This window comes from Cryptomeria japonica, chromosome 1 (genome assembly GCF_030272615.1).
Source record: "Cryptomeria japonica chromosome 1, Sugi_1.0, whole genome shotgun sequence".
Lineage (NCBI taxonomy): Eukaryota > Viridiplantae > Streptophyta > Pinopsida > Cupressales > Cupressaceae > Cryptomeria > Cryptomeria japonica.
In genome coordinates, this window is record NC_081405.1 from 365,745,568 (window position 1) to 366,033,925 (window position 288,358).

The following is a 288,358-nucleotide window of genomic DNA, read 5'->3' on the forward strand; positions in this document are numbered from 1 at the left end:
GGTATTTCTATCTGTCGAGTGATCACTACAAATTCTTAATTCAAGGGTTATTCATGATCTTTGTCCTGCTGTCACGCATAGGAATCTGTTGTCTTAAGTTACTTTTCTATTTTGTATTGCTTTTTTAATGGATTAGTGATGATGTAATTTTGATTCTTTTTATTCTTAGTTTCAGGTGTCTTGCATTGAGGTTCCGGCATGTCCTTGATTCTGAGAAGTGGGAACTATGTAGACAATTATAACAGTCAGTCTGACAGTTTTAGTAGGCATTGTTTGAAATATGTATGGTTTGATTTCCTATATAGTCGATGAGATTATTGTTTTAATTCTAAAGATCACAACACTTTTAATGTTCATTGTGGCTTGAATTTGGTAGTTTTTCTGTTACTTTATTCAATTTCATAATACTTAGGTTTCACACAGATGTTCAGATTATTATAGCATGTCTTTTTTATAAACTGAAAAAATCCTTTTCTGCAAAAGGTGTGGAAGAATTTGGAATGCAGCAAATGCTTATCACTGGAAGAATTTTTTATAATTGAGGGCAGTGGCCATAATCCAATAGCAGAAATATTAGTCCGCCAGTGCAGAGAATGAAGCTCCATAACAAAACTAAACATAATGTCATCATCTAAAAAGTCTAAAATATTAATATCAAGCAAAGTTCACAATACCTTGGTTTTTTAAGTGTGCCAAATCAAACCAGCCTAACAAATAACTCTATCCTTGCCTCCCTAGATAAATCACTTTCGTTGGGCTACTTTAAATGTAAGTGTATTGTTATTTAATGAAAAGAATAGTGTAGAATTCAGTCACACATGGATTGTGGCTTCACACCGATGCAGTCAAGGGTAGGGAGCTAAGTGAATAGCGACCTTTTCCTTGCATTTAAAGACTTCACAGCACACTTTTACAAGGTCAAGAAGGGTCTTATAACTTCAAGAACTTAGAACAACTGAGATAGGAGACCTGCTCCCAAGTTCTAAAACCTAGAATGCAATTTGCCTTGACTAGTCACCGAATACGGATTTTTGTAAGATAATTCCACACCCATGTTAAGATTTTCACATTTATATTTACTTTAAATGGTAGGCTTAGAAGTTTGAACACTCTCACAACACATCAATTTACTGACTTGAATAACAATGAACTATTTGTCATTCACTCTCAGAACTTTTTGATTTTGGAGGCAATTCATTTGAAAATCTGTAGGAAAACACTTATTTCATTAGCATAGATAAACAAGATTACAAAAATTATTCATGAGGACATTTGGAAAGCATTTCTTTCTGTGAAACTGATACTCAACAAATTACAACACTGTTTTTATTATCATAGATAAACATGATTACGTAAAGTCTTCATTAAGAAATTTGGAAAGCGTTTCTTCCTGTGAAACTGATACTCCACAAATTATAACCTCTTCTAATGATTCAAAACTGAAAACTGATACAAGGGATCTGTTACTCAACAACAAGACAACATAGGCACTAGTCTATGCATAGTCTTCTATACAAGAGGTTTGCAAACTTGCATATGGAACCTCCAAGTCTCTCATCTCCCTTAAACCTGCATGAAACAATGAAGAAGCTAATTTTACTTCTATACCAAACTCCTTTTATCCATTATTTCAATATGGTGCATAAATGAGAATTCCTAGTTGATGTTTCCAAGAAAGATCAAGAGAGAAAGTAGGAGAGAAACTCTTAATCAATGTGGCACCCAACTTAATGTCAATTGTCTCATGTCCCCTTTACCCATAAGATTCTAGGTTGTTCCTTAAGTCTATTTTCCGATTCCCTTGGGCTTGGGGAAATGAATTAGGGAAATGACTTTGTATATTTAAGTGTGTTAAAGTAATCACTTAACTGTTTTAAAGTGGACGTTAGATTATAGGGCCCTTTTATGTTATGTAATCAAGCTTTATATCCTTAAGTGGAGTTGGACAAAGGATTGTGAGCAAGGTTCTTTTGGAGGGAAAATGAAATGACTTGAAGTTGTCTTTTGGAAGGATAGTGGGCGCTCAAGTGCCATTTAATCTAAGACAAAGATTAAGAGTGCAACTTACTCTGTCAAATAGATTGGAACCTATTCGTCTATTGTTGGAGATTGGAGGATGAAAACCATCAGATATCCATAGCTGGTTAGTGGACGAAAACCCCTAGTCTAGCATCGAGCAATTCCACATAGGAATTGTGTTTTAGCTTCAATGATTTGTTATTTGAGCAGCTCCATATGCGCCTAAGGCTAAGTTGCTGATTAGGTATAGGTGCAGGTACAAGATATGGGTTCGGGTACGACAATTTTTTTTCCCTTGGGTATGGGTGTGGGTACAATTTATGTGTGTGTGTGTGTGCTTGCGTGCATGCTTGTGTGTTTAAACCATAGAAACGAAAATCGCCAGAAATTGCCCAAACTCGGCGAGTCCGAGTCCAAGTCCGAGTCACACCCCACGAGTCCAGCAAACTCGGACTCGGACTCGGTCGAGTCTGGGGTCCAAACTCGCCTGGACTCGGCCAGACACAGACTGGGGTCCAAAATCTTTAAAAATATCTAAATTTCTTGAGTTTTTCACTTTCCTGAGTCCAGCCGAGTCTGAGTTCGAGTCCCGTTTCTTTGGTTCAAACATCAAAATTATAAAATATAACTATAAGAAGAGTGATACTCAATGTAGACACCCAAATCTGTCCACTTAATTAAATGAATACTTAGTATTTATTTGATTATTTAACCATTGTTCAACTATTGATTAAATTAATATTTAGTTAATTCATCTTAACCCTCTTCTCTTATTAATTAAATAAATTATTCAATGTATTTGATTAAATTTACTTAACCAAATTTAGACAATTAATTTAATAAATAAAGCATATTTGTTTAATTAAACCCCCTCTCACATTTAAATAAATCAATGTTTATTTAAAATCCTAAAGCCCATCTCTAACATATAAATAAATAAAAATATTTATTTAACTTCCTAAATCCCTCACTCACTTGCACTTTCTAGAAAATGCAAGTTTCACACTAACCCTTCTCCTAATCATGTCTAAACCCCTATTATTAGCCTAATAACGCTCTAAGTGTTTGCACATTCCTAAACTAAGGGCTTAGTGAATAGTCACTTCTCAAAATATTTAAGGCTCTTACAAAGCATTAAAAGTCTTCTCCCTTCCACAAGCTAACCCACATGGGTCTTTGACCAACCTAACTCACCTTTAACCCTTGCACATTCCCCCACTCCTTGGTTAAAGGCTTATTCCTTAACCCAACCATCCATGGTAACCCTCAAGTCCCCCCAAGCCTTTAAGGCTTTGACCAACCTAACCCACCTTCAACCCTTGCACATTCTCCCATTCCTTGGTTAAAGGCTTATTCCTTAACCATCCATGGTAACCCTCAAGTCCCCTCAAGCCTTAAAGGCTTTGACCAATCTAACCCTTTAACCCTTGCACATTCTTTTACCCCTTGGATAAAAGCTTTATCTATTAACCTAACCACCCATGGTAACCATCATGTCTCGTCAAGCATTTAATGCTTTGTCCATCTCCTCTCAAGCCTTCCTTTGTTGACACCTGTCAACATGTGATTGGCTTGAAGGGGAGCACATGGATTGAGGATCAACACTAACTCAATCAACTCAATCTCAACCCTTCATTTGCCCATTTTCTCTATAAATAAAGCTCATTCCTTCATTGTTGAAGGTGACACACACACACAAGAGTTATCTATACATTTTTACATTGCTTAGAATTGGAATGTTTCTTGTAGGAAGTCCTAGTATTATGTTTTAGCTCTTCCACTAGTTGGAATTGCTATTTAACCTCTAATACTTCATTTGCATCCTCATTCAACACTTCCATTTGACATCCATTTGCGCTAGTGCTCAAGCTGAGGGCATACTTCACATAGCAACAGGATCTTGGAGAGGAGGAGGACAAGGAAGAGCCATGGCATATGGAGCATCATGGGGAAGTATTGTATTCATTTTGTTTATTTCCTAACTAGCTTCTTGTTTACTCATCTTTCTTGATATGTTTTGAAAGGGTTTGAGTTCATTAGGTTTATGTTTTGATATGTTATTTAGATGATCTCATATTAGTTCATTGCATCACTTATAAATCCTTAATTGCCAATAAATAAATTTTTTAAATACCTCATAATATTATATTCATAATTTGCAAAAAATGATAATATTCAAGTCTCCAAATGTCATTACACAATGAAAATTCAAATTACAATCGATATGAAATATCCATATTCATCTTCATTAGAAGCATCAAGGTTATCATTTGGTTCAACTTCATTTGAACCACAATCCATTAGATCGCCACTCCCACTAGCTATGTCTATGTCAAGTGCAAGAGTTGCCTCACCTACAGAGACTTGGGCGAGCTGTGGAATTGTAGCATCTAAATCAGCAACCTTAAAAACTAGCTAGGAGAAAAAATGGTGAGAATGCAAGTTTTGTGTTGAAAAAATGAGGTGAAATGACAAAAAGAAGGAAAGGTAGGGCAAAATTAGGGTTGGGGGGCATTTTTAATTTTTAAATGTTTTTTTTGACTTGTGGGGCCCTTTTTTGGATGCCCATAGTGTTGGAAACGCTTGGGTTCGCCTAGGGTTTGGTTCGAGCGCCAGGTATGAACCTAGGGCCAAGCCAGAACCAAACCCAAACTTGGATCAAACCCAAACACATACCCATACCCAAACTCCCAAATCTGGTAACATAGGCCTAAGGTTTGTAACTATGTTATTGGTTTGGCCCCTTGGACTTGCAAGTTTGGGTTTGATACAAATCCGGATTTGGTTTGGTAGGGGATTCGGCTAGGGTTTATAAATGCTCTATGGGTTCGTTTAGGATGAACACATCTTAAATTTCACCTCCTTCCACTCTTGTTTCAATGAATCTGTTGCTTTTTCTGATTTTTTCTGTTTTTTCTAATTTGACATTTAATTCATCATTCATTCTTGCTGTGTTTAGGCTTATTTGCAGCTAATAGATTGAGATGTCTTCTCATGGAATGTCTTATTTGCAGCTAACCAAAAACATAGGTATCCTCACGAGGGTTGACATCGTTTTATTAAATGCAACGAACAAATGTCTAAACATGCTTCAACCTGTGCCAACATAAGAGCCTTGGATGATGGTATGGTCATCTATCAAACCATAATGGATAGGGGTTTTTTAATTAGTTATTGTAGTTGGAAATGTCTTGGTAGATATGTATGCAAAATGTGAAACCATACACAAGGCATGCAATTTGTTTGACAAAATACCTCAAAAATGTGTGCTGTCATGGAATGCAATGACTCCAGGATATTCATAAAATGGTGTTCTTGATGAAGCTTCAAGAATTTTTAAGAAATGCAGCATATGCAATTGCACTCAAAAAACATGGTTTTTTTCTTTATTAAAATTTTTGAAAATGGCATGCAGCATATTGCTCCCAAACCCCTAGGAAAGGTGTTGCCCTTTAACTGCATTGTGGGCACTGCCCTTGAATACTACCACACTCATTTGATACATTTTGTACTTGCATTTTACATTAAAAATATATTTTTAAAATAAATTCAAGTATATTGTATTTTCTAAGTTCTCAAGTTTGAGACAAGCTTGAGTATGGGAAAGAATATCCATCAAAGCAAAATTGATAGTGGATTTTTGTCAGATATTAGAACTTGCCCTACTAGATATCCATGACAAGTGTGGAAGCATACACAAAGCACGTGAATTGTTTGACAAAAGCCCTCGATAAAGTGTGGTCTCTTGGAATGCCATGCTTGCAAGATATGCACACAAATAATTTGTTGAAAAGGCCTTGGATGTTGATTTTAGGCAATCAGATGTTAATCTAGTTACTTGAATTATAATCAGACTGAGAATAAGCAGAAATAATAATAAAAGCACACAACACAAGACACAAGTACCTTGGGAAAACCTCCCTCTTGGAGGAAAAACCCAGCATCAAAGATTTAGATCAGTTCCTTATTTATAAGCAGATTACATGAATCAGATTACTTATCTGATTGAGTGCCAATCTAGGGCAGACTGAACCTAGAATATGTAGCTGTAGTATGTCTTCAGAGAGAGCAGAATATCGACACCACTTGAAGAGGGAGATCACTGAAGTATAGCGCACCACCTTGCCCAGCAAGTTGTCCAATGGATTCGTTCTCTAAGATGCCAGATTCGCTGACTGTTGTTGCATAAGGCTGATCGCACTTGATAAGGATATAAGTTGTGTAGAATGAATCTTGTTTATATGCAAGATTCATGCTCAAGTTTTCCCAAGTCGGCTGCCAAATTCCCTTTATTTTACATATTTAATTTGCACTTTTGGTGCCCAAATTTGGGGCCTACATAACTTGTAAGTTGAGGCACGTTTCCTTTTAGGGCCCAGCCCTATTAGACATGAACCACACGTTACATTTGGGCCGAGCTCTATTAGATATAAACCACATGTTACATTTGGGCCCAGCCCTATTAGACATAAATTGCTTTAACCTTTATTACAATAAGATAATATTTTAATTGCCACACATCATTAAAGTATGGTCTGAACTAGCTAATCATTTCAACACTCCCTCTTAGCTAGAGAGGATTCTATCAAGTCTCAAAGTGACTACCACCATGGCTACTCCCATGGATGAAACAAATAATATGTTCACCATAGCTACTCCCAGAGGGTGAAAGAACTCATTATGGATTTTCTTCTATGATACGCACCATGCCTACTTGCAGAGGGTGGGACCACCATGCCTACTCGCAGAGGGTGGAATTTCTTCCATGATACCCACCATACCTACTCGCAGAGGGTGGGTCCACCATGCCTACTCGCAGAGGGTGGAACGAGGGCTTTCACCTCAAACTTCTCCTAGAGAAGAATGCATCACCACCATGCCTACTTGTAGAGGGTGGATCCACCATACCTACTCACAGAGGGTGGAACAAAAAACTATTACACAAAAGATGAGGCTTCCTCTGAAGCTGAAAGAAACTGGCTCCCTCTGAGCTTGACAAGCTCCCTTTGAAGCTAATGATGTCAAGCTCCCTCTAACATTTGCTCCTTTTAGAAAAGGAAGTCTTCATTTGACCTTTGCTCCTCCTGAGATGTCCCTATGCCAACTTTTGCAGAGGAAGCAAGAGGAGTGGACCTGAATTTGCAATCTCGAGCAAAATGACCATACTCGTCACACTTAAAGCACTGGATGTGAGATAAGTCCTTCTTCCTTTTCTTAGGGGCAGCATCTGAATCTCTGCCTCTATCCCACTTCCTTGCTTTGCCTTTAACCATATGCGAAGCAAGGACTTGATTGTCTACATCATAATGGTCACGCTCAATTCCTCTTGCTATCAATCGTGACTCTTCTTGTATGCAATCTGCTCTCAAACGATCGAACTTGGGAAGATTTGGTCTTGCAGTAACTCCTTGAATGTAAGACTCCCAAGATGCCGGAAGACCATTGAGTGCAAGCATGGTCAAGTCATTGTCATCAACAACCTTCCCAATGGATGAGAGCTGATCTCTAAATCAGAAATCCTCATGAAGTATGCTATGATGGATTCACCTTTCATCATCTTGATGTGATGAAGCTGCTGCTTCAAAGCTAGGGCACGGCTAGTGTTGTTGATTTCGTACATCTCTTCCAATGTCTTGAACATTTCGCTGGCAGTCTTCAGCTTGGAGATGATAGGTACAATATGATCCTTCACGGAGTCAACCAACATTCTCTGAGCTTGAAAATCTTTCTTCCTCCATGAAGTCTTTTCCTCTTCTACCTCAGGTTCAATGGAAAATCTTTCCACAAAGTCTACAAGATCACTTCCATTTAATGCAAGCATGATTCAGAATCTCCATGACGTGAAGTTGGATGCACCATCCAATCTATCTTCAACCCTGAGACAGTTCAACATTTCGAATGAAGTAATAAGAGCAGAAATGGAAGGAGGAGGAACAACCACAATCGATTTGATTACCCCTAATTCGAACTTGGCTCTGATACCATGTTGATTTTAGGCAATCAGATGTTAATCTAGTTACTTGAATTATAATCAGACTGAGAATAAGCAGAAATAATAATAAAAGCACACAACACAAGACACAAGTACCCTGGGAAAACCTCCCTCTTGGAGGAAAAACCCAGCATCAAAGATTCAGATCAGTTCCTTATTTATAAGCAGATTACATGAATCAGATTACTTATCTGATTGAGTGCCATTCTAGGGCAGACTGAACCTAGAATATGTATCTGTAGTATGTCTTCAGAGAGAGCAGAATATCGACATCACTTGAAGAGGGAGATCACTGAAGTATAGCGCACCACCTTGCCCAACAAGTTGTCCAATGGATTCGCTCTCTAAGATGCCAGATTCGTTGACTGTTTTCTTGCATAAGGCTGATCGCACTTGATAAGGATATAAGTTGTGTAGAATGAATCTTGTTTATATACAAGATTCATGCTCAAGTTTTCCCAAGTCGGCTTTATCCAAATTCCCTATATTTTACATATTTAATTTGCATTTTTGGCGCCCAAATTTGGGGCCTACATAACTTGTAAGTTGAGGCACGTTTCCTTTTAGGGCCCAGCCCTATTAGACATGAACCACACGTTACATTTGGGCCCAGCCCTATTAGATATAAACCACACGTTACATTTGGGCCCAGCCCTATTAGACATAAATTGCTTTAACCTTATTACAATAAGATAATATTTTAAGTGCTCCCCGGCATCATTAAAATATGGTCCGAACTAGCTAATCATTTCAACATTGGAAACATTTAAGCAAATGCAATTGCAGATGTAAAGTCAGACATCTACTTTTGCAAATTTTATTAGTATTTTTTTAGAGCAATTTGGAGGTAAACACTATTGACTGGAACTATGAATTGGTAAGGCCACATACAGGGGACCTCATGTAATGTCCCTTATTAGGACTTAATTTGCCCTAGAGTTCCTAAATGAGGCATGGATTATGTTTGGGAAATGTAAATTGTCAACTTAATATCTTGATTTAGAGCCTGCAACCAAGTTAGTTATCAAAATATGAATAAACATATGATCCAACAATGTTACAAATAGAATTCTAATCATCATTATAACATTCGTAATGTACATGTGGGATTCCCTTAAGGCTTAACCCAATAAATCCTCCACATTATGAAGCACTGTGGGAGATCATACAAGGCGCCTTGAGCCTATCCATCAAGGCTAGGAGCATGGAATGACACTCTGCATTCATTCCTACTTCCTATCAAGTGGAAAACAAGATAATAAATCAGCCAGATCAGAATGGCTATGCATCATACCAATGACTTGAACCATTATAAGTCTGCAGTCAAGTTTATTAATTATGAAACTCAAGATTTCTTCTTGATTGAGTGTCTCATAATTCTGCTTCTTCGATGATGATCACTTCTAATGTCGTTCTCTACATTTTATATCTTTATGTCTCTATGGAGAGTGACAACCTTTGAGAGATGTTGACCCTTAAGAATGGTCACAACCTTTCTTAAGGATGCCTCTGTATAACCAAAACCAATCAATGCCTTCATTAACTTAATGAAGTTGTTGTCTAATCACTATAGGGGTCACTGCTTATTAAGATTAAGATCGCAGCTTTTATAGAGAATGAGATTGCTGCTCAATGAGATACCTTTGCTGCGCTTTAATCATTAACCAGTTAGTTACTTTTTATCTTATATGCAATCACATCCTTCTAGTGTAATAATTCACTGCCTTTATGATCATTGTTTTGCTACTCCTTAACATATATATCATATACTGACACATTGATAAAGTCTCTCCTTAATAAGGATCTTGGACTAAGGTTGTATAGTGATCACAGTGTTAATCATCCTATGCATTGATAGGATTGAGTCAGTCCTGGTCCAAATGGAATCACAGAAAATTGTGAAGTCTTAAATAGGACAATTTTCTGTTCTCATGTGTACCTTATTCACTTAGGAATGGTGTGAATACTGGTGTCCTGGCAGGAGCATGACACCTCATCCCCAACATGAACACTTAACAATAACACCCCAATAGATGTTTGAACCTTGGTGGCAAGAATCACAACACCACAATTTAACCATCATACTATGCCATTACTAGCTTTCCAAACTTTGTTATTAATAATAATAATAATTATTAATATTATAATATTATATATAACTTTATTATACAATATGCCATTACTAGCTTTCCAAATTTTGTTATTATTAATAATAATAATTATTAATATTATAATATTATATATAACTTTATTAATATTGTATAAAGCTTATTATAATTGCTGTACATTAGAAATCATAGATGCCTCTAATATTTTAAATTTGAGGCTAGAAATATATAATATATTTATGACTTCTATGTGTTTTTGTATGGATGAACCTAAAACAAATCCAAGCTCAATAATTTTTGACCAGACATCCAAACTGAAACCCCAAACCCGAATCTAAATTGGTGAGGCCACATGTGGGGGACCTCATCCCCAATATGAACAGTTAGCAATAACACTCCAATAGGTGTTTGAACCTTGGTGGCAATAATTACAACACCATGATTTACCCATCACACTATGCCATTACTAGCTTTACAAATTTTATTGTTATTAATAATTATCAATATTATAATATTATGTAAGAACTTTATTAATATTGTATAAAGCTTATAAATATTCCTATACATTAAAATTTTTAGATGCCTCTAATATTTCTGATTTTAGGCTGCAAATATGTATATATTTATGATTATATGTGTTTTTGTATGGATGAATCCAAAACAAACCCAAGCCCATTTTTTTTGACCGGACATCCAAACCGAACCCCCAAATCCGAATCTGGACTCGAACCAACACTAGGATCAATAACTTAGGTTTGTAATTCTATGGTGGCTCCTTTAGCACCATTTTCTGTTGATATTCTATATTTCTTGATAATAAAAAATGCTACGATTTTTCCTGGAGGTATGGTATAAATTGAATTGATTGTAAGTTGAAATCGCATTGAATAAAGAGGAGTAGTAAGTTATTGTGGCTGCCATGTTAATTATTCACTTTCAAAAGGTGTGTAATCCATTTTTGCATGTTCAATTGAAAAAAATATCTATTGCATTGAATCTGATATGAAGTAAATTTGGATATTTGTGTTGAATGGAATTGAATCAAATAAATAGCATATAAATATTCCTATCAGGGATATTACAAAGGGCTTTTGAAGTGGAACTCCTATAATTGCATGATTGGTGCCATTTTTCATGAGGAATCACATATGAGATGCAAGGTTGAAACAAGACTCCAACAATTTAGCAACTTTGACATGCAAGACTCAAGATGACACACAAGCTTCTCTTTTAGATTCAACTCCTCCATATGGGTGCACCCATAATTGTGTTGATGTTGTAGCTATGGTCGGATCCTTCTATGGCCAACATAGCTTATATAATTGTCTAATTGGTCTGTCTGCCTTCGACAATTATAGGTCCGAGTTATGGACACTAATATTCACTGATGTATTAATTGCATTTGTAATTGTGATTATATCTTATCTGGCCGACCTCATATATGTCTCCCTCATACATATATGAAGTGCAAGTTCATTCCTAAAATAATTCAATCAGCGAATCACTACACACCTTCAGCAGAGCAAATTCATATCCCAGTCAAGCGAACTTCATTCTTCAGCGAATACATTCCTTGGCAGATCAAATACTTCACTTTGGCAGACCGAAGACATATCATCTGCAGATCGCATATCAGATTCGTGAATCTTACAGCAGATCGGATCATTGCAGATTGCACAAGTTGGATGCCCTAGGGTAGTTCGGACTGCAAGCACAGCTGTGTATTGTGAATTGATCTGTTCATTCAGCTTCATGGAGTGAAGCGATCTTGTAAAGACATATATGTTGTCAAATATAATCCGAGATTTGATTGCTGGGTTTTTCATCTTCAAGAGGAAGGTTTTCCCAGGGTATTCTGGTGTTCTCCTTGTTCACTGTGTTAATTTGATTTAATCGCTATAAATCTGATCTAAAAACCAACAAATTGAAAAACTAAGACATGGCAATTACTTGGCTAACCCAAAAAAAATAAAAAATTTGGGGAAAAACGTGGCAATAACTTGCTAAATTTATGAAACATTGAGAGATAAATAAGTTGAAAAAAAATTTCTTAAAAAACACACAATTACTGATTTCTTTCATATATAAATCAAATTTAGAGTTCAATATGCATCATAGACAACTGTTGAATCCAAACTAAAACTAAATGCGGACATAAAAAATGGGAGGTTCTAAAAATAAATGCAAATATAGAATGAGAGATTGCAAAACATAAATTTAATGTAGATACAAAATGCAGAGTCACAGACTTGCGAAAATCCAAACATAGCCCTAAATCATGCCCTAAATTCCAATATTGGTGGTCTCGAATTGGGCTCCAGCCATTCATCAAATAGTTCTTTGACAAAATTTATAGAAAAATTATTTAGTTGTCGCCTTTTTGTCATTTTAACCTGGCCAAATTTTCTACCAACATGAATAATGGCAATTTCTTTGCGATTTCTGCAATCTTTGACAAAAAAACTGCAGCAAGTATTTTGAAAAACTTGGGGCCGAGTTTTCCCATAATTGCTTGTTTAGGGTTTTCACATTGGGGCATCAATTGAGGATTCAAGCATGCAAATAAGGGTGTCATGTGCAATCTGCAACTTTCCCCAAGATCAACTCATGCAAATTTCTCATACCAAGTGCTTGGATTGCAAGTCAAACACTTTATTTGGCAAGTGAAGTCCTTCACATATGTAGGGTGTCACTGTGAGAGAAAAATGGTTCAAATTGATTTCAATTTGAATTTCCAAAGGGTTTAGAGCCAACAAACAAAAAGTGTTTCTGGTTGCTGCTGATTGGCCAATTCCCCAAGATGTGTCTACATTAGAGGCCTGGAGTAAGACAGAATGTGAGATCCCGAGATTTAGGAGGAGGGTCATTTGACATGGGTTGCTTTCCTTGGGCTTGTTTGGGGGACATGGGGAGGAATTGAAGTAGTTGACGTAGGTTGAGTGACCATAGGTGGGATAGGTAGAATAGATGAACGGACAAGAGGAGTTTGACTCGTCTTGTATTTTTGATAAATTTTAAAAAGAAAATCAATGCAAGGTCAAAGGGGGCTGAAAGGGGTAGGCTAGAAATAATCAAACAAGAAGTTGTATCAAATGGCAAGTGGTTGTAACTCACTACGATAAATATTGTGTGCAACACCATTGAAGGGAAACTCTGGACACTTGTGGACGATAGAGATTGCATTGTGGTGACCCATGGATGACCCAATAGGATGCAAAATTTGAGGTAGGGATCTTACTGAAAGGGACATCCAGGGGTTTTAGTTCCACTTGGTCATAAAAGGGCAATGGAATCTATTGTTGGAATTGAAAGGCCATTGTGCATGTGAATAGATATGTCAGAGGGATCATATACATCTTTGTGTAACTGGTAAACATATAAAAACTCTTCTTTGACTACATTCACCATGTTGAATGGGTTGACCAAAGCATCATGAATGGATTTTTGGTTTACTTGAGCATGGATGTATATAGGACCATTGTATACGTCCACAAGCACATGGGTAGTAGAGAACAAGACAATGGGCTCAAGGACAGATTTGCCCCAAGGGATTCGAGCATCCACTATGTCCACCATGAAGGATATGGTGACAAAGAAGGAAGAGATTATATATCCAGCATGGGAGGGGTGGAAATGAGATGGAGGTCTGAATGGTGATGTGGAATAAAATCAATGAAGTTGGAGGAAGTATGTTGTAGGAATGAATTGATGTAGATTTGAAGATTTTGATTTATTTGAATTTTGGGCTATAGATTTATTACCTTTATCTTTAACCCCTGCCACTTGAATAAGGTTAGAGTTGATTAGATCTTGATTAAATGCTTTAGACACATGTATTTTTGTGTATCGTGTCCAAGTAAATGGTGGAATTGGCAGAAGGCTTTTGGGTCATAGTTCTTATGAAGGGTTTCGTCTGTGTCTAAGGGGCAAGTAGCCGGCGGTTGCACCAAATTATTATAATGGAGCTGCTGAAAGATAGAGCATAATGGATCGGAAAGCTGTATAAGCAGCGGTTATTTTGCAACTAAACAGGTAAAGCTATCGTTGATGAAGACAGCGAGGTTTCGCCGACAGTGGATATGACAGCGGTAGTTGTGGTTTTTTCTATTTAAGTAATTATTGTTCTTTTTATCTGCTCTAAATTTCTTTTTGAACACTTTTAGTTAGTGGTTTTATCTCCTCAAGAAAATCTATCAAGTCCCAAGTCTTGCACTGCTGTAATTCTGACATCTCTTTCATGGAATTCTTCCAAGACTTTTTTCTTTGGAAGTGAGAGCTTCTTCCACTTTGTATACTATCATTATAGTAGAGCAAAAACACAATGAAAATCTAGTGGATTAATGTCAGGTGATTTTTGTTGCCTTGCAACCCTTCTCACAGTTACCAGTGAAGATTTTTAAATTGCATCTGCACTCGGTTCTTCTTTAGAGTTTGCATCAAATGTGCTTGCCTAATCGTCATCCAAATTATCATGTCTACTTCGTTGTTTATCTTCAAATGCATTCTGTTGCTCTAACTTTGATTTAAGATGCATCTTCTCGCTCTCTTACTCCTTTGATTGCTCTTCAGTGTTCAAGACTCTAAGTTCTCTGAAATTGACACCATAAAACAAAGAACTCTTAAGTGTTCTTGGATTCCAAAGTTTGTAGCCTTTAACATTTTCACTATATACTCTAAGTTCTCTGAAATTGACACCATAAAACAAAGAATTTTAAGTGTTCTTGGATTCCAAAGTTTGTAGCCTTTAACATTTTCACTATATCAAATGAAAATACACCTTTTTGTGTTGAAATTCAATTTAGATTGCCTTACCTTGAACAAATGCCTTACAGCCAAAAACTTTCAAACGTGTTATAACTGGTTTTCTGCTAGTTCACATTTCATATGGTGTGTTGTTCTCCAGTGCAAAAATAAGAGACACGTTTTTCAAGTAGCATGTGGTACATACTGCATCATCTCAAAATTTTTGTCCTAGACCAACACTTCTTAACATACTTCTAGCTTGATCTAAGAAGGTGCTATTCAAACTTTTAGCCTCTCCAATTTTTTTGTCATTTATAAGGAACTGTCCTTTGTTTCACAATTCTAATGTGTTACTGTTTATAGAATGTCTCAAATTCCTTTGGGTAGACCTCCATCATTATGTATCCTAAGCACTTTGATTTTCTTACTAGTTTGATTCTCAACCAGAGGCTTAAACTCTTTTAACTTGAGAAATACCACAGACTTTCCCTAAGAAAATAAACTTAAAACTCCTAAAATAGTCATTAGTGAAAGATATATTGTCATGCCCCAATTTTGTATTAATAAAACAAAACCATACAGATCCTAAGATGATAATGTATATGCCAACCTGACAACAGTAGTATTTAATATTTGAATTTCTTTTAAATCAACCGTTTGAAAGGTTAATTGGATTAATTGTATCATAAAGTAATAGTAGTGGCAGACCAGATCTGACACATGTCAGATCTGTCTGCCTTTGCAACAATTAATTACTAATACATGTATAAAAGGGGCAAGAAAGGCTGCTTTTAGGATTAGAAGATATAATAACTAAAAAGTAATACTTGGTAGTCTGTCATATCCTCGTATCAGTAATACTCGATTAATAATAATATTTAATGTCTTGATTGATAATAATATTTAATTACTTTGCTCATTGATGATTGTTTATTCATTAAACATTTGGAAAGAATAATACCTGATAGATTATAGCTAACATTAACAAATATTAATAAGTCGTTAATAAAACAGATCTCTGTCATTGAAAAGGTTGACTTATGGGGACCAGCGATTGAAATTGAGCAAGTGATCACAATAAGTAATTAAGGCTCTGATAATTACAGCGATTAATAAACAAATAGTTAACAGAAATAAGAAGACATCAATTAAGTGAATGGGTGCAATTAACAAAGGAGTGTGTCCATTGTTGAAGGGACGTCTTTTGAGGCTGTGACATTATGAAGGGACATGACCTCTCATCCCAATGGGGAGATATTTATACAATAAACTGACCACTCCCAGAAGGCATGGATGGTATTAAGATTGATAATATATGAAATATTAATACTCACCATCGATCAGATGAGAACTGTTATTAAGTTACAGGCAGTAACATCTTTGTTCTTTGTGGTATGCATGGGATGTGCATAATATATGCAGCCTGATAATGTTCTTATGCAGAATTTAATATTTATATTAATATGGACTGCAATATGTATGACAGTCATACTTAATTTCATAATACATGAGAAGTTAGTATACTTATAGTCTAAATCATGCTATTATCAGTATTTAAGAAGATGGGGATGAGATGGGGATGATATGTATCTCAGAACATACAAGACATCTGAGAGTGTTTTCGGTTTTCACTAATCCATCCATGAAGGTTGCCTTTACCTTTTCTTGACCAACTATCTTCAAAAAGCTGTTATCATTGACAAAAACTTGACCTTCATTACATGTACTTTATGTGGACTATGGAGTCATATGATATGCATTTGAGTCAATTAGCCAAGAGTCATCATCAATTACATTAACAGAAATAAAAGCATCACTACTATAGTAATCATAATCTGAGGATCTACCAGAGGAATCATCCTTTTTCTTGGATTTACAATTCTTCTAAATGTGATCTTTCTTGCCACAATATCAGCATTTCACTTTTGATTTACCTAGAGACTTTGAATTGCCCTTTTCTTTGGACTCCTTATCCCCATTCTTTTTCTGACCATCTTTCTCCTTAGACTTGCCTCTAATAACCAGGTCACTAGGAGAAGTTTCATCCATAGACTTCTTTCTAGTCTCATCATTTAACAAAATGCCTATGACATTCTTCAGTTTCAGTGAAACAATATTACTACTGATTAACATTATCAAGTTTTCCCATGAATCAGGAAAAGAACAAATTAATACAATGCATTTATCTTCTTCCATTTTTACTCCTATTGACACAAGTTGACCAGGTATCATATTCAAGTGATTAGTTATCAGGTCTCCTTCATTTTCAGAGAACAGTTAATTTTTCAAGACAAGTTTTTAAACTACTCTATTGGACCTATACAATGTACCTATTTTTTCCACAATGAATAAGTAGTCTGACCTTTAAACACATTCATAAGCATAGAAGCTGAAATATAGACATAATCGATTAGTGCTTCTAGCTTTTTTATCCAATTCTACCTAGACATCAAACATACCGATGCGTATATGGGTTTACTCAAAGAAGATACAACAGCCCATTGATCTCACCCTGTCAGAAGATCTTTATTTTTTTCAACTTACAAAGTTCAAAGTTTTGATTGATAAATTGTTCAATCTCAAACCTTGATGTGCTAGTCATGATCCAATACCATGCTATCTTTTCACAAAATCCTCCAAAGTTTTCCTTTGTGACTAGTTAGACATGAAGTGCAACAAATCAAATGTCTCAAGGTTTACCACTGCACATGTTAGGGTTTGGTTTTCCAACGAAGTGAACACTACCTAGGGAACATGCTATATACTCTGATATCAAATGTTGGGGATTAACTGCTTTGTTGCAAATGATCGGTAAGCTGGGGCAAAGAAGTTTAAGATATGTGGTTATAATTAGTAAACAATATTAACAAAAGTACATGGAACAGTATGCAAAGCAAACACAAGAATACACAAAATAGCAATATTTCATTGGAAAGCCTTAGGGAGAGAACCCATGACCAAAATAGAATCACCATTAGATTATTCAGAATTAAAAAATTCAATATGACATGTCTCTTACATCGTCTCAATCTACTACACTACACATTCCCTTTTTGCAGGAGAGGATACATATAGGGGTCATCATGGAATATCAAACCAACCCGTGGAATACCAAAAATCACAACTATATTCTTACCATACTATAAAGTCAGTATGCCAAAGATATCACTAATTGTGATGTCTCCAGATGGATAGTCACCATGACTATGTAATCACTGCCACACTGAGTTAATAGTTGCTTACTTAACATTATTGGTGTGTACCTGTCTTTGAGTATAGCCACCTGTTGTGATGTTTTCACACATCGCCCCATTGCAAATGGGGACCCTTGCTTTTTTTTGCTTTTTAGGGTTTGTTTTTTGGTCTTTTAGGGTTTTGTTAGTTAGCCTTTGCATTATGAGTGCTGTCGGGGAGATCAATAGGATAGCAGGTCCTGCTGGAGTGAAGTCCTAATCCTGAAATTTGGCTAAGTCTGAAAGTCCTGATCTTGATATTTGGCTAAGTCTGAAAGTCCTGATCCTGAAATTTGGCTAAGTCTGGAATGTCCTGATCCTGAAATTTGACTAAGTCTGGAAACTTAAAAACCTCAAAAAACTAGATTTTGCAATATAACTCCTGGAGGTCTGAAACCACTCTCAAACATCCTGAAAGTATATATGGAATATAACTTAAAGTATAAGACTTATACTTAAATGTTATATTCCATAAAAATTATCCTGATAGAGAGTTCGAAAAGTCAAATTTCGCTCCTGTCCTTCACTGAGGATCCAGAGCGAATTTCACTCCTGTCCCTCTCCAAGGGACCAAGACGAATCGCTCCTGTCCCTCACCAAGGGTCCAGGGCGAAATGGCTTATTTGAGTCATTCCTGACCTTGTTTGGTCAAATTGAAACATCAAAGACACAATGAAGGACGAAATGAGCATGATAGAGCATCAAGACAAGACAATGAAATGATGAAGTTTTTTGCCTAGAAGGTCAAATTCGCTCCTGTCCCTCATTGAAGGACCGAGCGCTTTTCTTTATATGCACAATTTTAGACCTTTTTTGGACATTAACTTTTATTCATAGCATGAAGTAAGGTGAAATCTTCCCTAGCAAAAGAAATTTGAGATGAAAATTGTAGTGATTTGGCCTTGAGGACAAAAATCGCCCCTGTCCCTCACTGAAGGACTGGAGCTTGAATTCCAAATTTGCATTATCCTTGCAAGATTTAAGTGATTTCGCGATTTGAAGAGGTCAAGGGAGGTGTGTTTTATTCGTTGAATATAACTTGAGTGGCCTACAAAGGAGAGAATCAACCCAAGTTGCAATAGGCGCTCCTGTCCCTCTCCAAGGGACCAGAGCGAAGTTATCAAAATTCATTATTTTTTGCCTTATTTTAGCAAATCACACTAGATGCCAAGTTCGCCAAAAAACTTCGAAATATTTTTAAAAATTCTAATTAAATTGGCATTTAATGAAAGGCGCATAACATTTAATAATTAATTTTGGAGCCTTGGAAAATCGTTTTTTTAATTAATTGAGGCATTTCGAAATTAATTATTATTAAATTAAAGTTAAAAGAAGAGCGCTTGAGTTATCCTTTTTATTGCTTAATTAAGTCGGCCTTATTCTTTTATTAATTTTTGTTTATTTTGGCCTATTTTCACCAAGTCGGCCTATGGGAGATGTAGAAGGTGAGCGCTCTATATATTGGAGGTGTTGTTTCACAATTCAAATCATTCAATCATCATTTCAAGTGCGAAATTGGAGAGCAATTTGAGGAGCGAAATCCAGAAGCTAAGGAAGGCGAAATTCATCTTGAAGGCTATTGGAGAGGCGTATTTCTTGCTAGATTGGAGGATAATTTCCAGATTTTTGAAGACATTTGAAGGCGAATTTCCAGATCTTGAAGAGGCTAGTGGAAGATGGAGTTCTTTTCCAAGCTAAAGGGGGCGCATTTTGCTAAAGAGAGCTTTGATCTACACTTTGCCTAGCAAAATTCATCTATTTTTACATCATTTCTTAGAGTTTAAAACTCAAGAGGAGGTATGGCAAAATCATCTTGACACCCTTATTCAAGGTTTGATTTTTTAGACATTTTTTGGAAAAATCTAAGTATTACATGGTTAATTAGGAAATGATAACTCAAGATTTATCATGAAATTTCCTAATTAAAATCTTGAATCTTCCTTTTAAAGTTTAATTTTTAGATTTCAAGATATATTACTAATTTTGAAATGTTGTGTAGGCATCAAATGGAGATCCCGGAGTTGGAAAATCAAGCCAGATCAAGGACGGTCTCCTCCAAGACGATCAAGCAAGGAGAAGGGCGACCTCCGCCAGCCTAACATCGACAAGGACAACCTTCTTCGATCCAGCATTATTAGGATAAGGGCGACCTCTTCCAATCCAACATTCCAAGGCGAGGTACATCAATCATCCTGCAAATCAAGGACAAAAGGAGTTAGAACAAGGGTTCATTGAAGAAGCAGATAATTCCAGATGAGTTAATTAAAGATAGCTTCTCAACAACATCAAATTGAATATCTACCAAGCTACAAGTGTCAGACGAGGTGGCATCCAAGTCATCACTCCTCCAGTCGGATTGGTCCACCTCAACAATGTCCAAATTCAATGTACCTAACTCATAGAAGGTAGCACAAACTTCGATGTACCTACCCCGACTATCCATTGGTGGAATTTTCCAGAGAGGACATGTGTCCAAGCAATACAATTATTTCATTGGTCGAGCATTAAATGTTATGTAATGGTTGTAACAAACCCTAATTAGGGTTTTCATTGTAAAATCTTGGCCATTGATCTCGAATTGATCTCAGCCATCGAATTGTATTGAGGGCACTATATAAGCCCTGGCATTTCATTTTGTAAAGCGAATAGTTAGAATAGAATATAGTTGAAAGCAGTTAGAAGACAGATAGAGAGTAGTTAGAAGGTGATTAGCTAGTTGATAGAATAGCAATTAGAGAGAGTTAGAATAGTTAGTAAGCAGTTGGAAGTATTAGAATAGCAAATAGAGTAGAGTAGAGAGAGGAGGCAAAGATTGTTGCCAAGATGTTGTTGTAAGAGACTTGTAACTTCATTGAAGAAATGGTGAAATTTATGGGTCGATTCGACAATTTGCGTGGTCTTTATACTTCTCATATTTGATTTCGTGTTATTAGATGAATGGAAGAAATGTGCTTGATTGATGGTGGAATTCGTATATCCATACTACTAGCAGTTTGTTGATTGCAGACTTGCCTTGCGTAGTCAACTGGAATCATTCAGCTTAAGCTTAACTTCAATTGTCGCTTCTTCATTGATATGCATCAACCTGATGGTGTCTATGCCTGCAGTGATGATTTGAACATCATAAAGCTTTCCTTCGAAGATCGCACTAACCTTGTGGAGATGGTCCTGGGATGTCAAAACAAGACTTAGTTAGAATTTCATCAAAGATCAATCATTGCTCCTACATTCTTAGTGTTAGGATTAGATCCTTTCCTCGCCCTCATCTTTTTTCTTTTTTTTCAAAGCTAGTAAGAGCCTGTGTTCCAGCAATATTCAAAGCAGATTAGACGTTCAATCATCAAATGTAAGTCCCCTTGTGATTCCAGCAAATCACATCATACCACAAAGAGCTTATCCACGCGTAGAGACCCTACATACAAGAACCTTGAAGTCATCCTGATTGATCCTTTTTCGCGATATCTTCAGCAATCAGAGGCTTTACTCAAGAGAGGATAAGGTACCTTTAGGTATTTTATTCTGTGTTTGATAGTGTACAAAATACACGTCAACACCACCGCAACCAGCTCCAAGCTTGTGGTAACATAGACAAACATTTAACCATTTCTAGTTGCTTGCAGTACCTTGGAATATCTTCTTGAACATTATCATGTCCTTTGATTGCACTGCATGAATTCCAGCTTTGCTGCAAAGCACCTACATTACTATTCATGTTTTTAGTAGCACTAAATCTACTATGCAATTGTGATTTGTCTTCCAAATGACTTGCGGTTGCTAACACAACATCATCACATGTAAACCAATATTCATGTTTTTAGTAGCACTAAATCTAGTATGCAATGGTGATTTGTCTTCCAAATGACTTGCGGTTGCTAACACAACATCATCACATGTAAACCAATATGCATACTCTATTGCAACATCTGAAACTCACCATATCCTATCACATTGCATTTTGTAGCTATTTACCAATCTGTAGATAAACTCCTTTCTTCAGGAACTCTTTGCAGGTGAATAACACATTTAAGTCCCAATAATTGACAAACATTTGAGACAAATTCAAAGAATATCTGAGATGAAATTAGTTGGAATCCTAGTGAGATGAGATCCTGCATAAATGTTACAGGTTCAAGTAGACCATGTCAGGTGGGACTGATACTTTCCTACAGTGAAAGAAAGACAGTCTTTTGATTCCTCAGCACATCCAACTCAGAATGAACATCAAATGGGTACTGATTTGTATTTTTTTAGGGTTTACAACATTCAGTAATCCATCATTTCACAGTGATTACTACAACAACATTTAAAATCTGTGTGCGCACAGTGTAATTTCCCAGAATATGGCGCAACTGTATAACTGATTTGAATGAGCTTCAAAAGTTAAACAATTTACATGGTAATAATAATACCAGTCTGTTTACATTGGCAGCAGTTCACAGGTTCGGCAAGAAGATTGCACCATTATCACCTTGAATGCAGAACACTATCTACTGTTCTCTTTATTAGGTTTACCATTTGTCTGCATGTTAAGATAGTTTCTGTTGTTCTAATATGGGGGTGATATACTAGATTGGATTCTTCATATTAAATATAAGTTGTCTCTGTTCTAAATGTTGCTCTTATTTCCTGTGCTTATAAGTGTCTTTTGTTTTTAAGCTATAAGATATTTTGATCAGATAGGACATATCTTCAGAATTCATGTTTAGCTAGTTCAAATCTCCATGTTGGGCCCAGCCTCTTCTAGTGGTTATGCTCATCTTTATTACAATTTATTTATAAATATATTTCTATTATTCAGAGTTGCCCATCTCAAATGTTGAAGTCAAAGCTGGCAATGACACAAGTCTGGTGCAAAAACTAGACAGCATGCGGTATCTTCCCATCAGATATTTTGTTTGAGCACCAAGGCGACCTGAATCTATCAGGGAGGTGAAGTAATCGACTCAATGAAGGAATGTGCATCGACATTGGCAGGTTCTAAAGGATCAAAAACTTGCATAGAAGACAGCAGCTTTGCATTTGATGAGAATAGTCAGAATTTATTGCTTGTTAGTGGAACCCATGATGGATCAACTTCACCAATGGGAAAGAAAGTTGGTGAATTGAATGAGAGTAGTTATTTGGGGATTAAGCTTGTAACTGGTGTTAAAGGAAATGATTTTATTGACAGTGGTCTTGATAACACTGAGACAAACAGAATGGTGAAGGGTGTCATCCCTGAAAAAAGCGAGTCTTCTGTCAAGAATATAGATGCACGAGTTTATCCAGAGCCTGTAAACTGTGTCTCTCACATGATTTCTGATGAAGAAAAGGAACTTGCCTTTCTGCGCTCTCTTGGGTGGGATGAAAATGCTGAAGAGGACCCTCTGACCGAGGAGGAAATCAATGCTTTCTATCAGCAGGTGAATATCTTTAAAGATATGGCTAATCTGATGTTCTTTCCAAATGTGTCTGTCAACATTGGTATTTAGTACACCAAAACATCTTAATGTGTTTCTTAGGAGTATCTTTCAAATAATCATATTGATAGTCATCTTTTGTCTCTTATTTTGTTTGCAGTATAATGGTTATATCCATGGTAAACGTAGACTATAGTTGTCTGAAGCAAGAACATCACCTGCCATCAGCTTTCTCGTCTCTGAGGAGGATTTTTAGCTATGATATTAACATAATTTCATTCTTTTGTATTTACCACATTAATTTCCTATTGAAAGTGGAAAGCACTTGATTTTTGTTGTAAAAGAGAATTCTAGAACCGGGGATTGACTGGGGACTGGAAAGCAAGTTCCTCAGACTTTAGAGGTTTCCTGAGAATGTAGATACTATCTTCTTTCGTAATAAAGAAGTCCCCATAGTAGTCCAATGTCCTTATCTTGAGAAGGATTGCAGAAAAGTATATTTTTGACATCTATGTTTACTTGACTAACAGAAATTCTTTGTTTTAGACATATTACGCAGATCCATAAATACACTGGGCTGTTGTGAATATCCATTCTTTGTAAAATAACTCTTTCTTGAGGGAATAGCATATAGATAACACTTCTGCTGCTAATGTGCAGTGGATTTGAACTGTTCATTGTTAAAGGAATGCAAATTTAAAAGTTTTGAGTTCTTAGAACAGCTTATGAGTAATAAAAGCAAGGATATTTACACTAATTATTATTCAATGTGATTCCTCATATTTCAATTGCTTTACTCCTTATGTGCTTTGTTATCTTATTTTCAGTTTTGTACCTGCTATTCATGTTCCCTTTTTCAGATACATGCCATCCTTTATATCTATATTTTAATTTATTGCTATTTTCTTCTAGCTTTTATTACATGTAACCGAATATTCAATGATATCCGCTCATGTTATTTTTGTAATACGCCAACTCTTTAGTTATTCATTGGTTTGCGTATTTAAAAATGCTGAGCTCCATTAGCAAAATTGGATACCTTGTGTTTTTTACTTTTTGAAGCAATTCTTGCTGTTAATTTTGGCGTTCAGTATGAAATACTGTTAACTTTCATTTTAGATATGCACATATTTTGAAAAGTCACGTTGTTTCTTTTCAGAAAGTAGTCTTTCAAGAGAGTGTTTTGTTTTTCAACCTCTGACCGGTGCAAATCCCCGTGACAATACAACCATAAACAGACATGGAGGTTGCTAAATTTGTACAGATAACATTGAAGCTGTAGTTTTGACTTTGCTGTAATCTTCCTTTCTTTATTAGAAATAAAACAAGGCCTTTGATAAAGCCTATTAATTTCAGATAAAGGATGAAGCTTTCTCGACCCATATCAGTAAAATTTAAGCCTGAAAAAGAAAATGATGCTCATGCTTTTCAAGATATCCAAGCTATTAAAATTAAATGAAGCGTTTAAATGAATAGATTGTCTAGATTTGAGAGCTGAGATCGTAAATTGAAAATAAATAAGCATACGTTTTGATATAGAAAAGATGGATTAGGGTTATTTACTTTTATGTGCAGTTTAAAAACACAGTATTACAAACTATCGTTCAGTGATTAATGGTGGTGTTTTGATATCAGTTATAACTCTGTGATGTTTAGATATACAAAATTGGACTCTGCTTTAATCTGGTGTAAAATTGTGGCACAAAATTGATCTGGGTTGATTTTTTGATGCAGTATAGAATCATAGATCCATATTCTATGAAATTGATTTGTTAGGTTTTGTGATCAGAAAACTTTTTCCCAGCCTTTTGAATAGTTGAATTTGCAATAAGTAGATTGGCAGTGTTTTACAAACACCTTTGAGGGGTTTGCCAAGTGAGGTTATGTTCTCCTTAGTCAAACCTTTAGGTGGAGTAATTCAACAACTTGAGAACAAAGATCGAAGATAACAAACAACCATACAATATGTCTATTTCTTGTCAAGCACAGAAAAGTTGATGTGGCAATGAATGCTCAGATGTGCTGGATGAATGACTGCAAATAGTTAGAGAGCTCTCGATGTCCAGATGTGAAAAAATGAATTATGGAGTGCCCTCACTCAATACTCTAGAATACAATTTGCAATGTTTCATGCATCAAATTGTCACATAATGGCTAGTTGTTAAGGGACAATTATAGACCAAATTTGAATTTTGAATGGTAGTGGTAGTAAGTTTTGCATTGTCGAATCAAATGAGGGTTGCAAATGAATAATTTATGTATTGAAATCGGTCCTTCAGGATGTGTGGAGGTAGAGTCATGCTAGGTTTAGGGAGAATGACAACTTTAAAGTATAATCCAATCCAAGTGAATCCAAAAATGTGTGGAGGTAGAGTCATGCTAGGTTCAGGGAGAATGACAACTTTAAAGTATAATCCAATCCAAGTGAGTCCAAAACTAATAGGAAAAGTATGGGGCATGCATTTTTAACATCACCTTTTGCTCTCACTTTGAATGCATGTGAACTACTATGAAGATAAAACAAAGTAAATAGTCAACATGAAAGTAGAATATTTCAAACAATCATAAAATGATACTTATAAAGATTTATCTTCTATACATTATACATATAAAGATTTACCTTCTATACATTATCCTTGCAATGACCACTCTGCCTTGAAACTTTGTAAAAATTAAACAAAATTCAATGATTGATATCTAATAAGCATGGAAATATAGGCTGTAATGTAATTGCTTAACAATGCCAACAATCTTGGAGTGTGTGCACAAAGTAAGTGGAAAGGATGACATTAATAAAAAAAGGAGAAAGTGTAAAATTCTTCAACAAATCATTGTTACCATACTACCAATGTAAAAAGATGGTATAAGGCTTACACCAGGGCACTAGAACCAAACAAGCTTTGTTGTATGGGCCAAAGTTTCCATGAATGTGTAGTGTAGAACCTAGAACCTATGGAGAGTCATGTTGTCCTCATTTTTGGATTCTCAAAAATGTGACAACCCTTACAAATTTTTGCCTAAAAAGTGTCATTTTTGTTTCCAAGGCATGTTTTACGAGGTACAAAACTCACATTTGATAGTGTCAAATCATTGGGGGGTGTATTTGCCATCATTGTCCAAGTTTTGGTGAGTTTTGGTCTTCCTTTTCCTAGCTTTTTGTGCAATTTCGGGTTTCATAACAGTCACTGCAGGTTGAAGATTTTACTCTATGACACGCTTATCGAGGCAAAATTTTGCCTAACCCTTGGACTAGCTTAATCCTCAGTCCATCTTCAAGCTACGTTTCGAATTTTGTCGTGTTTCGAGTTCGTTTGTTATGTTTTTGCTTCAATGTAGGGGAATTTTTCGATGATTACCAGTAACTGGTAATTTGTTTTTCAAACCCCCCTTGAAGCTTTTAGGCTTGTAGGGGAATTTTTTTCCAATTGCAAGTTTTTATAAAACTTGTAATGGGGGTTTTAAAACCCCCATTACCAGTAGCTTGACTTTAAGTGTTTAAAAACTTGTAAATGAGATTTTAAAACCCCTTTACATGTCTTTATAACTTAAAGTTATTTTTATAATGTTAAAATAAAACTTGTAAATGGGATTTTAAAACCCCTTTACATGTTTTAAGTAAAATCACTTGTAAAGGGAATTCTATTTTCCTATTACAAGTAATTTCTTTTCTAAAACCTGAAATTTGCCTTAGAGGCAAAAATATGAACATTTTATAAAACTTGTTGTTTTGTTTCCAAAACCCGAAATTCTTCCATGCCATTGCAAGCTGATTTGGGTTCGAATTTATTGGAGGAAATGTAGGGATTCCTTCCAAAGTGTGGATTTGCTGCAACTTTGAAGGATTCAAATCCATTTTCCACGCATTCATTAAACCATTTTTTCGCCATTTTTCTTCTTTAAAGCGTTTTTTCTTAATCATGCATTTATGCGATTTGCCATGGTTTGGGGGTTTCAATCCATCTATTTCTAAGGCGTTTTTAACTCAACTATAAATGCGTTGGATTTTAAGCATTTATCAAACCATTTTATGCGCATTTTTGGTTTCAGATTTGCAAAAAGGCCCTAAAAACTAGTCACATTTTTTGCCAAAAATGCATTCTTCGCCTATAAGGTATGCTTTCAATCCTAAATCGTTTTTGCTTTGTCTTGTATTTAATGATGAATGATATCAGTTTCGAACTACTTCCTTGGCATTTTTACATGTCATTTTTATAGCAAATTGGTTTTGCTTTTGTCACAATGCGTGGCTAAGTTTTTCCCATTGTGTAAATTCTATTTAAAGGGCATCATCTTCCATGTTGGGTTGATTCTCCAAGTTTGGATTTCTTCTCAACTTTGCAAGGTAATTTTTATTTTTGTATTTCATTCTGTAGCGTTGTAAATTGTACGCACTTGTTAGGATGGTACAATTTCACACCTAGTTTAGCACCCGCCTTGGCGCATTTTGCATTTTGCATTGCATTTCTCCTTTAGCACTTAATTAATTAAATTAATTAGGTCTAAGGTCCTATTTCATCATCTTCCACATTATAAAGTTGGGCCCTTTCATTAAAGTGTGCCCCTTTCATTTTATTCTTCCAATACATCATTTAATCAAAAACCCTAATTAGGTCCTATTTTGAACTTGGGGGCTTGATTTCGGGGGTCAAAACATCTCGAAATCAGCTGTAACTTCGGGATTCGCTCTAAAATCATCATATCCGACGGCCCTGAAAATTTGGTGAAAAGTTGTCGGGACCATGGCGCCCGGCGTGCACATGGTCCCGGACATTTTTCCCGAAATTTTAGGAGCGCGATCCAATCATAAAATAAAGCTTAACCCCAAGAAATTGGTGGGAGATTCAATCTCTAAGTCGGCCTAAAGTTGAAATTAAGACCTAGGGTTTCATATATAAGAGCTCTCTTTCTTCATTTGAAAGGATCGGATTTTTGGTTTCAAGGACCTTCTATGCAACGAAAGAGCAGATCTTTGAAGACTTCAACAACATTCAACATCCATCCATCAAACATTCATCAATTTCATTCATCCATTTAGGGCTTTGAAGACATTAAAGAGCAATAGGGGATCACCGACTGAAGATTGGCTTGTACCCCTCCCTTGGGGTTGGGTATGATTTCATGTTGTTTTCATGTCTTTGCATTAGCCTCATTATATCATTTGTATTCATGCTTTAGATCACTTTGCATCTTGATTTGGAGCATTTACATTATCATTTACAAGCAATTAGGGTTTACTTTCTAGGTTGCTCTAGTTTGCTTACTTGCATTTTAGGATCTTGCACACACACAAGGTCTGCACACACACTACTTTTACAATACAACTTGGCTTTTCGTGGAGGTGGAAATCACCAAAGCGGGGGTTTGACTAAGGCAAAACCCTATATAGCCACCTACAACCCTTTTCAGATATAAGTGTAGATTTCCGAATCCGAAGGACGCCGCAAGTTGCAGATTCGACGGAAGCAGACCAAGATAGAACTTCACACCGAATTCCAACCCAGAAAGCTAGGACAGGGGCGTGGGGCACCCTGGTCCTGCCAGGACAGGGGCGCTGGGCGCCCTGGTCCTTCTGTCAGACAACAATTTTCAGCATTTCTGACAGTTTTCCAAGTTGTAAAACAGCAGTTTCAGGAGCAGTTTCAGGGGCAGAATCAGGACAGTGGCACCCGCGCCCCCGTCCCGAACATTTACACTCAGATTTTAACTCTGGGTACGTATCTGCATTCTTGTCTTGTTCTTGTGTTTACAGCTTTTCATCACTTAATCTCAATCTTGCACTCTTGTTACTAGTTCATACTTGCACTCTAGGGCTAGTAGTTGAACTTGCATCATTCTATCTATCATTTGCAACAAAGGAATAGAAATCCTAATAGGTAGCCCGTGGCTCTCTCTTCCACAAAAAGAAGTAGCCAATTGTGTGATACCTCTAGGCTCTTTCGTATTCCACAAATGTGTGTCAAAAGGTGAGATTAGGGCATGTTTGCTTAGTGTCACTTTTTCCCCCACACACATTCTTATTTCTTTCCTTGCATTTTCTTGTTTAGTTTTAGTTTTGTTCATGTTCATAACGGGTTTATGAGAGGAAATTCCCCATTTTACAAACAAAAAAGTAAAGTTGTTCTTCCCCTTTATAATTCTTCTTCTTTACTTGCATTCAGGTTTTAGAAACCTGATTGCAAGTAAGAGGAAAATTTGTGTTCTTCCCCTTTTTGAACAAAGACTTAACCTTCTTTGGTCAAAAAAAAAATCAAGTTTCAAAATAAGAAAGATGTGCTCTTTCCAATTTGCAAACTTCCCAATTTGCAAAGAAATTTGCAAGTGTGAAAAGTTCTACCTCAAGATGTGTTCTTCCCTTTTTGAACAAAGACTTAACCTTCTTTAGTCCAAAAATCAAGCTTCAATGATTAAAAAATCAAGTTCTTCCCAATCTCGGGTTTTGAAATCCAGATTGCAAGTTGAAAGTTCTTCCCATTTTTGCATTGGCAAAGTTCCAAGTGATCTTCTTGAAATTTATTTTTTACCTATCTGCTTCCAATTCCCTCATCTGTACATACCATTTCATCCACTCATTTCACACCTTCATTCATTTTCCCCATTTAAAGTCTACCTGCGGTCAGCCATCCAGAACCCGAAATTGGTCCAAAATGCACTAAAAAAACACTTGTAAATGAGTTTTAAAGGTCCAATTACAAGTGCAAACTTGTAGTTACCCATTACACATATGAAGTTGCATGTTTGTTCTCCACAATTGCAAGTTAATTTAGCTCTTGTTTATCCCACACATGTAATGCAGCTTCCAAAACCCGAAATTCACTTGTGAGCCCATTTTTGCATCAATTTATCCCTTCCCTTGTTAGTCTGGTTCGCACACACAGTCTACCAAATCAATGGATTGAGGCATGAGCCTTATTTTGCAAGAAGATTTCAAGATTGGAGGATGATACAAAGAAGAGGTACAACAACAATTCATGGTTGAGAGCATAGAGGTCCAATTACAAGTGCAAACTTGTAGTTACCCATTACACATATGAAGTTGCATGTTTGTTTTCCACAATTGCAAGTTAATGCTCTTGTTTATCCCACACATGTAATGCAACTTCCAAAACCCGAAATTCACTTGTGAACCCATTTTTGCATCAATTTATCCCTTCCCTTGTCAGTCTGGTTCGCACACACAGTCTACCAAATCAATGGATTAAGGCATGGGCCTTATTTTGCAAGAAGATTTCAAAATTGGAGGATGATACAAAGAAGAGATACAACAACAATTCATGGTTGAGAGCACAAAATGCTTTCAAGACAAATATGGTCATGACATGGAAAGAGGAAGGCAACCCTTTCCCTCTTGAAAAGCTAGTACTACCCCAAGAAAGAAGATAAGGTTGAAGTTCGTTGGACAAGGACACAAAGATCATTAAGGATGCAAATTCTCGTTCCGATTCAAGATGCCTTCATTGATCCAGAATACTTCAAGTTCTAGCATCCTGAAGCGACATGAAGATCATCACAGACAAAGGATGATGCAATTAGAGTTGTGTCTTTAGACACATGGAATAGTTTTAGTTATGCATTTGTAATTTTGTTTTGACAAGTTACATGTAAAAGTATTTTTTGTAAAATGCAAATTACACATTACTTGCATTTTTGTAATTACATGCAAGACAACTACAAGTTGTGTCCAATTAGGATTGTAGTTGGAATAAGTCTTAGTTAATTATTGAAGTCTTAGTTAGTTATTGAATAAGTCTTGGTGGTTGAGAGAATCTCTCAAGTTAGTTAGGACCCTCCCACCTTTTTCTCAAAGCTCCTCTTCTATAAATACTTGAGGGGTCTATTGTAATTTTTTTCTTTTGGAAAGCAAGCAAAAACTCTGCCAAATTTACAGCAAGAAGTCTTTGAGCTTATGTATGTGAATTGAAAGTTTTGAAGAATAATAAAGAAGGATTACTCAAGTTTTGAGTCTTTGAGCTACATGTTTGAGTTTGAATCTTTTTATTTCTTCCATGCAAAGTGTTTCTAAAGGAGCTTAGTCTAATCTGATTTGAAGTCTTTGAGCTGCAAGTAGAGAAGATTAATTAAAATAGGAAAATCTCTAGAAGGAGCAGCAAGTCTTTGAGCTTGCGTCTATTCTTGAGGAAAAATTATTGTTTGATAAGAAATAGGAGCAAGTCTTTGAGCTTGCATTAGTTCTTGTCTTTGTGTTGAAAGAATAGATTATTCCAGTCTTTGAGCTGTTGTCTTTTATTCGTTGTAAAATTTAATATAGCAAAGGGTAGATAGGACTTCCAATAGTCAAGTCTTTGAGCTTGATATTGCTGTCCCGTCCCGAAGGAAGTGGCGGGAGTCTTTGAGCTTGATATTGCTGTCCCGTCCCGAAGGAAGTGACGGGAGTCTTTGAGCTTTCAGGAAACTTCATTTCCTTTCTCTCGTTTTCATTTGAAGTTGTTACCATTATTATACATTTTCTTGCTATCACTTTTCTAAGGAGAGAAAAGGATATAGGCTTCCTTGAAGAAAGAAGGAAGACTGCTGTCCCATCCTGTTTTTATTTTAGTTTTAGATAGATAGGGGGAGCCTTCCCTTAACTAGGAGAGTTTCATACTCACACACTGTGGTTGAAACCACAATTTTGTTTGCTTTCACGAGTGTACAAAATTTTCAACCAACAAGTCAATGTAACCATAATCATGAAATTGGAATGATATGAAGTTATGATAAGCATGAAGCTTGCCATTGTTATCATAAAACATGAAGGAACGTTAATGATACATATCTCCCCTCCAATTGGTTGCATACAAAGGATGCAAGGAATTGGAGGAGAGGAGAAAAGTAAATATATCATAATGTAAAGTGCAATGATCATGTGTAAATGTCTTAGATAACATTATATACAAACATGATAAAATAGCAAGGTGAACATGAAAGAACCTTAAAGATGGTAAAGCATGATGGCCCTATTGAGGGCCATGAGCAAGTAAAAAATACTTAAGAACTATGTAAGCATAAATCAATTGAAGATTGTATCATGAGAAACATAGACAAAACATGTGTGATCATAGTATATAATCATGATGCTAAGCATGCATCATGATCATAAGAGCATAAGATATAAGCATGATACACACATGAACATGTTAGCATCACAAGATAATAACAATTTAAGCATTAAAGGAACATGTAATCATCACAAAATGAAAGCATGAGCATGCAATAATATTAAACACATGGTCATATATAAAACATAAGGATAAGCATGAAAGCACATTAAATAGGAGCTAGTAAACATAATAGGAATGATCCCAAGTGAGGAAATATAATATTACTCCATATGTAAATTATGCTTTTGTTAAGCTCGAATTTTTTTCTTAGGAATCCATCTAGAAGTGCTTAGAGAAGAAGAGACATGTTTTGCCTTATGATTTGCAATATCTTTATTCTTTCCATTTTTCATTAGTACATAAGGATCTCTTGAAGGCTCATATATATCCAATCACTTATGCAAATTAACTCTAGGTTTTGTAAATTGACATTCTTTAGGCCTTTTATTTTTATCAAGTGCTTTGAAATAAGAAGGTTCATAAACAACATTTGATTTAACTATTAAGGATTAGTAGGTCTAATAAATTGCTGATTCTTTTATTCTTTCCTACACCATTGAATTTCTTTGAACCACTTGTACATATCATGTAAATTACCTTAGTTTTATAAGAAACTTCTTGAGGTGTTTTAAGAAAATTAGCCAACATAATATGACTCAATTTTGATAAGAGTGATCCAAGTGCAATTTTGTGCAACCAACACTCTTGTGCATTAGTTTAACACCTTCACAAGATAACACCTACACATCTTATCTTGTGATCATCCCTTGCATTTACACACATGGTACTAAGATACATTATGCATAGATGATTATGGTAGAATGGCTTAGCACACATCCGCTAAAGCATTATTTATTATCAGTTATATGCAACTAATGTAAGATAGGTATGCACACACTCCTTAGTCACGTTGAGCAACTTTATGGCCACATGCCATTTCATGAGTATGCACATTAGCTTCAAAAACACCTCAAACCTTTCAACATTGAGTTGTCTACAACTTGCCCATGGGTGAATATGCATTTGCACCAAAATGATTTGTTTGACTCCACATCTAATAGATGGGTGTGCCCACTCCACATGATCATGCCAACCAACTAGCACATAACATATTTGACATCTAGCACAATCCTAGCCACATGGGAGGCACACCATATGTGCATGACATTTGTTAGCATATTGTGAAAAGCTTAGTTAATAAATAATTGTATAGATACAATTCATTGTGCAATTTGTAAACTAGTCATCCTCTAGTCAACTTAGTCACAATCGCTGGCTAATTATGATTGTATAGGATTTTATGACAAATAAAGGAGATGAATTCCTTTCCTAGTCATGGGAACTTACTTTCTCTACCATATTCTTTGTGATTATGCATTAGGCACCAATAATGAATAATGGACAACGTTCATCACACTTTTGTCATGTCTTTTCTTCACATTGGCTATGGCATTACAAATCACTTTTACATTATAGGCTTTTTGGAAATATATCTATTTTCATTGGTATAACTCCATAACTTTTCCTATATGTGAAGTTTTCATTCAGTTCAAAACTAAAATCAAATCATTGGTATAAGAGCTTTAAGGCTTAATCTCATGAGGCTTGTCCAAAGTTTAACCTAGCTTCAAGACATTTACAATGCTCTTATTTTCTTCATACCATTTCCTAGAAGAATAAAGCGCAAAACAACATAGTTCATAGAGAGATATCATTCTTTAGTAGATTCTTTGGATGAACACAATTCTTCTCAATTGCCTATCTGATCTACCTTTTTCCCCTGATTACCCTATGAATCATGCCAATAAAATGAGTGCTTGAGAAAATTATTAATTTTTTGAAGTTAAACAAATTGCATAAATTAGTTCAATAAGTATTGATTAATGAAAGTTAAACATTAATAATTTGTTATGAAGAAGTGTGTTTTCAAACAAGATGTGGTGGCAAACCATACAAAAAGCTTAGGAGATTGTAAACTCTAGAAAGACAACACCATCCGATTCCCTACTGATTTTGAAACAGGACAATTACTTAGCAATTTCTAGTTATTGTATGGAATCCCAAACTATCAACAAGGATTACAAATTTTTATTCACTTTCCAAACTATTAAATGCACAAATTATTATTTTTGGTGAAGGACTCTTATTAGGAATTGTGACTGATAACATTCAAGAAATAATGTTGTATTTATTTATATAACAAATTCAATTACCTGTACTTAATTTATAGTCGAGTTAAACTCTAATAGTGCATGCATGCCTTAGTGCACCACTACTTTTTAAGGATCTAATAGATAGATAGTAAAAAATAGTTGATATGAAGGTTTCTCAAACTCGTAGACCAAAGCAGTTCAGCTACAAAGAAGATTACCAAAATTACCACTTTCACCATATAAACCTCAGGAACCCAAAAAGATTACCATTCCCAGCTAACACAGATTACATCTCTACTGGAGACGAGGAACCCATAGCCGTAGATCATCCATCCGTCCAAATTAACTCACGACTCCACCCTGCAATGTCTAACTCCACACTGAAAATGCCACCTCTTATGTTCAATACAGAAAACAAAGGTGATACATATAACCATGGAGGCGTCATTAGATAGAAATTTGAGGGCTACCATATGAATTGGCATGTGCAAGATGAGAGTACCTTCACGGACGTTATATGCTTCAATACAAATACTTGTTGCAGATCATGAGAGATTGAACCTCGATTATTTTTAGAACGCAACCTTTACAAGAGCAAACACCTTTTTGACTTCCACCTCAACAAATTCTTTGTACTGCAAATTATGGCCGATAGCCCAGTTGGCTAATGACTCAGCTAATCCATTAGCCTCCCTCTCTTTAGACGATAAGAGATGCCTGGCTCATTGGATTAAAACAGGGAGTCCTGGGTATGCTTGACAATAGGATCTGATTGTTCACAGCCCATGTTTGCCAACCAATCAGCTAGACAATTCCCTTCCATGTAGCAATGAATTTACTCATAATTCTCCAAGGTGTCCATGAGAGACCAGATTTGTTGCAGCACATATCAGATACTCCAATTGTGCAATCTTCTCTTTCTGCATGCATTGATTATGAGCAAAGATTCTCCTTCTATTAAGATGTTTGTGATTTGGAGGGATTTGGTCAACAAGAGCCCTTGAAGTGGAGCATATGCTTCAGCAAGATTATTGGTTCCATCTGGGAATTTTAATGCTATTGCAGCAAGAATTTTTCCTTGATTACACACCCTCCAGCTTTCCCTGATTATTTTTAGTTGTCACATCAAAAGTAAGCTTTAATTTCCCCTTAGGAGGAGGAATCCAATTGATTTTCGATTTGCCAATTTTTCCCTTTAGGAACGATGGAATAAACGCCCCAGCAAAGAAAGTTTGATATGTTCCCAGTTATGGAGGATCTTTGAATCCCAATTTGAGAAGGAAGAGCTGATTGATTTGGACTTGGCTACATATGCATTGACAACTTCAGAGATAAGACACTTCAATTTTGTGTAAGACCTGAGATAACTTTGAAGGCTCCTTCTTAAAGATCCTCTTGTATACCTTTCCCACCATGGACTCCAAATAATCATGGGTGGAATGACTTTCCAAATACAAGCAAAAGGACAACTTGCAAAGACATCCCATATACAAGACAATTTTAGTTTCATTCACATTTTTGGAAATTATAGATGAATAGTGTTGTCTTTTAGTTCTTGAATAGTATTGTTGCATGCAATAATTTGAAGAAGCGTTCCAATCTCCGGAGAACTAGTCAATTGTCCAGAGGGAAAGAACCTATAGGAGTAGAGATAAGTAGTATTTGTTCATTGCATGGTTAGTGTTTCTCATATAACATTGCTGGTACGAATGTTGCATTCGTTATCATTTATTGTGGTATTCCATAGGTAATCTTTGTTAGTTGGCATAAGTGATTTCATTTGGTAGATAATATTTATTGTTATAGATAGTCTTTTATTTATAAGCATTTTTATTTTATAGTTAATTTGTTCAATTTAATATAATAAATTTTATTTATGAACCAATTGTAATTAGATTAGGCAAATTTCATTTTTAAGTAGATTAGAATAAGTGCTAGCCAAGACTCCTAAACTACCCTTTTTCAAATAGTCTTTGAAAATTACTTGTATTTACAAGATAACTATCTATTAAAGTATGAGTTTCAACGACATTCGTCACTAACAACTACCACATACTTTGGAGTCATGAGGTTGGAGCTTTGACATTACCCTAATATGACACACTTTTAGCATGGTGCTCCACCATTGGTTTGTATCTCCTTTCCCTAAGAGGTTTGAGTACCCTTAGGGAAAACACTAATAATGCTTATTTAAAGAATTTTTTACACTATTTGACAACACCTTACACATTTATGAGTTGATGATCATTATTAGAAACCTACAAAAGGACTCTATAGGAGTTCCAAAACTTCTTGATTAGTGACTGTGTACACCACTATCCAAACACATACTTTTCAATTATAGACTAGACAATGCCCATGGAAGTATACTCATTTGGACAATGTGCACCCACCACAAAGATGACCACAATCTAGTTATGAGATTAGCTTTTCAGCTATTAACAAAGCTAAAATTTTGATAGTTGAATAGGCCTCATAACACAAGTAATTATGCAACCTTCAGTTTTACATACTCTATTGTCGATTGCACACCAAATTCCATAAACATCTACGCTATAAACCATGATAGAACATCAATTGAAGGTTCACGCTCACGGGGGCTTCACTAGCTAGGCAATATTAGATCACGTGCATTCATATTGGGGGGTTTAATATCCCAAAAATGAGGGTACAATATATTGCGTGTCGTTGAAAATAGGGGGGTTTTTAATTCGGGCTATGAAAAAATATAATATCTAGTGAAAACAGAGGGGCTTTTAATTCAGGCTGTGTATTGGGAGGGGGTGACAAAAAAGGAGCTTAGGGCAATATTTTTTGAAAATAGGAGGATTCTTTACTATGCCATGAACGCACATGCTATAACCTAGGTTCACTAAGTGAAGCCCCTGTGTTCACGCTATAAACCATGATAGGACATCAACTGAACATTCAATTGCTCAGGAACATTCGATTGCACCTAGGAACCATGATAGAACCAACTTGTGTAGGAACATTCAGTTGTTCCTAGGTGCAATATCCTCCCATTTTAGTAACATGTTGGATACACACGTATAAACATCAACCTCTAACGTTGGAATGAAAAGGCTCATCTTTACAATTTTACAGTTGTAATAGGCAATGTTTGCATCCACATTGGAAGCTTACAACTCTCATCAATACTATAGACGTGCACATAGCCTCTACAAATTCACTTTGATGGTTGAGCTCTTAGTCTTACTACACCAAAATTGCATTGTGCTGGATACCAATACTTTAATACTTTTCAACAACACCCAACAAAAATTGTGCATCACACTTCAACATGTTGTGATTCTTAACCAATTCATAATTGACATCATTCTATGAACCATATGTGCTTTGTTGTTATGTACAACTTTGAATTCCAACTCTTGTATATAGGGACCTAGTTCCCCAAATAAGGTAGCATGAGTTCAACACCACCCTTTCCTTTTAGCACGAGAGTATAGGGTCAAGCTTTCCTTAGTTTTTGCAAGCATGCATATCTAAGATAGAGGTTCAAACAATAATCTTATTGGTATACTCTAGACCTTCAATGGTTAGTGAGTAGAAGTATGATTTCTTTAGATCCTCACTAATTATCAACTATAAGTGAAGGCTCCATTGCACTTCACATCTCCAAGTCATTATCATAAATATTCACCACAAGCCACACATTCCATGCAACCCAAGTTGATGCACCAAAGTTGTTCTCTTTCTATTTCTTATGTTGTCACCCTAAGATATGTTCTAATGCAACAAGGACTTCAAGTTTATAAAGGGTAGATGATTTATATACAACCATCAACTTTAGTTCATCATTAACTTTAGATAGATTTATCCACCATGCATACTAGAACACGATGGTGGCCATTTCTCTATAAGAATAAAAATGATTTAAGCACAACTTTGTACAACCCACACTCTTGCATAGTTGTTCAAAACCTACACATTTTATGCTATGATCTTTCATTATGTGCACACACAAAATTGAGACGAATCTTGAGGAAATGATTATGGTGGAAAGGATTAGTGCACATTTGTACGAGCATCAATTACATTAACTAGATGTGAGATAACTACACTTGAAATCCTTATTCACACCATGCAACTTCATGGCAACATGCCGTTTTAGGAGTATACACAACATATTTTAAAAAATTGGTGTTTTCTCATAACTCTCTGCATTGCATGACTTGCATTTGGGTGTACATGAATTTACACCAATACAATTGATTTGGATCCATATACAACTAATACATGGCCACACTTGCTACACATAACTATGCCAACAATTGGCACCATATGAACCTTACATTTGGCACAACCTTGGCCACATGGAAAGCACACCATACACACATGACACTCGTCAACATATTATAGAAGGCTTAGTTGACAACAAATGATATAAATGAAATTTACTATATATTCTATAAACTAATCATTGTGTTAGTTAGCCTAATTAAAATAGATGACTAAGTATGATTATACTCTAGAGTTTCATGGAAAATGATGTAGTCAAATTCCCCAATTGATCATAATTTTTTTTTTCTTGTACATATTCTCTATAAATATACATCATACATTAGTGATGAATAAAGGACAACATTCATCACACTTTGATTATGTATTTTCTTCACCTTGGTAATGACATTACAAATCACTTCCATATTATAAGCTTACCAATGAATACATATTTATCTCCATTGGCATAGCTCTATAACATCGCCTACATGCAAATTAGTCCCCTAGTTTCAAATTGGAATCCAATCAAAGGGATTATACGGATCTATACCAACTTTAATTACTTTACCACCATGAACATACTTAACATATTTACATAAGCACCACTTTGTGTTGATCTATATATAGTCTACAAAGAAAATTATAAATTCTATCCAAAGGAATAATATGACATAAAATATGTACTCATTTTGAACCAATTTAAAACGTTAAAATGGTTCAACTCATAGTTTCGATCAATACATTTTTTCTCATTGTGCAAAAGATTTTTATTAGATATAATGATTATATTAAAACCTTTAATACATACATTAAATTGACAAATAGGATAATTAATAAATCTCTTGCATGGAGAGCCATTTACATAATAACTAACATACAATGGACCATAATAATTATTGTGTGCAATATCATTATGTGAAAATGTAGTTAATGTTAAAGAAGAAGAGAAAAAGGAACATGTCTATGCTCATTGTTAGCAAGAAAACTAGGGGATTACGCACTGGAGTTTTGTACCCCAAGTATTCATTATATGTTGTATTTATACCCCAAACTTAGTAGTAGAAGAGGGATTAGAAGTTAATGTACAATGTGAAACTAGACAAGTTGGTAGAATAACTCGTAAACAAAATTAAATAACACTCATGATATATCATATAAGCATTGGTCAACTTCCACACACACACAAATATATGTATGTATGTGTGTGTGTGTGTTTATATGTATATGTATATGTATATATATATGTATGTGTAGGTATATACATGTATATTTATATGTATGTGTATGTGTAGACACCTAAATTTGATTAATTTAGTTAATTGAATTTGGCTATCCTAAGTGTGCCTTTAATTAAATAATTACACATTATTTAATTAATTAGTTTTCCCTCCTTCTAGCTAATTAATCTTATTAAATATGCTTTAATTCTCCTTTAATTAATTATTTGACAATCATTAATTATTTAATTAATTAAATTTGACCCTTTTTCTTCTATTAAATAAATCAAATGCATAATTTGATTATTTAATTCACTTTTGTCCTTTCTTCCTAATATTCCCTCATAGAATTAATTAATTAAATTAATTAATTCTATTTCCCCACATGTCTTCTAACTTTAACCCTTATCTAACCCTTCCTCTAGCCTAACCCACCTAATTAACCATGGGTTTAGTCAACCCTATCCCTTATCCCTCACCATATGTGTGCATTTCCAAAATATCCCAATTTCCTAAAATTTGGGAAAATGTCCCAAATATCTTAAACCATGGTAATATCCTCATTTTTGGAGGAACTAATTTCCTAAAATTTGGGAAAATATCCCAAATATCTTAAAGCATAGAAATATCCTCATTTTTAGAGGAACAAATTTTCGAAAATTTGGGAAAATATCCCAAATATCTTAAACCATGGAAATATCCTCATTTTTGGAGGAAATCAATTTCCTAAAATTTGGGTTAATGTCCCAAATACCCTAAGTCATGAAAACATCCTCATTTTGGATGGGAACCAAATTGTCTAAAATTTGGGAAAATATCCCAAATTTCCTAAACCATGAGAATATCTCTATTTTATAATCTCTTTTGGAATAGAACCTTCCAAATTGGGTGGTTCACTCCCAAATGGGCATGTGTCCTCAGGGACACACATCATTTCTTCAAATGACACATGTCCTTCTTAAGGACACATGTCATTTGCTTCCATGCCACATGCCCTTCTCAGGAACACGTGTCTCCCTCTCATCCCTCTCCATTTCTCATTCTAGCCTATTTAAACCCCCCATTTTCCTTCATTTTTCATCCACTTTTTTCATACTCTTATAATGTAGAATTTTTCATCCACTTTCATTTTCATAACCTCATAATGCAAAAATATTTACTCCTCTTTTACTCGTCCACATCCATTTACAATAGCATTTTGCATCACATCTTAGCTTAGTTTCTGCCTTGCTTTCACTATCATGGAGAATAATCGATTATCTATCATTCAACAAGCACACATCAAATCGGGGGACTATCAAATTGAAGGATGATCTAGACTTTGTAGTTTAATTGCTTCTATTTTGTTTATCTGGTTTTCTTCCTTCTTAATGTCCTAATTTTGAATGTGGTTGAAATATGTGTTTGTTAATTGTTTAGTTCATCTATTCAATCTCTCTAGTTTACATTCACAATTTTTTGCATACATTTCCGGCACGCCCAGTGGGACCCACTTCATGGGTCATTTAAATCTTTTGTTGTTGTTTTAGTGATTTTGAATTGTAGGTTTTGGTGCTTGGAGACAAGAAACATTCTGTTTGCAAGATCTAGTATGGCTTTTCACATAAGTGTCTGGGATTTCGCATGTGTGTAATCAGAATTTTGCATCCATCTTAACCACTTTTCACATATGTTCTATTTGTATTTTGTATACATTTTTACAATATTTCACATATGTCTATAAGTGGGTTTTGTTGTTTTTGGGGTCGCCTATCAATTTTCAATACTAATTTGCTTCCAGTTTTGTGATTTTTTTTTCTAAATTAAGTTGGTAGATAAGTTTGCAATGTTCTAACCATATGACTTATCTTGTTAAGATTAAGCATGTAAGATCTCGACAACTAGAAAAACACGGACGACTACAAAAATGACATGTTAGGATCTTACGAGCAGAAGAGTTGATTAACAAACCAGAAGAACAGATCAAGTATTTTCAATACCAACAACAAATCCTAGCTTACATACATAAATACAACAAGCTTATGAGAACACGATTGTACTTTTAATTATAATTTGTGAAAAACCAATCCATCTGTTTACAGGACTTGATTTGCAAGTTTTACATAGAAACTGGTTTTGCATTAGTATATACAATATTTCGCATTAGTATGTGAAATATTTTGTATTAGTATATATATTATTTTGCATTAGTATGTGCAATATTTCACTTTAGTACATGCAATATTTCACATTAGTATGTACATTATTTCACATTAGTATGTGCAAGGTTTCACATTCAACTGGTTATTCTAATGTTGTTTTGTTTTGGATTTATCTCTGTTTTTTTTTTTTTTTTTGTTACTAATAATCTAACTACAACATGTGGCAAAGTGGATTGCAACATGGGTGTTTTGATCATTCAAAGACATAAATAATACTTCAAACTACTAATTACTTGTTTGCAGAGGTAGTTTATGAGAGTGTTTGATTTTTTTAGAGTGTGCTTAAAATTAATTAGTGTCTTTGGTGTTTGGCACACTTGTGCATGTGAGCAAATATACTGTTAACAAACGTTATCCTTTCCCCTGGCTCTCATGGTCCTGGGTGTAAAATAAAAGTGTTAGTGATGCTCAATTTATTTATTTTTACGTAGAAAGGGCTTGCCTCTCAAGTAACCTATAAGGTTGGGTGAGAGGGAATGACCCAAGCGGTACTCTTTCGGTCCGCTATATAAATATTCATGAATTTGGAAAAAGCCATAATAAACTGGTGCCACTATGTTATACCGATGGTTTCCCTTAGTATCTACATACAAATACCTTCGTAGTCTTGACGAAAGTCAAAATCCCCTAGTGCTTGTGTGGTAGATGTGTATGAACCTATGTTCTATAGGCTGGGATATCTCTTAAATGAGTTAGCCACCATATGTATAACCGCCAGATTACCTCGAAAGTTCCTCCACTACGAACTAAATCTGTTTTAGTTGCCAAAAAACCTTTTATTTGTTGGTGCAGGAGGTCGGACCTCTGAAGCCACCCACAATCTTGCAATTCATTATTGAGATATCAAATTATTTGAGATTTTTGGATCTTTGGGAATTTAAAGTCTAGTGTGCTTGAGAAGTGTGTGCCGTGGAGGGGAGCTAGTGTCACCAGACTTTTATGATATCCAATATGAATAAGTGCGGCTACAGATTAATTTTTGAAGTGGGATCCAACAAGTATTGTCCTTTGCTAGCCTAGGAAGTACATGATTGCTAATGCATTTATCATGATTGCATGCTTGTTGTGTTCGTGTCATGCCAAACAATCTTTTGCCAAATTAGTCTAAGTTGTCAAACATCACATTTCACCTGGACTTAGTCATTACTGTCCTCTAGTGGGTTTTCTCCTTATTGTCTCGTTGTGCTGCCAAAATTTTGTCTTCAGCTAGGCCTGTTGTTTCCCAAGATTTGTGTCAGATATTTTTAGCGTCGTTATTATCATCTACAAGAGTCTCGATTTGCATTGTCACTTTTATCACCCCAGTTTCGAGTCATCATCTTGGTCATCATTTTGATTTTGTGTTGTTACCATCATCAGTTTACATCCTTTGTCAGCTTACGTTATCACCATCACATCATTGTCATACTTTGTTCCTAAAGTCAGGAATTGATCTTTCAGTTAAATCAAATCGTTTATTCTAATTATCAAACTTTTCCAAGTTCATCACATCAACTAAAATCAAGAACTGATCCTTTCGTATCCTTTGATCTCACATCCAAAATTGCAAATCTACATCTTATTATTAGCAACTATTATCACTAGCTCTTTTGACTATATTGAGTTTAGAGCTTAGTTTACATCATTGTGGTCTTGTTACTTCGAGCCAGTGGTCTAGTACACAATTCATCTTGTTGCTTGAGTGTATCCTCTTGAGTAGCTTTGAAGTCACGTCATCCAGATTAGATTTATCCATTTACAATTTGAGTAATAAACCATCCTAATCAATCACATTTTCCATCCTTTAATCCAAATATTTGACTTTAGCTTAGTTCATGCCCATCACCACTCGATCTTGGTCTAGACAAGTGATGGGACAACAATCTTCTTAGTTAGGAGTAGGGACATATGATCCACAATTGAATCCTGATTTGGGTATTAACCCCATTGTACCGGAGAGTGTCTCTGTCAGTTTTGATCCACTTAATCCAATTTTCACTAAAGAAACCATGGTTAATCAACCAAATGAGACTGACATTCCACTTAACCCTAGGTCAATCAATTTCTTTCAAACCCAGACAATGCTCAAATCATTGAAAAACACAAACATCTAATCTTTGCTAATATGGTTGCCTAAGGTATGACCATTGCGTCACCTAATACGCCCATAACTGCTAATCCTCAAGGGCCATCTCAATAGCAGGTACCTTCACAATAACCCTCGCTAGTGCCATTTTCAATCCAACCTTCAGTAACACTACCACAACAAAATATCCCATTTGCATCTATAAAAGTACCACCTTTGGACATGGTGGCAAGACATTATCAACCTTTTTATGATGCTTCATTAGGTCTTATGCCATCTCCAGCCTTGAGGGGAGTCATTTACAATGCACCCACTAATGTGCAATCCACACAACTCTCCACTTCAATGCCCATGGTTTCCCAAATGCCCATGACTTCTACCATAGTGCATACAACTTCTTTCATTAGTCCAGTCATGAGACTATTAAACTTATCTTATACACAAACACCAACTTGGACCATAGGATGCCAGGTTATCCTCCACTAGCTAGTATGCAGGGCATGACTGGGATCATGAGTTATATAGCATCAATATCATTTGTATCTCTACTTGTACACTCTATGCCACAAATTGTTAGTACACCTCATCATCAACCTCAAGTGATTGCACCACCTATTGTCTCACAACAACAATTTAGTTACTTGCAAGTTCCATCTTCATATTACATTGTTCCAAATGTGCAACAGTTTCCAGGTGGTATTCATCATAATCCTCCATCATATAGTATGCCACAACATAATGTATCCCATCCAAGCCATGTTGTAGGTAGTTATCCTGCAAGGTAGTGTTCCTCAAATTCAATAACCTCAAAATGTGCAACATCAACGCCAATACATTCCTTCACAATAGAATGTGGCAACTTACTCGCAACCACCTCAAATTCCACAACAATATTCATCTCGATATCAACAACAACAAGCATCTTTTGTTCAACAAAATATTCCTATTTATCAGAATATGCCAGACTACCAATATCCATAGTAAAAACCAAGTTATGTTCATCAATCTCAAATGGCATATCAAACACCGCTTTATCAACTAGCAACACCATCTCCTGAACCGTTCCTAGTTAATGCTGAATGAGAAGAAACAAAGGCAACTCTCAAAACTTTACAAGACAATAATTCCGAGAAGGTTTTCAAATTTGATGAACTTTGTCCATATCCATTTGATAAGTCAATAACATCAATGCCATTCCCCAAACATTTTGAAATGCCGAAATTTGATAAATACAAGGGGAAAGGTGATCTATGCCATCACATCAAGGAATTCTACATGGATTGTCAAGAAGTTTCATATTGTGATAATTATCTTGTATGACTCTTTCCTAAGAGTCTTAGTGGTCCATCTCTAGAATGGTTTTCCAAGTTACCATTTGACGTCATCACTAAATTCGCACTTATCAAAGAGATTTGTGGCCCATTATCATTACAATGTGGAAAATGATATTTCCATGCTTGATCTTTGTCAATCCAAACAAAAAGGAGGTGAGAGTCTTTTGGATTATATTCAAAGATGGAAAGCCCTTGCTAGTTGTCTCACTTGTACAGTACCCAACACTCAATTGGTTCCAATTTTCATCAGTAATTTACACCCAAAACTTGCATATCACATTCCCTTAAACTATGTTGCTACATTCAAGGATATCATGTCCAAGGAACCATCAATAGAATAGGCCTTGATTGATGAAGGAATCATCAAGCTTTACAAAGAGTCTTTTGACAAACCAAGTGGTGATAGACAAAGATATTGGAACAAAAACAAGAATGTTGTAGGAGATGGCGTTACTGATTCTAAGACAGTTCAAATGGTTGTGGCTACCAAACCATTACCTGCACAAACATATTCTTATCAACAATCATATGTCAATCCATCACCAATGATACATGTCAATCTGCCATATCAGGCTTATCATAATCCTGAAATGCCAACAACACATGTGTAAAATAATCATACCAATGCCATCACTTTTCTCAGGCTCCTCTTTGACAAACAAATTATAACAACTCAAGGTGTCAGTTCACACCTATGGGGGAACCCTTGGATGTGATCTTGAAATGTATGGAGCAACATAATATGGTTGTGTATCCACAAACAATACCATTTGATGATTCTAAACCCAAGACTGATTGGTATAAAGAGAATGAGTATTGTGCTTATCATTGTGGCAAGGGTCATGTGACGAATAAATGCATGAAGCTTAAACATCTAGTCCAAGATCTTATTGACCAAGGAAAAATTTATGTTGACCCTACCACAAGAAAGTCACCTAATGCGAACTTAGGTATGTATAAAGGCGATCTTCCTAAACATCAAGGAGATGCTAGTATGTCAAATGCAGGTTAGTCTCGTACAACCAATAACACTAATTATAATAAAATCCTGTTTAACTATGGTGGTATGAAAGGTTGTATTATGGTAGAAGAGCATGTTAATATGGTTCATGTCAAAGGAGCCAATACTCAATGCGACACAACCACTAGAAGAGATTGTATGACAGTTCTTGGAGCTCCACCTCCATCCTACCTCAAGCCTGCATCCAATCCTAATCCACCATCCCACCTCAGTCCTCCATCCAATCCTAATCTTCCATCCTACCTCAAGCGTCCATCCAATCCTAATCCTTCATCCTATCTCAACCCACTATCCAATCTCCATCAAACACCCACTTCATCCTATCTCAACTCATCTTCCACTCCATCGTACTCCAAAAGACCTTCATCGACCCCATCCTACCTTAATACACTATCATCTACTCCATCTTATCTTAATCCAACACCATCCATGCCCTCTTCTATTTCTGCAACCTCCCTTCCACCTCCCATACCTATCATTCCTAGCCCACCTTCTAAAACCATCAAAACCCTCTCATTCATTGATATTATAGAACCACAATCCCCATCTCCTAATCCTATTGTCATTCAAACTCAATCCGACGAGCCTCCCATCCTTACATGGACTCCATCTACCCCAATCGAAGAGCCTCCCATCCTTACATCCACTCCATCTATCCCATTCGAAGAACCTCCCATCCTTACATCCACTCCATCTATCCCAATTGAAGGGCATCCCATCCTTCCATCCACTCCATCTACCCCGGTTGAAAAACCTCCCATCCTTCCATCCATTCTATCTGAAGAGTCTATCCATTTATCTTCCATATCGCCATCTATACCAACCTCATCATGCCAAGATCTTATTCCCGAGCATGTTGACATCTTTATTGATCCAAATCAAGATCCTACCTTTCTGCCTTTTCAATATCAAAAGCCCTTATCATCCCCTCATCCAAGTCAAGAGCCTCCTGTCCTATATACTCCACTTCTTGATCCCTTAATGCCTCCCATCCAAACCATCCCACCACCATCAATCTATCCCCTTGGTTTTCTTACATTCATCCACGATGGTTTACTTGCAACAGAACGCCTCATGTTCACCACCCATTATCCTCCATCTAATAATGGACTCGCATCTTGTTCCCATAATAACAAGTATCTTATTTTAGATAAAATGCTCAAAAAAATGAACTATCAACGTAATGGATTAGGCCTAAATGAGCAAGGCACTTTGGAGCCCATCCATGTCAAAGCACATCCAAGTTCTTGTGATATTGGTTATAAATCCCAAGGCACTTCATCCAAAAATGTTGGTACAACTAATGCAAAATCCAAGTATGTTTCCAAATCTACCATCCCATGTTCCCATTGTTCCTCCAAATCATTTATCACCATCCCCCCTCCTCCATCATATAAATCCAAAACAACCATCCATCTCCCTTCTTCATCCTTTAAATCCTTTTTGGGTCCCTATATCCCAAAGTCCACTATCACATATCCCCACATGCTAAATCCATTTTGGGCCTTTATATCCTAAAACCCCATCCTCCATCTTGCCCTACTCATCTCACATACACAGATACCATATCCCCATCACCCATCATAAACATCCTACTCCCTTAATTCCCAATCAAGATCAACAAAAGCACATATCCCCACATCCCATTTGATATCCTACATCCATCACTCTATCCATATTCCCTTCATCTCCTACACCTTCGCACACTCCTTCCAAGGATACTAGTAGCAGTTTGGATGCTAAATCACAAATGCATAAAGCGAAACATCCACAACAATATAAAGATGACCATATCCACTCAAAAAGACATGCTCCAACAAAGCAAGATCTGATAAAACTATTCAATGAATCCCAAAGGCCACAAAGGTCCACTAAATCAAAAGAAAAAATAATGTGGTTCCCAAAGAAAAAAGAAGCAATGCATCAAAAAGAAAAATCTCCAATGGTATCCAAAGTTGCTAGCCCACATGCTAAACATCCTTTCCCTCCATCTCCTAAATCTATTTTGGGTTCCTATGTCCCTACACAACAATATGATAAGAGTTATTGAAATGATGTTATATGCTCCTATAATGCAAACTTAATGAAATTGAAATTTAAAATGAATGCAAGAAATAATGAATGCAAATATGGTATAAGTCTAATAATGAATGCAAAACATGGTTTTTTTTTGTGTATGCCAAAATACCTCTTTGTTCCATGACCCAATACTTAAAGAAAGAATTGTTAGTAAATTAGTAAAATGATGAGAAATGATTTGAGACGGAATTAGGAGAAATGAAGAGAGAGAATTTTGAAAAGATATACCATAGTGAATTCTTGTGCCTTTTATTTTTAGTGCAACATTATCATCATTGAGCCTTATTATGTTTCAATGGAGCTTTGTACACCAAGATATTAGAAAAAAGGTGTAAATGATATCTCATTGAATAAATAAACACTTTGCAAATAAAGAGTGAACCCTCCATTTTGGGTGTAGCACTAAGGGTTGAGGTATGTGGGATAGTCACAAGCATAACTATCCTTGACTTTCTTTTTTGCACAGGATAGTTGTCGAATGAACATACCAACATAGACACCCAAAGAGGGGAATGTGCTCGTGAACTCTTTTGCTAATATGGGTTTGTTAGGAGAGAAGAATTACCCTCCCTCCTAATGTCCTAGACATTATAAACTTTGATATTCATCATGGCCGATAATTATATGCTATTTTGGAGGGTCATTTTCATTTTTTTATGGTAATTTGAATTGAGGATGGTAATTATGGTGATAAATGGTCATCATGCCACCTCACTCAATGCCAATTAATGATTTCCATATGGATTGTGGGCATTTTCTTGCTTGGTTTTCCTCTTGTTATTCTTGCAAAGTGGTTTTTGGTAAGAAAACAACTGTGAGAGGGTGGGGTAGGAACTTGAATGTTCAATTTTGGCTTTGCTCTACTATGGGGGGTTAAAGGAATAGGCAAGAGCCTATTTCATATGATGATGTCAACCTCAATGCCGAGGTTTGGAGGATTTTAAAGAAGGGCAGGGTAACCACTTACGTCGAGTGTCTCCATGACACAAACCCAAAATCTTCTCAAATGTTTTGCAAGGGTAGGAAGAATTGGACTCTCATTGTGTTTGGTAAAAGCATTGATATTATTGAGGAGCTTGTGGCTAAAATTACTAGTCTTTTGATGGATGGAAAGAAGATTTTTTGGGATAGGAAACCCTCCAAGATTGTGGGGAAGATCTTCCTCAAGGGTAAGGAAGGGAGAAAGATTGTGAAGAAATCAAATGACAACTATCAAGTGAAGCCCATCAAACCCTTATGGGTTGTTTTGGTTAAGGTCTTAATTCAGTTTTTCATACTTGAGGGTAGGTTATATACTATATTTGGTTACCATTTTATTCGAACCACTTTAGACACAAACAAAGAGTCTATTTTCCCCATTACTTGCTGTTATGTCTTGAATTTGGGACTAAGGAGTATGTCCAAGTCTTTGCCATCTTTCTCCAAAGGGAAAAGTAAGGAGTAGGTCCCGTATACTTTAGAATTTTTTGAGGAATTAGATATTGGTTCAGGGGAGGATATGGAGACAGAGTCTGGTGAAGGGGATGATGATTCTAGAGAGGATGATTGGGAGATAGAGGCTTGTGCTTCTTTTGACTAGGTGGATGATTCTAATCCTCCTTAGAATGAGAAGGGAAGATTCACTAAAAGGAAGAGATCAAATTCTATTTCTCCTTGTCCTACGGATTGAGATCTAGAGGCTGAGGAATTAGTAGGGGCGCACAACCTACCAATAACCCTACTGTGGAGAGAAATATCTTAGGATATAGCAATGCCCCTCCTTCCCCCCATATAATGTGTTTGGTAAGGAAGTTTGCCTTCATTTCCTAAAAATTTGCAGAAGGATTCTCTTTTTGAGTGGTGAACATGAGAACCCAAAGGATTTGCTAGGGGTGGCATGTGATGTTGTAGTGGACTAGTTTAGGATGTCTAAGTGGCTCTTCTTTGAAATGAACCAAGTAAACATTAATATTCACTCTCTAAAGAGAAAAGTTGAAGCCTTTCAAAAAGAAGATAGTAATGTAAGGGCGTTGGTCAATGAGAAGAAGATGTTGGCAATATTGGAGAATGTTGTGAGGGATTTTAGTCTTATAAAGGTTAATTATGAAGGCCATATTGGAGTAATTGAAGAAAAAATGAATAGAGTAGATGACAATCTCATCAACCTTGTCAATATGAGCTAAAGGATAATTCACAACAATGCTAAAAGCATCAAGATATTGGTTGATCAGTGGCAAATATATCAAGTTGCTAAGTATTCTAACAAGACTTTCCTTGATTTGGATACTATAGAGAAGGGTTATAAGGTGTTGGACAAGAGGGGTCATGTTGATGTGTATTTTATGCACATGCGAACACATAACAAAATACCAAGGTATCTTATCCTCTCTTGAAAAGAGTCTCTCATATGCTATGCTTCGCGATCAAATGAGACAACTCCAAGGTTACGAAATGTTAGGTCTTGATGTGTGGATAAGTTCAGTGGGTTGATGTGATAATGCTGGAATCACAAGGGGAATTACGTTGTACATGAATACTCAATCTTATCATGGATTAGGATAGGCATGCCAATGACTTAGGATTTAGCAATGAAGTTCTAGATTTAATTCTAACAAGACTTTCTAAAAAAAAGGCAAAACGAATAGGGTTCAGGAAATCTATTCTAAGCCTAGGAATGTTGGAAATGATGAACAAATTTAGTAGAATCAAACTAGGCAGGGTCTCACCATCATGTCGAACAGATCTTGACACGAGCTTAGTGCAATCATCTAAGGTATACTTATAGATTTTCAAATTATCACCATCAAACATTGCTATAGATTTTCAAATTATCACCATCGAACATTGATATATCCCAAGTTATCATCATCTAAGGTATACTTGTTGATGTGTTTTTTATGCACATGCGAACACAGAATAAAATACCAAGGTATCTTATCCTCCCTTGAAGAAAGTCTCTCATATTCTATGCTTCATGATCAAATGAGACAACCTTAAGGTTACGAAATGTCAAGTCTTGACGTGTGGATAAGTTTAGTGGTTTGATGTGATAATGCTGGAATCACAAGGGGACTTACGTTGTACATGAATACTCAATCTTATCATAGATTAGGATGGGTATGCCAATGAATTAGGATTTAGCAATGAAGCTCTAGATTTAATTCTAACAAGACTTTCTAAAAGAAAGGCAAAAGGAATAGGGTTCAGGAAATCTATTCTAAGCCTAGGGATGTAGGAAATGATGAACAAATTTAGTGGAATCAAAGTAGGTAGGGTCTTACCATCAAGTCGAACAAATATTGACATGAGCTTAGTGAAATCATCTAAGGTATACTCATAGATTTTCAAATTATCACCATCGAACATGGACACCATCCAAGTTGATGCATATCAAGGGACGCACAATAATTGAAGTTAAGCTTGCATAAATTTCTAGTTGACCACGCAAGGTGTACTTACCAATGAAAAGGGGCTAGTGGTATGGATTAAGGATTACACACAAATATACTCAATAAATATTCCACTCGATCTAACAAACATAAAAGAAAATTCTAATCTAACTTGGAGGAATTAAGAACCTTGAATGCAAAACAACTCTTGAAAGACAAAATCACCATCAAGTCGAATAATGATTTATATTCTAATAGCTACAACATATACCAACAATTCTACAAAAACTCTCGCTTAGAAATGAGAGTCAATGGGGTTTATATAGAGTCTCAAAAGACATGAATGGCTTAGATTGATTCAAGATCAACAACCAAGATTACAAGACAAAACCCTAATTAGCGTTTGTACAACCACCATTACATTGGACAATAAGAAACAAGGGTAGGTAAGATAAATAATATTTGATGTAGCGCCATGTGTCACCTATTCCCTCCTTGAATGAATGTTGACTTGGTACCCTTTGATTGAATGAATGGTGACTAGGATGCCACCTCATCTTGCCTTATACACTTAATCAATTTGCCTTGTATGTTCCTCTTCTTCATATTGTTTGGAATTCCTTATGATACTTTGCATTCCATCCTTACATTAAGGAATTCCCCATGAACTATTTCCACTTTAATGTTTGGAAAATTTTCCCAATCTTGGAATCCTGAAATATTTCATTCCTTGACGCTCTTTGATGTTGAAATTCCTTGATGTAGTTCTGGATTTCTTGATGTGAAATCCTTTGTGCTCATGTATTGAACTTGCTTTCCTTCATTTGTTCACCATCAAGGTGAAGTCTTCTTCATGATTGATCTAGTCCTCATCTTCACCTTCTGGAATCTCTGTCCGGAAATCCCCATCAAATCTTTGAAGTATTGATGTTCCTTATCCGCATTGCGTGCATCCTCCTTCACCTCAAGCCTTGATCATCATGCTTCCTTTCCTCGTAATAGTCATGCAAAATAAACAAGCATTGAATCAAACACCCATGTGATAAACTTGATTTCAACCTTGGTGGGAAATCCATCCGCATAGGGACGGTTTAGTCCTCAAAACCATCCGCATCATCCTTGTTCATTTCTTCACTTGGTGGAAATTTGATGTCATAGACAACTTCTTTCCTTTGTAATTCCACCCTTCAATGGAAATCCGACCCCCACCTGGACTCATTGTCCTTGAAAATCTTGTGGAGATTTGATCACCATTCGATGTAGTGGACATCCAAACACCATCAGGACTTTGTTCCTAACATTTGTCCCAACATGTGATAGGTAATCTTAGAAAATTCTAACACCAACTCTGGAAAATATGAAGGTCCGGATTGAAATCTGGAAGATTTTACTCAAGAAAAACTGATTTTCAAACTTAGGACAAGTCTGATCATAATTGCTAAGTCTGAAGGCACCCATGTAAACTTAGAAAATGTATGATTTGGTGCCCAAAAATGGATGTCCAGGTCTGAAAATATCACTTGGAGGTCTGAAAACACTAAAAAATTAATTGATTTTGGATATCAAAGTTGTAATAAAAATCTGATTTTTTGAGGACACACTTTGAATACACCCTCCAATGCCTGAAAATACTCAGAAAATGGTGTATTGAAGTCTGATTTTCTGATTCTTACGTCTGAATACACCCTCTAAAAGTCTGAAAATGGCTCCAAATAGTCTGAAGACACACTGAAAATGATGAATATCAATGGCTGGAAGTGGTCACAACCTTGTCACATGCTTGCATTTGAATTATTTTGACCTTCAAAACTCAGAAATGGTCACATCTGGGCACAACTATGTGGCTGGAAATGAAGTTCCAGTATGACGATAACTGGTATACTTAGAAAAATATAAAAAATGGAGTCCGAAAGTATACCCCAATGCTTTGAAAAGGGTGTGGAAAAGTCTGATTTTTAGTTCTTAAAGTCTGAAGACACCCTTACAATGTCCAACAATGGCTGCCCAATGTCTGAAGACAACCTGCAACTTCAATAAATCAGTCATTTAAACTTGTCGTAGTCATAGGAAACACCTGTATTTGATGGATTTCACCTTCCCAAAGTGAAGTTTGTCAAATTCGGGCATGAACAAAAGGCTAGTAAAAAATATCTAAGTCTGAAGACAAATCTGAAAGTGAAGTTTCAGACTTAGATCAGCAATGAAAGCTCCACCAAATGCCAAAAAAACTCAGAAAAAATGACGCCCAAGTAAAATTTTCCAAATGGCGAGATGACTGGAATGAAAACCAGTTTGAAGACAACCTGCAACTATGGAGTTTAAGACTGTAACAACAATGACATACCTTGAAAATGCACTGAAAACTCCTCTAAACAACCCTTAACCAAAATCGCCTTAGTGTGGATGAGATGAACAATGAAGAATAATTCTAAAAATGTGTTCCTAGCCAACAATGGAGTCCAAATCAGTTCTAGCAATGGCGTCAAACTCTGATCTGAATGTAATGGTAGCCTCCTAGCAACAATGGAGCTCAAGAGAATAACAAAAATCATCCAAAATGAAGGGCAATCTGCTCACAAACAAAATTGTAGCCCCTCCAATCATGGCTCCATCTCCCAAAATTGCTATATGTGGCTTAATCAACCATTAAACATGTTGTAGCTCCTCTCCAATGGTGGCGTCCATGTCTGATTGAGCAAACTCTTCCTTCAAATCTGCAACTTCAACTCCAACAATGGTGTCAACTTGACATTTGGGCAAAAATCGCCCAGCTGGGACCTCCAATCTGCCTTCAATCAACCACCTAACTATCACATCAACAACTTATAATGTTATTTTAATGCTGGGCAGGTATACTTAAACACATTTTCACCTTGAAACTTCACCACATAGGCAATGTGAGATAAAACTTTGATACTTATACTTGCCTGGGGAAAATCGATTTGCTTCTAGTTCAGTATCTAATCATTAAATGTTTATTGCAAATCATCTATCAATTGTTTTTTGATTTTTTAAATAATCATTAACACTTCTAAAAACAATTAAATTGGGTCACTTTATTAAAATATTTTAAAATTTAGATCAAAATTGACCCTTGGGGGAAAATCGCCTCATGTTGGGATAAAAATCCTAATGAAAACTTATTAAAAATCATTAAAATGGTCTTTGGGGGAAAATCGACCCCAGTCTGGATAGCAATCTAGACTCAAAAATATTCAATTTGTACTTATCTGCACTAAAATCCACAAAAGTTGTCATGAAAGCTCTGGTGGAAAATCGGTAGTCATCACGAATCTTCACTTAAGTCATCCACAACTTCATCCACACTCCATAGGGGAAATTCGAAGGTAGTTAGGAAAATTCCCAACACTTAGACAAAATTTAATCATCCTGGTGGAAAATCGCCCCTAGTTTGGATTTTGAATGGGGAAAAATAAGGCCTGTTTGGATTCCAAGGGAAATCCATGTCCAGTTTGGATTTTGATTGGGGGAAAATCATGGGTAGTCAGGAATATGAGGGGAAAAGCATCTCTAGTGTGGAATTTTGACCTTTTGACCCTTAGACTATGGATTTTCATCTGGATAATGATGATATTCCACTCAAAATCACTAGGAAACTTCAAAACTCAATAAAACTCATTTAAACTTAGGAAAATTCACCAAAAATTTGAGTGAAACAAAAGGAAACTTATCGAGATAAAGTGCAAAATCAACTTGAATAACTTCCTAGGAGCGAGAAAACAACTCCTAAAGGTCCTAAAACACCTTGGCACTCAAAAATCACCAACGTGGACGTTCAAAAACATGCTAATGCTCAAATGTCAACGCAACACTTAGAAAGAATAAATCAAAACCCTAAGGAAACCCCTAGACTTAGGCAAAACTCAGGATCACTCCAACATTTTGACATTTTAAACACATGATCCTATCCAGAATTCAAAAACCCTCTCATCGGCAAAGGCAAACACTAGGAAATTAGGCAAAACTTCTACTCTAGAAAGCGAAAAGTGGGGGTCCCCATTTGCAATGGGGTGATGTGTGTAGACGTTACAACAGGTCCTTGTGCCTGCCATAGCGAATCTCAAGAAATTCATGGAATAGGAAAAATCGATTTGCGGGATATTTGAAACCTATCTTTGAACTCGAATAAGCTTGAAGTTGAAGTTGTTGAGGCTTTTAAACATCTTGGTTAGAGTTGTACATTTGTTCTTTTTTTCTTGTTGGATTTATTCTAGTTTAGGTCTTCGTTTTGAGTTTTTGCTGACAGTTGGCTTGGTTTATCTTTATGGAAGCATTTTGTATATAGGGTTTTGGCCCACCTTCAAAACCTGATTTTCCCTTAATAAAAAATATATTATAGATTTACATAAGTCTAACCTAGGTTACATTGTGGACCCATAACCCATATGCCTTAGAAGCATTTTTTTACATATTTAACTTTACAAAATATGATGTTATTTGAATGAGTTAAACATTAGTGTCATACATGAGACATGTCAAACCTTACAAGGAAAGATATAACTTATATATATTATTAAGAGCATGTTATAGATAAATTAAAAGTGTTCAAAAAGTATCAATGGTTGATAATAGCTTACTATTGATCTATTATTGTCAAGGTACCAAGAAGGACTATTGTAGGGACATTCATATTATTAAAATAACAAAATACACAAATTACACATAATTAATTATTAATTAATACAACTTGCTCAATATACATTGAATAGATACAAGAAGTTATAATTTGACATGACAATGTTTAAATACATGAGCCAAGAGATTGGCAAAACATAAGGAAATTATTTTAGTTATAAAAGACCATAAGATTGATTACAATGATTATGTAAAACATAATTCTAAGAATCATTTTGACAAGAGATCACAACATCTATCTCCCATGAGCACCACAGGTGAGAACACTATTAGAGAGCTTTACTGCCCAATTGCGAATAACTTATGCTTCCTTAGAGTTCTCCATGACACAAAGAATTGCCAACCCTACCCAAGATTTCCTAGCGACTTGAAATTAGCCCTAGGTGATGGAATCTGGTGCAACATAGTGTATCTACAATCTAAGATGCTATTGTTTTGACACTATGATATGGAAGAGAGTGAAAATATAATGATTCAATTAGCAACAATATACTAAGAGATTAACAAATTGTTTAAGCATAGACTTAAGCTTCTCTCAAAACTCATGCTTCTTCTCTCAAAACTCACCCTTCTCTTTACTCCATATTTGACACCCGTTCGTACTCACAGATAATACATATCGGTAACACAATAATGCACACAAAGATTATAAGACACACATGAGCATAGAAGCATTACAAGAGCAACTAAGTGCATACTCGAGCTTGCACAAGCTTCATGGACGTTCAAGGGCATCCAAAAACACATAAGAACATGTAGAAGCGCATAGAGCTTAAAATGCTTAAAAATATACATATCCACTTGTCTACTCAATAAGATTTTAATAAAACTTCAATCATGTTTGTGCTAAGATATATACTTAAACCAATCAAGAATTTAATAAATGACATATATGGTAACCTCCTCATAATAAATATATCCGAAATCTTAGTTATTAAGATCATCAAAATCTATGATTGATTAATGTCCACATGTCTACAAATGGGGAGATAAGTTAAATAAGATGATCCACACTTGTTGTATAAAATAATATGTGATATTTCAAGTAATATTGATATTTAGGATAAACAATCAAACATGTCAACCTAGCATGGTTTTGTAGAGATCAACATTATGTAGAACCATGATATCTCTACTCTTCTATACTCCATAGTTTATTGTCTAATGACTGTACACCTTAGCCTAGAGATCTCAGGATACACACTAAGGTGATCATTATGGAAATTTCAGTAAATCAAAGTTCAGTAATCAACTATAATAAGTCAAGTTAAACATAACATCAACTCTAAGAAGAACACAAAGATTCTATAGTATTCATACTATAAGCATATTCTCAATATGCGTCCAAGTTTCTATAATCAATATAATGAAATCACATATCTAAGGAGATTACAATATATCATCCAATACCACCTTATACTTTCTAGATGGATCCATTGAGTACTCTCAAGTGAACTCGTAAGAGAGTATTGTGCTATACTATATCATTACCATCACTTATCACAATACAATCAACATATTCATTAGTTAGAATCATAAGAGCTTTGATATTTTTTAAGGTTAAGATAGAAAGAATATTGACAAGGATTTTGTCATGGTGTCTTACCCTTAATTTCAAATCACTCTACGCATATTTCCGCACTAACTGTGTATAATCTAAAATCACAATATCGAAGAGGAGTTATGAAATATGACAATGATTATATGGGTTAAGCAATTTGGCAAGGTCTTAATACAAATATAAGAATTTAATATCTCAAATGTTTAAAAATTTAATCAACACATGTTCAAGTGTAAATATCAATGTAGAGAGAAATTTTTACTTAATAAGATTAAAAAATTATGAGATACAAGAAGATCTAAGGTTGATCTCTGAATCGATAGGAATATTAAACTTAACTCTATGACACAAATTACAAAATGGAACAAGGTAATGTGTGAACAATATACACTGTACATATCTAAGTAGGTCATTCAACTAAGAACTCTCAACTAGGCTATTTGTTGGTCACTATGCAATAATAATAAAAGACGTAAAATACAATCATTCATCATGCCACATAATTCACAAGCCTATAATAAATATATAGATGTGTATAGTATAATAGCTAAAATTAGGTGGCATGTACTCATTCTTGTAGCTTCATGTTTATCCAACCTGTATAGCCTTCATAGAATCATGTTTATCGCTGATATGGGTGCCTGGTGTCTATTCAAGTTTCCAGTAGCTTCAACTCATCTTCTGATTCTAAAATCATCTCCAAGTGAAAGAAATTATTCTCAGAGATGTGAGCCGTTCCATCACTTTTATTTTTATTACACAGAAAATGTTCTCGTGGAGCTTACTGGTGATGCTAAGATCTGCAGATAATTGCTTTGCTGATAAGGCTTTCGCACTTCCAAACAAAAGCAATTGGCAGGTGTAAATCCGAATTCCAGTACCTTTTCCTTTATCGCCTACACCAAAAATGGGTGTGTTGAGTTTCAAAAGATAAGGAGATTGAAGAGAGACAGAGGAATTGGATGGATGGGTGGATGGGCAAACAAATTAATCTAAATTATAATTAAATTATAATGATAATAGTATATATATGTGCATATATGTGTATATATGCATGTACGTGTATTCATACATCGTTATGCACATATAATATGTACACACAATAATCATATATTGTATCTATCATTGACTTGTTATTATTTGAATTGAACTTCATTTTATATGCATTGGTGTCTATTTGTATGAAAATAATATTACATATTCTAAATTGTTCTTTACTATCAATTTGATGACATGGTTTCAAACCACATTAAAACCATATTATCATTTCCAGTGAACTAAAATAAAGTTTGTATGCTTAATTTTAAACCTTCTTAATATTGATTTGTAATTGATGGTAACGTCTATGTTCTAAATAACATTATTATTTGTGTGCTTGCAATAAATGCTCAACTTAAATGCAATACTATTTATTGTTAACAACATTATTCTTACATAACCAATACCTATTATTGGATCATTCTGTAGAACACAAAAGCTATTTGGAAAGGGACAAATTGATAATGTAGTTGCCTCCCAAAATGGGGGCAACTACATTATGAGAGCCTACTGTTCTTCCTGCAAAAACAAAGAGCTTTGACATTCAATTTTTGATATAACAACAAAGGGTTGACTTGTAAAATCAAACCCAGTTTAGAAGCTTTTTACCATTAGTCTTTTCATATTTCTCAAGTAGATTTGATATGTGTTTTGGGCATGAATACAAACAATTATTAGGAGTAACCTTCTAGCATCGAAAGATAGAGAGTTTTGAAGGGTCTTTGGAGGTGGATTTAGAAGGGATCTTCTCTTCTAAAAAACAATAAAGAATTATTGTAGAAGTGAAGAGAGCTTGGATGACAAACATTAGTAACTTGGCCTCATTCGTTATCAAGTAGGTGTGATCCTTGTTATTCTTTTGTTATGTTATTATAAAGTAATGGAATATGGTTTTCGTTATTTCATGGTGCGATTACCTAAGTTAATCATTATCTATATTTTTTGAGCATCATATCAACATACATAAATATGTACATGTATATATTACACATATATATACATGTACATATTTATGCATGTACATATTTATACATGTACATATTTATACATAGGTGAATGTATTGCAAAAACCTTGCTTATAAGTATGTTTGTTGAATCAAAACTTCAAAATCAGAGACTGAGAATATCGAACGATTGATACTTTTCCCTTAATCAATATTGTGAATCTAAAAATGAAATGAAATAATTAAATCAATGCTATAACTAAAACTCTCTTTGTTTCTTCTTTGTAAAATTGAAACTAATTGGATAGGTAAACAACTGTAAAAAATGAAACTTTCTTTTAAAAATTGAAACAAAATGATAAACAGATCAAATGTAAACTAAAGCTCTCTTTTATTTTCTCACTATAAATTTGAAATGTGATTTAAGTTAGTTAGAAAAGTCTTAACATTTCATCTTCATGAAACCTTGAAAATCAACAAAATCTATCATTACTGTTAAAAGAACTGAAAAACATGAAATGTGCATTAGAATAATAGGCAAATTTATACCAAATCCTATGTTTGTAAATGAAAAATCATGAATTCATTATTTGTTTTATCTAATTTTAAGAACACATATATGCATATATTGTATACATTAATTTATATATGTTTATTTAATATGCATACATGTGATATACCTTCTTTTTTTTTAAAGATTTTATATTCTTTAAAAGTGTTGTTATAAAAATTTGCATTCATTCCTTTCATTGAAACTACATTTAGAAAATAACAATATAAGAAATGAGTATCCTCTCCTTTCCAAACAAAGTGGAAGTTGCAACTTATTTTGAGTATGCCTTGCAACTTCAGCTTTGATCAAAATTGAAGTTGCAAGGCATACTCAGTAGCTGCTACATATATTGATCAAAATTGAAGTATGCCTTGCAACTTTAACTTTGTTTGGAAAGGAGAGGATACTCATTTCTTTCTCTTGGAATATTATTCTATTTTTTTTCTTCCTAGATTTCCCATATTAAGATTGAAGGATTGATGATCCAAAGGCACAAAAAGGTGGAAATTTTGTAGAGAGTTGGCTAGGCTTTAACGAGACTCTTGAGATGTAATTTAGAAGGGCACCTACCCAACCTAATTTTTCGCACAACCACTTCCAACATTCTTGTGCAAATTGACATCCTAGTAATAAGTGATCAACATATTCTTCCCAAGCCTTACAAATAGAAAATCTTGAGGAGCCATTGAATCCTATTTTAGTGAATCTCTCAATGGTTGAAATCTTCTTTTGTAGGATTGCCCAAGAAAAATACAAGCCTTTGGTAGGCATGTACCTTATTCCAGCAAACATGTAATATTGGAAATTAGATTTTTTGTTGCCGTATCTCTACTTTTTCCTATCTTATACCAATATCTTGAATTGTAGTATCCATTATTGGCCCCATTCTATTTTAGAGTGTCTTGCCTTGACCTATTTATTATACTTCTTTCCTTCAAAATATTTTGCAAAGATTCAACTTCCCTAGCCAGAATATCTAGTGAGTTCAAGCTTTTCCATTGCCATATGGGGATGCCATCTTTGAGGATTTCTTCCATATAGTCTCTCACATTTGAACCCCAGAGTAATTTAAGGATTCTATTTGCTTGAGCTAAGTCCATCATTTTGTTCGAGCTTATATAGTCTCTTGTAGAGTCTTCCCAAAGCAAGGTTGATCAGTGAGATAGTTTGTGATAATCAACCTACAATTCCTCATGAAATCACATACTTGAGAGCCTTGAGGAATTTTTTTTAATTGTTGGGATTCTAATTAGCTCAAGGTTATCTCAATACTTATTTTACAATTTTTTTGTTCAATTTGATTGTGGCTATTTAAACATTTGCCATACCAATTTTGCACATAAGGGTCTATTTTTAGAGGCTTATCTCTTGAGACCAATATCATCTTCACTTTTGGGTTTGCATACCAAATCCTGAGCTATAAGTGCCATTTTGTCCTTTTCAAAGTGCCATGCCAAAAAAAATCTCATTTTTTGATTTAATTCCAAATTTACTCCAACATGTATAAGCACAACATAAAATGAGACAATACTGAGATAACAACTTTTGACATGACTATTTTGTCTACCCATGACAATCATTTGCCTTAAATTTGTCTCAGATCATATCAAATTTAATTTCTATCTATTACAACTTATATTTAATACTTCCTTTTATTGAAAGTGATTTAATACTTAATTTACTTTAGTTATAACACATCAATCAATTCCAATAATAACATGACATATTGAAATAACTAAGTAATATCATCTCCTCTTCTTATACATACAATTAACTCTTTTTATTAAATACTTAAAAATTTGTTTAATTAATATTAATAATTTATTTAGACACTTGAAATATTAATAGAAAAATATATTTTTATAATTTAATTGTAATAATTGAAAACAATTAAATAATAAATCACTAACATTATTGATAAAAATAATTTTAATAAATAAAAAATATTTCAATTATAAAATAAGTGATAAAAGAATAATACTAATGGATAATTAAGATTTTTGAATAATGTTAAAAAATGTTTCTTAAATTATCTTAAACTAAACTAATGTAACTCTTAAACAAATCAAAATACCATAAAGTAATTTTGAGTAAATAAAATAAAACAACTATTTAGTATATTTTTAAAGTAAATAAAAATAATTTTTCAAATAAAAATAAAAATAATAAAAAATTGATTAAATAAATAGATTTTAATTTACTTGTGTATAAATCATAACACATATATAAAAAATTAAGTTCATAAGGGAAAGGAAAGGAGCTTTTATAGTCTACGATGCCAACCATTTGTGTATGGGTCTATAGATGGGTTAGAGCAGTATGAGACTACCTCGTACTCCTTGTGGGAGGTACCTAATTGCACTACAAACGAGGCATACACACCTTAACCCCTTGTGGGATTTGAACTCGTGACCTTTGTTTTAAGATAATATTTGAAATAAAATAAAATAAAAAAATCTAAGTAAAATAAATTTAATGATAAAATCTTAAAAAAAAAATAAAATGATGTCGTTGATGGTTGAGTGTGATGATTAAATTGTAGCATTGTTGTTGTAGTCATCAAGGTTTAAATCCTTAGTTGAGTGTGATGATTAAATTGTAGCATTGTAGTTGTACTCATCAAGGTTTCAATCTTTACTAGATCATTGTGATTGTCGATATTGCACCCTCGTTGATCTATCATGCTTGTGAGTTTGGACCTTCGTGTTGAAGTTGTTGGTGTTGATGCCAAGGATTTCATGCTCTAAGTTCTCATTGGACTAGTGTGCTTGCAAGCTTTGTGTCCTTCACAAGTCTAGACTATTCGTGTTAATGGAGTGAGCTCGTGTTAAAGATAAGGTCCCCTATTTGTGACCTCATCTAACTCGAATAAGATAAAAATTCTTATGTTATCGATTTAAAAATCATTTAAGATTAATTACATTTTTTCTTTCAATAATCAACCAAATAAGTTTTTTACATAATAATGAAATACATCTTTACCCTCTCTCAACCCGAATAAAAAATAAATAAATTAAATATAAGATATTAGCAACTCAACTTGACAACTTATTTTAAGAGGAGGCTCATACTAGAGATAAGGTCCCCTATTTGTAACCTCATCTAACATGAATCAAGATAAAAATTCTTATACTATGAATTTTAAAGTCAATTAAGATTAGTTATTTTTTTCTTCTATAATCAACAAAATTTCTTTTTTTACAATCTTTCCTCTCTCAACCCAAATAAAAGAAAATTAATTATAAGATATTAGCTCCCTAACTTCACAACCCAAATAAAAAAAATTAAATACAACATATTAGCCACCCAACTTGTCAACTTACGCTTGCACCTCCTAGCGCCCATACTAAAGAGTCCACATCCTTAGCTTTAGGAAGCTTCCTTCATTCCCACTGCGTCCCCTTTTTCACTGGCTACTACTTCATCTACAAGAATGTTAGTTATCAAATACTGTTGATTTCATTTGGTTTATACTAAAATTGAGCGAGTGAACTCTGCAAATTGGGAGGGACGCCAACATGAGTTTCCTCTTTGGGAATAAGAAGACCCCTGCAGGTAATCCCATGGCCTTCCCAAAGATAATTTCCTGGAATTTAAAGAAATTTTGATTGGCACAATAATTTTGTTTAAAATTGGGGTAATTAATTTGTTGGACGAGAATCATGGTGAGCTCATTTTGCAATGCAATATTTAAAGGCGTTAAACCAGTTAATGTAAGATTTCGTTCTGAGCCATGAAGCTATCTGGAGTTTATTTGTAGAAAAATTCAGAACATGATCCATGTTTAACTTCATCCCGAACTAGTCAGAGGAGTAAATAATATGTAAGTTAAAGGGCAGTGGCCTTTTAATGTGGGTTGGATTCTAGCTTCGATGCGTACTGTTGAGAAATCCTGCACAGGGTTTTAGCCAATCCCTGGCAGTTGTGAACATCACCTGATGCAGTGGACCAATTATACTCATGAGAGTTCAGTTGTGTAAGGAATGATTATTCTTTCATGAATTAATGGAAGGAGAGAAAAAGGAAGCTTCTTTTTCTTGTTCACCTGATTATGTTTCGACTGTTGCACTTTCTACATACAGTTAGGAGTTGAATCTAAGACCTTCCATTTGCTGCTGGGTGTTCTTCATGGACCTACCAGCTTTCTTGATGACTGGTCCATCTTTGAATTGGGTATGACTCATATTCAACAGAAACTTCAGGGTATACTTAACTTACTCCATCATGGGTACCAAATGGATAATTGAAGCATTGACTCTAGAAATGTACTGTATCCACTTTCTTGAAAAAAATATCTAGAAACGTTGCATTGTGAAAATTTTCAATTGCTGTAAGCTAGGATGTCTGGTTTGTTGTCCCGGCCCCTGTTCTGGTTCGGTTCGTTTTGGGTTTGGGTCCTGGTTCGATTCGCCTTTGGGTTCGGCCAGGGTTCGTACCCAAGCAAGCTGGTTCGTCCAGGGCGAACCCAGGTCAAACCTAGGGTGAACCTGGACACTTGGGTGCCCAAATTTACATTTTTTTTTAGCAAAATTTTATAAAATTTATAGCAATGAGTTCAGACTTGCAAATTTGTGTGATTGTTTTACAAGTTATCATGCAAGTTTAAGACTTAAAATTATTAAGAACAACAATAGACAATTGATAAATTTATTTAAATTTTTTATGTTTGAAGCAAGATATAACAGAGCAGCAAACAATTGAGTTCTGACCTCTTACTTGTTAACCTTATACAATGTACTAGAGAAATGCTCAATCACAACAGCAAAATACACATGCATTAGTTCATTCTGATTTACAATCCTCGGCTTATGAAAAGCAACAAAAATATTCAGTTTCCTGAGCTCACTTTCTTGACTGTTCATTCTTCTTCTTCTTCATCATCTTCAATGGCATTAGTTGTTTCCGTGAAAGACTTTCGCTGTTACTCTTGACTGCTATTGTATTTATTCTTGACTTGCAATTAGTCTTTCATCTTCTTAGTTCTATTATTGACTGCTATTGCAAGAAGAAGAAGAATCCATTAGATGATTTAAACTAAGTATAAAGTTCCAATTGTTGCAAGTTGAATTTTGCAACAATGATACTTGAACTTGATATTATCATTTTAATATTTTGATGTTGAACTTGAAGTATATGATGCTATGATGGTATGATGGTATGAACTATGATCATTGATGCTATGATTACAAGTTTATGGTGTTTTTGTTGTTTATATGATATCATGTTGCATTCTAATCTTAATACATATATATATATATATATGTTTTTGCACTAACGAACTTAAACCCCATTTCAAAATTTTGCTGTATTGGCGAACCGGTTCTTCGAACCCGAACTTGAACCCGAACCCAAATCCGAACCGGCAACTTAGGCTGTAAGTGTAATGAAATTAAATGTAAAGCTGATGTTTAACTGGTACACACGCTGCCATTTATAAACCCTTATGGTCGCAATTGGTAGAAGCCTCTGACTCTTACTGTGTTTAGTTTAGTTCTCCTTCATGAAGTTGGTATCATGCAATATTTTATTCATGCTATTTGTTGAGAATGTGAAGTCCAACGGTCACATGACAAAAGTCTTCTTCCGTCTCTTCATTTGATAGCTGTATATTTGTATAAATAGATGAGTACAAGCCATGTATCAGATAACGGTTAATACAAGATATTTCCTTGGTTTATGGTGGATGTAGCCTTTAATGGTGGACCAAGTAATTTCTTGTGTTGTGTGCTCTTTTCGATTTGTCTTTCTTAGCTTAGTTGTTGTTTATCAGTTTTATCTACTCTTGATTATTTAACAATTGGTATCAGAGCTTGGTTAGAGCTGAGGAGAGCAGAAATGGAAGATGTTTGGGTGTTGGATCTCGGAGCCGGGTGTTTTTATGTAGTAAAGAGTCATGCTGAAGTGGGAGTTGTTCATCCTACTTCGGATTCGCCTTTGTGTGGAATTTTGGCTACTCGGAAGAGGCTTTTGGATCATTTAGATGATTTTGCTAATTCAATTATTGATGAATTCCTTAGTACGTTGGAATTTGATAGTGACATGGACTAGATGTTAGAAATGAAAGGTGTTGTGGCTGCTAAGGTTGAAGGAGATGCAAACTTGGCAATATATGTTTTTGAAAATGACGGGAAAGATATATGGCGATCCACCTCTATGTGTCATGTACATTGGTGGGATGAAGAAAGTGAAAATACTAGTGTTCGACGAGATCGGTGGAGAGGTGACAAAGAAGCTTCATCGCTGCAAAATGAAGAAAATGTGGACAAGGATGTGATGGATGGCTGGGAAAAAGAGGATGCTAGGTTCGTTTCTTTCTCCACTTTTGATGCAATTGTGGCATGTATAAATAATTGTGGCCGAACATTTGATGGACTTGGTAGTGGTAATAGACAATGTGAGACAAGAAGACTTTAGATTGGTGGAAATGAGTGGGGGTAGGATATTGGAAGAGGTTTCCAAGGAATATTTCTTGGTGCTATTGAGGAAGAACCGATGGCTGAGACCCAAGTTGAATCCATTGTGGATTTTGCCTCTTGAGATGAGGAGGATGCAGTTTAGAGTTAGGTGGCAGGGCACAAAATATTGGTAGCAGTTGAGAGGAGAGGCTTGTTTATCGGCCAAGAAGAGGGTTAGGAAGCCCAAGCTGTTGTAGTATAGGATAATGTGGCCCGACTTGGAGACGAGGAGGCACTTGCTACTAGGGCCGGAGATGATGTTACAGTTGGTAGCGGTGATAATGAGGAAAGTTCTAAAAGTGATCTAGGGATTGCTTTGGAGGAAGAAGGAAGAAATATAGGGTTGGTCTCGTAGGATGAAGGCTTCGGTAATGATGAGGAGCGAACTATATTCTGCAAGCATTCCCTCAAAGGCAATGGCCTTGTCTTTGTTATTGCTCATTATGCATCCTCTTTGTTCAAGGGTCAAGAGCTTGCAGTTGCATTGTGTTGATGTGTATTTTGTACACAACTAAACACAGAATAAAATACCCAAATGGTACCTTATCCTCTCTTGATTAAAGCCTCTGAATGCTGAAGATATCGCGAAAAGGATCAATCAGGGTGACTTCAAGGTTCTTCGTTGTAGGATCTCTACGTGTGGATAAGCACCAGTGGTCGTTGTAAATGCTGTTTCTTCAAGGGGTCTTACGCATTTTCTGAGAAAGCTGGTCTGTGTTACTCTCGTTTGACTGCAGGAACAGGATTTTCCTAATACTAACAGATCTTCAAAAAAAAAAAAATAGCAAAAGATAAGGGTTTCAAGAGATGAATGCTAATCTAATCCTAAGAATGACTCAATGTAAGCTGGACTTGGTAAGATTCTACCAATTTCAGTATTGCCAAGGAATTACAACTCTACTGGAATTGATGCGATCTTCTAAGGTGATTAGTGATTTTCAAATCATCAAGAATATAGATACTATCATAAAGATACATATCAATATTTCAACAATGATTGAATGTTTAAGCAATCTCAATATCTCCAGTTGACCACACAAGGCGTCCTTACAATCAGTAAGAAGCTAGTGGTTTGGAACATGAATCTCACCAAAGATCAAGCACAACACTTAGTCCTTCAAACTTAAACTTAAATACTACTTCAATTGAGAATGATTCAAGAAGATAAACAATCATGAAGATAGCCACAAGTATTGCAATAAAACACCATAACTTCAATATTTTATTGATCTCAAAGCCAAATATACAACAATTGTTCAAAATTCTTTCTTCACTACTCAATCTTGCTACACAATAACTTTCTTCTCTAAGCTCTCTCTCTTCTCTAACTTCTAACTACTATCAAAATGAAAATGAGTGAGGGTATATATAGCATCCTCAAATACAATGAATGGCCTAGATCGAAAGAAGATCAACGGCTAAGATTTTGACACCTAAACGCTAATTAGGGTTTGTTACAAAAAAGGTCCCCATTTAGATAAACATTATTAAATGCATAGCCAATATTTAATTGGCACAAATGTCGAGGAAACATAGACCAATAGGAATTAAGCTGCCGCATCATCCTATAACAACTTTTCATCTAGAACTTTGTTCCCTTTCCTATGTTCTTTCTTAGCATATCCAACGAATCTGGACACAATTCCCTCAATCTCAGCAATGGGAATCTCAGGAAGATTCTTCATTCGCTCTTCCAAGTGAATGACCTGATCAAAAGCAGTGAGAAGAGCTGTCTCCCATCCAGGTTCAAGTTCTTTGATCTTCTCAATCAGGAACATGGTAGTGAACATTAGGTCTCGTTGCTCATCTGTGATGACATTCTCCTTTTTGCAAAAGATGACCTTGACTTTCTCCTCCAACTCTTGGATGTCCACATTTGTCTCAATCTCGATCCGCCTGCCAAGAATGGTACATAACACCTCGAACACCTTGTCTTGAATTGGATGGATGATACCTTCAACTTGATTGCATTTGGTGCTGATGTCTTCAAAAAGGACCTCTTTCATCTGGAGCAGAGCTGACCACTGTAGGAGGTTATGAGTTCCTCCATCCATTATCTTTTCTTGTGCCAGGGTCCGTCTTGGTGTTTGTCTTATTACTTGCAGGACAGGAATGATAACATCTCTAGTGTGAGTGAAAGCGGCTACAATTATCATTAGATTATGGATAATCTCAAGGACCTGGATAGCTCGGTGAATTGTCTTCATCATTCTTGTTGCAAATTCCACGGCTACTGTGTCGGATTTATCAATCCAAGAGCTCATAAGCTGAACCAAGCTTTTGACCCTTTCTGCCTCGCCAACTGATTCAAGAGGAAGTGCTTGTAAAGGAGATACTGCTGGATCCTGACGTCTCAAGGGCTGATTGAGATGACTAAAATAGCCTCTCCAAGTACCGACCTCTCTCTCAAGCTTCCTATTCTTTTCCATTTCTTCCTTAAGTTTGTCTTTAAGTACTTCAAATGAATCGGTTGCCTCTTCCATCGCTTGTTCGGTGGTAAGTGGACCAAGCTCGAATGTCTCTAAGTCATACTCATCTGCAAGAATCTCATCCTCATACTTGTCCACCACTGGTGTAGCAATTTGCAATTTCCTGGATCCCGTTTCATCCCTTATTACCTTGGACACCTTTGTGGCCTTCTTCTTTTCCATTACCTCTTGAGAATTTCCTATGAGGCTTTCTAAATCAATGCATCCTCTTCCTCTTCAACCACAATCACTCTTGTCAGTCTCTCTTTTAACCAATCCGGAATGGCAGATCTTGTCTCTCTTACTTGTATCTCTTTAGGCAGTGGTTCATCTTCTCGGAGAGGAGATGTCGCTTCATCATCATTCTTCTCTTCATGTAGCTCATCAACTTGGGGAGATTGACTTGATGAATGTTGAGGTGTCTGTCCCTTTTCTGGCTTGTCATTTTGTACCATAGATTCCATAGATTCATCAACTTCAGGTACCATCTTCCCTTGACCTTCCCCTTGGATTGCCCTCTTTTCATGTCGAGAAGATGTGCTTGACGGGTGATCAGGATTGGCCTCTTGCTTCCTCTTGGAAGATTCCCTTTTCTCAGGTCTTTCTTTCCTCTTTGCACCTCTAGGATGGGAAGTGTTCTCACTCACGCTTGCTTCTCCTTCTTCTGGTCTTGCCTCCAAAGTAAAAGTCATTGACACATTCTGCTCTCTCAATTTCTGATGCTGTACATCCACCCATCTGCGAGTACATGATAAAATAGGAGCCATCAAAACTCTCAAATCTAAAACCTCAGGCTCATTCCAATCTATCTTTACTGCTTTTTCTTCTTTGTCATAAGACGACTGGAGATGTCTACCATTATCCTGAGCTTGATCAGCTACTCTATAAACTTTGCATTTCCTAATGAGATCTAAGGGTAGCCTGGAATGCATCTTTTTTTTCACCTCTAAATCACTTGGGAGATTCATCCAAAAGTCCTCCACCTGAAGCTCATGTTTGTACTTCTTACCGACTGTCTCCTCCATATAACCGTGAGGATCAAAATTCTCCCGCGAGGCAAAGGATGTGAATGAATATAAGGCTAATTCCTTCTCTGCATCTTCCGAGGCTTGAGTGTTAGGACACACTTCAAGTGAATTCCCTAGTATGATGGGCACGGGAATACCATTTCCATGCTTATGTCTGGATGCCTTTGCATAAGCTGCCAATTGTCTAGTCACCTCAAGTGGTACTATCCTGTCTGTCGGATACCTTGGCAACATGTAGGGAGGTGAAGGACACCTATGAACTCTGATGTATGTAAACTTTTGAAACTGGATGAACCATGCACCATACTTCTTCACAAGTTCTTGTGCATCCGGAGATAGTCGATTATGAATCCCACCTTGCAATATCCTAGTGATGTTCATCGTGAAGGTATCATTGACTAACTTGTAGTCACCTCTAGGCGGATGATGCAAATGAACATAAGAGTCACAAACTCTCACTTCTCCGAGTCCTCTTCCGATCACTCCTCTGTGAGGTAGCCCTGCATACTCGAAACTCCTGATTAAGGCATATATAACATATGAGCTCATGTGGAATGATTTGGTAGGTCTTAGCCTTCTTAACTGCACGTCCAGACTATTGCTAATAATTCTGGCCCAATGAAGCATTCCTTTTCCTTGGACTATCACTTGAATGAAGAAGAACATCCACTTTTCGAAGTAGAAGGCTTGAGGAGGCCCTGTAACTCGATTGAGCAAAGTTATCAAATCTCTGTATTCCTCCTGGAAGTCGATCCTATGCGGTGTATTGGGAATCTTGTTCAGGCGAGGCCGACTTTTGAGCAACCAATTCTTATTGATGAGATTCAGACAAGTATCGGGATCATCTTCATAGATTGACCTGGCTCCTTCTAAGCTTTTGTAAATCATATCTTTATGCTCTAGAAGATGAAGAGCTTCACTTATAGCTTCCTCTGAAAGGTAAGCTAAGGGGTTCCCTTCCTTGGATACGATCGACCTTGATTGTGAGTCATAGTGGCGGGCACACTTGATCATCAGCTCATGACACTTGACTGCTGGAGGGAAACCTGCCACCTTGATGATGCCACTTTCAATTATCTTCTTCGCAACAGGTGATGGCTTGCCAATGTAGGGGACCTCTCGAAACTTCTTCACATTGAAGTTTACCAAGTTGGTGTCTCCGATATTACTCCATTTGGACACGATCCTGGTCTCCAATTCGTCATTCTTTTGATCTTCCTTGATGAGAGCCGGGCGACTAGTAGATGCTCCTGCCTTTGGAGTCGCCATCTTGACACCTACGCAACATTTCAAAATTAGTCTTTGAGCATTAAGGGGTAGAAAATAAGACTCAAAAGGAAGATTTAAGATATTAATTAGGAAACTTCATGATAAATCTAGAGTTATCATTTCCTAATTAATCAATCAACACTTAGGCTTTTCTAAAAAAAGTGCCCAAAAATCAAGTCTTATACAAGGATATTAGGATAATTTCGCCATACCTCCTCTTGAGTACTAAACTTTAAGACCTTTGAAAATGATGCAAGAAAGAATGGACTTTGCTAGGCAAAGTTTAAATCATAGCCCTCTCTTGGATGAATTGTGCCTCCTCTAGCTTCAAAAAGAATAAACTCCACCCTCCTCAGCCTTCAACACTTAGAAGAAATTCGCTCCAAACAAGCTATATTTCGCTCCTCCATTTTGCTCTCCAATTTCGCACTTAGAAGGAATGATGGAATGATTTGAAATGTGAAACAACACTCCTCCACTATATAGAGTGCTCACCCTACTTCCTTCAAGGCCGACTTGGCAAAAAAGGAGTAAAAAATAAATAAAATCTCCAAAAGGGGTGGCCGACTTGCAAAATAAAGGCAAAATAATGCCTTGAGCGCTCAGTAATAAATTTTAATTTAATAAAAATTAATTTTAGATGCCTCCAAAGTAAAATTTCAATTTTTTCAAGGCTTAAAATTAATTTATTAAATGCAAAATGCTTTGAAATTAATGCGAATTTAAATTTAATTTTCCAAATGCCTCAAATTTAGCAATTTTGGCGATTTAGTGCAAATTGGGGAATATCCATGTTTAAACGAGGCCTAATGAAGCTTCATGATGATTTCGCCCTGGACCCTCTTCGAGGGTCAGGAGCGATTTTCCAAATTTAGCCTTGAATATTTCGTATCTTGACTCTAAAATCTCCTGGAGGGTAAATTCATATCCGTTAAGGTCTTGCATTTCAAATTTTGGTATTTTGCATGGGGAATTTAGGTGGAAATATGGATTTCGCCCTGGACCCTCTCCAAGGGTCAGGAGCGATTTTTTCATTTTAGGTTGAAATCCACCCTAGCTTTGATTATTGAACTCTCAACGCCATTTCCAAGATCCATTTCTTTGCGCCACCAAGTTACTTCACCAAAAATCTTGAAGGAAATAATGCTTTTAGAGGAATTTCGCCCTGGACCCTCTCCAAGGGTCAGGAGCGATTTTCCTAACTTGGCATTTTTCAAAGTTCAAAATCTCTTCAAGACATCTCAAATATGTCTTCTCACTGAATTCCAATCTTAGCTCTATCCAACTTAGGAGAAAAAGTGTGTTTTTGGTGTTTTTCGCCCTGGACCCTCTTCAAGGGTCAGGAGCGATTTTTTCAACTTTGACTAAAAATCCTCATTTCCTTATTCAACAACCTTTTCATCAAGCTAGATCATGTTTATGCCTCCAAATTAAGCAAGAAAATCCTCTTTCCAAGTTTTTCGCCCTGGACCCTCAGCAAGGGTCAGGAGCGATTTTTGCAAAATAGGCTCAATCCATCATCATTTTTCGTTGAAACTTTTACTCATCGCTAGGCAACGTCCTTCCTTATCCACTCCATCCAAATTTGTCTTGTTTCTGCAAGGTAAAATGAGAGGTTTTCAAATTTTCGCCTTGGACCCTCTCCAAGGGTCAGGAGCGATTTTTGTTCCCTGGCTTAGAATCATCAATTCTTCGAGGCAAATCATCATTCATCATGCTTTTGAAGGTCTTTTCTACCTTAGCCTAACCTTGCCTTAGCACAATCTTGAAGAAAATATGTTGATTTTATGATTTTCGCCCTAGACCCTCTCCAAGGGTCAGGAGCGACTTTTGAATTTTAAGCATATCCCTTCATTCTTTTGACTTCAAATCACCTCTAAGGCATAACACATCACGTCCTTCTCCTATCCATGCAAGATTTTGTCTTAATTCAACAAAAAAAGAGAGAACCTTGGAAATTCGCTCTGGACCCTCTCCAAGGGTCAGGAGCGATTTTGATAATTGCCTTCAAAATTTCCACTTTCAACAATCCTTCTTCAATCTAAGGCAATTCAAACATCATTGCAAACTCATGCCTAGGCTCAGCTTCGTTCGAACTTGGAGAAAAAGGTCCAGTGTTAGGTTTTTCACCCTGGGCCCTCAGCAAGGGTCAGGAGCGATTTTCTCTATTTAGCCTGATTGCTTCTTCGTTGATCATCCAAATTATCTTCAATGGGTAAATCATGCCTTTTCTCATCCATTCCAACCATAAGAATCATTTTGACTTTGCAATAAAAATGTGCTTTTTAGAATTTCGCCCTGGACCCTCTCCAAGGGTTAGGAGCGAATTTTGCCATCTAGACCAAAATGCTTCACTTTTCATCCTAAAACCTCTTTGCTCAGGAAGATTTCATCTTGTATTGTGCTATGAATAGGTTTTCATGCCCAAGAAAAGTCAAAAAATGTGTTCATAAAGAATTTCGCTCTGGACCCTCAGCAAGGGTCAAGAGCGAAATTACCTTTCTTGGACAAAACTCCTTCATCTCTTCATTTTCAAACAAGTTTGGAGACTTCATCACGCTCATTTCACCATTCATCATACCTTTGATATCTCAATTTGACCAAACAAGGCTAGAAATGACTCTAATAGGAATTTTCGCCCTGGACCCTCTCCAAGGGTCAGGAGAGATTTTGAGGTTTTCAAAAAAAAGTCCTCCATCATTTCAAGTTAAAATTCTTTCAGGCGGGTGGAGGGAGTTGTTCATTTTCCATTCATGATCAAAACTTGGTCTTTTTTCACTGCAAAATGAGGAAAATCAAAATTTCGCCTTGGGCCCTCAACAAGGGTCAGGGGCGAATTTGCCCTTAGTCCCCAAAATTCATCATTTTTCATGTCTTCAAACCTCCAATTGCCTCAAGTGACGTCCAATCCTCCTTCCGGGAGACCCTGCACAAAACAAGTTAGCCAAAGTCAGTGCCAAATAAGCTTAAACAACATTTTCGCCCTGGACCCTCAGCAAGGGTCAGGAGCGAAATCCTCATTTCAGGCTAAACTGTTCAAAATTTAAGTCTCAAACCACTTCACAAGGCAGAGTCAGGTCATTTTCAAGGCTAGGAACTATTTAGCAAATCCATCAAAAAACAAGAAATTGTGTTTAGGATGAAGTTCGCCCTGGACCCTCAGCAAGGGTCAGGAGCGAATTTGGCATTTCAGGCATCATCTTACTTTTTAAAAATTGATCAAAAACTTCTCCCGGCAAGAACACACAATTTCACCCTCAAGCATGTCAATACTTAGTCAAAATTGTGAAGGAAATCGAGTCCACAAGGAACTTCGCCTTGGACCCTCAGCAAGGGTCAGGAGCGACTTTGACATTATCAGGCTCTTGATCTATTTTACCTATTTAACTTAGCCCACTAGACTCCCTTTCTTCACTGACCATGCTTAACTGACTCAGACTTGGAAACCAAACTGGACCTTACCCTAAAAACCCTTCTTTTAATCAAGACCTAACCTGAGACCTATTTGACTCCACTGACCTAACCAATTTGGCTCTCCTGAAAGGTTTACCTCATTCCATCAATCTCAATTCCTCTGGGAGATATCTAACAATTTTCCAAAATTTGACTGGACTTAGCTTGATGATGCCAAAAAAAGAACCCCTAAGGTTTAGCCCTAGCCCACTAGACTCACTCACTCACTCAAAATCCTAAAAGCAGAGAGAAGAACAAGCAGAGAGAAAGGAAGAAAAAAGCAAAAAGAGGGGGTCCCCATTCTAATGGGGCGATGTGTGAAATGGTCACAACACATTGGTTGGTGGGCTTCATGCTTTAGTCATGCTTGCTTGTTCCTGCAAATTTGAGGGTGTCCAAGAGCAGGCTATAGAAAAACTATCTGTCAATGCCGATGTTGCAAAAGCAGTAGCAAACAAAGAAGATTTGATTTTGTGGCTGCCCCTCGTTATTATTAACAATGTATACAATGGAAATAAAAGAGATACCACTAGAAATTGAGAAGAACTTGGGTTTAGGAGTGGAAAGCCAAAGGCATTGTATGGAAAAGATGGCCACTATAGAGGCATCACAGTAGTTTACTTTTAACCGTTTTCTTCTGGGGTGTGAGAGGCAGATTGATTGAATAAATATTTTGAAGAGGCTGCAAGTATTTCAGTTGATAAGGAATTGGATCTTCTTGTTGTTGATGAAAATGGGTATGTCATAGAGATTTTGTTGCGGAATAATGTGGAAAGAAATAGGTGGAATCTTGCATTGGGTAGTCCTTCTGTTGGAGCTGATGGGAAGATACTCATTGGGGCAACAATCAATACTAGAGACTCTCATAGGCTTCATCCATAGTATGTGGTGCAAGCACGTCTATTGCTCCTCCAATATGGTTATTGAGCCCCATAATAAACTTCCTAGCGTGATAGTTCTCATCTTGTTGGAACTGAGGTACATAAGTAATTTGGTAAAATTTTCCCAATATTCGTTGATTGACAACTCTCCTTGCCTCAGGTTCTAAAAATCCATTAATTTTTTTATCATAGAATAGTTTTGGAAGCCATCTTTGTATAAAAATTCTTACAAACTATTCCCAAGTAATTTTAGTTATTTTCAACCCCAACTCAACCTTTTTATTTTTCCACCATGTAGCTGCCTCTCCTGATAGTTAATGAGCTCCCCATGTTGCCTTAGAATTGTCAGAGTAATTTCGGATCTCAAACTACTTTTCCATCTTCATCAACCATGCCTCAGTGGTATCTCCAGATACACCTTCAAATTTAGGTGGTTTAATCTTTTTCATGTCATTGGAAAGTTTGTTTGCTAACTGGTTCTTAACATTTGGGTTTTGGGTATCAAAGTGTTCTTCTTGTTGCTCACTCCACATGGTATGCTCTTGTCTATTGAAGTTTCCCCTAGACCGAGTTTCATGTTCCTCTTCTTTGGTTTCATGTTGACCCTCAACCCTCCTCTCGAAGTTCATAAGTCTGATCTAGGTTTCATTCATCATGTTTAGGATCTGATTCAGTTTAGCTATGGGGTTGTTGGCATCCTGAGATTCCCCACGATCATTTCTGGAGTTGTCCATACTCATATTTTATTCCTTGATGGTATTAAGAGTATCCTTTTAGATTCCAATTTAACAATATTCTTAACAACATAGAAGAAAAGAAAATATACAATTAATTCCATAATTTGCTTACATAACAAAAAATTAGCTTATATTGCTCAAGCCAAAAAGTTTACATTCTCAAATGCTAGTTATACAAAATATGACTCAATCTAAGAGTCACTATCCTCATCGGTGATGGGCTCTTCCTGCCCATTGAAATTAGAAGGAATGAGTCAATATTGCGGAGTGGGAACACAATGGTCTTTTTGACCTTTTGTCTCTGTTCTTTCCTTATTCACATTCTTAGTTGCGGTTTCAAGTCTAGAAGTTGACTCAGTTTTCGAATTTGAAGGGGACCATCTGTGCCTTTATTTTTGAAGTCGTCGGATAGCTTCTGCTAATGTCTCATCATCAAATGTGGGTGAACAATGAGAATAGTCATGTTGGGTCACGGACCCTTTTCTATTTAGTGGCTCAAATCCACATCTTGGAATCATCAAAATGCTTCGTTATAGTCTTCTACCTAAATGATACCATATGTAACATGCTAAATCTTAAAACAATAAAAAACGAAAGCAAATTACTTTCTAGTTTATAGAATTTAAAAAAAGAAAAAAAAAGAAACTAGCTGTTTCAGCTGAAAAACTAGTTAATTAACTAACTAACTATACTTCAGCATAAATTGAAAATAACTAACTTTTATTTGAACAGCAAATGCAAGAAAGTAAATCTTTCATAATTTAAATAAGGATACATATTAATATGAATCATGCATTTATACATAATGAAAGAGGAAGGATCAAAGATTATTGTACAAATATGCTACTCGTTTGGATTTACTCTTACAAGTCTTGGCATTGTTGTGGAGAGGGAGAGCATCATCAAGGGGTTTACTGTTAATCTGAGAGGATCCGGTTAATACCGAGAGGGGGGGTGAATCAGTATTAACAACAATTCATAACTTAAACTTAAATTGATAAAACTTCACCAAATCAATCACAAACCAGTAATAAACTATTTACTAGTATCGGTAATCACTGATATCCAACTGTTAAACTGATTTATCAGAACTTCTCATTAATTGTTCATCAACATGCATAAACTGAAAGTAAATCAAATCAACACATCACAAACATTCACCAGCTGAACACCAAAATTTTCACGTGGAAACCCAAATAGGGAAAAACCATGGTGGGAATTGGTACCCACAAAAATTGTGCACTCTTTCGGAATGCGCCTTGTTAGGAGCTTACAATGATGCCCTGTTAGGAGCAGACCCTGTTAGGAGTCACTTGGTTAAGGGATTGCTATGATGAGCCCTGTTAGGATCTTTGCCCTGTTAGAAGCAACCTTGCAAGAGGATTTAAGAATCAAATGTTGAGCTACTTGGTTAAGGGATTTACAATTTAAGGCCTGTTAGAACCTACCCGTAAAGGGATTTTGTCTGCTGCAACTATTAGGGAACAACAAATGAATGATCTGGAAATAGCACTAACTGCTTGCTTGTTCAGATCCAATTCAGCTCCAATCTGCTACACTCTGGCAGATACACCACACTGGTTCGGCTTCACACTTCTTTTCTCAAATCACCGACACAACAAACATCAACTATATCGACCTAAATAACCTTTACATCTTAGTCGGTTACAAAACCCTAGTTACATCAAAATTCAAATGAATTTACAATACAGATCATCATAACAATTTTCAAGACAATATCAACCGTTGAATGATCACCGCACCTCGATTTGATACACTTTCAAACCCTTAGCTCATTTTGCTAAGCACTTCGCACATTCCCAAGAAATTCGCTCTTTGATCGCGCCAAAACATCATTCAAACACTTCACGGGGTTTCAGCCACGTCATCACCAACTTACAAACATAATGTAATATATTGCCGAACTCAAAATCATTACCGATTATAAGAATTGAATACCGATTCTTAATCCCTTCTTAAACCCTACGGAAAATACAACAAAAATCATAAACATGATTTCCGGTAATCAAAGCATGAGGTGGTTCCGGTCAAAGATACATTACAATGATACAAATACATGTTCCAAACCTCAACATTTGACTCATCACGAATTGCCAGATTCAATCAAAACATTTCCATGTTTATTGGTTAAGATCCTAATTCCCAGTTCACTGTCTTCATTACCGGTAAGGCATTTCCGGTAGACCAAAAAGACTTAGATGACAAAATAAACATGAAAAACATAGTTGCCACATAGTTTGCCATCAATGACAACACAAATAAATGATCAAAGTCATTAAACCAATAATCTCAATCTCTTCATCACTATATCATTACCAACAGTCCTTTACCGTTCATCAACATTCTCCATCAGCATCAGTTATGCCAATCATGCCAACAATCTCCCCCTTTGGCATTGATGGCAACACCAACATATTCAACAACTATGAACTTCTTTGCTACACTTCATCTGCCAGTTGCACTTCTAATTTTTCTCCTCCGGATCATGTTACTTCTCCCTCTTTCTATTACAGTTCTTCTCCCCCTTTCTCTTACAGTTCTTCTCCCCCTTGGAAAACAATGCCAAAGGTGCAAATGCATCTCCGGTCTTCATTCTTGCTGCTACTGTCTCCAACATCTTTGCAAATCTCATCTAAGATGCTCCCCCTGCGGAGTAGCCAACATTTCATCAATCCACATTGAAAATTATTCATTAAGCCCATTGGATTGATGCATCTCCTGCATCTTAGTTGATCTTATGTAGGGGTCTGACCCCTAATTTACCTCTGAGGTACTCAAAGGTTGTCTTCGACAAAGGTTTAGTGAAGATGTCTGCTAAGTGCTCTTTGCTTGTCACATATTCCATTCTGACTTGCTTCTCTTGTACTCTTTCCCTCAGAAAGTGATATTTCATTTCTATATGCTTTGTCCTTGCATGTAACACAGGATTTTTTGAAATATTAATAGCACTAGTATTGTCACAAAATAATCACCGGTTCAGACATATCTTGCTTAAAGCCTTCCAACACGTCTCATCCAGATTGCCTGTGTACAATTCATAGATGCTGCAACATATTTTGCTTCAGCTGTTGACTGTGATACACATGTTTTCTTTTTACTTGTCCAAGCAACCAATCTACCTCCAAGAAGAAAAGCTCCACCGATAGTGCTTTTCCGGTCATCAACATTGCCTGCCCAATCTGCATTAGTAAACACTTTCAAAGAAAAGTCATCTTTATAAGGATACCATAAGCCATAATCCATTGTGCCTTTGAGATATCTGAATATCCTTTTCACTGATACCAAGTGAGTCTCCTTGGGATCTTTCTGAAATCTAGCAACCAATCCAACAACATGTGATAACTCAATGATGAACGGTGAGTACCAAACTGGTATTGAGAGGGGGGGGGGTGAACCAGTACAGGCACAAACAAAAAACTTCTCCTGAACCGGTTTGATTGCAGACTGTAAACTACTGGCAATCTCCAACACCGGTACAAATCAGACTACTACTGGTTAAACACAGTGCAACTGTGAAAGACATGAATCGGTCGATCTTCTTAGCTTTCCACACAACCTACTCCCTCATTTCCACTTTGTCCTTATGCATATACAGATAATCTATCATTAGAAATATAATAACTTGCTAGATCAACATGATTCACCGCTTGACAGAGAACAACAAAGCATCACATGAAAAAGACATCACATATGACACACATATTTTTCACGTGGAAATCCAACTGGGAAAAACCACAGTGGGGATGAATACCCACAAGCTGTTTTTGAACTCTTTAGAAGTCCGCTCTGTTAGGAGCCTAGTCCGGTTAAAGACTGTTACAACAGGTTCTGTTAGGAACCGATCCTGTTAGGGATCACCTGGTTAAGGGATGGCTAGAATACCCAGTTAAGGGTTAAACCTTGTTAGAGGTTACCTTGTCAGAGGATTTTATGAACTCAATGGCTTTGAGTCACCCTGTTAAAGGATTTACAGCAAGTTGGTTAGAGCTACCCGGTTAAGGGATTTTCCAATTGTTGAAGTAGTTAAAGATCAACAAGTATTACAATGATCTGGTAATAGCACTCAAGGCCAATGCAGATCCGCTTTAGTTCCTTCCTTCTGCACACACACTAGGCAGGTATCAATCCTCTTATCTGGTCTGGCAAGAATCACGTATCTCTGCACTTAGATACACACACAGCATTTGCCAACAACTTTAACATGAAACACAACATCGACCTTATAGAACACAGATAGGTTGGCAGCATAAACCCTAATCCCTAAACACTTAGGTTAAGCAATTGATCTGTTCAATGCTGACCATTGAGCACTTTGCATTTGAATACAACGTTCTTGAACAGATCTCAAGACATTCTCCATCGTTCGTTCTTCACTGTTTCATGGAGGCGATAACCCATCACGTGTTCTCCACCATTTGCAAAGACTTCGCACATTCCCGAGGTAGATAGGATCAATCTCCTTTATGCAAGATCCTTCACGTGCACGAGATTGACGTGGCAACACGATCTGATCTCCATTACAATGCTAACTCATCACAAAATGTCATCGGGCTTGGAATACTTCAACCGGAAATCTTGAAGCTAAGACTACCAACCGGTAGTCCTACCACATTCCATGTACCGGTTCTTGTTCCGACATACCGGTTCCGCTTCACAACATCATACTGGTTCACTTGGACAAGCATACCGCTTCATTTATTGCACATATACCGGTTTACACCACCATACCGGTTCTCTTTGCCAGTTACTTAACTTCAATATACCGGTTCACTTCTCAGCATATTGACATCAATGAAAACATACAATATCATCATGTCATCATACTCTTGCATATATGCCAACAATCTCCCCCTTTGGCATTGATGGCAATATACAAAGATATCACTCAGCATCACATCTTCTCCCTATTGCTGTAGATATCTTCCCCGCTTCACATCTTCTCCCCCTTTGACAACAATGCCAAAGTGGAGGCACAAACTTCCCTGTTCCACTATGTTGCTCCCCCTAAGGAGTAGCATCCTTCAACACATCAATCCTAAAAAAGATTGGACACTGCAATACCTGATTGATGTGGAGCACATACTTTTAGTTCACCTCTTGAAGGGGCAGCACCCCTAATTCACCTCTCAAATAGGTAAATGAAGCCTTTGGTAGAGGCTTGGTGAATATGTCTGCTAACTGCTCCTTACTGGAAACATGTTCCAATACAACCTCTTTGTTCTGAACCTTTTCCCTTAAGAAATGATACTTGAGTTCAAAGTGCTTGGTTCTAGCATGTAAAACCGGATTCTTGGAAATGTTAATTGCACTTGTATTGTCACAAAATATACTTACCGGTTCAGATACAGGAACTTTGAAGCCATTCAATACATGCTTCATCCAAATAGTTTGGGTGTAGTTCATAAAAGCTGCAACATACTCCTCTTCTGCTATAGACTGAGAGATACAACTTTGCTTTTTACTCATCCATGAGACCAGTCTACCACCGAGAAAGAATGCACCACCAGTTGTGCTCTTCCGGTCATCTACATTGCCAGCCCAATCAACATCCGTGAACACTTTCAGGTTGAAATTATTATTGTATGGATACCATAACCCATAGTCAATAGTTCCCTTCAGATATCTAAGAATCCGCTTGACTGCTACCAAGTGGGATTCTCTTGGGCTTTGCTGAAACCGAGCGGTAATACCCACTGCATGTGCAATGTCTGGTCTGCTATGCACTACATAATGCAACTTACCAATCATTGATCAGTATTCCTTCTCATTTACCAGTGCTGAGTCATCTTCTTTTGATAGTTTACAACCGGTCACCATTGGTGTACCAACCGGTTTATTGTCTTCCATGCCAAAGGTCTTCAACACCTCTTTGACATACTTGGACCGAGTAATAAAGATTCCATCTTTCATTTGTTGAATCTGTAGTCCAATGAAGAACTTAATCTCCCCTATGAGTGACATCTCAAATTCCTTCTTCATCTCATCGGCAAAATCATGACTCATCTTGTCATCTCCTCCAAAGATGATGTCATCAATAAATACTTCACAGATCAGAATTTGATCTCCTTCTGATTTCAAGTTGATATTGCTATCTTCACTTGTTCTTTCAAATCCAATCTTCACAAGATGGGAGTGCAAGCGTTCATACCAAGCTCTAGGTGCGTGCTTTAGTCCATACAAGGCTTTATGTTAGCCTACACACCATGTCACTGTCTTCTGATAGGGCAAACCCATCTGGTTGCTCTATATACACCTCCTCTTCAAGTATTCCATTTAGGAATGCAGATTTTACATCCATTTGGTATACCTTGAATTCTTTAAAAGCTGCATATGCAAGAAGCATATGAACTCCTTCCAATCTGGCTACTGGAGTAAAGGTTTCTCCATAGTCTTCTCCTTCTTCTTGAGCATACCCCTTACATACCAGTCTGGCTTTGTTTCTTATCACTGTCCCATCTTCATTCAACTTATTTCTGAAAACCCATTTGGTACCAATGACATTTTTATGCTCCGGTTTGGGTACCAAGGACCATGTAACATTCTTTTCTATCTGATCAAGTTCCTCTTCCATTGCCTTGATCCAATCTTCATCTTTATGTGCCTCTTTGAATGATTTAGGCTCAAATTTAGAGATCATACATGAGTTTTCTCTGACCTTTCTTCTTGTAAGGATTCCTGCATCCTTGTCTCCTATGATTTGCTTTGGATCATGATTGAGTTTAACATACCTAGGTATATTCTTAACAACTTCCTCTTGCTTTTCTTCATCATCCTCATCTTCATTAGCATCTACCGGTGTAGGAGCATAGTTGCTGGTACTGGGCAAATTTGCAACTGGTTCCCAGAAGGTTACTACCGGTTCATCTCCTAAATGCTCTTTGCCGGTTTCCTCAGATTTCTCAGAGTTTTCATCAACCCTAACATTGATGCTTTCAACAATTCTCTGAGTCCTATTGACATACCTAGGTATATTCTTAACAACTTCCTCTTGCTTTTCTTCATCATCCTCATCTTCATCAGCATCTACCGGTGTAGGAGCACAGTTGCTGGTACTGGGCAAATTTGCAACTGGTTCCCAGAAGGTTACTACCGGTTCATCTCCTACATGCTCTCTGCCGGTTTCCTCAGATTTCTCAGAGTTTTCATCAACCCCAACATTGATGCTTTCAACAATTCTTTGAGTCCTATTGTTGAAACATTTGAGAGCTTTGCTCTTAGTGGAATACCCTAGGAATATTCCCTCATCACATTTAACATCAAACTTGCTCTGATGTTCACTCCTCTTGATGTAACATTTACTACCAAACACTCTAAAGTAGCTTACCACTGGTGTCTTACCGGTCCAGTACTCATAAGGAGTCTTATCCTTTCCCTTTTTGATGAGTACCTGGTTCATTGTGTAGATTGCAATGCTCACCGCTTCTCTCAAAAAGGTGTGAGCAACTTTTCCTTGGATCAACATAGTTCTAGCCGCTTCAACCACAGTCCGGTTGTTCCTCTCTGCTAAGCCATTCTGCTGTGGAGTCCGGGGGGCAGACAGTTGCCTCTTGATGCCATTCTCTTCACAATATTTGTTGAATTTACCGGAAGTGAATTCCCCTCCTTGATTAGTTCTAAGGCATTTGATTCTTCTACTGCTTTCCTTTTCTACCAGTGCTCTGAAAGCTTTGAACTTTCCAAAAGCTTCAGATTTATCCTTCAAGAATGTGACTGACATCATTCTTGAGCAATCATCTGTTAGAATCATAAAATACTTATCTCCCTACACACTCCTAGTTTTCATAGGACCACACAAATCAGTATGCACAAGATCAAGTAAATTGTCAGCAGTGAAAGATTTACCTTTGAAGGTTGAGGAAGACATTTTCCCCAGTTGACACTCTCTGCACAAAGGATTTTCCGGTTTGCTCAGCACAGGTAATCCTCTAACTGCCTTGGTCTTATTGACCTTCACAATGTTATCAAAGTTTACATGGCAGAGTCTCCTATGCCATATCCAGCGATCATTAAACAGCCATAAGACATGTACTTATATTTGCATTCAGCTGAAATAAGTTACCTTTGGTTTGCATACCGGTGGCCATCAATTCACCATTCTTTCCTTTGATTTTGCACACTCCATTTTTGAATTCCAGAGTGAGTCCACCGTCATTCAGCTAGGCAACACTCAATAGATTGTGTCTGAGACCTTCCACCCAATACACATTGTCAGCACTGCTCTTTCCATTTAGAGAGATGGACCCTCTGCCTTTGACCATACATGGTGCATCATTACCAAAACGAACCACACCACCATCATACTCTTCCAGGGATATAAACTTGCTCCTGTCACCAGTCATATGGTGAGAGCAACCACTGTCAATAATCCACTCATTGGAATTATCAAAGCGGGAGACAAGAGCCTTCTTGTCTGACACATCCTCCTTGACTGCAACAAACACAATATCTTCATTTTCTTCATCTTCTGATTCCTCATCCGTGACACCTTCATCAATTGCTACAAAACAGTTTCTCCGGTTTCCTCCTTTGAATTTTTTGAACCTTTTCGGTTTGTCCTTGATATCACCATTAGGATAGTTTATAGTGATGTGTCCTATCCGGTTACAAGAGAAGCATTTCAAAGGAAGCTTACCTCTGTATTTGCCGATTCCCTTAGGAAGTCTCTTGGCAAGAAGAGCTTCAAATTCCATCAAAATCTCCTCATCATCCATTTCTCTGCTCTGTCTTGGTTCACCGCTGGTGCTTGCTTCTTTTCCTTTTTTGGATGGTGCAGCAGATGCTCTAAAAGCTGATTCAGTCTTCTGAACACTGCCATCAAAACTAGTTAGCTCATAGGCTGTTAATTTTGCAATGATGGAGTCTAGGGATACCTTAGTCTTGTCTATTGATCTCAACTCCTGAATAGCAGCAACCCTTATTGCATAGCCTAGTAATAAGGATCTCAAAACTTTGCTGACAACAGTGGAATCTTCCATTTTACCACCTGCACTTTTGATATCACCAACAACGGTTTTTATTCGTATTCCATATTGTTGAATGGTCTCCCCTTCAACCATCCGCATGTCTTCAAACTTCCCTCTAAGGCTTTCTTCCTTAGCTTGTTTTACATGCTCATCACCGCCATAGATATTTTCAAGAGTATCCCATACTTCTTTGGGATTGTCTTTATCCTGGACATCAATAAACTCAATGTCAGATAAGCTACTGATTAGGGCTTCCATGACTTGCCCATTCTCCTGAATCTCTCTTTTGGTCATCGGTGAGAGCACCGGTAGGGATAACATAAACGTTCTCAACATAGCTCCAATGTTGAGCACCCATGCTTCTGATGTATATCTTCATTCTGTCCTTCCATATTTTAAAGTTATCTCTGTTGAACTTTGGACCTTCCCTCTTCATCATTACAATAGGATCTTTTCCTCAAGCGGTTAAGCTTACAACACAGAGGACTTGGAGGATGCTTTGATACCAATTGATAACTCAATGATGAACGGTGAGTACCAAACCGGTATTGAGAGGGGGGGGGGTGAATCAGTATAGGCACAAACAAAAAACTTCTCTTGAACCGGTTTGATTGTAGACTGTAAACTACTGGCAATCTCCAACACTGGTCCAAACCAGACTACTACTGGTTAGACACAGTGCAACTGTGAAAGACATGAATTGGTCAATCTTCTTAGCTTTCCACACAACCTACTCTCTCATTTCCACTTTGTCCTTATGCATATACAGATAATCTATCATCAGAAATATAATAACTTGCTAGATCAACATGATTCACCGCTTGACAGAGAACAACAAAGCATCACATGAAAAAGACATCACATATGACACACATATTTTTCACGTGGAAACCCAACTAGGAAAAACCACGGTGGAGATGAATACCCACAAGCTGTTTTTGAACTCTTTAGAAGTCCGCTCTGTTAGGAGCCTAGTCCGGTTAAAGACTGTTACAACAGGTTCTGTTAGGAACCAATCCTGTTAGGGATCACCCGGTTAAGGGATGGCTAGAATACCCGGTTAAGGGTTAAACCTTGTTAGAGGTTACCTTGTCAGAGGATTTTATGAACTCAATGGCTTTGAGTCACCTTGTTAAAGGATTTACAACAAGCTGGTTAGAGCTACCCGGTTAAGGGATTTTCTAATTGTTGAAGTAGTTAAAGATCAATAGGTATTACAATGATCTGGTAATAACACTCAATGCCAATGCAGATCCGCTTTAGTTCCTTCCTTTTGCACACACACTAGGCAGGTATCAATCCTCTTATCTGGTCTCGCAAGAATCACGTATCTCTGCACTTAGATACACACACAACATTTGCCAACAACTTTAACATGAAACACAACATCGACCTTATAGAACATAGATAGGTCGGCAGCATAAACCCTAAACCCTAAACACTTAGGTTAAGCAATTGATCGGTTCAATCCTGACCATTGAGCACTTTGCATTTGAATACAACGGTCTTGAACAAATCTCAAGACATTCTTCATCGTTCGTTCTTCACCGTTTCATGGAGGCGATAACCCATCACGTGTTCTCCACCGTTTGCAAAGACTTCGCACATTCTCGAGGTAGATAGGATCAATCTCCTTTATGCAAGATCCTTCACATGCATGAGACTGACGTGGCAACACGATCTGATCTCCATTACAATGCTAACTCATCACACAATGTCATCGGGCTTGGAATACTTCAATCGGAAACCCTGAAGCTAAGACTACCAACCGGTAGTCCTACCACATTCCATGTACCAGTTCTCGTTCCGACATACCGGTTTTGGTTCACAACATCATACCGGTTCACTTGGACAAGCATACCGCTTCCCTTATTGCACATATACCGGTTTACACCACCATATCGGTTCTCTTTGCCAGTTGCTTAACTTCAATATACCGGTTCACTTCTCAGCATATTGACATCAATGATAGCATACAATATCATCATGTCATCATACTCTTGCACATATGCCAACAACATGTGCAATATCCGGTGTACTGTGAACAACATAATGCAACTTACCAATCATAGACCTGCATTCCTTTTCATCTACAAAGGGTGAATCATCCTGTTTAGACAATTTACAACCTGTCACCATCAGAGTACGAACTAGTTTGCAATCTTCCATGCCAAAAGTTTTCAATACTTCTTTTACATATTTAGTCTGACAGATAAATATTCCACCATCCAGTTGCTGGACCTGCAACCCAATAAATATTTTTATCTCACCAATAAGAGATATTTCAAATTCTTTCTTCATTTCCTCAGCAAAAGCCATACATAAATCATCATCACCACCAAAAATTATATCATCGACAAAAACTTCTGCTAGCAACATTCTCTCTCCATCAGTCTTTAAATATATGTTACTGTCCTCACTGGTATGCTGGAATCCTATCTTGATCAGATGTGTATGCAATCTTTCAAACCATGCTCTCGGTGCTTGCTTCAAACCATATAAAGCCTTGTGTAATTTGCAAACCATATTTTCATCTTCACTTAATGCAAATCCATCCGGTTGTTCTATATATACTTCTTCTTCTAGGATACCATTTAGAAAAGCTGGTTTAACGTCCATCTGATATACCTTAAATCCTTTAAAAGCAGCAAAGGCAAGTAACATTCTTACACCTTCCAATCTTGCCACTGGTGCAAAGGTTTCACCATAGTCTTCTCCTTTTTCTTGTGCATAGCCTTTGCAAACAAGTCTTGCTTTATTCCTTACAACCTTGCCATCTTCATTTAACTTGTTTCTAAAAACCCATTTTGTACCTATAACATTCTTGTCTTCCGTCTGGGAACAAGTGTCCAGGTCTTGTTTTTCTCTATCTGATCCAATTCTTCATTCATAGCATTAATCCAGTCATCATCCTTCAATGCTTCTTTTACTGTTTTAGGCTCAATAGTAGAAATCAAACAAGGGTTTTCTCTAATTTTCCTTTTAGTCTGTACACCAACATTCTAATCTCCTATAATTTGGTCTTCTGAATGATTTAATCTAACATACCTTGGTATTACCGGTTCTGGTACTGTGCCTTCTGCTTCATGTTCATCACCTTCTTCATCGCTTTCTTCATTTACCAGTTGAGCACCTATTTCTGCATTGTTCAGTTCATCATTCTTCTGCACTTCCGGTTCTATAAACACAAGGTTTTCTTCATCATTTTCAGGCTCAGATCTGCTGGTCTCATTAGATTTCTCAGAGAATTCATCAACCTTAACATTTACACTTTCAACTATCTTCTTAGTTCTCTTTGTAAATGATATTCAAATTTATGTTCAAGTCTGAAGTTATATATATTATTATTATTCTTTTGCTGATGTTTTTTGTTCCTTCTTATGTCACAGGTTGCTGAAGATAACATTAATTATTTCGATGCATCTACAACACTTCATTGACATATACTTATAGGCCAAGCCCACCGATCAAGGCATGCCTTGACTGGTCATGTCTTTTGACATGCGTGATCAAGACATGTCTTGATCGGTGCATAGGCACCGCTTCACTTAAGATTACCATGTGTTATACCGATAACTATCGGTCACGTCATTTAACATGTTAAACCGATTGCCAACCACGTCAAATAGTATAGTTAACCGATTAACAATCGGGGCACGTCAAGTAATATAAACATTCGATAAGTGATCGGGTTATGTCAAATATAATCATTAGATGGCCGATCGGTATAATATGTGATTAAGATGATAACTATTATAGTTATCATATGATAGCATCAATCGATGCTATCATATGATAGCTATGATAGTTATAAGTCTTGTCTGATCTTATTACAATCACAGCATGAGTAATATGATTATAGTATGATTGATTATGCATATAAGATGATTATAACAAGTTCATTTATTTAATCATGAGGTCTACATTTAGATTGTAGTTATATCGATAAGGTAGATGATTGAATGAGAGATAAATGAAGTCTCTCATTCAATCATTTATCTTACCAAAGCTACTAAGTTTCAACACTCTTGTTATGACATTTGAATGCTTTACTCTTGGTAGAGTATACAAGAAATATCCCTTCATCACACTTAGCATCAAATTTTCCAGTAACATCATCTCTCGTAATAAAACATTTACTCCTAAAGATTTTAAAGTAGCTGACATTAGGAATCTAACCATTCCAAAGTTCATAAGGTGTTTTATCATTACCTTTCTTGACAAGTACCTGATTTAAAGTATAAACAACTGTACTAACTGCTTCCCTCCAAAACATCTTAGGTACTGCACCTTGTATCAACATTGTTCTAGCAGCTTCCACAATTGTCCTGTTCCTTCTCTCAGCAATTCCATTTTGTTGTGGAGTTCTAGGTGCTGACATTTGCCTCTTAATTCCCCGTTTATCACAAAACTTCACAAACTCATTAGAAGTGAACTCACCTCCCCGATCAAATCTCAGACATTGCAAACTCCTCCTGGTTTCCTTTTCAACTAAAGCTTTAAATGCCTTGAATTTACTGAAGGCCTCAAAATTTTCTCTCAGAAAAGTTACCCACATCATCTTTGAAAAATCATCAGTAAAAATCATAAAGTACTTATCACCATAATAGCTTCTAGTCCTCATAGGACCACATAGATCAGTGTGAACTAAATCAAGGATATGCTTCGAAGAAAAAGTTTTACTCTTAAAAGATACATAAGTCATCTTACCCATTTGACAGTCCTTACACAACACATTGTCGGGTTTTACAAGCTAGGGCATACCTCTCACAATACTTGATTTGCTAACTTTTATCAAATTGTCAAAGTTCACATGACAAAACCTCTTGTGCCATAACCAGCTATCTTCAATCTTAGCCACCAAACAACTATTCACATTAGTATTTAGATGAAAAAGATTACCTCTATTCTGCTTTCCAGTAGCAATCAACTCTCCTTTACTTCCAAGGATCCTGCACACTCCACTCTTAAATTCAAGGAGATATCCTTTATCATTTAATTGTCCAACACTCAGTAAGTTATGTTTTAATCCATCTACCCAAATGACATCATCTGCATTACTTTTTCCATTCAATGAAATAGATCCTTTACCTTTAACCATGCAGGGTGAGTTGTTACCAAACCTTACCACATTGCCATCAAATTCTTCAAGAGATATGGATCTATTATCCATTCATCACTGCTATCCATGTGTGATACCAAAGCTTTCTCATCAGTCAAATATTCCTTCACAGCAACAAAGACAATTTCCTCATTGTCCTCTTCCTCAGATTCCTCATCTGTCACACCTTCATCCACTGCAATATGGCAATGTTTCTTTCCTTTTCCTTTAAATTTCCTGAACTTTTCTTTTTTATCACCATTAGGACAATTTGCAGCAATGTGTCCAATATTATTGCAAGAAAAACACTTCTGAGGAAGTTTACCTTTGTACTTACCGGTGCCTCTAGGAAATCTTTTAGTCAAGCCTCAAGTTCCATCAGATGATCTTCATCATCACCATCTCCTCTGCTACCGCCATGACTAGTCCTGTAGTCATGATTATGACAAATATCCTTTTCTTTCTTCACAGATATACTGGTTACAGAAGCTTTAAAAACAGATTCAGATGGCTTAGAAACACTATTATCAAAGCTGTTTAATTCAAATGCAGTCAATTTACGAATAAGGGAATCAACAGTAACTTTATCTTTAGAAACAAATCTCAATTCTTGTATTGCAGATACCCTAATAGCATATTGTGGTAAGAGAGTTCTAAGCATCTTACTAACAACAATACCTTCATCAACTTTACCTCCAACACTCTTAATAGCACCTACAACTTCCTTAATCCTTTGTCCATATTGTGCTATATTCTCACCATCAACCATTTTCATATCATCAAATTTACCTCTAAGACTTTCTTTCTTAGCCCTTTGTACATGTTCATCACCTCCATAAATCAAACCTAACTTCTCATATACTTCAAATGCAGTCTCTAATCCATGAACATCTATATACTCAGAGTTAGACAAAGTACTTACAATTGCTTCAAGTGCCTGGATGTTTTCTTGCTGCTCCTTAAGCTCATTAGGTATCAGGGGACTGGTAGTAGGAGCCACATACTTGTTTGTCATATGATGCCAATACTGAGAACCCATTCCTTTGATATATATCTTCATCCGATCACTCCATATCCGGTAGTTGTCTTTGCTAAACTTGGGACCCTCCTTCTTCATCATCTTTCTCAGGATCTTTTCCTCAAGCTGTTAAGCTTTTGCACACAGAGGACCTAATGCTCTGATGCCAATTGTTAATTTGAGAGGGCCCGGTTAATATTGAGAGGGGGGGTGAATCAGTATTGACAACAATTCATAACTTAAACTTAAACTGATAAAACTTCACCAATTCAATCACAAACCAGTAATAAACTATTTACCGGTATCGGTAATCACTGATATCCAACTGTTAAACTGATTTATCAGAACTTCTCATTAAGTGTTCATCAACATGCATAAATTGAAAGTAAATCAAATCAACACATCACAAACATTCACCACATGAACACCAAAATTTTCACGTGGAAACCCAAATAGGGAAAAACCATGGTGGGAATTGGTACCCACAAAAATTGTGCACTCTTTCGGAATGCGCCCTGTTAGGAGTCTTGCCCGGCTAGGAGCTTACAATGATGCCCTGTTAGGAGTCACCCGGTTAAGGGATTGCTATGATGAGCTCTGTTAGGAGCTTTGCCCTGTTAGAAGCAACCTCTCAAGAGGATTTAAGAATAAAATGTTGAGCTACCTGGTTAAGGGATTTACAATTTAAGGCCTGTTAGAACCTACCCAGTTAAGGGATTTTGTCTGCTGCAACTGTTAGGGAACAACAGATGAATGATCTGGAAATAGCCCTAACTGCTTGCTTGTTCAGATCCAATTCAACTCCAATCTGCTACACTCTGGCAGATACACCACACTGGTTTGACTTCACACTTCTTTTCTCAAATCACCGACACAACAAACATCAACTATACCGATCTAAATAACCTTTACATCTTAGTCGGTAACAAAACCCTAGATACATCAAAATTCAAATGAATTTACAATACAAATCATCATAACAATTTTCAAGACAATATCAGCCGTTGAATGATCACCGCACCTCAATTTGATGCACTTTCAAACCCTTAGCTCATTCCGCTAAGCACTTCGCACATTCCCAAGAAATTCGCTCTTTGATCGTGCCAAAACATCATTCAAACACTTCACGTGGTTTTAGCATGTCATCACCAACTTACAAACTTAATGTAATATATTGCCGAACTCAAAATCATTACCGGTTATAAGAATTGAATACCGGTTCTTAAACCCTTCTTAAACCCTACAAAAAATACAACAGAAATCATAAGCATGATTTCCAATAATCAAAGCATGAGGCGGTTCCGGTCAAAGATACAAATACATTTTCCAAACCTCAACACCTGACTCATCACCAATCGCCAGAACCAATCAAAACATTTCCACGTTTACTGGTTAAGATCCTAATTCCCAGTTCACTGTCTTCATTACCGGTAAGTCATTTCCGGTAGACCAAAAAGACTTAGATGACAAAATAAACATGAAAAACATAGTTGCCACATAGTTTGCCATCAATGACAACACAAATAACTGATCAAAGTCATTAAGCCAATAATCTCAATCTCTTCGTCACTATATCATTACCAACAGTCCTTTACCGGTTCATCAACATTCTCCATCAGCATCAGTTATGCCAATCATGCCAACATTTATCTCCAATCTCAGACCTAGCGGTCCCCCGCACACCTTCCTTCTTGAAGTGGCCCTAACCTTCACAAGGGTGTAGGCCAAGGTCTAGGACTAGTTGGTATGTGAGCTTGTTTTTAGAACCTACACAACTCTAGTCGGTCACACACTATAGGTACCTTTTAACTATCATGACCATTCGACCAAGAAGTGTATCTCATTCATGTGAAACGACGGTCGCATGCAAAGCACTGCACCACCTTGGCCAAGGTTTAAAATTTGCAAGCACGATTAATGTGTTGTTAGTATTCACCGCCCTTACTCAACTTGTACTATACACTTGAGCCCAACTAACTCACTAGTTTACTATCTGACAAGACAAGTCAACTGCTTAATGTTTACTGACAATAATGGTTGTCAAGGACCCTTTTGGAAGATCCCTATCAAATTTGTTAATGGTTATAGGTAACTTTAGACAAGTTTCCCATTCTGCAAAATAGAATCTTTCACTATTACGACATTTTTTGAGTTACACTAACCGATTGAAGATAGTTGATTACAAATTGACAGATCCATTAAATTCTGTTTTTCCTTAATTCATGGTTTAGAGTCTCTTCCTTTAATTGTGAAGTAATGACCGTACTGGTTTGACCCATAGATCATTAATAATGACATGTTTAACTACTATAGATAGAGATTTAATCAACCTTACAAATGACTAGAACAGGGAGGCCTTACACGGCTCAAGAGTGATACATGACATTGCTCAATACATAACTAACCCATATAATATTTAAATCGAGTTTGCAGATTGTGCTGTCTTGGAATGGTACAAAATAACACTGGGTTTTGAGACTATAGCTTGACCCCATTACATGACAGAGATACAGAAACTCTGTTACAGAACACGTTTACACAACAGTAAGATATCAGATCTCTGATAACTCCCATCATTACCTTTTCCATGACATTCTTTACTTCGATCAATGCTAATAAAATGATCTTATTGAAAAAACTGGTAATCTATGCTCTAGTAACATTTCAACATATGAATTATTTTACAGTGCAAAAGCAGAGACTATTCTCTTTTCTTTTATATACACCAAGAAGGATAGATTCAACTACGTTCTTAGACCTTACATGATTATATTTCAGATATGTAACTCAGATTTACGAGCCTATTAAATGGCCACTAATCATGTCAATGATTATTACATTGCGATAATTATTCCTTTCATTCAAATTAATAATGCTAATAGATTCGTATTGAATTTCACAGAGAGATTATGATAACTTAACATGCCTGTAATGGCTTGATAGACAATGAGGAAATGCTGCAGCTTCTGCCGCCTCAGACTTTGCTTTTTCCCCCTTACTCAATTCAAGATTACAATGTGTTTTTTGGTCTGAGAAATCTCGACCCCAATAGAATTAGCAAGCGTTCACAAAAACGATCTGCAAAGGAAAGATTTCCCTCACGATACAAGCCTTAAATGGTCATAGACATTTCCTCCCCATAACATACGTTTCTTGGGAGTTTTACATTGATAAAGGTGAGATGGGCGTTACACCCCACTACCCCAAGTGATTAATATGTAACTCATGAATATTTGGCTATAACAGCCATAGCTTGTTAATTCACAATTCTTGTTCAAAATGATTTTATATATATATATATATATATACATATGAGTTACATACCTCTCATATATATATGCATATGTATATACATATATGTATATATGCATTGATCATTATATGTGTGTGTATGTTACATACCTCTTTTATATATATATATATATATGCATGTATCATAACAATTCACAAATGCATATATATATTATATATGTATGTATGCATATATGTATGTATATATTAAAAGTTGAATTATATAATATCTTGTTTTAGTTCAAATACTATAAGATAAGATTATGGTTCCAATTCTTATAATTTAAATCATTAAAGATGATTGAAGGAATGGACCAAGAACCGACTAACTGACTGACAAGGTCATGACTTAACTACCCTGACATAAGGTAACAACAGACTCTAACCCAAGGCCAACTTATCTTTAAGTTCATCGCTTGATGGCAATTTCGTCCTCTTCCAAGGTCTACATCCCTCTCCTTGATGATGCTCTCCATCTGTTCCGAGGGCGTTAGTTTTCTTGCATCCACTTGGACACGAAAAGGTAGTTAGGCCGAATCTTAGCCTTCCAAGATTCCTTCAATTAAATAAAACATTATTGTCAACATCAATAAATATATATTCATGCCAATAATTTCATCTCTCTAATGTTCATATCAACTGCAGATGTTAGCAATTCATAACTCTAAAACAAAATAAAATCATTCATGTAAAGAGGGATGTAACAGAGGTCAGCAAACATTAAAGATTGTTTGAACTGTGAAATCTGCTTGGTAATGTGAAATCAGTCTTGAGATTGTTGTACACTTCAAATATTATATGATGTTTATTTAGCAAAGGAAATTGCTAGTAATATGTGGCAATTATTAAAACAATTTTTTTGTGGTATTTGTTAATGAAATTATGCTAAGTAATATAAGATGCAAACCATTTAATGAAATGCCTATGTAATTCTATGAACAATGTTTGGGTTTAATGATGGATTCATGATTTTAAATTATAATAGCAGCAACTCTGAGTGTGCACTCATAAATACTCCATAGGTGATTATATGCAGAATACTTGATGAAATGTCTGCAAGTTTAAATCAGAATTATTGGAAACTTGGAACAATGTTTTTTTGGTGGGGTTATTACAGATTTGCACTTTCATGCTCTCAATTTTGTTGGTGGGCAATATTTGTTATGTTTCTTATGGATTTGATTTACTTTTAAAATTCTTGCATTATTTGCTCAATTGTGTCTTTCCAACTCAACATATAATTTTTTTCCATAGTGTCAATTGGAGGCATAAGTTCAACCATCTCTAAGTCCATAGTTACACATCCTTCCAGCTGGTTGCACACACACAATGGGAAATAAACAAGAAGATGTTGCCATTTGCCGATTCTAGCACCTATACAAACCATAGAATGCTAGGATTGAAAAATTGACATTTGTTGGATAGATTAAGAGCAATGTGAAACAATATCCATAGATGAACAATCCTTGATGCTAGTTGCCTTTAAGGCATCACCAATTCAAGAATCCAACCAATTTATCTCCACCTAGCCCCCCCCCCCCAAAAAAAAAAATATTCATATTACAATCATCTATGCCCAATTATTTAATCACATTTTATCCACAAAGATAGCCTAGAGATGTTAAACTTGTGAGGACTATTTACAAGGGGTCTTTCTAGGCTAATCTCTCATATGATGATTCATAGATATCCAACCTCTAGATACTGATTGTTTATTGTTAGGAAATTCTAGCAATATTGATGAACAAATACTTTGCATAACCTTTATGATAGGAACTATGCTAAATAGGCTACCAAATCCATGATAAAAAATAAATAGTAAAGCATTCACAAGATAATACTAGATTTGCCCTAGGAACCTTTCAAAAAAAACCCCAATAATAAAACTGTACACCACTTATTTTAATACCAATAGAACATGGTTACAAGCAATGAAACTCACTTGTGCAAGTTTTCTACAGTAGTAAATAATACGTTGCACTCCTCTGTATGATCAATCCAACAACAAATGGGAAATCATTACAATAGCACCATGTAATTTCTCATCCATTACATGCCTTGTGATATTGTCATATCATGCAACTTGCTCCGTAGAGATGCTCCTCTAACATATCCTTTTAATGCCCATGTGCTTGCTTATATAGACTAAACTTGCACACAACTACCAAGTGGTATTACATAAAACCATGAGCTCACTAAACCATGTGCCTAATGTGTGACCTTTAACATTCCCAAGTGTCAGTCCCACATTCTAAGGCATCTCATGTTGCCATTTTTTTATTATGACTCCCCAATATTAAATGTATTTCTCAATGTGATTCCCACATTAAATACATTTCTAATTTTTTGTACAAAATTACATGTGTCCCTAAGGCTGTCTATCCTAGTGTGGGGTCCACATCATGGGATACCCCACTTATAAATAATAGGAAATCACTTTTATTAATTATGTAAGGCTTACACCACATCTTTCCCAACAATCTTACACTCCTATACATTTGTCATGTCCCCTAATAAGTTTCCCTAATAAGTGATCACGTATGTATAGAATATTAATTATTTTATATTAAGTTCCCATTCACTGATATAAATAATTAATATTTATAAGATATGTATTTTTTTTAGCCGTAATTAGTCTAACTATTACGGAAATTCCTAACTATTACGGGAATTCAACTAATTGTTGTGAATAAAGGATGGGCTCAAGATAGGAGGAAGGGAGTTGTATTGTGAAAATAACCCAGTGAAAGTTGATCCACGAGATATCAACAGAGGAAGATAATTCCTTTCCCTAGCCTTGCTCTGGCCTATTGGAACTGAAGAGTTGAATCACGGAGGTGTATTTCCTATCACACCGTTCGTAAGGGAAGTCGACATTGGAGGTAGATGCAAACAAGCATCACACGCAGAGACTTCCATCGTCATTGAAGAAAAAATCGCAAATTTTGTGCAAACGGTGATTGCCGTGAAAGAAATCAGTGCCTTGTCGGGAACTCTATCTGTGTGTTGCCAAGTATTCAGTCATCCTTGGTAAAAACAAGGGACGTGATTCTGGACATTATCGTGGAATCTCAGACATTCCGCACATTGTCTTGTTTGTCATTGCCATGTATTCAGAGATCTTGCGGGGTGATAAGAATTTCTGTGCATTACCGTGGGGTTTTGGAAACTGAAGGTGAAAGACACATTCAACACGTGAACACCCTTTAACGGAGCCGACGGTAGAAGCTGTGCATCCATTAAACCATAGTGAATGGTAAGACCCGATATCGGGTGCATGATGTTACATGTCCTTGCGTGGTGAGTGGACGCTGGGATGGAAGTGCAACAAACCGAAAACTACATTCGGTAAATGCTTGACACTGAAGCCGCTGATGACATGCATCACAGGGGAGTTCCGAAACTCCTTGAAGACAGCCAACCACAAAAGGGACACTACCAGTTGCGGATAATCTACAGGTGCTCCATTCTGCAATATAAACTCTCTTTAAATGTCTGTACCATACTTGTTATGAAATTGAATAAAATATGAAATGAAGTTTGGGGCTATACGGGTAACATTGCTTAATTAAATTCATGGGCATTTCAACTATCAATAAGTAAAACCGTATCTTTGTACAAACTGCTATTTTGCAAACAGTCCATAGTAGGGAATTTTACAGTGGTATTAGAGCATTAATTCCTGCCAGCCTGTAGGGTATTTTCAGAAAAATTTAATGTACATTTTCAGAAAAATTTAATGCATAGCTGAGTATGCACCAAGGAAATTATAATTTCCGAAGTAATAGGGCCCGTCAAAACAGATTTACAAACTCTCCTTTAGCACAGAGTAGTACGTCTATTCTGTTTGAAATTGAGGATAGCCACACAGAAACTGATGAAGAAATTATCTTTGAAACCAACATGGGAGACCCAGATAACAATAGGGATCTGTTGGCTGCATTAATCAGAAGTCAGCAGGTTATGCAAGATAATGTTAACAGAATGACCAATTTGATGACCCAGTTCATGGCCAATAATATAAATCAGCACCAAAATAATGGAAGGCAGAATAATCAACATCAAAATAATGATGGAAATAATGGGGGTAGAGATGAACAGTCAGTTAATAATCAGCTAGAAAGAACAGGAACAGCTAGACCATTTATGCCCACATTTACGGCTAGAAACCAGCCACCTGAAAATGAACCAACAATAAGAGAAATACAGATAGAAATACATCAGGATTGGTTAGATTTCGGTGAAGAATTCCGATCAACAATGACATTTAGAGAATATTTAGGTGTCAGAATGAAACATAGGCCAAGAGGACAGCGAGGAAATAATAGTGAATTACAAAGAAAAATTGGAAAAATGTCCATTCCTTATTTTGATGGTTCAGGTAAGACAACTGCTCGGTCTTGGGTGCAAAAATTAGATATATACTTCCAATTAAATCCTATGTTGGAAGGAGAGGCAATTAAATATGCTGCGTTACATCTTGACGGTGTAGCACATGAATGGTGGCATCACGGACAAATAACCTTAGGACATAATTTGATAGGCACTTATGTTGAGTTCACTGAGAAACTTATTGATAGGTTTGATTCTAAAGATCCTGAATTACATCTTAAGGATTTGACTCAACTTAAGCAAACCAGAACGGTTGAACAATATATATCTGAATTTGAAAAATTGGCTGTCTTAGTTACTGAAATTTCTGAAAGACACAAGATTGTGATATTTATAGATGGATTGTCTGATTCCCTCAAAGGGTGGGTTAAATCCTTAAACCCCCCTACTTTACAAACAACTGTCAAAAGAGCAAGAGAATTGGAACCATCTTCTAAAGGAATTTTTTTTAACAAAGGACCACCTCCTAAACCGGAAAAAGACAAACAACCTTTCAACAAAGATGATTTCCCTAAAAACAAGCTAGATAAAGTGGAAAGAGAAGAACTCAGAAGGAAAAAACTATGTTTCAGTTGTAGAGAAGCATGGCAGCCTGGACACAGATGTTTAGGGAAAGGGAAATTCATTATATTGAGGTTATGTCTGACAGTGAGGATGACGAGAATGTTGATCCTAACATAGAACGAGCACCACAGAACACTGAATCAGAAACAGGTACCAAACAAAGAGAAGGAGTAATAGCATCCATGACAGGAACCCCACATTATAATATTTTCAGAGTTAGAGGAGTTTTGAATGGATAACGTGTAATTGTTATGCTTGATAGTGGTTCTACACATAATTTTATAGATGCAGCACTTGTGGAAAAACGCGGGTTGCATACTGAAAAACATGAAGGATTTGATGTTAGATTCGCAGGTGGAACTAATTTGTCTAGCACTCATAAAGTTCCTAAATTGAATATTACTCTTGGCAATTACACTGTTACTGATGATTTCTACGTAATTGATTTGGCTGACACTAATGTTGTTTTGGGCATACAGTGGATGGAAACATTAGATGAATATACACAGAGCTTTAAAAGAATGGAATTCTCTTTTAAAATTGATGATAAGAAGGTAGTCCTTCGTGGTATGTCTAACGGTGGGCCCAGGATCATTAGTGCAAAAAGAATGGAAGCTATTTTCAGACATGGAGATGTGGCATGGTCAGCACAATGTTTAGTCTCCAACAAGGTATCAGGTTTCGAATCTAAATCTTATCAAGATGATTTGTTAACAGTTTTAGATTCACATCAATTGGTTTTTAATGATATTCCTCCAGGAGTCCCACCTGATAGAGGTTTTGAACACACTATTGAATTAGAAGAAGGTGCTAAACCAGTGATTACTACTCCTTATAGACATCCTAAAACATTCAAGGATGAAACAGAAAAGGCAATTAAGGAGTTATTGGATATGGGACATATCAGACCTAGTTCAAGTCCTTTTGCTTCATTTGTAGTGTTGGTCAAAAAGAAGGACGGAACCCTTCAAATGTGTATTGATTATAGAGCTCTTAACAAGAAAACAATAAAAAACAGGTATCCAATTCCTCGAATTGATGAATTGTTAGATGAATTGCATGGTGCTAATTATTTTTCTAAAATTGATTTGAGATCAGGTCATCAGATTAAATTAAGAGAACAAGACATTCATAAAACTGCTTTCCGCTGTCATTATGGTCATTATGAATTCTTGGTTATGCCATTTGGTCTAACAAATGCTCCGACAACTTTTCAATCCTGTATGAATTATATTTTTAACAAACAGTTAAAGAAATTTTTGCTCGTATTCTTTGATGATATATTGATTTATAGCAAAACTTGGGAAGAGCATTTGAAACATATTGATATAATCCTTGGTATTATGGAATCACAATCACTGTATGCAAAAGCATTTAAATATGAATTTGGAATGACTGAAATTTTGTATTTAGGGCATATGATCAGTGCAACAGGGGTACAGGTTCATCAAGAAAAGATAAGAGCCATTTTGGATTGGCCACCACCACAGAACCTTACAGAATTAAGGGGATTCTTCGGTTTATGCAGTTATTATAGGAGGTTTGTCAAAGGTTTTTCACAGCTTGGGGCACCCTTGACAGATCTTACCAAAAAGGGGGCATTCAGATGGACTGAGGAAGCTCAACAGGTATTTGAGAAACTTAAAGAGGTAATGAGTTCTTGTCCGGTACTTGCTCTTCTAGATTTTAACCAGCCTTTTGTGTTGGAATGTGACGCTTCTGGTGAAGGAATAGGGGCATTTTTAATGCAAAACAAACATCCTATAGTTTATGAAAGCAGAAAACTTAATAAACTTGAGAAATTATATTCTATTTATGATAAAGAAATGTTGGCAATCATGCATGCATTGACAAAATTTAGACAGTATTTGGTTGGTAGTAGATTTGTGGTGAAAATTGACCATAACAGTCTGACATATTTCTTGGGACAAAAAGATTTAAATGACAGGCAACAAAAGTGGATCAGCAAAATTCAAGCCTATGACTTTGAGATTGAATAAGTAAAAGGTAAAAATAATGTTGTTGCTGATGCTTTATCTAGAAGGCCTGAAATCAATGCGTTATCTGTCGTCACAACTGATTGGAAATCTTTATTGCTGGTCGAGTATTCAAAGGATTCTTTTGCGTGTGATTTGCTAGATGGTAATTTACAGGATGATAAATATAAAGTTGTTAATGATGTTATTTATTACAAGGACAGGATTTATTTAACTCCAGGATCAAAGTTAAAAGAAAAAATTCTCCAATCTATGCATGATATACCTCTAGCAGGGCACCTCGGATACTTCAAAACATATCGTCAGATAAGAGAAAGGTTCACTTGGAAAGGCTTAAAGAACGATGTCCTACGCTATGTCAAGGAATGCACCACCTGCCAGCAGAATAAAGCCGAACAAACACATCCTGCCGGTTTATTACAGCCACTACCTATACCAGAACAGAAATGGGAAAGTATATCCATGGATTTCATTATAGGTTTATCGAAATCCCAAGGTAAAGATTGTATATTTGTTGTGGTTGATAGATTAACTAAATTTGCACACTTCTTTTCTATCACTACAGAATTTACAGCAGTTTAGATTGCAGAATTATTCTTCAGAGAGGTTTTCCGATTACAAGGTTTACCCAAGACTATAATCAGTGATAGAGATAGCAGATTTATGAGTATATTTTGGGGGGAGCTTTTCAGATTGACAGGTACCGAATTGAATCATAGCACCAGTTATCATCCGCAAACCGATGGGCAGACAGAAATAGTGAACAAGTTGATTGAAGGTTATCTTCGTAACTATGTAGCTGGTCATCAAAAAGCTTGGGTTCGTTGGTTATATCTGGGTGAATATTGTTATAATACTACCTTTCACATGTCAATTGGTATGTCTCCTTTCAAAGCATTATATGGCTATGATGTACTTTCTTTTCTTGACCTTGCTTTTGAACAAAGCAATGTACCTAGAAGTCGTGATTGGCTTCAAGAAAGTCAAGATATTCTGTCATCTCTTAAGGAGAATTTGCAATGTGCTCAGAATCAACAAAAAATCTATGCAGATAAAAAGCGAGTTGAACGTCAGTTCGACGTGGGCGATTTGGTGTTTCTCAGGTTGCAATCTTACCGGCAATCTTCTCTCAAACGTAGTGGATCCGAAAAACTAAAGCCTTGGTTTTATGGTCCCTATCAGATAGTACGGAAGCTTGGTGCAGTGGCGTATGAACTTGCTTTACCGTTAGATAGTAAAATACATAATGTATTTCATGTATCTTGTCTCAAGAAAGCTCCGGGCCAGCAGGTGTCAGTATCCGAAGATTTACCTCCCTTGCCTGACGAAGGGAAACTTGAAATGATACCCGAAGTAATTTTGGAAACACGGGACAGGAAACTGCGGAATAGGACTATCAGGGAATATCTTATCAAATGGAAAAATCTGCCTCAGGATGATGCCATTTGGGAAAATGAGAAAGTTTTGGAGTTGCTTGAGGGCAAGCAACACGGGGCGGGGGAGACTGTCATGTCCCCTAATAAGTTTCCCTAATAAGTGATCACGTATGTATAGAATGTTAATTATTTTATATTAAGTTCCCATTCACTGATATAAATAATTAATATTTATAAGATATGTATTTTTGTTAGCCGTAATTAGTCTAACTATTACGGGAATTCTTAACTATTACGGGAATTCAACTAATTGTTGTGAATAAAGGATGGGCTCACGATAGGAGGAAGGGAGTTGAATTGTGAAAATAACCCAGTGAAAGTTGATCCATGGGGTATCAATAGAGGAAGATAATTCCTTTCGCCAGCCTTGCTCTAGCCTATTGGAACTGAAGAGTTGAATCACGAAGGTGTATTTCCTATCACACTGTTCGTAAGGGAAGTCGGCATTGGAGGTAGATGCGAACAAGCATCACATGCAGAGACTTCCATCGTCATTGAAGAAAAAATCTCAAATTTTGTGCAAACGATGATTGCCGTGAAAGAAATCAGTGCCTTCTCGGGAACTCTATCTGTGCGTTGCCAAGTATTCAGTCATCCTTGGTAAAAATAAGGGACGCAATTCTGGACATTATTGTGGAATCTCAGACATTCCGCACATTGTCTTGTTTGTCATTGCCGTGTATTCAGAGATCTTGTGGGGTGATAAGAATTTCTGTGCATTACCATGGGGTTTTGGAAACTAAAGGTGAAAGACACACTCAACACGTGAACACCCTTTAACTGAGCCGACGGTAGAAGCTGTGCATCCATTAAACTATAGTGAATGGAAAGACCCGATATCAGGTGCATGATGTTACATGTCCTTGCGTGGTGAGTGGACGCTGGGATGGAAGTGCAACAAACCGAAAACTACATTCGGTAAATACTTGACACTGAAGCCGCTGACGACATGCATCACAAGGGAGTTCCGAAACTCCTTGAAGACAGCCAACCACAAAAGGGACACTAACAGTTGCGGTTAATCTACAGGTGCTCCATTCTGCAATATAAACTCTCTTTAAATGTCTGTACCATACTTGTTATGAAATTGAATAAAATATGAAATGAAGTTTGGGGCTATACGGGTAACATTGCTTAATTAAATTCATGGGCATTTCAACTATCAATAAGTAAAACCGTATCTTTGTACAAACTGCTATTTTGCAAACAGTCCATAGTAGGGAATTTTACAACATTTCATAAGAGGTCAAAACAAAACAAATAAAAACAACCAAGGAAAATCATGTCCATAACTAAACTCTTCCAAGAAACCTGCTTTAGTGGCTTCTTCATGGAGAGAACAACACCTTTCCATCATTGGGCACATCGATAACAACTTGAAACCAATAGTTCTGTTTGTCTAAATCTATAGATACAAGATTGGCTATCTGATGCCAAAACACTTAACTGCAACATTGCAAGATCCAATAACTCATTATTGCAAAATGATCCACATTCTGAACACCAAAAGACTATCTACTTCATTTGCCTCCAATTGAAAGATTATTAAATGACTATATTGCTAGGTAAAGCTCACTCTTCATGTGATACAAAGCATATTATGACATCATAGTCCATGTCTGCAAAATCTTGAAGACAATCATATAAAATATTTGTTTTCACCCTACAAGTTGTTTTGTAGAAACACCTACAAGATTAGATCATCTCCAAAACCTATTTCCAACTGCACACTATGTATGTCTCAAAAAATATGTAATTTGAGAAAACAATTGTCAAAAAACTCCTCTGTTTGCACAAATTATGTCTCTTGAAAGAATGATCTCCCACTAGGGTTATCAAGCAAGTTTGTAAGCCCTCAAGGGATAATGATGTGACCTCAGGCTCAAAAACCTACTCTATCCCCATATGACCAAAGGCTAAACTCTAGCACTCCTTCACTAACTACATGCACCATGTGACCAAGTGCTAAAGGAAGGGGGGTTCACTTTTTTTAATAAGGAAAGTATTTATTAAGAATCCACATGACAAGACGATCCCGTGGTGTAGACTAGTTGGTCGAGCCGTTGAAAGACACAAACGATCGATGTAGGTTAAAACTTCGTCTGGATGAAAAAGCCGGTCTAACTAGGCACGCTCGGGGTGGGCCCCCCACTGGTTATCATGTGGCCCAGAGGATTAGTCTCGCCTTACCTAGACTGACTCGGTATCAGGGTCGCAGGCCAAGTTGTGGGGACACCTCTGAGATAACAAAAAAAAAAAAGAATCCACATGACAAGACAAAAGATGAATTCATTTTGCAAAGTCTCAAAATTTTAATTCTCAGGTTGTATTAGGTTTGAAAAAAGCTCAATATCTAGTGAGGATATTGTGCCCACAACTTGCAATTTTTTTTATTCTTTGCACTCATGTGGCTTGTAACTTTTCTTTTGCCACCTATTGCTGCTCAAAGTCTTGTGTGCTCTTGAGACAACCTTCACGTTGCTCACGTAATATAGAAAAACATGTCAACCATGCAAAACTTTGTGGTGCATCCATTAGTGATGCCTTGGTGTAGATATGGCATCTTTCATGACCAATATCAAAGACAAAAATTTGAGGTCTAGTTTTCATACTTAATAGTACCTGTTGTTGGTTTCACAATAACCGTGCACTCAAACTCCTCCACACTCATGCATTTCTTCAATGTGCTCACATTGTATTGCTCATGTTGCTCACCCAACACCCCAACATTTACTCAATTATAGATATGCCTGTTCCTTTTCCAATTTTGTCCATACACAAATGTCTTTGACACACACTATGCCAAAAAACAAATCAGCACTTTCTTTATTGATGCCCACATGCATAATAGGTGACATCAAACCCTTGAGCACTTTCACACGTGTTGCTAGAAAGTAGAAACAATGGTAGGCACACAATGCACCAAATAATAAAACTAAATTGACCATTATGAGTCCCCTGGAGATCCAAACCACAAACCTCCAGCAACACAACACAAACTACCACATTAAATATTTGAATATCAACCTACAACAATGGCTGGATATCTTAGATCTGCCACATGAACATGCATATATTAAATCTTCCAGATCTGTAAACATTTCCAAGAGCACTATTGTTTGCTTAAACCATGTAAAGCATGCAAATTTGAATCCATTTGAAAATTGTCATGGCCCCGCCATGAAGAACACTGCTTTTATAGCAGCTTTACTAAGAAATATATGCCTTTTTGTTGAACCAAAAGATATTAGTGAGGGGCCAACTAGGTTAAAAATAAAGAAATTCGAAGCCAGCAAATTCCAGAGGAGGCCGACTAAGATAAATGAAGAAATATTAGGGACAGAAATTACCAAACAATATTTCAAGGCAGTGCTTCGTGAATAGAGGCATCCCTTGCAAAATGAAGAAATATGACTCTCTCCAAAGAGGAAGATATAAAAGGGGCAAGATTCATTTGGGAAGACATCATTCATAAGCAATTAAAAGAATTCAGATCATCAATTGAATAATAAATTCAGATTATAAAAACAAGTATATACAACATAAAATAATTTGTTGGAGCCATTTGAGAATAAACCTGTTAATTTATCAAGAGGTACTTAGTTAGCAATAATCTAGGAAATTCCTTGAGAAATCAGTTTTGAATTTGTGGAAGTGTCTTGCAAATAGGAAGGACGAAATCCCTTCCAAGTTAACAAGAGATGAAAGGACGACCCCCCTTTCATGCTCTTATATAGTTTAACAAGAGTTGGAAGGATGGCCATCCTTCCATGCTCTTGGGCTTGATCAAGGAGGACAGCAAGACGCCAACGTGTACTGAGAGATGGAAGGGCGGCCCACCTTCCATGCTCTCGACAAGTCAAGGACAAATAGCCTTGATAATTGTGCCATCTACAAGCATTTCCAAAGAATTCATGATGTGATTGGCTGCGAGGAATATGCTATGATGTATTGAGCTGAATATTAATGATGCTATGATGTATTGATTTTTATATTTTCATAATTTCTTGATCTTTAATATTTCTAATATTAGTTTTTTTAGTGATTAATATTGTTTCCAGGCATAGAAATCAGGAATATCCCCAATAGGGACATCATAAAAAAAAAAATCTGGAAACCTTGCAAATCTGAAACCACCAAATCTATTGATTGGAACAATGGAATATCATAGATCCACATGTTGTGACGTTTTCACACATCACCCCATTGCAAATGGGGACCCCCTTGTTTTTTCTTTTTAGGGTAGTGTTTTGGCGTCTCAAGGTTTTGTCTCCAGCATAGTTACATGACTCGCAGAGTCTGGTCCAGACTCGCCAAGTCTTGAGGTGGGTCACCTCTGCTGAGGCAAGAGGACCTGGACTTGGAATTGACCAAGTCTGGCCGGGTTTGCACAGACTCACGAGTCTCGAGCCCTGGACTTTGCTGTGCCAGCACATGACAAAAAGCAAAAAAAAAAAAAGTCTTAGTTTTAAGTGCAATAAAAGGTGCATATCTTTTCTCTTTTGCCATAAAAAGTCATTTTTCTTGGATTAGTTGGAGGAGAATGAATAGTTACAAAATATTTGATATTTTCTTTGTAAATTGTAGTGTAAACCCCTAATTTTTTAATTTTTGAAAGATTTTGCCAAATAGAAAGAGTTTTCTTGACAACGCTGATTAAGTTTATTTGTTGACAAGTTTGAATAGTGTTTTCACATTCATTCATAATGCTTTTTTACGTTACTTTTGGAGCATAGTCATTGCTAAACTTGAAGATAACAATATGAAATGACTTAACAACCATCTAATAATTTTAAAGCCACCAAAATATGTCGATTGGGCAGCTAATTTGGAAGTTGCGGACCTGATGCAAACTCATATTTGTGGACAGTCAGTAACAACAACAATGTAGCACCTTTTTGGCATGAAACAACCCCTTCTAAGGCAGCGATAGGACTATAATGCACCTCCAAATGGAAAACAAGCACCATCTAAGTACTTGAAACAGATTTGTAGACTGAGATACCACTAGATTAGCCACTATCAAGGCAAATATGCTATCCTTAGTCACTGTTGTAGCTAGCTGAGTATAGGTAAAGGTTGAGACACAAGTAGAGATCATGGCTGCAGAACGTTCCAGGACCTATCTTAGGCACACACGTAGGATGGTTGCAGGGTCGAGTGATCAATGATATTGGCTCCTCTGAGCCTCGAACATTTGATGATATGGATTTCATATTCCATGAATTTTGTAGACATTTGACTCTATTTGTATTTCTAATGTGTTATTTAGTTTAGCTTATTTCCTTCAGCTCAAGGCTAAAATTTGCGTTTATACTTATGTGATGAATGTAAACTTGTGTATGTGTTCAAAATAGCTTCTATTTGATGAGATTATTGTGTCTTTAAGGTTTTTTTATTAAAGGATGCATGAAACAGGTTTTAAATCCTTAAAAATCTTTGAATTTCGTGGGTTTTTCAATTTGCCGAGTCTTGGCTGAGTCTTTGCCGAGTCTGGGCGCCTAGTCCGAGTCAAAAATCAGCTTGCTAAGTCCGAGTCTTGTAACTATGGTCTCTAGTCTCTCACCTTTGCAAATGAGTCAAGTTTTTCAAAATCTGGAGGAGCCATCAAATCGGTGAGGAGAAGGAATGGTCGAAGGAGTGTTTTGATGCTATGGATGTGCTCAGATAGGTCGAAGGAGTAAAATCACAATTTCTTGAGGTCAATTCTGACAACTTTCTATTTTTAGGAAATTTTGCTTTTTTGCCCGGGAACCTGCTTTTTTTTCTTTCTTTTTCCTATAAATAGAAAGTTGCTTTTTTTTCTGGATATAGAAAGTTTTCTTTAGTTGCTTTTTCGGGATCACAGGTGGTCATCGAGTTAGAAAAGTGTCAAGTCAAGGGAATTCATCTGGAACAAAGCATGTATAAAATAACTTTCGAATCTGGAGGATAATTTCCAAAAATCTAATTGAAGATCACAAGAATTTGACTAAGTTTGGATCTTGGGTTGAGAAATTCCTTGTCCAAATCAGAAAGAGTGCCTATCCATGGAAGAATTTCTTGATTCCATGTGAAGTCCAACCAAGAAAAGCATAAAATTCTTGATCAAGTGCCAGGTTCGTACAAAACATGAAGGAAATTTCCGAGTCACAATGAAGTCCGCCCTTGGGAAACATAGAAAATTTCTTGTCTCAAGCAAATGCCGCCCTCAAGGATAGCACAAACTTCCCTTTCCCATTGTCAAGTTCACCCTAGGAGTGGGTGAGAATTTTTTTTAAGTGTTGGCACTTTGAAAAGGGAAAAGCTAGAATTTTGGCAAGTATAGAGAGATGAGAAAAAATTCTAAAGCCAAGATGAAATTTGCCTAGGGAGATTGGAAGAATTCCTAATTCAAGATGAAGTTTACCCTTGGAAAATGTGAAAGTTCCCTTTCCATGTGCGAAGTCTGCCCTCTAGGCAAGTAAAATTCCTTATCCTACTACCAAGCCCGCCCTATCAAGTGGCATTTTTCCTTATCTTAGTGTGAAGTTCGCCTTGGGACATGGAAAAGTTCCTTGTGCTCATGCAAAGTCTGCCCAAGGTGAGGGAAATGTTCCTCAAATGCAAGCAAAGTCCGTCCCCCTTGGTGTGAAAATTCCCCAAGTCATGAGGAAGTCCGTGGACAGAGGAAAGTTTTGGCAAGGATTAAAGCAAGTAAAGCAAGGACAAAAATTTGCCCAAGTTGAGAAGGAAAATTTGGTTAAGTTGGAGTGGATTAAAGCAAGAAAAACGAAAGTCGAAGGCAAGAACAAAATTTGCCCAAGTGTTGGAGGTAAAAGGATTAAAGCAAAAAAAGATAAAGCACAAGGAAATTCGCATAAGTGAAAGAGAGAAGAGTTTGAAAAAACAATTAAAGCAAGTGTGGAATTAGAGAGAATTCGCCTAAGTATTGATGACAAGGTGAATAAAGCAAAAAGGCTAAGCACAAGAAGAATTTTCCCAAGGTGAAGAAAAGGAGAAAACTTGGCTAAGTATAGATGAATAAAGCAAAGGTAGAAAACAAGAAGAAATCAGCCCAAGTTGAGGAAGAGAAGATTTAGCTAAGTGTTTTGGCAAGTGAAAAATCCTCAACCATGCTGAAGCCCGCCCATGCCTTGGGGCAAAATTTCCAAGGCAACATCAAGTCCTCCCAGGCTAGCTTAAGAAATTTCCTTGTTGCAGCATGAAGTCCGTCCAAGGAGGGGATTAGAAAATTGGTTAAGTGTTGATACCTTGGAGAAAAGTTTGAAAGTTTGGCTAAGTGTCAAGGAAATTCCTCAAGCAAGAAGAAGATTTGTTCAAGAAAAATGAAGGAGAATTCGGCTAAGTGTGGGTGGATTGAAAGAAAAGTTGAAATCAAGTGCCAAGTTTCCCTGAGGATAGTCAAAATTCCTTGTCCAAATGTTAATTCCAGCTTGGGAATAAGAAAATTCTTTGACCCAACATCAAGTCCACTCAAGCATATGGAATGCCTAAGTGTTGTAAAGGTTCAAAACTCTATAAAATTTGGCGCAGTGTTGAAAATGTTCAAAAGTACAAATTTCCAAGTCATCTTCCAAGAGAAATTTCACTTCAGATTTGTCAAGTTTTATTCGAAATCATCTTTCTTTTTTATGCTTTTAGGGGCAAATGTTTCAATTTCCAAAATTTTACTAGGTCTAAGAATTAACCTTTGAAAATTTCTTCAACTTTGCACTCTGGGCTGGAAATTAACATCAAACACCCACGCCTCCCCCCCCTCCCCCCCCTTATTGTTTTTAACTTAGAAATTTTTTCATGATTTTCAGGTGGTAGATGTTAGCTCAAGGAGGGATTTTAGAAAGACTCAAATGAAGTTCAATAACAAAGAACCTAAAGTTGGAGTCCAAGATCGTGATGGAATGGAAGAGGGTTGGGGATACCAACCTTGGCCATGTGGACCTTGAATACTTCAAGAAAAGAAGAAGGAAAAGAAAATTCCTTAATTGATAAATTATTCTTGGAAAAGATGAAGATTCATGATGCCAAAATAGAAGAAACAATCAAAGCAATCCAAGACAAGGTTTTCGTCACAATCTCCGATATGCTTGAGAAGGAAATAGTTTGAGACAAGGACATGAATGTAGAGAACCTGAAGGCCAAAGTTCAAAGCAACTTCTTCACTTCCGCAAATCCAATCTGGAAGCAACATTGAGGAGGGACTTTGAAAACTGATAAGATGGACCTGATGGAATACAAGGTCGACATTATGCCAAGTGTCCCAATAAAAGAGCTGGGCCCCATAGTGATCAACTTCATTGAATTTGCTGCCAAAGGAAAAGGATAAGGGATGTCTGCTTCTAGAAGAAAGTTGGATCTATTAGTTGTTTATTTCTCATTGGTTCATTTTGGATAGCTATGTTAGCTTGCCCTAATTAGGGTTGATGTTTTAATCTTGGCCGTTGATCTTGAATCAATTTGGGCCGTTTTTTGTAATGGAGTGTCTATGTAAACCCTCATCCTCTCATTTGTAAAGGGAGAGATCTTGGAGAAATTGTCGTAGTGATACTTCTTAAGTGCTAAGACATAATTCATTGTTCAATTGTTGGTGAATTTGGTCTACTTTTGCAAGTTAGCTTGGTTTCTTGGCTCTCCTTAGAGTAGGTTTTATTTCCAAGCTATTAGATTGAATGAAGGATTTGATGGAATTGCTCAATGTGGAATGATGTGTTCATACTTTTGATAATTGGATGATTTTCAGTTATTGTGCAAAGTTAGCCTGAACCTGTAAACGAAATCTAACTTCTATTGCTTTATTCATTGTTCAAAATGTTGGTGAAAACGAGTGATATGAAAATCTTTTGAAATCCTTAGAAGATAGCACCATTCTTGTGTAGTTGTTGAATTTGGTGAAGCAAGAATTGGTTTTTGATTCCACTTTTGCAATTTCTGTCTCTTGAGTTCATAGGATTAGCTTAGGGTTAGAATTATCTTCCTAAACCTTTATCTTTTGCCTTTTTTTTCAAAAGTCTAGTAGAAGTAGGACTGAAAAAGAGCTTATTGCAAAATCATTCCAAAAAAGAGAAAGTTACAAGTGTTGGGAATCAATAGAATCCTTTGATTGATTCACTCCTTGAATTATTGTGTAAGTCCCCCTTGAGATTACCAACATATCGCAATGAACCAACTGAGACTATTTGCATGAATCTGGAACCTTGGAGTTGTCTTTGTGATCACACAGTTCGTCTATTTAGCACATAGAATATTTTGATCAAGAGAGAATATGAAATCTTTGGGTATTTTATTCTGAGTTGCGCGTGCATAAAAAACACACCAACACCACAACATTGATATCTCTGAATTAGAAATGCTTGCCACCTCCATCTACAAAACCTTGGGTCCACCTATGTATAGATTCCACTTAAGCAAAAGGTTAGCATGCAAGGAGAGTGTCCCCTCCATAGGGCGAATACTAGGCTTTGATGGCAAATATTAGGAAATTCCAACTATTTTGATGATTAAATATAATTTTTTTTGCATAAAATTATAGGAGAAACTATGCCAAATAGGCTATTGAATCCTCAATACAAGTAAATGGTAAATAATAAGCAAGATAACACCAAATTTATCCTAGAAAATTGTTTTGGGAAAAACCCAACAAGAAAACACTGCATCGTACCCTATATTAGTAATAGAACATAGTTACAATACAATGAGACTTTCATCCGTGCAAGTCTTCTTTAGTAGTAAAAAATAATTGCACTCCTTCATATGAACAATCCAACAACAAATGAGAATGTGTTATAATAGCATTATGCAAACATACATCCCAATCCATGACTTCCTTAGAATACTGGCAGAACATGCAATTTGCTCACTAGAGACACTCCAACATATTCATACAATGCCCATGTGCTTGCTTGTTTACATCAAACTTGCACAAAACTATCAAATGGTATTATATAGAACCATGTGCATCCTAAACCATGTGCCTAATGTGTGACCTCTCACATCCCCAAGACATCCCATGTGGTCCTCCGTGTTCAATTATTACCTCTTAATATTAAATGCATTTAAAAAAAAATAAAAAAATATTAAATGCATTTTTCTAGCGTGACTCCCACATTAAATACATTTGCAATATTCCATACACCATTACAAGTGCGCCCAAGATTGTCTTAGTGTAGCGTCCACATCCTAAGTCCTAAGATGCTGCACATCTTAATATCATAATAACAATATTATAATATTATTACTAATATTATGCAAGGTATATAAGACACCTTTCCTAACAGTTACACTTATCCATGGACTATTTGTAACTGTCAGCCATCTTGAAGATGACCTACAAATGCCCATAGAAAAATCCCAAAATGGTTATGTGGTGGTTTTCTTTGGTTCAACCTATGGGAGACATTTGCAGACTTACCGAAAGATTAACTCATGCCAATGCTCTCATACATTCATTTGTTACAACGGAGATAGAAATCTACATTAGGATTCTATACTGGCAATGTGCAGCAGCATTATGACAATAAAACTCAGCATTTATAGCAGCCAATTATTACTATATAATCGACTTGGGTATCTTGATTAACTTGGCAATCAAGACAGCATTTAATCCTTGGTTAAAGTAAGTACAATGATTAGAGAACATCAATTTCTAGTCATTATAAGTACAAGAGCCAAAGTAACAATCGATACTCAACTTGTCTCTTGCAGACATCTCTTCTGTACCTTACAACAATCAACAAACAACAACAGTCAATTCTGCTCAACAAAAACAATGTAGTCAGTAGTCTAGTCAACCTGTGATCAATTCCTTGATGTGACTGTTACCCATGTTGACATCAGCACTCAGTCAAAGCCCAAATCCCTTTCCTCTTCTCTATGTCTTACAGGAAGCTGGAGATAGAAATCAGTCTTCAGCGTGCTTTAAATAAAGCTATTCATTTGGCATATATATGTAATGAATATTATGTATTAGCACTAACATTAGTCAGGCCAATCAGCTAAACAATTGTGATTAGTGCAGTTGGCATTTGTTGGCAAGGAGGGAGTAAAATTTTATACCTAAAAAACCAGAGCATTTGATTGTAATAATGATGCCATGATGATGTTAGAAATCAGTTATGATGGTGTCATATTCTTATTTGGTCAAATTTGGTTTTTTTGTTGCATTGCTAGTTTAGGCTTTTCTCCAATGGTTTGGCTATGTAGCAGTGCTTCTCTTCGTAGTGAAGGGCTTATTAGGGAGGGTGTCACAAATAGGTCCTATGATTTACAGACCTCCCAATATAAAACAAAAAATGAAATACAATAATTTAAAAGCAGCGCGAGTCATGTTTGAGGCTTTGAGCAAAAACTATGATATATAAATTCTCTCTTGAAAATATATGAAAGCATGTAGAACGAACTTCAATGAATTTTTAATGTTTGGTCAACTAAGGTTAGAGACAGACTGAGTCAATGTGTTCCACTCTCTTAAATTAAAAACAAGGTTTTAATATGTACAGATGAAAAGAACTAGAAATTGTGAATTTTTTTTCTCAATTTAGAGGGTTTATGGTACTATGGGACTTACTATATTTTTTCAGCTTAATTTGTACAATGTGATAAATATTGAAACACATTTAAGAGATCAAACATTACAGAACATGGGCTCTTGCAATTGATTTTCTATGAAAAAACGCCTAGGATGGTCACTATATATTACAAACAAAACTGATAAGATTGTCTTATGGTTTGCTACCGTTAGTTGAGCAGACTAAAAAATTGAATTATTAGAGGCAATTTTTCTTATCATCTATATGGTTTTACTGATATAAGTCACTAGAACCCCTGGGTATATATGCTATCGTTTTTGTATAACAATATGTACCAGGCAATGAGAATAAGAGTACTGCATTGAACTTAATGGTTATTGTTTATAGAACTTCTGCGGGAGAACAAACGGATGCTAGACAAATCTATTCGTGATATAGAACGTGAAAGACAAGGTCTGCAATCTCAGGAGAAAAAGCTTATTGCAGAGATTAAGAGAACAGCAAAGCAAGGACAAATGGTATATTTTTGTAAACTGAAAATGCACATAATTAATCTGACTGGATTAAGAAACCAGCGAAGCAAGGTCTCATTTATGCTTTGTCTTCTTTTATTTTATCCATGATTTTTCCTATGGCTTGAGTTGATTTTACATTTCTGAATATTGTTTCAAAATTTAATGATGCAATGGATGCTAATTAAAAGATATGGTTAACATTAATATTATTAAGTTGTTCTAGCACTACATCATTTTGCTTTTGCCATCTATACTTTGTAGGCTGATTTGATATTGCCCGTCAATGAGACATTGAACTCTCATACCATATGCTAGTGTTGCATCATCATAAACATTGTCAGGAAGTGTTTGCTCACCTAGAAACAACAAAAGGTATTTTCGAGTCTTGATTTAATATTATTTTAATGTGACCTGACACCTTTACGTGGAAGTGTGGATAATTTATGCACTGTCTGAAACATTTAATCTTGGTGTACATACAGATCAACTTGTCAATGCATGAAGCTCAACAACGAAAGATTTATTAAGCATATTGCCTGTGATGATGCTTTTATGCAGCCAATCAACGCTCTACAGCTAATGCATCACATGTTAAAGTATTATCTAAAGCAAAGAAGCAATAGTTGGGAAAAAATCCCGATTATTCCCGATTAATCGGCAATCAAAAGCTGCTCCCGATTAATTCCCCCAAAAAATCGGAAAAAATCGGTGCCGATTTTCAATGATTTTTTCCATTTTAATCGCCAAAAAAAAAAAAACGATTAATCGCACTACGCGAAATCCCGCAAAAAAAATGCCGCGAAAACCCTAAAATGTCCGCAAAATTCAATAAATAGCCGTCTACTTTCAAGCTTACTCACTGAGCTCGTGGCTAAGGGTTAAGAGACGAAGTTGAAGTCGAAGGGAAGCGAATAGAAGTTTGTTTTTGGTCGCGCGACAGAAGGCATTACTGGCGACTTCAATTTTTGAGGTATTTCTATTTACAATTCTTCCTATACTATTTACCACAGTTCTAAAGATTCTAGGGGTTTGGTAACTGTAGTTTATTCAAATGTGGGTAAACTATAGTTCAGTTACCAGTAAACTATGAACTGTATTCGTTCATTGTTTACTGGTAACTGAACTATAGAAAACATAGTTATTTAGAACTGTATGTTACTATAGTAAACTATTTTTGATAAACTATAATACAGGAAGAACTATATAGTAAACACAGTTATTTAGAACTGTATGTTGCTATGTTCAATCAGAAATACAGTTTACTACTAAATGATAGTAAAACTGTATGTTTTAAATGATAGCAGAATACAGTTTAGAACATACATATTTCTAAATACATTTAGAACATACTATTTCTGATTACTACAGTTCGAACTATGATAGATTGTTGTGTTGCTATGTGTATTCTGATTACTGCTATTTCTGATAGCAGAATACAGTTTACTATCATAGTTATTCAAACTGAATGATAGTAAACTGTATTAAGCTTACTATGATTATTCAGGTTACTATATTACTGCTATATACAGTTTACTATAAATGATAGCAGTAATACAGGTTACTATGTTACTATAAATAAGAATAGTTTACTATAGCAGATTATAGAAACCAAAGAACTCGCCACAACCCTTAGCAGGTTAAACTGGTTATGTAGTGATAGTGTCAACGAGGATTATGTGAGCATAGATGATGTTGACACAGACTTTTGGAAGTGTAGTTGAGATAAATTTAATGTTACAGCGTTGGTTAATATTGATGATGCTTGTAGGGAGGTGGAAAAATATAACAAAGATGTGTAACAACAATTGTGTTCGCATTACACATTATAACAAGATGTACAAAATCCTACCATAGGCTAAAGTAATTTTCAGATTTAAAAAAACCAATACAATAACAGTTAATGTAGTGATATTATCAACAAATATTATATGAGCATAGGTGATACTGGCACAGATTTCTGATTAAACATAATTTCTGATTAAAACATCTCACATCTGACATAATGCTGATTAGAACATAGTTTCTGATTTAGAGAACCCAACATGTGAAAAAAACTTAATCTTAATTAGAACATAATTTCTGATTAGAACATTTCACATCTGACATAATGCTGATTAGACAAATTTTTTGATTTAGAGAACCTCACATGTGAAATATAGATTTGGTAGCTTCTTTAGATGGACTAAAGCTTACTATGTTTAGAAAACCTAATCAAATCAATGAATGAGTGAAACATCAAGAGGGCTAGTCCAAATGAATTAGTGAGACACCTCTTCAATTTCCTGGGGCTAGTAAGCTTCAAATATTCCAGCTTTAGTAATGTTGGATTCTGTTAAAAAAGTCCCTGCAAAGGAAATGTTCGAGTACCGTGAGCACCTAAAAAGAGACTGGCAACCTCTTGAAAGTTTTCCACCCTAACAAATGTAGATGCTGCATGACAAATGTAATTGCTGCAGGTTTTTCAAATCGCTGAAATTATTGGGTAGTGATAGATGGTTGTCAATTCAGGTTATTCTTAAAGGTCATTTCATTTAACACATTTTGACACATTTTCACTAGCCCTCTTGATGCTTCACTAATTCATTGATTTAATTAGGTTTTCTAAACATAGTAATCTTTAGTCCATCTAAAGAAGCTACCAAATCTATATTCCTCAAGCTTATCTATTGAAATGGTTAGCATCCCTTATGAACATACAACTGTAACATTTAAATGCTAAAAGACTGAACTAAAATGTTTTTGTAGAACTGATTCTTGATCACAATGCCACGTCAAAAAGACTTTGCGTGGACACATTGCACAATAGTTTCTGGTAGCACGAAGGTCAAGTGCAATTGGTATCTAGAAGAGATCAGTGGTGGAATTTATCGTTTCAAATGACATTTGTCCAAAGAATGAGGAAATAACATTGTGATATGCAAAGCATGCCCTGCAGATGTCTCGTATCAGGCAAAGCAATCTCTTGACGGGATTGCTAAGAGTAAGGCCAAAAAGGCAAGAATTGGGGTTGAACTAGGTTCTAGTTCTGCAGATCCCAGAACGAACCATTTGGGTGAGGAGGATGGCGAAGATGGGAGTTTCAGGGAATGTGGGTCAACACCTAATTCTATAGCACGTGGACCAAACACAGGTGGAGGAAACATTAATACTTTCTTCCAACTTCGTACTACACTAGGATCACAAACCACTTTGGAGAGTACAGGATGGAGGAAAACTGTCACTGAACAAGCAAAGAAGGCAATTGGTAATTTTTGGTAATCCTCTCACACGACATTCCATGCTTCCAGAAATCCATATTGGCAACCCATGGTAGATGCTATTACAGTTGTAGGCCCTGGGTTTCAAGCCCCATCTTATGAGTCATTGAGGGTTGGTATGCTGAAAGATGCAGTAGAGGATGTTCAAGATGTTGTTAAACAACATCGGTTACAATGGGCTAGAATTGGTTTCAGTATCATGTCAAATGGTTGGATTGATAGAAGGAACCAAACTCTCATTAACTTCCTTGTCTCTTGTGAGATTGGCATTGTTTTTTTGAAATCTGTGGATGCATCTAATATGATGAAATCCACAAATGCATTGTTTGAGATGTATGACGTGGTAGTTACGGATGTAGGGCCACAAAATGTGGTTCAATTTATCATAGACAATGCTGCTGCTTGTGTTGCTGCAGGGAGACTCCTAATAGATAAATACCCTTCCATGTTTTTTACACCATGTGCAACACATTGCCTTGCTCTAACCCTAGAGGACATTGGAAAAATTGAATGGGTCAAGGAAGCATTTCAGAAGTCTCACAAGGTTACCAAATTTGCCTATAATCACACGAGGGTTTTGGCTATAATGCGCTCTTTCATAGGAGGCAAGGAGCTAGTTCGACCAGGGGTGATGAGATTTGCAACATATTTCCTTGCATTACAAACATTATGTGAACAAAAAGGTAATTTGAGGCAAATGTTTGTTTCAACTGAGTGGATGGAGTCTGGCTTCACAACTCAAGCAAATGGCAGAGTACATGTATTCTACCACCTTTTGGGAATCGATTGAATAGATTGTAGAATTTTCAAAGCCTTTAGTAAAAGTCTTGAGACTAGTGGATGGGGAAAACCCCCCCAGGGATATGTGTATGAGGCCATGGATAGGGCCAAGGAGGTGATAAGGAGTAAGTTGGAAAATAATAGGGATAGGTATATGCCGTTGTGGGACATAATTGATAGGAGATGGGATGGACAGATGCACACTCTTCTCCATGCTGCGGGATACTTGCTCAATCCTGATACTTGCTCAATCCTTTGTTATTCTATAAGATTGACTTCATGGAAATTGATGTTGAGATCAAACAAGGCTTCTTCAAGTGCATGGAAAAAATGTTTCCTAACTTGGAAAAATTTGATGCGGCTACGATAGAGTTGGAAGTGTACAAGCATGCTAAGGGTTTTCTCTCTTCTAGGGCTGCTATACAAAGCAGAAAGACCATTCAATCAGGTAGACTCTATAAAATTTTGACACTCTTTATTTTGCCAACATTCTCATTAAGCTTGTTAAGATTATAAGATATTCTTAGTCTTACAATATCATCTCCATATAATGTGTTTTTCAGTTGCATGGTGGGCTTCTTTTGGAGACGAAATACCAAATTTAAGGTGGATGGCAGTGCGCATTTTGAGCCAACCATGCAACTCATCAGCTTGTGAGCGTAATTGGAGTGTTTTTGAACACGTAAATTCCAAGAAATGCAACCGCCTATCACAATAACGAATAAATGACTTGGTATTTGTTCATCACAACCTCCGCTTGAAGATAAGGAAAGCTTGAGGTGAGAATATCAATATATAGTTGCAGTTTTTGAAATTGTATTCACTATTCTTTGTGTTTTTCACTTGTAAGGCAAACACTAATTTCTACATGGGCAAAATCAGGAACTATTGAGGAAGGCTTGCCAATTGACCTCGATGAGATATATCCAAAGTGTGAGTTGATTGCTCCTGCTGCTGCTGATGATGATGATGATGTTCATAATGATCGTCCACTTGAGACTGAAGATTTTTGTAATGTGCCTACTAGTTAGAGATCATTGCCCTCCAAAACAGATTGTTAGAATACAACAAATATATATATATATAACTAATCTAATTTGCAATTAAACTTCAATTACTTAATTAACACTAATCTCAATTCTTATTTAATAAGAAGGATACGAGTGCAGTACTGGGAAATGTCCTTAGGCGGTTGTGAAGCTCACCTTCTTGGAACCCATCTTAGTTCCAAGCCATACCAGAAAATCGAAGGTTAATTCGATACCTGTCTTGGATGTAATTTCTTACACCCAAGCCATACCAGGAAATCGAAGGTTAATTCGATTCCTGTCTTGGATGTAATTTCTTACACCCAAGCCATACCAAGGAAGACCATCATATATGATCAATTCTTTGCCTTGGATGATGCATCTCATCATCCAAGTCTACCAGAGAGGACTGGCCAGATCCGTCTTTTCTTGGATGAACTTTGTCAACCAAGCCATAAGATATATGCATATAGATACTCAGTATATACTGCCTACCAGGGATTATCATAACCCCTACATTAGACTAAGATAATTTCTTCCCAATAGCCTCTATCATATAGCCACATCATTCATATTACATTCCACAATTCATTATCATTTTCATTCCATAATCTACATTTACATATTCCTATATTAACATGTATTTAGTAACATATACTCAGAAAATATTCATTAACATGTTCTCAGGAAAATTCATTAACATATATTCATGACTATTCATTAATGTATATTCACAAATATTCATTAACATATATCTAGAACTATTCATTAACATGTATTAAAATATTCATTACTATATATGTGTGTGTGTGCCACACACGTCCACACACATATATATCCTCTGTGAACCACACACATCACTTACCTGTCGTAGTCTGCAGTTTGCTGTTGAAGCTCCTAGACCGTAGTCCGCTTGCTATCCTCCCGTCTCCCTTCCTGTCGTATCACTTGTAATGTCCCCTACTAAGTTTAGGCTTGTTTTAACCATAATTAATCCATCTTGACATACTTTGGCTTAAACTAAATTGATTAGGAGACAGAACTATCTTTAACATGAATCCAATCAGTGATAACAAAGAACATAGGCTTCTTCCTAATATAATCTTAAACATTCTATCTGATTTATATACTAATATTTATTATTAATATATATATATATATATATATATAGCTTTATATATATTTATATACATTATTTATTCTTAGATATTATCATTATATTACTGCAGATGCAGATCTTATAAAACATTATAATAATTATAATTATATTATTATTATTATCTAGGTTTATATTACTATTAAATTCTGCATAGGAATGTTATCGGGCTTCAAATATTAAGCATACATATTAAGCACATCCCTATGCATACCAGCCCAAAACAAATGTCACTGCCTGTAACTCAATAACATTTCTGTTCTAATCTGATCCACACCCCCCCCCCCTCTATGAATGCTGGCAGGACTTACTTATATCTGCGATTCTCCAAGAGGAGTGTCTTGTGATAAAACGTGTCTATTGCCTTTTGGGCTATCGCACCCCTTTCCCATACAATTCTCAATTGCTGTTTATAATAATCAATTTCCTAATTATAATCGCACCCTTTCATAAGTAGTTGTTTATGATTTCTGTGAATAACTGACCGTTAATCTTTTTATCGGTCAAGGTGCATAATTATCCTTATTATTATCATTAATGACAATGTTGATGTTAACCGTATTTACTTCCCCGTTCTGTGAGGACCCTCACTAAATACAAATAATATATTGGTATCTCGATATCCTAATTATCATGGTATTTAGTGGTAGCGCTGCCTTCCCTTACAAGTTATGGTCATGTTGTGACCATTTCACACATCGCCCCATTTAAAATGGGGACCCCCTCTTTTTTTGCTCGTTTTTGCTCGCCTTTCGCTTTGCTTTTTAGGGTTTTGGTAGTTCGTCAGTTGTCTGGATTTAGGGTCAAGCCTTAGGGTTTCCGTTACTGTCTTTTCAGGCCAGAATCCAGTCAGTCTTGAGAGCTTTTAAGCTTCCTTTTGTAGGATGCAATTTTGAATAAAATGAATTCGCCAGAATGGTCTATTTTCAATTGGAATTTTGAGTGCAGAGTCTTAATTTGTCTAAGTGTTGATGATGAAATGTGAATTTTATTCAATTGAGTAATTTTGACCTAAAATTTTGAGTTTTTTGATATTTGATCCTGGGCATGGGGAATGATTTGTTTTTGCCTTGTGAAGTGATTAAACTTGTGAAATCATGATATTTTGGCCTGTAGGAGCAAAATCGCTCCTGTCCCTCAGTGAAGGACCGGAGCTCGTTTTCAAAAATCTTACTATCTCTGCAGGATCAAGATGATTTTTCAAGTGGAGGTGGTAAAGAAAGGCGTGATCTTTCCGTTGAATATAAATTGAAGAATTTCGTGAACACGGAAATGCCTCAGGAGTCAAAATTGCTCCTGTCCCTCAGTGAAGGACCGGAGCTCAAAATCAAATATTGCTTTGTCCTTGCAGGATTTTAACAACTTGACGATTTGAAAAGGTCCAAGGAGATGCATTTTACCAGTTGAATATAATTTGAAGGCACAAACATGAAGAAAAATGGCCAGAATGCCAAAATCGCTCCTGTCCCTCAGTCAGGGACCAGGGCGAAATCCATTGTAGCTCCCGTCCCTCTCCCAGGGACCAGAGCGAAATTCTTCATAAGGCATGTCTTAGGCAAAGATCAAGCAAGTTTTATGTTTGAAGGCAAGAAAGGAGGTGAATTGAACTCGTTGAAGACAAATTGAAGATTACCAAACATCTACAAGGGACCCAAATGCCTAAGTTCGCTCTTGTCCCTCAGTCAGGGACCAGAGCGATTTTTACCTTAGACAAATTTCTTGCCAAGTAAGAGCAAATTCCAAGGCATGGATGAGTGAAACGGAGCACTACAAGACCATTGAAGATAATTTTTGAAGTTAGCAAAGTGAGATGAAGCCTACAAGAGCAAGATCACTCCTGTCCCTCAGTCAGGGACCAGGGCGATATGATGGTTATATTGCCTTTCCTCCAAGTTCAAGACACTCCAAGACGAAGTACAAGGTGGTGAGGACGTTTTAAGGCATCTCAATGAAGAACGAAGTATCCAAAGTCGCCAATGTTGAAGGAATTACACCAAGACACCCAGTTCGCTCCTGTCCCTCAGGCAGGGACCAGAGCGAAATTTTCATAAAGGCCTAGATTTTGAAAGTTTAACAAGTATTAAGCAGCCAAGAAGGACCAAAGGACTTCATTTTACACGATGAAAGCAATAGCAAGTTGATGAAAGCAAGCATGAGCACAAGACATTCAAAATCGCTCCTGTCCCTCAAGCAGGGACCAGAGCGATATTCATCATATTGGCCAAATCTTTCAAAAATCACGTTAAGTCAAGATCATGCGAGGTGGTAAAGGGTCTAAGGCATCTTAAGAAGGTGATATACAAAGGTTTCAAACGTCAAATGACTATCAATTGAGCCAAGGAAGCTATATCGCTCCTGTCCCTCAGTCAGGGACCAGAGCGATTTTCATTAAATCATTCATTTTCCTTCAAAATCAAGACAAGGCAAGGATAGGCAAGATCAAGGACATCATTTAGGAAGCAATGAACGAAGAACAAAGGTTGAAAGATGGCGAGTTTTGACTAGAACATGGAGATCGCTCCTGTTCCTCACCAAGGGACCAGGGCGATAATCCTCCAAACATCTATATGCCTTGTGGAAGTCAAGTGAAACAAGCGTGGAATGGAGAAACTATGTCATTGCTTGCCATATAAAGAGGATTGGTGATTAAAGAAGCGAGATCAAGGAGAGAAACACCAGGATCGCTCCTGTCCCTCACCAAGGGACCAGGGCGATATTTGCTAAAATACTTGTTATCCTTCGAAGATCATGTCAAAGCAAAGTTGCAAAGGGTTTAAAACGTCATTTGGAAGGCGATACAAAAGAAGTGAACGTTAAAAGGTGACAAATTTGAGCTAGGATTCAAAGTTCGCTCCTGTCCCTCACCAAGGGACCAGGGCGAAAAACACTCAAATATCAAATTTGCCTTGTAAAAGACAAGTAAACTATCCGTGGAATGAAAGAATAAAGTTGTTACTTGCCTTGCGATACAAATTGGCAACTTAGAAGGCAAAGACCAAGGAATAAATACAAGTTCGCTCCTGTCCCTCTCCAAGGGACCAGAGCGATATCACCTCAAGAGGCACTCATTTGCAAGGTCAAGTCACCCAAGTTTGAAATTCCTAGCAAAAAATGCCAATTCCAACGCAAGGATGGAGACTTTGAACGTCAAAAGTGCAAGAATCCAGGCTAAATTGAGATTTCGCTCCTGTCCCTCAGTCAGGGACCAGAGCGTGAGGTTTGAATCTTCCCACTTCTTCAAATTTTGGCGCTAACAAGCATTTTTTGAATTTATTTAAATGCTAAATTCGATAAATTTAAAAATTCAATTAAATTAGCATTTAAAATTTGCGCAAGATGTTAATTAATTATTTTTGCCTTGTAAAAAATCAAATTTGTTAAATTAAAAAACAAAGGTATTTATAATTAATTATTAATTATTAATTTAATCAAATGAAGCGCTTGGGTTTATTTTATCAAAGTCGGCCTTTATTATTTATTTAAAAATCGTTTAAATTGCCTTATTTTTACAAGTCGGCCTAGAGGCAATTAAGGAGGTAAGCGCTTATATAAAGGAGGTGAAGATTTTCATTTTCACATTATCATTTTACCATCTTCATTCACATGCGATTTGAGGAAGACAAAGAGGAAGTGCGAATTGTATTCTCCAAGGTGGTGCGAAGTATTATCCAAGGAGGTGCGAACTTGAAGTTTGAATTAAGGCGAACTTGCCAAAGACCACATCAAAGACATCTCCAAGGGTGGGGAAATTGATAAGAAGGACGTTTGTTTGAAGATCACGTTGAAGGCTTCTAACGTTAATTTTGCCTAGGCGAATTCCATTTGTTTTGCATTCTAGAGTTAGCTCTCTAGTGAGGTATGGCGATATGATTTTATTGTTTTAATTTTGAATTGTTGATCGTCATTCCTTCAAGTTTTGAATTTTGAAATTTTGAATTTCAATAGCTTGATCGTTATTTAGGAAATGATAACTCAAAGACTTATCATGAAGTTTCCTAAAATTAATCTAATCTATGTTATGCATTGCAATATCCAGTTACTTATTGTGAAATGTTGTGTAGGTATGGCGACCCCTAAGGCGGGAGCATCCACCAGTCGTCCAGCTCTCATGAAGGAAGATCAAAAGACCGAAGAAGTGGAGACCAAGATCGTGTTGAAGTGGAGCAACATTGGAGATACTAACTTGGGCAACTTCAGCACGAAGAAGTTTCGAGATGTCCCTTACATTGGCAAGCCATCACCTGTCGCCTGGAGGATAATTGAAAGTGGCATCATTAAGGCGGCCGGCTTCCCTCCAGCAGTACAGTGTCATGAGTTGATGATCGAGTGTGCTCGTCATTATGATCCTCAATCCAGAACGATCGTGTCCAAGGAAGGAAACACTTTAGCTTATCTTTCAGAGGAAGCTATAAGTGAGGCTTTCCATCTTCCAGAGCACAGAGATGTGGTCTACAAGAGCATAGAAGGAGCCAGGTCAATGTATGAAGATGATCCAGATGCTTGCCTAAGCATCATTAACAAGAACTGGTTACTCAAGAGTCGTCCTCGCCTGAGTAAGGTACCGAACACACCACACAGGATTGATTTCCAGGAGGAGTACAGAGATTTGATTACAATGCTCAACCGAGTCACAGGAGCCCCTCAAGCTTTTTATTTTGAAAAATGGATGTTCTACTTCATCCAGGTGATAGTTCAGGGTAAAGGAACAATTCATTGGGCTAGAATGATTAGCCATTGCTTGGACGTACAGTTGAGGAGACTCAAAGCTACCAAGTCCTTCCACATGAGTTCATACGTCATCTATGCCTTGATCAGGAGCTTCAAATACGCAGGACTACCTCACAGAGGAGTGATTGGAAGAGGACCCGGCGAGGTCAGAGTTTGTGATTCCTATGTCCACTTGCATCATCCGCTAGGAAGCAACTACAAGTTAGTTAATGATACCTTCACTATGAACATCACAAGGACGTTGCAAGGTGGGATTCACAACAGATTATCTTAGGATGCACAGGAACTATTAAAGAGGTACGGTGCTTGGTTTATCCAATTTCCGAAGTTTACTTATATCAGAGTTCATGGATGTCCTTCACCTCCATACATGTTGCCAAGATATCCGACAGACAGAATTGTGTTACTTGAGGTAACAAGACAGTTGGCAGCTTATGCGAAGGCATTCAGACACAGACATGGAAATGGAGTTCCGGTACCTATCATATTGGGCAATTCAGTTGAGGTATGTCCTAATGCTTTAGCCATGGATGACGCAGAGAAGGAGTTAGCTTTGTATTCTTTTTCATCCTTTGCCTTGAGAGAAAGCTTTGATCCACATGGATATATAGAGGAGACAGTCGGTAGGAAGTTTAAGCATGAGTTTCAGATAGAAGATTTTATGATGAATCTCTTAGACGATCTTGAAGTGAAAAGAAAGATGCATTCTAGATTGCCTTTGGATTTCATCAGGAAATGCAAGATTTACAGAGTGGCCGACCAAGCATAGGACAGTGGCAGACATCTCCAGTCATCTTATGATCGAGAAAGCAAATCAGTAAGGTTAGATTGGAATGAGCCCGAGGTCGTGGATCTAGATGCTTTGATGGCTCCAGTCTTGTCATGTACTCGCAGATGGGTTGATGTGCAGCATCTGAAGTTGAGAGAGCAAGGCATAGCTATGACTTTCACTTTGGAAGAGAAGCCAGCCGAAGGTGGAGCTAGTGTAAGCGAAGGTAATCCTAATCCCAGAAATGCAAATGAGGGCAACCTTCGAAGTGCAAGTGAAGGCGATCTCCATCCAAGAGGCTCGAAGAGGAAAGAGAGACCTGGAAAGAGAGAATCTTCCAAGAAGAAACAAGAGGCCAGCCGAGATCGTTCATCCGGTACATCTTCTCGACAAGAGAAAAGGACACTTGAAGTAGAAGAGTCTATGGAATCGATGGTTCAGAATGATAAAGAAGGACAGGTACCTCAAGGGTCACCAAGTGGATCTCTCCAAGATTATGAGTTACATGAAGCCAAGAACAATGACGAGGCAACATCTCCTCACAGAGAAGAAGAAATATTGCATAAGGAGATTCAGGTCAAAGAGACAAGATCAGCCATCCCAGATTGGTTGAAGGAAAGATTAACGAAGGTGATTGTGATCGAGGACGAAGACAATGTGATTGATTTAGAGAGCCTTGTTGGACATTCCCAGGAAGTGACAGAGAAGAGAAAGGCCACCAAGATGTCTAAGATGATTAGAGATGAGACTGGATCCAAAAAATTACAGATAGCTACACCGGCAGTAGACAAGTATGAAGGTGAGATCCTAGCAGAGGAATATGATATAGAGACATTTGAGCTAGGTCTATCCACAGCTGAGCAGACACTAGATGATGCCACCGATTCCTTTGAGGCATTAAAGGACAAGCTTAGAGAAGAAATGGAGAAGAGTAGAAAGCTCGAGAGAGAGGTCGGTGCATGGAGAACATATTTCAGCCATCTCAATCGGCCTTTAGGACGTCAGGATCCAGCAAGATCACCTATACAGGCACTTCCCCTTCAATCAATTGGTGAGGCAGAGAGATTCAGGAGTATGGTCCAGCGTATGAGTACTTGGATGGATAAATCTCATACAGTTGCCGTAGAATTTGCAACAAGGATGATGGAGACTATTCATAGGGCTATTCAGGTTCTTGAGATCATCCACAATTTGATGATAACGGTAGCCGCTTTTGCTCATACCAAGGATGTTATCATTCCTGTCTTGAAAGTAATTAGACAAACATCGAGGAAGGTCTTAGCGCAGGAAAGGATTATGGATGGAGGACCTCACAGTTTACTTCAGTGGTCAACCTTACTCCAGATGAAGGAAGTTCTCTTCGAGGACATCAGTACCAGGTGCAGTCATGTTGAGGAGGTGATCAACCCGATCCAGGACAGAGTATTTGAGGTACTACGTACCATTCTTGGCAGGAGGATCGAAGTTGAGACAGATGTGGATTTGCAAGAATTGGAAGATAGAATCAAGGTCATCTTTTGCAAGGACGTCAATATCACAGATGAGCAACAGGACCAGATGTTTGCTACCATGCTCCTGATTGAAAAGACTAAGGAACTTGAACTTACATGGGACACAGCTCTTCTAGATGCATTTGATCAGGTCATCCACTTGGAAGAAAGAATGAAGAATCTTCCCGAGATTCCAATTGCTGAGATTGAGGGAATCGTATCAAGATTCATTGCATATGCTAAAAAGGAGCATTGGAAAGGGAATAAGATTCTAGATGAGAGGTTGTTATAGATGACATGGCACCCTAATTGTCATTGGTCTATGTCTCCTAGATTTTCGTGCCAAATTTATAATTGGCTATGCATTTAATGTTGTGCAATAAAAGGGGAATTTTTGTAACAAACCCTAATTAGGGTTTAGGTGTCATGATCTTGACCGTTGATCTGCTTTCAATCTGGACCATTCATTGTAATTGAGGATGCTATTTATACCCTCATTTTCATTTCATTTGTAATAGAGATAGTTAAGAGATTAGAGAGAGAGTTTGATGTATTAGAGAGATTAGAGTTTAGAAGCAATTTATTTTTGTAGCAAGATTGAGTTTGAGGAAAGGAATTCAAGCAATTGTTGTACATGATGACTTTGAAATCAATGAAATATTGAAGTTATGGTGTTTTGTTGCAACTTTCTTGGTTATCTTCATGGTTGTTCAATTCATTTGAATCATGCTCAATCAAAGTAGTGTGTTAATTTGAAGGACATAGTGTGAGACTTGATCTTTGGTAGGATTCGTAATCCAAAGCACTAGCTTCTTGCTGATTGTAGGAACGCCTTGCGTGGTCGACTGGAGATATTTGAATCACTTAACCTTCAATCATTATTGTATCTTGGATATGTACCTTCGTGGTAGTGTCTTTGATCTTTGATGCATTGAAAATCATTTCGTTACCTTAGAAGATCGCACCAATTTCAATTAAGTTGTTATTTTATGGCGAAATTGAAGTTGGTAGAATCTTGCCAAGTCTTGTCCACATGAAGTCATTCTTAGGGTTAGATTAGATTAGACCTCTTGCAGACCCTATCCTTTTGTTATTTTTTCGAAAACCTTCTTTAGTTTAGTAAGACTTTCGGAGTGTAAGGCCCCTTAAGAACACAGCAAATCACATCATACCGCTGGAGCTTATCCACACGTAGAGACCCTACTAACCAGAACATTGGAGTCATCCTAATTGATCCTTCATGCGAATCTTCAGCAGTTAGAGACTTTATTCAAGAGAGGATAAGATGCCTTTAGGTATTTTATTCTGTGTATGATGGTGTACAAAATACACGTCAACAGGTCACTGAGTATATACTTTGATATTAACTTTGTATGTATCTCCAAATTGCCATCTTTTACGACTACTCATTTCATTAATTAATTCTTTAATTTAATCACAATCTCTGGTTTGTATCTCTTTGACCAATCGTTGAATCTTTGTTTATCCCTAGTATATGTTATGGAATCGTTCCCATTTTAGTGCTCCCTATCACTGCCAATAAACACTAAAGCTGATTATCACTGTTTATTGCTGAGGGGACAATCTTGACACCTGCAGTCTACTTTTAATAATTAAATTTATTTATTTATTATTATATTTGTTTCTAATTACATTGTTATTATGATAATGAATGTTTACTTATTAATTTATCATTGATCAATTACAGTTACACATTGTTATTGATCAAACATTTAAATATCACTATTTTATTAATATGTAATATTTATTTATAATATTTTCAAATTATATAATATTAATTTATTTTATTTAAATATTTCAAGAAGAATTAATTTTTATTTAATAAATAAATAAATATTTAATGATTCCAAGTAATCATTTGTTGATAATTATTATATTAATTAATAATAGTTTCTTCATTTAGGTTATATATAATGATCAAGGGGGGGACATGACAGTCCGCCCTTCCCGAAATTGCTTGTCCTCAAGCAATTGACAATTTTTTCGTACTGAGTTACCCCAATAAAACTACAAGGTATATATATATATATATGTGAAGACATGAAGCATACATGAAATGTATACACAATACATGTAAGGTAGTGAGGCATGAAGCTCGAATACACTTAGTACACATGAAGCATGAGCCCTTAAGAGTATGTAAGACATGGATAGCATGAAGTAATACACACAAAGTCATTAAAACACATGCAAGGCTTAAAGTATACACAAAAGTAATACCTACAGCAGTATTCACAAATACACGCAAGATATGAAGCGTACACGTCACATGGAGGTGCAAAGCATGTATATGAAACACACACAATGTAAACACTCTATATACAAACTCAATACATCAAGCATACACATGAAATACATATAGTACATAAGGTATGGAGTATACACTTATATCTGCTTAAGTTAAGTAGCAGGAATTCACTTAAGTCATAGAGCATACAAAGCATGAAAATCACACATGGAAAAATATGTGAATCATCCACAAGAATACACTCAAGGCATGAGTCATTCATAATGCATGTAGACATATAAATGCATGTAAGGCATGGAGTATACATGTCAGGGGTAAAGCAATATGACAGGTACGCAAACATGAGCAGGAAAAAATGAAGCATACACAAAGTATGAAGTACACATGTAAAGCACATAAATACGGGCAAGGTATTAAGCACATTCATAAGCATTCACACCACTAGCCTTTAAAGCAAGAAGCATTTACATAAGTACATAGAACATGAAGCATATTAAACTTGTATGAATATACACATGGCATGAGCTAGGTAAGGAACATATATTAAGAATGAATTTAGTAGTCACAAAAATAGGAAGCATATTAATTAATAACAGTTTCTTCATTTAGGTTATATATAATGATCAAGGAGGGGACATGACAATTTTGATCTCATGACGGAAGCCAACGTGGGTGCTGAATGGGTTTAACGAATTAGGAGAGGCTTTCACCTGGGAGCTTCATCATCACGACCTCCTACCCTCTAGCATGTCATTACCTACATTTGATATTTTGGAATTTTGTACTTAGTTTACAGGTTGACTTTGTTCAAAGTCACAAACTATATTGTAATTGACATTTTGACATCTATCACCATCTAGATATTATTTATGGTGTAGTATATTTAGTGCAACGTAATCAGTGATATGAATATAAAAAATGAAAATCTATTTCCTGCAATTCATGTGTTCAAGTGTCTATTTTATTTGCCTACGATATTTCTATGCTATGGAAATGTCCTAAAATATATAAAAAAAGTAGTTTTTGATTGTTTTTCTGCAATTTTTTACGTTTTTTTGTGAATCCGATTTTTTCCCAATTTTTTGAAAAAATCTTATACTTTTGTTTTTGCCAATTAATTCCCCAAATGATTATTGCTCCCTTGATCTAAAGCATAGCCATTAAGGAAAAGTGTGGTATTTCTGCAATTATTGCTATATACAAGTTTTTTCACTTGAAACCAGGAAACTCTTGGTGACAAAATGAACAGAGGCTTGAAAAAATCAACTTTTGACAAGATCCATGCATTTTTAAACAAACAATGATAGCTGAATGCTCAGATAAATCTTGGAGACATGAGGTTTCGGCTACATAACTGTAATAACCCACCAAAATTTATTCAACAAAAATTGAGTATTCTTATTTTTTGTTTAATGTAATCATTATGTTTTATTCAATTGCACACTCTGGGCATCCATCCATTTAGGATTAGGCATTCATCCATCCGGGATGAGCATCTAACCATACGGGTTAGGCAATTGTCCATACGGGACATAAGATTCCATCTACCCAATACGGGATAGGCATCTACCCATACGGGGTAGGCATCTATCCAAACGGGATAGGCATCTACCCATACGGGGTAGGCATCTATCCAAACGGGATAGGAGATGCTCTGGCCAGAGACTTAGACTCATCGGGACCATTCGGGTCCTGAGCCACTCACTAAGTACTACACTCTTCTAACAAGAGTGCACCGAGGTCGCCGTCCTTGGGAGTAATTAAAATAATACAAGCTTGAATTCCGTCTCGGAATTTGGCTTAAAGCTTCGGGAAGTCAAGCGAATCCATACGGGATCCCTTCCGAGTATGCATTGAATTTCTTTTTCAATTTAATTATCTTATCTTTCAATTAGGATTCTTACTCAACCAAGCCTAGACCCCACCCACGAATGCCCGAGTATGAGGCACAACTCCGTCCCAAGATTGCCTACATACCCGCTTCGGCACGGGATCAAGGCGTAAAGTATGTAGTTCTATTTTCTATTCTATGGTTTGATGTAAACTGATTTTGTGGGTACGCAACCCTTTCTAGGGTTAGTGTCCCAGACAGTTTCTCTGCGGTTGCTACCCATGATGGTAGCGCTTAAGCGAAGGCTCAAGATGGCCTATTGCTTGTGGCCTAAAAATAACTAGATCCTAATTCTTATCATGAGCGTCACCCAATTGCAAATCACCAATATCCCTTCAAGATAAAAAGAAATCAATTTCATGAGAGCATTTAACTTGACCATCCCAAAAAGGGGTTTACTATGGTTTATCTCAACGGATGTGAAAATCATTTAAAAGTTATCTTATTAAATTATCGATCCAAGGGGGATTACCCGCCCCTTGGATTTTAACTTCCAAGTGTCCCTTTTTACTCCCCGACGATTTATAGGGATGATGCCACAGACGTCGTTAATGCAGCTTTATTAGGCGTTAAGTGTAGTAGTTCAACACGACGGCATTACCCGTAAGCGTGACCCAGAGGCACCGTATATACCGAACGCTGCTAGTTTTGGTTTTCCAACTTCCTTTGTTTAGTTTCTAAACTAAGAGCTTATGAACATCATGCTTGAAATATAATTATGAAATGGATGTACATAATTTAAACTTTAAATACTATTTGAAAAGAGAAATATCATTATTCTACAATTAAACGAATTAATACATGTATTGGCATGGTAATGATTATTTGTGAACTTATGAGTAATTGCATGAAGATAAGGAATGCGAAATAATATAAATGCAATGCAAAAGTAACGTCATTTACATACAAAATACATAAATGTTTTCTCTTATCGCGAGACTAATTAATTATAGTGTTACAAATTCCCCATGAGTGATTAGCTTATACTTTTTGAAATTTTGGATCAAATTGAAATAATAAGACTTATTTGTTTTTAAGTAAATCAAAATCATTGATCAAATAAAAATCCAATAATTCCCTAAAGGAATTGAAACAATAATTTGATTTCCATCTTTTGCTAATTTAAAAATAAATAAATTTGACTAACCAATTATATAAAATAAAAAAAAATTAACTTAAATTTAATTTGAAACGATATAAAAAAAGTAACTTAAATTTTTAATTAAAAACGATTTTAAAAATGTCATCGAAATTAATCATTAACAAGTGTATTGTTTAAATGTAGTAATTAGGGGGAGGTGGGGACCTGTTGTGACCATTTCACACATCGCCCCATCGCAAGTGGGGACCCCCTCTTTTTGCTTGTTTTTCGCTTGTTTTCGCTTTCGTTTTTAGGGTTTTGTTAGTCCGTTAGTTGTCTGGATTTAGGGCTAAGCCTTAGGGTTTTAAATCTTGCCTTTTCAAGCCAAAATCCAGTCATTTTTGAGAACTTTTGAGCTTTCTTTTCTAGAATGCAAATTTTGAATGCAATGATTTCGCCAAAATGGTCTAATTTTCAATTGGAATGTTCATACAGAGCTTAAACTTGTTTAAATGATGACCGTCAATGTGAATTTTTGTCTGACTGAATATTTTGACCAAATTTTGACTTTTTTGAAGTTTGATCCTGGGCATTGGAATTGATTTGTTTTTGCCTCGTGAAGTGTTAAAATGTGAAAAATCTTGTTATTTTGGCCTGTAGGAGCAAAATCGCTCCTGTCCCTCAGTGAAGGACGGGAGCTCATTTTCAGATATCTCATCATTCTTGCAGAATCCGGACAAATTTTACGTTTGAAGTGATAAAGAACGACAAGATCTTTCATTTGAATATAAATTGAAGATTTTCATGAGCACAGAAATGCCTCCAGGAGGAAAATCGCTCCTGTCCCTCAGTGAAGGACCGGAGCTACGATTCAAATTTCGCCTTGTCCTTGCAAGATTTTGAAAACTTAATGATTTGAGGACGTCCGAAGGAAGATACTTTGCCAAATGAATATAATTTGAGATGCAAAAAACGAAGGAAAATGACCTATATTGACTAAATCGCTCCTGTCCCTCTCCAAGGGACCAGGGCGAGGTACCTTGTAGCTCTCGTCCCTCTCCCAGGGACCAGAGCGATTTCCTTCATTTTGCAAAATCCAGACAAGGGTCGAGGCAAGTTTACGTTCAAAAACAAAGGAGAACATGAGATGAGCACATTGAATATAATTTGAAGATTTTTTGGACGTCCATACCAGTGCTAAATGCCTAGTTCGCTCCTGTCCCTCTCCCAGGGACCAGAGCGATTTTTGATATAATTGCCTTTGTTGCAAAATTACAAACAATGTCAGGGCATGGGCGGATAGAGTGAAGAAGGACGACTCCGTTGAATATAAACTTGGAACCTGGCAAAGTAAGATGAAGGCCACAAAGGAAGGATCGCTCCTGTCCCTCTCCAAGGGACCAGGGCGATACAATGGTGATGATGCGTCCCTCCAGAGTTCAAGGTCGTCCCTCCAAGGTTCAAGGCCGATCCAAGTTAGGACGAAGGGTGGCGAGAACATTTCAAGGCATTTCCATCAAGCGCAACGTTGCAAAGGTCATCACATGGAAGGATTTGCACTATAAAGACCTAGATCGCTCCTGTCCCTCTCCAAGGGACCAGAGCGATATTTCTATTAAAGCATCGATTTCAAAAGACAAGCAAGTTTCAAGCTACCAAGAGGGTCGAAAGGACATCATTCCACGCAATGAAGATAATTGCAAGTTGGTACAAACAAGAACAAGCATGTTATGATGAACTTCGCTCCTGTCCCTCAGGAAGGGACTAGAGCGATATTGATATATTAGATTAATCCATGCAAAATTTACGTAAGGACAAGACATTGCAATGTTTTGGAGGGTCCATGGTATGGTAAAAAGATGATAAACAAGAGTTTTGAACGTGAAATGATCATCATTTTGAGCATGGAGACTAGATCGCTCCTGTCCCTCTCCAAGGGACCAGAGCGATTTGCTTTGGATTCCTTGTTTTGCTTCAAGACCAAGCTAAGTCAAGACGTCTTAAGATAGCATATGGTCCAAGGCATCGTTTGAAGACAATTTGCAAGAGTTTTAACGTCCAAACATTGCTAATCGAGGTAAAAGTCTCCCATCGCTTCTGTCCTTTGGACAAGGACTAGGGCGATATCATTAAAAACACTCACGTTCCTTCAAAGATCAAGGCGACATGAGGATAGGAAATGCGAAGGACGACATTTGGAGGACATTGCAAAGGAAATCGAAGTGTAAAGTTGCCAAGGTCAAGGAGAAAACATGGATCGCTCTTGTCCCTCTCCAAGGGACAAGGGCGATGGTCCCTTTAAATACGTCCAAACACATAATGAAGCGAATGGGAATGAGCGCAAAGGACACAAGCAATGATTTTTTTTCGAAGGTCAAAGATACAAGAATCATGCCAAAGATGGTAAATCGCTCCTGTCCCTCATCAAGGGACCAGAGCGATGAGGTACGTCCCTCTATTTACATATTTTTTGGCGCTAAATTAAACAATTCAAATTTACTTTAAATGCTAAATCAATTTAAAATTTAAAAAAATCCATTTTTATTGGCATTTAATGTCGCGTTAACATTTATTAATTATTTTTGCCTTATTTAAAAATCGAAATTTGCAATTAAAAAACGCAAGGCATTAGTAATTAATTAATTAATTAATAAAAAAATCGATTTGAGCGCTCATATATGGAGGTCGGCCTTGTTATTTCATTGCAAATCATTTAAAAAATGGTTTTGTTTTTATTAAGTCGGCCTAAGGGGTAAAGGATGCAAGCGCTATATAAGGGGGGTAGAATTATCATTTTCTACATCATTATTTTTACCTTCCTTCATGCGAATTGAGAAGAGGCGAATATAGTGCGAGTTTCATTCATCCAAGGGTGGCGCGCTTAGACATTCCAAAGGTGGTGCGATTTCAAATCAAAGGTGGCGAAGACACTCCAAAGGTGGTGCGAATTGCATTGAAGACCCAAAGGTGGCGCTAATATCATCTTGTGAGGAGTGCGAAGTGTGTTTGAAAGGGTGCGAATTCAATCCAAAGGGTGGCGCTTTATCCAAACCAAAGGTGGTGCGAGCTTGAGGATACACCAAGAGCGAATTTGAAGATCCATCCAAGACCACGCCTAAGGCGAATTTGCTAAGGACTTGGAGATTTGTTAGTGCGAACTTGAAGATCCATTTGAGACCAAGTCCAAGGTGATAATTGAAGATCACATTCTCTCCAGAGGTGGCGAAGTCAAATTTGAGGAGATCATATTGAAGATTATCTTTATACCTCAATTTTGCTTAGGCAAATTTTGTTTTTGCATTCTAGAGTTAGCTCTCTATCGAGGTATGGCGATTTAATTGTTATTGCTTTATTCATTCATCGTCATATTTCAAATTTTGAAATTTTGATTCTTGAATTTCTCTCAGCTCAATCGTTGTATTTTAGGAAATGATAACTCTAGGGACTTATCATGAGGTTTCCTAAAATCTATCTCTCTTATCTACGTTATTTATTGCAAAATCTATTTCTTATAATGAAATGTTGTGTAGGTATGGCGACCCCAAAGGCGGGAGCATCCACCAGTCGCTCGGCTCTCATGAAAGAAGATCAGAAGACTGAAGAGGTGGAGACCAAGATCGTGTCCAAGTGGAGTAACATTGGAGATACAAACTTGGGGAACTTTAGCACGAAGAAGTTCCGAGAGGTCCCTTACATCGGCAAGCCATCACCTGTCGCCCGGAGAATAATAGAGAGTGGCATTATCAAGGCGGCCGGTTTTCCTCCAGCTATTCAGTGCCACGAGTTGATGATCGAGTGTGCCCGTCATTACAATCCACAGTCCAGGACAATTGTGTCCAATGAGGGAAACACTTTGGCGTACCTTTCAGAGGAGGCCATAAGTGAAGCCTTCCATCTTCCAGAGCACAGGGACATGATATACAAGAGCATTGAAGGAGCCAGATCAGTGTACGATGATGATCCAGATGCTTGTCTAAGCATAATCAACAAGAACTGGCTACTCAAGAGTCGTCCCCGTCTGAGCAAAGTACCGAACACACCACACCGGATCGATTTCCAAGAGGAGTACAGAGATTTGATTACCATGCTCAACAGAGTTACAGGAGCACCTCATGCCTTCTATTTTGAGAAATGGATGTTTTATTTCATCCAGGTGATTGTTCAAGGAAAGGGTACAATACATTGGGCTAGGATAATTAGCCATTGCTTAGACGTACAGTTGAGAAGACTCAGGGCTACTAAGTCCTTCCACATGAGTTCATATGTCATCTATGCCTTAATCAGGAGCGTCGAGTACGCAGGACTACCCCACAGAGGAGTGATTGGAAGAGGACCCGGCGAGGTCAGAGTTTGTGAATCCTATACCCACTTGCATCATCCACCAGGGAAGAACTACAAGTTAATCAATGATACTTTCACGATGAACATCACAAGGACGTTGCAAGGAGGGATTCACAATAGATTATCTCAGGATGCCCAGGAGTTAATCAAGAGGTACGGTGCTTGGTTCATTCAGTTTCCCAAGTTCACTTACATTAGAGTGTATGGATGTCCTTTACCTCCATACATGTTGCCGAGGTACCCGACAGATAGAATTGTGTTACTTGAAGTAACAAGGCAGTTGGCAGCATATGTGAAGGCATTCAGACACAGACATCAGAATGGAGTTCAGGTACCTATTATTTTGGGTAATTCAGTTGAGGTATGTCCCAATGTCTCAGCCATGGATGACGCAGAGAGGGAGTTAGCCTTGTATCCTTTTTCATCTTTTGCTTGGAGGAATAGTTTTGATCCACATGGACATTTAGAGGAGACAGTCGGCAGAAGATTTAGACATGAGTACCAAATTGAAGATTTTATGATGAATCTCCTAGATGATCTTGAAGTAAAACGCAAGATACATTCTAGATTGCCTTTGGATTTCATCAGGAAATGTAAGATTTACAGAGTAGCCGACCAAGCTCAGGACAACGGCAGGCACATCCAATCTTCATATGATAAGGAGAGCAAAACAATAAGTTTGAATTGGAATGAGCCCGAAGCCGTGGATTTAGATGATTTGATGGCACCAGTCTTGTCTTGTACTCGCAGATGGGTAGACATTCAACATCAGAAGTTGAGAGAACAAGGCATAGCCATGTCTTTTACTTTGGAAGAAAAGCCAGCCGAAGGTGGAGCCAGTGTTAGTGAAGGCAATCCTAATCCTAGGAATTCAGGTGAAGGTAACCTTCGATGTGCCAGTGAGGGCAATCTCCATCCGAGAGGTTCAAAGAGAAAGGAAAGATCAGAAAAGAAAGAGCCTTCCAAGAAAAAGCAAGGTGCTAACAAAGATCAAACACCAGGTACTTCTTCCAGGCCAGAAGATAGAACAGTTCGAGTAGAAGAATCCATGGAATCGATGGTACAGAATGATAGACAAGAGGAAGAACAGGCACAGCATGTTTCATCCGATGGATCTCTCCAAGACTATGATTTAGATAATGATAATGAAGTAACATCTCCTCCCAGACAAGAAGAAGTAGTACACAAAGAAATTCAAGTTCAAGAGACAAGATCAAATATCCCAGATTGGTTGAAGGAAAGATTGACTAAGGTGATCGTAATTGAGGACGAGGACAGTGCAATCGATCTAGAGAGCCTTGTTGGACGCTCACACATGACAACAGAGAAGAAGAAGGCTACAAAGATGTCCAAGATGATTCGAGATGAGACTGGATCTAGAAAACTGCAGATAGCTACACCGGCAGCAGACAAATATGAGGGTGAGATCCTAGCAGAAGACTATCATATACAGACTATTGAGTTAGGACCATCCACAGCAGAGCAGACTTTAGATGATGCCACCGACACATTTGAGGCACTGAAGGACAAGTTTAGAGAAGAAGTAGAAAAGAATAGAAAGCTTGAGAGAGAGGTCGGTGCATGGAGAACATATTTCAGTCACATCAATGAACCTTTGGGACGTCAGGATCCAGTTAGATCACCATTGCAGGCATTGCCCCTTCAATCAATCAATGAAGCAGAAAGATTCAGGAATATGGTTCAGCGTACATGTAATTGGATGGATAGATCTCACACGGTGGCCATTGAGTTTATTACAAGGATGTCGAAGATCACCCATCAGGCTATCCAAGTTCTTGAGATAATCCACAGATTGATAGCAACAGTAGCTGCATTTGCCCATACCAAGGACGTTGTCATCCCTGTCTTGAAAGTTATAAGACATACATCTAGAAGAATTTTAGCACAAGAGAAGATCTTGGAAGGCGATTCTCACAGTTTGTTTCAGTGGTCAACCTTACTCCATATGAAGAGTGTTCTCTTTGAGGACATCAGTGTTAGACGTGGTCAAGTTGAGGAGGTGATCAATCCGATCCAGGACAGAGTATTTGAGGTACTTCGTACCATTCTTGGCAGAAGGATCGAGGTCGAGACAGATGTGGATTTACAAGAGTTTGAGGATAGAATCACTATCATCTTTCGCAAGGACGCAGATGTTACAGATGAGCAGTATGATCAAATGTATGCCACCATGCTCCTGATTGATAGAACAAAGGAACTTGAACCTACTTGGGACACAGCTCTTCTAGATGCATTTGATCAGGTTATCCACTTGGAAGAGAGTATCAAGAATCTTCCCGAGATTCCAATCACAGAAATCGAAGGAATTGTGACAAAATTCATTGCATATGCTAAAAAGGAAAATTGGAAAGGGAATAAGATTCTAGATGAAAGGTTGTTACAGATGACATGACATCTTATTTCTCATTGGTTGATACCTCCTAGATTTTTGTGCCAAATTTAATATTTGGCTATGTATTTAATATTGTTCAGTAAAAAGGAGGTCATTTGTAACAAACCCTAATTAGGGTTTAGGTGTCATGATCTTGTCCGTTGATTTACTTTCAATCTGGACCTTTCATTGTAATTGGGGATGCTATTTATACCCCCATTTTCATTTCATTTGTAATGGTCAGTTAATAGAGAAGAGAGTTAAGAGTGAAATAGAGAGATTAGAATTGTAAGCAATTTTTATTTTGTAGCAAGATTGAGTCTTGAAGAGAGAAGTTCAAGCAATTGTTGTATATGATGACTTGGAAATCAATAAAATATTGAAGTTATGGTGTTTTGTTGCAAGTTTCTTGAGTTATCTTCATGGTTGTTGGATGTACTTGAATCACGCTCAATCAAAGTAGTTTGTTAATTAGAAAGACTAAGTGTGAGATTTGATATTTGGTAGGATTCGCAATCCAAACCACTAGCTTCTTGCTGATTGTAGGAACGCCTTGTGTGGTCGACTGGAAAACACCTTGAGTCCTTAACCTTCAAGCATTTTCGTATCTAGGATATGTACCTTTGTAGTAGTGTCCTTGGTCTTTGATGCATTGAACATCATTATTACCTTAGAAGATCGCACTAATTTCAGTTGAGTTGTTGTCTTATGGCGAAATTGAAATTGGTTGAGTCTTGCCAAATCTCATCCATGCTAAGTCGTTCATAGGGTTAGGCTAGATTAGACCTCTTAAGCCCTATCTTTTTCCATTTTTTGAAAGTTCTTTTTAGATTAGTGAAATCTTCGAACTATTGAATCCGTAAGAAGCCTTGAAGGAAACAGCAAATCACATCATACCACTAAAAGCTTGTCCACACGTGGAGACCCCACTAAAAGAACCTTGGAGTCCATCTAACTGATCCTTTTTGCAGATCTTCAGCAGTTAGAGACTATTTTCTCAAGAGAGGATAAGATGCCTGTCGGTATTTTATTCTGTGTATGATTGTGTACAAAATACACGTCAACAGGACCACGGGTCCCATCATCCCCTGCGGTCCTGCATGCGCAGGTCCGTAGGGAATGAGGGGGCCGCGTGGTCCCCTCCACTCCCTTGCGGCCACTTACGGTGACTGCAGGGTAGTGGGGGGTACCATTAACCCCGCGGTTTTCAATAAAACTTGCGGCGGTTGTATTAAATACTATGCGTGCATGCCTTCCGCTAGCCGTCTCATGGCAATTTTTGAATGCCGTGCGTTACAATGGTTTAAAGTTTGAAATACATTTTTATGCTTTATATATATATATATATATATATGTGCATTTTTATATGCAAGAGAATTACATTTCCAGATTATTGAAATTCACACAGAGAAGAATAGATAACAGGTATGTAAAAAAAAATATTAATGTTAGAGAGAATACAGATTAAGTTCCCGGAACAACATACAATAGAGAAATAACCAGAGAGGGATTATTTATTCCTTTGTTCTTTACACAGGGAGATTTATTCATAGAGAAGAGAGATAAATTTATTTGTACACACAGAGAAAATTTTTCACAGAGAAGAAATGTTAATTATATTATTACAAAGGATTTAGATAACCAGAAAATGAGAAATCACAGAGAGAATGATCACAGCGAGATCTCTTCAAATATACGTTTCAGATTTTAAATCAATAACCAGAGAAATGATTCTGGAGAAAGGAGATAAAGATTGTTCTGATTTTAGTTCTTCAGCAAGAATCAATCTAAAACTTAATAAGAAATTTTAAACGATTTAATCTAATTCCTATCAAGAATTTGAAATATATGGATCTAACTTCTTAAACAATGGATCTAATACTTATCAAAATTTGAAACTAATGGATCTAATTCTTATCAAGAATCTGAAAATAATGAATCTAATTCTCATCAAAATTTGAAACAAATGATTCTAATTTCTTAAACAATTTAATCTACTTCTTATCAAAAATTTGAAACTAATGGATCTAATTCTTATCAAGAATCTGAAAATAAATGAATCTATTTCTCATGAAAAAACAAACTAAATTTGAAAGAACCTGGGTGCTTGAAAATGGTGTAGAATCCTCTATGGATCTCCCTTGATCCTTCAAACTTGAAGAGAAGTCCTCCAAAGCAAAAATCTTAGCTGAAAAAATGAAAATATGACTACAAGAGAAATTTTTTTGAAGAATTTCTTTTATGGAATTACCAACTCCTCTTTTTGAAAACTTGTACATCTTTTATAAGAAAAAAACTCCAAATTCCACTACCTAATTTTTTAATTAAAAAATAGAGATTCTCTCCCAATTTGGCCTTCATGCAAATTGATTAGACTTAGTGGGAGGAGTTACATGCAAGGTGGTGGAGAAGCCTCTAGAAGCTTCTTATTCTTCCTACAACATGTGCCATAATTTGGGTGAGGAAATTTAAATAAACAATTAAAAAAAAGTATATTTTCTATGTGTGTGTGTGATTTATTATTTTTATTCCTTTATAATATTCATTCAATAGTTTAGCCAAAAGAAATATAATAGAGTTTGTATTTTAATCCAAAGGTGATAAAGGAGGGTTGTGACAATAACAATAAAACAGAAGGAAATTCAACTTAAATCGGATAATATAATGCATTCAAACAATATATGCAGCATGTCATGGGGAAAATTAACACAGAATTCCTAAAAGCATGAAATCATGAGAAATTTATTAATAAACTAATTGAAATATAATAAATATTGTACTGAAAATTCAGATAGTCTGCAAAACTTGGGCACGGTGGCAACAACAATTGGAGACTTCCTGGGGTAATCTCCAGAGTCCTGAGTATTAGATGAACCCAAAATCTCTGGTTATCTCCAAAATCAGAAAGGATATAAACCTGTAAAAACAAATTCCAGTTAAATTCACATAAATAATATTTTATATAAAAACTGATACACTGAGTACTTGAATACACAATGGTGAAGTGTGTGCAATTATGCGAGACTTGATTAACCTACATCTTCAAGGTTTTAGTAAAATCCACAGGGATCATTGAACCTTGGAGCTGAGAAACACTTGCAGGTTCCCAAATAATGTCAGTATGCTTATAATAGATTGGTATAGCTTAGTAGACTTGTATATTTTTTGCTGTAGTTTTGTTCCGTCGCCAGCTAGGAGTCTATAGCCCCAATGGAATCATTTTTGGTATATATCACTGCATTGCAACTGCCACTAGTCACACATAACTTTGGTAGAGATTGCAAGAGTTATTTCATGATGGAAAATTTTCTTTCAATTCATTCATTTAAAAAAAAAATTGATTATCTTTGCTAGGGCGATGAAAGTCTGATAAAGGATTTAGAACCACTTTCAGCAATTAGAGTACTACAAGTTAAATATTTGCTCAAAAGAATAACTATCCTATTTATTTGTTTATCATCCATTGGATGCTTCAAGTGTGCATTTAAATTGAATGATAACCCTTATTTCTTTAAGATTCTTCTAGATCCAATCTTTATAGAAAAACTGTTCATGTAAATTTCGTAGGACTATGATTCTGATTTTTGACAAATTTTTATATTGAAAATATCCAAAGTACACCTTGTTGCATATGATTCCCCTTTCATTTCATTTTATTGTGAACTTTAAGATGATTTTGCACAACATATTTCACACAAGACCAAAATAATACACCAAAAGAAAACCATGACAAGAACACAACAAAAATGAAATAAAAGCAAAAATAGAACCAACATAAAGACAAAATGAACACCTAAACTGTGTTGTTGGTCGGGATCGTGTGGTAACTTGGATATAATAGGTGAGGTGTGGACTTATAGGAAGAGCCAAATTTCTTCTATCCATAGTTTGTAACATAAATTTATTTTTAAGTGAAAATCTCAAAAATCTGATAAGGATTCAACCATAAAGGTCTAACTTCACTACTTGTCCCTTTTCTCCATGTGCTCTGTCCTACATCAGTACCAAGTTTACAATTCTGAAAGCCTTGTGAGTAGCCTTTTTATCAAACTACCTTTTGACTACTTGCTGTTTGCTGAAAATTTTCAAGGATTCTTCCTTCAATTCTTCTATGTGAAGGGAAAAATGAAGGAATATTCCATTTCGTCGTCTGCCATGTAGGATGCTACCTCACCAAGAGGTCCCACAAAGTAAATGACAACTTAGGAAGTTAATAACTTAGGATAAATCAATTATGCAACAATTAATTAAATAACTCAACATGTTAGGACTCTAAGGTTGAGACACCTTAATCCCAACATTTTCCCACTTGTTGAAGACTTGTCAAAAGTCTACGACATGAACTTATTAGGAGCCAAAATGATGAAACCACATCATCACAACCATCCATGAAACCACACAATCTTAAACATGCTTTCGTGCTCCATCAAGACATTAGCAACAACATCCAAGATGTCCACCATCTCAGGCAACAATTGATGTCATCCTCCAACATGCCACCTATGGAAGAAAAGGAACAAGCCAAGGTGAATATGTACCAATCCAAAGAACACAAGCATAAGATCCTAGTGATATCAAAGGCTACAGGATATTACCACCACTTCATTGTGCTCACAAACTATACAAAAGAAAAAAAAAACATCAACTTCAAAGCCCGTAATCGGAACACAACTACAATGTAGTCCTCTAGAAAACAAGATAGAACATTAGCTAGAACATCAACCAAATTGACTGCTCCCATCTAACTCATAAACCCACAGGATTGAAAATAGCACCCATAGCAAGTGCTAATCCATCCAATCACACATACCTCAAAGGTATCCAACATCAGTAAACTCATTCCACCAGTATAACCAATCCATAAATTGCAAGCAAAAGCTCCATGCTCAAATGACTCGATGAAGACCAAACACATCCAAGAACTCCCACTGCATGGGTAATGCCATATTTGAAAAGATCAAAGGCATACTGAGTCTACCAATCACAACACATAGAAAGTGTAACCATGTAGTACCAAGGACCATCCACAAAGGTATGCAAATCTTGCAAACAAACTTGCTGCAAAAAACATCTCTCCCAATAAGTCTCCACAACTCTCCCAAATCCTCCACATCCAACAAAGGAAAGAGATAAAAGAACCTCCATGTCATCACCAAAAAACAATAAATTACAAGTGACAACACATGACCACAAACTTGTGATCACCATGGCTCCACCTAAGATCACAAAAAACAATATTATTTGAAGGCAAACATCTAGGAAGATAACCAAGACCAAAGAGAGAACTTGCAAATCATAAGAATGTAGTATGTCCTTCTACATACACCTCTAAATGCAAAATGTGTCAAGTATGATCTCCTTCGCAACCCCAAGAGAAAACCATAACAACATCCAAATCTGTTCAACTTCAAGAGATCAAACATAACATCTATACCATGTATCCATATGGATGAAAAAACCTCTCAAAGAAGATCAAACTACTCCATTTCCCATTTCAGGAAATCAACCCACTACCATCCCCTATGATCATCATAAAAGAAAACACATAACAAGGAGATAACCATAATGTCCATCTCTCACAATGAATCCTCCAAAACTGTTTGACCGTAGCTCAAGATCCATGAATATGAAAGAAAAACATAAAGCACTTGAGAGAAACAATGGGCAATACCTCTCAAGTGATTAACCACTGAGAAGACCAAAAGTGGGGGAATGAGAATGCTACTCCAAGATATCCGAGTCAACATGACTCATCTAAGAACAATCTCCTCATAGGTCTCTGTTGAACTCACATCCAACCAAGGTGTAGACTCCTTAGGCTTCCAGCTGAAATCTCATAAAGAGTAAGCATCTAAGAACATGTCTCTCATCTCAAGAGAACTACAGCCACACCTGAGTCTCCATGTATCCATGAGTACCAACAAATAATCAATCCATGCTGAACTTTAAAAGCATCTTTGCACTTTCATGAAGCTCTATTGCATATGAACAATGCACACAATACAAAGAGAACTCACTAGACCACTGACAAAGCTCCAACTATAGATTTAGGAACCCAGTATGACATCATGATCTAACCATCCCCTCCGAGGATGTCACATGCTCCAAGTGAACATACCATGGTCTCAAGAGCAACATATCATGCCAAAACTCTAATGCGCAATCAAGAGTATACCTGTAACATGCTAAATCTAAGCAACTGAATAAAACAAATTTACTTAATTAAACTTAAGAAACTAGCTACAACTTTTTTTTACAAAAGGAAAAGAAATCTATCTTTTCTAAGAAAGTAATATCTTCAAACAATCATAAATGGTTTTATAGCTTAAACTGAATAAGAACTAACCTGTTAACAATTACATAATTAATCATCACGAGTAGTTTAGGGTTTATTGATTCTTGAATTCCAATTTGAATTTTTAAGTGTCACTTCTTTATGGAAGAGGGGAAGTATCATCGGGGTGATTTTCTGCCCAACTACAAATTTATCTTTTCCCCATGCCACTTCCAACTGGAATGGCCCGATCCTTTACAAGGTAGAAGTAGATGTTGGATCTAATGCCATTTGAGATTGGTGTTTAACCCTACACAACCCTAGTCAACCACACACCATAGGCAACTCCTAACTAGTACGACCTCTATCTAGGTTGCATATCTGGACCGATTGATCTGATTGATGCATACTCATTGTAGCGTCACCTTGGCCAAAGGTTTTAATAAGTTTGGAACACGTCAATGCGTGTAGTCACTGTTCACCTCCCTACTTGGCTAGATGAAAACAAGTCATAGATTTACTAGCCATCAAGATTTTCTCTTATGCTACTACATACAGACTTAATTTGAGGCTTACTTGGCTCTACAAAAATGTTTCAATTTAAAAGAAAGTAAACATGATATAAATGCACATTGTTATTAATCATTCTCAATGAAACTCTTTCATTCATTTAATTACCTTGTTGATGTTATCTGTTGGTTCCATATTTGTGCTCACGAGCTAGCTAACTTGCTCTCTCCTGTTCACAGGTATGGGAACTCAGCCTAACAACATGCTGTAAATTATCTTTTCAATTTTTTATAGTTCCATAATTCACATTAGGTCTAAAAGTTTGCTAATTTGCAGTAGTCACAAAATTTCTGCGCTTATCCTTTCAAGGAATATCAAAATTCTGATTCCTAACATTTAGTTCAATGTTTGGTTCTACTAACCATCTCAAAATGTTAGATTTGATACTAACCGTGTCTATGCTTTTTAGGTGTAGTTTGTATAGCTACTTTGGCTTGCTATTGAGTCGTGGCTTTTCATTACAAACACTATTGTAGCAATCCGTGTTTCCATCCTTGGGAAAATTCTGAGTTTTTAAATGTATTTAATACCATTATATAGCATCTATAACATTGCTTATGTCATTATTTCCATTTACATTTTTGGTATAACTTATCGAATTACTAGCAAGGTACATTTACCTTTTACTGTTCTATTTAGCCTAATCATATAGGTTCGGGAGCAGATTCGAGGACGCAAACCCGGTTCGTGGGTTCGGGCAAATTTTTTTTTGCCTTTTGGGTTTGTGGGTTGGGTTCGTCCGTACACGTGTATATATATATATATATATATATATATATATACAAAAATTTAAAGAAATATACAAAATTACAAATCTAAATACATTTAATAGTATGCTACTTCATCATTGATCAATGTCAAATGCCAATTCAATTGATAGTTCAGAACTTCAATAATATCATATTATGTCATATGCTCATATGCCATATAATATATATCAATGTATAATAGAATCATATATGTCCAAGTTCACGATTCAAATGAAAATCATTACAATTACAAATTCGACAATAAAAAATAATAATTGTCTTCTATCTTCAATGTTCATCAATCATTTTTTAATGTTTAAAAGTCACTTTGATGTGACTTAACCCAATTGGTTGGCTGGGTTCACCCGAGTTTGCGCCTGGGTTCACCCAAGTTTGTGCCTGGGTTCGATCGGGTTTGGCCAGGGTTCACCCCAAGGGCCCTAGGTTCCTTGTGGGTTTGTGACCAGGAACCCATAGGGAACTCAGGGCCCTTGGGGTGAACCTTGGCCGAACCAAGCACAAACCCAACACGAACTAGGACCCACGTGAACCCAGTTCGTGTTAGGGGCCTCAAACAGGTGAACTCGACAACTTAGCATTAACACCTATAGAAAATAAATGTATTTGCATAGTTACCAGGTTCATGTTTGCAAGTGGGCACACCCAGACCAGGTTCATTCGGGTCCAAGTTCGCGTCTGGGTTCACCCTAGGGGCCTCGAGTTTGCTATGGGTTTGTGGTTCATGGACTCGCAATGAACCCGGGGTCCCTGGGGTGCACCCGAGCACAAACCCAACCCCAAAATCTGCCCAATCACTTAAAAGGTGACAAAAACAATTTAAAAAACACTTTGTTTTTCTCTTTTTGTCTAATTTTTTCAAACCCCCACTTCCAACCCACAGGGAAGTGCACCCCTTCTATCGTTGGTTTTTTCTCACATCTAATACCTTGTGTAGCTTATCATTGCAACCCCTCAAATCCATTAGCATCTCCACTCCCAAACCCCCACTAGTTAGTGGGATCTCTTGTCATATAAGAAATTTGATTACAATGAGGGGGTCTGGGAGTGGAGACTAGAATCAAGAACTTAGACAACTAAAATTATCACTATTAAATGCCAATTGATAAAGATAAATATTAAATATTTAACTATCAATTGGCATTTAATATTTATCTTTATCACTAACATTTTCATTTGAATTGTGAACCTAGACATATATGATACATTGATATATATTAAATGGCATGACATAATATGATAATATTGAAATTTTGAACTATCAATTGGCATTTGGCATTGATCAATGATGAAGTATCATACTATCAAATGTATATAGTTTTATAATTCTGTATATATATATATATATATATATATATATATATACGGACTAACCCAAACCCACAAACCCAAGGGCAAAAAATTTTTTGCCCTTACCCATGAACCGGGTTCTTGTACTCGAACCTGGACACGAACCTGGACCGGTAACTTAGATATTTTGTTTTTCTATGAATTTTTGGAGCCATATACATAACTAGGGTATCTCATAGATTTTGTGCATTCTTTCATCATTGATATCAATACTTTCATGTCTTAAGCTATGAGCTTCATATAATTTTTTCACAAACATCTTTGACAACAATTGTGCAAAAGTTATTGAGTAGGACAAACAGTGCTGGACATGGCGAACATTGCTCTAAAGCGTCAATTTTCTATAGGGTTATATAAGTTAAAAGCTAACATAGACACACTATATAACTTTGAAATAGTTGTTTTTTATTAGATAGTTCCTAACTGGTGCAGGATTGATCTATCCTTGAATATCTACATTATAATTCAGATTTGCAATTTTCTTATGAGCCTCATATGTTTACACTAGTAAGTTTGGAGTTGTTCATGAATTTTCCATTTTGTAATAAATAAACTGAAATGTATTTATTGAGAAATGTTTGTGATGAGATGGTTCCTTATGAATGCATATTTGATTTCTATTGATATCTGTGGTATAATTTTGGTGTGCAAGTTTCATATGAACCTCATATTTAATATTTTCCATTTTTAGGGTGCTGTAAAAGTGATGGCAAAGGATCTCATTCGAACAAGGCATCAAATAACAAAGTTTTATGCACTTAAGTCACAGCTCCAGGGGGTCTCTCTACGTATTCAGGTGTGTTTGTATTTGTGTGATATTTATATGATTTTCTCAATCTTTTCATGATATGCATGGAGATACATAATCTATTGGATTCATTATTTTTTATGCACTATATCTTGTTGGGTGTTGAAATTAGAGTATCAAAGTACCATACAATAATTGATACATAATGCAATTGTGTGATGTATTTGAGGAATTTTGGTTTGTTTGTTTTTAAATTATATATTGTCATTTAATGTAACATCTTTCTTTCATCAAAGCACAGACATCTACGGCTTAGTTCTTATTTAGATCACTTAGTTGGATTTGCATGTTTATTTAGCCTTTGTTACACTTAGTAAATGGATAATTTATTAAAGATCTGATCCTTTCCAAGTTCACATGATAATCAAGAGAGAGCTTCTAGAAAAAATTGTGGGATAATCTTTTTTGATCAACATTTTGAATCAAAGTCCATTATCTTTTTAACTTGATAATGGGTCACAGAGTGTGATGTGAAACATTGCTTCAAAAAGCTTATTACACAGTTTGTTTATTCTAGCAAGGAAATTAGCTTCTAAGATAATTCTAATCATCTTAAGCACTCTCATGTATAGATGCAGATTGATGCAAGAGCATCCTTGGTCAACAGGCAATCCTATATCAGCCAAAAAGAGTGGTTTACTTTTCTTTGTGTTATAGGGTCTTTTTTTTCGCATTTGGAGTTAGAGTCTGCAGTTTTGTCCATATGTTTCAAAAGGCTTCAAGATGCTACGGCAGTAACACAAAAGGATTGTGTTGTGGTATTCTTGTCACACTTATTCATAGGAGGTTCAAATTTCAAGTGATTTCCTAGCCTGTTGAACAATCTGAGGTGCCCAGTAATGACCTGATTGTGTTATCAGCCCAGAACTTGGATGGCACTTTGCCTAACATGGATTTACATGTTTTCTTTTAGATGTCAATTTTGGGAAGGATTTCTCCAGTGTTTCAAGTTTTCATCCAAGGAAGGTGATTCAAGAGTATCCTAGGTGACTCTGCAATCAGCACCAACCAAAAAGATTTACTTTTTATGCATTGTTGTATTTTTGGCTTTTGGTGAATTTTTGGTATTTAATAAGCCAAATATGTTTGTTAAATATTTTGGCAAGAGTTGAAATAGACCTATGGTTATATTTTTCATGTATTTTGGTGGTATTTGAACTGTCAAAAATTCAAAAATTGCCAAAGTGGGCATTGAGTTTTGGTGGAGCCAACATGCACTTCACATGGAACCAAATATGGGAGAAATTCAAATTTTGGAAGTTACCATTATGGGACCACTCATATTTTTCCCTCTTAAATGATATTTATTCAAAATGGATGCCAATAAGGAGTTATTGGATAGTTTCTAATTTGGGGTCTTGTTGAGTGGAGTGGATGGCCTAGCTGACCGATATTATTAGCAGGTTTGGTGGTGGAGTTGAAAATGCTTCCAATTGTCATTTAATGAAATTTCTAAAGGGGAAGAAGCTTCCCTCTTGTTTCCCACAAATTCCTTAGCCTAGGGTTACCAAACCACAGTGGGAGGTGACTCAAGTGAAGTTTTAGCAACTTCAACTTTGACCTTTCCATTCCAGACTTAGAGATTTCTGAATTTTGAAGTTGAAGATTGGAGAACTTGGAAGAATGCCTGGAAAGGCCGTATTGCTGCTGCAAATAAACCATTGTTGCCGGCACAGTCACAAGGTTCGAATTCGAATTCAAATTCGACAGCCATGAAATTCGGATGAAATTCGGCAAGGGAAAAATTTGAAAAAAAATTTGGATAAAATTCGCCTTCTATAATTTTGTTTATTTTTAAATATATGTATACTTGTAATAAATTATCAGAATAGCGACCCTTGTTGGAGAAAATCCAAGGGCGACCCAGGAGTTGCAGACACCCATGACCCAATAGATACAAAGCATATACAAAGAATACTTACGACTAGCTGAGTTGTGTTTAGAGGCAGATAGCAGTGCTTTATAGAGGAAATTCGATTAAATTCAATTTTTTTTATAGAAGTTTGAAATTCGATTAAATTCGAACCTCATCCATGAAAATCGCCGTATCCTGTGACTTAGGTTGCCGGTCTATGATCAGACCCATATCAGATTGGAGAGTGGTATTGTGAACCCAATAGGCTCACCTAGTTGTTTTGTAAAGCTGTTCACAATTTCTGTGACAATTTCTATGAGTTTGCTTGAATAATTTTGGGGTTTGAATCCATCATATTTGCTGTCATAGATCTGTTTTCTTGAGTGTTTGGAGTGTGTTTCAGATGGTTATTGAGAGGGAAAATCAGTTTGGAATGATGTATTAAGATGCCAATAAAGTTGGCTCTTTGTTATGTAAACTTGGTTTGGATTTCAATAACAATTTTCCTTGTTTTTTGCATCAATTTAGGTATTCAATTAACATTGGTTTTCTGATTTCAAATCAGATTTGCATAAGTTTTGAAGTTAGTTTCCGGTGTTCATTGAGGGTTATTGCAGCCCTTTACATCAGAAGGAATACTTGTTCATGCCCAACTTTTGAATTTCAGTTCTTGTTCATTCATTAAGTGGATTCGTGTCATGAACCATGTGTTTAGGTTTCATTGCACTGCTGGATCTTTGCCTTGGTTGCATGTGTTTGGATTTCAGAATGATCACTAGAATAGCTAGATCAATTAGAAGACATAACAAGGTCAATGGAAATAGAAAATTTACTGCTTGTGTATTTATCTGCATTGAATGGACAAGCTAGAATTGTAACAAGGCACCAATTTTGGAAGGTCATTTTTCTTTACGGGGGATTATAACGGGCTCTGTAAGGTCATTTTTCTTTATGGGGAATTGTAGCAAGTTCTGTTGGGAATCTAGATGTGTATAAATACAAGTCCATTTGTATGGTAAAATATCTCGTGATCAATCCAAGTCTGTGTTCGCAAATTGAAAGAGATCTATTTTGTAAATGTTTCATCTGTCCCTGTGTAATGAACTAAATTTTGTAATATTATATTCAATCTTGTGTTCCATTCAGGTCTCTATGTTGTTGTGTTGTTTTGTGTGTATGTAGCTGAGCAGCTTGGTTTGATAGTCCTTAATTGGATTCTTAACCCTGACCTGCATCATGAATGATCTCCATGAAAAACAGATTTGCACCTCCACTTTGAAAGAAAAAAAGGTGCCAACAAGCCCGAAAGTGTTTTGAATCCCCTTTTATATACTTGTAGTTATAGTTATGAATATGCACTTGTTAGACCTTTCCATTGAAAGGATCAAAAAGAAATTCTAAGCTGACTTGAAGGAAAGATGCCTGTGTTTTTGGCAAACATACCTGTCCTCTTAATTTCATTCTCATGTGTTCAGTCCATAGTCCTATTGTGACGTTTTCACACATCGCCCCATTGCAAATGAGGGCCCCCACTTTTTGCTTTCCATCGTAGGTGTTTTAGGTTTAGTTGTCCTAGCTTGGCAGTGCTCATGGTCTTTAACCTTTGTTTATGAGAGGGATGTGTCTTGTCATTGGGGTAGGTCATGGTTTGAGTTTGGAATCCATGGTAGAGTGTTAGGATCGAGTTTGAGGACAAATTGTTGGAGGTTGTAAAAAATTGTCAAATGTAGTCATGTTGCAAAGTTGTCAGGAAAGATGTCAAGGTAAGTGAAACCAAGATTTCCTCCTAGGGGTTTTTTTTCCACCGTTTGTAGGATGGTCAAAATCAAGTGTTGAGTGATAAGGTTTGCTTCAACACAGTGTGAAAAACAAAATTTCCTTGTCGTGATCGATTTTCCACCCTTGAGGAAGGTTTGCAAGTAAAAGTGGAAAGAAAGAGTGGAATTTCCTCGTTGACCATGAATTTCCGCCCTTTGATAAGTTGGAAATCTAAACTTCCTAGTTTCCTTATGGAGGTCAAATTCCCACTCGTGGAGATCAAGTGTTGAATGAAAAATGAAGAAAAGGAAAACTCCTAGTTTCCTCCTAGGGGTCATTTTTCCACCCTTTGAAATCAAGTGAATTATCAAGTGTAATTAATCGAAGGAAAGGAAGTGAAAGTGGAAGCTTCCTCCTATGGGTCAGTTTTCCACTCTAAGTGAAAATGAAGAAAGAGTGGAATTTCCTTGTTGACCACGATATCCCACCTTTTTGGAAAGTTCCTAGTTTCCTCCTAGGGATTGATTTTCCACCCTCTAGGTAAGTTGATGAATAATGCAAGAGAAATCAAATGGGGAAGGATGAAAAACCAGGAACTTCCTAATTTCCTCCTAGGTGTTGGTTTTCCACTCTTGGGAGATGAGTTGAGGTAAGTTAAATAAATGGAAGGTTAATTTCCTCCTACCCTCTCTTGAACAAAATCACCTCAGATGCTAAATATTTGATCAACTAAGATGACTCCAAGGTTTCTATGATCAGTTCTTGACATGTGGGTAACTCAATGGTTTGATTTGAACTGCTGTTTTCACAAAGGGACTTATACAATTGTTCTAAAGATTTCAAACTTATCATGAATGGAATAGGTTTGCCAATGATTTCAAATGACTTAGGATTTTGCAATTTGAGCTCTCAATCTATTTCTAACCAAGATTTTCAAATAAAATGCAAAAGGGGGAAGGGTTTAGAAACTCTATTCTAATCCTATCTTAAACCTAGAATGCAAGAGATAGCGAATGATTCAATGAAATTCAACTAGTCTAGGCTTTGTCATCAAGGAACAACTCAACACAAGCTTAGTGTAGTCATCTAAGGTAATTTTATAGATGTTCAAATTCATACTAAACAACATCAACACCATCAATTGGATGCATATCAATGAGTAAGCACAAATTGAAGTTAAGTTTGATTTTAAATTCCAGTTGACCATACAAGGCAAACTCACAATCAACAAGAAGCTAGTGGTATGGATAAACAAATTTCATTCAAATGCATTCAACAATTTCTTTCATCCAACTAAAATACTTGAAAACAAATTCTAATCTAAATTTTGGAGGTATGAGAACCACGCATTGCTTCAAAATCTCATAAAATCACCAGACTTCAATGATTAAATTCAAACTTGCAGTATATAGGCGACAATTCTCAAAATTTTCTCTCTTACAAATGAGAGGCAAATGGGTTTATATAGAGTCTCCAACTGAAATGAATGGCCGAGATTCATTTAGAATCAAGGGCCGAGATCATGCCAACATTGCCCTAATTAGGGTTTACATCAAAAAGGAATAAAAAAGGAGGTCCAATGGGATGACGCCTAGTCATCAAGTAGGGAATCTTCTAGAAGATTCCAGTCTTCATCCCTCTCTCTAGCTACATACTCCACGAATCTAGCTAAGACTAAGTTGAGTTCATCATAACACTGGGTAGACCCTCCTGCTGCAAATCGATCACATCCAAGGCATCTAAGAAAGCATCGAAAATGCTTTCCCAATTTGGCATAAGCTTTTGCAAGTTGTTGATGTGAATCATGAGAGAAACCAAATCATCTAGCTGATTCTTCCTTATAGATTCCAACTGTTTGAAGTAAATAAATTTCATCTTCTCTTTCAACTCTTCCAAGTTCAAATTGTTGGAGGCGTGGACAACTTGTCCCAATAATTCTTCAATAGATGTAAGGATCTTGGATTGTATCTCTTGGATTGATCCCTCCATCTCCATGCACTCCTGCTTTGCATGATCATACACTGACTTCCTCATGGCCAAAGAACAATACCAACCATGGAAATCATACACATTGCCCTCTTGAACAACTCCCTCTTGGATCAATGTAGATGTTGGAATTCGCTTCAACACCTTGAGGCAAGGAATAGTCTTTTCCTGCACAGTTGGAAATCTTCCCAAACTCCTTCCAAGTATTGTATCCCGAATATGAGCATTGCTTTCTTATCAAATGCTTGGACAAACTGAGCTAGGAAATCATCCGCTTGCCTCGAAACATCCTCTATCCATTTACCAACCTCTTGATATGTCTTCCTCATCGCCTCATGATCAAAATGGGATCCATGAGCAATAGCAATGGGTGAGACAAGGGTAGGATCCTCATGCCTTAGGGAATTCATCCCTTCAATATATTCCTTGAGTCTCCCATTCTCACTCTCAAGCATCTCTTTCTTTTCAATAGTCTTGTCTAACTGTGCCCCAATTGCCTTGACGGTATCATCTAGCTCCTAGAACTCTTGCTTCTTTGTAGTAGATCCAAGGTCAATTGTGGGAACTTGATAATCCATAGGAGTGATTGTTGGTTGAAAATTTTGTACAGTTGGAGAAATATACAAAACTGTGGTTTCAACCACAGCGTGTGAGTAAAACTCTCCTAATTAAGGGAAGGCTCCCCCTATCTAACTACAACTTTGAAAATAAAATAGGATGGGACAACAATCTTTCTTCTTCTTTCAAGAAAGACAATATCCTTTTCTCTTCACAGAAAAGGATAGCGATTTGATATAAACAGCAGTAACCACTTTCAAAATGAAATGAGAGAAAGGAAATGAAGTTTCTAGAAAGCACAAAGACTTCCGTCACTTCCTTCGGGACGAGACAGCAATATCAAGCTCAAAGACTTGATTATGTGAAGTCCTATCTACCCTTTTCTATACTAATGCTATAAAGAACAAATTATAACAGCTCAAAGACTGGAATATCTTATTCTTTTCTACTTAAAACAATGGGAACTAGTATAAGCTCAAAGACTCACAGCTATTTCTCACAAAATTTACTCCTAAATTATCCTAAGAACAAGTGAAAGCACAAAGACTTACAGCTTCTCTCAACAAAATATTTATTTTAATCTATATTAACCTCAACTACTTGTAGCACAAAGACTGCAAATCAGATGTGATTAAGCTCTTTAAGAAACACTTGCAAGAAAGATAATATAGAACACAAACTCAAGTATGTAGCACAAAGACTCAAAGCTTGAGCAATTTCCTTCCATTCCTTTCAATTTTGAATTCACACATGAAAGCTCAAAGATTTCTTTGCTGTAAATTTGGCAGAGTTTTTGCTTGCTTTCCAAAAGATAAAGATTACAATAGACCCCTCAAGTATTTATAGAAGAGGAGTTTTGAGAAAAAGGTTGGAGGATCCTAACAAACTTGAGAGATTCTCTCAACCACCAAGACTTATTCAATAACTAACTAAGACTTCAATAACTAACTAAGATTTATTCCAACTACAGTCCTAATTGAACACAACTTGTAGTTGCTTTACATGTAATTACAAAAGTGCAAGTAATGAGTTAACTTGCATTTTACAAAAAAGCTTTTACATGTAACTTGTCAAAAGAAAAAATACAACTAAAAAATTACAAATCTGGAAAAATACAACTAAGTGTTGAAAAACACTTAAGTTGCAGCACGTGAAGAGATGAATCCTTCAAACTTCTGGATGATCATTTGTAGTTCATCAGGATCCGATTCATGGGTGTTCTTGGCAACAACCATGGTCTTCACAGTGGTATCATGGCATCGGAGGAGCGCAGAGCTGTTTTTCTCCAGGATGGACTGGATTTTATGCAAAAAGATTTGGTGTTTCATCAACATTTGAATTGAAGCGGCCGAGAATTGTTCTCTCCTCCATTCATTATGAATCCTCATCTGTAAATTAGCAAGAACTTCTTCTGGAATTAGCTCTCCATCCTGACTTAATATGTTGCAAGAGGCCTTTTCACAATGAGAGACAATATCTTGAAAAACTTCACCCTGTAATCTCATTGTATCACCAATCTCCTCAATGAGGGATTTAAGAACAAGGGCCTTATTTTCCAGAAGCTCTTCAAATTCCAAGTACATGACCCTGGAAGAGATGATGGCATGTTCCTGTAGAACACTCAACTGTTGTTGAGGCATGGTATGCCAGATTGTCAAACTATCTTCAACACTTTCTAGATTCTTTTTGAAAGTATCGGAAGTCTGATCCAGTTTCTCTTCAACGGTTTCCAACTTAGACATTATCTGAAAAATGTCTTTCATCACTTGTGCACATAGATCATGAAGTTGATCAACCCAGGAATCCAATGCTTGTACCTTCTGAGCAGCCCTTTCCACTCCACGAATTGATTCTTGGGAACCGGAAGAACCTATGGAATTACTCCCTTCAACAACAGGTTTTGTGATTTTATGAACAACTGCCATAAGTTGTCGGTTTTCCTCTTGTAGCTTGTCTTTCTTTGCTAGAAGTTCATTACACCACTGATCCAATGAAGCTATAGAAAACTGAGTATCATGTTTAATCATCTCATGCGTTTGCTTACCCAATTCTATCCTTGTAACTTTGTAATCAGCAACTGAGATTTTTTCAAGTGTCTTATCTGCAATGGGTTCAACAATTTCAGCTACCTTTATCTTGTTGCTGTCAACAATTACTCTGGAGATAGTCTTGGCCTTTTTAGCAAGCTTGGATCTAGATTGTTTTAGTCGCTGATAATCAAAGGCATCAGGTGAGATTTCTTGCTTCTTCCTTTTTGGAGTAAAAGAACTAAGCCATGGAGGTAAAGCCATCAACTCTCCTTCAGTAGCAGTTGTAGGCAAAGGAGAAGCAGTTTTTGTTTGAATAACTGTGGTCATCCTGGGAGGAATATTTGTTTGGATGGTGACCACGGTTTGCTCAGTAACCAATGGGCATGAAGATTGCCTCATGAATTCTTCAAAACCAGAAGTGGAGGTATCAATTTCTGACAGCTGGATACAAGCAGGAGTATCTTTAGGAACTTCCTGCACATTCTCTTGTTGATGATCAAGAGGTGGCTCGTATGGCGAAATAGGAATGGCATTCTGAGGAGATTCATCCACAAGCAAGTCAGGAGGAAAAAGGGGCGTCTCAATGGAAACTGGGGGAATAATCTCATGAGGCAAGTTCGATGCTGGAGACTTGGGAGCATCATCAGATTGCTGCCCTTCTTCTGGATTGTCCAAATCGATCACCTGAACATGAAACCGTGACTTTTCCTTCTCACAAACTGTCGCCTCCTCAGGAGGAAGCACTACTGTCCGACTAACTTGCAATTTGATCCTTGTGTCCGAAGATGATGCACCTTCCTTGTTGTCAACCTGAATCTCAGACTTACGTCCAAGAGGCCCCGTAGAATCATCTTCTTTTCCAATCTTGATTTTTATGAGTCTAACAACATTACTTTTCAGCCAAGTGTTGGTGTTAGCCAAGATAGGCTGAAATCTCTCAAGAATGGATATGCACTCCTTGTGTGACCATTGGATTAAAGGAAGTGGAGTTTCCTCAACCCTTCGTGAAATATAGTCAGGATCAAGTACGTGCCCGTCGTCAATCATCCCTTGTGGAATATCCACCAAGTTCAAATCAACAACTTGCTCAACAGTGAGCCTGCAGTAATCCATCTTCAGAACCTCGACCTCTGTATGGAGATCTACCCAGATATCCTCAATGCGATGCACGTGCACGAAGGATTTTTTGATCTTCTTCTTCATACCCCGGTAATCAAAATCAGCTCTGGACTTAAACCTTTTGAGCTTAATTTCCTACATTTCAGTCTCCATGGACTTGGCTTTAACGGATGTGACAAGAGAATACCGGCCAATTTTAATGGGCTTGTTGTAGTGATCCCCATTCCAACCTTATGTCTGGCAGACTGATGAGTGTGGACAGCCATGATTTGTCTTCCCAACTCCATAAGAATGATCTTATTAGTTGGGTATCTAGGAAGCATGTATGGCTGCCCACTATAGCATCCGATTCTCATATAGGTGAAGGTCGGGAACTGTAGAAACAAGCATCCATACTCACTCACCCTTTCCCATGCCTCATTTGATACCCTTTTGTTCTTCAGAGTTCTATCAAACTGACACATGAAGTAACCGAAGAATGCATCTTGGACTCTTCTAAAATGCAATCTGCTTGGTCTCAAAGGCAATTGATCATAATATTCCCATACCAGTATAAGCGAGCGATCACCCTTCATAGAAAGACCTGAAAAATGTCTAAGCGATGTTGCCAAGTACACCAAATATGAGTTCATGTAGAAAGTCATGGTGGAAGAGACTGTTGAAAGTTATTCACACAAGGCATCGCTGATGACTTCTCCCCATGATATATGATGGGATTGCCTTATGAACATGACGAACTGGTACATCCAGGGCTCAAAAAACATTAGAATGTTCAAGGTCCATTATCCTGCTGAGGAAGGTTACGATGTCTCCTATTTCCCATTTGAAGTCACAGTGGTACAACTTAGCCCACCTTGAGAAGGCGGCTCATGGCTCATGGACCCACTTGTTGATATGTCGTTTACAGTCTTTTTTCCTTTTCACATAATACTCAGCTACACTCTCTTTGGAGATTTCCATGTAAACAGGTGCGGGAGGTATTCTGAAGACTTTCTCAATTGTGTCTGCACCAAGGCGGATTATTGCTTTGCCATCATCATTTTTAATGATTCTTGTCTCCTTGTCAAAGTGATGGGCGCAAGCGAGAACAAATTCTGGTTCTAGGGCAGCCATCGGGAAAGAAGATGCGTGATGGATATGGCTGTCCAACAACCGTTGCATATTGCTCTCTTGTGGATCCTCAACCCTCTTGACAAATTCTGACATGTCCACATGCCCTATCTCTGTATCTCTGATATGATCCAAAGGAGAGGAAACTTGGGAAGGCGCAACTTCGTTTTGGTACTTGTCATATTTGCACTTCATCTTTTTTGGAATTGGTGATGACGGCAAATCTGACATTGATGGACAACTTGGAATACTGTGATGAAGACTTAAAAGTGTTAAGGCAACATCATATTCAGCTGCAACTAACATTTTTCCTTCTTCAAATGGGAAAAACTTTGACTCTTGCACTCCACGATTTTTGTGAGAGAAAGAGGGGAAATAAATGGAAATGGGGGAATCTTGACTTTGACCAATTTCGGATCTTGGGAAAATTTTTGCAAGTATACAAGTTGGAAAGAGCATACATGCAATCGATTTTTTAAAACCCGAATGCAAGTACACTTGTAAATTTGCAAATGGAGAAATGGATGGAAAATGAGAATTAGACTTGCAGAAAATGACGAAAATGGAAAGTACGGATATGGGTGACATGAATGGATAAAAATGGGAAAATCCGGGAATGTCATTTTCATGAAAATGGGAAGAACTTTTCAACATGTAATTCGGTTCTTAAACTTGATTTTGAAAGGAAGGGTATTTCACATCTTTTCAACTTGGAATTTTAACAAAAAATGGTTAAATTCTTTAACCGTAAGGGAAGAACAAAGATTTCCAGCCAGCTTGTAATCGGGATTTAAAATCCTGAATTCAAGTAAAGAGGGAAAATGGGGAAGATCAATGCAATTCAAAAATTGCATATCAAAGGGGAAAATCTCTCTCACAAAACCGATTTTTGGGGCAAGAACAACATATTTACAAATTTACAACTAGAAAGGAAAATAAGAAAACAAGAAAACAAGAAAATGAAACAAGAAAAGAAAAGAAATCATACCTTGTTTCAAACTGAAAATGCCTCTCCAAAAGATGATCAATCTTTGGAAGAAAGAAGAATAGCTTTAAATAAAGAGAATCCGCAATGCCAAACCCTTGCCACGTTTTTTCAAAAACGCTATTTGCATAAAAACGTGGTGTCAAATGCAAGAGAAATGGCCCAAGAAGGGGTCAAATCTCCTTCTAACCTTAACGCCTTACCATACTAAGCAAAAGTGATTTAGGAGATTGCTGATTCGTGGCATCTTGAAGGAGAAAATCGTGGTTTTTACCAAAAATGTGTTTGCTGTTCCAAACCAAGAAACCAGCAATCTTAACCTCCAAATGGCGTGAAAGGTGTCTATAATTGCATGAGAATAGGAAGGAATCCTAAATGCCTTCTACCTCCAAAAATTTCTCAACAAAAATCTGCTTAAAATTATCAAAAAACGTTTTTTCCTTGTTGATCGGGTTTTTTGGAGAGAATGACAAGTTTAAAATAGCATGAATTGGAAAAAATTGGGTTTTTGGGATGCAATAACAAGTTTAAAATTGCACTTTTCCCTCAACAAGGCAAAATCGGGTTTTTAAAATGCAATTACATGTTTAAAATCCTTCAAAAATGCACTTTATAGAGAAAATCGGGTTTTTTTGGGCAAAATAGCAAGTTTTAAATGTCACTTTTCTCATTTCTAGTCAACATCGGGTTTTGGAGAGAAATGTGCAAGTTTAAAATTACTTGTAAAGGGAAAATAAAATCCCTACAACAAATTATAATTCACTTGCACACATGTAATAGGGGTTTAAAATCCCTATTACAAGCAAAAACCATTAAAGTAGGGGTTTTAGAAAAGAATTAAAAGTTTACTTGTAACTTAACCAAAAAATCCCTATTTTAACTGAAAAAGCCAAAAAGCATCAAGGGGGAAATAAAAAGCAAATTACAAGTTTTTATTTTTCAATAAAGTGCACTTGTAACTAGCTAAAAACTTCCCTACAAAGACCAAAACAATGGAAATCATTCAAACTTGCAGTTCAAGGAAAATTCTCCACCTGCAGTCAGGGAGAAAAAACCCTTAATTGAAGGAAAGACATAGCAAACGAATCCAAAATGCGACGAAATTCGAAACGTAGTTCGAGGATGGACTGAGGATTAAGCCAGTCCAAGGATTAGTCGAAACTCTACCTCAGAAAGCGTGCCATAGAGTGAAATTTTCATTTTTTCACAAATAATTTATGTAATGGTCCTTTATTTTTTAAAACAAAAATGAGGACAACAGTGATCACATCTCTAGTCTTATCACTTTTCAGGATAGCCATGAAATATCCCAGACCAATTTTTTTCAATTTTTCAATTACAAAGAGTAATGCAACACACATCCGTTAGGGTTAGCACTTAAACCAAAAGGATGCGGAAAACAACTCTAACCAAGAATGTACACCAGGATCCCGGGTTGGGCAAGGCGTGAGCATATGGTCAGAGGGTCTTAAAGCATTCTGAAAATAACTCTAACCAAGAATGTGCCCAAGATGGACTAACATATGGTCAAAGGATCTTTACAATTACAACTGCTGAAAGGAAAATTCGACACCAAGCATGTGCTTTCAAACCCAGGGTGGGAATGGAGCTACCATATGGCGGAGATGCTAAGAACTTAGAAATGGAATTAAATGTAAATAACAAACGTGAAATGAAAATGAGAAGAAATGCTACCAGTACTACTGTTCAGCTTACAATATGATAGTAAATGCTTGCCAAGATCATAGGATTAAGACTATAGAAGGCTCTCCCGGGCTTAACAAAAATGATAAGTCCAAGAAATTCTACTCAAGGATCAATCTTAATATTCTGATTTATGACAGACCTGCACGTGAAATGCTTAATCAGCAACACATGGAATCACTAAAATGCTCATTACTCTCTCAATACTAGTCCGAATGACCCAAAACCAAAAGCAATGGCTTCCTATGAAGGAGGCGACCCAACCAATACCAAGAAATCAGACATTAACCCAACAGATTATTTATCATGAACCCCAAGGCAATTCCCAGCAGTGACGCCTGGCAAGAATGGTGATTCTTCTCTATAAAATAAAACACTTCATATTAGAATCTGCAAATTTGCACAAAGGAGCGCCCAGCCAAAACAAGAGGAAATATGCAATACCCAGAATGAATATGTTTTTATTTTAAAATATATGAGTGAAACTACAAATCTGCCCTGCTAACCGCGACTCCCGAAAACGAAATGAAATGCAAATAACTGAACTTCAAGCACAACTCAAGCTACAATGCAATCCCCACTACAAACTCTCACAACTACACTAAATCACCACTAGTTGCTATCTTTCAAGCAAGAAGCAATGCCAAGGCTAGGAGGCATTCATTCTTCGAAGCAACCCCAATACCATTTTGGCAGAGTAACATTACAATAGACATAAGATGCCAAATGAAGGGAAGAGGCCTCCATTTATAAGCTTAACAAGGGATCTCTAGAGGCTTCTAGAAAGTGCGCCCTAATTTCACATTTGAATTTTCCTCCAAGACATGGCACCACTTTTAAAAGCTTAATTAACCTTTATTTTAATTCACTTCTCTTCATAAAGTTGGCACCCCTTTTCATAAGCAAGATTTTAGACCTTAGGAAATATTAAATCCCTTCCATGATGCGTCCACCCTTGAAGACCACCTTTTAAAACAACTTGAAGTGATGAAGCTAGGCCAAGGGGTCAACTTTAAAATATAACATTAAAACATAAATTTATTTAAATGAAATGAACTTATCTCTCCAAAAACATCCCAAGGCCAAAAGTGACGAAGCCAATTGAACCAACTGAAGAAGAGAACCAACTGTGTCGAAATAATCAGGACCACTGCCAGAAATAGAATTTACTAAGTAAATTCCAAAAATTGTTCGGAACGCAAAGCCGGACATACCACTGCGAAGCCCTTTGAAAACCCAGAAAGAATCCGCGATCCAAACTCTAATTCACGAGCAACAACAAACTCCAAAATTGGAAACCCTAATTTCACCCATTGAGTAGCCTACGGGTCTCCAAAATAGGCCATCGGTCAACTGAAACATTACGCCTGAGAAGGGGACATTACAGTCCGCCCTCCCCAAGATTGCTTGTCCTCAAGCAATTGCAAGTTTGGATGCTGCAAAATCTCCTCATTCTCCCAAGTTGCGTCCTCCAAGGGCAAATTCTTCCACCTCACCAAGTATTCCTTGATTGTCCTTCTTCTCAAAGAAGGCTCTCTGGAATCAATAATCTCCTCCGGAATCAAAATCAACTGCCCTTCTTCATCCAAAGGTGGTAATTGTGAAGAAGCAATAACATTATGTCGAAGTGCCTTCTTGAGGCGAGACACTTGGAAGACATTGTGCACTTTACTACTCGAAGGTAGCTCCAACTCATAAGCTACTGCTCCAACCTTTCTGATGACTTGGAATGGCCCATAGAAACGAGGCTTGAGCTTCTCAGCTCCACTCTTCTTGAGAGTAGACTGTCTGTATGGCTGTAGTCGAAGATAAACCATATCTCCAACCTCAAAAGAGCGCTCAACGCGTCGTTGATCAGCGTACATCTTCTGCTGATTCTGAGCAATCTGCAAGTTGTTCTTCAAAGATTTCAAGATGTCTTGACTTTGCCGCAACAAATCCTTAGCTTGAGGGGCTTTGCTATCACCAAACACCAAATCAGCAAAGCTAGGAGCCTCATAACCATAGAGAGCCATGAAGGGAGACATCCTTATTGACATGTGAAAGGAAGAATTGTAACAATACTCGCCTATGTGGAGCCATTTCACCCATGCTCTTTGCTGCTCCGAAACATAGTTTCTCAGATAGCCCTCCAACCACTTGTTCACTATCTCTGTTTGTCCATCGGTTTGGGGGTGATAACTAGTGCTTGGAGTAAGCACCGTACCACTCATCCTGAAGACTTCTTGCCAAAAGGTGCTTAGGAACTTGCTGTCTCTATCACTCACAATGTTTTTCGGCAACCCATGCAATCTAAACACCTCATGAAAAAACAAATCTGCAACTTGAGCTGCTGAAAAAGAGCTCGTGATGGCAAAGAAGTGAGCAAACTTTGTCAATCTGTCCACTACAACATAGATACAATCTTTGCCTTGGGCCTTTGGCAACCCAGTGATGAAGTCCATTGATATGCTTTCCCATTTTTGGTTGGGAATGGGAAGAAGTTGCAGTAGACTAGCAGGTAGAGTGTGCTCATTCTTGTTCATCTGACAAGTAGGACATTCCTGGATGTAGTGTTGAACTTCCCCTTTTAGCCCTTTCCAAGCAAATCTTTCCCGAATCTTCCTATATGTCTTGAAGAAACCTTGATGACCAGCAAGTGGAATGTCATGGAATGTCATCAAAATCTTCTTTCTGAGCTTAGAATCAGCCACCACAAAGATTCTACCCTTGTAGTGTATCAGCCCCCGTCAACCACCTTGTACCTTTCATCATGAAAAGTACCTTCAATGATGCTGATTGCCAACTAATTTTTGGCATAATCAGTGAGCAACATGTCCATCCAATCAGCAGTGAGCTCACACAATGAACTCAGATGAGGTCTCCTAGATAGAGCATCACCCACTTTTGTTGTCTCTCGTTCAAATCCTTCTGATGCATGAAGTGCTTGAGACTATTGTGATCAGTCTTGACCACAAGTTTGCTCCCCACCAAATACTGTCTGAACTTAGCTAATGCATGCATGATTGCAAGCATTTCCTTGTCATAGATGGAGTAGGTCCTTTCAACACCTCTTAATTTTCTGCTCTCAAACACAATGGAATGCTTGTCTTGCATCAAAACAGCCCCAACACCTTCTCTAGATGCATCACATTGTAGCTCGAAGGGCTTGGAGAAATCTGGAATTGCCAAAACCGGACAAGAGCTCATGATCTTCTTAAACTTATCAAAAGTAGTTTGAGCCTTTTCTGTCCAACAAAAAGATCCCTTTTTCGTGAGGTCAGTAAGAGGAGCAGCGTTCTGTGAATAGCCCTTCACAAATCTTCTGTAAAAACCACAAAGACCCAAGAACCCTTTCAAATGAGTCAAGTTCTCTGGGGGTGGCCAATCAACTATTGCCTTGATCTTTTCGGGATCAACCTTCACTCCATCAGCACTGATTATGTGACCAAGGTAAAGTAGCTCCTTCATTCCAAATTCACATTTGGATTCTTTGGCAAACAGACTTTCTGATTCAAGGATGCTAAGCACTTCCTCTACGTGCTTGAGGTGTTCTTCCCATGTCCTGCTGTAGATCAGAATGTCATAAAAAAAGATTAACACGAAGTTCCTCAACTGCTTCTGAAAGACTCTGTTCATACAAGACTGGAAGGTAGCAGGAGCATTAGTCAACCCAAATGGCATGACTAAAAACTCGAAGTGACCATAGTGACATCTAAATGCTGTCTTCTCAACATCAGACCCTCTCATCCGAATTTGGTAGTAGCCCGACCTCAGATCAATCTTTGAGAAGAACTGGCTCCATGTAGCTCATCTATGAGCTCATCTATCCTTGGAATGGGGTATCGATTTTTGATGGTGCTTTGATTCAAGCACGATAATCCACACACATGTGAATGGTACCATCCTTCTTCTTCACAAGAACAACTGTTGAAGTGAAAGGACTCTTACTTGGACAAATGAAGCCCATCTCCAAGAGTTCCTTAATGTTTTTCTCAATCTCATCCTTTTGCTTCTTAGGGTACCGATATGGAGTTGTGATAACTGGTTTAGCCCCTTCCTTGAGCTCTATGACATGCTCTGAGCTTCGTTCGGGAGGTGGCCCAAGAGGTAAATCAGCAAACACTTTACTCTTCCTGGTGAGTAAGGACTGGATATCAGGAGGGTAGTCCCTCTTTGTTTCAACCGGACTAGCTGGGAGAATCATACATTCCGCAGCCCACTCAATTTGATCATGCCGAATCAACTTTGCCATTCACTTGAATGACATGATCTGAGGTCCACCATTAGACATTCCTCTTAACACCACCTTCTTCCCATCGGATTGAAACTTGAGCTCCATGGTTTGCAGATTTAGGGAGATCTCTCCAAGTGAACGCAGCCATTGAATGCCTAGGACGACATCCGTATCTCCAATGTTGACTACATAGAAGTCATCCTTGACTTCGTAGTTGCCCAATTGCATAGACATATTTGGGATCTTCTTGGTGCAAGAAATGTGAAACCCATCAGCAACCATAACCTTGAAGCCTTCAAAATCTTCTATTTGCAGCCCTTTCTTTGCCACCACCACTTCATCAATGAAGTTATGCGTTGCTCCAGTATCAATCAAAGCAACTATTCGCTGCCCCTTAATCATCCCTTGAACCTTGAAGGATTCATTCTTTTGAAAGCTCGAAAGTTGAGCCAAGGTACCCCCACTTCCTTTTTCACCTTCAGATTCTTCGGGAACTCTTTCCACTTCGCTGTCATCACAATCTGATTGCTGGTCTGAAGAATCAGAATCGCTTTCTCCAGCTGAATAGTATTCAATTTGATGAATTTTGACTCCCTTTGGGCAAATATGATCTTGGGACCATTTTTCTCTACACTAGAAACATAACCCCTTTCTTCGGAGTTCGTTAAGTGTCTCTGGATCCAGCCTTGTGACATGAGTGTTATGATGTTTGAACTCCTTATGGTGAGGTCCCTTTCCTTTATCCTTTTTGTGAAATAATGGCTTGGATTGAATGCCTTAGGAGCAGCCCACTCCATATTTCTTGCTTTTTTCATTGCCTCTTGTAAGGAGGGTGGATCGAAAGCTTTAATCCAACCCTTGAGTGGTTCCATAAGCCCTTCACTGAATAGGATCACCAACTGCCTCTCGGTGATTCCCGTGACCATTACTAAAAGCCTTTGAAATTCAGCTATGTAAGCATCGACCGTGCCATGTTGTCTAAGTTGTGTCAATTCTCTAAAATGCACTTCTGGATCCTTTTTCTCGAATCTCTCTGTGAGCCTATTGGTGAACTCATCATAGGTAGTGATCGACCGATGCCCCAAGGTGACTAGACCATGGTACCACCATTCGTGTGCTACCCCATCTAAATGAAGTGTAGCAAACTTGATTGCCTCCTCTTCTGTCATGGGTCTAAGAGCTAGATAGTTGTCTAACTTCTGTATCCAAGCTCTAGCTGAACTACTGTCACTCCCGTCAAAATGTGGAAGCATAACCTTGTTGATTGCTTGATGCAAATCCCTCTGTACTGTTGCTTCCCTATGTTCACGATGTCTCCCATGTCCTTTATTCTTTCTTTTATGGTCCACGAAATCATTGTAAGACATGTCTAACTTGATTTCATCAGGAAGAGACTCATACTCAGCACGATCAAGTCTCAACTATTCCACAAATGATGCATTCTCTCCCGGATCGGGTTGAGGGTTTACTGGTGCCAAGAAGGTGGGTTTAAAAGGCCTGGAAGAAATGTTTGTTCTATTTGAGGTATGCGGAGCAGCATGTTCACTATGCTGGTTGGAGCTGCTGTGTTCTCCGGTGTGCCCTTGATTGTTTTGTGAATTAGAACTCTGACCCATTTTCCCCATCATGAGAGATACCATATCCAATAAGGCATCCATCTTCCTCTCGAACCTCCTTCCCGGACTTGGTGTTCTTTCCCTTCCTTTTCCACTTTCATCCCGACTGCTCATAAACCTCTCAGTACCACTCACTGGCCTTTTCACTGTCCCCCATTTCTGTTTCCGGAGAAGACACCCAATGAGCCCTCAAAACCTCTGATGCTGTATGACCTTCAGGAACCTGATACCACTGAAACTTAAACTGACTTGCAGCCTTCTTATCTTCCCTTGCTAAGTATCTTCTTTCTCTGTCACTCATAGAAGGTTTGTTTCACAGGATGGCAGGATGTGAGGCTCTGATACCATTGAAATATCCCAAACCAATTTTTTTCAATTTTTCAATTACAAAGAGTAATGCAACACACATCCGTTAGGGTTAGCACTTAAACCAAAACGATGCGGAAAACAACTCTAACCAAGAATGTACACCAGGATCCCGGGTTGGGCAAGGCGTGAGCATATGGTTAGAGGGTCTTAAAGCATTCTGAAAATAACTCTAACCAAGAATGTGCCCAAGATGGACTAACATATGGTCAGAGGATCTTGGTGCATGCTGAAAGCAACTCTAACCAAGAATGTGCCCAAGATGGACTAACATATGGTCAGAGGATCTTTACAATTACAACTGCTGAAAGGAAAACTCGACACCAAGCATGTGCTTTCAAACCCAGGGTGGGAATGGAGCTACCATATGGCGGAGATGCTAAGAACTTAGAAATGGAATTAAATGTAAATAACAAGCGTGAAATGAAAATGAGAAGAAATGCTGCCAGTACTATTGTCAGCTTACAATATGATAGTAAATGCTTGCTAAGATCATAGGATTAAGACTATAGAAGGCTCTCCCGAGCTTAACAAAAATGATAAGTCCAAGAAATTCTACTCAAGGATCAATCTTAATATTCTGATTTATGACAGACCTTGCACGTGAAATGCTTAATCAGCAACACATGGAATCACTAAAATGCTCATTACTCTCTCAATACTAGTCCGAATGACCCAAAACCAAAAGCAATGGCTTCCTATGAAGGAGGCGACCCAACCAATACCAAGAAATCAGACATTAACCCAACAGATTATTTATCACGAACCCCAAGGCAATTCCCAACAGTGACGCCTGGCAAGAATGGTGATTCTTCTCTATAAAATAAAACACTTCATATTAGAATCTGCAAATTTGCACAAAGGAGCGCCCAGCCAAAACAAGAGGAAATATGCAATACCCAGAATGAATATGTTTTTATTTTAAAATATATGAGTGAAACTACAAATCTGCCCTGCTAACCGCGACTCCCGAAAATGAAATGAAATGCAAATAATTGAACTTCAAACACAACTCAAGCTACAATGCAATCCCCACTACAAACTCTCACAACTACATCACCACTAGTTGCTATCTTTCAAGCAAGAAGCAATGGCAAGGCTAGGAGGCATTCATTCCTCGAAGCAACCCCAATACCATTCCGGCAGAGTAACATTACAATAGCCATAAGATGCCAAATGAAGGGAAGAGGCCTCCATTTATAAGCTTAACAAGGGATCTCTAGAGGCTTCTAGAAAGTGTGCCCTAATTTCACATTTGAATTTTCCTCCAAGAGATGGCGCCACTTTTAAAAGCTTAAATTAACCTTTTTTTAAACTCACTTCTCTTCATAAAGTTGGCACCCTTTTTCATAAGCAAGATTTTAGACCTTAGGAAATATTAAATCCCTTCCATGATGCGTCCACCCTTGAAGACCACCTTTTAAAACAAATTGAAGTGATGAAGCTAGGCCAAGGGGTCAACTTTAAAATATAACATTAAAACATAACATTATTTAAATGAAATGAACTTATCTCTCCAAAAACATCCCAAGGCCAAAAGTGACGAAGCCAATTGAACCAACTGAAGAAGAGAACCAATTGTGTCGAAATAATCAGGACCACTGCCAGAAATAGAATTTACTAAAAATAGTAAATTCCAAAAACTACTCGGAACGCAAAGCCGGACATACCACTGCGAAGTCCTTTGAAAACCCAGAAAGAATCCGCGATCCAAACTCTAATTCACGAGCAACAACAAACTCCAAAATTGGAAACCCTAATTTCACCCATTGAGTAGCCTACGGGTCTCCGAAATAGGCCATCGGTCAACTGAAACATTACGCCTGAGAAGGGGACATTACAAGCCACTTGTGCAATGCGTTCTCCTTTATCATCTCTAGTAATCCTAGAGAACATATTCTCTTTTTCATTGCCACCCCTAGCTAGGAATTCATCAATATCTTCTATGGGCTGCACCTCTATCACTTTCTTCTTTTCCATGCTGCTCAGCAACCAATCAAAAATTGTAGAAAATTCCATCCCATCTTTGAGTTGTAGATCCTAATCTATCCTCTCAAGGCTGAAATCATCCTCTGTTTCTTTCTCCTTGGTTAAATCCACCACGTTATTGCCCAAATTGACCTCAAGCTGAATTGTGGGAGATCCTGGCTGCTCTTCATTGTCTTCATGTGGTGCCGATTGTGCTATAGCATGTAAATCTTGATCATTCTCCGGTAGGATTTCCGTGTCAGAACCCTGTTCAGATTCATTTTCCTTCTTTGCCATATCATTCTCCTTCATAGATGAGGAATTCATGGTAGATTGAGGAGTGTTAGACTTATGTTTCTTGTACCTTGACTCCTGACTAACAATCTCCTTGCCTTTTGTTTGTGATCCTCCAAGCATACCTTTCCTTCTTTTGGGAGCTTGACTCTCCTCATCATTGTGTGTTCTAACATTGCTTATTGTCCTTTCATCATCATTGAGAGAGGACTCCTCATTTCTCATCTTATCATAGATTAGGGTGACCTTTAGTTTGCCCAATTCATTAATATACTTGTCTACCCATTCCTTGGAGTAATCATTTACTTCTCTCATCAAAATATTCAACTCTACCAACTCAGGTTGTGACCAACTAGGCAACGTGATAGGCTTGTCCATCTCCTTTGCATATTGCGGATGGATGTGATCCCCATCATTTTGCACCCGATTTGGAATAGAGAAGAAGTTACACTTCCTCATGAAGTCCACTGACATCCCCGACCACATCTTCCTTCTAATTGCGAACTCATCCATGAGATTGGCCCAATAGTTCTTGATGTCAATCCTATGTATAAACTGCCCTCCCTTAATTGTTACAATTCTTTGAAATGGATCGAATCGATCCCTACATCTATAGATTCCAAGATGAAAGAATTCCAATTTCTCATTAACTATCTCTGTTGCTGCCACGGTGGGGTATACCTCCATCATTTTCCCAAGCTTGATAGGAAAAGTAATCGCTTGCCTGCACTTCACCTTCTGGATGAGATCATACTCTAAGAGCTGCCTCATACTCTAAGAGCTGCCTCACTACCTCAAGCAACACCATTTTATCTGTCGGATACCTAGGAATCTTGTATGGTTCTGACGTGAATCCCTAAATCCTTAAGTATGTGAAGGTAGAAAATTGGATATACCATGATCTGTACTTCTCAATGAGTATCGTTGCCTCTTTAGACAATCGTTTATGTGTTCTGCCTTGCAACAACCTTGTGACGTATATGGTGAAAGCATCGTTCACCCTTCTATAATGCTCAATCTCATGCAAGTGGAGTTGTGGGTAGCACTCATATACTCTGTATTGTCCTAGCTTGTTCCCAACTTCGCCCTTGCATATCAATCCTTTGTATACAATATATCTTGCAAATATGTAGACTAGGTAGGAAGTCATGTAGAATGTCTTTTTTCTTTCCAAACCTCTCAACTGGATGTCTAGGTTGTCACTTGTAATCTTTGCCCAGTTGATAATGACCGTTCCTCCCGCTATCTCTTCAATGAAATAATACACCCATGTATGAAAATGTGCCCCTTGAGGTGCTCCCATGACTCAATCGAGTAGAATTATTAAATCACTGTACTCCTCCTTGAAGTCTAACCATAAGAGTCTCTTGGGTAACCTAGAGTGGTGACGCCTTGTCTCAAGAACCGACTCGTTATTGGTAACTATCAAACATGACTCCAATCTTTCAAATTTATCTTGAGGCTCTTCCTTGGTTCTCTCTTGCATGTCTTGATATCTAGGGATTCCAAATGCCTCCCCAATAGACTCCTCAACTAGGTATGCAAGCCCCAACCCCTTAGGAGATTCGATTGTCCTAGTTTGTGGGTCATAATGCTTCGCACACTCAACCATGAGTTCATTGCATTGAATAGATGATGGAAAACCAGTTGTATGGTAAATTCCACTCTTCATGATATTAGTCACCAAAGATGATGGTAGGTGATTCTTCGTTCCAAACATTCTTCGTCTCATCCTCTTCATATCCAGGTACTCCATGTTGGTATCTCCAATCTTGTTCCATCGGGATGTTATCCGCAACTCCATATAGTAACCTTCTTGGACAGCCTTCAACTGAGTCTTCCTCGCCGATATCCCTGCTTTAGACATGGCACTTGTACGAAGCTGGAAGTCAATATCATGACAAAATAATTCTAATAATTCATTTTCAGAGTTACCCTACGTTCTGATTTTGAAAGATTTTCTATCTTTATGAGCTCGAAAATCAGAAATTAAACAGTAAGTAACGCAAATTCTGAAAATGTGTGAATTTTAATCAAAATGAGGCATATTGCCTCTCATAAACCTGAATCTCAGACTTTATACAAGTTTGATTTGATCACTTAAGTCTGAAAACACTTCACTGTACTCATAGAATAGAGGTATTTGATGTCTAAAGTGTTGTCTTAGTTCTGATTTTCTGAGTAGAGAGGTCTGAAAGCACCTTTGCAACCTCCGTTTCAATGGCTGGGAACCTTCACAAACATGGCACCACCTCCACACATGGGGCAATTTTGCCCAATAAGGTGGAAATTAATATGTTTAGGCACAAACAATGGCTGGAAACAGTCGTTTGGATCAGCAAATGAGAGCTGGGATCAATACAATGCAAAGTAATGGTGCCTGGGAATGTTGTCACAGCTGGGAAAAATGTCCTCAACCAGCAATGGCGCCCTTTCTTAATGCTCACAATATCTCCCAACAATGGCGCCACAAGTGTCTTGAACCAAATTGCACCTTCCTCCAGCTGTAGCGAACTCCCTTTGTCTTCATCCAGCTCTCTAACTGTCAAATCAGTTAAAATATAATATAAGGCATTGGACTGTATGTTTTATTCATGTTTTCACCTTGTAAAGTCACCACACAGCCAATGTGGGATTAAAATTTACTCTTACCAGCACATAGGAAAATCGATATGCATTGGGATTTCAACACTTAGCATCATTTTTACCTTGCTCAATCATTAAATGAACATGGTGGGAAAATTGATGTCAATTGGGACACATTGACCTTAAAAATTTCACTTGAATTCAATCTCCAGCCAGCTGGGGAAAATCAAACCCCATTGGGGCACCTTATTTTCACTTAAATTCATCCCATTTTGCAAATTATAACCTTGAGGGGAAAATCGACCCTCATTTGGACACCAAAATTCCATCACTTATCTCATTTTACCTCACAAATCCACTCCAGGGGAAAATCGATAGCCATTTAGACACACAAATTTGATCATTTTCGTGCAAAATACCCCTCGGTGGAAATTCGCCCTTCATCGGGACTCAGTTTCCCATTAAAAGTTCATCAAATTCCATCATAATGTCCTCCAGGGGAAAATCAAACCTCATCAAGACACATTAACTTAGTCATTTTCCTTCATTTTGTCCCCAGTGGAGAATCGACCTCCATCAGGACTCAAATTCGTCCTTCACTTCATTTCACTCATTTTCCCTCTGGTGGAAAATTGAACCTCATTAGGACACACAAATTTCACTCAAACTTGGTCATTTTACCCCCTAGTGTGGGTCATCGGGACACAAATACTTCATACATTGTAATATCCCAGTTATTTTTTTTTGTTTTTAGGCCAACAATAGTCATCAACAAACAGATAACCCGTTAAGGTTAGAAAGCATAAACTGAAACATGCTGGAAAAGCAACCCTTCCACTTTCTGATCGCCAAGTGCCCAATGTGGGAAGGTGAGAGCATACGGTGTTGAGGGGATCGTTAGCTTCAAATAACTGGAAACAATACAATGCTTGGGCGGCAAGCCAACCCCTTCCACTTATCTAGCGGGAATGCAAGAAACTTGGCGGTGAACCAGCCAAGAGAGACACACAAAGGCACGAATCACTCAACTGCAATATTTCAGCTGGAGGACTGAAATTACAGAACAATCTCAACTCAACCGCTTATGCAGCGGGAGGGCCATTACACTCAGATATCACTCGACCACTTATTGTCAAAACCAGGATGAAGCTAAGCCAGGAAGACCACTGAACTGCTGCAGGATCAGGACCCTGTCCACTGCTAGAAATAGAAATATACCATACTGCCACTTACTAAAAATAGTAAGTCATGAACTACTACTCCAAAAAGCATGATCTTCGCGCCCAGTGACAGAGCATGGAGAGCTCAATAGGACAGTATCACCAAAATGGCCAACCCCTGACATACTAAAAATAGTAAGTTCTCGCCTCATCAATGTTGGACCCTCATTCTTCATTCCACCTAGCCTACGGGTCTCAGGAATAGGCTAATGGATCACTGGAAGGTCATCAACGAGAAGGGGACATTACATACATTTTGCTCTTGTAGGCCTGGTGGAAAAACAACCTCCATCAGGACAAACTTAGTGGAGATTCCTGATGCATCGAGACTTTCCCCAAAAACACTTGCAAATTTAGTCCATGAGGAAAAAACGCACCTCATCGGGACTGAGACTATTTTCATCATTAAAATAACTCTTTTCGCTAGAAAATGGAGTGGAAAATCATGCTCCATTGGGACAAAGTTCATTTTCACCTTTATTGCTTAGTGGAAAAATGCCTCCCATTGGGACTTTTCACTTTTATGCCTTAATTTCATGGGGGAAAAACGTCTTCCTTCAGGACTGTGATGATTTTCACAGTGTAGAAGCCTTGACTTATCAAATTTTATCATTTAGCACAATGGAAATTATATTTTCGTTGGTACTTTTAACATTTTAGCTGGATTTGAGGGGTGGAAAATAGGAGTCCATTGGGACTTTGTGCAATTTGACTTATTCTACCTCTTAGGAGTGGAAAAATTGACTCCTATAGGGACTTTTGACGCTCTAGCACAAAATTCACACCAATTTGCAACACTTAAAACACATTTTATGCTCATATTCTAAGGCAAGTTGCAACTTCAAAACTTAGAAAAACTTAGGGTCACCTTGATATTTTAAAATCTTCTAAACACTTTGATCCTATTAATTTCAAAAACTTAAATTTTAACATTGCTCACACATTAAAGACCTCTGGACATGATCACATCAAAAAAATGAGACTCAGGCATGAAAGCTCAAAATTACCACCTGATTGCCAAAAACCCTAAACTAACAAAAGCAAGAAAGAAGGAAAGAGGGGGTCCCCGTTTGCAATGGGGCGATATGTGAAAAGGTCACAACGGGAGAACAACTCCAGGTTGGGGCCCACTCAGTGGTGTCAATAGGTGACATCAAAGTCGGAGAAAAATGGGGCCAAAATGGGCCTAAGGGGGAATGAAAATAGGACATGGTAAGTCAGGAGCACAAACATGAGGTGTGAATTGTACCAGTTACAATTTACGACACTACATTTAGCCCCCACTTTAATGGGAGTATGAGCCTATACAAATACACGCAGAAAAGTAGAAAGATGAGGAGGAGAGAGAGGAGCAACTAGGAGTGAGATCAAAAGGAGATAAGACATCACTAATTTTGAGGAACCAAGCCCCCGATTTTAGGATCTTAACTCATGCAATCACATGCAAGGACATACAAAACAAGACACAAAAAAAATCAAACAAAGAGAAAACCAAAACAAAAGACACATAACACAACTTGGGTTAGTACTAAAAACAAAAAGCTTCAAGTCAACTAGTTGAAGAGACCTCGATAGTCAAATGTCTCAGCCACTAATATCATTCTCAAAATGCTATTACAAGAACACAAGTGGTCACATGAAAAGAGCAAGAGCATGGATCAAGTGATGAACCATGATTCGAAAAATAGCAAAGCTATGAGCTCATGGGGAGGAGAAAGGAGAGAACATGGACACCATAGGCTAGCAAGTTGCGTTATGCTAGGTGATCCATGAGAAGAAAAGAAAGAGAAGCCGTGGAACCCATAGGCTAACAAGTTGTGTTATGCTAGGTGACCCACGGGAACATGAATACTTACGGGACAAGTTGTGTTATGTTGTGTGATTCATGTAGAGAAGGAGAGTCAGAATAGTCTAGCAAGTTGTGTTATGCTAGTTCCACTCACCAAAAATGCCGCACAAGGAGGGTTGAATGGTCTAGCAAGTTGTGTTATGCTAGTCAACCTACCTTAAAGAGGTTGATAAAGGAAGAGCTTAAAGGTCTAGCAAGATGTGTTATGCTAGTCAACTCACCCTGTTGCATATGTTGTCGTCTGGTTTCAGAAGTTAAACATCTCGTCTAAGACTTTAGGTCTGGTTTTGAGCATGCAACAACCTGTATAAGACATGCAAGTGAAAAAAACAATGTTTGGTTTCGGGAACATCTCCTCTAAGAGTTAGGTTTGGTTTCAAGCATGTATACCCCGCATAAGACATAAAAAAAGGACTGCATCTGGTTTCGAGAATGAAGCATCTCGTCTAAGAGTTAGGTTTGGTTTCCAGCATGCAACAACCCGTATAAGACATGCAAAATAAAAAATATGGCACAAAGAGGGCGTGATGTATGGCCCCCCTTAAGTTGTCAACATGGTAGTATGTCGATGTCTTAAGGAAGCTAAAAACAAGGATACACACCTTCATCACCAAGGAGATATCCTTTAGGCAACAATGTACATAAATCCAAGCCAAAGAGGCATGACTCTTTGTAAGCAAGGAAAAGATAGTTGTAAAAGAGGTATCTTGCAACAAGTGTAGAGGGAATCCATTGGAGAGGAGGAAGAGATCTTTGCTCAAAGACATCTACCTCCAAGAGGAGATTTTGAAACATCATTGACCAAAAGAAAGGAAGGAGAACAAGAATTCATACCTTCCCCCTATTTCTAGGTAAAGGGATTCTTGATGAAGGATAACGCACTTTTGGTCCAAAGTGAGGGGTTCATTTATAAGACATACATCATCAAGTGAAGAAGAGGTTGTACTCAAGGATACATGCCTCTTGCATAAGAGAGAATCCTTGAGCAAACAAAACAACTTCACACGAGGAATAACATCGTATCATAAGCAAACACTACTCACCCTAGGAAAAGTGGATCCTTAGAAAGGATAGGAGATAGAAGATAGAATCAATACCCCCCAAGCATAGGGACAAAGAGAAGGATTGCACTCCTTCTAAAGAGAGATTATACATAAAAGATGTACCAGTTCAAGCATAGAATAGGTCCTAAGCAAGGAACACACATGTACTTGCATCAAGGACAATTCAATGCAAGAAAAGACATCAAGTTATGAAAAATATAACTCAAAAGAGACACAATCTTCAAAAAGGAGAAAGAATTGAATGTATAACCTTTGCCCCCCAAGCTAGGAGACAAGGAAAAATTATGTTGCTATCCAAGTATGATCGGAATTGAAGATGCATCACCACACATAACAAAGAGCCCCCAATAATGTTAAGCTACTAATGTCATAGGGTGAGGAGCAACATAATAAGGTGAATGGAGTGCTAAGGCACTACCTCTTCACCAAGAAAAATTGCAAGATCAGTTGTAAGAGCTATGCGAGCTCAATCATATTGGTCTTGAACAAATTCTTTAAAAGCTTTACAATTTCCAAGAGAATGAGAATAACACTAATGAAAAAGACAATACTCATCACCTTCTTTGTTCTTATTATTATATTTTATGAAAGGAAAAACAACATGCTTATCATACTTCAATCTCCAAAAGATTCTTGTAGCTAATTTTTCTTGATTGTCAATATGGCTAGGTCTTGTCTCTTGAGATGTAGGACAAGGTGTGCTAGTGGAAGGAGAAGGATTGTTTTCTCGAGGCAAAAGAATTGGCAAAGGAGGAGGATTACTTGATGTAGAAGCATTGTTTTGATAGGCAATAGTTCTATGTCTTGCAAAATACTCTTTAAGCATTTGAACTTTACGAGCTTCCTCCATATATGTTTGAGAATTGGGATATCCTAGGCCTTCTTTAGTAAATTATGTGGGAGGGTCTACAGGGATCTTAATTCCGTGTTCATGTTTTCCAAGTCCTTGTCTTCTATAGCTTTGTTTAGAACTCATATCATATCCAACTTCATAAGATGTTCTCAATTGTGAAGGAGAAAGGCTTTCATTATGAATTTCTTCAAAATTTGTAGTGTAAGGACACATACAAGGGTCAAAGGGAGAATTAGATGAAAGAATATCCTTTTTAGGGAAACTCTCCTTTCTATCATCATTATTCATGTCCTCTTCGGTAGGTGGGAAAGAAGGGTCCTTATCATCTAAGGCTTCATCTTTTCTTAATGTTATGTGAGGAGAAATATCATGATTAAAATGTATAACATCATCTTCCTTACAAATATATTGATGATTAAAATAAGCTCTAGGAGAATAAGGAAGATCTAGAGGGATTGATACACTAACATTTTGACCTTGCCCCCCTTGCATTGGAGTATGTGTATGAAAAGAAGATGGTGTCATGTTGCTCTTCAATGCTTGTTATCCATTGGAGAGATCATTGATAGGAGTATTGACTCTTTCTTCATTCTCATGAGATACCCTATGAGAGATACAAGTGTTTTCAATGTCATCTCTAGGATTATCATTGTCTACAAAATCTTTTATGTGATCTACATATGCAATACATTTTGTTAAGAATATCATCATAAGGCAACATACAACATGGATAAATCTTTGAGAGATGATTTGCAAGTAGGAAATATTTTTGAAATTCTTGTGATGTCATATGCAATAGTATGGATGAAAAGAAGTAATGTAAAGTGAAAGAAACCATTATCCAACATATGATTTTGATAAAAATTAACTAACAAACAATGTAATCACATGTGAAATAGAAAACCAATCAGATTTAGTAAATTCCATTATGAAAACCCCTAAATGATATTGGAAGACAATTGAAAAATTATGCAACCCACAAGTCAATTTTAGAAGAATAAATTAAGGTTTTTATGAATTTAACCTTTAAATTTATGTAATTCAATTGCATATATGAGTGCAAAATTTAATGTTGAAGTGCATACCAATCGAATATGAGACAATGAATAAAAAATAAGCATGAAAAAAGTTGGGTTCACCAAAATGTATTGGTTGGTAAAATTAGGGTTTCACCAATTAAGATAACAAAATTATTAATTTTACCTAAGAGACCATTACATTAAAAAGGGGGGTGAATCCAATTGAATGTAGATTTTGAAGTTAGGGTAAAACAATGGACAATTGAAGTGAAATAATAGTAACAAACTACTACAGATATTAGACAAAGCCACAAACAAGGATATGAGTGGAAGAATAAGATCAAAACTTGTTCCTAAAAGTTCAGGCAGAATTGTCGGGACCAGGATGGTAGGTCACCTTGGTCTTTTAACTCTGAGACAGGCAAGTGAGACCTTTTCAGGATCAGGGAGACTCACTAGATCCATTGTTGGAAGCTCAGACAAAATTCTCAGGACCTGGATGGTAGGTCGCTCTAGTCCAATGCTTTTCTCTTCGTCGAAATCTGAACCTATTCGTCGTCGTCAACTATGTCGAAATCCTTTACGACAGCTCCTAAACCAACTCCTTGCACACAAAAAGAAAGGAAAAGGGTTGTGGATAAGGGTTTGCCTTAGGTCAAACCCTAGTTTAGGAACTAACCTTGAATGGAATAATGTAAATACTGAAGTAAATGCTAGGAGATATACATCAGATTTACAATGGTTGATAAGAAGATTGATGATGCAATGCTCTTTAGATATGATCACAAATGTTGGATGTAATAACATGACAAAACACATGAACATGAATGACCGAATCAAACACACATGCTTGCTTGAAGATTGATATGTCTTTGCTCCATGATGTGTGAAGGATGAAATGCTGCCCTGAATACTTGAGAATGCTTGATGACGAATGCACGAATGATGGGTTATGTGTGTTATGTTCAAATGAATTGATAGGATGCCCTTATATAGGCTTCCCTAGGTAAATTACCAATTAGGCCAACCTCTAACAATCACATTGAGCTATGGAGACCAAAACCCATCGAGGAGGGAGAAAGCCTGCCCAAATTTGAATTGGGTCATGTTTAACCACCAACATGCCCTGGTCCTCCAAAAATAGGACCAGCAAATCAGCAAATGGGGGAGGGCAACTCCAAGATGGGGCCCACTTAGTGGTGTCAACAAGTGACATCAAAGTTGGAGCAAAATGGGGCCAAAATGGGCCTAGGGGGAATGAAAATAGGACACTCTAAGGTAGGAGCACAAACATGAGGTGTGAATTGTACCGGTTACAATTTACAACGCTACAGCTATTGTCTACGAAAACAGATGTAATGAAAACATGGCATTGAAAGGGTGAATATTACAATCAGACTGGAAGAAAAGGAAGATATTTACTTATTTGATTGGAGGAGTAAATGAGAATGAGACACCATTTGTGCTTTGGAGAATGCAGGTGGGATGGGAGAAAATTGAATTTGTTAATTGGTAAATAGTTGAGATACAATGTAGAATCTAAATTGAGTTAAATAGATATTTGTTTGAGTCACTTTGGTGTAGCCACCAACTATTCTTGTAATAGCTGCAGCACTTGTTCAACAATTCTTGAAAGATGAATATTTCAGCCAATTAAATTCATATGAATGATGAATGCAAGCCAACTGTACCTTGTAAAGGTGCATTTGTGATATGGAGATTGCAAGTGGGATCTATTGATTCATCAATAGTTGAGATACAAAGTAACTGTAGAACCTTGATCGAGTTAAATAGATCTTTGTTTGACAGTCAATTTGGTGTAGTCACCAGCTATTCTTGTCTGCAACATTTTTCAACAATCCATAAAAGATCGATATCTCAGCCAATGAAATTTATATGAATGATTAATGCCAGCCAAATGTATCATCTAAAGGTTCTTGGAGAATATGTGTCTACAGAGTTGCACAGTGTGCCACTTTTCTTTAGATGCTTTATAGTAAATTCCAGAAAGATTAAACTTCAAACACTGGCAGATTTAGTAACTGGCATCAGAAAATTTCCTGCTGATGGGGGACAAAATTTATTCGAAAGTGAAAATCCATTTGGAACCTTAATGACGATTAGTTATTTTTACATGTAATTTATTTTGTTGTTGAGTAATAATCTGTATAAATTGTAGTAGGATTACGATTGAATCTCCTATTTACCAATAAGACTATTGAAAACCCCCTTATAGTTGTATACTCTACTAATGTTTGATGAAAGAAACCAAATAAAGCAAGGTATTATAAGGGCCTTCTGGGATGGATTGTATGAAAAATAGTTTCTCCTCTCTGATGTGGCTTTAATCTTTGTGGCAGACAATGAAATCAACACAGGCAATGGGAGATGCTATGAAAGGTGTTACAAAGGCAATGGGACAGATGAACAGGCAGATGAATTTACCAGCCTTACAGAAAATAATGCAAGAATTCGAAAGGCAAAATGAAAAGATGGAAATGGTAACAGAAGTAATGGAGGATGCTATAGACGACGCCTTGGAGGGAGATGAAGAAGAGGAAGAAACTGAACAACTTGTCAATCAAGTTCTGGATGAGATTGGGATTGATATTAATTCTCAGGTAGCTGAATTCTTTTGCATTCATAGTGCTACACCTTTTGGGTTTATCATGCAACTGACTTGTAATTGAAATTTGACATAATGCAGCTCTTGAATGCTCCAGCATCGTCAGTGTCTGCATCTGTACCTGCAGCTCCTACAAAGGTTTCCCAACCAACTGTAGCTGGCAGTGATGATACTGGGATTGACAGCGATCTACAAGCAAGGCTTGATAATCTGAGGAAAATGTAACTGAGTATGCTGCAACTTGGGTGAAGCCCACTATTAACATGCTCTTGATGTTATTCTATTATTTGGGTGAATGCAATGCCTTTCGAGGTTCATATTTTATGTATGCCATAAATTTGTCCAGCTGTTAAAATTTATAATCTTTGAGCTGAAGGATTACGATATTTGTTAAAATTACAAGCGGAGCAGCTATGGGGAGCCTGTTTTGATTGAGCATATGTAATTAAACTTCCAAGTTACTTTTTTGGTTAGAAGTGTCCACCCAAAGGGAAAATCAGAAAATTCTTGGTCAAAATGTTGACAGTTTGATATGCTCAATTATTAGTCCCTCCCATGGCAGACATTCTATTGTAATCAATTCAAGCAAGTTGTCAGTTTAAATAAACCAATCACAGCAAAGTATATTTCTTTAATAATATTCTTGATATATATAAGTTATATTGAAAAGACAAGTAAATGTTTTAAGATTTATATTTTATTGTGGAAAATTTTATATCAAATTTAAAGTTTCTATTTTCTGATTTGCTGTCAATTTTTTTGAAGTTAACAGCTCCATCATTTCAAGCAATACTATATCATCTAATTTTAAGTAAATTACTGTCTTATTAATTACTTCAGTTGTTACTATCCGTTTTGAATAGTACAAATATTCTGCCATCTTAATAAAGAGTTTTCAAAGTGAAGAAGTTGAAGTGGATGCAGCACAGATCACACTGAATGTTCGTGCAATTTTTGAGTACAAGAAATGTCCATTGTAGTACACATCAGCATGTTGAAGTACCAGACCGTAGTGTAAAAAATATTTCATAATTGTTCAAGCATCACAACTGGTTTTCTATCCAAGTGTATTCTGATTACATGACATACAATCAAAGAAAAGGAAGAAATGAAATGAAAGATTTTAATGACATCCATGAGATCAAGAAGTCTAAGGTACTAAGGATGGTAATCTTAATGTATTTTCAAATTCTTCTTGATGTTGGATCTCCTATTATGGATTTTGATCAGGAAACTCATAGTTTGGATTTTGATCAGGAAACTCATAGTTTTTCTAACCCTTGCTTCCTCAAATAAGGCAGTTAGATTGTCTACTTCCAGGGTGTTTTCATGGTGAATATAAATATCCTTATAATTTTTGCAATCCATGATGAAGTGCCAATCTCTCTCCACCACCCGTTTGTAGCAGAATAGACATGTTCTTGTTTCCTGTTCTTGTTTCCTATTCTTCCTTAGGTATTGCCCATCTACAAGTCACACATTTAAGATGATGTGATTTGGTTCTTAGCTATGGAATTGGTAGCTGTACTTTCTCCTTGATCGCAACTTATAAATATATTTTCTTGTCATGATGCCAGGTGCGGTTAAATTCTTTAACATAATATGCTTTCTTCCAACCAGTTTGCTTTGTCTACATGTCCCCTTTTTATTTGGCTTAGAAATATGATTAAATAATTAAAAATATTTAAGGTCATAAAGTAATTAATTCCCAATTTTGAAGTGACCTCGTTTATGTCAATGGAAAATTATAAGAGGGCCACTATATTATTTCACCAAGTTAAAATTAAAAAGAACGGGAAATATGAACACAAAAAGAAGTTGAAAAGGAGAATTCAAAGAGTTTCTCAAAAGGGTTATAAAAGAGCGGTGAGAGACTTGAATTTGAAGTTTATCCTATTTCTCAGTTGGAACCCTCATGGTTTTGGAGTTGAAATTCGTTCCATCTCAGTATATTGAGGACGCAAACTCTCTTGGAAAGATCACTTTCGAAAGTGAAAGATTCCTCCTTGACTGGTAGCAAGAGAAATTATTTAAGTTTCTTGCGTGGTTTAATCGATTGAATTTTTCAGAAAATTTGTAAAGTCTCCGTGGTTTAATCAATTGAAATTTTCAGGAAATTTTAAGCCTGTGGAAAGACAAATTTTAGGAATTGTGGTGGTTTCAGACGTATTTATTCAATAAATATATTATTATGGCTGAAGAGATAAGTTTTGTAATAAAATATTAATATTTCCTTGGTGATTTTATTAATTCTCCATATTAGTCAAACATATATGGCTTATGAAAGATTAAATAATTGTAAAAAATACAAAGGACAAGTCGTGGGCATTAGCAAAGGTGAATATTTCTTTAATTACATAATTGGCGCTAGAGTATGAATTCATTTGAATATATCTACTACTGACCTAGTTTTCCAGAACCGTGCAACTTGCTTGAAATAATATTTTAGTGACAGAAGATTAAAACATATGGACAGAATAGTTTGGTGTTGAACACTATCTATTTGTGGCGTGAATATTTCAGGAAACGGCTCCTTCCGTTATTGATTCGCACTTCATGCTGGATGGAAATATTTGTTCATGGAGGAACCTGTTCAGGGGCGAAATGAACATATGCAATATTGGGATGGATGGCGTGATGATATAAAGATTGGAATCGGGAGATTAAAGTATTGTGACGGGAGGAATTATTGAAGCTTTTACCAACGCGCTCCTTCCTTGTGAGGAGATATAAGTGGCATGGTTTCTTGCTGGTGCATACCTCTTAGCTTCTGATGCTAAAAACCAGATCATGGTATTTCCAGAATCATCGTATTCAAGGCATGGAAAGCTACAACAGTCTCGTAAGCACTGGGTAGCATAATATTGAGTTTACAGGGCATCAGCATGTAAAATTTGAAGATGCTGAGTATGAAAGACAGGGGCAGTGCTGAAGCTCCAGTACTAATTTTGGTTGGTGGTCTGCAAACAACAGCAATTATATTCTTGCCTGGGCGTGGAGTTGGTTATCCTGCTACCATTGTTATAGATAATCTGCTATATCTGTTATTGAAGGGTGTGCTGGAATCTGTATTGCTGATGAATCTTTCCTACAACACAATCAAGGTTGGATTTCAGGTTCGTTGCATATTCTTCTGAGTCGCTGGCTGCTAAAGGGCGTAAACCTCTTCCTGTGATGAGTACATCTACATTGCCGTATGAATTCCAGTCAAAGTTGTATACAGCCATCAGGATATGCACCATCGCATACTATGACCTAAGACCATAACTTCAGTTCTTATTCATGTCTGCGTACAGTCTACATAACTGGAGTTACAAATTTCCATCGATGAAGACTGCAGTTCACTTTTGCTGACTGTTCACTCTTCATATCGCCTCAAACAAACTGAACACCAGTTGACAGCAGTTTTTTTGGGAAGCATTCAATAATACACTACATATGATTCGCGGGCTTTGTGGGTGTTACTGTTTTTTATTCTTTCTTTCCTTATCTCTTTTTCGTACTCCATCATTTTAATCTTCATTGTTCTAAACTGCTGTGATTTTTCAAAAACAGAGAATGGGGATTTGATGAGTGCTGAGCGCAGAAAGCGATATCATTTTATCTTCACTTTGTATCTTTCTACAGGTGCAAGATTTTTCCAATCTGCTTACTTTATTAACATGAAATTATAATTTATAATTTTAATAAATTTAAATTATAATATTTATTTAGATTTATTAAAATTATAATATTTTTCCAATCTGCTTAGTTTATTTATATCTTTCTACGGTGCAAGTTTTTTAACATGAAATTATAATATTTATTTAGATTTATTAAAATTATATATATAACTTATGTTTTATTAGAAGGTGGTTGACTATGATATCTCCATTTCTATAGAGAGAAATGGTGATACTCACTCCTTCAAAGAGGTCATCTTGGGTGGTGCCACTGATATTTTTTGAGGTTTGGTACAAGGGTCTCAATTCCCCACTTAAAATTTTGAGCCTGTAGCTCATCTATGTCTTGTGCAATACTTCTAACCATACCTTTTATGTCTTGTGTGATGTCTTCCATAGAAAAAAGCTTGGTCAATATGTGACTTAGGGAAGGCGTGCCCTTATCTTGGGCCCACTAACAGAAAAGCTCTGCATACTCTAATCACTGGGCATCTATGATATTATTTTTTATTTGTTTTCTATTTTGTTGTAGTTCTTTCCAAAAGTGTTTAAGGTTGTGTTTTCCAAGACAAATTAACTATTTTCTTCTTGTGTTCACGTGTCTTTCTCTTTTGGCTTGTATTAATTTCTCACAAGCTTTATTTTCTCTTCTTCATCCTATGTCACTCTTTCTAAGATCTTTTTAGCCTTACACTTGATGCCATACCATGGGTTAGCTAAAAAATTATTTGTAGATCCTCTCTTAGGTTGAGATATTTTACAAGCATATAATGCCTAAAAAACGAATGGGGTCAACATACTCATCCCACACTATTTTCTATGTAACTATTTGCTTCTTGAAATGTTGTTCAAGGGTTATCACGAAGAGTTACTAATTTTCTTGATTCGTGAGATTCTATCCTAGGGGTGGACCTTTTTCTTGTGATGGGTCTCTTCTATTTGTTGGTTCTTTGTGAGAATGACAAATAGTGAGATTCTATCCTAGAGGTGGACCTTTTTCTTGTGATGGGTCTCTTCTATTTGTTGGTTCTTTGTGAGAATGACAAATAGTGAGATTCTATCCTAGAGGTGGACCTTTTTCTTGTGATGGGTCTCTTCTATTTGTTGGTTCTTTGTGAGAATGACAAATAGTTGTTTATGACCAAATTTTAATTCAATAGGGTAGTACCACATATCTAATTCCATCAGCCTTTAAATAGAGTCTCAAAGCAAATAATCACATTCCACCACACTTTGACCATTGTACATTTTACAAGTGACTACTTGAATTTGGCCATGCTCTCATGTCATTGTAAATACCCATGCTAGACAAATGGCATGACCCTTACAATTTTGCCCCAAAGTGTGTAGCACTCTCATTTCCATCTTGTGATGTTTTTTTTGCCCAAAGTTGACCTTTTGCTTCCTCTAGCCATAATGGATCGTTGTACCCTTTCTCTTCGTTACTCATCTAAAGATCTTGATTGTTAGTTGCCTTTGCATGAAAGTCCCTATTAAAAATATTTCCTCTAGTTGCCTTTGCATGAAAGTCCCTATTAAAAATATTTCCTCCAAGGTGTTGAAAATTGAAACATCATTTTATAAAGAAGCACATAAGTCTACACCACCTAATTTTCTTTTCTTAAATGTCTTCAAATCTTTTGGTGCATAGTAGTAAGTGACTAATCAAATTGTTGCATCATTTTCTATTATTTTGTCATACGTATTGTTTATTTGGGTCTTCTTTTCCCACTTTTATGATTCAACATTATATTTCTCCAATTATCATTATAACTCTCCAATACCCTTTACCAGTTTTTGTCCCTTCATTGCAATAGATTTTCTTAAATGGATTGTTGTCCCCTCACTTTGCATTGCTTATCTAAAGAGCTTGATTGTTGGTTATCCTTGCATTAAAATCTCCTATTAAAAATATTTGCCCCAAGGTGCTGAAAATTGAAATATTATTTTTTAACAAAGCATACACGTCTTCACTATCTAATTTTCTTTTCATGTATGTCTTCAACCTTTTGCTGCAACATAGCAAGTGGGCACTCTAATTGTTACACCACATCCTATTATATTTAGTCATATATATTGTTTATTTGGGTCTTTATTTTCCATTTTTATGATTCCACACCAGGTTTGTCTAATTATCTTTGTAACACTCCACTGCCCTTGACCAATTTTTACCCCTTAATACCAATACATTTTCTTATACCCTTGAAAGTCTTGAACCTTTTACCCATTAGTTCATGCATTTTCTTAATAATGATAATATATTTCCCATCTACTATGGGCCCTAACCTAGGTCCTTTTCTCCATGGATAACATCTAAAGTTTCAACTTACCATGGGTGGGTATGTCAAATCTCTATTTCTTGTGTAATAAACAATCACTAATTTGAGGCTTTCCATCATTTAACCATGATCATTTTCCTACATCTCTTTTTGTATTCACTTTAAACCATTCGTTAATTCTTATTGTTGGGCTATGGTCAAGCCTTCGTTTAGGCATATATGTGTGTGCCTCTAAGAGATCCTCTATTCTTTAGGATAATGTTCTTGTCCTCTATGTTTCTCATTATCTCGTGTGTTCCTATCCCTTCCTCCTATTCTCTTTTCAATTGAATACTTGCCTAATGGATATAACTTGTCCATTGCAACTAGTCATTCAATAAGTCTCTTGCTAAAATGTAATTTCTTTGTTTCTTGCACTAGTCTTTCATGCATTTGATAATGATATTTGCAACCTTGATCTACCTGTCTTCCTCTTCTTTTATTTGCATCTTAACTTATTTCTTTATCGTTTCTCTTTGCCCATCTACAATCTGCTTACAACTTGTGCCCAATTTTTGGTTCTTTGAGTTGGTTTCTTAAATTATTTTCTTTGATTTTATGTTCACATTTACAAATTGAATCTCTTTCATTTGTTTTATGCCATTTCCAACATCTTTTGATTGTTTTGTTCTATTGTTTAATATGATCTAAATGTTTCTTTAATGTCTCTAATTCTTGTTGTCCCCTTTCTATGATATTTTGTAGGTTTAATACTTGTTCTTTGAGTATTTTATTCTCCATTTTAAGCTTCCAATTGGATCCTATAATTTCATTTATCTTTGTTAGCAATACAAAACCAAAACTCTCTCATTAAGTCAAAAAACCCTGATAGAGTAGTCTAATGGAGGCTAATGGTGAAAACTTGAAAAGGTGTTACAGGCTAGTTGTAGATAGAACAAACTCGTACAAGAAAAAACAAATAGAACATGTTGCAAATTAAGTGCAATACATCAAGTTGACTTGAAGCAAGCATTAAGTGGTATGAGAAAGAGAAAGGGGCACATCCTTTGTTTTAATATACATATATTAAGATTATAAGGTAAGATAAAAGAAGGGTGATGATAAAATAAAGCTAATAGAGATAAGATAATGTAGAAAAAAAGATATATAATAAGGAATAGTATGTAAATATATATGGAAAGATAGATTGATATAAATGGAAGTGTAGATATAGTGATACAGTGAAGAAACGTGTCAGATATGTAATTGAGAAGAAGCTTGTAGCAAGTGACGAAGTCTAATATACAATGCATGTCTACTACAAATAATGTATATAAAATATGTTATGGTGTTTGATATATGTATGAACAGTCTATAAATGCATGTTTTATATATTTTTGTGTGCTAGTTTCTACTGCATCCTTTTGTAACCCACCATGTTTGTAATCCATCGAATATATCCTCTTATCCCTCTTATGTTATAATTTCCTTTATATTTGTTAGCAAAGACAAAGTCACAACTCTCCCATTAGGTTCTTCCTCCTTTGCAGGGCCCTTGCAATCATCAAGGATCTTCGCATGGTCAGGCTCTATGTGCTACAGGAGAGGATAGTGATTTTATGCAGGATGATATAGTTTTGGCAGATTTGGCTAAGGAAGTGGTAACGTTTGGTAGAAGTAAAGGGTCTTTTTCAGCTTCGGGGTTGCAACAAGGACCTCTTAAGAAGGGATCCTTTGATAACTCTTCTAAATCTGGTCCCAAGAAGGATCGGGTTAAAATTAAAAGTGTTGGAGAGATGTTGGTGGAATTTGGGTTTGTCAAACCCATTGATGCCCATTTTTCCCAATCTCTTCAATGATTATTATCTTGGAATGCACGAGGGTTGAATAGCATCCCTAGACAAAAGGCTATTCGTGATTTAGTTGCAGTCCATTCTCCAGATATCTTTTGCATCCTAGAGACCAAGCTTTCAGTTGATTCCATGCTTCAATGCGCCTCTTGCATTTAGTGTAGTGGTCATTGTCAATGTATCGGTTCCCAAGGTTATTCGGGTGGTTTGGCTCCTTTTTGGGATGCACGAAAGGTTGTTTTACTTTGGTGGATTTCGAGTCAATCTACTATATCCCTAGTTGCCTCTATTTTGGAGTCTAGGGAGGTTATTTTGGTTACCAATGTTTATGCTCTGATTGATATCAGGGGGAAATCTTGGCTATGTTCTCATTTAAGGTATGTGTGATCGTGTGCTTTTCTCCCTTGGGTTTTAGCTGGTGATTTCAATGCAGTTTTGAGTTTGGAGGAAAACGAGGACGTTTGGCTCGATTGGGTCCTTCTTCTAATCTCTTTCGTGCGAATGTGGACCTTCTTGATTTAATTGATATCAAACCTTCTAATGGGATTTTTACTTGGAGTAATAGATGAAGTGGGGAGGAAGCTATTTCTGAACGGTTGGACAGGTTTCTTGTTTCTTGTTTTTGGGTGGGAGGTAATTTGTCTTCTAGCTCTAAGATTCTTGATTGGAGGGGCTTTAATCATTGGCCAATCAAATTTGTCTCTTCTTCTTTTTCGGTCCCTAAGAATCCTCCTTTTAAGTTTCAACTTATGTGGATAAAGGATTCTTCTCTGCATGATCTTATGGCTTATTGGTGGAAAGCTGGAGACCCTGCTTATGGTACTGCTATGTACTCTTTTGTTAAGAAGATGCAATTTGTGAAATATCACCTTAAGAAATGGAATAGGCAGTGTTTTGGTCACCTTCAGGCTATGAAAAGGAATGCTCAATTGTGCCTTGTTGTGATTACTCGCCAGATCCATGATTATGGCTTCTCAGAAGCTTTGTGCATTGTAAAATCTCAGGTTGTTAGAGAAGTAGAGTGGGAACTTCGTGAGGATATTTTTTGGAATCATAAGGCTAGAATTGATTGGCTTTTGGAAGGGGATATGAATACTACTTTATTTCATCATTTTGTGCAGGGCCGATGAAATAGGAGTTACATTTCATCTCTGGTTAATTTTGAAGGTCTTCATATGTCTTCTTTGTAAGTCTTGTCTCAAGAGGCTAGGCAGTTTTATTCTGCTCTCTTTTCTAAAGATTCTCCTCCTATGAAGGTTGAGGAAAATTTGATTCTTTCTTGTATTCCCTCCTTGGTCACGATTGAGATGAATGATTCCCTCATCTGTCCAATATCTTTGGATAAATTAGAGGAGGTGGTTTTTGGGATGAATAGGTGTAAACCTCTAGGCCTAGATGGATTTCCAATAGAATTTTTTCAAGAATTCTTGGATGTTATTAATTTGGATTTATTGGAGGTTGTTCGGGAATCTCTTCGAAGTAAGAAGATGTTGCGGGTTTTGAAAGTTCTACTTTCTTAGTTCTCATTCCTAAAAAAGAAGGTGTTGATCATTTGGACTTCTTTCGGCCTATTGCTCTTTGTAATGTTGTTTACAAGATTATTAGTAAACTGTTTGTAGAAAGAGTCAAAGTTTACCTCCCTTTTTTATCTCAAAAGAGCAAGGGGGTTTTCTGGTCGGCGGGCAGATTTTGGATGGGGTTGTGGTGGCCTCTAAAACCATTCACTCTTTGGTGACGTCTAAGGAGAAGTATATGTTTATAAAGTTGGACATTGTCAAAGCTTATGATAGAGTCAAGTAGCATTTTCTGCAAAAAGACTTCTTGGCTTTTGGCTTTTGTTCAAAGTGGGTTAGTTGGACTATGAGTTGTGTTACCACTTCTTCTTTCTCTGTTATTGTGATGGGGAACCTTCTCAACTCTTTGGAGCTTTTAGGGGTCTTCGCCAAGGTGGCCCTCTTTCCCCCTATCTATTTATTATAATGGATGAGGGCTTGGTCAGATTCATTAAATCTCAGGTTTCCCAAGGTGTTTTTCACGGTTAGTAGTGGAGTAATGGATTGCCAATTCTTTCACATCTTCAGTTTGTTGATGATACTTCTCTTATGGGGATGGATAGTCTTCAGGAAGCTCTTTCTTTTAGGTGGACCTTGGATATTTATCTTGTTGCTTCGGCCCATAAGATCAATGAACATAAGTCTTCAATCTTCTTTTTCAATACTCTTGAAGCTATTCAGAGGAGGATTGCCAACATTCTGCAGTTTGAGATTGGATCTCTTTCCTTTATTTATTTAGGTATTCCTCTTACTGTTGGTAGGCAACTCAAGGCTTCTTGGCAGCATTTTCTTCACAAGTTGTGTCTTAAGGTTGCTCACTGGACCCATTTTTGGTTATCCATTTTTGGGAGTTACTCTTCTTTAATCTGTCATTCAAGCTCTTCCTATTTATAGGTGTTTTGTTCAGGCGACTCCTATGTATTTCCTCACGGAAGTTGATGCCCTCTCTCAACAGTTTCTTTGGAGTGGTAATTTATAAAATGCAAAATGGAGCTTAGTTAAGTGGGAATCTGTGTGTAGGCCAAGGAAGAATGGGTGCCTTGGTCTTCGTTATGCTATTTTGAATGAGCAAATTCTGGCCGCCAAACTTTATTGGCGCTAGTGTACTAGTCAACATCATCTTTGGGCTCAGATTATCACTCACAAGTATCTCAAAGGGGTTAACCTTCTGGACATTCCTCACTGTCCTTTGGAGGGAAGGGGTTCTATGATCTGGTATACTCTGAAATTGGGGGCTCAATTGGTTAAGGATGGCATTTTTGGGATTTATCATTTAGGGTTTGAGGCTCTTTCTTGGTTGGATTCTTGGGATGGTAATCCCCCTATTCTTACTCAGTATCCACATCTCTAGTCCCTCTATGATATTTTTATGGTATCTAGTTGGGATAAGGTTGAGCATTATAAGGTAACTTGTAATTTTGGTCAGGTTGTTGGTTATAGATCGAAGCATTCTAGAGAATAGCCTCTAGGTGGTTTGGAGGAGGATAGGAAAGAGCTAACTCAGATTCTAGCTTCTCGTGAGTGTAATGTTTTGGGTGGGCATGATGTTCTTGCTTGGGAGAGTGATTCTTCTGGTAAGTATTTTGTCTCTACAAGGTATGAGCAGCTTGTTGGCCAAATATTTGGAGACATGGAGGTTCCTTGGTGGAAAAAGGTGTGGAATAAATTTTGGTGGACTAAGTGTAACTTTTTCATGTGGTTGTTGATTCAAAATCGGTGTCTTACTTGGGATAATCTAATTAAGCGTGCAGCGCCCCTTGAGGTGTGTTTTGTGTTTTAATAGTGTTGAGAGTGTTTCTCATCTCTTCTTTCAATGTTCCTTTGCAAGGGAGATATGGCACCTTTCGTGGGGTGTGTGGAATTAGACCTGTTGGCGTGCCTCTTCTTTGGATGAGTTTTTAGCTCGATGGGGGAGAGCCTCTATTAAGACTTCTTTTCTTCAAGTTATATGGCCTCTTGTTCCTACCTTCATCATTTGGCATATTTGGCTGGAGAAGAATCATAGGATATTTGAAGATGTTAAATTGATTGTCAAGCATTTGTGGTGGAAATTTTTTCACTCTCTTCGTGAAACTGTTTTGGCCAAGTGCGACTTGGCTGAACATGTGTATCTAGGAGATGTTGTTCTTTGTGGTCACCTCAATATTCATCTTCTAGGAGGTATTCTGAGAGTCCAACGGGACATGCGAAATAGGTGTTGCCATCCTCTTCGAAAAATAAGCAAAGAGGAGCATTGGTGCCCTCCTCCTTAGGGGGTTTTGAAAATCAACATTGATGGTTCCTCTCGTGGCAATCCGGGTCATGCTAGTATTGGTGGAGTTGGGTGAGATAGTTCTATTGTTGTTCAATTTATTTTCTCTGTTTACAAGGGCTTGCATTCTAACAATTTGATGGAGGTACTTGCCATATTATATGTTGTGGAGCAGAGTTGTGCTCTTGAGTGGCAAAAGATCATTTGTCTCTAATTCTCAGATTGTGGTGACTTTGTTGAATAGGTGGCAACTGAGTGATGTATGTTGGTAGCTAGCTTTGGTTATTAAACAAATTCTTAATTTGTGTGCTTCTTTGGATTTTGGGATTGTTAATCATGTGCCTAGAGAATGGAATGGTGTTGTGGATTGTTTGGCCAAATGGGCTTCGGATCCAATGTATAGCTGGAATATTGTAGATCGGGGCCAATTACCCCCAGAATTGTCCCAAGAGTTGGACTACTTAGTGGATATGGAGAGGGTTGCTTAATTTTTGTGCTTTGTATTCTTATTGTTTCTGAATAATTTTTTACCCCTTTTAAGTGAAAAAAAAAACAACTCTCCCATTAGGTTGAAAACCTAAAAGGGTGGTCTAATGGAGGCTAGTAGTGAAAAATTGAAAAGGATCTAGAGGCTAGTTGTAGACAAAACAAATCCCTACAAGAAAAAAAAATAGAACATGTTGCAAATTAAGCGTAGTACACATCCAGCTAACCTAAAGCAAGAATTAAGTGGTATGAGAAAGAGAAAGGAACACTTTTGATTTAATATACCTATATAAAGATTAGGAGAAAAGATAGAATAAGGTCAAGTAAAAAATAAAGGTAATAGACAAAAGATAATGTAGAGAAATAATATAGATAATAAGGAATAGCATGGGTATGTGCAAGATCAAAGGGGTCCAAAAAGTGGCAATGGGTAAAAAAAACATGTTTTGAACTTTGCCAAACATGCCAAATTCTGCTTTGACTTTTTGCATGGATTGGGCAAAATTTGAATTTGGTTTGGTAATACCAAACCAAAACGAATATCCATTTTGTGATGTCATGTTTTCTAAAACAGATATCTGTTTTGCTCGACATAAAAATATACTTTAGTAAAATGGACATAACTTTTGTGTTTCTTATTGAAATTTTGATCTTTTACAGACATTGGAAAGGTTATTTAGATACATATCAAATGGATAAGGTAATTTTATTAGAGTATACACCAAAAATTAATTATAATCATTTGAAGTTAATCCTTCACTTTTAAAACTTTAAATACTCACAAATTTTGCATACAAAGTCTTTTTTTCTCGTATCGTCTCCTTTCTCTATCACTTGTCTATCTATGCTTCTATATATATCTTTCATCTATCTCTTCGGTCTCTACTTATCTCACTCCTTTTCTCATCCCATCTAGATATTTCCCAAGTTACATCTATCTCTACATATATCTCCCTCTTTCTATTCCTATCTCTCCCTCTCTCACTCCTTATTTCTATATATCTCTAATAATCTCTCTTCTCTCTATTTATCTCCCCCCTCTACCTTATTCTCCATATACCTATTTATTAATTGTCTCTATCCCCTCCTTTATCTCCCACTCTTGTCCCCTCTATCCCTATCTCCCTATAGATCTATCTTCATGTGTGTGTATATATATATAATCTCATTATCTCATTATCTCTCTTATTCACTCCATCTCTCCCTCCATTTGTCCTACTCTATCACTTTATATCCATATCTCTCTACCTCCATCTTCAAATCTCTATCTCTTTCCCTATCCATCTCTCTTTCCATATATCCCTTTATCTTTATATCTCTTCCTCTATACATTATTAATCTACCTCTCCCTCTCTTCCTCTATTTACTTCTTTGTGTATCTCTCCCTTTCTCTACCTTTATCTCTTTATTTACTCCCTCTCTATATATCTCTACCTCTCTCCCTCCATCCTTCTCTATACCCCCCCCCCCCTCTCTCTCTCTCTCTCTATATATATATATATATATCTTTGTCTTTACCTCTCTCTTTTTATATCTATCCATTTCCCTCTCCCTTTATCTTTATTTTTATCTCTTTATTCCTCTCTCCTTTTCTATCTCTAGACATGTCTCCCCCTTCTATCCATCCTTGTCTTTCAGTATTTCTCCCTCTCTCTCTCTCTCTCTCTCTCTCTCTCTCTCTCTCTCTCTCTCTCTCTCTCTCTCTCTCTCTCTCTCTCTCTCTCTCTCTCTTCACCCTTATATCTATCCTTATTTGTATATTTGTCTTTATGCATCTCTCTCTCTCTCTCTCTCTCTCTCTCTCTCTCTCTCTCTCTCTCTCTCTCTCTCTCTCTCTCTCTCTATATATATATATATATATATATATTTTGAACTACCTCTCTTTATCCCTCTCCTCTCTCTTTATTTGTATCTCCCTCTCTATATCTATTTTCATCTATATAGACCGATCTCTCTCCCCATTGATAATGGATCCCGATTGTCTTTTTAATTTAGATTTTTCTTGTGTTATCTATATTTGGATCTTAGTTCTTGATAAGGTATGTGGAGTATCTTTCCCCTATGAATTTTGTTGCGAGGGAGGCAGGGGGAGAGGGGGAGATAGGTGAGAGAGAGAGAGATATATAGATACTGAGAGTGGAAGAAATGGGGAGATAAGTGGAGAGAGAGACATGGAGAGACAAAGAAAGAGAGGGTAATTAAGAGTAGAGGAGAGGGGGAAGAGGGAGGTATTAACAAAGGGAGGTGAAGAGATGTTAGAGACAAAGAGGGTTATTGGGTGGAAGAGAGAGAGAGAGAGAGAGAGAGAGAGAGAGAGAGAGAGAGAGAGAGAGAGAGAGAGAGAGAGAGAGAGAGAGAGAGAGAGAGAGAGGGATAATTAGGGGGCAGGAGGAGAGGGGAGAGGGGAAATTATCAACAAAGGGAGAGAAGGAGAGATGGGGAGAGAGGTGAAGAGAGAGACGAAGAGTAATTAGGGGGAGGGGGAGAGGGGGGAGAGGTCTGAGAGAGAGGGTAATTAGCAAGAAAGAAAATGAGAGAGAGAGAGAGAGATTAAATGGGAAGGGGGAGAGGGGGGAGAGGGAAGTATCAATAAAGGTAGGGGGAGAGATTAGAGAGAGAGAGAGGATAATTGGGGGAGGAAAGAATGAGACAAAGTTGGGGTAATTAAGGGGTAGGAGGAGAGGGGGAGAGGGGTAAGTATCAACATAAGGAGAGGAGAGATGGGAAGAGAAGTGAAGAGAGAGATAGAGAGGGGGAAATCATGGGGAGGGGGAGAAGCGGGAGATGGAAGTATCTAGAGAGAGGGAGAGATTAATTAAGGGGAAGGGGGAGAGGGGGAGAGGGAAGTATCAACAAAGGGAGAGGGGGAAAGAGTTGAGAGAGAGAGAGGATAATTGGGGGGAGAGAGAATGAAAAAGAGTTGGGGTAAAGTGAGAGGGGGAGATATGTGTAATTGGGAGAGAGGGTAATTGGGGAAAAGAGAATGAGAGAGAGAGTTGGGGTAATTAGGGGGTAGGAGGAGATGGGGAGAGGGGAAACTATCAATAAAGGGAGAGAGGGAGAACTGGGGAGAGAGGTTCAAAGAGAGAGATCCAAAGAGAAGGTAATTATGGGGAGGGGGTGGGGGAGAGGGGGGAGAGGGAAGTATCAAAAAAGGGAGAGAAAAGGGAGGGAGAGAGAGGGGGGGCGGGGGAAGTATTTAAAAAAGGAAGAGAAGGGAGAGATGGGGAGAGAGCCCCCTAATTACCCTCTCTCTCTATCTCTTTGTTGATACTTCCCTCTCTTCCCTCCCCCTCCCCCTCCCCCCAATTATCCTCTCTCTGTCTCTCTCTTCATCTCTCTCCACATCTCTCCCTTTCTCCCTTTATTGATACTTACCCCTCTCCCTCTCCTCTTATCCACTAATTACACCCAACTCTCTCTCATTTTTTCTTCCCCCCAATTAATCTCTCTCTCACACCTCTCTCCCCCAATGCCTTTATAGATACTTCCCTCTCCCCCCCTCCCCCTAATTACTCTCTCTATCTCTCTATCTCTCTCTTCACCTCTCTCCCCATCTCCCCTCTCTCTTTGTTGATATTTTCCCCTCTCCCCCTCTCCTCCTACCCCCTAATTATCTCTCTCTCGCTCTCTCTCGATACTTTCCCCTCTCCCCCTCTCCTCCTACCACCTAATTACCTCTATCTCTCTCTCTCTCTCTCATTCTTTATTCTCCCCAATCACCCTATCCCTCTCACCTCTCTCCCCCTCTCCCTTTGTCGATACTTCCCTCTGCCTCTCTCCTCCCCTCTGAATTTTGTTGCTAGAGATGGGAAGTAGATGGAGAGAGAGTAATCTAGATCTTAAGGGAGAGAGAGTAAGATAGAGGAGGGAGTGATGAAGAGGTAGAAATATAATTGTAGATCTTGAGAGAGAGAAAAGAAATGAGGGATTCAACAAGAGTTAGAGATAGGTATAGAGAGCTGTATAAATATGAACAAAACGAGAGGGAGGGAGAAAAAAACGTGTGGAGTGATAGGTTTAGATCTTAGTAGAGAGAGGTAGAGAAGGAACAAAGAAGAGATAACATGGTTTATCAAAATCTATTACGCTTCTTAGTAAAATTCCTAAATTTTCTATTATTAATTACTCATTTAATGTTTCAAGTATTTTGAGATGATTGTTACAAAAAAATTCATGAAAGAGGGAATTCATATGCAAAAGTTGTGAGCTTTTGATGTTTCTAAAATGAAGGATGACTTTAAATTAGTTATAATTATTATTTAATACATAATATGGAAACACTACCTGTAGACGTATAAAAATGACTATATTTCTAAATGAATATTTTATGTTCATTTCTCTATTTAATTAAATTTAAATTAATTAAATTATCCACATTCCTCTATTTAATTAAGTAAATTACTCAATTAATTTAATTTAATTTAATTAAACCCCTTTAAGGTCATTTAATTGAATAAATCATTTTATTTAATTAAATTTATTCTTCTAATCCTTTTAATTAAATTTACATTTAATTAAATAGGGAATCCCAACCAAATTGAATTAAATTAACTTTATTTCAATTAAATCCTATTATTTCTCCATCCACTTGCAAAATCCTACATCTCCCACTTGTCTCCTAAACCCTATTCCTAACCCCCTTCTAGATTCTTCTAATCACTTCTAATTTAGCCTAACCCATCTCCTAAATATTGTCACATCTCTAAGCAAGGGGAAGTCACTTCTCAAACCCTTAAAGTCTTTGATAACCATTAAAGCCTTCAAGTCTCCAACAACTTTCTCTTCCAAACCATTAATGGTTAACTCAACCCTCTTGCATGATTAAAGACTTTCTCTAAACTCAACCTCCACGTAACCCAAGGGTCTCATCAAGCATTTATTGCTTTGACCATGGTTAATCCTTAATCCTTTGCACAAGAGTTTATCCTTTGGATAAAACCTTTATCCATTGGATAACCCTAACCTAACCTTAACCTAACCTTAACCCTTACCTCTTAAGGTAACCATGAGGTCTTCTCAAGCATTTAATGCTTCCTACCTCTCTTCTCAACCCAACCTTATGTTGACAATTGTCACCATTTCATTGGTGCAAATTGCAAACATGGATTCCCAACTTTTAAACTCAACCCTTGATTGACTCTTTCAATCTTGGTCATACATTGCCCTATTTTTGCTATAAACAGAGCTCTCCATCCTCCATTTCAAAAAAAAGAAGTCTTTAGCATCATACGTATACTAAAATCCATCCAAGCTTTAATATATCATTTGTGCTCATCATTTAGCCTCTCTTTTAAATAGGAATTAATCTAAATATGCATGTTTAGAGTATTTTCCTTATCATTTAGCTTAATCATAGACTAGTAGATCATGCTAGGATAGTCTTGCTACTAATCTTGTTATCTTATAATCTAGTTTATTGCATTTGTAGGGTCATTCATAGCTTAGGATGCATTTCATGTTAAAATCAACCAAAGCATCCCTCATTTTTGCATTTGTCATCCCTAAACCACTTTGCTCAGTGATCTGAGAGCAAAGACATTGGTTTGAGGGACCTTGTGAGATAGAGAACTATGGAAGCAACCTTGGGAAGTTGAGTCGTTCTTCATGACTCCATAACTTGCACCAAGAAGTCTTGTGGGTGTGTGAGCAAGGCTCCTTAGGCTTCATTTTTCACATTTTAGGCTCTATTGACCTGCTTTTCCCGCATACATTTCTGGCGCCCACCGTGGGGCCCGACCCCATATATCAAATCAGTTTTTGAATTTAACCACTTTTGTAGGTCCGCAGGAAACAAGAATTAGCACGTGGGAAACATTCCCTAGTGCATCTGGTTAACAGTCTAGCGCATCCCGCTTACCGTTTAGCATGTTGGGTTCATCTTGTAGCACGTCCAGTCTTTACTATAGCGCATTATCCTACTAACATTTTCCTGTAGGTCTCAGCGGGGGAGAAAAACAGAGCAGCGCATCCGGAAATCATCCTAGTGCATCCTAAAAACAGAAGTGCATCTCTGTCATCTTTTAGCGCATCGTTGTTATATTGTAGCACATATAGTTTGTTCTGTAGCGCATCACGGGTAGAAACAAAAAGAAAACTAAAATCTATAACCGCGGATAAAATTAGACTTGTTGAAGTCCACAAGTTATTTAACTTTTTGCTTGTTATTTTGTAGGGTTCTAACGATTTTATTGCAAATAGGAGCTCGGTTTTTGGACCATTAAGATAGTTAAAGTTTTTACTAGCTTAGTTAAGTTAGTTTAAAATTTGAGCTTCTTTTAAATTTCTTAAAATTGAACTCATATTCCATTTGGGTACCTAAAAAGAGCCACAAATCCAAAATCTTTTCTTGCTTATCTAGGAGAAAAACTTTTCTTTTTGGGCTCTAAAAAGAACAAAACAACCTTTCTTTGTTGCAAAATATAACTTTAAAAAGAACCTCACCATCCTTTGGTGCATAAAAGGATCCATTTTAAAATTTTTGCAAGGAAAAAGAACCACACTTAAAAAGTTGTTTACAATCAAAGAGGGAAGTCCTTCCCCTTTTTCCGATTTTCTTTTGTTGACCCAATCGAAAGTTTTGCTTGGTTGACCAGGTTCTTTTCTAGATTAGATAATCACTGCTTTGAAGAAATAAAAAGAACACCATGTTTTGTGGAGCACCATATCCATATAGATTTTAGAAAATCAAGGATAAAAAGAACAACTTGATTGCCTTATCTCGAAAGTAGAAGGTATATGCTCTCCCCTTAACTGGGTGATCAAAAAGCCAAACTACTCTTACGCTTTCAGTCATTCAAAGCATTTTACATCCTTTAGCACGCTTGCCTTCCCGAGGAGTTGAAAAACTTTTAAAGCCATTCGTGGCCAGTGTGAAGGGAACGACCTAAGTGAGAAACAACTTTAATGCCAAGTGTTCCAATCCACTATAATCAAAAGTGGAAAGTGACAAAAGTCCTTTTCAATGGTTGCGTGCAGTGATTAGCCTTCCCCCAGTATCCTCGAGATACATAAAGCCTTTGTTCTAAAGGTTGGGAAGCCTCCTGAGGGAGTTTATCACTGATGGCCGAACAGGAAGCCTGATTACGAACCTTAGAAATAGAAACTTTGAGCCGAGTCAGTAACCAGACATTTGTAATATCATAGTGCAAGGGTGGGGAAGAATCCACCCCCAAGATTACTCACCATATATCTCCCAAGATAACTACTCAATTGTGAAGCAATTCACTTTGAGTTAATTTCTGGCAAAAGGCAAAAAAATGGGCACCCTCTAGGGGGTGACACAGCTATTTGAGCTAACGGAGTATCGAGACTAGTGGGCTATGATATTACTTATGACCTTTGAATAAAGAGTCTTCTTGAAGTGTATTATTTGTATCCAAACCTGTTGAAACATTGGGGATTTGAACACATCCTCGCAGAATATACACTTATTGTTTAGATTAGGCAAAAATGGTTATGTATTTTGTGCTATGTTTGCATTGGTTACTTCAGAAAATCATCCATCAGCATTAAAAACTTAAGGAAAAACACCAAAATCACAGAAAACAGTCAAATAGGGCAGTCTAGCGCGTAAGAGCAACCACTTAGCGCATGTAAACTATTTTTTACTGCATTAAAATGAAACTTTAGCGCGTCAAGTACTCACCGTAGAGCTTCATCAAAATTTAGAAACAGTCAGAAACAGTTAGCGCATCCGGTAAACAGCCTAGCACGTTGAAGCATCAACTTAGCACGTGGGAGTCAAAAACTAGTGCATAGAGTTTATCAGTTAGTGCTTCGCAGGCCCATTCTAGCGCATAACTTTTCGAACAAAACAGAAAGCAAAGATAAACAGTCTAAACTAGTTAGCGTGTAGTCGGGGGCAGCCTAGCGCATGTGGTCTTTTCTTTAGTGCATTGAAAACTTTTTGTAGCGCATCCCGTCTCTGCTTTAGCGCGTGGTCAAAACCAGAAAAGCAGGGGGCAGAACAGAGATAAATTTGAAATTTTTGAAAACATTTTTGGAAGCCTCCTTTCATCAACTTCATTTTCGTCAAAACAGAGTATCAGAAACAAGGCTTTAAGAACTATTTCTAAGGCAAAGTTCTAGTCAAACAAAAGTTGTCCAGAATCCAAAACTAGTCACACGATAAACATATCTATCCTATCAAAATCAGGAAACATCATCGAAAGTGACGAACAGGTCCTTTATCATCTCGCAGAATTTATCCCAATCACACTTGTTCAAAACCTCAAGTTGTCAAATCAAGTTTCCATATTGGGAAACTTTATCCATATCATTTGACACGCTTTGTCGTGAGGGGGCATCTAAACCTTCACTTTGATAAAGTAAAACTTGAGTCTTCAAAACAAGATAAACTAAATCCAAAACAACTCAAAGGAAACCATTAATCACTTATGCATGACTAATCCTCATATTTTGAGAAGAAAGAATATTTATCGTAACACTCAGTTGAAGAAACAACAACCAAGTTTTTCCAAATTTGTCAAAAGAAATAAATTTTTATACATCAATCGTCAACTCTTCAAATCTCATCGCACATTTCTTCATCACATCAAAATTTACATCCAAAACAAATCCAACGAATTTGACAAGGAGCCTTTGAAGACTAGAGCATATTGTCAAAAATCTGCATTCAGTCAAATCATAAACCGTGGAGGAAAGATCAATCCGGCATTCTTTCCCGATGAGTGCATCACTTACAACATACCCCGATTTGAACCACCAACCCTTGAGCAACATATCGAAGAGGATTTTGTCCCCTTTATCACAGAAAGCTTCTACTAAAAATGTCTGTTACTCGCTCTCAACAAAACAAACAAAGCGAGGCACAAGTAGAATCCAGTATGAATAGGAGGTTATCAAATCCTTTTGAAGGTCCACACCTAGAGAATACTGAAATTTCTGAAGAACTTCTTCAGGAATGCCAAGAAAGCGCTTCGCTCCAAAAACTTGTGGAAAGACTCATGGAAAATGACAAGGAAAAGTACCTACTCATTCTTACAAGCAAAGGGGTTAAACTTCCTGAAGACTTTGACACAGACATGTTTAGAACAAGATCTCAACATTACGAATATCAAGAACGACAACGAGAAGGGGAAGCACGTGACCCTGAGCAAGATATTCCTGAACAAAACATACCAGAACAAAATACACCAAGGCAAAACATCCTTGAGCAACACATCCTTGAGCAAAATATACCGTTCCATACACCATTTCAACCTAGGATTAATGCAAGGGAAGAACTCTTCCCTTAGCAAAACAATGCGTCTTTGGTTGCCCTTACTCAACAAATGCAAATGTTACAAAGACAAATGCAAGATATGCAACAAGGGACAACAGTACGGTACTCATTAAACGAAATTTGTCCTTATCCTTTTGACAGAAGATTGGACATGGTCCTTTTTCCTCCAAACTCAGACGTCCCAAAATTTGACAAATACAATGGAAAAAGCGATCCTTGTGATCATGTTCGAGAATTCTGCACCATGAGTCTTGAATTTGCTCACGATGACACCTATCTGATGAGGTTATTCCCACGAAGTTTGGGAGGACAAACAATGGAATGGTTATCCAAAATCACACCTCCTGTCAGATCATTTGATGAACTAGTCAACAAATTCATCACACAATATTCCTACAACATTCAGCATGCTATAACCATGCTAAACATCTGTAACACCAAACAGAAAAACAATGAAACATTCATGGTATTCCTTCAACATTGGCGACGTATGGTTTCACGATATCCTCGAGATATTCCTGAAAAGGAGAAAATGGAAATTTTCATCAACAACTTGAATGGTGAGATGAGTTACAGGCTCAAACTCCAATGCATACCGTCTTTCGCTAAACTGATTGAAAACGACATTCAAGTAGAAGAAGCATGTGTCAAGAAAGGAACGCGCAAATTCTTCAAAGAAGGAACAGGTTCATCAAACTACAACAACTTAGACAAATCTAGATTCTGGACTCGAAACAAAAACAATGGAAATGAAGGAGGCAATGAATCACATGATCCAAAATCTAAACAACCAGTGCTCGCATTATCAGGTAATCCTCAAGCTACAAAGAACCCCAAAGGTGCTAACCAAGACACTAACACATATGCACCAAATACCAATCAAGGTCAACCCAACACAAACAACACCAACAATGTTCAAAACAATACCACAAATCGAGGATCTAATAACAATTCACGAGGTGGCAACAACAATTTCCAAAAACATGTCTACACACCATTGGGACAATCACTGGAGTTAGCATTCAGAGAACTCCTGGCAAACAAAATTATCTCTTTACCAGCAATCAACAACTATGAACCACAAATCAAACCACCTTGGTGGAATGACTCGCACTTTTGTGATTTTCATCGTAACAAGGGTCATCAAACAAATGATTGCATGAGGTTGAAAAACATTATTCAAGACATGATTGATAGAGGTGATTTAACGGTAGATGGTCTCAAGACAAACGGTGACCATGGAGCCTTTAAGAATCCTCTTCCAAACTACAACAAAGATGGAGCTTCCACCTCGAACGATACACGTGGAGCTCGTATCAATCACATCTACAATAACACCATCAATCATATATCAGCTGAAGATAATCAAGTCAATGTCATCACAATCCGAGATCAATGTAATCATGAATCTATCAACATAACAACAAGAGCTCAAAAATATGTCTTGAAGGGACATACGTCAACAACAAGTGCTATACCCAAAATTCAATATGATGTAGTCAGCCAACTGCGCAAAACTCCTGCTCAAATATCTATATTGGAATTGCTGAAACTTTCACCGAAACACAAAGACATATTGGAGCAAGCGTTATTAGAAACAAATGTACCTCCAAATCTGGATGCGGACAAATTCCAAGCCATGGTTGCTCATACGACAAGGCCTCATAATCTCACTTTTTTGGAGCATGATAATAACTCACTAAGTCATCCACATAACACTCCTCTCCTTATTGAAGTCATCATCTATAAACACCAAGTAAAACAAGTATTGATAGATGGAGGAGTTGGGCTTAATATATGTACCTTAAAACTTATCCATGCATTAGGCTTCTCAGAGGATTCTATTGATCCCCGCAAAAAGATTACCATAAAGGCATATGATGATGAAGAAAGATCCTCTAAAGGAACAGTGGTGTTGCTGATTCAAGTCGGACCAATACAAAAAGGTACTATGCGCTAGGTCTTAGACATAGACCTCAACTATATTGGGTCGACCCTGGATACATGAAATGCAAGCAGTACCTTCTACATATCACCAATGTGTCAAATTCCCCTATAATGGGCAAGAGGTTTCTATATCTGCTGATCAATATCCATTTCAACATTGTAATGCAATGGGGGCAGCCCAGGACAGTTTGGTCCTGCATAATAGAGAGAAACATAATCCCGTAGCATCAGATCTTCAACAAATGAAGTCTAAATCATTACCTAGCGATTTCAAGCAGAAAATGAAAATCAAATAACAGGGCATGGGGGAATACTCTTTGGAACCCATGTGTTTGACCAGCTTACCCACATCACCTAGATCTCGTGGATTACCTACAACATCAACATATCAAGCAACTCAGCCCATCACCAAGTTCGATGGCACATTCATTCAACTCGACACTTTAGTACATGAATCCGAGGAAAAAGATATCCTTAGTTGGCTATACAAAGAGGAGGAAGAAGACAGAGCAGCTACTATGGAAATAGCTATACCCACACACCTATATGGAAAAGGCTACTTAATCATGCAGCAAATGGGATACAATGGCAAAGGACCTATTGGTAAGCGTCAGGAAGGTGTCACAGAACCATTGGATCCTCCTTCACAATTTAGTAAAGACAAAAAAGAATTGGGTTTTAAATTCACTCTAATACCAAAGAAAATACCATGCAAATATTAGAAACCTCAGTGGAAAGCAAAGAAGAAGTACAAAGAAGAATCCTGGCAAGAAGCACTATTTGAGTCAGCAGAGACAATCGGTAAGGAACGTGAACATCAAGAAAAAAAGCAACATCAGGAAAAGCCCATCATTCACAAGAAGGCAACATCTACGACAGTAACTCATATTCACGAACAAATATCCAACAAAGCAGAATCACCTCAGGGCAACATTATTCCTCCCCGGGAAGAAACAGTCTACGAACAAATGCAAAGAATAGAAGCAGGATCTGATGCAGAATCAGAAAAAAGCCAACAAAATAGTATCAATTATCAAAGATCTATTTTCGCCATTCAACATACCTGTTTACAGCACTGAAAAGATCTGGGATGATAACTCTGAGACTGATTCCAATGAATATGAATGGGGTAGCTGCTCAAATGCTACTGAAGATACTGCTGAAAATACTAGTTCCATATCCCTTTCTCAAGAAGAGCATAACGCAAAAATTAGACTACGTGAATTTGGACCACAGAATATCTATGACGCTAAGGAAAGTGACCAGAAGCATTATGAACAAGTCTATATGGAGGATGATACCATTGAAGACCTCGACGAAATCCTGGACTTCTTTAGCACCCGAACCAATCATAATGACACCTCTATCCTGACACTTACCGCAACAGAACTTGATCCACCAAACAATTCCTTACCACTTGTCTTTCCTGACCTCATTGACTGGGACAAACCCGAAATACATGATATATAGATTTTCCCAAATGATGAATCTATTATTCTCTACCTATGTACCGTCAATCCAGAAACAGGCTCTACCAGTGAACAAAGTAACGATGCCTGCAACCAAGGGAGTGCCAAGTCTCTTAGTCGCAAAAATAAACCAAATAAAGGATCTGATGCTGAAAACCAATCAATGGCAGCTCTAGATCACAAAAAAGTAAAAATAAAGGACGCATCTGAGGGTGCAAACCTTTTTAAGGCACCTAAAGATGGGAGACTTGACACTCTTCCTGAACATTTTCATGAACAATCACCCATATTGATTGAGCGCACTCAATCAATCAACATTGGTACTACAAAAGCAGCCAAAAATATACACCTTGCAGAATCTTTGACAGAAGCAGAAAGATCAGAATTTGCAAAAAATTTTAAAGAAAAGCAAATCAACTTTGCTTGGGCATATGCAGATATGCCCGAGATTGATCCACAATTGATCATGCATCACTTATCTATGGCTCTAGGAGCTAAGCCAATTAAGCAAAAACTGAGAAAAATGAATCCCCATGTGGCACTCATGGTCAAAGATGAACTAAAGAAACTATTAGATGTCGGATTCATCCGACCCATCGATTATGCAAAATGGATTTCCAACATCGTACCAGTTTCAAAACCAGATGGCAGTATTAGAATATGCACAGATTTTAGAGATGTCAACAACGCCTGTCCAAAGGATGACTTTCCTTTGCCAAGTATTAACATAATTGTAGACCTCACAGCAGGCCATGCAATGCTATCACTAATGGACGGTTTCTCAGGCTATAACCAAATCAAGATTGCTCCAGAGGATCAAGATAAAATGGCGTTCACCTATCCTTGGGGAACGTATTGTTGGAATGACATGCCTTTTGGCTGAAAGAATGCAGGGGCAACTTATCAACGAGCAATGACGATAATATTCCATGACATGATGCATACCTTCTTGGAAGATTATGTGGATGAATTACTAGCTAAATCCTTCACCAAAGCAGAACACCTAAGCATCTTAACAAAGATTTTTGATTGATTAGAGAAATTCCAAGTCAGGCTCAACCCTAAGAAGTGTGTCTTCGGGGTTACATCAGGCAAGTTACTAGGCTACATAGTCTCAGAAAAGGGAATTGAAGTAGATCCAGCAAAGGTACAAGCCATTATGGAGATGCCACCACCAAAGAACATCAGCCAGCTCAGGTTGCTACAAGGACGACTCCAATCAATCAGGCGATTCATTGCCCAGCTAGCAGATAAAAGCCTACCATTCAATCATCTTCTACATAAAAATGTACCATTCAGATGGGAAGCCAAGTTTGTCGAATCCTTCTATCAAATCAAGCAATATCTGATGAACCCACCAGTTCTAGTACCACCGATAGCAGGGAAGCCACTCATTCTCTACATTTCCACAATAGACATTTCACTAGGGGCACTATTGGCACAAGAAGATCAACAAGGAAAGGAACGAGCAATATACTACATCAGCATGACATTGAACTGCTATGAGCTCAATCACACATTTATTGAGAAAGCCTGTTTGGCTGAGTCTTCGCCTCCCAAAAGTTCCAACATTACATGCTAGCTCACACAATCAAGCTAGTTGCAAAAATTAATCCTCTCAAATATTTACTCAGCAAGGCAGCTCTTACTGGCTGATTGGCTAAATGGGTCATGATTCTCAGTGAATTTGACATCCACTATATGGAGCGAAGAGCTATCAAGGGACAAGCAATTATAGATCAACTAGCAGAAGCATCACTACAAGAAAAATAGAGTATGGACATTGAATTTCCAGACAGAGACGTTCTTGCTATCTGTACCAAACAATGGATCCTATACTTTGATGGATCCTACACAGAACATGGTTCAGGTGCTAGCATTCTATTCATCACTCTGGAAGGACACACTATACCAAGATCATATAGGCTTATGTTCCCATGCACAAATAATGTGGCTGAATATGAGGCATTAGTCATTGGCATCAAAATGGTCGTAGAATGGAAAATCACATAGTTAAAGGTCTACAGAGACTCACAATTAGTCATCAATTAAATCAACAACGACTATCAGACAAAGGATGACAAGCTGCTACCCTATAAGCGAATGGTGGATGACTTCAAGCAATATTTTGCACACATCACCTTCGAGCAAATACCAAGATTGAACAATAGAGCAGCTGATGCAATGGCTACCATCGCTTCATTACTACAAATTCCAGAACAATAGAATCGTTACAAGTTTCTGGTAGAGCAACTGTTCTCCCTAGCCTATGACCACTCAGAATCCCAGGTTATCTACGCCTTAACTAGTTCAGACTCCCCATTGTATGGACCGATATATGAGTATCTTAAGAACAATATCCTACCCATTGACTTGTCCTGAAACCAAATACATAACTTTATCCGACAAGCTGCCCTTATACCCTTACTACTGATACTTTGTACCGTCGAGGTCTAGATGGTACTCTTCTTCGTTGCCTTGATCGTAACGAATCTGACTCCGCTTTACATGAGCTTCACGAAGGTATATGTGGCACACATTCTAGTGGTACTACTCTTGCTAAAATGCTTCTAAGGATGGGATACTATTGGCCTACAATGGAAAAAGATTCTTACCACTTTGCAAAGAAGTGTCCTAAATGCCAGATCCATGGCAATCTGATACATGCACCAGCACAGGAACTGCAGCCATTCACAACATTCTGGCCCTTTTGTCAGTGGGGTTTGGACTTAGTCAGCAAAATTCATCCTTCCTCCTCAAATGGACTCAAGTTCATTATAACTGCAACATAGTACTTTACCAAGTGGATTGAAGTAGTCCCCATGACCACGGTGACTGGGAAACAAATTGCCTCTTTTATCCTTAACTATTTGATCTGCAGATATGGCATCCCGAGTTCCATCATCACTGATAATGGACGAACTTTCAAAAACCAAGATGTCCGAGAACTATGTGAAAAATTCAAAATCCAACATTGTTTCTCTACACCTTACTACCCACAGGGGAATGGTCAGGCAGAAGCATCCAACAAGACAATATTGAAAATCCTAAAGAAACTCGTGAATGATGCAGGCAAAGATTGGCATGTCCAGCTTAATCCAACACTTTGGGCATACAGAACTAGCATTCGCACACCTACCAGAGCTACACCATACTCATTGGTATATGGATCAGAAGCTATTTTACCACTGGAGGTAAAAATTCCATCTCTCAGAGTCTCTCTAAAAGGCTTAATCCTAGATGAAGAGTATCGAGTTAACCGACTACAAGAACTTGAACTATTAGATGAAAGATGCCAGCGTGCTTATACTCATCTCAAAGCATATCAGCAACGCATGTGCAGAAGCTACAACCACAAAGTCATTCCCCGGATTTTTAAAGTTGGTGACCTAGTACTCAAGGAAAATCCTAGAAATCAGCAAGATCAAGAAAAGAAAGGGAAATTTGAACCTAACTGGTTAGGTCCCTATGTCATCATATCAGTCTACGGATCAGGTGCTTATCAGCTAACAACTTCAGAAGGAGATGTGCTCGACGAACCAACTAACAACATCTATCTGAAGAAATACTACACTTGAGTAGTCTAATGCACGGAAAAGTCAAAAAATCAAAAAATTAAGAAAAAGCAAATAAAAAGGTACAATAAAAGCAACTGGTGAAAACTTGGTAACATGCGCTATTGTGAAAGAACAACTCCTCTATCTATATCCATATCCTTATCTCCACAGTAAAGCACTATTGGCCATCGCCCGACAGTTTATCACAAATATCCATTCAGGACATACTTAGCATAGTCACTATCTTGATTTATCTATCTAGCCTTTCACCACATCTCACCATGGCTTGGTAATCACTGTACATACCCGCATCAAGAGGTACACTTAGCTAGAGGCAATAACCGTCTAAAACTTGCAGCATGTTCAAACCATCAAAACTATTTGCAAAACTCAGAACATCATATCCAACAACCAAAGGCTCACACAAAGCAAAACATTGATCGATCAAACAAAGAATCACAAAAGCAATATGATGGATGATTTTCTGAAGTATCACATGTTGCATTTGCATAAAGTTTTGACTATTCTTGCATTTAAACTTTTTGAATTATTGGATTCTCTATATTTTCTCCACAAATGCTTCAAGGCTAGAGAAACATCGAGAAACTCCAATGTTTTGTTAGTTTGTTGTCTGTGAGGCGATCATTTGTACTGTATGAAGACTTGTCTCGAGACGTGATTCAACGAATATCACTAAAGACATGATTCCACTTTGCACATACAAATGGTTTAATCTTGTTTGTTTATACGCAATCCACACTCAGGTCATCTTGGTTCAATTATACCTTGACGCTTGTGCTATCTTGCAAAATCAAACATCATGTAAATTTTTCTCAGGTCATCATGGTTCAATTATACCATTATGCTTGTATAAATTTTCAACATATCCCAAGATCAATCAATGCTCAATGATGATATATATCGAAAGCAAATAACATGTGGCTATATCGGATGACAAATGCAGAATGAGGATGCTCAAAAACAATTACTTGCATATCATTTTACAATTAGTTGCATATCATTTTAGAATTAGTTGCACATCATTATCACATCATACATCTCATTTCAAGATACATCTCATAACATCATGCATTCACATCACATACATCTATCTAAGCATTGCATCATCATAGAATAAGCACAAGCATATCAAAAGTGTAAATCCATAACACATCACATGATCAAAGAAAATGGTGTCATATATATATATATATATATATCAACAAATGATCAATGTACAATATCTACCATGTCTATGCCCACCACAACAAAAAATGCTAAAAATACAATGGAGACAATGTCTCTCAAGAGTGACTATCTCATGAAGGAGACGGTCTCGACGCAGATGTCCCAGCCCCTGGATCTCCAAGTGGATCATGTCTATGAGGCCTCGTCACACCTCTGCTCTACGACCGCGAACCAGTCTCTCGAGATTGACTGAATCTCGACTGCGTGAAACTCTGTACTCGGCGCTCCCTAGGCACCACATCCTCATAATGGCGTCGATAGTACTCCACCTCCTTGGCTCTCAAAGCTAGCTCTCTCAAGGTGTCTCTCATCAGACCACCTACTACCGCTCTCTGCAAGCTCGCTGCGAGCTCCTTTGCTCGACCCCGCCGCTCTATCTCAGTATCACGCTCAGTGGTCAGCTGTGTAATCTGACGTTGTTGCGCTAGTAACTGTGCCTGCAGCTGCTGCATTGTCACCTGTAGGGTCCTAATCTGAGCATCCTCTCGATGCGTCGGAACCCGAACCTGAAGGGGTACCTGGGAAGACACTCCACGTCCTTCCCCTTGTCCTCGGTGTTGGTGGAGGTAGCATATCAGTCCTCCTCCTCTGAGCTGGTCGTCTCAACTCATTAGTCCCTCCCACCGCTGATATCACCTCTGCTACTCTCCCCTCACCCCCTGCTCCAATCGCCAATCCTCCGCTCCCTCTATCCATCACAGCTCGTTGAACTACTCTCTCCACCCACACCCCTCTATCACCACCATCCCTACCCTGTCTCCTCTCCTCCCCTGGAATCCTCTCCCTTGTCATCCTCCTCCACCTCCTCCATCATTTCCCTCATCCCCATCTCCACCTCCCTCATCCTCATCATCATCGAAAGCGGGCCGCATCTCTGTTGAATCTGATATCCTCACCACGACATGAGCTGCAAACAATCTAGCAAACTCATCCGTCATACCAACATGTAGAATCTCAGGGGCATAGTCCCATATCTGGCCCGCTAACTGCACAAACTCCTCTACGGCCGCTGCACTGTCAATAGTCGGGCCCCAATCCGGTATATCCTGCCTCCGGCTTGCATACAAACAGGTCCCCTGTGGTATCCCCTGTTGACGACCATACTACCACAAATCGAGTCATGAAGACGTATGGCATCTCCAGCCCATCCTCAGCCCAAACCTCACAACCTGTATACGGCCGCCAGATGACCGTATCAATATCATCTAATATCCTCCTCTAATGCTCTAGCTTGCCCAGCTTCCGCTGGACAACTAACCCCCTGTATCCATATGTGTATGCACACCCAACAGGCCTATCTCTATCCACCAGTGGCCTGGCTATGGGAATGTGCTCCCAACACCATACTTATAGAAGTGTCACGCCAGCTGACAAACTGTCGTAACCCAGGTAGACTACCTCATGCAAGTCCTTATACAAATGGGCTAGCATAGCCGATCCCCATGCGAACCTGCAACCCTGTGTCACCATCTCCTCCAGCACCAGTCCCCATCCTACAGATAGTCCCTTTGACCTACGGTCGGGACATAGGAAACCACCTATAAACCCTGTCAGTACCGATGGAAGAGGTGCATAGTCCAAATCTAGAAACTCCTGCCATGGGATCTCATATCCATACACTGTGTCATCGTGAAATATCCGGCGAAGTGCCTCTATCCCGCCCTCCTCTGATTGCTCATAAGGTAGTAGTGCATCTACTACAGGTATACGCAGGATCCGGTAACAATCCTATGGGGTAACCGTCATCTCCCTTGTGGCAAAGTGGAAGGTATTCGTGTCACTGTGCCATCTCTTTGCCAGCACTGTAAGTAAACCCCGGTTCACAGTAAACCGAGGCATATCTAGTAGGGAAGATAGGTCACATCTATCAATAATCTCTAGATTAGCCTGTGACAACCGTGGTATCAATGCCCATGGCCTAGGGAACCGCTAGAGTGACTGAACCACTCCCAATCGCTCCTGTCAAACAACAAAACAAATCCAATATTAGTTTCTTCATCAAAACATAGATATCAAAATCAAAATCACATCAAAAACTTGAAAACTTTGAAAAAACTAATCAAGTTCTACATCATATCCATCCATATCAACTTGTAACACAACTCAAGTTTTCAAAAATCATATCAAACTTGTAACACAACTCAAGTTTCCACATCACATCAACTTGTAACACAACTCAAGTTTCCAACCCATATCAACTTGTAACACAACTCAAGTTTCCAACTCATATCAACTTGTAACACACTTCAAGCTCCACATATATCAACTTGAAACAATGCAAATCAAATCAAGTTCATATCAATTCCACATTAATATCTATAAATAACTTGAAAAATCACAAATCAAACCAAGTTATATCAACACTCATATTGGACAAACTATCAAAACCATGATAGCAGACACAGAAACGAACAAATTGCACTTATCCCGGCAAAACTGACCTTTTCCTACAAATTTTCCTCATTCACAAAAAAACCTACCACATGCGCTAACTAAATCTGGCTATGCGTTGAAATCCTACTTATGCGCTAACATGTTTTCTCCACACGCTATCTTATCTACCCCATGCGCTAGATTGACTCTATGCACTACCTGTTCCTTTCAATGCGCTATCTAATATACCCTAAGCACTAAAACCTATACCATGCGCTAACCTAGCCCATGCCTGTGCTACCTATCTAACCCTATGCGCTAGGTCAGACCTACGCGCTACTTACCCTACCCATGCGACCCCCTGTGCACCCAATGCGCTAGGTTTACCCGATGCGCTACTCTTTCAATGCTCTGCACTACCCTATGTCCCTAATGTGTTAATGTACGACTATGTGCTAACCTAGAAAACCTATGCGCTACCCTAAGTTTTCGGATGCTACCCAAAATCTAAAACCCTATGTGCTACGAAAGTTTTTGTATGCGCTAACCGACTACCTATATGCACTAAAACGAAAAAACCGCATGCTAAAATCCAAAACATGAACAAAAACGACAAAATAAAAATTAAAAAGGGGTCAAATAGGTTGACTTACCGGTGGTCCATACGCGGTAGGCCTCCGATACCTCCGAACGCGCTGGAATCGATCCGTAGAATATGGAATAGGCATTTTGTCTTCTCTCCAAAAGGCTCTCTCTCCAAAGTCAACAAACACTAATGAGACAAAACAATGCACTTTTCCCCTTTTATAGGGTAAAATGAAATTAGGGTTAGGGGATTGAGCATGTAATTTGCTCGTGGTCTTCCTCGTATCCTTGCACACATCAATATCGGGAGATGAATCAATTTTAGCATTCAACATAGCCAAAATTTTACAATGCAAACACAATTATCAAATCAAATCAAATTTTCCAAATTTTGATTCATCTTCCGAGGGGGCATTATCAAACATCGCACATCAAATTTGGGGCACGACATGAAAATCTAAAAACAACACTAATCATAATCAAATTTTAGCGACACGTCATTTTCTTTGAATTAACATGTGCACACACGTCACTTCAAAGAGGGGCAAAATGTAGACGTATAACAATGACTATATTCCTAAATGAATATTTTATGTTCATTTTTCTATTTAATTAAATCTAAATTAATTAAATTATCCACATTCCTCTATTTAATTAAGTAAATTACTCAATTTATTTAATTAAATTCAATTAACCCCCTTTTAGGTCATTTAATTGAATAAATCATTTTATTTAATTAAATTTATTCTTCTAAACCTTTTAATTAAATTTACATTTAATTAAATAGGGAATCCCAACCAAATTGAATTAAATTAACTTTATTTCAATTAAATCCTATTATTTCTCCATCCACTTGCAAAATCCTACATCTCCCACTTGCCTCCTAAACCTTATTCCTAACCCCCTTCTAGATTCTTCTAATCACTTCTAATTTAGCTTAACCCATCTCCTAAATATTGTCACATCCCTAAGCAAGGGGAAGTCACTTCTCAAACCCTTAAAGTCTTTGATAACCATTAAAGGCTTCAAGTCTCCAACAACTTTCTCTTCCAAACCATTAATGGTTAACTCAACCCTCTTGCATGATTAGAGACTTTCTCTAAACTCAACCTCCACGTAACCCAAGGGTCTTATCAAGCATTTATTGCTTTGACCATGGTTAATCCTTAATCCTTTGCACAAGAGTTTATCCTTTGGATAAAACCTTTATCCATTGGATAACCCTAACCTAACCTTAACCCTTACCTCTTAAGGTAACCATGAGGTCTTCTCAAGCATTTAATGCTTCCTACCTCTCTTCTCAACCCAACCTTATGTTGACAATTGTCACTATTTCATTGGTGCAAATTGCAAACATGGATTCCCAACTTTCAAACTCAACCCTTGATTGACTCTTTCAATCCTGGCCATCCATTCCCCTATTTTTGCTATAAATAGAGCTCTCCATCCTCCATTTCAAAAAAAAGAAGTCTTTAGCATCATACTTATACTAAAATTCATCCAAGATTTAATATATCATTTGTGCTCATCATTTAGCCTCTCTTTTAAATAGTAATTAATCTAAATATGCATGTTTAGAGTATTTTCCTTATCATTTAGCTTAATCATAGACTAGTAGCTCATGCTAGGATAGTCTTGCTACTAATCTTGTCATCTTATAATCTAGTTTATTGCATTTGTAGGGTCATGCATAGCTTAGGATGCATTTCATGTTAAAATCAACCAAAGCATCGCTCATTCTTACATTTGTCATCCCTAAACCACTTTGCTCAGTGATCTGAGAGCAAAGACATTGGTTTGAGGGACCTTGTGAGATAGAGAACGATGGAACCAACCTTGGGAAGTTGAGTCGTTCTTCATGACTCCATAACTTGCACCAAGAAGTCCTGTGGGTGTGTGAGCAAGGCTCCGTAGGCTTCATTTTTCACATTTTAAGCTCTATTGACCCGCTTTTCCCGCATACACTACTTATTTCATAGCGTAGAGCTTTGAATCACCTTTCCAACACCTATAAAAAAAAAGTTTGATAAGAAATGTAAAATTTATGCCTATTTTACTAAAATATGTTTTTCTATTTTTTTCCAAAATGGATATTTGTTTTGGAAAACAGGACATCACAACAATGACATTGGGAAACAAATATCTTCTAATAACAGATATCCATTTTTTCTGACATAATTTTTTCCCTTGAATTTGCTTTTGGATTTGGCTTGGATGTGCCAAACCTGGAAAGTCAACACAAAAATCTTGTTTACAAGTTTTCCTTGGTTTTTTAGATTTTGCCCATGTGGCTGATGACTTTTTTTAACCCAAAATTGATGAAATGAAAAGGGATTTTTAAGGAAATTGTCAACTTTCTACCAAAATTTTTTTTGCCTTACTTTGAATTTAATAATTATTATTGTTTTTTTTACATACATTATGTCTAAAGTCTTTATTGATAGGCTGATTGAAAAGCATCTATAACTTTAACATTGTTAAACATTTTTCAAATTCAAAAAATGATGAACATTCTATGCTTTGTCTACTATAAAAATTTATAAAAAAAAATTAATTTCATGGATTTTTATTCAAGTTATGGTTTGCGGACTATTGTCCTCATTTTTGGCTATCACAAAAACAGGATAACCCCTACAAATCTTGTCCAAATTGTAGTCCATGTGCTCTAAGCAAGCTTTTTAAGGTAGTATTTATTCCCCCTCATACGTAATTTAGGACCCTCAATTCTCGATTCAAAGTTTCTAGTCCTTTTTTGGGTCTTATAAGTTAGTTTTCATGTTTTGGTATAAATCGGGGTTACAAACCCAAATTATACTTCCCTTTCAAATTTTGAAGGTCTGGTGCAAATCGGGTTTGTAACCCTGATTTATACTTCATAACCAAGTCTTGTTTTTGGTGCAAGTTGGAGTTACAACCCCGACTTACACCAAGTTCTCCCTTTTTGGTGCAAGGCGGGGTTATAACCCCGACCTGCACCAAGTTTTCCTGGTGTTGATCCGGGTCATAACCCCGACCTACACTGATTCCATTGAAAATGGGATAGATCGGGGTCGTAACCCCAACCTACACCGAGGGCTTACCCAACGATGTATATCGGGGTCGTAACCCTGATCTACACCAAGTTTCCCCTTCATGGTGCACGTCAGGAGTATAACCCTGACCCACACCGTTTCCCTTTGAACATTTTGCTAATTTCTAAGTGTTGGTGTGAATCGGGGTTGTAACCCCGACATGCACCACGATTCTTTCTTTGGTGTAAATCAGATTTATAACCCTGATTCACACCAAAAGCAACTTCTTTCTTGTCTTTTGCATAAGTGCATTTCAGACTTATAAGTCCGATATGCACCTATATGGTTGTTTACCCTTCCCAAATGCTTGAATCGGACTTATAAGTCCAAAATTTACTTCATGAACCACGTATTTGGTATTTTTTGTCCAACTCTAAGAATTCTTCAAATCCATTTCTACAACTCCACTCCAAATGCCAAATTCAGCACATTGGGATCAGATGATTATGAAATACAGGCTACCTTGCGACAATATGAAGATTTCTTGAAGAAAAATGGAGACAATGATGAATAAGATGAGGCTCCAAACACTTAGTCATTTTTATGCATCTCTAGCCTAGTGTCATTTTGTAATCTCAATCGACACCTCAAGTGTCATTTTGTATTCAAGTTTTTGCATCCAGAACTTGCACATGTCCTAAGTCAAATCGAACTCTATCTTTGACTTGGTCACAAATTGGTTGTAACTTTCCTAGTTTCATGGTGCACCTCTCCTCTCTATATATGAGGATTTTAATTGTAATAAGGATCTTCTTGATCTTTTTGGATCTAGAATCTTTAATATATATGCAAAAAAACTCTGTTGAAGTGAAAAGCAAAAGTGAAACGTTGTGTTCCTATTGTTATTTTACAAACTTGATCAAATAAGTAGAAAACTTTGGTATTCAGACTTTGTGTTGGATTTATTGTGATTTACGGTGAGGGTGTTCCTATGTCATTCTTGTTGTGAATTCATATTTTGCTCAAGTAAAGGTGTTGTTGAGGAAATATTGTTAAAGAGTAGAAACAATTGTTGGTTTGTGGACTTTGTGTCATATTTCAGCTCTTGTTAAATAGAATTAATAATTAGCAAGAGGTAACATTTTGAAGAGTTTGAGCTTCATCTTTTTATTTTGAGATAAAGGTAGTTGAATTGTAATAAGATAGCATTTCAAAGACTTTGTGCTTTGTTTTGTCATCTTGATAAGGAGGTGGTAATTTGAAGACTTTGAGCTTCATTTTATTATTTTCAAGAAAATAATATCAAAATTGTAATAGGATATCAAGATAGAGACTTTGTGCTTTACTTTATTATCTTGGTACATATCGTGGGTTAAAATAGTTTTTTGTAAAAGGTTGATAGGATTATAGTGACTACAAGACTTTGAGCTTGAACATTGTTTTCCCATCCCAGAGAAGCAACAGAGGACTTTGAGCCTTCATGGAAACTTTGCTTGTTTTCTTGTCCATATTTTGATCGTTCTTGCATTCTAAGTTAATTTGTAATAGTTAAATTGTAAGAATTATTGCTGCTCTATATTGTAAATTCTTTCCTAAAAAAAATTAGAGAACAACATCTATTCTAAAAAAGAGGATAGGATGATGCATCACCCAAGTTAGATTATAAGTTGAAAGTTGTATCTTATTTTAGAAAGGTGGAGTAGTGAATTACAGGGGGATTCATCCCTTAGAAATTAGGAGAGATTTAATCTCATTTGGTGTGGTTGAAACCACAATTTTGTAAACTCTCCTATTTTGCAAAATTTTCAACCAACAATTTTTGGCGACTCTATTGGGATATGATATGCATCCAAAGGCCTCATGATTTTGGTTGAAGTATACCAGTATCCTATCCATTGTAATTTATGTTCTTGTAATTTCTCAAGATTTCACCAAGGATATGTAAAATGGTTGCTCAAGTTCCTTGGGGAAATGCTTTTGGTCCATTGAATCTAACTCCTCCTTTACATGCTCTTCCTAATGGTTCGCAGAAGAACTTTCCCAAGTTCTATGACGATGGCACACAAAATCCGGATGAACATCTCGCTACTTTTTACATTGCATGTGGTGTTCTTGGTGTTGAACATGAAGATGTTTCAGTGAGGGTATTTATTGAAACACTCCAAGGTGTTGGCACTAATTGGTTCTACCATCTTGCACCACAAACCATCACCAATTGGCAAACACTCATAACAATTTGAAGAGAGGTTCAAGCCTACAGAATATGCTCATGCATTGTTAGCACAGTTGACTCAAATAAAAAAAGAACCACAAGAACCCATGAGAGAGTTTGTGGCTACTTTTAACAAGTTGTCTAACATAATTCCAATAGTGGCCCAACCCATTGCTGAAAATTTGAAGTGCTTCTTCATCAATGCGTAGTTGCCTGAGGTAAGTTTCTTGTTAAGTAGGGAAGTTCCAAGAGATCTTGCAACTGCACAAATTTTAGCAATTGACATTGAAGATGATCTTATCCTTGCGGGTAAGATACAGATAGAGCGAAAAGGGTCCAGAGAAAATTCTCCTTTGGAATCATTGTCTACCAAGAGAATAGATCTCATGGTGCAGAAGCTAGCTAGTGAAGTGTTAGCCCTTAAGAAGCAGTTATCAGAAGGTTCTTATTTTATCTCTTACAGAGATATCCCAAGGACTTATCCAAATATGCAGCTAAGAATCAGAATAAGCTTTCACCATCACTAGAAAAGCTTGTACTTGAGGCACCACCAACGAATACAATGGTGGGGAAATTTGAATCTAAACAAAGTGATCTAGCTAATTTCTTTCGGCAGGAGGAAGAAGACATAGTTGGTGACTCTCATATCTGGTCAGTGCTTTATCAAATATTTGTTGAGCAAGATACCATGGGGAATAAATCTATGGGTGATGAAAGCCACTTTTCAAAGGTGTCAGTAAAGAAGGACAATCATGTCATGAGATGTGAAAAGATGGGCATGCATGAAGGTACCATTCAAAGTGAACAAAATGAGAAGAATGCATCTATATGTTTCAAGGTCGTGAACTTGGACATATTGTGCATGTGGAAGATAGCAAGGAATTTGATGATCTTTTCACAAACATAATAGAGGAATTTTGCTTAAGTCTTGATTGCAATTCACCCAAATCCGAAGTTTGTGAACAACATGATGAAGCAAGCAATGCAATTGTGTTTTCACTTAAATCACATGAGGAAACTCATTCCACTCAACATGAAGTCGTGGTTGAGGAATTAGTTGATAAAGGCACAACAGGAAAGAAGAGCTTAGAGTTTATCCTATCAAGGGGATGCCCTATAAGACATCTAGCTTGATTGGAAGCTAACAAGATATCAAAAGTCACACTTGTTCCTGAACATGAAGATACGATTGGGAGTGAGACCAAAGATCCATTGGCAGTTTAGCAAGAGCATTCCTATCATTGATTCACTTTGTAGCAATAGTACATATGATCAACTTGAGGAGGCAAGTGCATTTGTTCATTTTTTCCAAGAAGTGGTACATCATCTCATTGTACTATTGTTTGTGCTACATCTACACCTGGCAGTCTATGATCATGTCGAACATGGCACCTTGTTGAATAAGGAGAACTAATTTGGAGTACCAGTTAATGGATTCATTTGAAGGATTTATTGTTGTTAGTTAGTCTCTAGGTTGGGTTAGTTTCCCTTTCCAATAAGTGCAATTGCACAAAGTTGAGTCTTGTCTCAATAGGTTATTTCTAGTTAAGTCATGCCATCCTTTTGTCTTTTATGTATTTTGTCCTTTTGACTTTGTATCCTAATGGGTGACAAAGGCACTTAGAGTTCTGGATTCTTCTCCCTTCAATCATCCCAGTGATCGAAGGAAGTTCCCCAGTCAGACCCAGATGTTGTCCTTATTTTTGGCTATCTCACAAAAACAGGATAACCCCTACAAATTTTGTCCAAATTGTAGTCCATGTTCTCTAAGAACGCCTTCCAAGGTATTCTTTATTCTCCCTCATGCATGATTTAGGACCCTTGATTCTTGATTCGAAGGTTCTAGTCCTTTTTTGGGTCTTGTAAGTTAGTTTTTGTTTTTTGGTGTAAAATAGGGTTACAAACTTGAATTACACTTCCCTTTCAAAATTTTAAGGTCTAGTGCAAATCAGGTTTGTAACCCTGATTTACACCACTTCATAACCAAGACCCATTTTTGGTGCAAGTTGGAGTTACAACCCCAACTTACACCAAGTTCTCCCTTTCTAGTGCAAGGCGGGGTTATAACCCCAACCTGCACCAAGTTTGCCCATTATGGTGTAGATCATGATCATAACCCCAACCTACACTGAGTCCACTGAAAATGGTACAGATTGGGCCCGTAACCCCGACCTACATCGAGGCCTTACCCAACGGTGTATATTGGGGCCATAACCCTGATCTACACCAACTTTCCCCTTCATGGTGCATGTCGGGGGTATAACCTCGACCCACACCATTTCCCTTTCAACATTTTGCCAAGCACTAAGTGTTGGTGTGAATCTGGGTTGTAACCCCGACATGTACCATGATTCTTTCTTAGGTGTAAATCAGAGTTATAACCTTGATTCACATTAAAGATGGTTTCTTTCCTATCTTTTGCATAAGTGTGTTTCGAACTTATAAGTCCGATATGAACCTACATGATTGTTGACTCTTCCCAAATGCAAATCGGACTTATAAGTCCAAAATGCACTTCATGAAACACATATTTGGTATTTTTTGTCCAACTCTGGGAATTCTTCAAATCCATTTATGCAATTCCACTCCAGATGTTAGATTCAGCACATTGGGACCAGATGATTGTGAAATACAGGCTACCTTGCGACAATATGAATATTTCTTGAAGAAAAATAGAGACAATGATGAATAAGACGAGGCTCCAGACACTTAGCCATTTTTATGCATCTCTAGCATAGTGCCATTTTGCAATCTCAATTGACACCTCAAGTGTAATTTTGTATTCAAGTTTCTACATCCAAAACTTGCACATGTCCTAAGTCAAATTGAACTCTATCTTTGACTTGGTCACAAATTAGTTGTAATTTTCCTAGTTTCATGTTGCACCTCTCCTCTATATATATGAGGATTTTTATTTTAATAAGGATCTTCTTGATCGTTTTGGATCTAGAATCTTTAATATATATGCAACAAAACTCTCTCGAAGTGAAAAACAAAAGTTAAACTTTGTGTTCCTGTTGTTATTTTACAAACTTGATCAAATAAGAAAAAAAGATTTGCCATTCAGACTTTGTGTTGGATTCATTGTCATTTACGGTGAGAGTGTTCTTATGTCATTCTTGTTGTAAATTCTTATTTTTCTCAAGTAAAGGTGTTGTTGAGGAAATATTGTTAAAGAGTAGAAACAATTGTTGGTTTGTGGACTTCGTGTCATATTTAAGCTCTTATTCAATAGAATTAGTAATTAGCAAGAGGTAACATTTTGAAGAGTTTGAGCTTCATCTTTTTATTTTGAGATAAAGTTAATTGAATTGTAATAAGATAGAATTTAAAATACTTTATGCTTTGTTTTGTCGTCTTGATAAGAAGGTGGTAATTTGAAGACTTTGAGCTTCATTTTATTATTTTCAAGAAAAGATTATCAAAATTGTAATAGGATATCAAGATAGAGACTTTGTGCTTTACTTTGTTATCTTGGTACATACTGTGGGTTACAAAATTTATTTGTAAAAGGTTGATAGGATTATACTGACTACAAGACTTTGAGCTTGAACATTGTTTTCCCCTCCCGGAGAAGCAACAAAGGACTTTGAGCCTTCATGGAAACTTTGTTTCTTTTCTTGTCCATATTTTGATCGTTCTTGCATTCTAAGTTAATTTGTAATAGTGAAATTGTAATAATTATTGCTGTTCTATATTGTAAATTCTTTCCTACAAAAAGGAGAGAATAGCATCTATTCTAAAAAAGAGGATAGGATGATGCACCACGCAAGTTAGATTAGAAGTTGAAATTGTATCTTTTAAAAAAAAGGTAGAGTAGTGAATTACAGGGGGAGCCTTCCCTTAGAAATTAGGAGAGATTTAATCTCATTCGTTGTGGTTCAAACCACAATTTTGTAAACTCTCCTAGTTTGTAAAATCTTCAACGAACAGAGACAAACACATTTTTTTATTTTTAAAAGGTTTTTTATAAAAAAACATAATTAATTATTTACTTGCCAAAAAATTACAAAAAGAATGTGGCACATTCAGACATGTATCCTTTACTTATATTGAAAATTTTAGAAAAAATATTTTGTTTTGATTGTACTTATGTTTCACAAACATACACTGGCTTTTTATTTTTTCCCTGAAATTTTAGTACTATTGCATTGAAATTTCAATTTTTCACCAAATATATTTATTTTTTGCCAAAAAAAACTAGTAGCTTAGAAACTAGATTCAATTGGCTAAAAAATTTGTTCTTACGCATTTTTCAAATTATTTTAATAACCTATTCAAATTTTTATGTCAAGATGCCTAACTTTGATTTTTTGAGTTTTCATTGTGACTTAAGGGCCTAGCTTGGAATCCCATGATCCTACACACACCCACATTTGGATATAGATGTAAAGATATATTGGTATGAATATAAGTGTGTAGATATAGTTATATAGAGAATAAAATTGTAATATATGATGTGTAATTGAGAAGAAGCTTATAGTAGTAAGTGATGAAGTCTAATATACAATGTATGTGTACTACAAGTTAATATAATAGATATGAGATATGTTATGGTGTCTAATATATGTATGAACAATCTATAAATAAATGTTTAATATATTTTTTGTATCCCATTTTCTAGTGCATTGTTTTGTAATCCACTACATATTTAGTAAATCTCTTGTTATCCCCCTTATTGAAGTATAAATATATCACCTAGGAAACTTGGGGTTAAAATTTTAGTCTATGTTTATTGCTAGGACCATCGTAGAAGGGTAAAAGTAAGAACAATCAAAGACAAATGGTTATAGTTATGAAGGAACCAAGTTTTATGATTTGTGACAAATTCCATTAGGACTTAGCCTCATGCGAGGGGATTGGGTACCTTAGGGATGAAAATTGGACATAACCCTTTGTTCAATGCACCTGAGTCAATTTTTTAGTTTTCATTTTATAGGTTATACTAGGTGACTAAAATGCATGGTTAAGGTGGCATTTATTAAAGACTACATTAATAGTAAGTTCTTTTGTCTATATTTTTTAGTTTTCATTTTATAGGTTCAACTTAGTGACAAAAATACATGGTGAAGGTGACATTTATCAAAGCCTACATCAATAGTAAGTCCTCTTGCCTATATTTTATCACTGGTTGTATCTCAAAAATTAATTTGTAATATGCATGATCTCTTCTATTTCATAGGTTTGGATGTCAAACAACAACTAGAATATAGGTTAGGTAATTTTTAAGGTTCCACGTTCTTATTTTTTGAGGTGCAACCTACTTATTCACGTAGACTACCTTATCCAAGGGAAAATACGTAAGTGACAAAATTTATATAGGCATACATGGAAATCAATGACGATTTGATGATCTAACACACAACCCATGCACCATAAGAAAACCTTCTCTTAACTTACCCAACCTTGATAAACTTATCAAGTAAACCCATATGGCCTGCTTTTTCATTTCATGGTTTCTAGCCAATTACTATGCTTATGCATTTTTTTCACTTTAAAACTAGTGTTTTACCTTTCAAGTTACAAAATCACCCTTTCTAAGTTTAATCGCCATGGTTATTCATCAATTAATCAAGTAATTCAATAAATCACCTATAGTGTCCCAATTATAGATATTATATATCTATAAATTTACTATCGTAAATTATATTCTCATACAATTTCATACTCATTTGGGGCTCACTTTAGTTTTTCTCCTTCATTGCCTTTTATTTTGCTTTATATGCTTAAACGATGTCTAATTTTGAAAGTTTAACACCCTATCTCTACTTTGACTTAGTTCCTAGCCCAAGAAGGACTAGACTAGGGCACCCAACACACTAGTCCCCCTAGAATAGTTTTCCTAGTACCTTAGTTACCCTGGACTAGGGTGGCTAGCACCATAGTCCAACCAAAAGGGAGCCAATTTGAACCCTCTAACAGTTGAAAAATGTTGAGGAGGAAAATGCTCCCAATGTTGGCCTTCTTCGAAAATTTCAACATGGTTCATGGGGCTGAGTATAATAGAAAGTCATATCCTCTAATTTGAAACACATCTCTACAAGTTTTGAATACAATTCCAATTGAGAAAGCAATTAGGCATTTCAATGTAGTGAAGGAAAGGTCAAGTATTCAAATATTCAAGTATTCAAGATGGCATCCACGATCAAATTTATGTGAAGGCGTGCATGATCTTCCACCTAGAAACATAAACCTTTCATGAAGACTTCAAGGTAAGGAGATTCATAAGAAAAGGTATATTATTTCAATTCAACATTTCCTTAAGGTTTCATCCTCTCGCGTTCGAAGGGTAAGTTCTCTTTTTCTATGCATCATTGTTGTAGGGTTAATTCCAACTTGGGGTTTGGCTTAGACAAACCCTTATACAACCCAACACCATTTTTCCTTCTTTTGTGTGTGCAAGATTCATATTTTATAGAAAAAGATTACAGATTCAAAAAGTAGACTGAAACAAAGAGATCTAGACTTTGAAGAAGCAGAATACCCTAGACATTGTGGCTTGACTACATAGTCTGACACTTTTAAGATAAAATTTTAGGGAGATAATTTGTACATCTTGATCCTGAACCTGTTTATAATATTTGCATCAGACATCTTTGGGACTAGGATGACTAGCCCCATAGTCCATCACTTTTAGGCTCAAGTTGTAGACGCAAGTTCCTTTATGATCCTTGTTTCCAGATTTGTTCTTAGAGTTTGCATATATATTCTATAACTTAATTTTTATGCTAATTACTATCAATTTTGCATATGTATACCTAGTTCTTGAATTTCATCATTTTATGTTATCTAATCATATCAATTACTCAACAAGGAAATAATCAGTTCATGCGCCCATCTCTCCCACAGGTGTGTAGTTGGGCCTATTGGTTATTTTCCCAAGGTATGTTGATGTGAATGTGTTTGATTCCTAGTTTGCATGTTTAGACTAGTGGACCACATTTCCACTCATCAACATTTTTGGTTAACTTGACTTTTCTTGCATAATTTTTTTATTTGGATTTTTAGATTTGATTTTAATTGTGTCAATTTTAGATTTAGAGACATTAATTGCTGAAATCAATCATTTATGTAGCTAATTTTTCTTAATTAAGTGATCAATTTATCATTCTATTTCTATATGCATTTCTTAATCACTTCTTTTGCTATGCTTGTTTGCATTATCATGTAATATTGTATAAAAGGCATTGTAATCATAAACCTATTCCATTAGCTTTTTCTTATTTGTGTATGAGTTTCATTACTCATTGTCTTGAATCTAATATCTTGATGAGAATAAGTTGTAGACTTATGGCTTCCCAAGGTTTAAGCACTAAGGGTGTTACCCTAAGTTGACTAACTTATTCCCTACGAACTTAGGTAAATCCTCTTCTTTCAAATCCAACACCTAACATGCCTAACATTTTTGAGAATCCAAGTCCCTTCATGCTTCTCATGATGAGAAGGACTCTTTAACACAAGTGACTATTGAACAATGGAGAAGATTGACAATCAATTAGAAGGTCTTCGACAATTTATGAGTCAAGAACACTTGGATGTAGAGACAATTCCCTTTATTTAAGCTTTAAGGAGGTTGATTCATAATGATGAACATGACACAAAAGTGTTATGTGGTATTGCTCATGTAGTGGACAAAAAAATATGAAATTGACTAGTTGTGCCAAGGTTCTTGGATATTTCAATCCTCCAAAACAAGTTGAGATTTCCATCCCTATTGCTACATCTCTCCCTAATGTTCCTACATATACATATTCCATCATGGTTACAATTTTTTTTAATGTTACACATGTTATTTGTAGGGGGAATCCTATCAATCAATATTCTTGCATACCACCTTCAACTAATCTTCCATTTCTTTTCCAACCATCTCCTCTACCCACTTATCATAATATTCCACCCACATATCATACAACAACTTCAAATCCTCCATCATAATCTAATATTTCTCAATCCAATTCATCCATTGAAACCACCATAAATCATTTAATGCAAAATGCTTCATCTTTACAAAAACAATTCGCTACCATAACCCAATGCATATCCACAATTCCTATATATGTTTCCACTAGCCCACTTTCCATTGACATCCTTCAGACTCATCTTCAACAACACATTGAGGTTCCCTATTTGGAGAAATATAATGGACAAGGTGATCCCTACATTCATGTAAAAACATTTTCCACTTTGTGTAGTGATTTGCAATATAACCAAAGATTCCTCACAAAACTATTCCCTTATACCTTAAGAGAAAAATATTTGGAATAGTTTTTCTCTTTGCATTCTTATTCAATTGATTCTTTTCAATGATTAATTGATGCATTCATTCAACATTTTCAAAACTATATTGGTCCGCAATTACTTTGACTAGTTGGTGCATTGTAAACAAGGTATTAAGAACAAATTAACCGATTTTATTGGTAGATATAAACATTTGCATGCACAAATTGCTTATCATGTGCCTAATGGTGATATTCAAAGTATTTGCATTGATTTTTTTTTCTAATTTTGCATCTTTCACACAATTATGCACAACACTTCATAATTATCAACTCCAAGTGAGTTGATATGAATCCTCTTCATCTTCCACATTGATTGATAGAAATGAATATTCTCATCAAAACTTAAAAAATTTTAAAAAAAAGAAACAAGAACTTCATCAAGCTTAATACCAACAATTCTTCTAATAATATTGATTCTCAAGTGATAGCCACAACCCTATTGTAGCTCTTACTTTTCTTCAAAATTCAAACATCACAACTTCACTCCTCTTTACAAGTCTTTGCATAGCATCATGCTTAAATTGACTAATAACATGTGATGAATATTCCTATCATTTGTCCTATAGATACTTCCAATCCTTTGCTACCTTCTTTTGATTCCAAAGCATTTTGCCAATTGCATCACCAAACCAAGCAAGATATTAAGAAGTGTATTTGATTGAATCATAAAATACAAGATATTATTGATTCTAATACTATAGTGATGGTGTGAATGATAAAGGAAACAAATATTTGGCACCTCCTAATCAAAATTTGCAACTATTTACGAATAATTTGCCTTCCCACTTTACCAATGTTGTTGAGAATAATGATGGAGGCTTTATAGCTATTGATGATATAATTAGTGAAGCCAACAATTTTGTGAACTTGATTAAAGAAAATAAGATTAATTGTGACACTTGCATTACCTTTGAATCAAGAGATATTGATGGACCATTATACATTATTACAAAAATCAAAGAAAATATTTCATGTAGAGTGCTCATTAATCTAGTATGTATGGTGGATGTTATCATGGAAGAAAATTTCTATACACAACAATGTTATGAAGATACATATGATAAATCTAATGTTGTGATTAAGGTGCATGGTGGTTTCATTTGTCCTACTAGAGTTTCCATCAACCTTCTAATTGAAATTGGTACTAAGTACTTAGATTTTATCTTTGTCATTATCCCTACGTCTGACCAATTTTATGTAAAGTTGCAATACCCTTGGTTGGATTCCCTGAAAGCTATAACTTCTACCATTCATAACTGTTTGAAATTCCCTCACAATAGATGAATTATAATTATCGATTATAGTCTTTATCAACCTTTAGTCAATCATGGAAACTTCACCCCTAATTTCTTTTGGCCTCAAAAACCTCAACCTTTGAAACCTCGCCCAAATATCCTTTTCCTATCTTATAGAAATTAAAAAACCAATAGGATATCATCCTTAAGTAAACCTTTGGGGCCACTCTAACTACTCTTCCTAATTATTCTTCATCCATGGATATGGACATAACCATTTCACCACAACATCCTAGACCAGGACTTCTTCCTACTCCTTCTATTCCTCCTATATATGTTGTGGTTCCACCTCCCAAATCCTATAAAGGACAAAGAGAAAAATGACCAACATCTTGTATCTCTCAACCTAGTGTGATTTATCCTATTCCTCCTTTAGCCCCTACAAAAAATGAAGAAAAGGAACCAATGTTGAGTGATCCCCAAATTTCTTCCACACAAGCTTTGAATCGTAACAAGTGAAACCGTAATGCATGAGAACATCGACGAAGATGTCGTGCCAAGGATCATTGGCTTGCTTCCCAAAATGATCCCTCTCCTAGACAATTAAATGTTGACTTGGTCCCATTTTCCCAACCTTCACCTAATCTTAGGGAGGAGATTTATCTTGATTATCCTCATCAACGATTAAAATTGTCTATGCAAAATTATTCTTTTTCATCTCCTTCACACATCAGATCTCCTATTGTGATTAATTTGGATGATGATGTTGATAATAATAATGTGAGTACTAATGATTATGATGATATCTATGAATTTGTTGAGATTAATCATGAGTTATCTTCAAGGTTTTAAAAAGCTTTAACTTTAGCTCCTGGTGACACACACAGTGATTCGTCATTAGAGCATGGTCCTTATTTGGCACTAACAATAGCTCCATGTGTCGTACTTGTTGTGTCTCGTTTAGCAACTTGTCTATCATCTCTACATGATGTTGAGCAAGATTGGGAGATGGATGATTTGCTAGATTAGCTCACTTTTGCAGTAGATTCTTTTGTGTGTTTTCTTGCATGTAATGTTTTCCACGTAATGTGATGCTCGACATGCCTTTGTATTTTACTAAGTTCTCTTTGGATGGCCCTTTGTTTCTCCATTGGCTCAATGAAATGAATGAACTGACCTTGTTGTGACATGCCTCATTTGTATCTCACTTCTTCTATATGTTGTATACATGTTGTGTCATAAATGTGATCTTATTGTAAATATGCTTTTGTGTTGTCTTCTTGGGGACAATGCAAATCGTTGATATTTCTTTTTAGTCTTCTTCCATGTTGACCCAAAAATACTTGTGTTGTTATTCTTTCATTGTGCTCTCAGTTCCACTACCTTTGGGGGATGAGTTCAATTCAATACAATCATACTTGATATACATTATTTATCTAATGTGCATACTGACCCCAGAGAGTGAATCCCTTATGTGCTCTTTCTTGTCTTGTGGCTTTCGTCTTTGATTTCCTATGTTTAGGGGCATTTCATTGTTGCAGCATGCTTGCCTTTTGGATGTATGTATGCTACCTTAAAGAAATTGCTTCTGGAAAGGTGTACACAATAGCTTTAACATGGGGGCAAACACTCTTCTATATGTTACACCTGGTGCACACACCATGAGGTTTGATTTGTACACTTTGATTACACACAACAATATGTTTGGTGCATGTTGCAACACCCATTTTGTAGTCCAGTTTTGTTCAGATTACTTTTCAAGTCGAGGCTGTCTTGTAATCTTTGTGTTTGGTACACGCTGCAACACCCATTTTGTAGTCATTTTTTTGCTAGATTATTTAACAAACTAAGTTTTTTCTTTGTCATGACTTTTTGCTAATATGAGACATAGTAAGAAACACCTTATTAGACCAAGAAGTCATGTATCTTCTCTTTATCTCTTCTCTTATGGCTCATAGTAAGCAACTCCTTACTAGACCAATAAGTCATGTCTCTTCTCTTTCTCTCTTCTAGTATGGCTCATGGTAAGCAACTCCTTACTCGATCTAGAAGCCATATCTCTTCTTCATTCTTGCATGATCCATGTGTTGGTCATATTGCTCCTTTTATCTTGATATTTTAGATCGATGAGATTGTAAGTCCTTCGGAGCTTTGTGTTTATCATCTCTTTAATGTCTAGGTAAAATTATTTTTGATGCTATCCTATAATTTATTGAGAGTATGAGCATAAGGTCATACTCCTACTAAATTAGAGGCTAAATGTAGTGTTGTAAATTGTATCCTCATGCAATTTCATACTCATTTAGGAATCACTTTAGTGTTTCTCCTTCCTTGGTCGTTGTTGCCTTAAATTTCACCCCTTTATCAAAATTTAAGTCATAGTCTTCATTTTTGGATTTGAGCCTAGCAATTCATGTTTTAATATGTGAACGAACCCATACTAATTGCTAAAAATCTTGATACTTAGTCTTTTTTATGAATGCGCCAGGGTTTTGTATTGGTTAGAAACCCTGTTCGAAATCCAATAATCACAAGCCTCCATTGCTTTTCCCTTAATTTATTTCAAAATGTTCGTTGATCTTTATCATTTATATTATAATTATTGTGAAACCCCAACATTAGTTCTAGTATTTAATCCTCAAAGATTTACCATTGTTTCGGTCTCAAACATCTTCAAGGTTTTGAAATGCCTTGTTAGAGTCTGACACTTGAACTCAAACTTACTTCAATATCAAGTCCGACTTATTTAAGTGTTAAGACTTTGTCGGCTATGTTTGCAAAGTTTTTAATTGGGTGTCAGATTCTGACACAGTTTCCTAACCATGTCAAAGCCCAACCACTTAATTCATAATGAAATTTTTAAAGGTAAAAATAGTTATCTTTCACATTACTTGACCCAATGCAAGAAATAAATTGAAGTTTAAGATAATAATTGGGTCATGAGGAAGTTATAAAACTTTATCGGATTTCGACATCATACCTCAAATTCAAAGGAAAGGATGAAATATAAAAGAGATAAAGATAGCCCATAGCAAAGTAACTAAGCAGAGACAACACAATTTTAAAATGGTTATGGGAGTCTAATGAATTTTCCTAAGTAATTTAGAGCTGAAGTAATGACATTGTTTCTAGGGTATTGAATAATAATTAAAAGGAGCTGAAGTAGGTGGACATTTAATGTAGCTTTGAGTGGTATTATTTTTCCTTAATTCCTCATTCCAAAACCACAATTCAAGGGATTAGTTGAACGTGAAGAGATCATGACCCACAAAATTAGGATTAAAACATATTGAACCAATGCCTACCACCATTATTGTAGAGAAGGTAAGCCATTAAAAAGATCATCTTTCACAGTGTTAGGGCTTTCAAGTTTCATCATCAAAGGAGGATGAAATAAATGGAGACTTTGCTGATTTTTTGGGGGGATTTTGAAGTATAATTTACAATTAAGTACAAATATTTTGGATATGAACAGTCTAAATGGACTAGAGAGCTCAATACCAGAGGTTGGGGATACCCAACTAGTCCATATTGACTTAAAATAATTCTAGGACCGTATAAAGGGCCTCGATCGACACCTAGTCACACATAAATTAGTAGAAAGTAGATTGCTAAATGCAACAACATTTTTTCAATGTACAGACTTGGGAGTGCATCCATAGATATGATCCTAATACTTGAGAGATTAAGACAAATGATAACAAGGTTCTTATAACCCTAGATTGAGCCACAATTCAAAGTTGTTTCCTGCTTTTGAACAGGGCGAAGTACATACATTAGGACTTTACCATTTCACAAACACAAATCAATGAGAAGAAGCATTTCTACAAGAATTTCATTGCTAAAAATTGGTTCATCATGCCAAGGAGGGGACAATCCCAACTACTGAAGACAATTCATAATTCATACCTAAAAGGAGAAATAGAAAACATAATTATCGTGTTACATAGGTTGGGAGGGGATGAGAAATAGCATATTTTCCCTCAGGTGCCTTGTTTAAGAATGTATATAAAACTCTTATTTTGTAATTACAAAAACGGGCTTGTTGACACTTTTACAGTCTCTTACTTATCCTTCTACTCTCTTAAGTGCCATTAATTTTCTTATGCTCTATTTTTCACCTATTATTTCTCTAATGCTAAAGTTAGCCTGCAACTTCTGGATGGTTTAATCTTGTCGTAAATTATTTTAAGAATAGTCTACAACACCTTTTCTCTCACCCATTACACTATGTACAACACTACCCTTATCCAACCTTCAAGGGTTACCTCCCATGCAATATGCATACATCACTAACACTCTTGCACATTAGAGAAATTGCACACTCAAAATATTATAATACTTTGAGGATAAAACATGCTAACCTAAGGTCTTGACTAAGGAATTTTTTCAAACCAATCACCCAATTATTTCCTTATGTTTGAAAGGTCATTCCCACAACACTTTGATAGGTAATTCCTACTCAAAATTCATGAGGTATCAATAATAATGCAAAGACATGGACATTCCTAAGATTTAATTTCCACAAATTTCTCCATAAATTTTCATAATATAATTTAAGGAGGTTATATATATTAAAGTTCAATTACAACATTCATCTCAAAAGAGGGATAATACTATAAATGAGACCAAAAAAGTTGATTACATCAATAAATATGCACAATGAATTTAGGTAGGAATATAATAAATTTTATTTTATGTATCCCATTATTTATTTCAATGCATAAATAAGATTAATATTAGGTACAACGTAAATTTTCCCTTTGAATAACATTACATTTCTCAACCACTCTTAATAACTATTTCTTTTATCTTTTGTCAAGAAAATTTATCCAAGCTATCTAATGGTTAAAGGCATAGATGAGATAAATATTAGCTATGTAATAGTTCTTTTTTTATATATAAACAACAATACGTTTTCCAATAAATAATTCTTGTATTTTCACCAAGAACAATCACCTATATGGTTAAATGTTAGATGTGATGTAAAATCTTTGTTTAACTAACAAATCCACTTCTCAATTTCACTTAATTATTTCATTGACCATTTTACCAAGAAAAATTATATAAGTGATTAAATAGATAAATAACACTAGCAATTGCAACTTGGTGTGCAATGGATACGCCGAATACAAAAACATTGGAAAAAATAATAAAGAGGGGAAATAGGAGAATAACTGCTTTATCAAAAAGATAAATTGAAATATAATAATTCCTATTTCTTTAATAAGTTAAACAAGTTGAAAAATCTATCATATAGAGATAATTCATTTAGCAGCAAAATTAGGTCATTGGAGTGAAGGAAAGGAATACTGAAATGTTAGAATTTGTAGTATATATAAACCTGAAAATATATACAAAATGCACAATATAATTTTAAAAATTATGGAATTGAACATATGATTTACATTTTAAATTTTGTTGGAACCTGTGAAGAAAATACACTTTAAACATTCAAACAGGATGTCCTAAAAAATATTTGCAATATCTTCTTCATTTATAGGTTTTTTGCCAATTGTATTTTGATCCCTGTAAGAGGATACATAGTTTTACAGTTGATATCAAACTGTAAAGATGAATAGTGGGCAAAACAATATTTGTCAAACTGAATTTGTATAACTTGAATGAGTTTAATAATTTACCATATAGAGATCAAAACCAGAACCATTCTTTTGAACACATCACACATTGTTACAAAACCCCTGTAATTTGTCAAATAGAGTTGTTTTATTTGAACAATGTGATAAGACTGAATAGTACACATAGTATAATTATTGAACTAAAAAACGATGGAACAAACCTCATATGTTTGTAGTTATAGTCGATTGCTTCAAGTGTTTGCATCTGATAATGTTTTCAAGTGTGCCTCCTCTTCTTTATATTGAGTAACATGTGGGATTTTTTGCATGTGTGCATATCTTTGGAATGTGAAGGTAGGGTGAATTCAAAGACTTGCAAGTTCACGAACTCTTGAAATAGTTGTGAATGTCAACCTTGGTCGGTCAATGTTGCCAATGTCAATTGTTTCTCTTTGAAGTGTGAGTCCCTATGATTTGTGTATTGTTGAGGCCCGTGCCATTTTTAGTGGTATCTGTCATCGGAGACCATGACTCATTGGAGTTAGAGGGATATTTTTTGGGTTGTTGTGATCCCAAGTCAGGCCTATGTAATTTTTGAATTGAACAACAACAAATAAGGGAAGTTGAGGTGGTTTTTCACCATCATTGTATACATTTTTTTTACTTCTCCAAGTGCACCATTAACAAGTATTGTTTCCACCCATAGATTTGTACATAACATAACCTATTGGCCAATACATAGAAATATCTTAGATTGGAGTTGTTCTTCATCTAGATTTGAGCATGTCAATCTCGTAAGATGTTTTGCAATAGATAGGGCAATAGGCTTTGCTAAAGACAACAACATGCATGTATTATGCAATGACACCATTTCTTTTTTTGCAAATAGATGTTTTGATGGTAAGAAAATAGATTGTTCTACAGAGGTGAGTGATGAACTTGATCGAGACATTAGAAGTTTTCAATCTACAATTGTAGGTTCTGCATTTCCTAAATTTGAGAGAAGTGCACAAAAAGCAATTTGGGCAGGTTGCTCTCCAATTTGATTAAATATTTTATTTAATGTTATAATTGTTGTGAAGCTACGCCATAGTGTCCCTCCATAAGAAGTTGAAGCATAGATTGGAATATCCTTGATAGGTGGTAGTTGGACCAAGTCACCAAAGAGCATGATTGGGTGTCCTCCAAATGGGATTTGGTTGTGGGGAATGCCTCATGTAACCTCATATCAATGCATTGTATCAACTTTGGACCAATGAAGCTCATTTCATCAATTAGAATGTAACAAATGAATTACATGCTTTGTTGGAAGTTTGCCAGTGTTTTTCTTTAGAGAGGGACCATTTCTTTGATTGAAATTCGAAGGACAAAATGAATTGTTGATGCTTGTATGTTGAATGGTGCAACACCTGTTGGTGCAAGGAGCAGTAGTGATGATTTTCCATTTGGTGTTGATCTCATCAATGTAGAATTTGTGCTTTTTATCAAGTGAGACAACACAGTAAACATATTTTTTCAACGCAGTAAGCATTTTTTTCTAAAGCTATAGTTACATTTCAGAATGATAACATTTTTCTTGAACCCTAAAACATCGGGAGATTTTGTTTGATAGTATAATATTGGAAGCCCAGAAATTTGCCACAACACTGAAGCACTAAATAGAAGGTAAAAACCTATATCACAGTGGCTCCAATCTTTGAAGGAAGGGTGACAAAGATACTTGTTGTTCAGGTTGAAAGCACTCGAATACTAAGAGGGGGGTGAATCAGTATTCCCACTAATTTAAAACAACAAACTTTTTAACATTTGTAACTATCCACAAAAATATCAAACAAACTTGACTGAAGTAAAGCAGTTAATGCAAAATAAACAAGAAGAACACAACCACAAGATAAACACCAAAATTTGTACATGGAAAATACAAATGGGAAAAACCACAGAGAGTGTTAACTCTTAGGAGAATATAACTAGCTATAGTTGTGTTTACAAATGGGTGGCTCACTACCGGGTGGCTCACTACCAAATTACAAAAACGGCTCACTTTTAGACTGCTCACTGCATATATACAAAAAGGGACGACTAACTGTCAAAATGCTCACTGCAACTAAAAGGGTTGAACCGAGAAGGTTTGCATCTCTAAATGCATGATATCAGTTCCAAGTTTAAGCTGAAGTTACAAATCTCAGACTTTGCAGTGGATCCGATTAGAGATCTTTGCACAACTATTTTGCAGTAGGTCCGATAAAGGACCACTGCACTACTGTGACACTGATTACCTTTGATGTCTGCAACTCTCACATACATTGCTTCCTTCGCTGCCAACTATCTTCTGCACATCACACACACTCTCTTGATCGATGATATCATTCACCACTCATGCACATACATATACCAGAGGGTACAATTATAGAATGGTGTTTCGACGAAGCCCAACATGTTATCAATAAGCTCATGTTGGCCTCCACAATACTTCTACATAGTTCCTTTACATACTTATGATTACTAATGCATATGCTGAGATTACTAGAAAAAGGGTAGGGTCATCCAAACCCAAGAGAATAGACCTATTGTCTTAAGATCAAGTCCAATATCTCCAAAATGTAGATTCCACACGTACCAAGCAAACTGCAATCAAAGAACTCAAAGAGATACTTCTGATAGTCATAAAAAAATGCAAGCTCTGGGATGCATAATGGATACTAGGATCATCAAGAATTCCTAACACCGGGATACCGAGGTCAATGGGAACTCAATGGGAACTCAATGGGACCTCAAGAAGTCATCATCCAAAGCTATCCATGTTGTACAATAACTTCTAACGAAAAACTGCAATACCTGAACTCCACATACATACTGACCACACACAATCCTTGCATAGCTATATCATTCATAACATCCATAACATCTATAGCGTCTAGACTAATATCCAGATCTGCATACATTGTTCGGTATAGAACTAGATGACTAGTTTGACATTAATGGCAACATTATTCACACAAGTCTAATAATGCTATCAACGGTCTCTCTTCTAGCTGAAATTAAATTGTAAGAGTTTCTTCCAGTGGTTGGAAGTGAATTGTAAGAGTTTCTTCTTAAATAAGACTTGTAGGCGGTGATAGCAGATGAGTGCAGCTGGAAATGACAATTCAAAGACAAGTAATAGGCAGAGATGCATTTATGCAATTATTAACTTGTAGGTGGTGATACAAGATCAGTGCAACTAGAAGTATTCAAAGCCCCTTAATGAGTGCAGTTGGAAATGATAATTCAAAGACTATGGTGGGTGCTTCTAGAATTGCTTCACATCAAACCTTTGACTATGACATTATGATAGGTAATGTTTTGGGCTCCAAATGTGTCGATGATAAGAAACTAATTGCATGTATTTTTCGCAAACGATTGTGCACGATATCGTCCTATCCCATCCTATGCCTTGTGCATACAGAGTCAAAAAGCCAACGATTATATACAACTGCTTTATTGGTATGTATTAATTGCTATAATGGAAGAGACTTATAACGCTCAGTGTAAAAAAAACGTATTGATTGTTGCATTACTTTCAACCCATTGAAAATCCGACAATCACGATCTTTGTGACCGTCTTTCAACTTGCCAGACACACTATGGACCATTGATTTGCAAAGTCAGTCGATGCATCTCATATAGGAGATGCCTTTGACATAATAAATATTAGATATAGATAAAAAAAAAAAAAACTTTTAAATAACCAACCATTTTCTAATTTTACTTAATAACCTATGCCAATACCTCCAAAACTAATCAATCCTCAAACATACATAATAAAACTCATAAATCTCTTTCTAAAATATCAAAATTTTCTAACAAGATATACATTCCCTTAAATGAGCACGCAATAAATTAATTAAAAAAAAAATTTACATTTCGATTTCATTTTTATATGGAAAAAGAGAAAGCATATCAAAATATCTTTCCTAGAGTTCAATGGCTATTATATTCATCAACTCCCTCACATATTGAACTTTTCTATTATTTAAGGCACATGCAGTTCCAACTTGAAAACAATGAAAATTGAACAATAGTAATAAAAATATTGATCATATTGATTTAATCAACATTCCTAGTAAATGATGACGATATTTTAATACTTTTTTGTAAAAAATTACTTAATTTATTATTATTGTTGTTATATTTTTTATAACTTATATTTTTGTATATTGATTATTCTAACTGTATTATGTATTTCTTAGAATTTTAATTACAGAATTAGAATTACAATACTTTATTTAACTCTAAACCCAATCTACTCTAACTTGATTTGGACTAGTAGGAGAAGGAATTTATGTAGAAATTCTCTAAATTTGTTATAATTATTTATGGTAACATAATCTTAATGATCCTCGTGAAATGTGCTACCCCTATTTGACAAAATTATATTGCATAAATAGAAGAAAACTCCTTGAATACTGACTTAGACATTTTGCATTGAGATCGTCACAGGAAATAAGGGTGGCACGCATACACATAGTTAATTTATTCTAACACTTATCACATGCTTCATGCATTTAAAATAATAATGAAATAAGTATATTTTCATTTAAATGCAATTCACAATTACATATTATTTTTATTTATTTCAAATAGATAGTTTGTCTAATGAACTAAGATCAAATGAAATACTCATAAATATTTTAAATAAGAGAACACTTTTTAAATATTATTTTTTTAATGTCTATTGAATCATGCAATCCATTAATCATTCATTTTTCTTATTCTAACAACATCCATAAACGACAAATATAATTCACAGTTAACTCATAAATCAAGCTAGTCATCAATTGAAATCAAGCATGCACTCATATCAAACTACATGCGTGTGTGCAATTCCATCACAACATCTGCTTTATATGGCTAGGTAACCCCAATCATATTCTCATCTTCACATCTATCATCAACTCAAGAAACTCAATTTTTACATCAACATATTTGTATACATTATCAATTTTTATCATCAAATTTATGCATAACTAAACATAATGAGTAATTGATCCATAATCCAGATTTAAAATAAATATAAAGTCAACAATCAACATATTAATTACTATTCTAATTATGTCACATTATGTCCAAAATATTAATAATAATTATGTCTCATAAATCTTTTCTCCGGGAGCTCTTTGAATCAACTTTTTTAAAGAAATATATAAATAAAATATATTAAGTGGCACTGCCACCTTATTTCAAACAAAATAAAAATATGTCTCATAAAATTCAAGATTATGATAAATTAAAAAACATGATAGAAATAAAGTAAACCACAATTAGTATGATATCAATGTGCAATTAATATTATCTTAGCACATGCACATAACATAACTCTTGTATCTTGATGAGACCTCAATGCAGGAATAGAAAGTTATAATTATATATTTATTTTAGGACTACTCTTGGCTATGAATAAACATGATTTCATTTTAATTGTGTTTAACAAATACATAAATATTTCAAACTTTATCCTTGTGAATTGAAAGGATGGTTTTACTAGTTTTAGAAAGAAGGCTCATACAAGAGATCTTCAAACTACACAAGGTTTCCAAAATCGTATTTATGATAACAATACTATATAATTTAGGTTTTGGTAAAAAATTACAAGCAATATTTTGAACCAAGTTAAAATCTAGCTTTGTATATTATTTAATATAAATGATCAAACAAAGAGGGATGGCATGTTATAAGTGTATTGTATGGATTACCTATACAAGTGGACAAGTACTCTCCTTTTATGGAATTCACATATAATAAGGTGCATGTCAAACTCTTAACATGTTCCTCATTGAGGCTCGCCATGATAGAAAGTGTCACACTCCTATCAATTGGGGTCATACAAAGGATCAAGTGATCATAGATTTTGATATATTAATTTAATTTAACTTATGTATTAATGTCTATGGAAGATCAAAATTGGTATATATAAATAAAACAGATACGATGTACAAAGGTAATATGGGGGAACATGCCAAGAGAAATAAAAAATAAAATAAAAAGCTAGTAACACAACAAAGGAACGTGTGAACAAAGATGATTCTTGAAGGACTTAAGTCATATTTCTAACATTTAAGACCATAAAAAGGTGATTGATGGGTATGAGACCATGTGGGACACTAGGTTTGTGATGCCATGGAGATTTACATTATGAACTTATAATTTGTGTAGGGAGTGTCTTACTATTGAAGTGAGAAGGATGAAAATTGGAAGTAATAGTATGAGCCTCTTAGTAGACACACCTTTGAAAAGTCATAAATGAAGGTCAAATATATCTTACAACAAGACATCTTTGACCTTCATAAGATCTACAATGAACTAAGCAAATCTATTTTTTTATTATTCTTTGGTACCATAATAGAGAATATTTAAATATAAAGTATTAGAAAGTATGGAAGAGAAAATGAAATTAATCACCAAAGGATTGTAGCATAGTTGGTTGTATAAATTGGCGAGCATGATGGTATGTTCCTTTGTTATGTCATCCACCAAGGTTCAAATGCGTGGAAGGTTACAACTCAGTCAAGATTTATTCTTCAATGATTGTAACAAATTGGATCCTCATACTCATGACAATATAGTAGAAGAAACAACTTATGATTTAGATGTATATTTCCTAACAATATTATAATCTGCCATATAAAAATAAAATAGACAACTTCCTATTTTTATTATATAAAAACAAAAACACTACTTGAACAATATGATCCAAAAAATTTTTTATTAAAAACTTAATCAATAAATAAAAATATAATCCTCTTAGAAGATAAACCCAATAGCTTGCACCCAAATATATAAAACCATTTTTAATGTAGCAGAATTATCCCCAACTCTTGTTATTTCCATAATGTCTTGTATGAGCGGTGATTTCTATCTATGTCGATGTTGACGTTTTCAAAGGAAATCTTAAAAAATGAGTTACGTAGTCTTCTTGGTTTTTGAAAGGATCATCACCATACATAAATAATATGAAGTAAATGTTAAAATAATAATAGTGATTGACAGGAACTTTCAAAATGATGGTATAATTCCTATGTCTTAAAGCAATTATTGTTGGGCAACTTGATATTTTTAATATCTTTAATGTGAAGACAAGACAATTAATGTAATATAGAGGTGTTAGATTTATTCGAAATATAAATCATGAGAGTGATGGATATGAAGGCAATAACTATCTATTGGAAAAAGAAGTAGGATATTTTCTTCCAACTCTCATTTGAAAAGGAAATGTTATCTATATTTTTAGCAAAACCATCCAATGTTATTCACATACAATGGGTGTTTACTAGGGGGATTTTACAAGTAAAATGTTTTACAAAATATTTCGAATATTATAAATTCATTTTTTTTAAATGGTTTGTTAAAAAATGAAATTTTAATTTTAAATACAAGTGTTTTTATCATATTTTGTCTTTAAATTTTTTTTTGTTTTTTGTTTTAATTTTTTTAGTATTTTGTAATTTATATGAGGTCTTTATGATATTATGCAGATTTTTGTTTTGTTGTAGTTTTTATTTTTATTTTATCATTTATTGATATACATCTATGAAAAAAATATTATGTTTTTTTTTTTGAGGTAAAATTAGTTCTTTAATTTATATTTGTTAATTTCATTGCTATCCAAATGGAGATTGAGTGAGAAAACTTGGGTCTAGTCAAGGGTTTGACTAGTTGGATGAGGACACATTGGGTTGGGATGAGGATCCACTTAGGTTTGAATATCCATAGATAGGATTTGTAAAAGGTTTTTGGAGAAGTGGTCTTAAAGAGGTTGAAACTTTAAGAAGAGTTTCAACTTCTGCAATAGTGAGAGGAAACTATATAGAAATCTCCTTGATGGAAGGGCAATGGTTCATAGGAAGATCTAGTTAAGGACAAGAATCCCATCTCTATTGGTGATGATTTAGAAATGGTAAGAACTTGCGAGGTGTAAATGGTAAAATTTAATCTACTTTACATTTATACATGCTAAGAATGAAAATGTTAATTTATTGAAATATGCAATATAAATTTCATAAATTGAATTTAGAGCATAAACAAGTGCCACTTAGTGGCCTGGCCTTGTCGTTTTAATATTGTAATAGAAGTAATAAATGTAATAAGATAAATATATATATATATAATAGAAATAGAAATTGTCAATGTAATTGTAACTTTGAATTATATGCATTTTACGTTAAAATTGTATGTATTGTAATTTGATTTTTAACCCTACTCAACTAAAATAAATATTTTTAATACTATAATAACTAAAATATTATTATTGTAAATATTATATTATTATTATTATCTTATTTTTATTAATATATTAATAATATGATTTTATTACAAAATTTTATATTATCAAATTATATGAAGATAATCTTAACCTAACTAAAACTATATATATAAAAAGAGATCACCAATAAGATTGAATTAGGCTAATAGAACATTTATGTTTGTGCATAGAAAGAATATTTACATATTGGAAGAGCAATAAAAGTTAAATGCATGGAAGTGTAAAAATTGGTGATTATGATTTGAATTTGGGATTGTGTGTAATCAAAGAGAGCTAAAGGCTAATAGAATAACACATATTTGACACGATATTTCATCATTTGCTAATATTTAACTATAGTAATTGTTTTGTTCAAAATGGACACAAAATTAAATGAAAATTTATACTATGTACATTTTTCCCTCCATTTCCATCTGAAAGGTTTGGCTTGTATCTTAGACATTTGCCTTTGCAAGACATGAAAACAAAAAAATTGAGCCTCTTTTTCTCTCATACATACATGTGAACACTAATATAGATAACCAATCATAGAGGGAACCAGATCACATACATCAAGAGGCATTGAATATTGATCAAACAAAAAGAAAATATGAGAAAGTAAAACCCAAGAAACCCTAATTATTTTCATGGCACATATGAACATTTTTTAAAAAATTAAAAAAGAAAAGGAAAAGGAAAATGAAATAGTAAAAGCCATGACATTTAAAAAATGTAAGGTATGTATATCTAGAAAATTCACACAGGAGAAAAATTTGTAGAGTAATATGAGAAAGTAAAACCCAAGAAACCCTAATTATTTTCATGGCACATATGAACATTTTTTTAAAAATTAAAAAAGAAAAGGAAAAGGAAAATGAAATAGTAAAAGCCATGACATTTAAAAAATGTAAGGTATGTATATCTAGAAAATTCACACAGGAGAAAAATTTCTAGAGTAATTGAAGAAGAAAAAATGGTTACAAGAAACATTGAACAACATTGTATTTGTGCCTAAACCTAATTCAAGAATATGTTTGTGTCTACAACCAAAATGTTGAAGAGATAATGAGAAAATAAACTTGATCATTTGATTTAAAAATGTGAAAACAGTTGAACGGTTCATGAAATAGTTAAGAAAATAATAATAATAACTTAATGAATGAATAGTTAACAATCTAATTTAATAAGATTATTACAATTTTATATAATCCATATGGATAGAAGTATCCCACCAATAAGATTACAATAAAATAATTATTATTAAAAATAATATTTAATTTTTTAATTACTTGTGTTATAGTAAATATAGAAAAAAAAAATGTGAAAAAAAAATTATGTCATAATTCATTCTTCAATATTCAATTTGAGTTATATTAGTGAAATTTAGCTTTAAAAATTTTAAAAGCTTTTATTTTAAATTGGTTAGACTTAGGTTAAATCTTTAGTTAATTATTTTATATTGTTTTAACTTTATTCTAATGAAAATTATAAGATATAGAAGACAAAAATTTGAATATTAGGTGAAAGTATATTCTAATTTTATTAAATGTTTTAAAATTATAATCAAGATGAAAGGAGTCTTTATTAAATGTGGATTACTTATTTATTTTAAATCTAAAATGATTAATTAATTAGCATCAAAATATTTTAATGATCTAAAACTTAAAACATACTAAATATTATTTTAGTGACCTAAAAATTTGCTTAAAATAACTCATGTAGAAAGTGGATCCGAGAAATCCGGTAATAAGATGCAAATTATTTGAGTCAATTAGATTGAAGAAAAACAATTTCTGTAATTTGAAAACTTAAAAATCATGCATCTTGACTATTGAATTGTTTTTTTAAAAAGTAGGGAAAGAAAAACTTCATAGATATAATTGTTGGAAAAGAAATTGACTAATAACTAGTTAATGAAAAGTGGGTGCAAGGGGTTGTAATAGTACTAGCTTAATGAAAAGTACTAATAAGAGAAAATAAGGAACCTAGCACTAAATGTTGAAGATCACTATCCAAGATTCTGATACATTGTGCAATAATCCTTACAACCTTGAATGTTGAAATACCTCTAGAAAATGTTTAGCTTCAATCTAGTGGTTTGCCCATTCTATTCAAATTGAAATGGAATCACACCAATAATATACTAGGCAATAGAATAGATGAGGAAATGTAATAAATGGAAAGATTTACATTGCATTGAATTAAAATGAGAGTTGAACAGTGAAGATGAAAAAGTACTTTCTAACCTTTTTGGGGTTGAGAGCTCTCTAAATGCCTACAAATATAAGGAAGAAAGAATTGTTTGGGGTTGCTTGGGAGCTTACCTTTAGAACAAGCTCCTTTGTTGGTCTTTCAACCTTCATGGATAACTAATAATAAAGAAATTGAAAATTAGTGTGTGCTAATAGACTAAGTGTATCTAGGAATTAATAGTAGTGATAATAATAAATTGAAAGATATTGCAAGATGTGATTATCTCAAGGTATTCAACGGTAGAATAAATAAAAATTGTGTTTGAAGTATGTGTTGTTGTGTTTGTCATTGATGTCAAACTTGTTGTTTCAGATAGTTGTTGGTCCAGAATGTCTATGGTATATAGAGATATCTTGTTGTATTGCGGTAGCAGTTGTTCTATTGGTTGTTTCAAAAATGTTTGGGTCTGAAAAGTGTTGTTGATGTTGTTATCTTCTTTGGCTATGTTTTTGGCATTATGGATGAGTTAGTTTTGCGGTTCAAAAATATCTTTTTGTTCTTCGAAAGTTGTGGTATATTTCATAGCGGATTGTGATATTCTATGTTAAACCTATCTTTGGGTCCAGATATGATTTGTGGAAGATTATTTGATATGTTATGGTTCTCACCGTAGCGTGTGGAGATCCGAATAAGAGTAATTTGATTTGGAGAGTTTGTTTTGACCGTTAATTATCTATATGGATGCACTGCATGTTGAGATGTTGAAGTTTTTGTTTCGTTAATTGTGGATCAGTGGATTGATCTTTGGAAGCTGTGTTTTGGTCTCCTCTTTCACCTGGAGTGGATCAACATGTGTATTTTTGGTCTAAAAGGTGTATTGTGTTTCAGGATGACTTGGTTCAAGCTTTGATGATCTATCTTGTATATAAAGGATGTATTTGATTATGTTGTATGGACAAAAGGATAGTGATGCCCTCCTAAATGACACAAGGTTAGTGAATGATCAACAACACAAAAAGACACAAAACCGTTAGATTGTCAGTGTTAGTCAATCAAAAACTAATCTTCTGTCATTTAGGAGGGCATCATTTGGTGAACCCGACGTGAATCGAACCACCAAAAACATCTCATTTTTTTCTAACTAACATGTTTGATTGTTGAAAGTGTCACACAGGTTGCGCTTTAGCGCTATTGAACATGTTCTAGTGCTATTGGCACTTTTTATTTTAGCGTTGTTGCCCTTACAATAGCGCTATTGTAAAAGTTTCAGCGCTTTTGCCACTATTCTAGCGCTTTTGTTCTTCTTCTAGCACTACTGATGATCTTTTAGCGCTTTTGACTCTCTGCCACTTTTGTTATTTCAGCGCTTATGTGTGAAATAACGCTTCTGTTAAAACGCAGACTAGCGCTATTGCAACAGAATGTCGTCTGAATCGCCTTGTAACCACAAACATGGAAATTTTTAGGTTTGTGGAAGCCCCCCTTGAACATCAATTTTACTAACATGTTTTTGTTCATGCAGGTTAAAAACTCACCATAAAAATCACAAATTTGTCCTTTGGTGCTTAAAAACTTGAAAAACACAAAATTGTATTGCTTTCTAGTTAGGATTCATCCTTATTTTGGTGCTTAAAATCAACACACAAAGTTTCTTTTCTTGCATCAAAACTAAAGAATTCACAAGCCACACTTCAAATTTTGGTGCAAAATTAAAAACTTACAATCCACTTGTTCCAATTCTTGCAAGCGATTTACTTCAAGCAAAACGTGTTTTTCATTAAGTTGACCAGGATTTTCGAATTCTAGATTACAAAACACATTGTCTTTGAAGTTAAAACGAACACCATGGCTGTTGGAGCAACATCTCCAAATAGTTAGATCACATTTGCAAATGATGGATTAAAAAGAACAAGTGAATTTCGTGTTTGGCACGCTTGTGCAAAAAGTCGGTCGAGTGGTCCTACCTCTAACACACACTATCCTCTCCCTTGGCTTTCGTGGTCCTAGGTGCAAGAGAAAAGTGTTAGTAACACTCAAAATTTTATCTTTTTAAGAGAGGCCTGCCAAGAGACACATCACTCTTGGGAACGACCTCGCGCGGTAAATCCTTCGAGCCGCTATAGAAATTAGGTGAGAGCGAAAGCTGTAGCCTTGGGTATAGCTGTTCCTACAGTGTAACTAGCCGAAAGGACAAATGCACCCCACCACCAGTTACAAGGCTCTTAAGTGAGTCACTGCAGAATGAACTTATGTCCAAAAACATCGAACATGACTAAACACCTTTAAATAGTAGCCCACCCGTTCTATTGATTGAGAATATTTGCGATATAATTTAGTGCAAGAGCATAGATGGTTTTGCTCCCAAGATACTCACCATACATATTTCCTTGAGTAGAAACATAGCTTTTTGAAAAGTCACTTGTGGCTTGATGAAAGTGGTGACTCCCCCATCATAGGGATCATCTATTTGTTATGCTCGTGCAAGACTTAATATATCACATCCTTACCTGCCACGACGGGATTCATAAGGTATGTAGTACCAAAGTCGAAGAAATATCAAGATGTGGGCTAAATTTATCACAACTGGCCATTTGACCTTAGGGATAAAAAGTGTTTTAAGTGTGTTCATTTTAAAGATCTAGTGCAAATTGAGCCGACTTCAGGCTTTGGAAATACACCTTAAAATACATCTAAAGGAAGGATCATATACAAGTCCAAGGATTGGGTTAATCTAGACCCACACTCATTTGTGCCTTTGAGGCAACATTCTTGTGTTTGTGTGCTTGCTTTGTTTTCTTGTCAAAGAAAAAAATCAGAAAATCACTTCCCAAAAACAAAGTATTCATCCAACCAAAACAACCAAAAACATAAAAAACAAAGTGCAAACAAAGAGTCAAAAACTTTATGACCATTCTTCACATCTTGCGAAAGAAGAAGTGTCATCAGAATATCAACTTGAAAAGAAGACCATTAAGCTCAAAGGCTTTAATCAAAAGAAGGAAGTTCTTCTATATCAATCGACAAATCTTTGTCTCACATAGAGTCTTTCTACATCGTATGCGTCTCTACCTTCAAGGCAAAACAAACGAATTTGATTCAGAATCATTGAACCGAAGAGCTTTTATGCAAAATAGAGCTCTGAGTTATCACAAAAATCAAGGAGGAAAGATTAATCCAAACTTCTTCCCAAACATCTGTATCACCTACAACACAGCTCGAGAAATACCACCAACACCCAAAAGGGAAGAGATAGAGTTTGTCCCATTTGTAACACAAAGTTTTTATTGAAAGTTGAAAACATTTTCATCCATCATCTCACTCATACATCATCATTTCATCATCAATCCGTCCCAACTCTCAAAACATTAAGAGGTTCTTGTCCCAAAATTCTCTTTTAGATATTGCTTGAAATCAAACACTTCACATCACTTTTTAGATTGTTTCTACATCTAGGATAAGCTCATCCTAAGAGACACATCTACACAGGTTAAAACTAGTTCATGAGTGAATCCTCTCATTACTAGGTAGTCCAATCTGTAACACATCTCAGATTTCTCTACACCTTACCCCATCAAATCTTAACAAACAAGCAAGCAAGTCAAAGAAGGAATTTCGGTTACATCTACCTTAAAAGTGCTAGAGATACACATGCAACACAATTCACCAACCATCAATCTCTCATTTCATCACAAAACTCATCATCTTTTTCACTCAAACTTCAACAAAAAGCTTATAAAACAAAATGGCTCAAACCCGATCACAGTCCAGGCAATGAGAAATAGAAAGGGAAGAAGAAGAAGAGGAAAATCTTAATGAATTTCAAGAAGCACTTGGAGGAAATGCAGATGACGAAAACCCAAGTACTCCCACTCCTGCAACGATAGAAAGGGCTCAGCATAACCCTCTCTTTAACAGATTGTTTGACGAAATACTCAGGAGCAATGTGGATGCTCACTTCTTAAGACTCGCTCGAGAAGGAGCAAAACTCCCATCTGACTTTGATCTTGCCCAATTAAGACAAGCATCAGAAAGACAAAGTTGCCATGAAGAGGAAAGAGATAGAGATCCCATCAGATATAACATTCCTCGAGGTAACCCACCACCTTCTCCTCCAAATGAAATGGAGATGTTGCGGCAACAAGTCGAGAATCTCACCCAACAGCTTCATAGTGGTGTCAAGACTAACCAATTCTCACTCAATGACATATGTCCCTACCCTTCTGATAGGAATATTTATATGCCACCATTTCCACGAGGATTTGAAACACCCAAATTTGAAAAATATAGAGGAAAGGGGGATCCCCGCGATCATGTCCGAGAATTTCATTCTGCTTGTCTTGAAGTGGCATATGAAGACACCTACCTAATGCGCCTTTTTCCCCAAAGCTTGGGAGGAACAACCACATCATGGTTTTCCTGACTACCAAGTGGCATTAGAACATTTGAGGAACTCATCTAGAAGTTCCTAGCTCATTACTCTCATAACATTGAATGCGACATCACCATGGCTGATCTGTGCAACACCAAACAAAAACCAGGTGAACAATTCTCAATATTCCTGCAACGATGGCGTCAAATGTCTAGCAGACGTTCTCTTCAGTTACCTGAACGAGAACTAGTGGAAATATTCATTTCCAACTTAAACGAAGAAATGGAATTTCACCTGGATGTCAAAGACACAGACTCTTTTAATGATATGATCACCAAGGGTTTGAAATGTGAAAGGGCACTTATCAAGAAGGGACTCATCAAAATCTTTAATGAACCCAAAGATGGTCCTCGCCCACGCTTCAATAGCGATAAACCAAACTTCTGGAATAAAAACAAGAATATCGTCAATGATGGGGTTGTGGATGCCCGAACTATCCAAAATGCACAACCTATGGTTCGGTTTGCAGGACAAAATCCTCCACCTCAAAACAACACAAATGTTCCTTCTAATCAAGGTTGCATCACATCTCATGATGAACCTAGACCTCATCCGCAAAAACAGAAATGCACATACACTCCCTTAGGGGAACCCATTGAAACAGTATTGCGACAACTCATTTCTCAAAATTTGGTCACTTTACCTAAACTATCAAACTATGAGCCTCAGGTCAAACTGGCATGGTGGAGAGATACTGAACACTGTGAATTCCATCAAGGAAGAGGACACAAGACAAGTAATTGTCACCGATTGAAGGATCTCATTTAGGATCTTATTGATCAAGGAGAAATTGAAATTGAAGGACATGACCCAAAAACAACAAATAATGATCATCTGATGTTCAAAAATCCACTTCCATCCCAAGATCAAAGGGGTCCTTCCACTTCCAAACGAGGTCCTGATACCACTGATTATACGCAAGCTGCGTATAATTACACTGTCAATCATCTATATGATGCCAATGAACAAGTTGCAACCATAACCTTCAAAAATCCCAACTCAAATTGCAATGTTGTTACGCGTCGCGGCAAAGTTACCATCAAGGCAGCTCCACAAGGCACCACCTCTATCCCAAAGCAGTATAATCTTGTGGAACAATTAGACAAAACCCCTGCACTTATATCCATTTTAGAGCTTTTGCGCCTATCGCCCTCTCATAAAACTATCTTGGATCAAGCACTCCAAGAAGCGTCAGTCCCGGCAAATCTGAATACAGACCAATTTCAAGCCATGGTTGGAAGTCTAAAGTCATCACCTTGCCTCACTTTTTTCGAAAGTGGCAACTCTTCCTTCCAACAACCTCATAATGCCTCACTCCACATCGAAGGATTCATTAACCAGCATAGGATCAAGCGAATCTTGATCGATAATGGAGCTGGCCTGAATATTTGCACACTACAGTTGGTCACAGCATTGGGATATGCAGTAGAATCAGTGGATCCTCGTCAGAAGATCACAATCAAAGCCTATGACGATGCGGAGCGTTCATCCAAAGGAGCTGTGGTACTACCAATCCGAGTGGGCCCCGTGGTAAAGCATATCATTTGTCAAGTTCTGGACCTTCCTCTGCCATATAATCTATTGTTAGGAAGACCTTGGATACATGCCATGCAAGCTGTTCCATCTACCTACCATCAATGTATCAAGTTCCCACATAACGGTGTAGAGATCACAATCCTGGGTGATGCAAACCCCTTTGCATATTGCCATAATATCAACCATCAACCAAAGATTACCATTCCTAATAATAGAGAAGCCATTTCTTCCACATCATATATCAGTCCTGCCTCTCTTGCTCGTTCAAACACCACTATACCCAAGCAAGAAAAGCTTAAGATGAAGATTGCAGAGGAGGGTCCTGGGGAATACAACTTAAGTCAACTCTTTTGTGTAGGACAAATGCCCACTTCTCCTAAAACTCATGGTAAACCACAGCAGGTACTCCAGCAACCACTAAACATACCAGCATGTGCTTTGATGCCTTTCGTTCTTGGAAAGAGTCAAGAAGAAGAAACCCAAGATGAGGACCTGGCAGAATGGATCTATAAGGAGCCCATCACCACTGACATACCGCGAGTTACACTTCCTACGGAACAGTATGGCAAAGGTCTCCTCATTATGCAACGAATGGGGTATGATGGTCAGAGTGCCTTGGGATATTGCAAACAAGGACGACATGAACCTCTACTACCAGAATTCAAGCCCAAAGGTAATACAGGCCTAGGCTTTGAAAAAGAGATCTTTCCTAAACTCAAGTTCAAAGGAAAACCCAGCAAACCATTTTGTCCACCTACTGCAAAGCGGACGTCTTTCATAATCAAAGCACCCTCAAGCACCATCCCAACTGCCCCACTGAGGCTCACAACCCCAACACAACTATCTCCAATACCAATCATTCCACCAATCGAACCAGTACTCCCATTAGCAGTACCATTAGCAGTAGCAACTGTATCAGAACCCGCAACAGCATCTATGGCACCAACAGTTCCAGAAGAAACCACTGAGTCAATACTACCAATACTTCCCGTATCAGATTCTTTAAACTCCCTCAACCGTCCTGTAGCACCGATCATTACAAAGGTACATCAACCAATCACACCTGCAGTATTTAACTCAAAGGACATCCCAGTATGGTATAGTAATCGGATGCTGGAAAGTGATTCAGAGACCGACTCACATGAGTGGGAATTTGATTCAGTACAGCTTAACACTTCAGACGAGGAAGACACATCACCACCTCCACCACGCAAAGACATCCCTGTTTACAGAGAAGCACAGATAAAGACCACTTGGGTTCCTGAACTGGAAACGTCTTCCACAAACCCTACGTCTCATCCTACGCCTGATTTTGATAGGGAAAGTACCATTAACGACCTTCACCATAACGTCTTAACCCTCACTGATACCTCTAACGAACTTAACTTGGTCGATGAAGTAATGCCCATTGTCCACCCTGAACTCATCGAATGGAACCAACCAAATCCCCCATGTCTCGACTTCTTCCAGAACGATGAGGCTATCATTGACTTTTTGGAATTAAGGGATAACCTACCAAGCGGGGATCACAAAGCTGGATTCACCATTGAACTTAATAGCGCAGCATACTTCGGGGTGGATGCCAAACCTTTCAGCTGCAAAAATATAACAATAAAACATGAATCTTCCAATGAAAACCACACTGTGGCACTGTTTGATCTGACAACAGTAAAAAGAAAGAGCGTATCCAATGGTGAAAACCTCTCTGAGGCACCTGAGGATGAAGGGTTTGACATTCTACCTGATAGTACACAACAAGAATGATCAACAATTCTCATCGAGGAAACCAAAGAGTACAATGTGGGGACTCTTGACAATCCTCATATCATACATCTGGCATCTCTTCTCACTCCAGAGGAACATCCTAAATTTATAGAGTTCTTCCAGAAGCGTCAGATCAACTTCGCATGGTCATATGCAGACATGCCTGGACTTGATCCTGATTTAGTCATGCATCACCTCACTATAGCAAAAGGAGCCAAACCTGTCAAGCAAAAGCTTCGTAAGATGCATCCTCAGATTGCAGTACTAGTCAAAACAGAACTCAAGAAACTCCTAGATGTTGGTTTCATTAGACCAATTGATTATGCAGAGTGGATTTCCAATATTGTTCCTGTCGGCAAACCAAAGGGGGGCATCTGCATTTGTACTGACTTCAGAGATCTGAATAAGGCATGTCCTAAGGATGACTTCCCCCTTCCAAATATCGACATCATAGTGGATCTAACAGTAGGACATGCCATGCTTTCACTCATGGATGGTTTTTCAGGATACAATTAGATAAAGATCGCACCAGAAGATCAACATAAGACCGCCTTCACATGTCCATGGGGCACATATTGCTGGAATGTAATGCCCTTCGGCCTCAAAAATGCAGGAGCAACCTATCAAAGAGCAATGACCACCATCTTCCATGACATGATGCATACTATGATGGAAGATTATGTGGATGACTTACTAGCAAAATCACTCACCAGAGAAGGGCATCTCCACATCTTAGATAAAATCTTTGATAGACTGGAACAATACCATGTTCGACTCAACCCAAAGAAATGTGTCTTTGGAGTAACCTCCGGGAAACTTCTAGGATACATTGTCTCAAGCAAAGGTATTGAGGTCGATCCAGCAAAGGTTAAGGCAATCATGGATATGCCACCACCAAAGAATATCAGTCAGCTAAGGACCTTACAAGGCCGACTTCAATCCATCCGAAGATTCATTGCACAATTGGTTGATAAGTGTCACCCATTTACACATCTGCTACACAAGAACATCCGCTTTCAGTGGGATGCCCGATGTCAGCAAGCATTTTAGACGCTTAAAGACTATCTCATGAATCCACCATTGCTGATGCCACCAAATCCAAGTAGACCATTATTACTCTATATCTCGGCAACAAGTACAACATTGGGTGTACTACTGGCACAACATAATGCAGAAGGCAAAGAGTGTGTTGTATACTACATCTCTCGCACACTGGTGGGCTATGAACTCAATTACACACCTATTGAGCGAGCTTGCTTAGTAGTAATCTTAGCAGCTACTAAACTGAGGCACTATTTGTTGACACATAAGGTACAGCTCATTGCAAAGATTGATCCACTCAAGTATTTACTCAGCAAAGCAGCATTGACAGGTCGCTTGGCCAAATGGGTGATGATTCTAAGTGAATTTGACATTGAGTATGTGGACCGTAAAGCTATCAAAGGTCAAGTTATTGCAGATCAGTTGGTCGATGCACCACTCATAGGTGAACATCCTCTCATTTCCAATTTTCCAGATGAAGAGATATTCATGATCATAGAAGTACAACCATGGAAACTATACTTTGATGGTTCATACACTAGGCATGGCTCAGGGGCAGGCATTCTGTTTATCACACGTCAAGGTGATAGCATCCCGAAGTCTTACAGGCTCACATTCCCATGCACAAACAACATAGCAGAATATGAGGCTTTGATCACAGGACTCAAGCTAGCCGTACAATGGAAATTACAAGAACTGCAAGTATATGGCGACTCCCAACTGGTCATTCGACAAGCAACAGATGAATATCAGACCAAGGATGATAAACTCATGCCATATAAGCAAATGGTGGACACTCTAAAGACATCATTTACTACTATCACTTTTGAGCAGATACCAAGAGATCATAATCGAGTTGCTGACGCTATGGCTACCATTGCATCTCTCCTAGATCTTCCACAGAATTCAACACGCTACGAGTTCTTGGTAGAACAGCTTTGGATCCCCGCTTATGATATCCCTGAATCCGAGATGATATGTCGCCTTGTCGGTTCTGAATCCCCATGGTATGGTGAATTCTACACCTATCTCCACGATCACACCCTTCCTCCCAACCAATCGAATAACCAACGTAAAACCTTCATTCGCCAAACTGCTCGATATACCATTATTGCTGAAACCTTATACCGCCGTAGTCTTGATGGTACTCTCCTTCGATGTCTGGAACAAGGTGAGATAACAAAGGCTTTGGAAGAAGTCCATGAGGGAATTTGCGGGACTCACTCAAGTGGTCCATCACTAGCCAAGAAACTCATGCGAGTTGGATATTATTGGCCATCTATGGAAAAAGATTCCTACTACTTTGTCAGAAAATGCAAGAAATGCCAAGTTCATGGCGACCTGATACATGCACCAGCCCAGGAACTGCAACCAATCACGACACCATGGCCTGTTTGTCAATGGGGTCTTGACCTTGTGGGTAAAATCCATCCATCTTCATCCAACGGCCATAAATTCATTATTACCGCCACCGAATATTTTACAAAGTGGATCGAAGCTGTTCCACTTACCCAAGTCACCGGTAAGTAGATCGCCTCATTCATCCTCAACTACATCATCTGCCGGTATGGTGTACCCATGTCCATCATCACAGATAACGGTCTTCCTTTCAAAAATCAGGATGTCCGTGAACTTTGTGAGAAATTTCATATCCAACACCGCTTTTCCACCCCCTATTACCCACAAGGCAATGGTCAGGCCGAAGCATCAAATAAGAACATATTAAGAATCCTCAAGAAGACAGTCAATGATGCCGGTCGTGATTGGCATGTTCAACTAAATCCAGCACTATGAGCATATCGAACTAGCATTCGAACCCCTACAGGTGCAACTCCTTATTCATTGGTCTATGGTGCAGAAGCTATCTTGCCTATTGAGGTCAAGATACCATCATTACGGGTTTCCTTGCACAATCTCATCGATGACGAAGCCTACAGAGTATCCCGTCTTCAGGACTTAGAGTTACTAGATGAGAAGCGACAAGCTGCATACAACCATCTCAAAGCCTATCAGCAGCGCATGAGTAGAAGCTACAATCACCGAGTTAGATCTTGTACATTTGAGGTAGGTGATCTTGTTCTATGAGAGAATCCTCGCAACCAACCAAACAGAGAACATCAGGGCAAGTTTGAATCAAACTGGCTGGGCCCATATGTTGTCACTGCTGTGTTCGGGTTCGGGGCATATCAGTTGGCTACATCAGAAGGAGAACCGCTCGCAGATCCATTTAATAGCATGCACCTCAAACGGTTTTATACCTAAGCTGTACAGAGCATCAGGCTCCCCTGCATATCAGAAAATACCAAAAACATTCAGAAAAATGTCCTGAAGAAAATACAAAAACATTCAAAAAAGTAAAGAAAAATCATGCATCCAAACGGTGAACAACCACTCTGGTGGCACCTTGGGTAAGTACGATGGTGAAAACCTAGAAAACAGGCACCACTCGTAAAGGCTATGCCTCCATTGTCTTTCAGACTTGTTGCGATCACATCTACTTCATACATACATCCATCCATCCATCAACCATGGCTTGTTATAAATCTACAAATCCAAGAAAGTATTGCATGCGTCCTACATCCTGCTTTTTTATTGTCATGTCTAAAAAACTGGGGGCAATGCCCTTAACCTATTAATGGAAGTGGATTCTACATTGTCTTATGATTCATTAAGTTCTTCATTCAAGCAATCATCAAAATACCAAAAACATTGGAAAATATCTCGCAAAAATCTAAAAACATCGAAAAACATCGAAAATCACACAAAAACATGACAACACCTTGTACATACTCATCCACGCAGATACCAAGACAAACATTGACAAAATACTCACATGATGACCATTTACCAATCGACCACACCATCAACATCAAACACTCAAAAAACTGTCTTTTAAAGAATGCATCCTTCCTTACCAAAACAAAGACAAAGTGATGTTTTCTTTGACAAGAAAATTATGTTAAGCTATCAAATACTTGGTTGATTTGTGAGTACAATTATTCGTTTATCTATATCGGGATCTTTCAGCATCGTTTTGTTTTGTTTACGCATTATTTCCAATGAAGTTCTGGGGCATGTACTAATGGTGTCTACGTGGGAAGTTCACCAAGCTACGTAATCTTATGCCAAATGCAGTCATAGATCACTACGGCTTGCTGACTACAGTGTATACCTCAACCATATGGGCATGAATCATTACCAAGGATCCTTATTCTTTATTCTTTATGTATATACTGTTTGTTTGCAGGTACAATGCTCTTCCTTTGGTTCCTCCTACCTCATCCAAACTGGATAAAGGTTTTTATCTCTTAGTACGGTATGCACTTGTCTCAGGATAGGATCAGCCTAAGATCAAGGAGGACGATCCAAGTCATGCATGAAAGAAGATAATCCTTGTCTGTTTCGTAAACAATACTCTGGTCGGCTTGACCCTTATGTCAAGTCGTTTGTATTAACTTGCTATATAAAATCCATGAAAGGAATACTCAGGTCATCTTGAATCATTATGTCAAGATGCTTGTATTCTCTTCCAACATTTTAAAGCTCAATGATGAAAATAGAGCACTATGGATCGTCATTTCATCTCATCTGTTTATATATTGCATTCCGTTGCATATCACCCATCCGTTCGCTCATTCATATATAGGCTTTATATGCAAAATGTGAAAATTAGGCTGGTCTTGGATATAATCATGATTGAGTACTCTAATACATCATCAAAGCATCATGCTAAGTCTTACAAAACCTTACATTCCTCATGATCATATCATCCTCGCATTTAGTTGCACCTTGCATTAAAACATTTAGTTGCATCTTGCATTAAACATTCATGTCATTTTTAAAACTTTGCATATAGTTCATTTTATTGACATTTAGTTTTCATTAATCATTTTGCATCATTGCATCACTCATAAATAAGTAGGTTTATTCATGGGATTAAATTATCTTTGATTGTTTTAAATCATTTATTAGGCATTCGTTTAGTGTCAATTATCCATTATCATCTTATCATCTTTTATCATTTATTATGGTATACATTCATTTATCCATTTAGTGAAAAAAAAAAAAAAGTGCATTCATTCATCCATTAACTAAGTATCTTATTATGCTCATTTTAGGATTCATTCGCATTGCATTCATTATCATCTTTTTAATTGCATTAAGGTACAGTTATTAAAACATAAGTTATAGTATCATCCCATTATCATTTGTACTTAAAACATATTTAAAGCATTTAGAAACATCGCAATCCATTTGTTTACAAACATTGGTTCTTAAACATCTTATAGCCATTATCCATATTGCATTCATCTAACACATTATCATATAAAGCATTTGTACCTTACATTTTGTTTATCCATATTGCATTCATCTAACACATTATCATATAAACATTTGTACTTTACATTTTGTTTATCCATATTGCATTTATTTTAACAAAACATCTAGATGCATATTCATCCATAAACATCATTCATTCAACCATTGCATTAACATCATCACATAAATCATCTCATCATTATATTGCAATAGGAAACACCAAAATCCTGTTCATCATCATCATAAGCATATATCATCATCATGATATTACATACATAAAAGCATTTGCACCCAAAATCAAACAAATCATACATATATAAACCTGCATTCATATGTCAGTATCCTCATCAAAAACATGCATATAAGGAACATCTCATCAATGCATACATATACACATATCCATCTAAGCCATAACTCATCATCCTGCATAAGCATCCATACATAATCAAATGCATATCATCACAAAATAGGATCTCCTCATATATATATCATCTCATAAATCAGAGTACAATGAAGTCTACAAAATCGGATACCAAGAGCCATCCAAGATACAGTCCAAAAAATAAACAAAGGTACAAATACATATATGCATGAATTCTCTCTCAAATGCCGCTCTGGCCTGATGTTGTCCCAACACCTCCCCCTGCTCCACCACTGGTGCCTGCACCACCTGATCCATCTCTCCGTGGAGGCCTCATCGAACCCCCACTCCCTCCTGCATCTCCTGATCTCTCCCGCCTCAAAGGACCCATCACTCCCCCACTGCTCTGCATCCTCTATGATCGCTCTGATCTCGTCTGCTGCATTTGGGTATAACTGAGAGCTCGCTGATTGAGTGGCACCACCTGCTCATATAAACCTCGCCAGTACTCTATCTCAGCCTGTGCTCGCCCAAACTGCCTCATAACCTCCCCTGTAGGCCCCTGTGCTCCTACTCCAGCCCAGACTCTCTCCTGCAGCTCCGCCAATCTCTCCACTGCAGTATCTCTCTCCCGCAACACCACCGTCAGCTCTGACTCCCGTGCAAATAGCTGCACATCCCTAGCTGCCACCTCTGCCTCCAAATCCTCTATCCGCGTCTGCAAGCGCACTATAAAATGCTCCCGCAGATCTCCAGTGGCTCCCTCCCGGGTGTCCATAGATGCCTCCCCTACACCTCCCTCTCCAGTAGTCCCCTCCCCTCTGTCCATCGGGATCTCCCTCTCCATCCCCCTCCCACTCAACTAAACTCCTCTCGGTATCATTGGTCCCTGTGAGATCTGTAGAGGAAGTCCACCTCTCCCTCTCCGCTGGCTCTGTATCCCCAATCCTCCTCCACCTCCTCCACCACCTCCTCCATCTCCTCCATCACCTCCTCCACCTCCACCTCCTCCTCCTCCATCTCCTCAACCTCCTTCCCTCCCCCGTCTCCGTCCCCTCTCATCCTCAAATGCTGGGATCGGCTCTGCTGGGTCCGATATCCGTAGGATTGGGTGCGCCGCCCGATACTGCGTGTACTCATTTGTAACCCCTGCATCAACGACCCTCAGTCGTAGGTCCCATGGCCTCGCCTGCAATGTCCAAAACTCTGCTAGTGCCTGATCATAAGGTAGCACTAGACCCCATGCATACCTCTCCCGAATCACCCGTGCATACTCTCTTGATCCGCTAGGCAGTCCCTGCTGCCGTCCAAACTGCCTCATCACTCTCCCGGGCACCTGTCTCTCCACATGATATGTCGTCCTCCCAATGAGGAATCGAGTCATAAAAACATACGGTAGTGCCTCTGCGCCATCATCCCATGGCTCACACTCCAAGTATGGCCTCCATATCACTGCATCTAGGTCATCCAATGCCCGCCGCCACCACTCTAACTTCCCCAAGTGGGGCTGACTCATCATGCCACTGTACATAAACATGTACGGCTGATCCACCACACGGAATCTCAGACTCACCGGTCGCGTCACTGGTAGGTGCTCCCAAGCCCAAATGTGTAAAAGCATCATGCCCACTGCTAAAGAACCCCTCCCTCGGTACACTACCTCATGGAGCTCCTGATACATATGCGCCAGCACGCACGACCCCCATGCAAATCGGGTCCCCTCGGTCATCATCATCTCGATAACCTGTCCCCATCCCACCGCCAACCCATGTGACCGCCTGTCTAGACACAGAAGTCCTCCCACAATCCTGGACAAAACTGCTGGAAGTGGCTCATACAGTGCCGCTATATCCTCCCATGCGATCGAGCCATCATCAATGAACACATCCTCATCAAAAATCCTCTGTACTGCCATAGTCCCCCAGGATCTATCATATGTGACCAGCTCTCCTTGAATTGGAATCCGTAGGATGCGCCACACATCCTCCAACATCACAGTCATCTCCCCCTGTGCCAAATGAAAGGTACACGTCTCGCTGTGCCACCGCTCCGCCAGTGTTGTGATCAATCCGTGATTCATACGAATCACGGGCATGTGCATCACCTCATAAAGACCAATCGCTGCAATACAATCAATCTCCGCCTGCGTCAATCGGTCCCGCAACCCCTGTGTCGCAAGATGGCGCTCGTGTAACTGCAACACGCGCAGATCTTCTTGCACATGGACATTCATCAATCACCATCAGTTGTTTTGTTTTCAAACTTTCTTAAGTTTAAACCTAGACTATCATCAGATACTTTGATCAAGTATCTTCGGGTCTCAACAGGTAAACAATCATGGCCCCCTAGACTTCAACAAGCATTTATCCTAAACAAATGACCTAAGTCTCATCAGGCTACTATGGTTCAAAACAACTCCCACTTCACCTCGCCATCCATCAAATTGGCATCAGCAGATTGGTCTTCCTCCAAACTGGGGCATCTTTTTATCCTAAGATAAAAGCGCTATTTAACCAACAAAAGCGCTAGTTTTCAACAAAAGCGCTACAACTATATCAAAAGCACTCAATAAGCTATACAAAAGCGCTACAACTACAACAGCGCTAAAACCCCATTACAATAGCGCTCTTTTAACTCAATAGCGCTCAATTAACCAAGCAATAGCGCTACTTAACCAATAGCGCTAAAACTTGCATACAATAGTGCTAATATCTGACAAAAGCGCTCAAACCAAGGGACAATAGCGCCATTGTGGCACAAAAGTGCTAATTAATGGAGCAAAAGCGCCAAAACAACAGTTCCAGTGCTCTTGCTCCGACTTGACTTGGACTCAGCTAAAAACCTATCAAACATGCAAAAAAAATTTAAGTTTTTGAATTTGCGTACCGCTGGTCCATAGTCATCTGACCGCTGGAATCGTCGGACTCGCTCGAATCTGTGCTCGGTGATTGGAATCGGCATCGTAGCTGCTGCTTGCTCCTCCAAATGTCACTATCAGAGCTCTCATTTTCAATTGGTCGCGGTCACAAATGATCCTGTTTTCACCCCTTTCACCCCATTTATACCCTTCATGGTCACCGTAACTTCTCCCCGCTCACCGCCGTGGTCCCCGTGAACTTCCCGAGCCCCCCATTTCTCCATGTTTCCCCCGTTTTCTTCTATTTTTCACCCGTATGGCTAACTTCTTCTCTTCTACCACCCTGCCAATTTTCATTCTTTTTCGAGAGATCGCACGATTTTTCAAAAAAATTCGGCCCATCTCTCGAGGGGGCATACCACCCATTAAATTCACATTTTATGGGGCATTTCTTCACACCTATTTTTCTTTCTTTGAAACGATGCGATAAACCGCACCGTCTCAAAGAGGGGCAAATGTAGTCACATAAATCTGTCCATTTCAATTAAATAAATATTCATTATTTATTTGATTAAAAATACACTAGCATCAATTAATTAAATTAATATTTAATTAATTCATCCCCAAACATTCTTCTATTAATTAAATAAATTATTCAATTTATTTTAATTAATTCATTAAATCAAATTCACAATCAATTAAATAAATAAAATCCATTTATTTAATTAAATCCCCTTTTCCTCTTTTAAATAAATTAAATAAAACATTTATTTAAATCATTATCCCCACCCCACTTGCATTTTCCTACAAATGCAACTTGCACACATTTATTGGAATAAATTAATTTTTATTTTAATAAAATCTTATTTTCCCTCACCCACCAAATCCACTTGCAAAATCTAATCCCCTTCTAGATTCTTCTAAACCCTTCTTAATTAGCCTAATCCATCTTCTAAACTTTGTCACATCCCTAAGCAAAAGGAAGTCACTTCTCAAAACCTCAAAGTCTTTGATAACCATTAAAGGCTTCAAGTCTTCAACCACTAAATGGCTCAAAGTCTTTGATAACCTTTAAAGGCTTTCAACCTTCAACCACTTAATCCCCAAAGTCTCCAATAACCATTAATGGTTAACTCAAACCCTCCCACATGGTTAAAACATTTGTTTTGACTCAACCTCTACCCAACCCAAAGGTCTCATCAGGCCATTAATGCTTTGACCATGATTATCTCTTAAACATTTGCACAAAGGTTTATCCTTGGATTAACTCTTAATCCAATGGGTAAGCTTAATTTAGACTTGACCCTTAGCCTTTAGATAACCATGAGATCTTCTCAGGGATTTAATGCTTATTCCCTCCCCTCTCAACCTATCTCACATTGACATTTGTCATCCTGGGATTGGGTTGAAAGCCCTCACATGGATTTAAAATCATTCAATCCTGACCCTTGTTGAGATTACTCAATCTCAACCATCCATTGCTCCATTTTCCCTATAAATAGAGCCCATTTCTTCATAATCCAGATCCTGAAAACTTGTATGCATCTAAGCTATAGACATTTTAGAGAGCATTTTTAGCATAATCATCTAATACCTTGTTATTTTGGTTAAAATATATCATTTTAGCATCAATAGCATAGCATTAGCTTCTCATTTCATACTCGAAGCACAATATTACAATCTCAATCCTCCATTAGCATCCATAGTGCAAAAAGCTGCTGAGAGCTACACTATTTTGGAACTTGGAGAGGAGAGGAACAAGGGAGAAAGGAACTAAAACCATGCTAAGAGGCATTTGGAGATGCCTCGTTATCTTTGCTTCTTTAGTTAGATATATTAGCATATTTTTAGCATCTCTCTTGGTATGCCTTTTTAGATTAGTTTTTGATTGACTAACACTGACAATCTAATGGTTTTGTGTCTTTTTGTGTTGTTGATCATTCACTAACCTTGTGTCATTTAGGAGGGCATCATTTGGTGAACCTGACGTATCTAATCTAAAAAGGCATACTAAGAGAGATGCTAAAAACATGCTAATATATTTAACTAAAGAAGCAAAGATAATGAGGCATCTCCAAATGCCTCTTAGCATGGTTTTAGTTCCTTTCTCCCTTGTTCCTCTCCTCTCCAAGTTCCAAAATAGTGTAGCTCTCAGCAGCTTTTTGCACTATGGATGCTTATGGAGGATTGAGATTGTAATATTGTGCTTCGAGTATGAAATGAGAAGCTAATGCTATGCTATTGATGCTAAAATGATATATTTTAACCAAAATAACAAGGTATTAGATGATTATGCTAAAAATGCTCTCTAAAATGTCTATAGCTTAGATGCATACAAGTTTTCAGGATCTGGATTATGAAGAAATGGGCTCTATTTATAGGGAAAATGGAGCAATGGATGGTTGAGATTGAGTAATCTCAACAAGGGTCAGGATTGAATGATTTCAAATCCATGTGAGGGCTTTCAACCCAATCCCAGGATGACAAGTGTCAATGTGAGATAGGTTGAGAGGGGAGGGAATAAGCATTAAATGCCTGAGAAGACCTCATGGTTATCTAAAGGCTAAGGGTCAAGTTTAAATTAAGCTTACCCACTGGATTAAGAGTTAATCTAAGGATAAACCTTTGTGCAAATGTTTAAGAGATAATCATGGTCAAAGCATTAATGGCCTGATGAGACCTTTGGGTTGGGTAGAGGTTGAGTCAAAACAAATGTTTTAACCATATGGGAGGGTTTGAGTTAACCATTAATGGTTATTGGAGACTTTGGGGATTAAGTGGTTGAAGGTTGAAAGCCTTTAAAGGTTATCAAAGACTTTGAGCCATTTAGTAGTTGAAGACTTGAAGCCTTTAATGGTTATCAAAGACTTTGAGGTTTTGAGAAGTGACTTCCCTTTGCTTAAGGATGTGACAAAGTTTAGAGGATGGATTAGGCTAATTAGGAAGGGTTTAAAAGAATCTAGAAGGGGGTTAGATTTTGCAAGTGGATTTGGTGGGTGAGGGAAAATAGGATTTTATTAAAATAAAAATTCATTTATTCCAATAAATGCGTGCAAGTTGCATTTGTAGGAAAATGCAAGTGGGGTGGGGATAATGATTTAAATAAATGTTTTATTTAATTTATTTAAAAGAGGAAAAGGGGATTTAATTAAATAAATAGATTTTATTTATTTAATTGATTGTGAATTTGATTTAATGAATTAATTAAAATAAATTGAATAATTTATTTAATTAATAGAAGAATGTTTGGGGATGAATTAATTAAATATTAATTTAATTAATTGATGGCTAGTGTATTTTTAATCAAATAAATAACGAATATTTATTTAATTAAAATGGACAGATTTATGTGACTACAGATAGTAAAAGGATGAGAGGAAGTATGTGATGTGAAGATAATCAACGAAATTCAAAGCAGAGAAGAAGAGTTGTGTTCGAATGATATGCGAGTTGTTTGAGATTGTGGCATAGGTATGAGACAGAGTGTTGATAGATGAGGTCTGAGTTGTGTGTGTTGATGTTGGTCACTTGATGTAGAGTTCAAGGACAACTTCATGATCACAAGATCTTTCTTTTTGAATCATTATTGTATCTTTCCTTGTTGTAGTTAGCTTCAGTCTGCAAGTACTCTTTTTGTATCTTTCCCTAAGAGCAATTAGCCTTGGTTTGCAAGTCCGAAGCAGTGAGCTCATTCATTCTAATCTGATATACATAGTGGACATATTTTTGTGAGCAAGTGCTCATCATGGTTTTTCCACATATAAAATCTTGGTGTTCATGTGTTGGATATGTGTTGGGTCAATGCAACAAGCTGAGTCCACTTTTTGGCCAAAAAGTGGAAATGTTTTCCCTGATTTTCAGGTTTTGTCTCATTTGAGCTTAAATTTTGAAACACTTGGAGATTGAACCTTGGAAAAAGTCATTAATATAAAAGATAGCCCTATGAGTCTACTTTCCAAATATGTAATTTAATTTAATACCCACATAATAAAAAATAAGTTTTTGAATGGAGTTCTAAAAATTATGTTTTAAAAATGTTTGTTTCAGGACCATACCATGCATGTGTACGACCCACACTTTTTGACACAATTAAAATTATTTTCTCAAACCGTTTTGGGAAATGGTTTGTAACACACTGAAGATTGATGAGCATATTCTTCTGTATTTTTTTTAAATAAATAAATAAATAAATATATATATATATTTTAATGACCGTAATTATCTTTTTAAAATTTTGATGTGTACGGCCCACGTAATTTGACGTAAACTTAACATTTTTTGAATTTTTTTTTTAAATAGAAAATAATTTTGTGTCGATTGATGACATGTAATTTTTTTTTTTTAAATTCATTAAAATAAAAAAGTTATTAAATTAACAAAATTAGTTAATATTTCAAGTTTATGGATCCAATTTTGTATAAATTAAATGAAAAATAATTAAAATAACCAATTTTAAAATAAATTTACATATTTAAAATCTAAACAGTATAATTTGAAATGGGTTTTAATTTCATATAAAAATTCTCTAATTAGAGGCACATAAACTATTTCAGAAGTTCCTATTTGTGCTTTCGTTCATGGAGATTTGAATTTGCAGGTCCATGTCTCAGGTGTGGCCATCCCAGGCCTATCCCGGATCTAATCCCGAGGCAAGTGGAATGTTCTGGAATCAACTTGCATAAAATAGGTCCCCATTTTGTAAACGAGGGCCCGCTCCTTTTTTTCACCGTTGGTTTTCGGAACGGGACCCCATTTTAAAAATGGGGGGTCGTTATTTAAATAACGGGCCCCAGTTTGGCCCATTCCTAAAATTACCATTATTTTCAAAAAAAGGACAGATTACATCTATTTACCAGATTATCATTGGAATTCGTACTGACAAACATTTTTTACAGCATTTGGCACTACTTTTTTACACAAATTTCAAAAGAACTCGGTAAAAAGAAATATTATTTTTTGAAGAGGAGTTTGTAAAGATGGGTTCAAAGCAACATCAAAAGAAACAAAGGAAGACAATGATAGCGGACGAAATTCAAGCACAAAGAGAGAAAGAGGAAAAACACCAAAGAGATCGAAGATCACAACAACGACAATTGAAGAACACTGAAGCATCTAGTTCATTGCCCATTGAAGATGAGACCAATGAAGAGATCATGATGGACACAAGAAATGTAGAACCAAACACGGGTATGACTGTTGATGCAAATGTTCATGTGGATGTGAATCCTGGTATGTTTTTAAATTCCCAAGACTATGATGCCAAGCAAATTGCTGATTTAAATGAAGTTGAATATAAATTTAATACACCAATTCGAAAAGAAATAAAATTGAAAATATTACACCACCCTCTCTGAAAGAAAATGAATGTAATTTGTTTACTATTGATAGAAATGTGCTAGATAATCTTAATGGGTTAGTTTCTTGGAGACAAATCAGAACACATGCGAACAGATTATATAAACATTTTTTCTATGATAAAAAGTTAGGATTCCAATGTCAATTAATGCTACAATTAATAAAAATGCTAAAAATGCATAAAGTCATGAAAAAAATAGGTATTTATGCAAAACCAAAAAGAAAAGATGAATCATATAAGAAAGTTGTATCTACTGTTGCCAGTGCCATCAATTCTATCAGAAAAACAAGTTGATCTAAAGATAAGAATGTGGCACGTAGAGTTATAGCAACTGCTATAGTTAACAAAACAATTGTTAGTAAAAGAATGTTAAGTGATATAAGTGGCTATTTAAACTTACATCATAGAACCTTGTCAAGAGCGGCCAAAATAAGAGACACAATTGAAATTGATCCACTAAACCATTGTTGGAGTTTTAGTGGTAGACTTCAAAGGTCGGACATGAAATTAAATGATGAAACTAAACAATTAATCGCAAAATTTTGGCATGATAACACTAGAGTTTCATCAAATGCTAGAGATGTTTTAAAGTTAAGGGTGGGATCAAAAATTTGTGATCCTCATCCAAAACAACTTCTTGACATGACTCCAACTGAATTCTTTAAAAAATTTAGTGATGAATCTATGTTAATGAATTTACGAATTAGTCAAAGATCATTTGAAAAATGCAAACCCTGGTATGTTAAAATCAATAAACAAAGAATATCTTGTTGTTGTGAAACTCATGTTTAGTTTCATTACTATTATGATGTTTTTCAATATATACGTTGTATGTTGCATGATAATGATCTTGTGCAGGATTGTGGTGTTTTTGTTCCACCTAAAACTATAAAAGATTTTTATTGCAAGTTTATTTTGTAAACCACCTAATGAGCAATTATTTCTTTCTAGTTCATGCATGTATGGCCTTTGCAATTTATGTAGGAACTATTCTTTGATAGGTGAATGTTTACATGAACATGTTTCATCTGAGTTTGGACAAAAAAAAGTTGATGTTAGGAGATTTAAAAATATAGAATACCCTCTAAAGGATGGAAAGATGGGGAAACGTTTAGAATTGGTTACATAACAGAATAGTGTGAATGTATTTATCAGTGAGTTTAAAAGTCATATTGTTCCAAAATATGTGAAACATTCCCAACATGTCCGATGACTTGATGGACAGTTTCGCATATGCAAGAACACATTTCCAGTTGGAAAAATAGTATCAGTTGTGGATTTTGCATAAATTATACTCTAAAACCACAAGAGGAAACTTGATCACAATACTACGACTTAGTGCAACTGGCCATATTTGTGCACATTATAAATAGACATGACCATGACAGTACAGAAGATAACAGAAATTTTTTGAGGGAGTATCATTTCTATGTTAGTGATAATCGATTACACTCATCAGAGTTTGTTCAGCATTGCTTCGAGGTATTTCATGATAATCTTAAGGAAAGAGAAATTGACATGAAATAACATATGATATGGTCAGATAACTGCACTGGACAATTCAAAAATGAAAGAATGTTTTATTGGCTATGCAGAGTTCACAAGAAAACCAATGTCCAACATTTATGGAGTTTTTTTGAAGCAAGACATGGTAAGGGGGAACACAATGGAGTTGGTGCCTATGTAAAAAGAGCTCTTGCTAGAGAACAATTGAAATTCGAGGATGTGGTGAAATTCAGAGATGCTCATATATTTGTAGATTGGTGCAATTCAAAGCTGTCAAAAGGATCAACTAAGAACTCTGCAATTCAACGTTTCTTCTGGTTGGTAGAGGAAGATAGTATTCATATTCGACATGATTGTAATACCATCATTGGATCAGCTAAATGGCATTCGTTTAAGAGTTCTAATTCAAACAAGTGGACTATTTTCACAAGGGAGCTTGCTTGCTTTTGTCAGTTTTGTGTTTCCAGAGATTGGGAATTTTGTGAGAATAAAGAATGGGTTGAAGAATGGCAACAAAGATCATTGACACCCATAGATGCAAATGATCCGCATGAAATAACTGATGAAGATATGGATCAGATGTTTGCATCAAATGAATATGATCACATTTCAGATCTTATACAACAAGGTAAAATTGTTTTTGAAATTTGTTTTGATTTATTAAATAGTACATATATGAAATCTTACAGTGTATATTTTTGTTTTTATATCTCATTAAATATTAAAATAAAATTATTTTGTGCACAGGACATGTCTATGTTTTTGTTGCACCAGAGGACAATGAAGAGGGGACAGAGTATTGGTTGGCTCGATGTGTAGAGCCAAAACATAAGCTAACCACTCCTCAGGTAGATGATGATGGTTATGACTATCCAATAGGATCTATGGTTGTTGTTGGCACCTGGCTACGCAAATATCTAACAAGAAAGAATGGATTGCCCGCATTTGAAGATTATGACTTAGATAAGAAGATTATACATTACTCTCATTTGGTAGTGGCAACTAATATAAAATTGGATAGATATCGTGGAAGACCTGCTAATAAACAATTATGGACTCTCTCTATCGAAGAGCACGAGACAATTATAGATGCTTTGCAAAAGCGAGAGGATGTAGATGGTATAATAGAATGAATATATACAAGTTATAATTTGAACCCTTAATCCACCTCCCTTTTAAAAGTCGTGTTGTATATTTTATATAGCATTTTAAATCAGGCAGCCTAATTATAAAATCTAATCTAGTAATTTTGTTTCAAGTCTACCACAAGTAGAAGGCATCAATGAAAACCAAGTTATTTGTGCATACTTTATGTTTCATTTTGAATAATTACAAGTTAAATTTTTGTACCCTTAAGGAAACTCCCTTTGAAGAGTCGTGGTGTATGCTTTATGTTGTATTTTAAATTGAATGCATCCTCATTATAAAAACTAATCATATGTATTTTTTTTTTCAAGTCTCTCAGAGTAGACTTGGCCTCAATGACTAATACTGTTTGTGCATACTTTATGTTGTATTTTTAGTCAAATATTTTAGATAGGTCTGCTTGATTACACTTTGTGTAATATACATAAATGAGAGACTATTGGTCAAATTTATGAATCAGATAATTATGTTTTAATCAAGTTATATTCAATATATTATATATTCTATGGGGTAAATTTAATTTCATACATAGCACACTGGTTCTACTTGTTGGACCCCACCATACCACCTACTTTGTTCCTTACACTTTGCTCTTATCATCATTGTTATTGAAAGGGTAATTATATATTTAAACCTATGTTTTGATACTTTTCTCTTATCATCATTATTATTGTAATGGTAATTATATATTTTGTGTATCTATGATGATTAGTACTTTTTAATTTAGTTTAAAATATTTTATAATTATAAGATATGTTTTGATACTTTGGTCTTATCATCATTGTTAGTTCATGATGTACACCTTTATTTTATCTAATCACAAGTTATTTAAATAAAATTCCATAAATAAAATTTCAAGTCCAAATAATCCATACAAAGTTATATAAGCACAAGTTCCATAAATAAAATTTCAAGTCCACATAATCCATATAATATCTAATCCATATATATATGGATGGTAACATGATGAACTCCACATAATATCTAATGTGCATATATATATATATATATATATATATATATATATATATATATATATGTAGTCCAAAATATATATATGATCTAATCCTATTATGCAACTATCCATATATATAAAGTATGTGCACGTCTAAGACAATATATACAATAATAAAAAATAAGTACACGTGTAAAGTCCATAAAAAGTACATATCATATAAAATAGTACATGTACATCATATCAAAGCCAAATAAACAGTAAAATCTAAGTGCTATCATCAATAACATCTCATGGTCTCTTCTCCCCAAGACGTGGACCAAATCCACTTGTCTCATGTTGTACAAGGAAAAAATAATATTAAAATACTTGATTAACTATTAAAAGATAATCATTTATCAAATATAGTTGCAATGCATAAATTAAGTTACAAACTTACCGTATGTGTGTGCACATCAACTCTAGTAACTTGGTATGCATGTACTATATGCTCAGGAGTTGTGTCATCTTGTATACAAGATAAGAAACATAATATAACGAACATGAGCACATACACGTGTTTATTTCTTTATTAAATAAAAATGGACATTTATAATTTGATTAAATAATCATATAATAAAATATCGTACATAAGGTTGCTCATCTCCTCTAGCAGTATCTTGTGCACCTTGACGTGTATGTACATTGAAATCAACGCCAAATGCAATGCTAGCTAAGTCTTGTACAAGGTCAAATTTAAAGTGTCCAATTAAATGTCACATTAAGAGTCAAAATAAGGTCAAATTAAGTATTACATATTAAGACCTCAAAGGATGTCGATGGGTGTTCAAATTGGCTTTGATAAAAAAGATGAGGATAACCTACCTTGATAGTAGTGTCCACCTGCAAACATGCATTTAATGAAATCATATTTATTGAACATATATATATGTGTATTAAATAATTTCAAGTTAAGTTACAATGTTGTAAGAACATATTTAATTTATGAATTCTAAGATACATACAATAGATGGTGTCATAGTTGTCACACCCTCTTCTCGATGTGATGTAGAGGGTCCATCATGACCTGAAGCCTGGAGAAATAAGCATTCAATGTATCAACATGAAAATTTATATAGTATACAATGATAACATATTAACTTAAAAAGCTAGTACAATGTCTAGATAGAAATTGATATTATAGCCCAAAAGGTGTTCCAAGTTGTGTAGGAGTAGATGCAATATTGACTCAAACATTTGGTGTAGTCCTTATCTCCATAAACCAAATTTATTTAATGAAGTATTAGATTGTATAAAAAAAAGACATGCACTTAATTTATATATTGACATGTACATGTACATATATATCTATACCTGCTCAAGATGATCATCAGAGCGAAGAAAATCCATATATGATGTCATCATGGTATCATTTGATGCATCATGCTCAGCTACAATTGAAGCGGATCCTGGATCAACAGTAGGACCTACACACATTTGATGACAGCTCGTACACATATGTGGCATCGATCGAGGAGCGGATGCCATGTGTGCAGCTTGCTCACTCATGTTACCTGTGAGGGAAGTCAAAGCATCTAATGTTTAAATGAATGATGTATTACGCACATCTGCAGGAATCGATGGAGCAACAAGTGGAACCATGGGTGGATCTGGTAGGGGATTATTACTGTGTGCCCCTAATCTATGTTGTGGCATTCCACCACCAACACCCTGGAATGACTTAATATCAAAATAATTTGGTTTTTGGTGCAATACAAACTCACAATATAATTTCTTCAAAAAATATAAAGGGACCTCATAATTATGATGTGGTGGATAATCAAAAACCATCCACCATCTATCTCAAAACTGTCTAGCCATTTATAGATGATCACACCACCTAATTGAAATTGTTTTCTGGGTAGGTTGCATTGGTTCTCTTGTTTTTGGATTAGTAAAATATGGACATAAATGAGATTTGGTTATTCTAATATCAGTGATCTTCCTATAAGTTAATCCATCAACATAAAAATCACGCAACTCTTGTCGTCGTCTATAAAATTGATCTAATTGAGAATCAACTGACCTAACTAACTCGACAACACTTTGCATTGATTTTGCAAACTCTAGAAGATGGCGGGGGGGGGGGGTGGTGATTGGCTCATTTTGGATTGATGTAATATTTTGTTCAATAACTTGTAGGTTTTCATTAATTCTTTCTCTTAAATGAATTTCATCTAATCTAGGGGGTGGAGGTGGAGGGGGAGGGGGTTGCAGTGGGGGATTTTCACCTAACAATTCATCTATGTCAAACACATCCATCATAACAAAGAGCTCCTGCATATATAAATATATACATGAATTATATACAACTGTATGTCAAAGAAGAATCTGTTTTAGTTTTTTAAAAAAATATTTATAAATAGTAACATTTCTATGTTATTGAATGAGATACACATGAAATATAATATAATATTGAACTTGAAAAATTATACATGTACATACTATTGAATCTTTAAATATAAAATTTGCACACAAAACTTAATAAAAACTTTCATTGAAACTTCATAAATCTATTATATATTCAACTTAATGCATTCATTTCTTGTAAAATGCATCAACTATTAAAATCAATATAAAATATTTTATACATGAACTTGTAAAAAAAAGTAAAATAAGATCAACATATATAAAGTAATTTATATAATAGATAATTAGTCACAATTCTAGTAAACATGTTGAATTAGTATTTTGTGTTGGAATAGTACTAATATATTAGATGGTAACCTATCTAAGTGGTCATTTACTAAGTAAACATAGTGCTTCAGTGTTGGAGATGAATTAGATGATGAAGTTGGCAATTCGAGAAAATCATGTCATGTCATGGCTTAATAGGTCCTATTATGGACCTATTATGAAATGTCATGGCATAATAGGACTTATTATGTCATCATGGTATAATAGGTCCTATTATGCCATGACATGATATAGTAGTCCATAATTGGCCCTATCATACCATGACATGGCATAATATGACCATAATAGGACCTTTATGTCCTGACATGGCATAAATGGTCCTATTGTGTCATTTCATGGCATAATAGGACCTATTAAGGCATGTCATGGCATAATAGGACCTATTATGATGGCATAATAGGTCCTATTATGCCATGACATGATATAATAGGACCAACTATGGACCTATTATGCAATCTCATGGCATAATAGGACATATTATGCCATCATGGCATAATGTGTCATATTATGCCATGGCATTGCATAATAGGACCTATTATAGCATGTCATGGCATAAGAGGACCTATTCCACAATCATGGAATAATAGGAAAATAGTTATCAAATCTATAATAATTTGACTATGTCAATGGCTAATTCTTAATGAATATTCATGTTTTGAAGGTCTCATTAAGAAATTAGAGATATTATACAAGAGGAGAGAATTAAATCCCTCTAATATTGGTGTATAAACTACGAAGCCTTTGATTTACCAAATGGAATATCTAAGTAGGGTCATCATGAATGAGGACCCTTGAGGTTTACATTTAGAGCTATGGATGACCTTGACCTTGGTAGCCCACCACTTCCATGTGTAAGAATATGTGTGTTAATGTTGAGTTCACACCATTAGGGTGAATGAAGTTATAATGTTAGGACTTTTAACATAGAGGAAGAGAATTTGGTCAAACAAGTTGATAATAATTATAAAGTGAAAGTAAAAAAGGAAAAAAGCTATTGAGATTGAGACAGAAACTTTATGATAACTCGTACACTAGTGTCTCTTTCATAATCTTTAATAGACATGATTACGCATACGTTAGTTAACATTATCTATGCTCAATAGCATATAGTTCATTTTCTTTATTCGACACATTTGAGAGGTCATGGTTTGACTTTATTATGTCATATCATGGTATAATAGGACATATTATGCCATGATGACAGGATATGTCCTATTATGTCATGACATGTCATAATAGGTCCATAATTGGTCCTATTATGTCATGTCATGGCATAATAGGTCCTATTATGCTAGGACCTATTATAGCATGACACATGCCATGATATTTCGTTTTGGTTTTGGTTTTGATACATCCATTTAGTTTCGGTTTGGTTTTGATTTGGTTTTGGTTTTGATTTGCATTTAGTTTTGGTTTTGTTTCGATTTGGTTTTGGTTTTTATTTCCATTTACTTTCGGTTTTGTTTCGATTTGGTTTTGGTTTTGATGTTTGTGAGATATCTTGTATCTTGCAAATTTGATATTTTGTTTTGTTAACTATCTAGATTTGGTTTTGATTTGTAAATTTGTTGATTTTGGTTTAGGGTTTAGGGTTAACTATTGAAGAATATTTCAGATCAAAATTAAGGATTTACAAATGTAAAAAAAAAATTACTTATAGTCTACTTTAAAAAAAACAAATAATACTCAAAAAACAGGAAAAATATACAAGAAAGTTAAAAAATGTGAAAATGGATGATTGAATGTGTACCTGGGATAGTGGTGGAAGCTTGAAATGGAGTCCACATCACGGGGGCTCATTTTTTATCTCCTTTTCTCACTTCAGTTGCAAGTAAAAATGACAAAATGCGCCCAAAAAAAAATGGGTAAAATCGGATTTAGAAACGAGGGCCCATTTTTTAAAAACAGGCCCTCGTTTCATTTTCAAGCGGGCTCCCGTTTGAGAACAAAACGGAGGCCCATTTAGTTTCGCCTCAGGCCCCCGTTATTTTTTGCCTCGAGGGCCCGAAGCAAAAATGGGCTCCCATTTTTTTAAAATGGGCCCCCGTTTCTAAGAGCGTGTTTTCCAACGCGTAGACTTCCGCCAATTTGTGACCCATTACCTTGCACTTACCCTATTGTAGATTAATTTTTTATGTGCTACATTGATTTTGTTCAAGACTAGTTCACCACCCCCCCCCCCCCCCCTTCTCTCAATCCTACCTTGGGTTCAACAAATTGCAATAACAAAGAAATAGAGAAAAAAAGACCAAAAGAACAAAATAATATAAAGAACACAAATGTGGTACCAATTTGGGTTAGGATTCCAAGAATAAACCTTGTGTATTATTAGATATTTCAAGTAGCTTGTTGATATTGATGTTGTAATCAAGTCTAGGAAAAGTATAGTTAATGTTTGGTTTTGTGTGAATGTCAATATTGATTAGGAGCTTCTTTCTTTTATTAATCTATCTTCTAATTTTTGCAACTAGTCTCAACTAATTAAATATACAAAGACCGTTTTGTTTTTCATAACTATAATAGATCATACCACAATGTGAGAAACTACCAAGAAAGATGGGTAATAATTTGAATTGAAAAAAATGTGAGAAGGTCAATCTAAATAAATTTATTCATATTGATGAAATATTCAAAGAGAATGAGACTCCCTTTTAGAGGGACATCAAGGTATCATATAAAATATTGATGGATTTGAACATTAGTGCATTATTATCCACTGAGTGGTTACTAGTCCTAGCAAGTAAAAGAAGGAATTATAGCCTTAAAGGACCTTGAAGGAGATAACTGATTTATCTTATTAAATCTCTAGGAAAAAATTTCATCTAACAAGAGAAAAGTGGAGAGTTTTATTTGTAAGAAGGATGATAGTGAAATAGAATAAGAGGTAAGCTTGGAGGAGGGGAGGATGAATTTCCTAAAATGAATGTTATGGTCTCGTGTCATAAACATCTAAATAGTAAATAAGAAAAGGAGGAGGTAGATCTAAAAAGTAGTCTTCATATCATCATAGAGGATAAAAGGGAAAAAGATAAATTTATTCTATGTTCATTTAGATCAAGTTATGGATTGGAAAGTTTTCATTAATCACTAAATATCATGTGATTGGTGAATAATCTTATGTTAGATTTACCAAAAAAATTAATAAGATTGAAGATATAGGAGTGGCATCAAAAAGAGGTGGGATGAAATACAAAATAATTTTTTTTTTAAATAAATAAATAGAGAAGTCGCTATTGGTAATCAAAGTACCCTAGGAATGAGTAGGTCTAAACTTGTAACTAAGAATCGCAAATGAAAATCATAACATGCAATATAGGAGGGTTGAATAGCTCTAATAGTTAGAGTATTGTGAAAAAAATAATCAAGTATAATTAACCTTGTTTCTTCTTCTTGAGGAGGTTAAGATGTATATAGATAGTTTTCAACATGTCAAGAATAAAATCTAGACGAAATCCTTCTTTTGGAGTGTCAACTCAATTGGTGTCTCTAGGGCTTAGTGAATCTTTGGGAACCTCAAATCATACAAGAAAGTGCTAGTAAGAAGCATTCATCATTCAACTAAAAAACATTTAAATAAATTTGTTGTCCTCGATTTCAGCACGACCAAAATCATGAGGCAACCCTACGAAACTGGTCTGTTTCGTACCTTATGGTCTTCAAGAGAGCTTAATCAACTTCGTCGGGTAGCTCATTTAGCTCTTTGCTTTTCGTTTTAGTGTTTTCCTTGTTTTTCTTTAGTTTGTAGTTTTACTTGCAGTTCGGTTCTTTGTTTTGTTGCCTACACATCGGACTTTAAAGTCCGATGTGTGTTTGCTTGGTCTAAGCCTGCAGTTCGGACTTTAAAGTCTGAACTGCAGGTGGTCTTTGCCTGCAGTTCGGACTTTAAAGTCCGACTTGCAAACTGCTTGGTTGGACAATGCATGTCGGACTTTAAAGTCCAACATGCAAGAATTTCTAGCCTGCGTGTTGGACTTTAAAGTCCAACATGCACTGCGAGTTGGCTTTAATTTCGCATTTATTGTTAATTAGGGTTTTATTATTTAAAGCGCTTTTTAAGTTGATTTAGTTAATTTTTGAGATTATTTCCTTCATTTGTCATCTTTTTCTACGCGTTCCCTCCTCAAATTTTGCTCGCCTCGACTCGGATCAGATTTGTCCTCGTCAGATTTTTCGGCATCATTTGTTGTGGAAGAGGTAGGGTTTGTATTTTATTTTCTTTTCGTGTTTTTGTTTGCTTTTAGCTTTTCTATTTGTCTTGTCTTATTTTCTTTTGGTTTTCACTTTGTGTGTTGAACGAGCATTCGGATTTTAAACTCCGATTGCTCCTTCCTCCTTATTCCTCCAAAGTCATCCTCTCCAACCGCATACTGGACTTTAAAGTCTGGTGTGTAGCTAGACGAAAGGACCTTCGCATATCAGATTTAAAGTCCGATATGCGGGATCATAATCTTTGCATATCAGACTTTAAAATCCGATATGCAGAGAGGAGTAGGTTGACATGTCGGGTTTTAAAGCCCGACATGTCAACCAATTGTTTTTCCCTTTGTCTGCACATCAGACTTTAAAGTCCAATGTGCCTTTAATCTTTCCCGGATTAGCACATTGGACTTTAAAGTTCGATGTGCTTGTTTCAAGTTTTCACTCCCTACACATCGGACTTTAAAGTCCCATGTGTTATTGATTTTCCCCGGATTGACACATTGGACTTTAAAGTCCGATGTGTTGATGACCCATCTCGGATTTGCACATCGAACTTTAAAGTCCGATGTGCTGATCAAGGTATTTTTAATTGCACTTCGGACTTTAAAGTCCGATGTGCAATTTTTGTTTTCAAAAGAGCATGTTGGACTTTTTTCCTCGACCTGCTGTTTTTGGCATTTTTACTCCCAAGCCTGTTTTGAGCCCCGTTTTTCGATCTGTTTGAGAAAAATTGTTTTAATAATGATGAATAGCTAATCATCAGTGTTGAATGCAGTCATCACGAATGTCAAATCTCCCTCACAACAAGCTCGAGTCTTCCTCAGGTCAGTTGGAATCTTCTCCAAGTAAAGCTTCATCAAGAAAGATGAAGTACAAGTACGACAAGTACTTGAATCTCTACCCAGAGAGTTCAGTAGACTCAAACATTAAGGATATCAGAGACATTGAAATTGGGCATGTTGATATGCAAGAATTTGTTGATCAGATTCAAAAGGCTCCTACTCGTCTAACCAATCTAATCAAATCTGAGCTGCATAAGTATGCATATTTCCCAGTTGCGGCTCATGATCTTGAATTTGTACTGGCAATAGCGGATCACTTTGATCCAAATACAAGGCAAGTAAAGGACGCTAATCAGAACATCATCATGACCCTAGATAGTGTGTTCTTTAACAGTGTTTTCAAGGGTTCACCAGTTGAGGAAGTGGCTGGTATTTGTCAAGAGAGTGCTCAAGAGTACTACGAGAAACATGAGGATAAATGCAAAAAGGCGATCAATACTGTTTATCTCTTTGCTGCAAGGAGTTCCCTCACCTCACAATGGCCTAAGTCCTTCCACATGAGTGATTTTAATGAGGATTATAATGACATGGTTACCATGTTATAATGACATGGCTGCGAGAATTGATTAGGGAGAGCAGATCAGTGATGTGCTTTGTGCTCAATTGAAGGAGGTCAAGGTGACACTGAAGTTTTACATGACCTCGTACCTAGTTTACACAGCTACTTCAATGAGGCAATATCCAGGCTTGTCCACCAAGGGTGACAGTGTTAGAGTAAAGGTTTTAATTTAATCATGTTGATTAAATTACCTTTATTCCTCTCTTAAGATTTCACTTTAGTTTGCATTTGTGACATTTAATAATTATATTAATTATTAAATGTCTACCTATTAGGGTTTCTTTTAGGGTTGCACAATATCCTTTTATAAGGATTCATCATTGTAATTTATCTCTCTCTTGGATGAATACAATTTTCAGCTTTCAGAGCACCCTTGCTTGTTTGTCTCCATCTCTTCTTTCTGTGACAGGGTATTTGCATGCAGGTGATCTTCGGGGTTTGTGAAGTTGGCTTTCTCAACTTCTACATGGTATCAGAGCTCCAGACCTGCTGCTTCCTGTTCATCTTCTAAAGAATTTGGAGCTACAAGGGTTAGATCTGACTTTCAGGTTTTGGTTGCATCAGATCTGTGTTTGTCTTCTGTTTTTTATTTTTGGAATAGGGGGTATTTTTTTTCGGTGCACTTTGAGCCCAAACGGACCTCACCGTTGAGCTCGTAGCGCCCAAAAACCCCTATTTCCATATAAAATTCGTCCGATTTGGACACAGTTGCTCCAGAAGGCAAAAAAATTTTGCCCCAAGGCCGTACGGCCCTAGGACACGCAGACCGAGGCGAAAGTTCAAAAAAAAATTAAAAAAACAATTCAAAATCGCGTTTTTTAAAGCACCGCCGGGCGCAGCCAATTTAACGGCAGGCGCAGCCGGTGCGCAGCCCGGCGGCCACCGCCGCGCCGCCCTGCAACCACCCGCCGCCTGCGCGCTACCAGTTGCTCGCCCGCAGCCCGCGTGCCGCTCGCGCTCCGCCCGCGCTCCGCCCGCACGACGCCAGTCCGTCGCCGCCGCCACCGCGCCGCCACAGCGCCACCTCACCCCTGCGCCAGCCCCTGGTCGACCAGCGGACCAGGGGCCATTTTTTTAAAGCCCCTGAGGGCTTGCAGGGCCATTTGTTTTTTTTTGGAGCTGTTTTTACAAAATCGGGCATAACTCGGGCATTTTGGCTTGGATTTTCGAATGGAAATAGGCGTTGGAAAGCTGGTTCCAAGCCCGATCTAATCGATGGAGGTCTTTTTCTCTGATTTTGCCGTTTTACAGTGTTTTTTGCCAGTCAAAGTCAGAACAAGTTTTTTGCACTCCAGGAGCCATATCTTTTGCATACGGACTCCATTTTTTGCAAACGAATAGGCGTTGGAAAGGGGTTTCTATGCTCTTTCCAGATCTGTCATTTATTTTTCCAGAATCTACACTAGGTACATTTTATTCAGTACTTTGTGTTTTCACACATTTGTCAATTACTTGGACGTTTCAGACTTGGAAATGATTTGTTTACGTGGGATGGCTTTATTTGATCTGCTTTATCAGTATTAAAGTCATTTAGTCTCAGATTTGTTCATTTGAAGAGTTATCATGGGTTTTTCTACTCACCCTTCAGTTGTATTTCTAGAACGGGGTCATTATGAGTCATGGGCAAAGGGCATACTTACACACTGTAGGTGGCTTAATATTTTGCCTTATTTGTATGATCTCATACCTGAACCAGCAACTTTAGAGGGAAAAATAGCTTGGGATATCATTAGAAATCAAATAGTAGGAGTTATTTTGTCTAGTGTTGATTCTGACACTGTGTGGGCTATATCGGGCATTGATTGTCCTCACTCACTTTGGACACGTCTTTGGGAGATCTATGGAGACCCCAGTCTTTCTCCATTCCCAAAGGATCCTGCTTCAGATTGTCTTGTACCCATTGGTTGGAGAGATAACACACCTTTTGATCATGATACTTTAAAGGAACTTCAATATTTAGACACCCTTACATATTCCGATGAATCAGAGGATTGTCTCACAGTTCCTACTCTTCAGACTGAGATTATACATGTATCAACATCATCTCCTTTTGTTCCTGATCAGTTTGATATTGCCTCTTCTTTGGCTCCTATTGATTCAGCTAAGCAGGACATCATACATCTTTCAGACATGGCTACTTGGGATTCTTATCTTGCAGGCATTTCGTCTTTGTTTGTAGAGTCCTATATTGCAGACTTGGAGGATTACTTTGAGGATTTTCAGCTCCTCTTTGTTGACAACCATATTCCAGCTGTTAGCCCACCATCATCTGTGCATTCAGAGGTTGCAGTTTTTGAGTCTTCCATTCATTTTGGATTTGACATCTTTTGTTTCAGTTCAAACAGAGGGATTCTTCAGCATCCTATTATGGCACACATTTTGAGACAGATTGATTCTTCTCTCTTCACAGGGTTTCTTCATCTTTGTCCTTTGGATCCATTTCTTCCCAAGGGGAGGAATATTATATGCCGCTTCAGGATCTCTTTCTGGATTCTACCTCAGGCATCCATATGTGCGACAGGAGTTTCTTCATTGTGGGGGGGGCTTCTAGTCTCTTTCTTTTTCTCCTATGGAGACCATTGTATATGTACTTATATGATAGAAGTTGTCTATGGGGGGTATCATGTTATCCACCTCCTATCCTTCTGTTATTAGTGCATTTATTTCTTTCATCTCTTTTTGGAGTAGAGTTTTTCCCATGAGGTTTTCTCTATTTCTCCACTTTACAGAGATTTGGTTGTAATTGGGTACCTGATCAGGCCTTGTTGCTGGGACCCAAGTTTACTTTCTTGCATTGTAGTTACATTTGCTTTCTTGCACATGTTTGTAACTGCACTTTTGCTCATCTTAAGGGGGGGTGTTAGAGTAAAGGTTTTAATTTAATCATGTTGATTAAATTACCTTTATTCCTCTCTTAAGATTTCACTTTAGTTTGCATTTGTGACATTTAATAATTATATTAATTATTAAATGTCTACCTATTAGGGTTTCTTTTAGGGTTGCACAATATCCTTTTATAAGGATTCATCATTGTAATTTATCTCTCTCTTGGATGAATACAATTTTCAGCTTTCAGAGCACCCTTGCTTGTTTGTCTCCATCTCTTCTTTCTATGACAGGTTATTTGCATGCAGGTGATCTTCGGGGTTTGTGAAGTTGGCTTTCTCAACTTCTACAGACAGAAGATTGGTGCCCGTCTGGGAGTATTATGAGAAGAAGATTGTTGACTCCCCACTTCCACTTGTGAAATGGTCAAAGAAAGAAAGCAAATCTATTACTCAGAGGATCTCTCCTATCTTAGCAAACACCTATGCTTGGTTGCTGAAAAAGAATCTCAAGATGAAACAACTTCCTGCTAGTTCAGGAGATGATGACAACAGTGATGGTCCATTGGGCAAGACATCTACAGCTGAAATAAGAACAAAGAGCAGAGCAGACCCGCAAGCATTATCCTCAGCTCCTGTGGTACAATCAAAGGGTAAAGGACCCAAAATCAAATTTACAGTTAAAGGGTCGAAGAAGGGTGAATCATCATCCACATCACAGGAAGCAGTGGCGAAAGAGCCAGAACAACCGCCTGCCAGTGAAGTTGGAAAAGGAAAGGAGGTTGAAGAAGGTGAAATTCCTCAACAAGAGGAAGTACAAGTAGAAGAAGTATCACACCCAGTTGAAGTTGATGCCTCGATTACCTCACAAGTAATCGTCCACTCTATTGACTCTGACTCTGACTCTGACCAAGAGGATGAGGATTTTCGAGAAGATGGAGATCTAAGTATGAGCATGACGCAATCAGAGACCGTTGATCAGTTTTTCATAATAACCAACTTCTCTAATTTAGATGATATCCCTTCATCTACTTTTGAATCCACAATGATGGATTTTAATGAAACCTTGGAAGATGCACTTGCAGAACAGGTTTCAGTAGACTTACCCGTCACTACCACCACCACCACAACAATTCCTCCATTGGTAAGTGTTGAAGTTACATTCATGACACCCTCAACTCTCCCATCTGTAACTGAAGAGGTAGCAGCAACAAATGTTCCAGTAGATACCTCAATATCAGCACCATCAGTAACACTCACAACTGCTCCAAGCTCTAGTCAACCTGCTCCCGAAGCTTCAACTCAAAATCAACAAGGAGATACTACTCCATCAGCCAATCCAGAACTACCCCCTTGGATGGAAGTAGTGGCCCCTAAAAGGAAAAAACAGGTGATCTCTCCAGACGAGTTTGACTTTGAACTTTTGGTTCCTCCAAAGCCTAAGGGGACAAAAAATCCAAAGACGGTATCTCGAGTAGTAGTAGACCCGACTTCTAAGAGAAAATATGCTAAAGTTACGGTGCCATCATCAGAAAAGGACAAAGGAAACATAATATCTGAAGATTATACCATGCAGATCACAGAGCTCGGGGTGGAAACACATGAGAGTGTGAAATTGGATTCACAGACAACCTTTAATTCCTTGTTGAGAAGATTGGATCAGGAGAGGGATGAGAAAAATATCTTGAAGCAGAAGTGTGAACAGCTGACCAACGTTCTTCTAAAGGTAACACAATCTTCTCAAGAGGTTGAACCCATAGGATCCTCAATAGATACTGAAGCCCTCAAGAAGATTGAACAGGTGGGAGCTAAAGGCTGAGTGATGGATGAGTGGATCTCATGGCTAAGGTCAGAAGGCTCTCATCTTCTGAGCTCAATAGTGGGACTATTGTCAGATTATGAAGTGATCCAGAGTCAGATGCAAGGACTCAAAACCTCTTTATCACAGGAGATTGAGGAAGTTGTGAAAAGTAATACCTTGTGGAGCAAAATGGAGGACTTCAGGATAGATGTCCTGGTTGAGAATAAGGTACTTCCCACAAGGGAGAAGTACATCTAGATCTTGTCTTTATTATATCATAAGCAAGAGACAATGAAGTTAATGATTGTGGAGCTGGACCGAGAGAAAAAAGAAGGTGATGATGAGGTTGACCTCATTTTTGCCAAAGTTGGTGATCTCCCTTGCTATTTATATGATGGCGATCAAAATCTTGTCACTGCAGAAGTTGTCACGTAGGAATTCCTTTCCTTGATGGATCAATGCGTGGGACAAGATTTCTCACTTGATACATTTGATAAATTGTTAGAAATCCAAGTCAGTTTTGAAGTCCTCGCATCCATGCTGAAGGATGTTAAAAATAAACAAGTGAAGATTCAAGACGCAATTTCCCACGTCCAAGTCATCACAAGTTCTACCTCGATGCCGAATGAAGCGGAGATGAAAGCCATCCTTGCTAAATTCGAAGATTTCCAGAAATCTAATGAAGAAGATAATCAAGAATGAAGTACCCCCTTTTGGCACCTTTTCTTCATGCAGTTGCATCGATAGATGTTGTCAATTTTTGTGCAGCTACACGTTTTCTTTATGTAGTAGTTGTAGTAAAATGGGATTGTGCAGTTGAATAAGTCAACTGTGTCCCTTTTTCTCAACTTCTTTTCCTATATAAGGAGGACCTCTTTTGTAAATATTTTATCTTTTTCATGCTTAGCAAAACTCTGCAGATTTTTTATCCCAACTAAGACTTTGGGCTTTTTGTGGTGAAAATCCTATCAAACGAATAAAGAAAACAGTTTTGTTGATCACAAGCTTTGTGTTGTATCAAGAAAATCGTTTATATAATTTAATGTTCCTATGTCCATTGAATATATATTATCTTTACTTCTTTGATCTTTAAGATATTGCTATGTGGTTAGAGAGCTCTCAAATCTTGTAAGTAGACTTTGTGCTCTTAGCATACTTGAGAAATCTGTTGATAAATTAAGTAGTGTGTGGTAAGCTTTGTATTGCTGCAGTTATTTGTAGTTTAATGGATTAGAAATCTATACTTGAAGACTTTGAGTTGTAAGCTGGGTTTCTAATTGTTAATTTATAACGATCAGTTTGAATTAGTGTTACCTTAAAGGAGACTTTGTGCTACTTAATAGTAACTCTTGGTGTAGTTTGTTAGATTAATAGTTCTTTTCTTTAAGTATCTGAAGAGATAGAGAAATTGTAACTAGGTGAAGGGGGAATACATAAACTCTGAAAAAAAAGAGTTATATGCCCAACACCAACCCACAAATTTAATTTCTTATTAATTAGAGGAGAAATTTCATAGGGAACCTCCCCTTGATGACAAGAGAGATTAATTTCTCAGCATAGCGTTGTGTGAATTATATATTTCGTCATTGGTACACTGGTGACAAAATATTCACCCAACAAAATTATAGTTGTATACAATGTTTTATCTATAAAAAAAATCATTATTTAACCATTTTATTCCCGAAAAAATTTGGCAATTCCAATGGGTTCTTTCAAATGTTTATTCCTTGAATTTCATATTGAGTTTTAGGATCCTTTGAAAGGATTTGGCTAATTAAATATAAAAACTTGTAAGGATCTAAAATGGATGCTGGCTAGAAGATTTTAATACCCATCTTTCTCCTATGGGTAAGAAATGGCATCTAGGAGTTCACAAACAACATGAAATTTTTGGATAAACTCATAAATAATTGTAGTCTAATGGATATGGAACTAAGATGAGTTGGGTAAACTTGAGAAATAGAAGGTTGAATTATAAATGTATTCAAGTAAGATTTGGTAGAGTCCTAGTTTTTATGGGTTATTTTTTGTACTTTCCTTGCTATTTATCCTCCTAACTAGGATAAGCTCAAACCACAATCCTCTTATGTTGAATCTTAAATGTGATAATAAGAAGGTGAGAAATATTTTTAGATTTAAAAATATGTGGCTACATCATTTAGATTTAGAAGATGAGGTGGAGTGGCAAGGGATTGATGTGAAAGGAATGATTATGTACAAAATTGTGAAAGAAATTAAGAATATTAAGGTAAATGTTTAAAAATGGGCTAAGGTCTCCTTTCATAATTTTATTTATTCAAAATACATAACTTGAGAAAGAGCTTGTGAATTTCGATATATGCAAGTCCAAGTAAGTGGTATTAATCTCGAGACTTGTATTAAAGAGAAGTCTCTCCTTAACAACTACCGCTTTTAAGTTGCTAAGGAGGAAATTTTTAGGAAACAAAATTATAGATCCTTATGGTTGTTAGTTGGGGATGTAAACATAAAGTTTTTTCATGACTACTCTCGATTATTGGAATGCTAATAAAATAATAGATATTCCTATTTCTAGTTGTGGATCTTCCTCTAATGAAAATAGACTTAAATAAGAGGTGGTTACTTTAAAAATATGCTAAAAGATGAAAAAAGCTACTTAGATTTGAGAAGGTAAAATCTTGATGTTATCTACCTTGTTCAATCTCAAAGAGAGAGTGAGTAGTTATTGACCCTATGCCTTTAGATGAATTAAAAATTATTGTCTTCTCTTTTGGTGGAGCTAAAGTTATAAGTTTGAATTTCCTTCTATGTTCTACCAAATATTTTTGAATATTATCCATGAGATTGTGGTTGTTTCTCTAGAGTTTGTGGTTTTATGTAAGGTACTAAGGGAAATCAATAGTTCTATCCTTGTTTTAATTTGAAGAAATTACGAATGAATGACTTTAAGGATTTGAGGCTAATTAGCTTATGTAATAATTTACATAAAAATATTAGAAACATCATTGTAGCATCTCATACA

General features: G+C 36.7%; 2 protein-coding genes across 6 annotated transcripts in view; both read left to right on the forward strand.

Annotated features, from left to right (window-relative positions):
• Nucleotides 1–24,262, forward strand: part of LOC131069116 (uncharacterized) — a 25,102-nt gene extending 840 nt beyond the window's left edge. For 3 of the 4 annotated variants that reach the window (XM_058004432.2, XM_059218125.1, XM_058004431.2), the window contains 2 exons: nucleotides 22,894–23,497; nucleotides 23,655–24,262. In XM_058004432.2, coding sequence (XP_057860415.2) covers nucleotides 23,042–23,497; nucleotides 23,655–23,690 — 492 coding nt within the window. In that variant the 5' untranslated portion in view covers nucleotides 22,894–23,041 and the 3' untranslated portion in view covers nucleotides 23,691–24,262. Of the gene's footprint in view, nucleotides 1–5,033; nucleotides 5,145–22,893; nucleotides 23,498–23,654 lie in introns of all 4 variants that reach the window. The other variant, XM_058004433.2, reaches the window with a different exon arrangement.
• A 40,138-nt stretch (nucleotides 24,263–64,400) lies between these two features.
• LOC131069115 (vacuolar protein sorting-associated protein 2 homolog 1) lies at nucleotides 64,401–184,529 on the forward strand. 2 transcript variants are annotated; one of them, XM_058004429.2, is made up of 5 exons: nucleotides 64,401–64,579; nucleotides 115,990–116,120; nucleotides 150,952–151,056; nucleotides 183,585–183,845; nucleotides 183,932–184,529. In XM_058004429.2, the coding sequence occupies exons 1-5, from the start codon at nucleotides 64,543–64,545 to the stop codon at nucleotides 184,073–184,075; spliced, it is 678 nt and encodes a 225-aa protein (XP_057860412.2). In that variant the 5' UTR covers nucleotides 64,401–64,542; the 3' UTR covers nucleotides 184,076–184,529. The 2 variants fall into 2 exon arrangements, with proteins under 2 accessions (XP_057860412.2, XP_057860413.2); XM_058004430.2 differs by lacking the exon at nucleotides 64,401–64,579 and adding an exon at nucleotides 65,185–65,227.
• The last annotated feature ends 103,829 nt before the right edge of the window (nucleotides 184,530–288,358 follow it).

Bases quoted from the DNA above. Each gene is read 5' to 3' on its own strand.
- LOC131069115 (XM_058004429.2), top strand. From the start codon at position 64,543: ATGAGTTTCCTCTTTGGGAATAAGAAGACCCCTGCAG. The intron at 64,580-115,989 runs GTAATCCCATGG...TATTGTTTATAG, and splicing joins GAATAAGAAGACCCCTGCAG to AACTTCTGCGGGAGAACAAA. The intron at 183,846-183,931 runs GTAGCTGAATTC...GACATAATGCAG, and splicing joins GGATTGATATTAATTCTCAG to CTCTTGAATGCTCCAGCATC.